We start from the raw sequence: 288358 nt of genomic DNA, 5'->3' as shown, positions 1-288358 counted from the left end.
CTTTAATAAAGCCGGTCTGGTCTTTATGAATTATAGTGGGAAGAGTTTGTTCTAATCTAGTAGCTAAAGCCTTTGCAATAATTTTAATATCTGTATTCATTAAGGATATTGGTCTATAGTTTGCTGGTTGGGTTAGGTCTTTCCCTTCTTTTGGCAGTAGTTTGATTACTGCAGTGTTCATATTGTCTCTAATTTGACCCTTTGCACTGATTTCTTGGACCATTCTATAGAAAAGTGGTGCCAGCATATTCCAAAAGTGTTTAAAATATGATGTCGAGAACCCGTCGGGCCCCGGTGCGCGACCTGTTGGCATGCCCTTTACGGCATTCCATAATTCAGCGAGGGTAAGTGGGGTATCTAGCAATTGTTGGCTTTCCAAAGTTATTTGGGGGATGTCAAGATTGTTAACGAATAGGTCAATGTCTTCATTATGATCAATTGTCACCGAGTATAAGTTTTTGTAGTAGCTATAGAAAGTTTCGTTAATTTTTTCTGGTGATGTGCTGCTATCTTTTATAGACATTGAGATATTAATTTCGAGTGATGACGTTAATTGCAGCGACCCTGTAGTGGCTGATGAAGTGTACCAACTCTTTAAAAAACAGAGGAGTGTCCCAGCAACTAGCGCAAACGTAGCAATAAACGAATGGTACCCCTTTGGGTCCATTTTACAGTAAATGGGGGGCTTGAGATACTAATTTCAAGTGATGCTGCCGTGACTTGCAGCCCCCCAATTAATGTAAAATGGACCCGAAGGGGTCCCATTTATACGTGCTATGTTTGCGGAAGTTGCCGGGACACCCCTCTGCTATTGAAAGAGTTGATACTTTTCACCAGCGGCGACAGAGTCACTGCAATTGACGTCATCACTCGAAATTTATATCTCAATACTGTGGTACCTGGGGATGGGAATCAAGAACCGGTTCCTATAGAGAACCGGTTCCGTGTATTTCAATTCCATGGAATCATTTAGCAGTTTATCTAACAATTGTCTTATAGATTCCAACCAGCACGATTTACATCACATTACTTATATCAATTATATCAACTATCAATTCCCATCCCTAGTAGTACCTCTAAATATTTCAGAACCGTGTCTAAAAAAGTCGAAATGGTGGTATGTCGAACAGGATTTTCCCATAAGAATACATTATAATTCAATCAATTCGTCCCACAGCCCAAAAACCTACACTAAATCCTTAATAAAATGCTGCTGGTACTATTACAAATGGCAATTACACATGGCAAAACAAATAAATTATTAATTAAAAAAAAATGGAATAATAAAATAATATTCATAATATTACCTGTAATAACGAACGAATTGAGTTCTAATGTGTCGGACGTGTTTTGCGTGCTGTACCTGAACGCACTGGGTCACTGACGTGACAGACATAGGCGGAGTTTGACTTTTGGTACGGGGGGGGCATAACATGTTGATGACCCTGAAACGCATTGTCAGCAATAAAACTAACTTACAAAAATATTTATAATAATAGGTTGAAAATAACCGTTTTTTTGTTTCCCATCATTTTTGAGGGGGATTCTAAATCAGGCTGCTTAGGACCAAAGTTCCAGCATCATCACCTTGTCAAGAGTCAAAAATCTGCATTGGACAAGGTGATGATGTTGGTACTTTTGTATGGTGCTGTTCCAGTGAGATTTACAAAGATGACTGCCTGAACAAAACATCAAAATTCCCTCAGTCCTTGATGATGTGGGGCTGCATGTCAGGCATGGGCACTGGGGAGATGGCTGTGGTTAAATCTTCAATAAATGCAAAAGTTTACATTGAAATTTTAGACAGCTTTCTTATCCCTTCAATTGAAAATATGTCATTTTCCAAGATGACAATGCATCATGCCACAGAGCTAAAACTGTTAAAGCATTTCTTGGAGAAAGACTCATCCAGTCAATGTCATGGCCTGCAAATAGCCCAACCTGTGGTGGACATTGAAAAAAAAAAAAGTTCCACAGCAAGGCTCCGACCTGCAAGGATGATCTGGCAACTGCAATCAAATAGAGTTGGCACAAAATTGATGAAGAATACTCATCAAATCCATGCCTCAGAAACTGCAAGCTGTCATCAAAGCCAGAGGTGGTGCTACTAAATACTAGTGATGTGTTTTGATCGTTATTTCTTTGTTTGTTTCTTATGATTCTGTATTTTTTTCCTCAGAATGGAGTGAGTCCATATATATTTCCCTACACTTGCGCTATAAAAGTAACATTTACTGACTACCACGTTTTTTATTCATTTCTTTTTAGGCTGTATTGGCACCATGGAAAATCTGCTTAGAAAATGGATTTCGTTCCACTGAAGTGGATCTACATGACCTCTGCTTTATAATATACATACGTTGCTAATTAGTACCAAAATAAAAGTACTACTCACGGTTTCCAGTCATTTTTTAGTAATTAGCGTTCTCGTGTCGGTCTTTTTTCCCCCCGTAGCACAGTGATATTGATACGGCGGAGTCGTATCGTCAATGTGTGAAGCCATTTTAGGTCACGTGCACCAATAGGAGACGAGGATTGTTGCTATCGGTTTCGAAAACAAACAACATGGCGGCGACCGTGTCAAGCTACGACACGAGCAAAGATGAACAAAAGATAAGAAAACCGCATTCGAAATTTAGTCAAAAGGCATCGAAACGATGCTATATGCATCTCTCATCTGTCCAAGGGTGAAAAAGGGCAGGTATTTGGCCGAAACGGTGGGCAACTTGCTAAGCCTTCGTGGCTACGTCAGACAATGGCTTTCTCTCCAGGTTCCGTCGAAGGATCTTGCTGATAATGTTAACATTGCCTCGACATGGATTTTTAATGACATTGACAACAGGTAAGCCACACACACGCCTTTTGTTGTGAATAAATATGGGAGTTGGGGGGCTTCTGGTCAGATCACATATGAAGTTAAGACTTGCAATATGAATTCTGGGCTGTAGCTGTCATTATTATGATGTTAGATTGTTAACTTTGAGCAAAAAGTTTAGATTGACAAACAACATAGTATTTAGTTTGTTTAACTGTAGTTCCAAAAACCTAGATAATTTGGATTGGAATATTATGTAAATATGATATGGATAAAACATTTCTCACATGTGTGTGTTTTTCAGAACTGAAACACCCTTCACTGACAGCTACAACTTATTCTGTGAGACCGTCGTCCATTAAAAGATTAGAGTTGACCAGGAAGTGCTGCGAATGGACAAGCCTGTGGAAATATGGCTTTATTGGGACCATGGAAAAAGTGCTTAGAAAATGGATTTCATTCCACTACGCTGGATCTATACGTTCAATGCATTTTTTCAAAGCCAATACCCTCCTAACTCAGTCACCAGCCAGAAATATATCTTGATGTGAATACACAAAAATACAGATCTAGTGTTGCTGTTTTTGCTTGTTTTAAGTGTTATATTACTTCTAGCAACACAAAATCTTTATCAAATGTCATAAACACATCTACCAAACATTTGAAACAAGTATTGGTGCCTTAGTATCAGTGTTGTTAATAACGGCGTTACAATATAACGGCGTTACTAACGGCGTTATTTTTTTCAGTAGTGGGTAATCTAATTAATTACTTTTCTCATCTGGGCAACGCCGTTACCGTTACTGAGGACGGAAAGGCATGCGTTACTATGCGTTACTATATTGGTCGAAAAGTCTGAGGGAGACGTACTCACCGAGACGACAGAGCAGAGCAGGAGCGGGGAGGAGGCAAGAAAGTTGTGACGCCAAGCAAACGCGATGCTAGGTAGCTCCAATAATACATGCTGTAGCCGATAGCCGGTGTACTCTGACAAACTACGCCCGCATGTTATGGTAGTTATGGTAGACATGGTAGATAGCCTTGTACTGTATATAGATATAACTAGATGCAAAATGACAGCCGCCATCTTAAAGCAGTAGGCTTTTTAGGACGGCTCTGTTGTAGAGAACCTTCCTCCCGAACCTAAGTAACTTTTTATCTAAAATACTTCTAAATCGGCAAAATCTTGACTTGACTCTATCTTTAAATGATGAAACAGTTTTAAAACTTTCATATGTCGAAAGTAGAGAGAAGGGAACTAATGCAATAATGGGAGCAATTTTAACAACTTTTAACAGTTGATTCAGGGTAAAGGGTAAATTAGAGTAAAGAATTGGGCTCGGGCCAATTGTACCAAAAACCTCCACAAAAAACTTCACATAGTGTGGCCAATGTTTTTTTTTTTTTTTTTTTTTGAGGAAAAAAAAAAAAAAAAAGTAATTATCACCAATTACTTTGCCAAGTAACTGATTACTCTTACATTCAGGTAATTGAGTTAGTAACGCAATTACTTTTTGGGAGAAGTAATTTGTAACTATAATTAATTACTTTTTTTCAGTAAGATTAACAACACTGCTTAGTATACACATTGGTGAATTCAGAAGGAGAAATGTAGCTAGGAAGGAAGGAAAAACTTCAACATTAATTATTTGCACCCAGCACAATGAAATATATATTGAATTAAGCTAAAGGTTTATGTGTCATATATTAAAAATATCACAACCTACTATGCAATGAAATATATAAAATAAAAAATGCACACCATGATCATAAATGGCTGAAAATCAACCGAATTGCTACCACACCCTCCTAAATCTGAATCATGGCAAAAATGGAAAAAGACAAAAAATTACAGGGTGATCAAAAAATAATGTGCCAAAATCATCAGGTGATATTTAAAAAATGAAAGACATCATAAAAGAAGTGATGGACACATGTGTTGAAGATAACTTCCAAGTTTTATTTCATGTTTCACAAGTGCTCAAATGTGAGCACACCCAGCAGCACGGACAAAATAAAGCCACGATGAGAATTCCTCTCAAACGTGTGCATGTCGCAGTCATTGTCTTGATTGCAACTGTTGTTCGATATTTCACATCATCAGTACTTGCTGGATGTGTTGGTATGTTAAAGACAAAGTTCATTATCCATCTTCATGGCACATAACGTATGTTATACACTAAGTGTATGTTCCACCACTTCCAGCAAATATTGATGACATGAAAGATCAAATAACAAACACAATCAACGCGGGAGGGAGGAATTCTCATGTCAACTTGATGTTGTCCATGCTGCTGGTGATGGCCATATTTGAATACTATGAAAACATGAAATTGAACTTAGTTACTTCCTACATTTGTCCAAGGTAGTTTTAAAAAAAAAAAATTTTTTTTTAATGTTTTTCGTTTTTGACATGGCATTATGATTTTGGCACAGCCTTTTTTAATCACACTGTATGTACACAAAAGGTTGGAATCATTCAAGTATGGTACTGTTGGTACACAACATTTATTTAAACATGGAAGTGTCTCATACTATAAAAATACACATTATTACACATACAAATATTGAAAAACGAATTTAAAAAAAAAAAATATATATAGAAATAAAAAATAGTAAAACTGTACATGACAACATTACTCCTCAAAATCGCTTTCATCAAAGTCATCATCCCATCCAAGTGTCTTCTGTTTCCTTGGAAACATTCTCGCATGCTTGGTACCGATATAAATCAGTACAAGAAAGTTTTGCAGACATACAGGAACATCTTCCCGTGTCACAATTGGTTGCCTTTCAACTACAGTTGACTACTTGCAAAACAGTATCAGGGGCAGGATTTTTAGTCTTCCATGTCACTGCCAACTGCCCATCCTCAGTGTCCCACCCATTCCCAATGGGTGAAGGGGCACACATTTTACCTGTCAGACAACGTTTCATAATTGCTGCTTGATAGTTTGCTGTCCTGCAATGTTGGTACAGAGCATCAGTTTTTGGGGGAATAGAATGTTCTGGCAAGACTGACGAGGCCATACAGAAAGATCTGCATTTGGCATCATTTTTGGCATATGACTGGCCAAACAGGTGGCACACGTATTTACACAAAGTGTTAAATGTTTGTAGGTCAAGTTTAAAACTGCTGCCCAGCTTTGCAAACCCAGTCAGGTATTCTTTTTTATGACGTCCAAAAGAAAATGGTTTTTTGCCTTTGCCATGAAAGGCACAAGCAGAGTCACAACCCGTGAATGTATGGATGCCAATGAGTGCTGAACACACACTAGTGCCAGGAGCTGCAGAGACCTTAGAGACGTCAATCCTCGTTCTGTTGCCTCCTCCTGTGAAAAAATACAATTTACACTGTAAATCTATCTGCAGACTTACAGCAATCACTGCCACGTCAGTATCAGGGCTTTTATTGACTACAGCTTGATGTTCTTGAGCCAAAAGGTTTATTTAACCTTTGTCACCCATAACAGGTATGCAATAAAAAGTTCTTCTGGATTCACTTTCTATATACTGTATATACATTTTATAGCAAAGTGGTATTGATATCTGGGCTAAAAATTGTATCGTTACAACACTAGTTTGAATAAGAATTTTGTGAGCATAAGTTAATAACAATTAACCTTGTAGTAAATGCGTGCGTGTGGCTTACCTGTAGTGAATGTCGTTAAAAATCCCAGTCGACGCATTTTCAGCAAGATCCTTCGACGGAGCCTGGGGAGAAAGCCATTGTCTGCCGCAACCACGCGGGCTCTGCACGTTTTTTCCAAATTCCTGCCCTTTTTCGCCCTTGGACAGTTGAGAGATGCATATAGCATCGTTTCAATGCCTTTTAACTAAATTTCGAATGTGGTTTTCTTATCTTTTGTTCGTCTTTGCTTGTGTCGTAGCTTGACACGGTCGCTGCAATGTTGTCTGTTTTTGAAACCCATAGCAACAATCCTCGTCTCCTATTGGTGCACGTGACCTAAAATGGCTTCACACATTGACAATACGACTCCGCCGTATCAATATCACTGCGCCACGGCGAAAAAAAAGGCCGACACGAAAACGCTAATTACTAAAAAATGACTGGAAACCGTGAGTAGAACTTTTATTTTGGTACTAATTAGCAACGTATGTATATTATAAAGCAGAGGTCATGTAGATCCACTTCAGTGGAACGAAATCCATTTTCTAAGCAGTTCTTCCATGGTGCCAATACAGCCTAAAAAGAAATGAATAAAAAACGTGGTAGTCAGTAAATGTTAAGCAACGTTAACAGTGAACTTTTTTTTTGGTACTAATTAGCAACGTATGTAAATTACAATGCAGAGGTCATGTAGATCCACTTTAGTGGAACAAACCAACACAATTTTCGCTCAGCCAATACAGCCTATTTAGTGCTTCTAAAGGCTAAAGAGTTGCACTTTTGAAGAAATTCAGTATTTTTTTTCAAGTTTTTTATCTGAGTTTGTTTTACATGATGAAACTTCTAAGTGGGTGCTCGTCCGAGACTGATGATTCCATACTTTTTGCTAGCGGTTGTATAAAACGATAGCAGCACAAATGAAAATTTTTACAGCTCAAACATAGCATAAACAAATGGCACCATTTCGGGTCAATTTTGAAATAAATGGGGGGGCTGAGTGACGTCATAACTCGAATATATGTAAATGTATATGTAAAAATATATAAAAACGATAGCAGCACAAACGGAAATTTCTTTCAGCACAAACCAGCACTAACGATTGACACCATTTTTAGCCATTTTTAATCAAAATTCTGGGCTGGTTGACCTCAGATTAACCTATAAAAGATTTTCTCAAATCTCAAAAAGCATAGCAGCACAAATGAAAAATTTTTCAGCACAAACGAATAACATCATTTTTACATAAATTTGCGCCTGATGTGGGGATAACTTCATGGATATGGTTTGTGCTCGAGGATCAGTGACACCCATTGTCCACCTACCAATGAAGTCTTTGGATGCTTCTTTCCGAAAAAAGAAGAGGCCTTCAGAATGCAGCTCCGTTTCAGAGGAATTTGAACATTTGCCGGAGAGCTTAACCTATCAAAACTGACTCGTTGCCAGTGTCATTAACAAGACCAGCACAAAACCACAACAAAAACAGGACAGGTTTTCAAATAAAGAAGGGGGAAAAATAGAATTAAGGAACATATGCTTCTTCTGAAACATCCCATGCCAAACAACTTCATTTGCTCCCAAAGGGTCCTTAAATGAGCACCAACGAGAGCTGAGACAAAGGACTGAACACATGCCTGGTCATCATGTACTGTAACACACACATTTTTTTTTTTTTGAGAAGCCAGATGGGAACAGCATATCTTCTGTTACCTCTATTTCAAAGTGCTTTTTTTGTTTTGTTTTGTTTCCTCCAGAACCAATGGAAATTGTTTATGCAAAATGTCTTCAGGTGGAGCTACCAGTACGCTTTGAAGAAGGGAAAAAAGCTTATCAGGTTAAATTCAAGGCCTTTGTTGAGAGATTTGGATCAGTAAACAGTGAAGACCGGGAGGATGGAAAAGCCTGGCGCCACATGTGCGAGATGTCGCACTGTACTGGGATATCTACATAACAGATCCGCTTTTCTTCGCCCGAGCTCGAGAGCAATTTATAGACCAGATCAGACGCATGCACATATTTACAATGGAGAAGAGAGTTCCACTTATTTGAAATCCAATTTTAAATTAATGCAAGGTTGTAGTTTTCTTTTCAGTTTAAACAATTATTTTGTCATGTCATATTATATTTACTTTGATGAAACACATCATTTAACTCATTGGCTGCCATTAACGACAATAGACATCCAATCCATATGAACTGGGAGGAATGGCAGCGATCCCTCCCAATCAAAATGGATTGGACATCTAGTTCCATCAATGGAACTAAAAGGCGATTATTCACAGGAAGTCTTCACAGTTCAAATTCGTTGGATGTCTTTCATTGAGTTAACCCTATACACTCTGATCATTTTTTTGTGAATTTAGGGGTTGATTTTTCGATTAATATAAACTAAAAAAAAGTTCAAACATGCCTTGTTGTACTTGCCTGGCACGGCCAGACTGTTCTCCCTGTATTTTTCAAACACTGAGAGAAAAGTCTGGGAACCAGCCCATTAACGGCCTCTCGAGCAGGTACAAAATCAATCGACAAATCAGATTCGTTTATATGCGTGACGTGTTCTTAACAAGCAACGTCACTCTTTCGCGTCGGAAGTCGTCTCCACAACAACACAGATGGTGAACAGGAGAGCCGAGAATATGTTCCAATCCACGGTAAAATCAGTTTTAAATTACCAAAAACACATCGACACGAGTCATTGACAACAGTCTGTCTCGCGCTAGCCATGTTGAATAAACTCCGCTCTCCTCATATGTTTACTTCCGCGCGCAAGTCCCTCGTCCTGCCCTCGTCAATTTACTAACGTCACGTCTGCCGGTCGCTGATTGGTCCACTCCGCTATCTGTTTGCTGTGGCTTGCTCCGCCCTGGAAATTGTATCCGTTGAATGGCGGCCAGACTCAATAGCTGGAACAGCGGTGAATCTGGTGTACCAGGCAATTGTTGTACATCTTTTATTTCCAAATCTTCAAAGCATTATGTCATGAGCTTTTTTCCCAAAAACATTTTTGAAAATGTCATAACCAGTTCGACTGTAGTTGAAGAATTTCAAATGACAAATATGGAAAATCACACACATTGCTTGATTACTGATAAACTATAAATTAGTGTTGCACCGATACCATTTTTTGGCCCCGATACCGATACCTGGCTGTGCAGTATCGGCCGATGCCGATACCATACCGATACCACTTCGTTTGAAATATGTATATACAGTATATATAGGTATATTTGCAGTATGTGTATTATTTATATATACTAGTATATATATACTAGTATATATAAATGAAGAGCTACATACTTGGATATGAAATCATTGCTATCGTGGCTTTGTCAGGCTGCTGCTTACCATTGTGAAACAGGAAAAAGACAAACACAAAGTGAATCCACTAGAACTTTTTATTGCATACCTTTTATGGGTGACAATAGTTAAATAAACCTCTCAAAGGCCAAAATAGTGCTAAATTAGTGAAATTAAAACATGTATAACACTAGCCTAACAGTAAGAAAGTAAAAATACAATAAATGAATAATTGATTAATAATTTATTTATTTATTATTATTATTATTATTTATTTTTTAAAACCCTGAGCTTTGGCTCTTAAAGGCCAAACAGTGCAACTTTCATGAAATTATAAGTAATAATAATTGACCACAGCATTCTGTCTCTCTATTAGCCTCCCTCTTTGTGCACCAGCAGCAACATAACTCTATCTATAGCCACGCACAAATGCACAAATGCAAACAGCTCATGAGTGAGACTCTCTCTCTCAGACACACGCACACACAATTTAGCCACTTAGCTTAGCTTGCTTTGCTTACTTCTACAGCTGCTTTGAAAAAGGTGTCAAATTACTGCGGCATATCTTTCAGTAAAAGACAAGAAAAGTAAAGTACCTTTGACTTCAGGACGCTCCAGTTGAGCAGCAATAGCTTGGCTGGTGTGTGATCTCTTGAATTCATTTGCATGAAGTACTACGCTTTCCAGTGGACTGTCAAGCTAAGCAGCGAAAGTTGGGAGACTTAGCTTTTCCAGACGTTGGTTGAAAAGCTTATGGCCCCTGCCTTCTCCAGCTTTTCTAAAACATGTTTCGTTACTTTATTTTTTAGTGCAGGATAGTCGTCTCCTTTATGTATTTGCGATTTGGGACCTTATACTCCGGTATTGCGTGAGGCATAAAAAGACGGAATCCCACGCTCTCAATGAAGGCAAGGGGCAGGTTACACAGAGCAGCCATTTTGGTGATGTTTTTCAAACATCTGTCTTGCTGCTTCACTCTTTGTCCCACTGCTCCTCCCTGCAAAGTAAACTGACCAGGGTGTTGTTGCTGCGGTCCATTCCCCTTTCTGTTGCTCGCAGTTGCTGCTGTTGGAGCCTCAAACTCTGTGTTCGTCACATGTTTCATCTTCAATTGTTTTATCAGATTCGAGTTATTGAAACTGGCTGATTCAACTCACCTCTCAAAATTTTCAGGCCGCAAATCTTGCATGCAGCCATTGTACTCGACAGAGATTCTGAAATGACCAGACCACCGAAGTTTTCCTCTCCTAGTTTCAGTTTGTTTTTCCTCCATATGAAAAAGCTGCCCCGGCATTGGTTAAGAGCGGCTACTGGCCCGCTCTCATTGGTCTGGAGCAGGTCAATAGCGATAGCTGCTTGGCATGCAAAGTGATCACATGACATCACACAACACAGTGTAGTGAGCGTCAGGAGAAAGAAGGCTGCGGTCAAGTGTTACAATACTGGACTGGTAAATGGTACTAGTGCCCTATTTGTTGGTACTCGCCGATACCGATACCACCAATTTAGTGCTGGATCGGCCCCCCCGCCGATACTTTATCGGTCCATCTTTACTATAAATCTTAGTATGGTTTTGACAACTGATAAATAGTTGATAGGAGGTTGAGCAAATGAGCACAGAGTAATTTATATTTCGAAAATGGCACTTTTTGACAAGAGTCATCAAACTTGAAAAATAACATGTTCTAGTAATTTCAATGAAAGGAAATTTCATCTTCTACATCTGGGAGGGGTCTGTTAATGCCTCTGGCTCTACCTCTCGTCCTGGCCCAGCGTAGATTTCTGGCTGTGGCACGCGGTCGATCTGAAAAGTGAAAAAACATTATACAGTATATTCTATTGTTTATGAATAGCAATTTTCACACTGTATTTTCAAATTCACACATGAGTATCATATGAAAGTGAAATATAATCTAATCTCATAATCTATCGATGATTTTTTCGGCTTCTGATTGGATTTTAGCATCTTACAAACAGAAAGAACATATTTTTTGTCATTGTTTACGTGGGCAATAATTAAAGATGCACCGATACCGATATCAGTATCGGCGGGGGGCCGAACCAGCACTAAAAGGGTGGTATCGGTATCGGCAAGTACCAACAAATAGGGCACCGATACCATTTACCAGTCCATTATTATAAACTTGACCGCAGACCTCTTTCTCCTGACACTAACTACACTATGTGTGATCACTTTGCATGCCAAACAGCTATCGCTACTGACCTGCTCCAGACCTATGAGAGTGGGCCAATAGCCGCTCTTAACCAATGCCGGGGCAGCTTTTTCATAGGGAGGAAAAACAAACAAACTAGGAGACGAAAATGTCGGTGGTCTGGAAACATTTCATCATATAATCTCCGTCGAGTACAATGGCTGCATGCAAGATTTGCGGCCTGAAAGTTTCGAGAGGTGGAGTTAAATTGGCCAGTTTCAATACCTCGAACATGACGAAACATGAACGAACACAAAGAGTTTGAGGCTACAACAGCAGCAACTGCTACCAAGAGAAAGGGGGCTAGACCGGAGCAACAATCCCTGGTAAGTTCACTTCGTCTACTTTAATTTTATTGTCTTTTACCTAAAGAAATGCTGCAGTAATTTGAGATGTGTTTCAAAAGTAGGGTTGCCACCTTTCAGAAATAGTAGTAAGGGATGCCCCTCTCGCGCCCAAACCAGTACAGGCGACGGAACATGGACATCCCCAAAACTCCGAAAATGCATAGACATGTATTCATTTATATATACTCCGTATTGCGCAACTTTTAATTCCCAATTTGGAACGATTCCTTATTTTAAAGGACGGGTGGGACGCCTATTCAAAAGTGATATAGATGTAAGTAAAGTAAGCTAAGCTAAATGTGTGTGTTGGTCAGAGAGAGAGTCTCACTCGTTTGCTGTTTGCATTTGTGCGTAGCTATAGATGGAGTTGAGTTATGTTGCTGCTGGTGCACAAAGAGGGAGGCTAATAGAGAGACAGGATGCTGTGGTCAATTGTTATTTTAATATCATGAAAGTTGCACTGTTTGGCCTTTGAGAGCCAAAACCCTGGGTTTAAAAAAGTTTATTCAGTTCATTCATTGTGAGATGCTAGTGATACAGCAGTGAGGGTCACTCTGTTCAAAGTAGGTCTGAAGGGCTCAAATCTTATCTAATTTAACTGGGTGTTTGATATGTTCATGAGAAATGGCAATATTTTTTCATTTTATTACCTTCTTGAAGGGGCTCAATGCCATTGTTTATCAACTCCTCTTCCTTCCTCTTCGAATCCATGTTCCCTCTTTCTGGGGACTCCTCATCAGACAGGGATAATTTACTGCTTGTACTCACCTCCTACGGACTGGGTGGTTTTCTGGTGTTCCACACCTTCTTCTAAACCTGTCTTGTCGTTGTTATGCCAAAACTCCAATATAATTGTGATCAAAATAGATTATTTCAGCAGAGAGAGGATATAAAACTGCAGATGCAAGATGGTGCCCACTGAAGCAAACCTCGACTGGCATTGGGAAGACACGTTTAGTTACGATGTGACAGTGCTGCCATTTGGTGTTGAATGAAAGAGTTATTATTCGCCTATGTAATGGTCAAAAGTGACGACCTTATGATGAGTACATCAGACGCCATGGCCCTTAGAAATTAAGGGGACGCCGGAGTACCATGGAGTGTATATATTAAAAAAAAAAACAACAACTTGAGAGTGTTATTGGGGTCCATAAGCAGTGTATATTTCTGTATTTATTCATTTTATTTTAATAATGTCCATGTATGCAGACGCCAGGGCTTAATGATACTTTTTAACCAAGAATCCTCATTTTCAATTTCATTGTTTAGGAAGTGCCCTGCTTCATGTCTACGGTCAATAGAGATTATTCATGGATTAATGGATAAATAAGCAATTATATCAATGTGGAAGTGACATTATGCATTAAAAAATATTTTTTCACTTTTCAAATTTCACAAAGAATTCTATCGTGCTTTGATACATTTGATCTGAGACAAACTGCACTCACTGATTATCAAACACTAGAAGTATGGCTCGACATTGCTTGCGTTTGTGTATTGTGAACGCAATACAACCGAATGGTTGAAAAAACATACTTTTCTTAGAGATGCAGCTGTAATGTAGTAATAGTAAAAGAACACCTTAAAGGGGTTTATGCGCCATCTGCTTTTCCATCACAGTGTATAGTGTTGTGGTGAGCGACGTGGAGATGAATGCAAGACAGTTTTTATGTTTCACACTCGCTGCTCTTGTGCCCTATACACTGCACGACCCCAAGAGACAGCGCCTTTTTTCAGAAAACACCAGACCATAACAACAGCAACCACTACTCTCAGTCATGATTGCCACAACTACCCATGAACCGTTGCGGGGTAACAATAAATAACGGTCGCTACAGTATGAATATCCAGCCGAGATGAGTCCCTTATTATTTTTTTAAATCCAGCATCTGGCTATGGAGCACTCAAAGCCACAATGTATCATCCAACCACCCCACCAAATTTGTACATGAAACTATAAGGTTTGAAAGCCAACTGCGATATTGCAATATTCTCTGCTAATTTTTGGCATTTTGATTTAATTTTCCACACTTAATGGAGGCCTACAGAGATCAAACTCATCTAGGAAAGAAAAAAAAAATTAAATGTGTAAAATTTCGTCAAAATCCGCCCAGCCATTTCTCAGTCCACAGGGAACTAGCACACACACGCGCACACACCCACTGACAATTCCATTTGTATCCAAGTATAGATAGTTTTGTCGGGCCCTGCTTTCACTTTTCCCCCTACCTTATAGTCTTCATATGTCCAGATCAGTATGAGTGAAAAATGTGCAATTGATCAAAACTGTTAATGAATTAAAAAGGAAGCGTGATCCAAAACATTACATAATGTTAAGTTACAGTATTAAATCACATCGGCTCATGCTTGTGTGAAATCATGTTCAGTAAGGACCAATTCCCAACTGCTGGGATTATAGACACGGACGTGTTGAAAGAACGGCACATGGCCACATATGTGACACGCCATTGTGATGACGGTGAATGAAAACTTGAGAGTTGGCTCCACTAACAATGGCCCCCGCCGCTGTTTGACATTTGGCAGGACGGCAAGCTTTTCAATATGGATTATTCATCAGCGGTTTGATCCTCCGCACAAATGTCAGCGCAACAATGCTTCTGACTTGGCAGCAGTTTCCGTCTCCCCGCAGCTCCACGGGGGTGTGAGCGTTTGACAATAACGACCTCTTCAGACTTTTGCTTCCCAATTTATTATCACCAAATATCTTTGCTTCCGTTTTATAGTGGAAAGGAATTAGAAGCGTAACTCACACACACCCACTACAGAAAATGTGAAGTCTCCGAGTCAATCAAGCTAAAGACATGTAGATAAACAAACCTGCCAATCACAAATAAAGAGAGTCATTTATTCATCACCATTGTTTCCAACTATTATGTGCACTGGTGCTGATTAGCTATGCATACACGTTGATAATACATCTTACCTTTCGGATGATCAGCTCGTGTGACAGTTTTAGAGTGCCTCGTTGTCAGCCGTGAGTGTGCATAAATTGCACGAAGAAACAAAGAAGAGGAAGTAAAATTGACAGCCAGTAGATATTTTGGGGTTTGAAAAGAAGAAAAATGTGGAAAAAGTCCACACAATCACGGGCAGAACATAAAACTCAACACAGGAAGAAGCGATTTGATTTAGAGGTGTAAATCGCCAATTTCATGGTGATATGATACGATAACAATTCTATGGAAAACGATACAATATGTTATATGTTATAAAGTCTGCCATTATTCCATTCCAGTTAAGGCAGGGGTCCCCACCTGCCGGACTGCGGACCGGTACCGGTCCGTGGCACATTTGCAGCTGGGCCACACAGAAATAATAATTTATTCACGACCGCATTCTGGCCGAATTAACCCTGTGCCCCTGCTTAACACACCAATATCCCTGTCTACTCTAGATATAATATTACAGGGTAGATTAGAAAGTCGTCTTAGAAATCCATTGATTGGACTGCTAGCAGTACATCTTGTTTTGTGTATGTAATATATCTATGTGCGCTTGTCCTCGAGAATAACGTATTACTAGGCAGCGGGTGCAGCACATTTGTTCCCGGAAATAATTAGCCCCACACGAGCGAAGATGACTGGAAAACAGACGTCTCTGGAGATATTTTTTACGGCGAAAAGGACACCTGACGAGCCAGAACAACCTCGAAGACCCACGAACTGCGAAGGAGTGGGTTCGTGACCCGTTTGTGAATAAACCGAGTCATTCGAGCATGTCTGTGCAACAGGAGGATCAGCTTGTAGAGATCGCAAATGACGGCGACCTTAAACGTACATTTGAGACAACAACTCTACCGAGGTTCTGATTTTTGTTGGGTTGCAAATTTTTTCAGAACAAAGAAAAAAAGACCCAAATAATACTGGTCCATGGTGCAAAAAAGGTTGGGGACCCCTGAGTTAAGGGACTTTAATTGTAATACACTATCAGTTATATATTTAATACAATCAGTTACAGTTAAATTGAAGAAATGATATACTCTACTAGTACAGTAGTACCTCAACTTACGAAATTCTGGAAGTCATTTATTAACTTGAAACTTCTGTAAGTAGAGATGCGTTTTCCATGTAAATGCTCTAACACTCGAAGTCCCGTTTTTTTTTTTTTTTTTTTTTCGCTATAAAGACCAGACAGGCGTCAATTGACCCCAATACCAAACAGGTTTTGTCAAACAATAGACCACTCAAACAAGCAATCAAGCAGACAAACCCCCTCCACACTCCTGTGGAGTCGCTGCCTAGAAGGGAAGGGGGGGCGTTACATCTCTGCAATTAGCATCTTAAATATTTGCAAATCCAGGGCTCCCTTGGCTTTGTCAAACAGGGAGGAACACAGAGATGGCCAGTCGCTGTGTTCTACAATATTATTGACATGGCAGCACGGAATGCGTATGTGTTGTATCAGGCATGCACTGGAAGGCAAGCGAGACGGGTGGACTTCTTGGTGGGTCTTGCAAAGGAAATGGCTCTCTCTCATTTGGGCGCAAAGAAAGTGCAAAAGGAAAAACTGCTTCGGCAACAACCTCCAACACCTAGCCACGGGAAAAGGGCTAAGTGTCCTATGTCAGCATATAAAAAATGTTTTTTTTTTTTTTTTTTTATTACACCGTCCCTTGTACTGTACAGTTTCTTTTGTTGTTTTTACATTTCTTTATTGAATAAAAAGCTTTTCATGCAAAAACATGACTTGTGTTGTGCATCATCAGCCATCCATCATCAGCAATATGACAATCATAGCTCCATACATACAAGAAACAATGCAACTAAATATTCAGAGAGATTGAGACAGCTGTTCTTTCTCAATGCTGTAATGTCAGACAGTCCTCCGTGAACAGGCAGCCCTGCCCTGCAAACACTCAAGATGCTAATTGGAGCAATACAACCCTGTGGTTTTGCGAGTGTGGATGGGAATGACCAATGAGGACCTCAATGCTCACAAAAGATATGCTGCTTAGAGTCAGATGAACCTTCTGTGGATATGAAAGTGATTTGTATCAACTGATCCACCCTTGGTAGTTCTCGTTCCAAGCCTCCAAAATTTAGTCATGAATCTTCTATAAGGCATAAAAAGGCATCAAAGAATACAACAAATACATGGGACGATTAGATCATTGCACAATAAACATAAAATCAGAGTTGTGCATAATGTAAAAAAACAAGAATGGAGTAAAGAATAAAAGTTATTACACTCACCTAAAGCTGTCGGATCACAAGGGGCGAATGAAAAGGACACTGGGATAAACTCATACACTTACAGTAGATGTCCCTCTCAGCCAATAGGATGTCAGGAATGCCAGGCAATAGCCGATAGCAGAGCAGCACTATGTTACGTTCAGTAAACTCTAGGAGCTGAGAGTACCAGTCATACTGTATTTTTGCCTTTCGTATCCTGAAATTTCTTTTGCAACAAGAGGCAATATTTCCCTGCCAAGGCGTGTCATAATCCTGTATGTAGAGACGTTCTTAAGTAGAAGTACCTCTGTATATATATTTTTTGGGACTTATTTTGAAAATTTTGTCGCTCAAACATTTCAGACATTTGAATGTAAAACATTCTAATGAACATAATAGCATATTTATAAGATGTCGATCAATTTGATTGGATCGTTGCTTTACCAATAGATGTATCAATCCAGATCGATACATCAAGTGGTTACCATTACACCCCTAATTTGGACCCAGAATCGCAAACTGTAAATGCGAGGCATGCATGTTAGCACTAGCATGATTCTAGCAGTACAATCAATGTAATTAACAGCAATAAAAAAATCTATTTTACCTCTGAGCAAAATGTTTTGACTGGCTCCACATTTTTTCACTTAATAGAGTTCAGCATATTTTGATGCAATCACCTTTCACCTTTAATAAGAGGCATTGGTTGTATACAGGCTAGCATAGCTGCCTTCCAAGCAATTGATCTGGGTTTGATTCCCAGCCAATGCATTAGGTTTGAGCCAGACAGATGAAGTTTAACTCAAGGATTCAGAAGCCCTGAGCAACTACGTGAAACTCAGCACCAAACAGAGTCACATTATGTGTGTGCTCTACAACAAAAATACACAGCAGCAGTCATTTTCCAATTGAGGGATGTGATAAGTACATCAAAGAAGGAAAAAGTCTCAGTATTACAAAGGCATCTTTGTAATTCTGGAAAATATTAGCATATTCTTGAGTAAATTGTAGCACCATTGTCAAACGTACCAGGCATCACTGAGCTCCTGGACAGTCTGAGGAGCAACCTGGTGGCCTGCAGATTTCAGGAGATAGGTAGTTACTCCAGGAGAGCTGGACAGGGCGGTAGAGGGTCGTTAAACCCTCAGCAATATCGGTATCCACTCCTTTGTTCAAGGAGGAACAGGATGAGCACTGCCAGAGCCCTACAAAATGACCTCCAGCGGTCGAGTGATGTGAATGTTTCTGACCAGACAACCAGAAATGGGCTCCATAAGAATGGTCTGAAGGCCTGAAGGACTGACATTCTGTAGTGAGCCCCGTGCTCACTGCTAATCACCTTAGAGCTTGACTGGCATTTGCATTGGCATAAATGGCCGCCACGTTCACCTGACCTAAATCCATTAGAACACCTCTAGGGTACTTTGTTTAGGTCCATCTGGCAGAGCCAGGTTGCTCCTCAGACTGTCCAGGAGCTCAGGGATGTCCTGGTCCAGATCTGGGAGGAGATCCCCCAGTATATCCTTCGTCATATCATTAGGAACATGCCTAGGTGTTGTAGGGAGGCCATAAAGGCACGCAGAGGCCACACACACTACTGAGCCTCACTTTGACTTGTTTAACGGACATTACATAAAAGTTGGATCAGCAAGTAGTGTGTTTTTCCACTTTTATTTTGAATATACTGTAACTCCAAATCAAGACCTCCATAGGTTGATATATTTTATTTTAATTGATCAATTTTGTGTGATTCTGTTGTCAGCACATTCAACTATGGAAAGAACAAAGTATTTAATAAAAATGTTTCATTCATGCATATCTACAATGTGTTACTTTAATGTTCTTTTGAGCATTTTTTTTTTTTTTTTTAGCAGTCTCAGCAGTGTATTAGATGTGCAAGCATACAGTAGTATGAAAAAGTATCTGAACCTTTTGGAATTGCTCACATTTGACTTGGCCACTCCAAAACATGTATTTTGTTCTTCTGAAACCATTCTGAAGTTGATTTACTTTAGTGTTTTGGATCATTGTCTTGTTGTTTTCCTGAAAAACATCCATATAAACTTTTGAATTCATTCTACCATTAATGATTGCAAGTTGTCCAGCCTCTGAGGTAGCAAAACAGCCCCAAATCATGATGTTCCCTCTACCATGCTCCATGGTGGGATGAGGCGTAGTTGATGTTGGTGAGCTGTTCCCTTTTTTCCTTCACACATGATGATGTGTTACTTCCAAAAAATTCAACTTTGGTTTCATCAGTCCACAAAATATTTTGTCAAAACTCCTGTGGAGTGTCCAAGTGCCTTTTTGCGAACATTAAATGAGCAACAACGGGTTTTTTTTTAGACAGCAGTAGAGTTGGGCATCGAGCATCGTACATCGATGGGACCCGGTTCTAACTCGCCGATGGTCCTGGAACCGTTCGAATTTAAAAAAATTTCAATTCCGTGTTTTGATGCCCTGACCGCTGAGCGGAAAAAAATTGCTGCCGAAAACCTTGAAGAAGAATCCACAAGACGCGCATGTTTATGCATAGCAACTTGATTAGAACCATGGACACGGTTCGCTGGCGCTCAAAAGTTTGGCTCAACTTTACAAGACAAAAAAAAAACATTCAGCTCAGTGCAACATTTGCTACACAACTATATCATATAAAGGTGGCTGCACAACCAGTATGATTAAACACCTCCGGCTTCATGGAATACAAGTGCCGAGTAGCATAGCTGAGTGCCGCGCCGCTCCTTCTAACCCAGGGGTGTCCAAACTTTTTGCAAAGGGGGCCAGATTTGGTGTGGCAAAAATGTGGGGGGCCAACCTTGGCTGACGTCCTTTACGTAGAACGGTATATTTAAGCAAATTTTAGCAAGCCGTTCTGTGTGTCACATTTGCTTTATTATAGGGCTGCAGCTATCGAATATTTTAGTAGTCGATTAATCCATGGACTAGTTAGTTCGAATAATCGAGTAATCGCATAAGGAACATGAAAAATTAAAACACCTGAGCTGAGCCTCAGACGACAATTTTTTGGAAAAATGAGGATCTGTGTACAACAAAAGAACAATTGGCTAACTTGGATAGAAAAAGTCTGCTAGCTTAAATGCTATAAAATGCTAAAGTTTTTTTTTTTTTTTTTTTTTTACAATGCTCTTAACAAGTGGTTCAGACACATATTCCTAGAAAAAACGGCTAAATATACCTACAAACTAAATTAAGAATGCATTAAAAAAACATTCGCTCAAAAAAAAACTTAGCTTATGTTGGTCTTAACAGGGAGCAGTTGGATTCAGCCATGTGAAAAGAGGCAGACCAGAGGGCATTGTATCCACCCTCATCAGTAAAACTAAATGCAAACACTTTTAAAATCAACCATTACAATGCCACTTTAATTAAACGAATACTCGAAGCAACAAAATTTAGTTCGAATATTTTTTTCTAATCGAATACTCGAGTTAATCGATTAATCGTTGCAGGACTACTTTTTTTTTTTTTAATAATTTCAACAATCTCGCAACTAGCGTTCTCTTTCGACTCTCGGGCTCTTGTGAAATACTGCTGCTGTGAAATAAAACTCGCTTCAAGTTGCTTCAATTTCTCGCTACGTATCTACCCTGTAATCTTGTCGTACATGTCAGCGTGTCTTGTTTGGTAATATCGCCTCATATTGAACTCTTTAAAACAGTGACTGTCTCTTTCCAAATGAGGCAGACACAGTCGTTGCGTATTTTAGTGACGAAATAGCCCAGTTTCCACCTATCCTTGAAGTGCCAGCCGTTGCAGTCAACTTTTTGTTGTTGTTGATTGTCGCCATTTTAGAAAATTGGGAGTAAAGAGTCACATGTGGTAATGTTGCTTAGAGTGCTGCTCCCTTTTAGTAGGTAAATGAGGAGCAGCATTTAGTGTGTAAACTACTTCATATGCTTGTAGCAGTACTGCTGACCAATTTATTAAGTCTGTTTGCGGGCCAGACATTATTGATTTTATGACAGAGGCTGGGGGCCGGATGAAAACCGACCACGGGCCGCATTTGGCCCCCGGGCCGGACTTTGGACATGTCTTTTCTAACCAGTCTGATGGTAAGTAAAACATTAAATTATGTCTGTCTCCTGCAGTTCCCGCGCTCCGACCCCAGAATAAGCAGTAGATGATGGATGGATGGATGGATGGATGGATGGATGGATGGACGGATGGACGGATGGACGGATGGACGGACGGACGGACGGACGGACGGAAAACAGTACGAGAATAAGTCGTATCATTACGTCGGGCTATGGTTGATATTAGCGTTAGCAAACAGTCGCCATCTTAAAGCAGTAGATGTCTCCGTTAACATCAACATTATTAAAAGATTTTCAAATTATAATCAATAGAAGAATTTATACTAATGCTTTGTCGTAGCCCCCAGCTAAGGTACATGTATGGCAAAACAATATGTGTAAATATTTTCTCCATGAGCTTTTGAAAAATAAACATTGTGAAAATGAACTCCTGTGGACAGAAACGTCTTCACATTCAAGTTCAAAGACTGATATTTATAAACAAGTTAAAAATATCCCTATGAGAAGTTCATATAATTCACAAATTTCATATTAATTGTATTAATAATAAATATGATAAATGAAAATTTTTTTTAATTCATATAATTTAAAAAATCATCCAGAAGTTAAGACATTAATATAAACTAATACATTTTAAAACTTTTACATTTTTTGACCCAGCCTCTTTTTTTTTTTTTTTTTTCCCTTTTTTTCTTTTTTTACCCTGCCTCTTAAAAGAATTGAAATTGAGAATCGTTCAGAACTGGAATCGAAACATGGTATCGGAATTGTTCAATTTCAAACGATGCCCAACCCTAGACAGCAGTGCCTTCCTCCGTGGAGTCCTCCCATGAACACCATTCTTGGCCATAGTTTTACATATACTGTAGTTGATGTGTGCACGGAGATATTGTCTTTAGCAGACACTCTAGGGTTCTTTTTTACCTCCCTGAGTATTCTGCGTCGAACTCTTGGTGTCATCTTTGGTGGACTTGGGAAAGAAGCAGCAGTGTCAAACTCTTTCCATTTGAGAACAACTTCTCTGACTGTCGATTGATGAACATCCAGAGTTTTAGAGATGGTTCTGTATCCTTTTCCAGCTTTATACAAATCAACAATCCTTGATCACAGTTCTTCAGACAGCTCTTTTGACCGAGCCATGATGCATATCAGACAATGCTTCTCATCAAGACACTTACCAGGTGTGTGTGTTTTATAGTGGGCAGGGCAGCTTTAAATCATTCGTCAGTGATTGGGCACACACCTGACTTGAATGTTCGGTAAAAATTGGTTTCAATTGTTCTTGCAATTGCCAGACATCCCAGGAATCTGACTGAACTACAGCAATTTTGTAGAGAAGAATGAGCCAAGATTAGTCCTGATCGATGTGTCAGACTTATCTGCAGCTACAGCAGTGCTTCTCAATTATTTTCTGTTACGCCCTCCCCCAAGCAAGACGTAAATGTTTCGCGCCCCCCCCAAACTCTCCGCTGCCACTGTATATAGTATTATTCGTCTATAAAATGACTATTATAAATACGCATCTGCCTAACATTGTGTCAAATTTTTCTAATAAAGAAAAAAAGTAACAGATCAACTTATAATAAAGTATAACTTTATTAACATTGTTTTGTTTGTAACAGAGAAGACTTGACGTGCATCAATTTGCCTGAATTAAAAAAAAAAGTCACATTCAAACTGCAAAAATACACTCAAGGTATTTTTGACCATTTGATACAGAAAAATAAAATGTAATAAAATCCGTAAATAATAACAAATTCAAATTGATTAGAAACATTTACTCATGAGGACAATATGCCAAAAAATTTGACCGAAAAAACAAAAATGAATAAAGGAAAAAAAGAGTGTCCTTGGACAGAAGGACCGTTTTTATTTTTGCTGCTCACACTCAGTATTACCTCCTTTGCAATGGTGTGGAGTCATTTTGCAATGAGCATGCTAACAATACTCACTGGTTTACTGATATAACACCGACAAAGCAGGACTATTGTTGGCAATATTCGGCACGTTTTCGCTGAAAAACAATCAAGCGGCTTATCAATGAGATTGGGGTCGAATGTCTTTAAGTGGCGTCTTAATTGATTTGGCTTCTGGCAGTCCGCTATAATTATTTTCAGACACAGTAAACAGTCTTTCCTCATCACCCACAGTATTAAAAGTCAAAGCTAAAAGGCAAACGGCACGAACAAAGCGCATTCTCGGCGGCCGAGGTAGAACCGTAGGTGAGGGCGGTCGTCGTGACGATCCCAAGCCGAAAATGGCACTTCTCGGGCGGCGACGTGAGAACCGGACAAGTCAGTGGGTCGCTGCGTGAGTGAGTCCGGTCGGAAAACGGCTTTCGAAAACGGCGGCGGCGCACTGCTCTTCATATCTGTTTTCTGTGTGCTGAGTGCTCTTCCTTAGTTCAAAAATACTGCACGCACTCTGAAAATGAGAGTGCCACTGCCACCCACTGAGTGGATGTGCAAGTACACTTTATTCCAGTCCGGCAAAAAAAAAAAAAAAAGAAAAAAGCATGTTCCCCGAGGACACATGCGCCCCCCCTGGCATCGCTCTGCGCCCCCCCAGGGGGGCACGCCCCACTATTTGAGAAGTACTGAGCTACAGGAAGCATCTGGTTGAAGCTATTGCTGCCAAAGGCAGGGGGCCACAAAATATTAATTGTGATGGTTCACTTACTTATTTTTCCCCATTTTGTCATTGTTTGCATGCTATCCTCATTAAAATATGAAAACCTATTGGGTAGTTTTAGTTAGAGCAGACACTGTATTTTCATCTGTGTGATTTTGACAAAGATCAGATCATATTTGATCGTGATTGTATGCAGAAATGTGAGAAATTCCAAAAGGTTCAGATACTTTTTTATACCACTGTACCTACTGGCTTGACTGATGTGGACATTTCCCGATTGTGTAAATGTATTCATTGACTGCCATTGACCATAATACACGTCAAATGCATTTGGAATGGGAGCGATCGTTGCTAGCCTCTCCCAGTTCAAACTGATTGAACGTCCATCACCGTCAATACCACTGAAAGAGTTAACAATAAAACATCCTATGCGACTGCTAAGCAACCATTAAAATCAACTGTCATCCGGACGTAGCTGCCCGCTATTAAACATTGTCATACTGAAGTTCGCTGGCCGATGTTAAATTTCCTGTTGTAACGTATGGAATGAGTAAACAGAGCACCGGGGGGCACATTCTTATTGGAGCCAGCTGTTTCTTGGCTCGGATGAAACTTGCTGCAATCAGATGGCCCCAATTCCCCGAGACAGACAAAAGACTGTGTGTTTATTAGACCAGACTTTCCATCAGCACTGGACCAGAACAGATTCTTCTTCTGCTTTCTTAATTCAAGTTGTAGACTAAAAAAAAACAGTTTGTTCAAAGTATTTGGTCATAAATTTAGTAGGGCCGCAAAGGACTTTATAAAAACTGTTAGGGAAAAGTTTTCCCAAGCGTGGTGGTAAAGATGATGCATGTAGAACTGGTGAGCAGGGGAAATCTCTCACCCAGACTTCTGAAATGTATTAGAACGTCTGCAGTATTCTAACAGCTGACTTCAATTACCCAGCAACAGTCTGGAGTCCGAAGAGCTACAGGATATCTTCCCACCTGTCAATGGTTAAGGACAAGGAGGATGGGATGGCGCTCATGGGTGGCGCGTGGGAGAAAATCAAGCGGTGTATCAAACAGTCTTGCTCATAATGGATATTTGTTTCATTTTTTTCCCTCTAGAGATTTTGGTATTTCGTTCGGATTGGATTGAAGTCCCCCTATGGGCAGACATGAAAAGAGACGTCAAGTCAAGGACCACCGTGATGATGCGCATGGGACCATAACCCTCTATCCCCACCCCCTTGCGAGTGACAGCAGGAAACACATGTTAAGTACATTTCATAACCTGCTTGTCAAATGGGGGGAGACATACCTCTTTTTTGATGTTGTGTATTTTGAGGTCAACTTTTTAGTCAAGAACGACTTTTCCATATATGAGGAGCAGCTGGCGGTCAAGGGGAATCAAACCTAAAGGCGTTTTGGTGTCAGGTGGAAAATTAAAGGGAGAGAATGGATTGAAAAAACCTCCAAAGAATTTCATGTTCCTGTATTGGAGAAAAATTTAATTAAAAGCCAGAATTTCCAGGAAGTGGGCCTCCTAATGGCAGACATTTGATCAATTCTGCAACAATTTTAATCAATAGATGCGTTGACATGGGTCCAAAAATCTTATTTATAATCCGATTGAAAGGCCAATACAATGAAAAATGTCTCACATAAACAGCTTAGTCAACCGGATTCGACCGATCGTATTGTGTTTTGGATAGGATTGTAAGAAAATACGCTCAACGCCCTATGTAAGCTGCTATGCGGAGCAGAGTGGATCGATAGAGAGGATTGTTCAGGATTGTTACTATAGCCCCTTTCACATAAACACAGCTAAAATCCCGGGAATTAAACGGGCAGCCCTTGTATGTGAAAGCAATTTCCTGGGTTGACTGACACGCGGACATTTCACGGGTCGCGTCTTAGTATAATGTCGAGAAAGTCCCGGAATGAGGCGTATGTGAATGCAAGCATTAAATTCCCAGGTCACATTATGATGACTGATGAAGTAAATATCATAGCGGGCCGATCCTCACTTCCTCTTTCTTCACAGTAAGACGAAAAGCATTAAACAAACATCGCAATTATCAACATAGCAAGCAAGACACAACTAAATTAAATTGGTAATGGATCAGAGAGCCGAGGAAGCGAGTCCATTGTCCATCTTTGGAAATGTGTAGTTTATTATGTTGCCGACATTAGGGTCCGCAACTGCCGAAACAGGGTTGTACCTCAAAGCAGAAAACAACAAAGGGTTCAATGGTTTATTAAATACAAACAAAAATAGTCACGGTCGCAGAAAAGGGGGAATAACACAATGGGTCTGTGAGAGTAGGCCGACGGGGATCAATGATACTATCCTAAGTGGTAGGCAGAGAGCCGATAAGACAAAAAAAAAACAAAAAAACCCCAACACTCAAATACCAACAAAAGGTAGGGGATTTCAAAACAAGGGCGGCAGAGGTGTCAGGAGGGAGCAGGAGTGGGCAGTGCCCACTCACAGACACGCTCTGCCCACCCAAAGAAAACTGGATGTAGTACTAACGGCAGTCTGGGCACCATGTATGGTATCCCATTCATATACAGTAGTACTGATGTGTTCTAAGTTTTAACCTTTGCATTGTTACCTCCTCTTTCATATTTAAAAAAAAAAAAAAAAAAAAAAAAATTAATCAAAGTTTTCATCAATGTTCACCTGGCTGTTGAGTTTGGTGAGTTTTGAAGCATTCTGAGGGGGTCAAAGTAGGGCTCAAAGTGTCGGCGGGACAAAGAATGACTGCTAGGGGGCGCTACATAGTGTATTTGGAATTTGTCTTTGCACGGTATCAAAGATTGCACCTGTCTTAACCTGCCTGCCGATTTTGGTGCATTTTGAAGCATTCTAAGTGTGTCAAATTGAGCTAAAAGGGGCTGCAGAACAAATAATAACTATAATAATAATAATAATAAAACCGAGGAACCACAATAGGTTACCTAAAAAAAACATTGTCACGCATGTCCATACTGGTCAGTTATGAATGTGTTCTAAGTAAAAAAAAAAATCAAATCAACTTTTATTTGTTTAGACCAAATCACAACAACAGTTATCTCAAGAAGAAAACTTTCGACCTACTACTTACCTACCTATTTTATTTTATTTTTTTCCCCCCAGGTAAGACTAATGCAGCAACCACACCTGGCATACTGGTAAGACCACTGTTAAGAACGCTCCCACAACAAAACATGATTTGACCAACATTGCGACAACCGATGCCGACCAGAAATGACGTAATGTCCAGGTTATAAAATCGAGCCAGCAGCCCTCCTCCGCACACAAAGAGTGTCAGTAGGCAACACGGGACAAGTTTGTGAAAGTGTGCAACCCGCGTCATTCATGGGATATCGCTACATGCGTGAAAGCAATGACAGGAATAAATCCCATGTCACCTTACATGGGAATTTACCGGGATATGTTTGTGAAAGGGGCTTGTGTGAGAGCATGCGAGGGAAGCAGAATATGGGGGGCCGTTAGGGACATAATTCAGGATTACCTTTCACACACACTTATCAAACGTTCTCACACACTCTATTGAAACATTTTCTGCGCACGTATAGATGTGAGATTCTCGCACGCATACATGTGATATTCACGCACACATACATACGAGACGCGTGCACGAATACATGTGAAATATTTTTTGCGCACGCATATATATGAAATCCTTGCACGCTTACATGTGAGACCCGCGCGCGCATATATATGAAATCCTTTCACGCTTACATGTGAGACCTGCGCGCGCATGTATATGAAATCCTTTCACGCTTACATGTGAGACCAGCGCGCGCGCATGTATATGAAATCCTTTCACGCTTACATGTGAGACCAGCGCGCGCGCATATATATGAAATCCTTTCACGCTTACATGTGAGACCAGCGCGCGCGCATATATATGAAATCCTTTCACGCTTACATGTGAGACCAGCGCGCGCGCATATATATGAAATCCTTTCACGCTTACATGTGAGACCAGCGCGCGCGCATATATATGAAATCCTTTCACGCTTACATGTGAGACCAGCGCGCGCGCATATATATGAAATCCTTTCACGCTTACATGTGAGACCAGCGCGCGCGCATATATATGAAATCCTTTCACGCTTACATGTGAGACACTCACGCGCATGAATGTGAAATCTTTGCGCTTATACATGTGAGACACTTACGCGCATACATGTGGAATACTTTTTGCGCACGCACACATGTGAAACAATATTTTGGGTGCCATGTTTGTACTACATGTCGAATCCATTTTGACTGGGAGTGGATGGAAAGGAAGATCGGATGTCTAACACTGTCATTACCAGCCGTGAAGTTAAAGCTGGCAGTATTTTTATGCTCCTAAATGTTTCCCATTCAGGAACAGCTCTGTCAACACGTTGCAAAAATGAAACCTGGGTGGCTCAGGGTGCGTCATTGAGATTCGGCGTCTGTTGTTGTACGGCTGGCGCTGCATTAACTTACCATCACTTCCAGCGAATGTCGACGGAACGCGGGTCCAGAGCATAGCTGCAATCAGCACGAAGTACCGCAAAATATTTGCATAAATATATAGAAATAATGTATATATATGAACATACATATATACACACATACACTATACAGGGTGATGAAAAAAAGAATGGGCCAAAACCATTGCGGTAAATTGGGGGGGCAATAACTACATTGACACAAGTATTGTATATTTTTGTTTTTATTTCATGCTTTACAAGTGCTCAATGTGACCACCAGCAGCATCACGGACAATCAAGCTGATATGACTAAATTTGTTAACTTACTTGATAAAGAGACTTTCTTATCAAATTAACAATTTAATTAATCATTTCAGTCTATGTCAATGATTTTGAAAGGAATAAATGTGTGATTTTGGCACATTGTTTTTGAATCACCCTGCACATACACACATACATCATATGTACAAACATAAATTATATATACAAACATTCCTTATATATAATTATATTATGTACATATAATATGTGGTCAATAAACCTTACTGCGACATTTTATTCTTATACTTTAACACTGTCTTGCATCTGTGAATAAACACAATTTGCACTTCAGTCTACAAGGCATATATATTTGGCAATTGGAAACAAGGTGGGATGGTTTTTTTTATTTCAAAACAGTTCCAATGGACTTCTTCAAATCTGAAATTTTACCTTTTTCATCAGTCATATGCAAACTGATATTGACAATCAAACCACACTCGGTATAGTAGCTTAAGATCCATTTTTATATACATATTCAGTAACTTAAGTACTGTGGAGGGGGGGGACAAGTTAGTCCCTCACATGCCGTTTTACTGAATTCTCATCCCACATGCAAAACAAACATTATTTCTTTTACACATTTTAAACAACGAACCAACCACAACAATATTGCACTCAAACCAGTGTGGATAAAATAATGATTTGTTGTAGTGTGGGACATTTCCAACACCGTATATCCTGGTCTGCTCGCGTTGTCGTAGCGGAACTGTTGCCCCGATGCGAGGCTAGCTGCAAAGGCTACCCCAAGATGCATCGGCGTGCCCGGGCATCAGTCTCGGGGTTCCCGCGCAGCGTGCGAAAACTCTACCACCGAGCCACCAATACTTGCAATGGAAGACGGGCAGCACGCTGAAATGATTAATCACAGGGTACACAAAGAGACAGACGACCATTGGCACCCACATTCATACCGTCACTGAGTGGCAATTTATCCTGTGCTTCTCTTTGTCGATATCAGCAGGTAACCTGGACTCGTCCGGATACTGGCCTCCATTTAAATGTGCCAAAAGCCGGAGGAACAGTTGACGCCCACTTCAATTGTGTCATAAGCTACAATGTAGCTTATTGGTCAAACTAACGTCTTTTCCTCCACGACCTTAGAAAATAAAAGCAGGCAAATTAGGTTAAAGAGGAAAAAAGGTGATTATACAAAAATAAACAGGTCCATGACCCATATTTATATTATATATGTATTTATACTTTTAAGAATATTGCCAAACTTGACTGATCCTTCATACAAGTAAATACACTGCCAATGGGAAAACCCATTGGCAGTGTATCAAATACTTGTTCTCCCCACTGTATATATCCCTTCTGTCGCACTAACGTATTATTTGGAAAAGGCCCAATAATGAATCGTAATATGCAGCCCTTTTACACTGTCTACTAAAATACCGTGTACACTCATAACTGAGAACCTCACACAACTACACAAGTCTTTTTTTTTTTTCTGAAAGTAATGCTAAAAATAATAGAATTTTCCAAAAATTACATTTCGGTATAAAAAATGATAGAGAAATACACACTATTATTTCTAGATTCATTTAACAGTTTTATCCAGGAAAAAAATGATTGGAAAGATTTGGTGTTATACATTGCTGCACACTTTTTAAAAGATAATACATTTCCTATGAATATTCAGAAACATTTTCAAAAAGGTAAGGCCACTTAGAACCCCAGAGGTATTGATATGTTGGTGAAAAAAACAAAAACTTGTAAAGACATAACATGATTTTTTTTTTTTTTTTTTTTTTAAGGGTTGGAAAGGATATTTTTAACGTTTAATTTTTTAAAACCAAAGACAGAGACTTGTCACAGATAGCTTTGTTACAATGTAATAAAAAAAAAAAAAAGCAAGTCTGGTAGTTTTCAGATAAATTGCTATCGTTATTAATGCATGTGATAGAATATTTTATCCAAGCAATAATTTGCTCATCCCACTAGTAATTTCTTTTGCTTATGTGAACAAGAATTTTGTTTTGATGTTACTAAGTATGGAATAGTAATATACACAGGTTCAACTCAAGGAGCAAGGGCAGCTAGTAAGAAAATACAACAACAACATTTATTCAAAGTACTACAGAACTCACAAAATCATATAATCCCCAAAATATACACAAACTATCTAAATAAAAAATATTGAATTTGAACAGTCCCTTCAAAGTCTTTTGCTGCTGTGCCTCAATGTCTGTTGTACTATTCAGTGTATGTGTGTACTATCGGGATAGTGTGACTGTATATTGTGTGAAGAATTTTGTAGTGAAGGTGACCTTATCTGCTTTGGGTGATGCTCCAACAGTTGGCTGAAGTTGAAAAAAATTGGTCCTCAATCCCTCATTGAATCAGGCCGAATCCTCCTTGACATCAATTCTGTCTGTCAGATGTAGATCCAGCAATTAAAAACAAACAATCTGCATATCAAGAACTTAATTTTCAACCAACCATAGAATGTACAGCATGGCAAGTATAACCTACAATACTGGTCAAAATTGGTCGTTTCCCACATTTAACTATTTGTTCATGAATTGTACAGTGACTGATACTAGCCCACCTATCGATAATACTTTCCAAAAATGCATCAACATACAACATTAACTTATTTGTATTTGAAAAAATAACATCTTACTATATTTCCAATTTCCTCCAATTGTTTTTTAGACAAAGAAAAGACACAATATCTTGTAACTCAACTCTAGAGGAAAACGTGTCTATGACATATCCTCTTGCATAGTAGCATAAAGCATAGCAACTCACCAGACACTTGTATCACACAGAACTCAGATGTAATTCGCTGATTAGAGCAGTCTGGAACTCGTCTGCAACAAAATCAACCTTTTATGGTTTCGCGTACATGAAATTGAAATATGTTTTTTCGAAACCATTACCAGTTTTTCTTTGGTTTGAAAGAGGTCGCGCTAGCGTTAGCGTTTTCTCCATTAGCGTTCATAGCATCTTCATTTCCCAAAATGCAACGCTCATATACCTGGTTTTAGTGCAATGCAAGATCATATAATGCCATCTAGTGGACGTTTTAACTAACAGCAGTCATCAAAAATACAGTTTTAAATAAAAACCATAAACTATACCTTTATCAGTGTTCCACTTCATTATAGAATGTAGGCTAGTACTGAATGTGTGTGAATATGTAGTTCGATTTCATCCCTGCTGACCCTTATATCGATTATAATTTGATGTTGATGAGGCCGCACAATACTTTGGACTTCCTTACAATCTCAGCCAAGTAACATCTTGAAACATATTTATTCAGACAGGCTTTCTTCCTCATAATTCCATTATTCTTTTTAATTTAACATTGTTGTGGGTTTTATCTGTATGTGTGTATTTTAACTTATTTTTTACCTTTTACCTTGTACGGCAATCTTGAGTGTCCTGAAAGACACCTAAAAATAAAATGTAATATTATTGTTGTTGTTTTTTAATGCCACGTTTAAAACACACAATATAATTTATTCAATAATGCTAAAAAAATCTTAAACTTTATTTAGATCTATCTTTATCAAGCTTAAAATATATGTGCTAATGAAAATATCTTGCTTTCTTGATTATTCAACCATTCAATTTATTATAATTCAATGGCATGCATCAATGTGGATACTTATAATTACCCCCATACTTATAATTACCGAGACTTATGTCTGATAGCTTTTTAAGTCATACGTATCTGTACAGATGTTTTCACATGCATTTATACGAACGTTTGACCAAGGAATGTGAGATATTTTTCAGTCTTATGTGTGAGAGGTTATTCACTTGTGTGTATAAGAGGCTCTCAGTAATGAGACTGCACAGAATCTCACTTGTGTGTAGAAGAGCATCTCACAAATGACAGTGCACGGCATTTCAGTAGATAGCATACGAGGCATTTTATAGTAGGAAGCTGTACTGGTCCTTTTCAAAATAAAAGTATTTACGGCGGAAGCGATATATTTTTACTTGTATAAAGCATCATTCAAGCTTGGCAACATTCTTAATAGAATAAATACATATATATCATCTAAATATGTGTCGTGGACCTTTTTTTGGTGTGTAAAATCACCCTTTTCCTATTTAACATAATGTGCCTGCTTTTATTTTGTAAAATCGTGAGGGGGTGACGTTAGTTTGACCAATAAGCTACATTGTAGCTTCTGACGCAATTGACGTGGGCGTCGACTGTTCCTCCGGTGTTTGGCCCATTGAAATGGAGGCCTCTGGACGCCATGGTGGACGAATCCAGGTTTCTTGTCGATTTCGACCAAGGAAGCGCGGGATGAATTGTCACTCAATGACGGTATGAATACGATGTGGGAGCCAATGCTCGTCTGTTTCTTTGTGTTCCCTTTGATTATTCATTTCAGCGTGCCGCCCGTCTTCCATTGCAAGTATTGGTGGCTCGGTGGTATAGTTCTCGCACGCCGCGCGGGCACTCCGAGACAGATGCCCGGGCACGCCGATGTATCGTGGGGCAGCCTTTGCAGCTAGCCTAACATCGTGGAACCAGTTCATCTACGACAACGCGAGCAGACCTGGATATACGGTGTTGGAAATGTCCCACACAACAACAAAGAATTTTTATTATATTTATTTATACCACATTGGTTTGAGCGCAGTATTGTTTTGGTTGGTTTGTTGTTTAAAATGTGTAAAAGAAATAATGTTTGTTTCGCATCTGAGATGAGAATTCAGTAAACGACATGTGAGCTACTAATTTGCCCCATTCCCAGTACTTAAGTTAATGAGTATGTATATAAAAAGGTATCTTTAACTTTAGCTACTACACCGAGTATGGTTTGATAGTCAATATCAGTTTGCATATGATTGATGAAAAAGGTAAAATTTCAAATTTGAAGAAGTCCATTGAAACTGTATTTTGAAATATTTAAAAAAAATAAAAGCGTTGCCCCCCCCCCCCCCCCCCCACCTCGTTTCCAATTGCCAAATAAATATGCCTTGGAGGCTGAAGTGCAAATTGTGTGTTTATTCACAGATGCAAGACAGTATTACAGTTTATGAATAAAATGTCGCAGTATAGTTTATTGACCGCATATTATGTGTACATAATTTTATATACTGAATGTATGTATATAATATGTTTACATATATATGATGTATGTGCAGGGTGATTAAAAATCAATGTGCCAAAATCATCACGCATTTATTCATTTCAAAATTATTGAAATAGACTGAAATTGTTAAATTTTTAATTAAATAAAGTACTTTTTTTTTTTTTACTTTAACAAGTAAGTAATCTTAACGAATTAAGTCATATCGGCTTGATTGTCTGTGATGCTGCTGGTGGTCACATTGAGCACTTGTAAAGCATGAAATAAAAACAAAAATATACAATACTTGTGTCAATGTAGTTATTGCCCCCCCAATTTACCGCAATGGTTTTGGCCCATTCTTTTGTCATTACCCTGTATAGTGTATGTGTGTATATATGTATGTGTATATATATACATTATTTCTATATATTTATGCAAATATTTTGCGGTACTTCGTGCTGATTGCAGCCATGCTCTGGACCCACGTTCCGTCGACATTCGCTGGAAGTGATGGTAAGTTAATGCAGCGCCAGCCGTACAACAAGAGACGCCGAATCTCAATGACGCACCCTGAGCCACCCAGGTTTCATTTTTGCAACGTGTTGACAGTTAGAGCTGTTTCTGAATGGGAAACATTTAGGAGCATAAAAATACTGCCAGCTTTAACTTCACGGCTGGTAATGACAGTGTTAGACATCCGATCTTCCTTTCCATCCACTCCCAGTCAAAATGGATTCGACATGTAGTACAAACATGGCACCCAAAATATTGTTTCACATGTGTGCGTGCGCAAAAAGTATTCCACATGTATGCGCGTAAGTGTCTCACATGTATAAGCGCAAAGATTTCACATTCATGCGCGCGCGCTGGTCTCACATGTAAGCGTGAAAGGATTTCATATATATGCGCGCGCGCTGGTCTCACATGTAAGCGTGAAAGGTTTTCATATATATGCGCGCGCGCAGGTCTCACATGTAAGCGTGCAAGGTTTTCATATATATGCGCGCGCGCTGGTCTCACATGTAAGCGTGCAAGGTTTTCATATATATGCGCGCGCGCTGGTCTCACATGTAAGCGTGAAAGGATTTCATATATATGCGCGCGCGCAGGTCACATGTAAGCGTGCAAGGTTTTCATATATATGCGTGCGCGCTGGTCTCACATGTAAGCGTGAAAGGTTTTCATATATATGCGCGCGCGCAGGTCTCACATGTAAGCGTGCAAGGTTTTCATATATATGCGCGCGCGCTGGTCTCACATGTAAGCGTGAAAGGTTTTCATATATATGCGCGCGCGCAGGTCTCACATGTAAGCGTGCAAGGTTTTCATATATATGCGCGCGCGCTGGTCTCACATGTAAGCGTGAAAGGATTTCATATATATGCGCGCGCGCAGGTCTCACATGTAAGCGTGCAAGGTTTTCATATATATGCGCGCGCGCTGGTCTCACATGTAAGCGTGAAAGGATTTCATATATATGCGCGCGCGCTGGTCTCACATGTAAGCGTGAAAGGTTTTCATATATATGCGCGCGTGCAGGTCTCACATGTAAGCGTGCAAGGAATTCATATATATGCGCGCGCGGGTCTCACATGTAAGCGTGCAAGGAATTCATATATATGCGCGCGCGGGTCTCACATGTAAGCGTGCAAGGAATTCATATATATGCGCACGCAAAAAATATTTCACATGTATTCGTGCACGCGTCTCGTATGTATGTGTGCGTGAATATCACATGTATGCGTGCGAGAATCTCACATCTATACGTGCGCAGAAAATGTTTCAATAGAGTGTGTGAGAACGTTTGATTAGTGTGTGTGAAAGGTAATCCTGAATTATGTCCCTAACGGCCCCCCATAGCAGAAAGTGCACCGCTTCTTCTCTTATTCATGTGATTTTTCATATGTCTGAGCAGGCACGCAAGCTCCCTGAGAACACTGAGGACTACTGTGAGTAACACTTGATGTATACTGTGCCACACGGCTCGCCACAGTGATTCAGTACCACGGACGGTGACACCCCTGGGAGCCGACCACCCCACCTGCAGGCAATTACCTCATGAGATAACACCTGATGAGGCTATTGTCATCAAGGTGCTATCCCCAATATAGAAATGGGGAGATTTGCAGAGAGACTAGGGAAGAAGAGAGACGAGCGAGGCATTCCATGGCATTGCCGTGATCACCCGATGACAGTTTTTGGTTTGTTTTGCTTTTTAATTGTTTCCGTTTTGGTTTTGTTAAATAAAAGTGGACCCCAACGGCCGAGCATGCCCTGCCTGTCCTCCTTCCGGATTGTATTTTACAATACGCAGTGGTCACACACCAGTATCACGCCTGTTCAAAAGCTTGTATCATAGCAAGCTACATGGCTTATTAAAAGAATGAAATTACAGCAGCAATTTTCATGAGTTTACTTTTAATATAATTGATTTACTTCAAGATTCCTCTTCTTCGTGTCTAAGCCGCATGACATGTTAAAAAAAAAAAAAAAACATTGAAAAAAATCTTACTCAGTTTCACTGCTTGTTCTTCTATTTGCATATGCTCCGACAGCCATTCTGTTTTAAAAGAGCCGCATTTCTTTTTTACTTTGTCATGATGAGTGTAGTATTGCAGCCCGTTCTTTTCGCCGTGATAAGTTGTTTGTATTTGTGTCTCTTAAAGGGATCCACAGATAGAAAGACTTGTAGTTCTTAAAATAGTCATTCCAAAAAAAAAAAAAATAATAATAATAATAAATAATAAAAGTTATATTGAAACCCTTCTTGATATTTTCGTTTTTATACAATTTGTAAAATTAGTTTAACTAGGAGGTCGCCATCGTTGTTCACATCGCAGGGCGGTGACGTCCAGTGGTTATGCTGCCGGGCTTCCAGAGTATGATTCTAGCGACATAAACATGTCATCTGTTCAACCCTTTCATTTTGAACCCGAGAGGAACATTAATGAGCACGACAGCACTGTCGATATTTCACAAAACGAGCAGCAAAAGCAAAATGAACAGGAAAGATGGGATGAGACTAGACGAGAGTTTGGTGAAAAAACGGTTTTCTGCCAGGATGCTACACTGGCATAATGTTCTACAAGAGGCTAATTTGACACCCAAAGTACCATCGTGCGCTTTCAGCTTGTTTTGTTTAAATAAGAAATTACTTACGTAGTAATATAAAAAAACGGTGGTTTAAATATGGTACGTGACTAATGTGGTCAACAGATCAACAAGGTGCTTTAAAGCTATCACAACACAATTCTTAAAAGTATGAGAGAGAAACACATGCAAAAAGTATTTTGGGGCAATGAAAAAGTAATAAAAGACTCAATAAGAACGCAAATAGTACTGTATTTTTCGGACTATAAGTCGCACATGAGTATAAGTCACACTAGCCATAAAATGCCCAAAGAAGAGGAAAAAAACATAAAAGCCGCACTGGAGTATAAGTCGCATTTTTGGGGGAAATTTACTTGATAAAATCCAAGACATAGAACAGATATGTCATTTTTAAAGGCAATTTAAAATAAAAATACAAAAGAGAACAACATGCTGAATAAGTGTACAGTATGATAATGTTACATGATGCATGAACAACGAAATGTGAACGTAGCCTGTATGTTACCGTAACACAGCTATTAAGATTTATTCAGATAACTATAGCATAAAGAACATGCTAACAAGTTTACCAAACCATCAGTGTCATTCCAAAACACCAAAATAACATGTGAAATGATATCATAATGTCTTAATAATTTCACACATAAGTCGCTCCAGAGTATAAGTCGCTCCCCCAGCCAAGCTATGAAAAAAACTGCGACTTATAGTCCAAAAATTAGGGTAAGTACTTGTCCCTATTAACTAATGAGTGCATATGTTGGATGTCTCGCCGCAAAGAGGAAATTGCAGTAACCCAGGAGTATTCGTCGAGTGACAGTGGCAATCTACGTTATCACCCCGAGCGTCCATTGCGCGCTTAAAACATGGCGCCCTCCGTAGGTCAAAACATGTACTAAATATTATAGAATTTTAAATCAATGGGAATATTTTATGTGTTTCTAATAACATATACCATATACCATTTATACATTTAGTAAAATAGAACAATTGTGGCTTAATAGAGCCTACAAGTGTTATGTACTTCCTTGATCTAAGTACATGTAAGGCCGAGACTTGTATGGAACAACACTTCTTTATTCAGTGTGCTCTTTAGCATATGTGTCACTGACACATCATAGAGATTCCTTTTATACTGTGATACCACACCCACAGGAAGTGCACACTATGGCAACAGCAGTGTGACATAAATATGTCACATCTCCTCCCACCTTACATAACATGTCCCAGAAATAAACACAAAAATACCTCCTGTTTTTCCCATCTTACTTATTACTTATAAATCCAATCTAGCAGGCGGTCGCCTGTCGCGTGCAGGATAACGACGTTCAACAGTCACTTCAGATTTTCCACTTGTGGAAACAGTTTCCGATACCGTTTCCAGGTTCCGTTTGTGCCTTGGTTGAATTAGACACAGTTACAGCAGGATTGTTTGGGTTTGACACATCCAGTAAGCTAGACATTTCTGGTATTTTTGGCACATCCGTTAAGCCAGACATTTCTGGTATAATTACACTGCTAGCATTATCACAATCAATAGAAAGTTCTGGAGCAGTGTCTGGTGTTCCCAACAATAGATCCACATGGCGACGCCAAACACCATCAGCTGTCTGAACTGTGTAGGAAACAGGCCCAGTTTAAGCAATGATGGTGGCAGGGACCCACTTTTCCATACTCTGATAACTCCGGGCCATAACAGAGTCACCAAGTGCAAAAACTCGGTTCTTGGAATGCAGGTCTCTGTACTTGACTTGTTTCCGTTGATCCATTGGAACAATCTCGCTCAGGGTTGGTGGTTTCAGCAGGTCCATGCCAGTTCGTTTCTCTTGAGAAAACAGGCTCGCCGGCGATACCTTGGTAGTTGCATGCACAGATGTTCGGTATTTGAGGAGAAATTCGTGTAGTCTCTGATGGAGTGTACTTTGCCCTTGGGATGCTTTGAGAGCATGTTTGAGGGTCTGCACAAACCTCTCTGCCAAGCCATTGGTTGCCGGGTGATAGGGAGCCGACTTGATGTGTTGAACCCCATTGGCTTGCAGGAATTCAACCATTTCTTTTGACACAAATTGGGGCCCGTTGTCTGACACGAGTTGTGCAGGGGCTCCGAAATGACTAAACATCTCTCCTAACTTCTCAATTGTCTTTTCCGATGTGGTTGATTTCATGATAGCTACCTCCGGCCACTTACTATGGGCATCGATAGCAGCCAGAAACATTCGATTCGACAGGCCCCACAAAGTCAATATGAATGATGTGCCAAGGGTCCTGAGGAAAATCCCAAGGATAAAGTGGGGCTACAGGTGGATTGTTGCGAATCTTCTGGCAAGATGAACAATTTTTTACTGTCTCTTCGATCTATTTATCTAATCATGGCCACCAAAAATAACTTCTCGCTATTTCTTTCATTTTAACAATACCACTGTGACCTGCATGCAGTTGCGCAAGCATTTTAGCCCGCAGTGACTGTGGCACAGTCACTCTCCTCCAGTGACGTGCGGTCAGGGGAGGCAGGTGAGGCAGAGCCACACCTGTCATCATGACAAAAAAATAATTATAGCATCAAATTTATATTAATATTTGTCTATTGCTCTTTATGTATGACTCATTTCAAACATTTTTTTATAGTCAAAATCGCTGAATTTGCCTATTTCCTGTTCAAATAAAGAAATGAAACAAGAGGTGCGGCAGCAGCAAGTAAAGCCTCACCTCTGAATGCGCAATCCATAACAAACTGGTTTGATACATGGAATTGGAGCGTGCTGGTTGCCGTACATCTGCATGTCGCTATTATAATGTTTCCGGATACGTTTATTTGACCTGATTTTCCACAGTCTGGCTAATGTCTTTAACCCTTAAAGTTTAATGTTTGTTAGCGATGTATTTAGTTTTGCTGATGGGATATAAAAACGCAGTGAAAAGGCACAGGTTGCGGCAGATAGTACTCTGCCGCACTGAAAGGGGGCGTACGTGAAACTGGACTTTCCGTCAAAAGTGGACGCGGTTAACACAACACCGGAGCTAAAAGGTTTGCTTCAAACTACGGGACAGAAGATAACTTGCGCTTTTCAAACGGACTGGTACACCCGAAAAGACTGGTTATGTGGCTGTCCTTTGAAAAATCGCCTTTGCTGCTTTCCCTGCCTTTTCTTCTCAACTTGTGCCAATGTCTGGACTAACACGAGATATTGTGACATTAAAAAACTACCACGAAGCCTCAGCAAACATGAGCGCTCGACCACTCACATTCAAAGCCTGATTGCTTTAAAAACTTTTGGAAGCTCAAGGATCGATTTGGCTTTGACGAACAGCGGAAGCTCAATGGTAGCATCCTCAATGCTAAGGTAAAGGAAAACCGAAAGAGTTTGAAAGACCTCATTAATGCAACCTGCATCCTAGCTAAACAGGAGTTAACATTTCGTGGTAACGATGAGCGTGTAAGCTCTTCTAAACGTGGCATATATGTAGAACGATTACATGGTTTGATGAAAAGATGAAAGATGAAAAGTTAGCTAGACATTTGGACACATCAACTGTGTTTTTTGGCTTGTCAAATAGAACACAGAACGATCTAATTGAAGCAATCCTCTCCATTGAGGCGGAGAGATTTTTTAAAGTAAAGGAAAATAAGGAGGACTTTTACAAAAAGGGCGTAGGTTTGCATAAGGACGGTAGGGACATAACACTACCAACTTTTCAGGATGCTAAAATTGTCCCCACCAACTTTTAAGCAACCTTACCTTTTTTGCATGATATAATGTTCAGTTATATAGAGAATTTAGATCTTTCAATAGTTCCATATGTTGTAAGGATAGAATTGACCCTAACATTATTAAGTGAATTATTTTCATTATGTTTATGTTTGCTAATAAAAACCAGACATTTATTCAGGAAGTTTTCAAAATGTTTATTTAGTATTTTTTTAAAACAAAAGGTTTGAATCGAACAGTGTATCATCTGAACCAATGCACGTAAAAGTTATTATCAGTAGATTTATTTATTTATTTTGCATTGATCATTTTGCCTATTAATTAATTAGGTTCATTTACATGAGAAATGTGGCCCTTTGCCCCCTTCATCCAATCTGTTTGGTCTTATTAATGTCCCGTCCCCAGCAAAAAGTGTACCTACATGCAGGTTATGCTGTTATATCGTCCCTACGAATGTTGAGACCAAACCTATGCCCTTCCAAAGTAACGCCGGTTTTTGTGGTGAAGGACAGGCGCAAGACCACAAACAGTTTTCATTTCAATCTTATTTAAAAAAAATAATTAAAAAAAAAAAAAAAAAAAAAAAAAAAAAAAGAGCTTAGACCAAAAAAAATACAATAGAATATTTAAAAACTAAATTTTGGCCTTAAATAAAATATTCTTTGTTTTTCTTTTCACACTTTTTGTTTAGCAATCTGTAATAAATTGATTAAAGTATTAGAATTAAAAGTTTTAAAAACAACTGAATATTTCACTAAAGGTCAGAATTGAATTCTGTGGTTTTGTACACCACTCTTTACTCTCATTTATGTTGCATGAATTATAGAATTGCGACAGCCAACACATTGAGGTTGTAGAGCAAATGCATGTTATTTTCTTACTTTTACGTATCGATAATATGTACCGTGTGTGCGTGTTTTGTGAAGAATGCTGATGAGATATGAAATAACCGGTAGCCAATTGAATAAGCTACCCTTTTTTGTTTATATATTTGGAAATCTGACACTAAAGGAGTCAGTGCCTCACCAACCATGAAACTCACCGCACGTCACTGCGTCTCCTCCCCCACAGAAAACAACCCGATTGAACAGAAATTTCCTACCTCCTATCCAAAAAAGGTTTGACAGCGGTGTTCTCACACTTGGTTTGTCCTTTAATTACCATGTCCATGAAGAATGACATTTTGGGGTCGTTCCGAGTTGCACGTTTCACTTGCGAAGCTGAAAATGGTGCATGTTCCACATTTCTGAAATAGAATATATCCACTGAGGTAGGTTCATGTTTTGTGACAGGAAGCGGCAACCTTGAAAGTCCATCAGCATTGCAATGCAAATCAGGTTTTATGATACTTGATATTGTATGAGTGAGCTGATAACAACAAAGCCCACCTCTGAGTGAGCAACCTGATGTACTCCAAGTACAATATGAAAATTTCATGCATTGTGAAAATATGACAGAAACGATGTCGGATATTCGTCTCGTAGTCGTCACGTCAGACGAAAACAGGCTTTCGTCTCGTTATGTTCGAGTCTCCCAAACCACATTTTTAGTTCGTCATCGTCACGAAAAAAATTGTTTGTCGACGAAAGATTTTTGTTATTGTCATTGTTGATGAAAACAAAACTGTTTTTGACCGTCCGTGACATGACTCTGTGCTGGATCATAGACTCCACCATCAGTTGACAAGACAGCTCACACAGACGTTGCGCCATGCCTTGCTGTAGTGGGCTGACCCAGGCAGAAAGTTGAGCTGGCTTTTACTGTAAACTCAAAACACACGCTAACGCCGGATTTAGGTGGAAATAGGACAAAGGTTTTACTGCATACATGCAGGCAGGATTGTCCCGAGAGTGATTTCTTCGAGGATTCAAGGTAATTATTATATTGAATAACACCATGCATGCACGTTGAAATGTTGTGAAAAAAAATCAATAAAACTTTGGCTTGAAATATTTAGGTAAAATGAATGATGACTGACCGTTTTTTGCTTTTAACCAAGAATCTATACTGTTTTACGTTCATACCTATAGAAATTCCGTGATTGAAGCATTTATTTACTAGAATTTTCAACTTAACAAGCTCTTTGTTTTGTGACGGCCGCCATGTTGGATTACACAATACCGTAACTTTGGCTTGAAATATTTAAGTTAAAAGAAAGCTAACTGCCAGTTTTTTGCTTACAACCAAGAAATGAGCGCAGTCTAGCTTGAGACACATCCTAAACTTTGGTGAAGAGGGAGAGGCGCAGCACATCTCAAATGAGTGACACAACGTTTTATGTTCATATCTATAGAAATTCCGTGATTTAATCATTTACTTACAAGAATTTTCAACTTACAAAATGTTTTGTTTCGTGATGGCCACCATGTTGGATTACACAATAGAGTAACTTTTATTTAAATATTTACATAAAATGAACGTTAACTGCCCATTTTTTGCTTTTAACCAGGAATCTAGACTGTTTTACATTCATATCTATAGAAATTACGCCATTTAAGTATTTATTTACAAGAATTTTCAACTTGAAAAGCTCTTTGTTTTGTGACGGCTGCCACATTGGATTTAGTATCTCTACACAATAGCGGAATTCAACCAATATAAGTTGTGATTGTATATAGAAAAATGCAAATTTTGCTTTTTTTGGGGTAAAATTAAAATCATTCTGCATGCTTTCCTCAAGTGTTAAGTTTCTGATTTGAAAATTGAGTGACCTGTTGAAAACTTGCATTAAATTAAAAAAAAAAAAATTAAGTTGCTATTTTGGACAAAAAATTATATGATATATTAAATATTGCTATTGAGCCTTAAAATATAGGTTATTATCTCTGCATTTGGTGATTTTTGTCCATCTAACGTAATACTTGAGAATTTTATAGCCATTTTAAGTCTTCGTTTACTTGTATAGAAAAAAAAGTTAATCAGGATTTTATTTGGGAACGACTTTGAATTTTTGGATGATGCTACTCATGGAGACTCGTATATGCCTGAATTTTAAGTTCTTGAAAATAGGCCCCCTACGGATTGGCCCCGAGCCCCGTCAACTTATAGTGAAGTCTATGGCTGGATGACACCTTTGTTGCCACAGCAACCAGAAAGGTATGTTACTAAAGTGGCCCAGTCTGAACGGGCCTAGATCTTATTTTGACACTTGCTAAAAATAATGTGAACAGTCAGCCCTACTCAGATATGAGGAAGTATCTGATTGGAATCAGATATGTCTGTAGTTTGAACGGAGCTTAAGAAATGTTTTCTTTCCCTTAAATTTAGTGTTCTTTTTCCACACATGCTTAGTGGGACACTATGTGTGTTATGTGTTTTTATATTTGTTTCTTTTTGTTTTGTTTGTTTTGAATCTATGTTCTGCACTTTGGTCTTGGTCTGAGAGGAACGAAATTTCATCCATGCAATATGTCATGCACATATAGCATATTCATCAATAAAGTTGACTTGACGGCGTTAATGTCAATCGCTGTCAATGGTAGCTGCCAAGTTAAATCAGTTAACTCCCTGACTTATATTGGTCCTCCTTCCTGGGTCATAGTAGGTGCAAGAGGAGGGGAAGAGGCGGTATCCAGTTGCAGGCAGATGAATCGGTGCTCTGTTGGGTTTCCCCTCGGACGCTGTCACTGCGGGTCAACGAGGACTTTCTCCAGTGCAGGAATTTCACAGCGCACAACTGGGGCCGCGCCGGCCTGCAACACATCTCTGTCACTGCGGTGAGAACAGACGTGTTCTGGAAACTAAGTTGCCATAAATAGGCAGTCCGTATGTTGACACCTCATGATGTGGTTTTTCAGACGGTGGTGCAAGATGAATAAGTGACAGAAGTGGACCTGACCTCAAACTAAGTGTTTACATAAACATTCATCCGTCCGATCGATCATGATTACAGTCTATTACATGTCCAGCCACGATAATAACGGCAGAGGTAGGGTTAGGGGACAGGCAAGCTAGGAAGTTGCTCGGGTCCCCGGTCAATAAAGGGGCCTCAGAGGGCAGCCAAAATGTACTCCACAGAAACTACAAGAATTGGCCATTTGAACTGACACCACAGTAACACTCCACCCCATCTGTTGTGGCAACCTGCACTTGATGTTGTCATTTGACTCTGTGTATTATGTCAAGTCTTAAGCAGTGCTTAATTTGTAAATCATAAGGTGCCGGAATGCAAAGTACACATGACATCGCAGGGATGATAAGACGGGCACAGGTCCCGGAACATACGCAGAAAATTGTGCTGAAAACAACACGCAACTGCCCACTTGCCATGCTGTGGGACTTACAAGCCTCAATTTCGGATAATATTCATGTTATAAATTTTATGACAACAATTTACAATTATTTAGGCTATAGTCTGCACAGCACTGGCAACTGTCCATATACTGTAACCACAGGTGGGACTTACAGTAACGTACAGTCTAACTTGTAAAACAAAAATAAATCAAACATTATAATAGATAATACAAACCCGTTTCTTTTGCGAGTTTCATCCCCCCTGTCTTCCCACCGCCTTACAAATTGTGCATGCCATCCCAAATTTCCCATAAGAATACTGGCCTGTTGCTCTGGCTGTTGGTGGTCCACCTGGCTGACTGCTGGCGCTGCAGCTAACCCCCACTCCGGGTGGGCCTGAACCTGACCAGCTGCTGCCACGGTAGCAGCCTCCTGCCCCGGCTTGGCTGGCTGTAGCTAGCTGCTGGGGCGCCAGCCTCCTGCTGCAGCCGGTCCTGCCTGTTAGCATGATCGCTCCAGCTGCCCTTGTCGCCGGTTGTTGCTTTTCTGACTCGTTTTGAGCCATCTTCCTTCTTCTTGAAAAAAGGCAGTAAATTCAACTGTCTTTTTGGCATGTTGAACTACCATTTGATCCTCGCTGCTTTTCTCCCCAGATGCCGCAAATTTCCAAAGGATTGTTTTTTTTAAAAAAAATTTTTTTTTAAATGTCAGGGGTGTGAGTTGTTGGTCCAGCTTTTCAGTGCATCAACAAATCTCAGACTCTTTCAAATGGCGTTAAATTTTTATAAACAACATGCAATTCTTGAATTTGTTCTGTAAATGAATTTATGCATATTGTTATTATTTCATTTTATTTTATTCTCTAATGTCCGTAACTATGCACGGTCCCTTTAAGAGACGCTGGGACTGGAGAGCTGTGTAGTAGGAAGCGAGGAGGAGACGGGCGAAAAGCAAAAGTTAGCGGTCGAATGTGGTGGCAGTCCGCTGTTATTTTGTTTATTGTTTTCTTATTGTTGCCACAGTAAAGTGGAGAAAGTCATCAACAACTCCTCTCCTCCTTTCCCTGCATTCGAGGCTATTACAATAATGTTTTTAGTATATTATTGTTATTTTCTATACACGAGAAGTGCTGGATCTGCTCAAATAAGTCCCGGAACACACGGAGGCCAAAATCAAGAGGTGCCGCATCTTGTTCCGGCAGGATCCGGCACAAATAAGCCCTGGTCCTAAGTGTATAAGTTTATTCTGTTTGACTTTGTTTATGTACTCTATTAAATGATTTTCAATTAAAGTTATATTAAAGGTATATGTTATATGCATTGTATGCCAATTTTATTTTCCTTTTAATGTGGCCTAATACATTGTTTACTTATTTATATGTATTTATGTGACTCTGAAGTGTCCCCAAATAAACAGGAAGTGACCCTGAAATGCCCCCAAATCAACATGAAGTCACTTGATATCAACAAGAAGTTACCTCGAAATGTTCCCAAATCTACATGAGGTGACCCAATACCAACAGGAAGTGACCTCGAAATATTCCCAGATCTACAGGAAGTCAGCTGATATCAACTGGAAGCAACCCCGAAATGTGCTCAAATAAACAGGAAGTGATCTAATATTAACAGGAAGTGACCCCCAAATGAGCCCAAATCTACAAGAAGTGACCTGATGTCAACAGAAAGTGACCTTGAAAAATTCCCAAATCTACAGGAAGTGAATTTATATCCACAGGAAATGACCCAATATCAAGAGGAAGTAACCCTGAGATATTCCAAAATGTACAGGCAGTGACCTGATATCAACAAGAAATTACCCCAAAATACCGCCAAATCAACATACTGTATACACCCACCATCATAGCAAAGCTACTAGTGGTGTCAACAATAATCGATGCGGCGATGCATCCCGATGCGGGGCATGGACGATTCGATTCAATGCGGGCAACAAGCCGAATCGATTCAGCGCATTTTAAAGTATATAAGTACGTTCAAAAATCTTCCCTGCGCAATTCCGGTGATGCAATTGATTTGGTTTCCCCATTTGTATTGTTATTGTCATGTTTCATTTTTTACACACTGCATAACTCTGGTCAAGTTTCCCACCAACCTCATAGAAGCCAAAATGTCTCCAGATGTCAGCTTTCAATGTCTTAGGTGCATCAAGAATCTTTCTTGCTCCCTCTTTCTCCGCTTCAGCCATCTTTATGTTATGTCCTATCTCTTAGAGGTTAGATCTTGTGCCCGAACCCGAATGGGTCGGGCCCAAAATGTTAAGCATTCACGTTTGGGTCGGGTCGGGCCGCCCCGCGCCGGACTAATAAATTGGAAAAAAAAAAAAAAAATGGGATAAAACCAAGAGCAGGCTCTCTGTATTTTGCATTTGCTTGTGCACTCACATGAAGCAGTGGCGCCGCCCGCTTTTTCTTCTTAGTTGGATGTTTTGTTTGCAACTGAACTGATCCCTGGATTGATATTGCGATAAAGATGCTGCTGCATTACAATATTTTCTTTGTCGCTTTCTTTAAAATTTACTTGAATATTTTTATCGATGGGTTATTGTGACTAAAATACAGTGACTGTTATTACTGATTTTGCACAGGAGTTCAGATGTTGCACTGTGTGAAAGGCTGCTACTGTGTGTAAAAAAAAAAGAGAAAGCCCTGGTCTCATTCAAAGCACCAATTAAATGCTGTGATCTGTTTTTTTTGGGGTTTTTTTTTGTTTTTTTAAAAATATATATCTAAAAGTATTTTCATTTGACTTCAACCAGGAGTGACACAAGAGCCAATAAAAAAGTTGTTTAATGTCTGACCGCTTGTGTTGCCTCATGATTCACGAAAAATATGCTTTGCTTTAGAATTTTGATGCATCCCAGGCTTTAAGGCATTGCGATGCATTGCCGAATCGAACCGAATCGAATCGTGACCCTCTGAATCGAATCGAATCGAATTGAATCGAATCGTGGCCCTCCGAATCGTAATCGAATCGAATCGTGAGGGCAGTACCCATGCACACCTCTAAAAGCTACCATCGCAATTTCTCCAGAAATTACATTTTCTTGTTTATGATGCATTTATGTGGACAAAAAAATAATTTTTGTGGCATACAAGGGTGGTGTGGGGGCCCATTGATTTCTTGCTTGATCCCCCAAGAAACCGTAGACACGCCACTGAATAACGGTTGAGGCAAGGGCGTAGGTTTGCATAGGGCCGGAAGGGACATAATACTACCAACTTTTCAGGATGCTCAAATTGTCCCCACCAACCCTTAAGCAACCTTCTATGAATAATATGAGTTCAGCTATACAGGTATTTTAGATTGTCTCCCCATATGTTGTAAGGATAAAATTGACCCTACCATTACTAGGTGAATTATTTTCATTATGGTCAAACTTATATTTTCCCCTTTTCATGTGCTGAATGTCTTTTACCCCCTCAAACGCATGTTTGATTGGCTGATGACTTGACCCACCCCAGACACACACACACACTCACATTCACACCGCCTCGACAGAAATACATGTCGACAACATGCCTCCTCCTCCTCCCCATTCGAAGAGAAGGGATATTAGAAGGTTTTTTTGGCCAGCAGCAGCCACTGTAAGTAATTTAAAAAGACGCCAAGGTTGTGGAGGTGGGAAAGACACCACTAAGGCAGGGTTCATACTGCAGGTGTTACTGCACGAATCCGTTTTTTGTGTGTTTTTCTGACTCGAGTGAGGCATTAACTTGATGGTCTGAATGGGACAAGTCGCATAGAAGTGGACCATTACAAATCCGATCTGGGCCACATTTTCGGAATTCATGCAGCAATTACGTCAGCAAAGAGCGAGCGCAGCAGGCAGGAAGGCAACAATAGCTGTGCATTAGCGGTAGCACCATAGCGCCTAGCTTGGACTCGGCTCCTATGCAGGAGGCAAGCTTGACCACAGTCATAAAAAAATAAAATGAAGTAAAGGATAAGCCTGATTATGCTCGGTTTTCTCTATGTGCGCCAAACAAGCAATATTAAGTATTCCTTATATGGCCGAGTCACGGCAAATTTACACACACACATACGGCTTATGTGGGTGTCATGCACGCGTGTGTATGCGTTCTATCAATCCACATAAACTTTGAATATGAGACTAAACGGGGATTATTAATGTCTTTTATTTGTGTCCTCTTTTTGGAAATCAAAATATGATCACCCTGGAATGACGGATGAAAGCCAGCACGTGTCGTGACTTGTGTTGTTTTGATGCTTCTGCGCATGCGGGTCGGTTTGCTCAACGCGTGTCGGACTGCGAATTAGTGCGCATGCGTAATACTTTAACGGGCTCAATGGACAAAAGCAGTCTGAACGGGCACGCCAAAAAAACACATGACAAAAAAACGGAATTGTGCATTAGGACCTGCAGCATGAATGTAGCCTAATTTTGCTACTGAAAGTCTGACCTGCATCAGAGTTAGCATAACATTAAACTGTGTGAACTTGCTAACCAGCAAAACTCGAGTAGGAAGCTGCTTGGAGAGAAGTGTCCTTCTGTTTGTCTTTTCTACTGTTAATGTTAATCAAACTGGGAGAAATGCAGGGAACTCTGCTGGAATCTATAGAACCAGAAAAACGTTAGCAAGACACTGCATAGAGAGAGACGGGTGCTGCATTGACTCATATCTTGCTCACACAACATAACATACACACAACATAATAAAAATTAACTATTTACATAAAAAAAATAACAATAAAAAGATTGGGGGGGGTCGGATGCCATGAGCTCCCCACACTAGCGCTGCGATCGACTGGTCGATCGTGATCGACGTAATGAGCACCTCTGATTTAGCATATCAATTATTTAGGTACATATTTGTGAGAAATAGTCCTGACCCCCGTTCACCCAATCTGTTTGGTCTTATTAATGTTCTGTCCCGAGCAAAAAGTGTACATGCAGGTTATGCTGTTATATCGTCCCGACCAATGTTGAAACCAGACCGATGACCTTGGGTTGAGGTAATTACATTCTAAGTGGAGTGCAATGAAAATATACTGAATTTCACCTTATGTGTCTTGTAGTTTACATGACTACTCACTAGAGAGCAAAAAAGTCTGCATATGCCAAATAAAAGAAAATCTAAGTTTCCCGATGCGAACCTAATAAAAGCCTGTTCTCTTCCATGAGCATTTAATAACAATGCGACTTTGACAATGTGTTTTTTTAAAACATTTTCTATGTAGTGTTAACATTTCAGATGGACATTTCGGGGAAGTTGTGGTTTTGTGGAGCAGGATGTAGAATGTGTAAAGGAGGTTTGTAGAGAAAATACAGCTGTGGTCAAACCAGTCCAAATTTGGAAGAATTGCTCTTAACCGCAATCACTGAACAAAGCAATGAGAATATATGATAAAAATAATATATAACATAGGTGTATGCTGTATGAACATAAAAGTTTGAACTTTGGAAGAGTGTTGAAAGAAGCTTGATTTGAATGTGTCAACATTTTCCCCCCTTCTCAGTAGACAGAAAAAATATATTTCATAGAAAAAGTCAGAAATATTAAAAATCATGAAGATAATGTTTTCGGTTAATTTAATTTTTTTCCACGTGAAGCACTTTGGCTGCATTTTTACTAATGAAACAGAGTTTAATTGATTGGTTGATATAACGAATTGATGGAGTGACACCAGAAAAGAAAATGAATGAAATACTTCACATTTTGGAACATAATTATTTGACAATTATTAGTAAAAAATAGAGAATATTCTCTTATTTATTCTTTAAATTTCTCAACTTAGTTCTTCATTTAAAAAAAGGAGGAGAGGGGGAATAACAGTACTTTAAAAGTTCATTTATTTAAAAAAAATATATTTTAAATAAAAATAGTAAAACTATTTTTTAACAATTATTTAAAATGTTAATTTATATATATATATATATATATATATATATATATATATATATATATATATATATATATATATATATATATATATATATATACATATATATATATATATATATATATATATATATATATAAATGAGAAAGGAAAATGTAAAATATTTTTGACTACTGGAAGCCATAGCTGGATAACTGTGTTTTTATTTTATTTTGTTTGTTAACATTTCATTCATTTATGATTTTATTTATTCATAAAAATATTTACTAAAATAATGATATATCTAATCATAACTGAGACATCACATTTTGAATCACATAGGCCAACACTTGTACCATACTAAATTGTGGCCCATACATAACTCAAAGTGTGATATTTGTGGATGCCAGGTCTTTAAGAGGTATTGTTTTCAAATGACCAAAAATAGTCACTTGCCCTAAAAAGGGTTAACTTTCAGTTTTTTGTTTTTACCTCCCTATTCAAGGGAGATTGGTTGAGATTTCAAGTTTTGCTAAAATTTCCTTTAAAATGTACAATATATAAAACTATCAAAAATATTTAACCTTGATCTAGATAATATTCACTGTCCAATGACAGCATAATCATATGCATCTCACTAAGTAATATGTTCTCAGTCATCTGTCACAATATGGGTACTCCATATGCAATATTTGCAGTTACATCATAGCATTTTTGCACTGTTTCATCAATATCTATGCACAAACATTTGCACTTGCATTTGCACTATCATTTCAAGTCAGCCAACTGCCTCCTAGTCTGAGATAACTATTATCAAAACTTGCTACTAGTCACTGATTCACATTACAGGTAGTCCCCGGGTTACGAACGTGTTTCGTTGCTATGCTGGCGAAGTAACCCGAATTTCCGCGTAGGTCGGAATTAACCCTCAAGTACCCATACATACCTCCTAAATCTCAAAATAACTGTTTGAAAGTACTGTACAGTGGTACATCGACATATGATTGCTTCGACACACGATCCTTTCGACATCTAAAGTAAAATTTGACTCGCCATTTGTTTCTCCATCCGACGATTTTTGACAGCGCCGCCGTTTCTTTGTTTTGCCGGGAGACGGACGCACTGCGGATTTTCTTGTGAGAGAACTCAACACTGGATCCAAAAAGGTTAGTGCAGGTGGAGAAAAACAGAAATGGTGACGCTTACCATTAAAATGAATGATCGCAAAATATAAGCATTGTGTGTGCATCCATTAACTGGGTCGACAATAAGGCTGTAAAATGTCGATCTCAGCCGGCGGTCCTCCTCCGTTCGCCGGTCTGTATAAATTAAGGTGACGATTCTTATTGTGGTAACACCGCCCAAAAAAATCACCAGCTTTGTCAGGTTTCTAATCATTTATTAAAATAGGGTCGCACCCTCTTGCTCAGCGTTATGTCAGCCCCACGGTGCATTCAGGTACAGCAAAAAAAGTCAGGTATTATTATTATTGTTATTACTATTATATTATTATTATTTGCATTCGTAATTTATTTGTTTTGCTCTTTGCCATTGCTATCTGCAATAGTAACAGGAGTATTTATTAAGGATTTAGTGTAGGTTTTTGGGCTGTGGAACGAATTAATGGAATTATAATGTATTCTTATGGGAAAATCCTACTCAACATACGGCCATTTCGATTTACAAACAAGTTCCTGGAACGAATTAACTTCGTATGTAGAGGTACCACTGTATTGTATTTTGTTTAATGATGGAGGATACACTGCCCTCTGGTGGCAGCATTGAGTCTCGCTACCGGATTTTTTTCAAGCAAATTAGGCTCATTTAATCTACTAATTTTACATACTGATCAGACTAGTTGGACGTTTGAACACCAGTTGTTTTGTGTCAAGTGTTTTGTTGTGTGTTAAAGCTTTACCAATAGTCAAAAATGAAGTAAAAAGCTTCATAAAGCACGATTGCCTTGTTTGCTGTCTGTCAAGCTGAAGAACTTCACGTTTAGTGAGGAAAAAACGACGTGTTCTATTAATGAAATAAAGTAAAAAATAAGATACTGCATAGATTTCATAAACTATTGACCTGACACTTGATCATTCTTTGCGTCACGCCTTACCATAGGGGTCCGAGCTTCATTTAGTAATAGTCAGCCGAAGATGGCACACACTCATGTCAGATTTAAGCTTAGATTTTTGAAGAACTACAACAGCTGTACCGCATACAAACAAGAAGGATTATCTCAGGAGTGATTTGTTCAAGGATTCAAGGTAAATGTTATATTTTTTGTACCATGCATGCATTTTGAAACGTGAAAAAAAATCAATGGGAGAATGGAAACCGCTACGGCATTGGCTTCATTCTTCAACATATCTACGTAAAATAGATGCGTAACTGCCCGTTTTTTTTCTCTTTTAACAAAGAATCTAGACAGATTTACATCCATATCTATAAAGAATTCAGTGATTTAAGCATTTATTCACAAGAATTTTAAACGGAAAAAGCCAATGTGGCAGCCCCCTTATCATAACAAAGAGCTAACAGACAAGCAGCACATTCAACATATATATATAAAATAAATGCTAATTGCCCGTTTTGTTGTTTATTTATTTATTTATTTATTTTTGCTTTTAACCAAGAATCGAGACTGTTTTACGTCCATATTTATAAAGAATTCAGGGATTTAAGCGTTTATTCACAATAACGTCCACATAAAAAGCTCTTTGCTGTGGACTTCTGGTAAGGCGATGCCACGGTGAACTTAAAGACGAGCCGCACATTCGCCATATTTATGTAAATTAAATACTAGCTGCACGGTTTCTTTTGCTTTTAACCAAGAATCGAGACTGTTTTACGTCCATATCTAAAAAGAATTCAGGGATTTAAGCATTTATTCAAAATAATTTCAACGTAAAAAGCTCTTTGCTTTGGACTTGTTGTAAGTCGGCGCCACAGTGAACTTAAAGACGAGTTGCACGTTCGCCATAATTACATAAAATAAATACAGTACAAGTACAAGTCGAGGAAGCTGACCGGCAAACGCAAGGCATAGTCCAATATTCTATATTCTATATTCAATATTCTATGTGCAATACTTACTCACCTACAATATTCAAAGCCTTAACTGTCAAACTGCTGCTATTTCACTCTGATTATTTGCACAGACTGAACATAGGGCTATCTCATACGCATTTTATATTTGTTTATTTAGATTTTATACTTGCAAGTCACTTTTGAGATTTTAACTTATCATGCACTGCAAAGGGAAACGCTCCACAATTTCACTGTACAACTGTATAATGACAGTAAAGGGCTATTCTATTCTATAAGAAGTTGTGATTGTATACAGAATTAATTCGAGATTTAATTTATATATAATAATTGATTCTGCATGCTTTCCTCAAGTATTATGTTTCTGATGTGAAAATTGAGTGATTTATTAGCTGTTGAAAACATGCAGTAATTAAAAAAATAAGTTGCTATTTTGGGCAAAAACTTGATATGTTAAATATTGCTATTGATCCTGAAAATATAGGTGATTATCTCAGCATTTGGTGATTTTTGTGCATCTAGTGTAAAATCTGAGAATTTTATAGCCATTTTAGGTTTTGTTATACAGTGGGGCACATAAGTATTTAGTCAACCACTAATTGTGCAAGTTCTCCCACTTGAAAATGTTAGAGAGGCCTGTAATTGTCAACATGGGTAAACCTCAACCATGACAGACAGAACGTGGAAAAAAAACAGAAAATCACAATGTTTGATTTTTAAAGAATTTATTTGCAAATCATGGTGGAAAAAAAGTATTTGGTCAATACCAAAAGTTCATCTCAATACTTTGATATGTACCCTTTGTTGGCAATAACTGAGGCCATCCGTTTTCTGTAACTCTTCACAAGTGTTTCACACACTGTTGCTGGTATTTTGGCCCATTCCTCCATGCAGATCTCCTCTAGAGCAGAGATGTTTTGGGGCTGTCGTTGGGCAACATGGACTTTCAACTCCCTCCACAGATTTTCTATGGGGTTGAGATCTGGAGACTGGCTAGGCCACTCCAGGACCTTGAATTGATTCTTACGAAGCCACTCTTTTGTTGCCCTGGCTGTGTGTTTGGGATCATTGTAATGCTGAAAGACCCAGCCACGTCTCATCTTCAATGCCCTTGCTGATGGAAGGAGACTTTCACTCAAAATCTCTCAATACATGGCCCCATTCATTCTTTCCTTTACACAGATCAGTCGTCCGGGTTCCATTGCAGAAAAACAGCCCCAAAGCATGATGTTTCCACCCCCATGCTTCACAGTGGGTATGGTGCAATTCAGTATTCTTTCTCCTCCAAACAGGAGAACCTGTGTTTCTACCAAAAAGGTCTATTTTGGTTTCATCTGACCATAACACGTTCTCCCAGTCCTCTTCTGGATCATCCAAATGCTCTTTAGCGAACCGCAGACGGGCCTGGACGTATACTTTCACGTCTGGCAGTGCAGGATTTGAGTCCCTGGCGGCGCATTGTGTTACTGATAGTAGCCTTTGTTACTGCCGTCCTAGCTCTCTGCAGGTCATTCACTAGGTCACCCTGTGTGGTTCTGGGATTTTTGCTCACCGTTCTTGTTATCATTTTGACGCCACGGGGTGAGGAGGGTGTTGAAAGTCCATGTTGCCCAGAGACAGCCTTAAAACATATGCCCCAAATAAATTCTTTAAAAATCAAACAATGTGATTTTCTGTTTTTTTTTCCACATTCTGTCTCTCATGGTTGAGGTTTACACATGTTGACAATTACAGGGCTTTCTAATATTTTCAAGTGGGAGAACTTGCACAATTAGTGGTTGGCTAAATACTTATTTGCCCCATTGTACTTATATAAAAAATAATTAATCGGGATTTTATTAGGGAACGACTTTGAATTTTTTGATGCTGCTGCTCATGGAGACTCATATATGGATAAGGCCTGTTTTGGTTTTAGGTCGGTAGCAGCTTTGGTTTTGAAAATATTTGAATTTGAAGTTTGTGATAATAGGCCCCCTACGGACCGGCCCCGTTTCCCGTGTCATGTCAACAGGTTATTAAGTCTATGGATACTGTGAGGTACAAAAAGGTACTGTTTACACAATAATAACAAAAAACTACTGGAGACAAAATAGCGGATCATGTAAATCACCCGGGGACTCCCTGTATTCTTGCCTGGCACGGCTAGACTGTTCTCCCTGTATTTTTCAAACACTGAGAGAAAAGTCTGGGAACCAGCCCATTAACGGCCTCTCGAGCAGGTACAAACTCAATCGACAAATCAGATTCGTTTATTTGCATGACCTGTTCTTAATGAGTAACGTCACTCTTGCGTGTCAGAAGTCGTCTCAACAACAACACAGATGGTGAACAGGAGAGCCGAGAATATGTTCCAATCCACGGTAAAATCAGTTTTAAATGACCAAAAACACATCGACACGAGTCATTGACAACAGTCTGTCTCGCGCTAGCCATGTTGAATAAACTCCGCTCTCCTCGTATGTTTACTTCCGCGCGCAAGTCCCTCGTCCTGCCCTCGTCCTTTTACTAATGTCAGGTCTGCCCGTCGCTGATTGGTCCACTCCGCTGTCTGTTTGCTGTGGCTTGCTCCGCCCTGGAAATTGTATCCGTTGAATGGTGGCCAGACTCAATAGCTGGAACAGCGGTGAGTCTGGTGTACCAGGCAACCTGTATTCCCAAATTGTTTTCACTGTAACCTATTAATTTTTAAATCAGCTTTATTGTACTTTTGTTCTATGTTGTGCATGTTATGGCAAAGCTTTACTCGATAAATTGATGACAAAGGCTTTCTATTCTATTCTATTCTATTCTATTCTATTCTATTCTATTCTATTCTATTCTATTCTATTCTATTCTATTCTATTCTATTCTATTCTATTCTATTCTATTCTATTCTATTCTATATTAAACTTCATTACCAAAACATCCATTCATTTGCAAAACATTGAAAACCTAAGAAGACTGCAACTGAGGACATTTGATCCAAAACTTTACTTGAACCTAATGAAAATGTGTGACCAGAGGTGGTGGTTGGATTCATTGTTCCAATCCTTTAAATCCTCCTTGAGCTCCTGGGAGGTCGCACATGCAAGAGGAGCTGCTCGGCAGCATTTTGAGGGGGCTGCACAAAGCCCACACGAGGGAGGAGGACACACCTTCAAGTCCAGGGCTGCTGCAGCTCCACAGTGCGACAGAGGGAGGCATTCCCCTTCCCCCCCAATCGCATTCTCCCCCTCACTCATACTAGAAACTTTCATTTTCAGGAAGTCTGCACGCTCACAACCTACACGAACGCGCGCAATGGGACGCAGAGCGAGGATTTGAGGGGACGCGCGCAGGTGGAAGACCATGACAGATACTTTCTTGTCCTGCAAACTTCAGTTATTTTTTTTAACAACCGCAGTCCGGGATGGAAAGACCTCCTCTGCCTCATCCGGACAGGAGTGAATCCCCCCAAGAAAGAATGAAGTAACCGCTATGGAGCCGGACAATGCCCCGCACTCCGAACTCAAAGGAGCCGGGGGGTGAGTGAGTCGCCTCTTCTTATAATGCCTGCATATATTCATTTCAAAGTCATTTCATTCATGCATTAAGATGTTCACATGATGTTTTAAGCATATGGAGCTGCAAAAACTCCTCACGGACACGTTGTATGTGAGAAAGTTCCATAGGAAGTTGCAGGGCAGTTTTTTCATCGTCCTCTTTTGGCGTCTCAACTGGGATTTTGTGCCAAAAAAGATGTATGAGAGGAGGAGACAAGTCTTGCTTATCTCTCCTCCCACGCTGCGCATCATCTTCTGTTTATTGGCTGCAGCCCAAAAAGGGAGGAGAGAGGAGGGGGGAGCAAAGTGTTTCACTGGAAGTGTACAGTACTGTACATACAGTGTGAGTGGTGTACACACCCCCTTTTCTTTTTGTTTTAGTTTAGCAATGAGAGAGAGGGAGTCCTGAGTGGGATTTAACCCTTTAAAGGGCAAGTGACTATTTTTGGTAATTAAAATGAATACATACTGTCATACTTAACAGCTACTGTATAAAGACATGGCGTACACATACGTGGACAGACATTTTGGGTCTACCAAATGTTAATTTGGCCAATTAGTATATCAATTATGATTATTAATAAAAATATGTACACATTAAAAAAAAATCCAAAACACACAAAAGTTTTTTTTTGGTTTTTTTTTAATTTTTGAAGTCACTTTCAGAAATAGAGGTCCAATCCATTTTGACTGGGAGAGGCTGACTGGCAGCAAACGATCGCTGTCAACCCTCCCAGTTGGATAGGACGTCTAGCAAGGGTGCAGGTTAGGTCTCTACATTGGTAGGGATGATATATAACAGCAAAACCTGCATGTACACTTTTTGCTGGGGCCGGGATATCAATAAGACAAAACAGGTTGGGTGAACGGGGGCTCAGGGCTACATTTCCTATGAATATTACCCTAATTAATTGATAGGCTAAATGATCAATGCATAATAAATCTCGATTGATTTATACTAACTTTCATGTGTATTGGTTCAGGTGATACAACTTTGATTCACTCTTCTGTTTTCAACAACTACTAAACATTTTGAATTGCAAGTCCCTTTATTTAAAAAAACTGGGAGGTTTCCAAGAATGGGTCTACTCCTGGGGGACGCTGGAGCACCGCTAGACTCAAACTAAAGTATTGTAATATAAAAGTGATTTGGAAAAAAATTAATGAAAAAAAAAAAAAAAAATTGAGATAGCCAAGGACTTATCCACAACTGAGGCATCCTAAACTACCACAAGACTCAAACCAAAGTACTCTCATGAAATTCGGATGTGTGATTGAATTTGTTTTTTTCATGTCAGTTCCTGTTTCTGTCAGGATCCCTCTGAAGTGGAGCCATTCTTGGATAGCTCCCCATTTATTTAATATAGGGACTTGCACTCTGAAGCCACAGTGTTGCATTACCTTAATGCACATAGTGCAAACAATGATCCAAATGACGGAAGGCTAGCTTGACTTAGTTGTTCCTTGTGGAGGCTGGCCTGACCACAATAGTTTTGCAGGTTATCAAGTTCACAGTTGAAAGTTACGCTAACTCTGATGCAGGTTACACTTTCTGTAGCAAAATTAGTAGTGTTTCCCCCCACCTCCCCAACATTGACATCTTTTTACATTACTAACAGTGGCTGCAGCTGCTGGCCGAAAAAAGCTTCAAATATCCCTCCTCATCAATGGGGGCGGAGGAGGCGGCATGTTGTTGACATGAATCTGTTGGGGTTGTGTGAGTGTGTGTCTGAGTGGCGGTAGGGGGGGGATGGACTGCCACATTCAGCAATTGGGAAAAGGGGTAAATGTAAGTCTAACTATAATGAAAATAATTCACTAAATAATGGTTGGGTCGCTTCCATCCTTACAAATAAGGAGGCTTAAAAGTTGGTTAGGACAATTAGAACACCCTGAATAGTTGGTAGTGTTATGTCCCTACAGTCCCTACACAAACCTACGCCCTTGACGTCTAGTACTGTCAATGGGAGCCAGTGTTGTTAATCTTACTTTATGTATGATGTAACACAAATTTCCGTGTAAATTGGAATTAACCCTTTAAATACCCCAAAACAACCCCCAAATTAAAAAGAAAATATCCAAAAACATGTATTATACGTCATTGTACTGTCCTTACCAAGACATGGGAGCTAAGTCCTAGCTAGACAGTAAACTAAGCTCCAAAATGATGATGTCAGACGTCTATGTGGTTTGCTGACTTTATTCAGCTACTCATGACATCAACACGTGCAGAATGAAACTAAACTAAAATGAAATTAAATCATTCTCATCTTCAATAACAGCAATTCAAATCTGCGTTTACAAGTAGCTGCTGATACAGCAATAACAAATATTAGCATGTATCAGTTAGCGTCCGCACATCAGAAAAAAACAATCACACAAACTCACCCCAACTATTCGACCACAATTGAAAATGCACAATAAACAGTACAAAAGGGGTTATATACAGCTGTCGCCTCTGGATGCTTCACAAGCAGAAAATGTGCACGCAGACTGTCATTCTGCCACTCGGCTGCTCAATGTGTGCGTGTGTGAGGTGCGCGGGCGCATCTGTACATGCGTTTGCTTCCTGTTGTACGCTTCTTGCACCAAAAATAAATCACACACGCAAAAAAAAAACACGATGAGGCGCAGGCGTCGTAAAGTTGAAATCACGTAAATCGGGTCCGTTGTAACCCGGGGACTACCTATACTTACAGTTACAAATTATAGTTATAAGTTAGTAACTCAGTTACCTCATTGGAAGAGTAACTAGTTACTCAGTAACTGACTTTACTTTTCATGTTCTACACGCTATTACATAATACATTAGGTAACATGTTCCACATCAAAGATGTTCATATTCACTGACTGATTTGAACAGATTTTTAAAATTCATTTTTACATTTTTTAAATTTCACCTCTATAAGAGTGTAAAAGTATACAAAATGTAACTTTCAAACGACACGAGAAAAAAAAGCCTTTTTGTTTTTCCTGTTCTACTGAACCTGCACCGAACAGTGACCATGACTTGAGTGCATCGTCACATCCCTAACATATATCGATATATTTTTCAATATGCAGGTGAGGCTCTGAATCTCCTGCCTCTCCCATCTTTGTTTTGATAATAATTAAAAAAAAAAAAAAAAAAACGTCACTAAAAGGTTCATGGATACATGATTAAGAAATGTTTAGGGCAAGTGACTACCGGTACTTTTGGTAATAAAAAAATATATGATTGAGGTCTACTGTAGCCTATTGTAGCATCTACAAAGACAACACCAACTTGGTGATGATAATGCACACTCAGCAGGAAAATAGTACATTATTTTCAATTAATTATACCCACCTGGACGTCATGAACTCTATGTAAAAAAAAAAAAAGGTGCCCGCCACGCTAAACGCTATGGCTAACGAGAACACGAATGCTATGCTAACACTCCGAGCCACCAAGCCAAACATCATTGCGTTTGGAACGTCGTCAACACCTTTCCTCCTACCCCTTCCCGTTCTGCTTCCATTCACATCCTCATTAACGGTAACAGCGTTACAAAGATGGGAACAGTAGTTAATTATATTGCTCACCAGTGTTGTCATGGATTACTTAAAAAAGTAATTTAATTACTGATTACTGATTATACCTCAAAAAAGTAATCTAGTTACTTTACTGTTTACTTTATTATCAAAGTAACTGAGTTAATTCAAAAGTAACTTTTCAGTTACTTTTTACCAATTTCTCTCCTTTTGCTGCCTCAACATAAAAATAACAGAAAAATGTAATCGCGTGTAATTCAGTTTTTCACATAAGGCTTAATCTTTGAGTTAGCGGGGGTCTAATTAGTCGATGGAGTTGATTTCAACCACCATTGACTCGCCCTAGCTTAGCCATTCCGGAGCCCTAAGACTAACAAATAACTGACAAACTGCATGGAATTTGTTTAAATCAACTGCAACGACTAATTAAACCCCCGCTAACTTAAAGATTAAGCCTAATGTATAAAATTCTGAACATGAAATAAAGACCTAATCGTTAAAATGTTGTCTATAAATGTTGTAAAGCAATAAAACAAACAACAAAAATTAATGAAATGAACAAAAATCGTACAATGTACAGTTTTCATAATGGGTCGAAATCATTTTTCGAACAGATCATGTGACTAGCACCTTAGTGACTATCCTTTGCTTTGCTTAGCCAAAACTACATCAGAGGAGGCAAGATGGATATTTAGAATTTCTTTAAACCTAAACTTTCAAACGCTACCAACAACAACTTGAACAGTTGATTGAACTCGAACAGTGTCAAGATGTGTATATATATACAGTATTGGCCAAAGGTTTGGAGACACCTCAAAGGTGGATACTTTGAAGAATGTAGAATACAAAACCTGTTTTCAGTTATTTCCCTTTTTTTGCCATTCCACATGTTCAATCATAGTTTTGACGTCTTCAGTGAGAATTTACAATAGTAGTAAAAATATATAAAACGCAAAAATTATTACGTGTTTCCAAACTTTTGACTTTTGTTTCAGAGTCTTCAACATGCTTTTCCCCCAGTCCCACAAATGTAAAACTCTGCCTATGATTACAAACTCTAACCATAAAAAGTACACAATTACATGTATTATGAAGGCTTGCTACAAACTGTAGAAGTGCTAACTGTCTCTATACCTGTCGGCTTTGTTTTGAGTTTTTTCGTGTTGTGCTGTAATTCCAAGTGCTTCCTTGTTGAACTGGATGTCGAGTTTTTAGTGGTCAACAGTCTTTCTGAGCCAGCGCAGAGTTTGCAACGCACAGAGATATTTTTGTCATCTTTACTGGACGGATATGTGAAATAATGAGCAAATGCAGCCGTTTGTTGTATCTCTCCGGCTCCTTTACTGTTAGCATCCTGATAGGTAGCCAGGCTATGTCGTTGACCGCCGTGGCAGATGGCGCGCACACAGCATGGCAATACACGTGACCCGTTTTTTTTTTCCGATGAGAAAACGTGAGATGTGATGTCACTCCCAAACTCAAGAGCAGTATTTTCTATTCAAATGCTCTTCGTACATGACAACAGTATTCTTTATTCTACATACAGTATGAGGCAACAACAAAATAGTAACGCACAGGCACTGAGGAAACTAACTTTAATCAGATTACTGGCTTGGAAAAATGAACGCATTAGATTGCTCGTTACTGAAAGAAAGTAATCAGATTACAGTAACGCGTTACTTAGTGACTGACAACACTGTTACTCACTACTGAAAAAAATAATGCCATTAGAAACGTCATTATACTCTAATGCCGTTATTAACAACACCGATGGCAGCCTATGAGTTAAACAAGTCCCCTATAAAGAGTTAATGGCAGTTGCACAAGTGGTTTGACCGCTGGTTTTCAGCAGCACTCTGGGAAAAACCGCAAATGTAATAAAGCCCCTGTATTACAAGCGCAGTTACCGAAGCGCACGCAACCACATTGTCAGCTATGGGAGAGTTAAAGTGGCATTTAAAAATATTCAAATTAAATAAATAAAATCAGTCTGTGTGAAGCCAACTCCGTTATCACGTAGAATGTGAAATAATTAAAAAAGAAAATATACTGTTAACTCTTATAGCAATGAAAGAGTATGAGGGTTTGAATTTAAATCAAATGTGGAGAGTTTCTGGAGTGTTTTTGCTGATTTTCTGACTTTCTGCCAATGTCTCAAATATGCATGTTTGGTTCCTTGAATACTGCAAAAGTTGAACATGAAATTTCAATTCAAACAATTTCAGTTGAAATTTTAATTTTGATGTCAAACAAACAAAAGTTAACATTTAAAACATAAAATTCTAAGTAAACTGGACTAATAATAATAAATAGTTTGAACTCAACATTTTAAGTCAGGGGTCTCAAACCTGTGGCCCGGGGGACAATTGCGGCCTGTGGGACAGTATTTTGTGGTCCCTTACTTCACACATAAGTTAAGTGCTTATGCTCTTGGCTTATATGTACTATTTTAAAATCAATAACAGCACAAGCTAGCAAAGCTTAGGCTCATGATAGTTTTCAGTGAAAAAGTGAATTAGAGACAGTCAGATTGACACCAGGTGTCAGGAAAATGTATCCTGCCACCCAGTCATTCCTGCCGTCAAGACAAAAGTTTTGTGACTAACGTAGTCAATTACAGTGTTGTTAATAACGACCTTAGATTGACTAATCTAATTAATTACTTTTCCGATCTTTGCAATACCATTACCATTACTGAGGATGTGAGGGGGCGCGTTACTACAATTTGGTTGGATGAACGCGAGTTGTCTGATTTTGTCACAGCTGCCGACAGAGAGAGAGAGAAGAGCGGGAGGAGGAAAGGGAGTGGTGACCCCTTTGCAAATGCGTTGATGATTGGCTAGGTGGCTAGCAATTTTAGCATAGCATTCGAGTTCTCGTTAGCATTTAGCGTGGCGAGCGTCATCGTAAACTCTCGGGCAACTTTTTTTTTTACATACAGTTCATGGTGTCCAGGTGGGTACAATTAATTGAAAGTAATTTACTGTTTTACATGATCTTCACCAAGTTGGCATTGTCCTTGTAGATGCTACAGTATAATACTTTTTTTTTTAATTACCAAAAATAGTCTGTTGCCAAAATATTTTCTTGAGTGACGTATACATGAACCTTGTGTGATGTTTAGAATGGGAATCTGAGTGTCCTATTGGTCTCAACAGTTATAATTTATCACATGGGAGTATCATATGCTCACGTTGTGAGTATTCTTTGTGTCTCGCTTATTAGGAGAAATCAGCGAGCAGGAAGGGGTAAAGGCAGGACAGAAAGGAAAATAGAAAAGGAGAGACAGAAGAGAAAAACAAACAACAATAAGAAATACATTAAATACCTACACTAACTATGAATACTGAACTGCTATCGTAAGCTAATTGTATTTCCGGTGGACACCATGTAGGGTTCCTGGTGACCGAGGAGAAAAAAGAGGGGGGGGGGGGGGGCAGTCAGAAAAAGATTAGGTGGGGGAGTGTACACAAATCAGCAGTATGAGGTGTGGAACCCAGTATTATGTGAATCACTTGTAAGGGTGGATATGTTGACATCCTATTCTATGCTGCCTGATTGCTAATCCTGGCACCGATATTTTCTCTACTTGAGGGTGTGTAATCGCACCCAGTGTGTGATGTTTTTCAATAAAAACAACGAGAGCAAAGACAGGAGAGGCAGGATACCCAGAGCCTCACCAATACACATATTGTTAAAAAAATAAATAAATAAATAAAAAAATAAAAAAAAAAAACACACACAAGTCACGGTATAGGAGTCATGGTTCCGTGCGAGTTCAGTACAACAAGAAAAACAAAAAGGCTTTTATTTCTCACAGCATTTGAAAATTAAAGTTTGTATACTGTTACACTCTTTTAAGGGTGAAATTAAAAAAAAAATCAGTTAATGTAAACATCTTTGATATGAAAGATGTTATAGAATCAGGGGTGCTGGAAGTCACTCACAGCAGGGGGTGCTGAGAATCTATTTAATTTTTTCCCATCCATAAACAGCTGTTCCTGTCCAAATTTGTCATGCTCGCGCGTTTTCTCCATACAAGGCGTGCACAATGGCAGTACAATTGCATGCTGGATAGTTTATCTTCTACTACTAGGCTACTACAAAGATACATTTTTTGATAGATTTATACAAATCGACAATCCTTGATCGAAGGTCTTCAGACAGCTCTTTTGACCGAGCCATGATGCACATCAGACAATGCTTCTCATCAAGACAATTCTTACCAAGTGTGTGTCTTATAGCGTGCAGGGCAGCTTTAAACCACTCATCGGCAATAGGGCATGCACTGGACTTAATTTTTTTTTTTTTTGTAAAAATTGGTTTCAATTGCTCTTTAAGTCTCTCTAGGCAGATGGTTCACTCACTTATTTTCCCCCCTTCTGTCATTGTTTGCATACTATCCTCATTAAAATATGAAAACCTATAAATGTTTGGGTGGTTTTAGTTAAAGCAGACAGTTTTTACATCTGTGTGATTTTGCAAAAGATCAGATCACATTTGATAGGGATTTTATGCAGAAATGTGAGAAATTCCAAAAGGTTCAGATACTTTTTCATACCACTGTACTTGTAAAATTAGTCAATATACAGTTTAATGCTTTGCTCAAACAACTGAGCTAAAGACTCTGATTGACCGCCCAGTTGACAGTTCATGTTTACCCCAAATATTTAGTTAGCATGACTAATTGGAGATTTTATTATTTTATGGTGTACATTGCCCCTTGGTTTACATACAGTACACATTTGAGCCATTCATTCATTTTTCATTCATTTTCCATGTGCTTATTATATATGGATGAATGGATGTTTTGTATAATATGTATTTTTCCCTATGTCCTAGGAGAGTCCTGATTCTTTGGACCATTCTCTGTTGTACCTGTTCTCTAACACTAGCCCAAAGTGAGTATTTCAAACACCAAAGCAAATATGCTTTTACTCTTTCTTTTTAATGGCTACTCAGGGGTTAAAAACAACATTATAGTTATGGGGAAAGAGTGGCAACACCATAAAAATTATAAAAGTTACATTGCATTTTTGCAGGCATCTTCATTTCTAGTGGAGGAAGCCTCAGGCAGTCTGCTTCCCTCTCCAATATGCAGGCAAGGCAGTAAAAGTAGATCATTAGATAAAAGAGCAAATTTAGTTGAATATTAACAATTAAAATCCATACTTTGCTTGAGCAAGATTTTTTCTTCTGTTTCTGTTAGATATGAATTTTTAACGGGATGGGGGGGTTCTTTGTTAGTGAAGCCGGCCCCCCTTCCTGTCTGCACACTGCTACTCTTCCTGTGTCTACATTTATTTCTGCTCTGCTCAAGTCAGAATTGTTTTTAAAGCAGCTTCCCCCAAGAACTTTCTGGAGAGAAAACCCGTGCATATTTAAGGTCTTTACATAAGCTCAGAGTTTCGACACCGCACGTACTGAGCGGATTAACGTACGGCATCCAAGATGAGCTGATTGGCCCTGGATGATTTTCCGACCTCTTGAAGCTAAACACAGCACCTTTGTTTGACAGCGCCACACCAGAGGCAGCAGCTCAATGGTGGAGAGTTTCCAACTTTTTTGATGTCAGACTTTTGAATAGAATAGAGATTCAGTTTTGAAATTCAAATCAGATTTCCAGTTTTCCCCCTGCAAAGGATTATACAGCATCATAAAATGCCTAAAAATGACCCATATCTCTCTCCCATGAGTGGGGCGCCAACTAGAAAATCACAGCAGAGTTTTTATGAGATTCTTATTGTGGCTATCATCTTTATTTATCTGTACACTAATGGATCTCTTAAAATAACACTGCTGTCCTCTCCTGGGACCCGTTCAGCGTGCATTTTCGGCAATGGTTTTAATGGTGACTGGTGTAGCTACAAATGGATTTATCATCCTGCAGCGGAAAACGCATGCATTGGTTTCAAGACTGTGTACTAGTTTTTTTTTTTTCTTATGCCTTTTGTGAATCTGAAACACATGATGTTTATAACGTCATTTAAGAAAGAACGTCACCGCACAAATGGTTGTACAAGAAATGACTATAGTTGAATTTCAGTTGAACAATGTGTGTTTTACTTTAGGGGTGGGAACCTTTTGGTATAGAGTATATAAATACGATATGTTATGCGATCTCTCAATATGGCGATACAACGATTATCGATATATTGGTCAGGAAATAATTCTAGGATATTCTACAAAATAACTATTAAACAGAAAAACAAGCTATCTTCATCCTTCTGCTTTAAGTTCATCCATGGACTTTATAATGTATTGACGGGACACTGGGTCGATTCATAGGGGGCCTATCTCCGTCAAAGCTGACCTAGTGGAAAAACCGACAAAGAGCTTTTTAGGTTGAAAATTCTTGTGAATAAATGCTTAAATCCCTGAATTCTTTATAGATATGGACGTTAAACAGTCTCGATTCTTGGTTAAAAGCATAAAAAAACGGCCAGTTAGCATTTATTTTACGTAAATATGTCAAACGTGCTGCTAGCCTTTAAGCCACTGTTGCACCACCTAATCACTACTAAGAGCTTTTTAAGTTGAAATTTTTTTGTGAATAAATGCTTAAATCCCTGAATTCTTTATAGATATGGACATAAAACAGTCTCAATTCTTGGTTAAAAGCAAAAAAATGGACAGTTAGCATTGATTTTACGTAAATATGTCGAAAGACTGCTAGTCTTTAAGTCAATGTGCCGCCGCCTTGTCACCACAAAGAGCTTTTTATATTGACATTCTTGTTCAAAAATGCTTAAATCCCTGAATTCATGATAAAATATGGACATAAAACAGTCTCGATTCCCGGTTAAAAGCAAAAAAACGGGCAGTTAACATTTATTTTACGTAAATATGTCGAATGTGCTGCTAGTGTTTAAGCCACTGTGGCGCCGCCTTATCACCACAAAGAGTTTTTTAGGTTGAAATTCTGTGAGTAAATGCTTAAATCCCTGAATTCTTTATAGATATGAATGCAAAACAATTCTCGATTCTTGTTTAAAAAAAAAAAAAAAAACGGGCCGTTAGCATTTGTTTTACGTAAATATTGCAAGTACAACGCCAATGCTGTAGTGGCTAATTTCCCCCATTGATTTTTTCACGTTTCAAAAAGCATGCATGGTACGAAAAATATTACCTTGAATCCTCGAACAAATCACTCCTGAGACAATCCTTCCTTTTTGTATGCTGTACAGCTTTTGTACTTTTTCAACCTAAATCCGGCGTAGGTACGCTGTATGTGTTTGAGAAGAACTAAGACCGACTGCGAATAACTGAAGCGGAGTGTGGGACAGCCCCCTACGAAAAGAGGTGCCGCAGTGTCTGGGGAATCTGTCTCGTCAATATAATTATGAAGTCTATGGTCTATCACTACTAGACGTCTGATCCATTTGAACTGAGAGGGTGACAGCGAATAAACCCCTCACATTTCAAATGGGCCCCTTCCACTTTTAAGGCTGTCAGTGGCAGCAGTTGCCAGGCAGCGAGGTAATTTTGGACCATTTCAGGTCAATACCTGTTGATTTTCAGTCACTTCTTGTTGAGTTTGGGGCATTTTGGGGTCACTTCCTGTTGATTTTGGGACATTTTATGGGCCAAAACAGGAAGTGACCCAGGAATCTCCCAAATGAATAGGCAGTGACTCAAACTCAACTGTGGATGCTCTAGTTTCAAATGAACGAACATTCATTTGCCCTTCCCAGCCTTAATGGATTGGGCATCGAGCGCCATCAGAAGAGCAGCCATAGAGCTAACTGAGACACTACTATGGTAGAAGATTTTGATAGCAACTTATTGGTTCCTTATTTCTTTTTTAACAATGACACCTTTTTAAAACAATATCTCGATTCTTGGTATGAGCGCATAAATAACCTTTTGGAAAGCAAAGTGTCATAATATATAACCATTTCGATTTTTTTGTCACACACAGACATGTACTGAACCCTCTGAAACATTGTAGGAATCAATGTAGGACACAAAGATGACTGTCTATCGCCTGCAGATGAGATCAGTGTTATTAGCATGTACAGCAGTGCAAAAAAATCCCTACTCTTCTAAATTTATACCTGCCAAAATGCGTCCGCCAAATTATGCAAGTGTCGACTCTGGTTTTCCTTCGCAATTTCTTGAAACATGTTAAGCTTGCCTTTAAGACTGATAGCCCCTAGTATAAATTATCTTCATGTGAAAGAGGGTTGGTCAAAATATTTAGGTATGCAAATACTAACTTTCACGTTTGTGACTACAGTTGTACTAATGCATCAGCTGTAGAGGTTTTTTTTTTTCTCAGGGTCAACAAAAAGTTTGCTATCGCCTAAGGCAGAAGTGGGCAAACCGGTCCACAAGGGCCATAGTGGGTCCTGGTCTTTGTTCCAACTGATCCAGCACAGACAGTTTAACCAATGAGATTTCTGCTGAAACAAGACACCTGACTGCCATCCAACTGATTGCGCTTGCAAGACACCGATTGGTGAAAAGGTTTCCTCTTGATGGGTTGGAACAGAAACCCGCACCCACTGCGGTCCTTTGTTGAATAGTTTGCCCAACCCTGGCCTAAGGGACAACCCAGTGTTTGTTACCTCTACCAAGTGGTTGAATTTTTATCACACTTTATAAAATACAAAAACAAAGAAAGGATCATTATATAAAACAATGCAGTCAACTTTGAAGTCAGCCATTCCTCAGTCAAAATTGGTTTAAAACTCTACCACTTGCATCCATCGCCGTCAATGGTAGCCAAAGAGTTAATGATGTCACGAGGTAGGCCAGGCAATTTGGTATACATACGTTTGTTTGGCTAAAATAGTACCGGCATTAATGAAATGGAACCTGGAAAAACTGTCTTTTATTTACATTTTTTTCCCCACTATTACACATCTCAAAATTGAAGAATCATTGTCTGTCCCTTTAAAACCTCCAACAGATGCTTATATACTACTGCATTTATACTACAGTAAATGCCTTTCTTATTTTAGGATTGAACTTACTCATAAACTGAAAAAGCGCTATATTACTGAAACTTACTGAGCAACTTAATTTTTTTGTAAGGCAAAGGGAAAGCTCTGAATACACTCTGTAAGCGGAACTATATTGGCAGGCAAAGAACAAGCATATTTTGCGTTGTTTTGAGATTTTTTTCTTGGTTAAATTTTAGTTTTTACAGTTGGATTTTTATAGTATCCGCAGACATCTGTTTATGTTGGTAGAATTGACTGTCTGCGCTGGAAAGATACAACTGAATAGCCCAATGTGATTTATGGGTTTGTCTGTGTTGACCTAAACTCAAAAATATTTCCTTGAGGTGCAGTATCTCAAACATGCATTCAGTGCAAGCAACTGCAAAGAAATGTTCTTACTTGTGATTTTTCAGTTTGATGTTTAGTAGTGAAAAGTCACTGACTTCTTATCTCTCTATCTTTTGAAGATGTAGATATTCTGCAGCAGCTGGGTCTCTCTGAGCAAAGGGCAGACGGGTCGACATCTTGGAGCTCTCGCTCTGTCCCGAATGGCATCATCCCCTTCAAGTCTGGCGTTATACTCACCCCGAGGGCACGCATCCAGGTGCCTCTGCGCACTGTCATCCCTGCTTCCTATACCACGACCAACCTCTCCCTGATTCTCAGTCTGTCTGTTCACCGCATCAACAGTGCCTTTCTGTTTTCCATTGTGTCCAAGAGAGGGAAAGTGCAACTCGGTGTGCAGTTTATACAGGGTAAGGTCCTTGTTTACGTGGGCCACAGAAACTCTGTCACATTCGACTATGATGTATACGACGGCCGGTGGCACAGTCTGGCCTTGGAGGTGAAAGGTCTCAGAGTGTCCTTGCATACATCTTGCGGAAACAGAAGCCTCCATGCAGATTTGCGTGCCAAAAAAGTGGAGGCGCTTGATCCGAAGGGCTTGTTCCTACTTGGGAAAACAAACCACAATGCAGTGCCTTTTGAAGGCGCTATCTGCCAGTTCGACATGTATCCGTCAGCAGAGGCAGCTCATAACTATTGTAATTTCATTAAGAGACATTGCAGAGAAGCCGACACATATCGGCCTGTCTTCGCACCACTGCTACCTCTAATTTCCATAGAACCAAACATGACTCAGACAAAAGCACCGGCATTTACCGCGCTATCACAGAAGACCTCAAAACCTACTTTATTCTCATCTGAGCAATCTACTGTTGTAACAACTGATCATTTGCTGATTGAGAATGAACCATCTGTGTATTGGACCCTTGAACCGACTGTTGCTGCTGTGTCCGTCAGTAAAGCAGAACATCCGGTGTTGGAAAGACCAACTGTCATCACATCTGTCTGGACCAGTACGACACCACCAACGAAGGAACTAAATTTTCAAACGGGTGACGACACAAAGCGGACAGATGCAGACCCTCTTCTTGGACAAGGATTTAAGGATGTAGCAACCTCTACAAGACCACTAGAAACTAAAGTTTGGACCCAAAGCGAGTCCACAACGTACTTGCTCCAGAATGAGCAACTGTCCACCAAAAAACCCGAGCCCAATGTAACCAGTGTACAGGACATCAAAACCAAGCCAGTTATACCCATCACTCCTGAAGCCTTAGATGACTTCCAAACATTTGACCTGGAACCAACCCTTGTCTCACTGTTGGCGGGACCACCTGGGCTGAAGGGAGAACCAGGACCTCCGGTGAGTTTATGGCCAAATGTCATTCCTTTCAAACCTGTGTGCAAGTGTTCCTGGTACATTTCTATCAACAGTGTTTATTTTAGAAATGATTATGATTAATCAGACATTTCACAACTCTTGGCTACTGTATGTGCATGGGATAATCCTTAATACGACTTTATTTCAAACTCATACACAAGGCCAAGCTGGTGGCTTTAATTCTGCTGACGTGGCTATCAAAAAACATCTCCAGGGTTTGAGCTTTTTGTAAACCTGGACCACTGTGTGCTGATATCTTCAAATTAGAACGTTTGTTATCCTTGACTTCAGTTTATTGTTCTTGAATTACTCTGTACTTGTCAAACCAGAGAGAAATATCCCTTTTAGCTCCGCTGTAAATAGGTAGTACTGTAAATAGCCTTGACCTGTTTATTCCCTTGGTCAGTGGCTCGCAATAAGGTGTTGGATTTCTCTGACTCATTCCTCGACAAAAGCACACTATCAGATAGCACAATAAAGCATTTAAACTGTAACATTTTGAACTTTGTCCTTTTAAAGGGCTACAGAAAGAAATGCATCCCCTTAAAACACACTAGTGTCACTGATATAACCTGGACGAGGTGTTTACTTCTTACAGAAATACCTGAAGTAATTTTTTGAATGAGGAAATAAATGTGCTCCATGTTCAGTGAAGTTAGGTAAACAGACCTAATAGGCATGATGTAGTGCTGTTATTTGATCTCTTTGATATTAATCTGCCTTTTTATCATTCCATGAACAAAAGCAAGCAGGGCTGATTTTCATGCTTGCAGCTATCCCAGCCTGATTAGTGCTACGCTAGCTTAGGGTGACTCAAACATCCTCTTTTGCCCGGACAAGTCCTTGTTTCACATCCTCGCTGTAGCATCCGGCCGGGTTTTATAAATTCATGAAAATGTCCGGTTTTTATGATTTTTCACAGGACCAATTTGAAGAGAATCCCTCCTGCCGCTGGGGGGAAGCACCTGCCTGCGTTGACGTGGCTCCTACTAGTAGGGAGGGAAATAGTAATTATTCTTCTTGTTTTTGTTGGCAGTTTACCCCTGTATCATGGGGCATTACTGCCATCTACTGGGTTGACGGTTTGGCAAGAGATCAGGCAGTTACAGACTAAAATAAGGAGTAGTTCTAAGAGACGTGGCTCCATACACCTTTCTGTACTTTATCTCCTGTTAATGTTGATCATGTGTCTTCTGTTGTATATTGGGTTATATGCAGTGTTGTCACAGATTACTTGAAAAAGTAATTTAATTACTGATTACTCATTATACCTCAAAAAGTAATCTAGTTACTTTACTGATTACTTCATTATCAAAGTAACCAAGTTACTTTAAAAGTAATCTATCAGTTACTTTTTACCCATTTTTCTCCCTTTGCCGCCTCAACATAAGAATGACAATAGAAAAATGTCATCACATGTAATTGACTTTCCGATGATTGAATTTAAAGGGGAACATTAGAATTTTGCGCTAGCTTAGCCACTCCGGAGCCCTGAAACTAACAAATATCTGACAAACTGCTTGGAATTTGTTGAAATCAACTCCACCGACCAATTAAACCCTTCTAACTCTTAAGATTAAGCCTAATGTCAGAACTTCTGAATTTCGGGTTATGTTAACAGCATATCAGTGCCAATGTAAAACAATGCAAACTGACGGAACAATAATCAACAACACACAAGCGGATTGTACAGTGCAATAAACACAAAGGTGGTGGCGGGCGTGGATGCGCGGGCACAACCCGGAAGTACTCCTCTCAACACACACGCAGTCAATTTGGCCACAAAACATGGCGGCAAGTAAGCACTTTACACTCAGTCGGACTTACAACACATCCCACAGATGCTAAACAAACACATCACCTCACGGCATGAATGTGCAACACGCATATGATGTAAACAAAGCTTGCCAACTTGGAGCGATGACTGCCCATCATTGCTACGGCAAAGCTACGAAACGGCCGCGCATGTAGGGGGTCCAGCCTTTTGCTGATACCCTCCAGAATGAAGGAAAAATACTCACCTTCATTCATGGATATCCACAGATCAACATTCCCTTGCATTGTCTCAATACTCGGCGCGAATGTCCACCCACCTCAGTCCCACAACACGTGACGCGAGACCAAAACAGGAAATAGTTAAGAGGTTGTCATGGAAACACTTACCGGGACCCTTTTATTTTAGCATTGTCTATTCAAAATGCTCTTCGTACATGACTACAATATTCTTCATTCTACATACGTTATGAGGTAATGAAAAAATAGTAACGCAGAGACACTAAGGAAACTAACTTTAATCAGATTACTGGTGGAGAAAAATGAACGTGTTAGATACTCGTTACTGAAAAAAGTAAGCAGATTACAGTAACGCATTACTAACTAACGCGTTACTGACAACACTGGTTATATGTGTACACAGAGATGCAGTATATTTTAATAGTCTTGTAATTGTTCTGCGTTCGTGTATTTGGTTTAATGTTAGTATCAGTCTAAGTAGCTGTGTTGGTTATGCCTCAGGGTTCGCTAATTGGGTAGCTATCAGTGAGCTAAGGCGCAGCAAGGCATTATGAGAAATGTAGTTTTGAACTGCTGCATTTGGAAACATGCAGGTTGAATAGTTTGTCAGTTTATTTCGGTTATTGTTTGCGTGCAGTCTAGAACATGAGAATGAGAATAACAATTAAGTAGGAATAACAATTTGTCAACGACAATTGTCGTGATAGTAATTTATAAAAATGTTTAGTTAGCACATAGCTTTTAGTGTGTGTGTATTGACTCGACTATATTTCAATGGGTCTGCGTTATATTGTTATTATTTTTTTATCATTATTTAATTCGTTTTTATATATGTATATACTAGTATACATATCTCTGTCTGTCTGTCTGTCTGTCTATCTATCTATCTACTGTATCTATAAATATATGGCGGAGAACACTCAGGTGACTTGAAGTTCTCCTCTGACACCCCCATTTTAGCCAAATTTTAAAATTGTCCTATATGCATGTGTGATACATCACTGGAAAGCTTAAAATCTCAATTTTCTGAGGGCCTGAGGGAAGAAAAATATTGAACAGGAGGGAATTGAAAAAAAAAAAAGCAAAAGCCTTATTGGAGGTGAGCGCACTGGAGAGGATAATTAAAGACACCATGATTTTAACGACATATTATTGCGTACTTACCTCTTTTCGAACCAAAAACTCCATGTAGCATGTATCACCGAGTGTCAAGACACAGCTGTGAATGGCCACAGCCGGATTTTTGGGGGATTTTATGGGTGAAACATGGTAATGTAACATGGGTCGCGATGCAGAAATCGCAGACATCAAGGAGTAGTCTAGATTTTCATTTTCATATATTTACCCTTTTAAACTTTTTTTTTCCTTCCAGTTTTTCTTTGTTTAGATCGAATTTTTATCATCTAAAATATTGGGGGAAATGCGACAGTAACGAAAAAAATACAATCAAGCGATATTTATGAGGTAGATATCCATGATTTTTTTCCAGACGCTAATTTTTTCATTGTTACGTAATTTGTTTAAAAGTTGAAAATATGCAAGTGAATAATTTTTTAAAGTCGTTTTTTTTTTTTTTTAAACTAAATATTAGACATCAATTAATGATTTTAAGTTAAAAATGACAGACATTTTGAATAATACATACAATTACTTACCTTTTTATGGGTAGGTTAAAACAAAAGTGGTTGCACAACGTCTCTAAACGGGGGTTTCCAGGGTAAAACGGACAAATTAAAAGTAGTTTGGGGGCTTAATGCACCATGAATCTGGTATGGCTGCATATAGACATATTGTTTAAAAATACAGCAGTTTATTTTAAAGAGGGGTGCAAGAGCAGAAACTGCTTTTTCAGCCTTGTGTGTGTTTTCCGCCATATGTATATATATATATATATATATATATATATATATATATTAGGGCTGTCAAAATTATCGCGTTAACGCGCGGTAATTATTTTTTTTTAATTAATCACGTTAAAATATTTGACGCAATTAACGCACATGTCCTGCTCAGACTGTATTGTGCATTTTGGTAAGTTTTACAGCAAGGTTTTTTATGCTGTCTAACAGCGAACTCTTGTGGTCGCTTTGCGACATGGTTTATTGCTTTCTTGCCAGTTCAATATGGCTGCACGACGTCTCGGGCTGACGCCTACGTTGTAATGTTGTGCTTATATGATCCTTGGACAAGATTTGTCCGTAAGTATGGTTGTTGTAAAGAATGTACATATTATGTTAGTAAGCGAAATGTTCTATTTTTTGTATGAGACACTTTTTGTTTATGTTTGGTGACCCTGTATAGCGTGCTAAGCTAACATTGTTGCTAATGCAATGCTTGTGTACTTTTTTTGGTTGTAGTTTTACGACGGTCTAAAGAGGACAATGGTTTGAGGCTATTTTATTAATAAATCAGATGAAAAAGGGAGAAGTCTGATTATTAAGGCGTCGTTCACTAGCTGTCTAGCTTTGGAAAAAGTAGACGCTTCGGAGTGAGGACAGCATAGACAGGTTTAAATGACAGTAGAGTGAAATGCCCACTACAGTCCTTATGTACTGTATGTTGAATGTACTGTATATATCCATCTTGTGTCTTATCTTTCCATTCCAACAATTTATTTTACAGAAAATATATAATTTACAGAAAAATATGGCATATTTTATAGATGATTTGAATTGCGATTAATTGCGATTAATTAATTGCGATTAATTAATTTTAAAGCTGTAATTAACTATATTTATATATATTTATAGTTATAGTTATTTATATAACTATAACTATACACATATACATATATATATATATATATATATATATATATATATATATATATATATATATACATATATATATATATATATATATATATATAACTGATTTTTTTTTATCCAGACGTACGAGGCACAGTTTAAATATAACCATCTTTGAGTGAACTTCGAGTAAAATTCAAGTATCTCGAGGCCGGGCCGAGTGTCCTCTTTTTTGCAAATCAAAATATGGTCACCCTACGCTAGCTTTAGCATAAACATAAAACTAAGCTTCCAGTGCTCAATGTTTATGCACTACATAATGGAGGGGAATGGTTAAGCCATACATTTTCAAATAAATTATACTGCTTAACATATTAAGTTGATTAAAAAGAAACATTCTTTTAAAATGACCTTCACTTTTGCATAGCTCTGCAGTTAGCAGTTAGCCGCGTCAGCATATTTTCATTTGATTTAAATGGGGTTCAATGCAGACTTGTTCGCTGTCTTTCTGCTGAACACAAAATGCTTACACACATTTTCCATTGTTTAAGAGCCCTTCTTTGCATTAGTGCATGTTTGACCCAACAAAAAAAAGGTTTGAAATAAATCTTTCCTGCTGTGGTGGTGACGGAAACCGCAACTCTGCAAGCCACTCAGACTACTTCTCTAAGAGCAAAAATTTCTGCCAATCACTTGGGTGGTGAAGGTCATCTTCCTGGTGTTTCGCATGGTTGCGTAACTTGCTGACATCTGCTTTTATGTAGTTTTCACAGGGTTCCATAGCAACACTACGATATTGAGCCACAAAGCTGATTAATGACATGGTATCTGTTTCACAGGTTTAACCAAATGAAAATAATTTGGATGTGTCATGTCAAGACAGAGTTTCAAATTTTCCACAAGTACCCCATAGCTATACTTTTCTAGGTTCCAGGTTCGGATCTTGGTTCCTGTTTGGTATTTGCATGTACTCCTTGTAATTCCTGTATATTTTTATTAGAACAAACTTGACCTTGTTACTGTAATACTGAGGCCATGGGGAACCTGACCAACACTGCTGACATCTCAAGCGAGCTCATGTTCCTCAGATCCCTCATTAGTTTTGACCTTTCCCAGCCTTGCTAATCCATGTATGAAATTGTTTAAAGCTTGCCAATAGCCTTCATTAAAGTGAGTCATCTTGTCTTTTCTCGATGTCACAAGTGACTTTACTAGCTAGAGGAATATTGGCTCTGTAAGGGTCAGTGGCACCCTTAATAAGATATTTTCTGGCCTGTCAGTATTTCATTCTCCCACAGTTTTACCGTCTGGTACTTTATAGCATTTAAATAACTGTTAATAGCTTATGTGACATTCATAAAGTATTCAACATGAATACACCTGTTGTTACATCATTTAACAGGTGCGTTTATAGGTTCATAAAGATGAAATATATCTAACCTGACGTCATTCTTTTCAGGGCTTTCAAGGTCTTCCAGGTTTGCCAGGAAAAGCAGGGAAGCGGGGCCCACGGGTGAGTAAAGTGTAATGATACCCCCACCCCACCCAGCACTGTTTGACTATTGGTGAACCGATAAAAATGGAATAAGAATTCATTTTGGGTCCCGTGAGACTGGGACCTCATTGAAGCCAGGCTGGTTCAGTCAAATCCCTTCAAACAGTGAAGAAAGAAGTCTTTGTCCACATCATATTAGAGGCATTTAAACGCCTCGTCTGGAGCTCAGCGGTTCTTTGCATTTGCGCACCAACCCTTTTCTGGGTTCACTTACTGTATACGTTGGTAAAGGAGACCCAAATGTAGGCCATGACACTTTGAGTATTAGGGACTGGTTTCATGAAACAGCAGAAATTTCCATGGGTAGATTACCTGGATTAGAAAGAGGTGAATGAATGTCAACTTTAACAATTTATACTGTAACAATGATCTATTCATCCCACTTTACAAATGACATTTATTTGCAAAACATAAAAACTGTCAATTTTTGAATTATTGTACTTTGTACCATAATTGGAGAAACCCCTTCAGATTTTAAACAATACACATACAAATGATTAAAACAGGCAACTACTGAGTAAATCTGCTCGCGCTGAGAAAAAAAATAAAAAATAAAAAATAAGAAATTAAAGAGAAAACAAGGCTTGAAAGATTCAAATTCTGAAAAAAGTCTGGAGGACCCCTAAAATGGCAAATTTCTCTTGTCCAACCTCGAAGTCCAAATTGAATCTCAAATAAAACCGTTAAAATTAAAATAAAAATTGATTTTGGGGGGGGGTAGTAGTTGTTTCATTGGTGTCTCTTGTAACCGTGGGAACTTCTGTTTTAACTAGAAAATACCAATTTCCGCAAGGGGTTGCGTTGCTGTGCTGGTCGGTAAACACCCTGTTGATTGTAGCACATTTCTGGGTCACGTCCTGTTGATTTTGGAGCAATTTGGGGTCACTTTCTGTTAATATCTTTTTTTTTTTCATTCATTTTCCATGCTGCTTATCCTCACGAGGGTCACGGAGTTGCAGGAAAATATCCCGGCTAACTACGGGCAGTCGGCAGGGTACACCCTGAATTGGTTGCCAGCCAATCGCAGGGCACCTCTTACCTCTTAAGCCTGAGTTACGCGTTGCTCTGTAATTCACTGCCAAGCCACTAGAAGGGTGTTGTAGAGGGATTCTTGTCAAATACATTGAGTCTTCTTCCGGTTAGACAACAATGGCAAAGGAGATGGAACGCTTGGATCTTCATCAACATTGAACAACAAATGTTGAGGCACAGGCAACGCAGAAGATGCTTGCGGAGGTGGTCTGTCCAACTGTTGATGCTGCACAGAGACTGACAGTCACATTACAAATTCTAGCATCGGGTGGAAGCCAGCAAGCTGCGTTGTGCAGCGTTTTGTCCGATTTCTTTGCCGTGTCGTACAACCAGCCAGTGGGAAGCCATAGCAGATTTCTGGAGGCGATATGAAACTTCCCAAATTGCGTTGGAAGCCTTGATGGTAAACACATTATCATAAAAGTCACTCTCAATCAATGATGATGTATCAAGTGTGTGAACTATCTGTTGTTAAAAATTAAACATTAAAACAACTATTTTGACACCAAACCTATGCTTAATTCTTCATATACATGAAGAGTAAAATGTAAATAAGTCACAGACTCACAGCAAACACATATATACTCAATAAAATGTTAAAGTGCACCAACCATAAATACGACGTAAAGTGATAAAAAGCTGGCAGGTTTTGGCCGACTGTGTCACCGCTTCGTGCGGCCATTCGCTTCCGAACACACATATACTTTTCTCGGAGGTTCTTCCATTTTTTTTTAATGCAGTCGCTGACCTCCAGCCCCGTATATTCAGCAATCTCCTTCCACGAAGTGCTTGCCATTTGCCAAATGGCATTTGGCAATCTTTATAATAACTTGGTGTGAAATTGTAGAGGTTGTTGTACTTGCGGACCTCTTCGATGATACTCTCGTCGACTTGGTCCATTTTTGCGTGTAGCACAACAATGTTTGAAAATGGCGGTGATTTCGCTCATAACCGGAAACAACAGTCTGAGCGGAGCACTCACAGTCCATTTGCGTCACATCACCACGCGTTGACGTGACACCCATTGGATTCTGATGAGGTGCACGTCAGGCTACACAAATCGGCGTAAATGGAGAGTACGTATTTATATCGCGCATTTATCTACATTGCTTTACATTAGCACACATTTACCCTTTCACGCACACATTGCAAGGGGCTGCCAACCCTTTAGGGGCAAAAGTTCAGTTTCTTGCCCAAGGGCACTTCTACAGTGGGCAGTTGTAGCCGGGAATCGAACCAGACCTTTCGGTCCCAGGACAACCTGAACTGCCCTGTGGCAGCCCTTAGGCTGCTTACTGCTTATCCTCAGTAGTGTAACGGGGGTGCTGGAGCCTATCCTAGCCTACTCTGTGCAGGAGGCGGGGTACACCATGAACTGCCAGCCAATCGCAGGGCACAAGGTGTTTAAAAATAACAGGTTTTTCCATGAATGAATGAATGATTTATAATCATCAGAGTAAAAGCACACTGAAGGTGTTAGTGGGTCTGCTATGCACTAATGGCCCATAAAACAGTAGTCTTTCCTGTAAAAATCATTGGCACACAGTAAACATGCTTAAAGTTTTGACTTGCAGGTGCCCTCTGTCTGAAGGCGCCAGGCGTGCATTTGGTCACCAGTAGGCATGCGTGCTTAATGTCTCTCCATTACAGGCTTCAGATTCCGTCATCAGAGGTAGCTGCTGCTGCACAATCAACAACTTGAACTTATTTGCCAATAATGACTTCCATACGTTTTTTAATCTGGAGCATTATAAAGGGGGAATTTACTAAAACGAAAAGGAGAAGGAAATCATTGGATGAGCTTCTGTTAAGTGTCTCCATATGTCCAGCGCCTGTATGGGGGAAGAAGGGTCTGGAACCAGGAGGTTCTTTGACTTTTCTCCCCCACAAGCTGACAAGTGAAGTCAGATAAAAAACAGATATATGAAAAGGATCACCCAGGTGGAATCTGATCCCTTTTCGTTCATCTTCAGTGCTGCGTCCAAGTAAGTCAAAGAATAGGCAGAAGATCCAATGGCTTCCTCTTCGCGCGTTTGAAGGTATTGCGAAAGATTTTGCCTTCTCAGCATTTCTCAAACAGTGAGCTGCCTTATGGTGCTTTATTTTTCCAAGCAGCCCCTCTTTGTAGTCCGCATAAATTTATGATCCCATCGACAGTAAAATATATTTTCACTTCTGTCCACCTGGTCTGACTTGCTTTCGTAAAAACATTTGGCGCGGATTTGCTGGAAGAATTACAACCGGGCGGGTTTTAAATCACATGCCTACGTTTTGTGGCACCGAGCCACTGGAGGAGGGGGCGATACGATGTGATGGATGAGTGGCCTTCGCATCACGGGACCCCATTCAACACTGGAAAAGTGCAGGGGAAAGGAAAATAACCCATGTTTCGTGCGGAGGCAGGAGAGACACATGAGGGCTCGCAGAGCACCTTAACACAAACAGAGGGACCCAAGGGCCGTGCCCCCAACCTGAGGCCGATGCTGGAAAAGAAAGAAAATGTGTGCACATCTGTTAACAGTCATATATTATGGAAATTTAAGGGCCATTCTGGGATACTGGCTAACCACTGATTTATTCTAAACAGTTGCCCCAAAGGAAATAATGGAGTAGATAATACAAATAGTCAAACTATCATCATTGTAAAATCTTTATGAACTGCATAGTCAATTTTTTACATAAGATTTGACAAGGTCATACAATTGCGAATAGTATTTTTTGATTTGACAATCTTCCCTGTCCCTCAACATAATTTCATGTAAAAATAACAAAACACATGATGCCTTCCATGACGTCATAAATGATGACAGATCATTTGTTCAACTTGATGTTATTGGTTCTTTATTCAAACAAGTAAGGTAATTGAGAACAGTTTCTCATTTACAATAAATATATAATATTGAATTTAAAAAAAAAAGTCAAATGAGCTTTCCAAAAATACATACATTTTTGGGTTTGGAATCTAGACACAGCAAAATATAGCATATGCAATGGCACTACAAACAAGGGGTGACTACTGCTAGCTAATTTAGCATATAGCTACTGCTAGCTAGTTTAGCATAGTATACAGCAGCATAGTACTTAATTATATAATATAACACATAGACTTCACTATCAGTTGACGAGACAGCTTTTACAGGGAAACAAACTCAAAATGTTAATAAAGGGAAAACTAACATAACACATCGTAGATATAAATGAATGAAATATTTTTATTAAATACTTTGTTCGTTCGATAGTTGAATGTGTGGACAACAAAATCACACAAAAATTATCAATGAAAATCAAATGTATCAACCCATGGAGGTCTGGATTTGGAGTTATACTCAAAATGAAAGTGGAAAAACACACTACAGGCTTCAACCTTCATGTAAACAAGTCAAAATGAGGCATAGTAGTGTGTGTGGTCTCCAAGTGCCTGGATGACCTCCCAACAATGCCTGGGCATACTGCTAATGAGACGATTAGATTAGATTTTTCATCAGGTGCAGGTTTCAAACTCAAATAACATAACAAAATCTTCTCGCATTTTTTTGTATTCGGTCCTTTTATATTTGGTCATTTTGGCGCCTGAATTTTTGGCTAAATTTCGATAACAACAACATTGGCATATACATTGTCTTCAGTAATAAACAAATATATTTTGAATATACAGGATACAGTATATACCGTACATATATATCCATCCATCCAGCCAGCCATTTTCTGCCGCTTAATCTGGGGTTGGGTCGCGGGGGGAACAGCTTTACCAGGGAAGACCAGACTTCCCTCTCCTCAGCCACTTCAACCAGCTCCTCCGGCAGAACCCAAAGGCCTTCCCAAGCCAGTCCCTCCATTTTGTTCTGCGTCATCCCCAGGGCCTCCCGCCAGTGGGACATGCCCGGAACACCTCTCCAGGGAGGCGTCCAGTAGGCATCCGAACCAGATGCCCGAGCCATCAGCTGGCTCCTGTCAACGTGGGGGAGTAGCAGCTCAACCCTGAGTCCCTCCCGGATGACAGAGCTTCTCAGCTGTCTCTAAGAGAGAGCCCGGCTGCAGAGGAAACTCATTTCTGCCGCTTATATCTGCAATGTTGTTCTTTTGGTCATGACCCAAAGCTCGTGACCATAGGTGAGGGTAGGAACATAGATCGACTGATAAATCAAGAATTCGCCTTTTGACTCAGCTTCTTCACAACAATGGACCGGTACAGAGTCCACATACAGTGCCTTGCAAAAGTATTCGGCCCCCTTGAATCTTGCAACCTTTCGCCACATTTCAGGCTTCAAACATAAAGATATGAAATTAAATTTTTTTGTCAAGAATCAACAACAAGTGGGACACAATCGTGAAGTGGAACAACATTTATTGGATAATTTAAACTTTTTTAACAAATAAAAAACTGAAAAGTGGGGCGTGCAATATTATTCGGCCCCTTTACTTTTAGTGCAGCAAACTCACTCCAGAAGTTCAGTGAGGATCTCTGAATGATCCAATGTTGTCCTAAATGACCGATGATGATAAATAGAATCCAAATGTGTGTAATCAAGTCTCCGTATAAATGCACCTGCTCTGTGATAGTCTCAGGGTTCTGTTTAAATTGCAGAGAGCATTATGAAAACCAAGGAACACACCAGCCAGGTCCGAGATACTGTTGTGGAGAAGTTTAAAGCCGGATTTGGATACAAAAAGATTTCCCAAGCTTTAAACATCCCAAGGAGCACTGTGCAAGCCATCATATTGAAATGGAAGGAGCATCAGACCACTGCAAATCTACCAAGACCCGGCCGTCCTTCCAAACTTTCTTCTCAAACAAGGAGAAAACTGATCAGAGATGCAGCCAAGAGGCCCATGATCACTCTGGATGAACTGCAGAGATCTACAGCTGAGGTGGGAGAGTCTGTCCATAGGACAACAATCAGTCGTACACTGCACAAATCTGGCCTTTATGGAAGAGTGGCAAGAAGAAAGCCATTTCTCAAAGATATCCATAAAAAGTCTCGTTTAAAGTTTGCCACAAGCCACCTGGGAGACACACCAAACATGTGGAAGAAGGTGCTCTGGTCAGATGAAACCAAAATTGAACTTTTTGGCCACAATGCAAAACGATATGTTTGGCGTAAAAGCAACACAGCTCATCACCCTGAACACACCATCTCCACTGTCAAACATGGTGGTGGCAGCATCATGGTTTGGGCCTGCTTTTCTTCAGCAGGGACAGGGAAGATAAAAATTGACGGGAAGATGGATGCAGCCAAATACAGGAACATTCTGGAAGAAAACCTGTTGGTATCTGCACAAGACCTGAGACTGGGACGGAGATTTATCTTCCAACAGGACAATGATCCAAAACATAAAGCCACATCTACAATGAACTGGTTCAAAAATAAACATATCCAGGTGTTAGAATGGCCAAGTCAAAGTCCAGACCTAAATCCAATCGAGAATCTGTGGAAAGAGCTGAAGACTGCTGTTCACAAACACTCTCCATCCAACCTCACTGAGCTCGAGCTGTTTGCAAGGAAGAATGGGCAAGAATGTCAGTCTCTCGATGTGCAGAACTGATAGAAACATACCCCAAGCGACTTGCAGCTGTAATTGGAGCAAAAGGTGGCGCTACAAAGTATTAACGTAAGGGGGCCGAATAATAATGCACGCCCCACTTTTCAGTTTTTTTATTTGTTAAAAAAGTTTAAATTATCCAATAAATGTTGTTCCACTTCACGATTGTGTCCCACTTGTTGTTGATTCTTGACAAAAAAATTAAATTTCATATCTTTATGTTTGAAGCCTGAAATGTGGCGAAAGGTTGCAAGACTCAAGGGGGCCGAATACTTTTGCAAGGCACTGTATATATTGTAGAAAGAAACTGAATTCATAATGACTCCGAGTCTATTTGCCAAAATGCACTGGTGCACTCAGCGAATGCAGTAATCAATCCTTTTCTAATCACATTTCTGATTTCAGGGTCCCATTGGCCCACATGGAAACCCCGGTCAGCCTGGATCACCTGGATTGAAGGTATATGTTGATTCGTCAACCTTTGTGTCTTACATCAACACTACAAGTCAGTATTACTTATCACGACAGGTATTTGTAGGTTCCACATGTCAACCAAAATATTACACGCAAACAAATATTGTTCGTATCCTCCCTACTGAAAATAACTCCACATAATACAACCCCTGGCAAAAAGTATGGAATTACTAGTCTTGGACGAGCACTCAGACATTTTATCATGTAGAACAAACTCAGATAAAAATCTTTAAAAAATTAATGAATTGGTTCAAATGAGCAACTCTTTAGCATTCAGAAACACTAAAAGAAATGAATAAAAAACATTGTGGTGGTCAGTAAATGTTAATTCTATAGAGCAAGTGCAGGGAAATATGTATGGAATCACTCCATTCTGAAGAAAAAAATATGGAATCATGAGAAACAAACAAAAAAATAACAATCAAGACACATCTCTAGTACTTAGTTGCACCACCTCTGGCTTATATGACACTTGCAGTCTCTGAGGTGCCAACTCTCTTTGAATGCAGTTGCCAGATCATCCTTGCAGGTCGGAGCCTTGCTGTGGACCATTTTTTTTCAATTTCCACCACAGGTTTTCAATAGGGTTGAGATCTGGGCTATTTGCAGGCCATGACATTGACTGGACAAGTCTTTCTCCAAGGAATGCTTTAACAGTTGTGGCATGATGCATTGTCATCTTGGAAAATTACAAACATATTTTCAATTGAAGGGATAAGAAAGCTGTCTAAAATTTCGATGTAAACTTGTGCATATATTGAAGATTTAACCACAGCCATCTTCCCAGTGCCTTTGCCTGACATGCAGCCCCATTTCATCATGGACTGAGGGAATTTTGATGTTTTCTTCAGGCAGTCATCTTTGTAAATCTCACTGGAACAGCACCAAACAAAATTCCAGCATCATCACCTTGTCCAATGCAGTTTCTTGACTCTTGACACCTTGTCCAATGCAGATTCTTTACTCTTGACAAGGTGAATAAAGTTGGCACCAAATTGATGAAGAATACTGTTTGTCACTCATCAAGTCCATGCCTCAGAGACTGCAAGCTGTCATAAAAGCCAGAGGTGGTGCAACTAAATACTAGAGATGTGTTTTGATTGTTATTTCTTTGTTTGTTTCTCATGATTCCATATTTTTTTCCCGCAGAATGGAGTGGACATATATTTCCCCTGTAACATTTACTGACCACCACAGGGTTTTTTATTCATTTCTTTTAGTGTTTCTGAATGCTGAAAAGTTGCACTTTTGAACTAATTATTCTTTCAAGCTTTTTATTGGAGTTTGTTCTACATGATGAAATGTCTGAGTGAGTGCTCGTCCGAGACTGGTGATTCCATACTTTTTGCTTGGGGTTGTTGAAACTTCTGTGCTGATGACAGAATTTCCTTCACATTGAGACAAAGACTTTCAGCATTTACAGTAATGATCTTTGCAGATGTGAACCAGAAAGATGCCTCACAATCGTATCAAGCTACTGTTTTGGTAAGAGTAAAATAGCACGTGTATTTTTTATGGTTCTTGTCAAGTCCACTTACGCTGGCTGAGGTAAAATCATCCACGCGGCAACTCTTCATGCATCTTAAAAAACCTTGTTTCTTTTCTAACCAGTTTCAAGTGCACCCAGACTCATTTACAATTTCTTGACATACACACTTGTTCCAGCTTTGATTTGTAAAGAGTGCAGCTTGCTAAGAATAATACTACATGTCAAGCTGATGTCACGGGGGACTCGTGTATGTTATACTTTTGTGGTGTTTCTGTGTCAGGTAGATTCAATAAAATGCGCTTGTTTTCCACAATAGTCATCAACGCTTGCCATCACGCCATAACTCAAAGTGCCATCAAACTGGACTGTCTCTCCGAGAGTTGATTTTGAGGTTTATTTTGCATGTTATCTGATCTGAATATAATGATGATAAATTGCGACAAGACAGTGTTCAGTCACTTACTACTGTGAACTTTCTTACCATTACACATGACATGGAGAAGAAAATTGAGATGAATAACGCCTGGCGGGTACAATTGCAGTGGGCCACATTTTGCGCTGAGATCTCTAAATGATCCTATGGAAATAAAAACCACAATATGATGTATGTATGTTGTTTCTCTTGGCTCGAGATCCGTTCCCCTCACTGTTAAGCAATCAGGTTGACTAAGACTAAGACTTTTCACAGCCAGCTCTTGGCTGACACAGACATAGAAAGGAAGCGATACAGTATTGATGTCAACTTGTTCCACCTTTGATTGAACTGCTTGGGTCAAAGATGTACTCCTTAAAGAGGAGTTAACGAAATGCGAGTTTTTTTTTTTGTTGTTGCACCGACTAAGCTAGTGATGTCACTTTTTCCCCATGAATTGCAGAAGAAATTTGCAGGCGATTACCGTAGACACCACACGCTGACCCAGAATGCACCGGGTAGTCCTACTGCCAGAAAAGGGAGAAGAATGTTCTGTAGTCATTCATTGCTGCCTTGGTGTAAACCGAGTTACCGGAGGGCATAAATGGCCCGCGCGTTAGTGTAAATACACCTACAAGAAGAATGATCTCATTACGTGCTGATAGTGTAAATGCAAACAAAGTGTCTCAGTGCCTTAAGAGTGAGTAAGTGCTTTAGAGATGTAGAGAATGTATAAAATAACACATTTTTCTATTCCAGGGAGATAAAGGTGATCCTGGTCTGTCACTTGGACAAGCCCCGAATGGACCAAAAGTACGTATTTTAATATGACAGTGACTTGACTATTTATAGAAATGAAAAAAGAAACAACATAAACCCTCAAAAACACCTTGTGTCCACATATGTGAGCGCCACATTTTGGGTTATTTATTATTAAAGGGAACCATGGATAGAAAGACTGATAACTAGATAAATGTTAGTATGAGTTCAAATAATTTGATATTAAAATCCCTCTTAATGTTTTTGTTTTTACAAAATTTGTAAAATTAGTTTAAAGCAACACTTGGTAACTTTTCAGTTTTGGTCGATTTTAGCGACGCCGGTGAACAAAAACAGTAGTTTTGCCTTAAGGAAGACTGCGTTTCCCATGAGGACCAGCGCACAGTGTGGTAAAATCGTGATGTCCCGGTCGCCTGAGGATGGCTTAAATGACATTTCTGTTTCGAGCGGCTGTGTGAAGGATGAAGAGTAATAAGGTATTCATAAACTTAATAATGTATTGACGAGACATGGGGCGCTGGGACGATTCATAGCAGGCCTATCTCCGTCAAAGCTGACCGAGTGGAAACACAAAGAGCTTTTTCCGTTGAAAATTCTTGTGAATAAATGCTTAAATCCCTGAATTCTCTATAGATATAGAAGAAAAACAGTCTCACTTCTTCTCCCGAAAAAACGGGCAGTTAGCATTTATTTTACATTATATGTTGAATATGAAAATGAAAATGAACAGGAAAGACGGGATGAGACGAGAGTAGGAAATCCCCTGTGTTCTGCCAAAATGTCCTACACCGGCGAAATGTCAACAAGAGGCGACTTTGACACCTAAAGTACTACTGTGCACTTTCAGCTGGTTTTGTTTAGATGCAAACAGACAGAACGTACTGAAAATGCCTTAAGAAAATACTTAAAAGTAGTTATATCAAATAAGGGTGGTTCAAAAATGCTACGCGACTCATGTAGTCAACAGATCAACAATCTGCTATTAAAGCTACCACAAGAAAACACAATGCTTAAAAGTATGAGGGGGAAACACATGCAAAAAGTATTTTGAGGTAATGAAATGGTAATAAAAAACTCAATAAGTAGAACTCTCCGCTTTTAACCGATGTCCTCATGTGTAGACATCTCGCTGCGTAGAAGGAATTACAGAACACTGTAGTGTTCATGTGGCAAGTTCGTCTAGTGACAGTGACAGCTGCGGACTCCGCACTGTCACTGCATGCAGGAAGCGTTCAGGACCACACTGTTTAGTAACATTAACCAACTTCACAAGGTTCATGTTATTTTTTTCTACATCGATACTATGTTTTTTGTTTATCGATTAAAACCAACAAATCTGTTACGGTCCGTGAATGCGGAAGCAAGGTAGGACAACAAATAGCAGACAACAATAACAGAGGGATTGCGTACCAGAGTTTATTGAACACACAAAAAAAAAACGGTGATCGCGAAAAGGGAGACATAAAAGGGTCCATGACAGGTGGTTGGGATAAGAAATTAATAAATAAATAAATAATCGAGGGAAAACCGCAGTGAAAGGCAGACAAACGAAAAAAACAAGGCAATGATGCAACTAGCAACGACGGTCAAATGGCAGCAAGTCAATATCTCGGCAACCTGCCTAGGATCGGTTTAAAGACACTGCTGATGAGCTGGAATTGGATGTAGGTACGATGTCAGGAATTCATCCCACAGCTCTGCAACAAAACAATCTGACGAGCAGCAGAATGTAAAAAAACCATGCCAGTCCTCGTACTATCTTCTCTAGTATAGAACACAGCTATTCTCCCAGTATGTGCTTTGTTGACATGTCTTCAGCAAACTGTTTGCGGGCTTTCTTTGTACCGTCTTCAGAAGAGGCTTCCTCCGTGGGTGACAGCCATGCACACCAATTTGTGGCGTATGGTCTGAGCACTAACAGGCTGACCCCACCACCTCTTCAATCTCTGCAGCAATGCTGACAGCACTCCTGTAACGAGTCACATGACATTTTGGAGGGTATAATGACAAGCAGTACTCAATTTGGACATTTAGAGATGTATGTTTTTTCAAAGGGCTGTACTCACTTTTTTGCCAGGAGTTTGGATATTAATGGCTATATTTTGAGTTATTTTGAGGAGAAAATAAATTAACTATTATATAAGCTGCACACAGACGACTTTTCATTGTGCCAGAGTGTAATTTTGTCGGTGTTGTCCCATGAAAAGATATACTTAAATATCTGCAGAAATGCGAGGGGTGTACTCACCTTTGTGATATATTGTATAAAAGAGAACAATTGTTGCTCATTAGAGCCTACAAGTATTTAACTGTGCGGTACCTTTTCTATGATTATTCTATAATATTATTTATTATATATTATTTTATTTTTTATGAATTAAAAAAGTATAAATTAATCTAACTTATAACCTTCAGACAACACGGGCATCAATAAGTCCACGCGTTCTATATGAATGCCTTCAACCTTCTAACTATAATTCAACAATTAACTAATCAGCCCCCAGGCTCCAAGGCTCGATAAATATTGGTCTATGCTAGTTAGCTACTAAGTTTCAAGAGAATCTGTTCACAACTGACAGAAGAGTTTGTGTCAATAAGAGCAACAACAACTACCTGAATGGTGATTTGACAGCCTGTGGATTGGATGTCTAGCAGTCAATGTCAGCCAAGGAGTTAAATTAGTTCCCATAAAGGTTTAACAATTCAGATTTAGCTCTAGACCCATTTTTAAAAAAAACCTGTCCTCTTTAGCTGTTTGACACAGAGAATGGAAGTCTAAGTGTCCGGTTGGTCCGAACAGTTTTAATGTTTCACATTGGAGTATGACATACTCCCATTGTAATCACTCAACATACCTCGTTTATTAAGACAAAGCAGCTTCAGGAAGGACTTATAGGAGAACAGAAGAAAAGGAGCAAGAGACAGAAGAAACACAAACAACAATACATTGAATGCCTACAATTACTATGAATATGTTGATGCTATCGTCAGCATGATGTATTTATGGTTGACACCATGTGGGGGGCCTGTTAACCAGGGAAAGAAGGGGACGGGGTGAGTCTATATGATAAGTGATTGGGAGGGGTGGAGTGTACACAAATCAGCCCTGTGATCTAGAACCCAGTAATCATGTGAATCCCTTGTGAGTGTGAGCCCGTTGGCAACCCACCCTATGCTGCCCCACCACCAATCCCGGCACAGAGGCCCTTCACCCGGGCGCGCCCAATTACATCCAGCCATGCACGAGCACTATCAAATATGCGATAGCCACGCAGACGAGCGGAGACGCCTCGCGGGCGCCACCCCAGGGCCTCGGCTCCCACCCAGCCAGCCCGCGTCACCCCCCAGGGATCTTGGGTGATCCACCGAGTCACCTGCGCCTCCATCAACCGGTCGTCAGGGATGAGAAGAGGGGGCGCACCACCAACCCTAACGCCCACCCGGCACACGAGCCAGAGCCGCAGCCCCCTAATGTAATGTAAAAGTTTTCCGATCCGCCGATGGCGACCAAACAGTAGGTGTTGGTGAGTTTGGCGAAGCAGCCGATCTCGTTGTTCTTCTCGAAGCACAACGAGAACCCCAATGACCCACCAAGCCCTGAGGAGGGCAGGGCCCTCCGCTGGAGCAGGCGACACCCAGCCGACACACCGGCGTCCAGCCAGCGACCCGCGTTGGCGCACAGGGCGGATGCCCAGGAAGAGAAGAGAGGGGAAGGCGAAAGCAGGAGAATGCAGAGGAGCCGCCGCGGAGCGACGTGAGATCGGAGCCCCGACCTCCCCCCACTCCCACGGCCGGCAGCCTAGGCAGTGGGGCGGCCACGCCCCGGGGAGGCCACGCCACAGAGAAAAAGTGTGGGACCCACCTACCACTCTATTACTGTGACTGCCAGGTCCCTGACTGGAAGCCACTACCAGCACCGTGATGGGATTGTGTGGGGAGGGTAGCTCTAGACCCATTACAATATTGTATCTTCATCTTATTAGGAAATTTATACAATTGTTAAGGCAAGGTAATATTGAATTAACTAGCAAGAATCCCTGACCTGAAACCCATTGAACACCTTTTTGATAAAAGGACTTACTTTTCACATAAACATATTTAACTAATCTTCTTTTCACTTCCTGTTGGTGCAATACTTTCCTCGACAGTTATATAACATGCCTAAAATGTGACCCACTTTCTCGTCACAGGGAGAGTCTGGGGTCAAAGGTCCTGCTGGAGCGCCTGGCCAATATGGGCGAAAGGTAGAACGCATCTGTGTTATCTCAACATCTGTTTGTTTGTGCACGCAGTTAAGTATAGCAATGGGGCATCTGTAACATGTTACAGGCCCATATGTGCGATATTGTGTGTCTCTTGAGCTGACATCTGAATATCAAGTCTTCTCCCTGCCCTGATCTGGAATGAATATTTCAGAGCCAAAAAGTAGATGTTAGCCTGTTGCTTGGAATGTAATGCAGGCCATCCAGGAGTACACCTGTATTCTGGATTTACAGTAGTTTATTCATCTGCAAGTACAATTCAAGCTCATTTTATTGGTGCTCCACTAGATTTGGTGTTATTAGCATATTAACACACTTTTGCTCATGCACGTGATACTTTACATGCTACGTGTCAACCTGTCTTAGTGATGATGAGCAGCAAACTATTCTCCTCAAGACCTTGCACTTTGCATTTTAGCCTTGGCCCTTTTCCCTAAACACTGCTTTTCTGCTTTCTGGAATCGCACAGCCCAAGCGATTTCCAGTGCTAACGTCTCCCACAGGTTATCCATTGATTCGTTTCCCAAATGGATAGCAAAGGAAGTTGTAAACACTTACACCTGCGTTGAGAGACTTGCATACTTGCAGTCCTCTTTGCTCAATATGCAACATACATTAGAAAATTGGGCTTTGATACAGGATACTATAAGCATTTAATCGACTCATGGAAGATTTACTCGTGTAGCATTATTTTTTTTGTACTACTGTGATAAACGCTGGGAAATTCAGGTCTGAAAAAATTCCATGTCTTCTTTGATTATACTGTATTCCAATAGAAAAATTGAAAATGGAGTACATTATACAGTACATTGTACAAAAACTGTTACTTACATATTTACTTTACTGTATGTTCCCACATTGTATACACTTTATATACAGTATGTAGTATGCTTTATCCATCAGTCCATCATCATTAGGCTTGTGGGAGAGCTGCAGCCTTTCCCAGCTGTTCGCATGATATTGGTCATATCTAAACTTATATATACAGTATATACTGTCCTGTATATGTAACTTTGTCTGTGTGTGTTCGTTCCCTACGGACTCCAAAACGGCTGGGCGGATTTTGACGAAATTTTACACAGATGTACTTTATGTTTCTGGGAGTGTTCTTAGTTTGATCTCTGTAGGCCTCTATTCAATGAGGAAAATTAATTGGAAAACTAAAAAAAAATTGGCTTAGAAAATCCCTGATTGTTTTTTTTTTCCGAGTGCAATGTCGCAGTTGGCTTCAAACTTTACGGTTTCACGTACAATTTTAAAATGTCGATACGTTGTGGCTTTGAGTACTCCACAACAAGATGCAGGATTTTAAAAATTTGAATAGTATTCTGGTATATTACTAAGGGATTCATTTCAGCTGGATATTCAGACTGTAGCGACTGTTATTTATTATGTGTTACGCCCGCAGTGGTTCATGGGTAGTTGTGGCAACCGTGACTGAGTATGAGTTGTTATGTTTTGGTGTTTTCAGCTCAATAAAGTTGATGTCTTGCGGTCGTGTGGTGTATGAGGCACAAGAGCGTCAATTGTAGATGAAACATAAAAAATGTCTCTCTCATTCCACATCGCTCGCCACAATGCTGTATAGACAAGTTTCCTGAGCGGAACATGGGCAGTACCATCTTGGACAATCTATGCCTCCAACTTCCGGTTTCGAAAAAAACCTCATGAGTTGTGGTTGAAGTCAGCAGTATGTCGACGAAATTCAAAATTGCGAATTCAAGCAAGAGGAACCCAAAAATGGATCAAGCACGATGTAGATTAGACGTAGATGAGATTGGATGATTGTTCTTATCACTTCGTTGATCATTCCTGGTCAAAATTAACAACCTATCAGCCTGTGTTGACGGGAGTTATAGATTGATACACCGGCCACTTGAGTGACCAAAATGAGAGGAAATTAAAAATTATATTACGTATGCCGAATGCAGAAGGGCTGACGCGGATTTTGTTGTTACAAGGAAATACAACAAGGTATGTACATATAAAAAAGATAGTATGTCATTCTTTTTTATTGCAGATATTGATCGCAATAAAAAATTTGGACAACATAATTCAATTTCTTGTTTTATTTAAAACGATTGGTGAATATGCAAAACAGGTAAATAAATCACAATTTATAAAATTATTGGAAAAATAGCAGACGGGAATGTGATATCAGAAAGCACCAAACTTTCACCCAACATTACGGCCTCCAGACGGGCTTTCTCCCAGTGTTCTCGGTGCCTCTCGGCTGCCCCCAGGTAGAATGACTTAGTCTCGATATATGTCGATCAATGTACAGTAAGTGTTGCTGTGAGGCACATCAACTTATATTCCCTTGCCTAACAGCGTTTTCCACCTGTAAACAAATGACCAAAAACTTGTAACACATGCATTTACATAACTGTGCCATCCAACATGTACTGATTAGCAACAGGCTAGCAGCAGTAGTTGTACCAAAAATCATCATCGTAATATCAATAGCAAAGGCAATAAGTCGTGTCTTTTCCCATATTTTAGGTTTTGTATTTTTGGAGCACATACTTTCAATAACACAGTGGCAGCATGACTACAGGAATTCCGAGGGACCCGCGATACATGTAGAGCCTGCAGTTTCGACCAGTGTTGGGCACGTTACTTTAAAAAAGTAATTAGTTATAGTTACTCACTACTTCTTCCAAAAAGTAACTGAGTTAGTAACAGAATTACTCTATAGAAAAAGTAACTAGTCACCAGGGAAAGTAACTATTGTTTGTTCTATTGCATGTTCTCCCCGTGTCCTGCGTGGGTTTCCTCCGGGAACTCCGGTTTCCTCCCACATTCCAAAAACATGCATGGTAGACTGATTGAACCCTCTAAATTGTCCGTAGGTATGAGTGTGTGCGTGAATGGTTGTATGTCTCATTGTGCCCTGCGATTGGCTGGCAACCATTTCAGGGTGTACCCTGCCTTCTGTCTGTAGTTAGCTGGGATAGGCTCCAGTACCTCCGCGACCCTCGTGAGGAAAAGCGGCATGAAAAATGAATGAATGAATGAATATTCGAGTCAGTTGAATAGAGAAGAACAGACAGATAGTTGTGTTATAGAACCTTGGAATATTTATTGCACCTCACCAGTAACAGATTTATCCTACACTTGAAGTGCAACAAAAATAAACAGATTTGAATTGCTTACCACAAATGTCGACAAAAGCTTTGCTCTGGGACATAAATTACACTTTACATGCACGTTCTTTCCTTTAATTTCGAACAACTTGAAATAGTGTTTATATCTCCACCTCGTAAAGGACAAATTTTCCTCTGAATGCTCTGCCATCATATCCCTCTGCATTTGTTTTGCGTGTGTGTGTTTGCTGCACGCGCTGTTCTGGTTTGTGTGTGAAAACACCGGCTCTGAAGTTTGTTTAAACTTTATTAACAACAAATACACATATAAAACATAGGGCGAGACGATTCACATATAAACAACTGGCTCTGAAGTACGTGCGCTATTAGGCTCGAGCGTTTACGTCACAGAATGGGGGATCACGTGAGATTTGACAACAACACAGCCATATTGGAAGCAGGTCTGGCTCACGGGACATTAAACTTTAACTTGCCAGTTCGATAAAGAGACAAACTCGTGACTAAGGCGAAGAACAGATATGTGATCAAACTTAAGGATGTGAACAATGCTGACCCTTACAAGCAAGCCGAAGACAAATGGAGTAAAGATGTCGACGGGCTTCCACAATTACGCGAAATGGACATTCTGCTGTATTTATTGTTTGGTGTATGTTACTAAACTCATCAGCGATTCCGAAATTACAAATCGCTACAAAGCTACGAACAGTTTTGCTGCGGATGGGTGCAGGACCTGCACATTATGACCGCATCAAACGGCAACTCCATCGTTCTTGCAAAGGTAGGTTATGTGTGTTTACTATTTTCATTGCCATGAACCTGAACGCACCCCAAGTCTTGGATGACAAATAAACAGAGCAGAGTAGACTCGCTACGCCTGGTAGTTTCTTCAATCTATTCAAAGTAAGTAACGCACCGCTTTTAACCGTCAGTAACGGTAACGGCGGAAAAAATAATTAGTTAGATTACACCGTTACTGAAAAAAATAAGGCCGTTATGTAACGTTATGTAACGGCGTTATTTATAACAGCGTTTTTCCCAACTATGGTTACCAGCACCCATGGTTTGTGGTACGGAGCATTGAGGCACTGTCTTGGTTCTACATCCCCCTTCATGAAGACAAAATTCCCGTGTTTGTGTATGAGGACAAATCCAACTTTGTGGCTGTGCAGGTACTGGAATGCCTTGGAGCTTTTCGGGTTCCTAATGGCCTTTCCATCCACTGCGATAGAGTCAGTAAAATCCGATAACATTTTACTTGTTTATGTTGTCTTCCCATGGCAAGATGGCAGAAGAATGCGGTATTTCCATATCGTGTTTTTTCAGGGTTTTTAGTGAGTGATGCCACTCCAGCGCCATTGAAGTCAATGGCAAAAAATTAAAAACGGAAGTTGCAGGCAGACATAAGGAAGTAAAGCGGAAATACCTCGGAAACTTGTCTATACAGTGACATAAAATCCATTGCGCATTAATCCCTTTGTTGTGTCTTTTTACTAATCCTACATTACAGCTGCATCTCGAAGGAAAATATGTTTTATCTGCGATTCGGTTGTAATGCGTTCACGTTACTCAAACCCCGCAAATTCAAATCGTCGCCTGCGTTACACGTTACTTTTGTTTGTTTTCTTTTTTTTCTCATTGTGAATTAATAGTTTCGTTGTCATGCCTCTTGCACAATATATAAGCTCCGTGCAACTAAACCTTAACTGAGCACTAGAGGCAGCAACACGAGTACAAGCAAGATTGGCAAGTGAACAAGATATTAACCAATAAAACAAAACAACACTTTTGTGCAGTGGGTGACGGTATGCACCTGATAGTTGCTTGAGGCAGGTTGAGGCAGCGTGACGAGCGTGAACCCGTCTTGCTGTTGGCGCGACCCATTATGGTTGTTTTCGAGCATGTTTGGATTAAAGTACAGTGATGAAGCTACCGTCGTGTTGGCCGCCCAAGACGCTCTATAGACCCTACCCACGTGACGTCACAACTCCGTTCTCCTGAATGGTACCGCCCAATTGTCCGTCAAAACATAGTGTTAACCTGTTACGGCTACGTACATTCCTCCTATTTATGGCGTGTTTTTCTGCTCCTTAACATTAATAATCAAAATGGTGAAGGCGTGTGTGGCTGTTGGTTGCACTAACAGAGAAGATGGAAGGAGAGACTTGAAGTTTTACCGTATTCCGAGGGATCCAAAGAGGAGAGCGAAATGGACGGCTGCAATTCGACGTGAAAACTGGGCACCAAAAAATCACCACGGACTATGTAATAGTCATTTTATATCCGGTAAGATGCATTTAAGATATACTTAGAGGGTTTTGGGCTGACAAATAACCACAATTAAGATGATTGCTAGGCTAATCGCCGACAACATACACGTATGTATGTAGTGAGAGTGCTATCGCTAAACCATATAAACATTAAAAGCCTTAACTCCATTGACAAACGACATGAAATACATTAGACTTGACAGTGGATGTTAGCAATAACAAAATATTTTGAATTGAAAATTTCGTAACTCACCTTTCCAAGCACAAGATAGATTCCTGCCGAATTTTCGTGGACGAGGACCTGTTTCACCCAACCAGCAACGAAGTATTTATAAGCCTCCAAACTCTTGAAGTTTTTCAAATTTTCGTGAGAATAGGCTGATTTTGTGTGGACAAGATAATTGTAAATATCAGCGAAGCAGATGTCAGGCAGACAGGGCGAAGACAGTGGGTCGAAAAACATCGATTTGGGCATCAAATATGGATCTGGGGACTGTATAGAACGAAGCTTTTCCACATAACGCCTTTTATGCAACACATCCAGTGAGTTTACGGCATCAGAAAGCACCGGGTCTTCCATGAAATGCATTTTAAATTCCTCGATCAATTGAAACCAATGCTAATACAGAGACAAAATGACGGACAAGTGGGCGGAACCATACAGCGAGCACGTGGTTTTGTGACGTCGGTGGGTAGGGTCTATAGGCGGGCAAAAGCACACAGAGGCTCGTTGTAAAATCCCCTTGGCCGGCGAAATGTAACTTTGTCTTTTTAGACCAATATGTGGCACTCTTATCATTTATTACTGCAATGCACAGATACAGTAAAATGAATGAAAATGTAGAATGATTGAATTTTAGTGATAGCGCCACTAAAACCTCCAGCATGGAGGCTTCAGACAATTTCAGCTCACTATTTTTGGTCACAAAGACGGAGGTTTGGGGTGAAATCCACATTCTCAGGAAAAACATACCTTTGGCATTTTAACCCAATACATTGCACTTAGGGTTAACGGGCGGTAATTAATTTTTAAAATTAATCACGTTAAAATATTTGACGCAATTAACGTACATGCCCCGCATAAACAGATTAAAATGACAGCACAGTGCCACTGGCCACTTGTTACTTGTGTTTTTTGGAGTTTTGTCGCCCTCTGCTGGCGCTTGGGTGCGACTGATTTTATGGGTTTAAGCATTGTTTAATTATTGACATCAACAATGGCGAACTACTAGTTTATTTTTTGATTGAAAATTTTACAATTTTAATAAAACGAAAACATTAAGAGGGGTTTTAATATAACATTTCTATAACTTGTACTAACTTGTACTTTATCTTTTAAGAACTACAAGTCTTTCTATCCATGGATTGCTTTAACAGAATGTTAATAATGTTAATGCCATCTTGTTGATTTATTGTTATAATAAACAAATGCGGTACTTATGTACAGTATGTTGAATGTATATATCCGTCTTGTGTATTATCTTTCCATTCCAACAATAATTTAGAGAAAGATATGGCATATTTTATAGATGGTTTGAATTGCGATTAATTACGATTAATTAATTTTTAAGCTGTAATTAACTCGATTAAAAATTTTAATCGTTTGACAGCCCTAATTGGACTCTGAGGTGGACTGATGGGCGCGAACTACCCTGAAATGCACCGATGTTCGAACTGTATAAGTGTTTTGGGAGACAGCCGTTTTGGATAGTTTAATCATTTTATCTGTCAAATGTATTTATTTTTTGTAATATTATTTCATAAATAATGTGAAACCACTGATAGCAATGCTATATTACATTAAAGTATATACAGTACTCCCCGAAAAATTTGAATATCAAATAAAAGTTTTATTTTGGCAATTTAACATAAAAGGTTAAACCAACATAATTGAATATGTCAATTTCCATGTAATGGCTCATCTCAAGCAGTTCCTCATAACTATTCTGATGAAAATTTTCAGGTTATTATAACTTAAAAAAAAAAATTGAATACGATGAAAAGCTTCAGTTTTGTACACACTTGCCACATGTGTAATTCAATACACCTGCAAAAGGTTCTTGAGCCTTAAAAATGTCAGTCTAATATATGAGGTAAAATTAAAGATAGTACCCCAAAAATAAAATGGTAACTCCACACAGAACCCTTGCTTGAGCCCTTGATCTCAGAACTGTCAGAGGACATGCTAACCACTCTTCTTCCATGCCTCCCTTTTTACAAGTTATTTGGGGAATATTCATGTTTAATTAATCTTTACAAGAGTAAAGTAAAACTATTTTCTAGTTTCCAATGAGGCTTAAATTTGATGCAAGGTAAGCACATTGATCAACTCCTGTTCTAATAGGTGTATTTAAAATATTAAAATATATAATTCATGCATTTAAAAAAATGCCAATAATCACAAGTTGACAGCATGCGATTGACAGCACGGTTATTATTACAATATTTCAATACGTAGGTCATGATATAAAGTGGTCCGGTCTGTGGCGTGAAACTGAAATGAGTCCCACTCCGGCCCTGATACCAACCATATAACCATATATACATCTAAATAAAGGGCACATTGAGCTGACTAAATTACCCCAGAATCTCATGGTGGTCAACACAACAACCATTTCCACTGCTTTGGGCCCTTAGAAGTCCCATCTGATCCTCACTAGCTCAAGGTGGAATATTTTGATCAATGCATCTAAAAGATGAAAATTCAAAACTTTTTGCAGATGTTTTTCAAATACTGTAGAAACAGTATTACAATCATATTGTGATGCTGAATGCCAAAATTGTTGACACTGATCTGGCGTCATTCGCTTTCCAAGGAGGAACCCACCCAAAATGTACTTTCTAGTGAAGAAAGAGTATCTCATTGCTTTACGCACAGAGCTTCATGACTGATTTGATTAGAATCAAGTTGCAAGAAGACTGAAAAATTCAAAATCTCCCCAGTTTAAATGTGTGCATGCTTTTCATGGGGATAAAGATTCCTTAAAAGCGCACAAACTCACATGGCATTAATCATAAAAGTATATCATGTATATCTTGAACTAAAGGTTATGCAATGAAATAATTCAGTCTGTGAACGTTCATCTGTCAACATCTTTGTATGGAAAAAAAAAAAAAAAATCCTCGAACCCAAAGAATATCTCTTCTTTCCTCATGAGTCATAGAACATGTAGTCATGGGAAAACGCTGATCTACTTCCTGATCATTTATGGTAATCTCTTGCTGGGCGTTGTCTGACAGTCTGGCTCGAAGCCGGACACATCTGGGTTAAACCTTTTCACGCGTGTGAATGCTGCAACTGCAAAAACTGTATTAGAATCAGTTTTGCATCTAGTGAATTAAAGAGATGCAATCACCTTGGCTCAGCTCAAGGCCACCAGACACATGATTGCACACAGCTGCAACTAAATCTTTCACAAATCATCTGGGTCATATTCCAGCCCCAAGAGCTCCCAAAAAAAAAAAAACAAAAAAAAAAACCAAAAAATAACCCGACTCAGCATTTGTTATTCAAATACCACAAAAATTCCATCATATGCCCCTCATAGGGTTCCTGCTCCATTTATATTAGTGTATTATTTTCCCCCCGAATTTTAATTTAGGATATGTTTCCGTTTCCTGCCCCCTCTTACTTTTTGAGGTGCAAGAGAAAATTAAAATCTTTTATGGATCCAAACACAGATGTGGAAGTGTGTAGTATTTATTATTACAAAACGAGAACTATACAAACAAAAATGACATAAACTGAGTCGGCGAGAGAACCAAGGAGAAGGCAACACGGCCAGAAAAGGAAAAAACAAATACAGTAGTACCTCGACATACTAAGATCACTTCGACACACGATCTTTTTGACATCCGACGTAAAATTTGACTCGCCGTTTGTTTCTACATCCAACGACATGCTCGAAATACAACGATTTTTGACAGCGCCGCAGTTTCTTTGTTTTGCCGGAAAATGGACGCACGACTGCTTTTCTTGTGAGAGAAATCAACACTGGATCCAAAAAGGTTAGTGCAGGTGGAGAAAAAAAAAAAGAATGATGTGAATGATAGCAAAATATAAGCATGGTGTGGGCATCCATGAACTGGGTCGACAATAGGGCCGTAGCATGTTGATCTCGGCCGGCGGTCCTCCTCCGTTCGCCAATCTTTATAAGTTAAGGTGACAATTCTTATTGTGGTAACATCTCTGGTAACACCAGAGAAATCGCCAGCTTCGTGAGGTTTCTAATCATTTATTCCATCAACTCGCCTAGTGTCCTCTGCTGTTGACACCAGAATCGAAGTAGAAAGTAAAATAGCGCAGCGCTCTCTTGCTCACCGTCAGCCCCGCGGTGCGTTCAGGTACAGCAAAAAAAGTCCGCCACATTACAACCCGATTCGTTAGATTATTACAGGTACTGTATTATTATTATCATTATTGCTATTATATTATTGTTATTCTGTTTTTTATCCATAATGTATTTGTTTTGCTCTTTGTAATTGTTATTTGCAATAGTAACAGCAGTATTTATTAAGGATTTAGTATAGGTTTTTGGGCTGTGGAACGAATTAATGGAATTATAATGTATTCTTATGGGAAAATCCTGCTCGACATACAACCATTTCGACTTACAAACAAGCCCCTGGAATGAATTAACTTCGTATGTAGAGGTACCACTGTAATAACAAAGTCCATCAAAAATACCAGCGCAACAACAATGTGCTAAAAAAGAATACAACCGTAGGTAGGCAAAAGCTCTCGAGATGACGCACACAGCGGTATGTTAAGCAAGTAATAGTCCGACATTTGCAGATAGTGACAGGCATCCTTAAATATTGAGCGTTCCTAATTCCGCACAGGTGTGTCGCATGGCCCCGCAGGTGCTGAATGAAAAAAAGGAAATGACAACACACACAAACATGACAGCTTCTGTTTTAAAAACTTTATTTCTCTCCTCCAATTTGTTCTGTCAGCCCCCAAATACAAATTAATGTCTTCACAATGAAAGAAACATTCTCATGGAATCTATTGGACAACAAAAAAAAAAAAAAATCAACTCATTCACAACGACTATAAAACCCACAAATTAATTCACAAAAATTTTTTGTCCAGACTTAGGCGGAAGTAGTATATTTTGATGATTTTGACTGTATTTTCCTCACCATATGGCACACCTAAAAGCCTTCAATTTTCTCAAAAGCCGACTGTTCACCTTATAATCTAATTCACCTGATACTGGGTGACCGGAAAAAACAGGTCACAAAACATTTCAACCATCCAGTAAAACCAAGAGCAGGGGTGCTGGAAGTCAATCACAGCAGGGGATGCTCAGGATTTTATTTTCTGGTTCAAATTTGTCATGCTTGCGCTTTTTCTCCATACAAGGCGTGCACAGTGGCAGTACACACGCATGCTGGATAGTTTAAGTACTACTACTGGGCTACTACAAAGACAGTTTTCTGTTTCACCTGCAGTGTGTCTTAGAGTTTTTGTACTGGAAATAAAAGTGCCCGTGTATTATAAAGCAAATCCCTGCAGCTAAATGGTGCAATGACACACAAACACATTTGAAAACTAAAAGGTCCAATAAGCCTCGGTGTAACACCCACTTTTCACAACACTCAAATAAATTGCACACGAATATCCAACAGCGCTCTGCACGGTGGCAGCTCAACAGCAACAATAAACAATACAATGCTACAATGCAAGCTATTTGATGTTTGCCACGGTATAAATCTGCAGCTAACGTTTCCTTGCTGGGCACTATTATAAACTATTATAATCATCTTCATTTTCGACCTCAAATTCAATTTTAGAATTTTTTTTGCTGTTTTTATAAAGAAAAAAATGGCTCCAATCCCTTCCAATAGCGCCTTATTCAACGTGACCTGGTGGCAAGCAAAGTGTCATGGGGTGACCATGTTATTCACAAAAAAAACAACAACAAAAAAACAAACAAACAAAAAAATTATTATTAAAAATATATTTTATTTATTGATTTATTAGGGAAAAATAACAAAAATCTACCAAAACAATTTTTTTTCTCCCCAACACCAGAGAGTCTTGCATCACCCTCAGCACCTCACTGCACGCGCCACTGACCATTTATAGTAAGTGAAGCCTTAAAACATACCATTTAAGACAGAATGATGGAATTTTCATCTTTTAAAAATGACGTTGTTTAAATGGCGTCCTCCTGTAGGAATGCATTCTCGAATTCTGCTGTCGAGATTCCTCATTTATTCATCATCCCACCTAAGATAATGTGAATTTCATCCTAAATTCACCATGGTTACTAAAATGGCAGATTGTTTACTTGCTCAAGGTCACTGTCTCACAGTGCTGCACTTGCTCATGTCTGCCAATATGCAAAAATTCCCACTTTTTCAACAGTGGTCAACAGCAGATTTCAAGAATGCATTAATGCGGGAAGACACCATTTAAATGATGTCATTTTGAAATTAAAATTCTATCATTTTTTGTTAAATGACATGTAAAAACAAAGTAAAAACTCTGCCAGACCTCTCTCACTCTCTTTTCAGTCACACGGTGCGTTCAGGAGCAGCATGCAAAACACAACCGCCACATTAGAGCCACCCAATTCGTTACATCATTATTATTATTATTTTGATTTGTATTTATTATTGATTTGTTTTTCTATGTGTAATTGCTATCTGAAATTGTACCTGTAGTATTTATTATGGATTTGGCTTAGGTTTTTGGGCTGTGGAACTAATTAATCGAATTATAATGTTTAGCACTGAATTACGGGAAAATCCCGCTCGACATACTACCATTTCGACATTCAAACCAGGCCCTGAAACACATTAAATTCATATGTAGAGGACCACTATTATTATGGAATCAAATAGTCATCGATTATTTCTTCATTGTTACCTACAACATGCCGAAAACAACTTAAATTGCGAAGATAATTGAAAAAAGTGGCATTCATCCGATTATTCATTTAATTAATCGTGCGTTGTGGGCATACTCCACCCAAGGGAGGTGTGATGACCAGGTGGCCGGATGCAGTTGGCAAACACAGCGAAAGGCAGCCTCAGTTCCTGATTGACGCGTTCCGTCTGCCCATTTGACTGCGGGTGGTAACCAGAAGACCGGCTGGATGTGGCCCCCAAGGCCTTGCAGAATGCCCCCCAAACCCGTGAGATGAATTGTGGCTCTCTATCTGACACAATGTCACTCGGAATGCCGTGAGTCCGAAATACATGAGTCACTAACAGGTCAGCAGTCTCTAGAGCTGAGAGCAATTTGGGGAGCGCGACAAAGTGCGCCATCTTGGAGAACCGGTCCACCACGGTCAAGATGACAGAATGGCCCCTGGATCGGGGGAGACCAGTGATGAAGTCCAATGCAACATGGGACCAGGGGCGAGATGGAACAGGCAGTGGATGCAGCAATCCCCCAGGTGGACGATGAACTGCCTTGCCTCGAGCGCAGATAGTACAAGCAGAGACATACTCCGTGACGTCCTTGTGCATGCCCGGCCACCAAAACCTCTGTGAAACTAGAAAGAACGTGCGGGACACGCCCGGGTGGCAGGCAAACTTTGAAGCGTGGCCCCACTTTAGCACTCCTGCGCGCTGTGTATCTGGGACAAACAACTTGCCAGCGGGGCAGCCTCCAGGCACCCTTACACCCCGCAAGGCCTCTTCCACAAGACGCTCGACCTCCTACCGCAGTGCACCCACAATCAGGTTCTCTGGCACCACCGGCTCCTCCGAAGGCCCCTCCTCCAATGATTCATAGAGCCTCGACAGGGCGTCGGGCTTCCCGCTCTTTGACCATGGACAGTAAGTGATCACAAAGTTAAAGCGGGTCAGGAACAACGCCCAACGAGCCTGGCGGGAGTTGAGGCGCCTGGCAGCTCGAAGGTACTCCAAGTTTTTGTGGTCCGTGAGTATCTGGAACGGCTCTTCAGTCCCATTCAACCAGTGCCTCCATTCTTGCAATGCCTGCACGATAGCGAGCAGCTCCCGGTTGCCAACATCATAATTCGCCTCCGCCGGGCTGAGGCAGCGGGAGTAATATGCGCAGGGGTGCAGTCTCTGGTCGACCATAGACCTCTGGGACAGGATGGCCCCCACTCCGGAACTCGATGCGTCAACCTCGACCACAAAAGGGAGAGCAGAATCAGCGTGGACTAGGACAGGCGAACTCGTAAATGCCCGTTTTAAGCCTACAAATGCAGCCTCTGCCGCAGAAGGCCATGCAAAGGGCCGTTTGTTAGAAGTCAGTCTAGTGAGTGGCTCGGCCCTCATACTGTAATTGCGAATAAAACGTCTGTAAAAGTTGGCGAACCCGAGAAACCTTTGTAAATGCTTACGTGACGTAGGAGTCGGCCACTCTGCCACCGCCTGGATCTTAGCAGGATCAGGCCTGAGCTTTCCTTTTTCCACAATAAAACCCAGAAACTGTATCGACCCACGGTGAAACTCGCACTTCTCGGCCTTGACAAATAATCTGTTCTCGAGAAGTCTTTGTAGAACCATGCGGACATGTTGGCGATGTTCCTGCTCGGTTCTTGAGAAAATTAAAATGTCATCCAAATATACAAAACAAAAAATGTTTAACATGTCACGCAATACATCATTTATGAGAGACTGGAATACGGCATGTGCGTTTGTGAGACCGAAAGGCATGACAAGGTATTCAAAATGCCCGAGCTGGGTTTTAAAAGCGGTTTTCCACTCATCACCCTCACGAATTCTGACCAAGTGGTAAGCACTGCGCAAATCTAATTTTGTGAATATGGTGGCTGCTTTTAATGGGGCGAAAGCCGAATCTAACAACGGCAGCGGGTATTTGTTTTTAATAGTAATCTCGTTGAGACCCCGGTAGTCGATGCACAGCCTAAGACCCCCATCTTTTTTGCCGACGAAGAAAAACCCTGCCCCCAAAGGGGAAGACGAAGGACGAATGAGGCCGGCAGCCAAGGAAGAGGAGATGTATTCCCTCATTTCCTCCTGCTCTAGTTTAGAGACTTGGTACAATCTTGAGCTAGGCAGCGGGGCATTAGGCAACAATTCAATTGCACAGTCATAAGGACGGTGTGGTGGTAGCGTCTTAGCACGCTGTTCACTAAAAACTTGTTGGAGGTCATGATATTCGACAGGAACGTTCTCCAAATTAACCGGCTCGGTGGCCGTCTGCGCTTGAGTGGGGAGTAAACATGCAGAACGCATGCAGTGCGCACAACAAAACGTACTCCATGTTACTATTTGTGTTTTGGTCCAGTCAATATTTGGGTTATGCACCTTTAACCAGGAGAGCCCCAGCACGACTGGGGCCGATTTACATGGCATAACCAGAAAACTACGGACCTCAAAATGATTCCCTGACAGCTTAGTTTTGAGTGGCGGCGTAATAAACGTCACGTCCGCCAGGGGTCGCCCATCGAGATCTAAAACCCTTTTGGGCCTAGCGAGCTTTATTAATGGACGTTTAAGTGCTTCCACAACACTCCGGTCCATAAAACAATCGTCCGCCCCTGAATCAATCAGAGCAGTAATCCCAATATTTACCCCACCATGCGACATTTCCCCCTGTAATTGCAGTCTCGTAATATCCTGTGGGGTTATTCGTTCCTTTAACTCCTCGCGAGGCGACTCACTTGATGGAACATTGTCATGCACGAACTCCGTACTCCCTCGGGGAAGGGGAACCACAGGGAGAGAAGATCCAGGTCGGCGCGAGGGAATCGCGTCACAGGCGGCGAGACGGTGCCCGGGCAAGCCACAGTACAGACACACAGCTGCTCTCATCCGTCTCCGTCGCTCCGCCGCAGAGAGACGCCCACCGCCAATTCGCATGGACTCCTCCCTCATCGAGCCCGGACTCCGTGATGGCGCCCGGACAACCGGTGACCCAACGAAGCCCCTCCGCACCGATGGCAGTCAGGCAGCTCCTCGGCGACGGCCACGGACATCCCCGGCGCTCCACGGCCCGTTCCCTCTCACGTTCTTTCAGCCGACCATCCAGAGAGACGGACAAGGAAATCAGCTCCTCCGGACTCGAGGGCACGTCCCGGGAAGCCAGCTCATCCTTGATCTCAGAAGACAGGCCGCGTCGAAAAATACCACACAGCGCTGCGTCACCAAAACCGCACTCCACCGCCAAAATGCGGAACTGAATGGAATAGCCAGCCGCGGTCAGATCGCCCTGAAAAAAATCCAGCAGGCGGCTGGCTGCCTCCTTGCCTCTAACCGGATGATCAAAAACTGTTACGAACTCCGTCTCAAATGTTTCAAATGAATCACGAATCGCGGGCCTTGTGTTGCTTACCGCCATGGCCCATGTAGCAGCTTTACCGGCGAATAGACTCATTACGTATGCTACCCGGGATCTGTCATTAGCAAACGTGTATGGCTGTTGATGAAAGATGAGGGAACACTGGTGTAGAAATTGTCGGCATGCGCCAGGTTCGCCTTCGTAACGACTGGGGTGTGGCAATACCGGCTCCCGAAATGAGGCCGGCGGGTTGGATTGTTCCGATGCCGTGACTACATTAATAGTACCACCAGTTTGTACAGGGGATGTCATGTTTTCAATCCTTGTGGTTAAAGAACTGATCACATCCACTAATTCGCGTAACGATTGCTCGTGTTGACTGATCATGCGGCCGTGACCAGCCAGAGCATAGCGAAACCCCTCCAAGTCTGTGGGATCCATGTGGTCGGACTATTCTGTTGTGATACGGCAAGCCGTTAAGCATGGATCCAAACACAGAGGTGGAAGTTTGTTGTATTTATTACAAAACGAGAACTAAGGGAGCACGCCAGAACACACGAGACAAAATACAAAACAAAAAATGGCACGAACCTTGTCGGCGAGTAAACTAAGGAGAAGGCACAAGGGCCGGAATAAGGCAAAAATAAATGACAGCAAAGTTCAACGAAAATACTAGCACAACAACGTGATAACAAAGAATACAACCGTAAATGGCAAGTAGAACTCGAGATGATGCACACAGCGGTAAGCAAGCAGGTTGGCATGTAATAGTCCGACACTTGCAGATGGTGACAGGCTTCCTTAAATATTGAGCCTTCCTAATGCAGCACAGGTGTGTCACGTTACCATGCCCATCTGGCTCAATCAGGTGCTGAATACAGGAAAATGAACTGAGAACACAAACAATCATGACACCGGGTAAGAATTGTCTTGATGAGAAGCATTGTCTGATGCGCATCACGACTCGGTCAAAAGAGCTGTCTGAAGACCTGCGCTCAAGGATTGTTGATTTGTATAAAGCTGGGAAAGGATACAAAACCATTTCTAAAATTCTGGATGTTCATCAATCGACAGTCAGAGAAGTTGTCTACAAATGGAGAGAGTTCGGCACTGTGGCACTGTTGCTTCTCTCTCACGGATCGGCCGTCCACCAAAGATGACGCCAAGAGTTGAGCGCAGAATACTCAGAGAGGTAAAAAAGAACCCTAGCATGTCTGCTAAAGACTTACAGAAATCAATGGGACAGTCCAGTATCTCTGTGCACACATCAACTATATGTGTGCCTATACCTCTTAATTCTGTTTATGTGTTATGTTATGTAAAGCGTTTTTGAGTGTCCAAAAAAGCGCTATACAAGTTTGATGTATTATTATTATTATTATTATTATTATTATATGTAAAACAAAGGCCAAGAATGGTGCTCATGGGAGGACTCCACGGAAGAAGCCACTGCTGTCTATTAAAAACATTGTTGCTCCTTTAATGTTCACAAAAAGGCTCTTGGACACTCCACAGAAGTTTTGGCAAAATATTTAATGGACTGATGAAACCAAAGTTGAATTATTTGGGAGTAACACACAATGTCATGTGTAGAAGAAAAAGGGAACAGCTCACCAACATCAACACCTCATCCCCACCGTGAAACATGGTGGAGGGAGCATCATGATTTGGGGCTGTTTTGCTACTTCAGGGTGTGGACAAATTGCAATCATTAATGGAAGAATGAATTCAAACGTTTATCAGGATATTTTGCAGGAAAACCTGAGGCCGTCTGTCAGACAGTTGTAGTTAAAAATAGGATGGCTGCTGCAACAAGACAAGGATCCAAAACACAGAGGTAAAACAACTTCAGAATGGTTTCAGAAGAACAAAATACAGGGTGACCCAAAAAAAGTTTACACTGCCATAATACAACTTAAATGCCATGTTTATTCATTTTAGAATTAGAATTTAATCACAAATTATACATTATTGTAAAGAACATGTACAGTACACTCTATTTTTCAATGTGTCCTCCCTTAAGTGTCACAATAGCCTCCAGGCGCCTGCGGAATGCTTGACAGGTCTTCTCTATGTAGGGTGCTGTCATCTTTTCCCAAGATCTAACAATGGACCTCTCCAAGGCTGCCACAGAAATTTGTGGCTTCTTACAGGCACTGTCCTCCACAGTTGCCCATATGCTATAATCCAGGGGATTGAGATCTGGACTCTGGAGTGGCCACATATCACCTTGTCAATCAACTTTTTGGTCCGCACAGATCGGCACTTCCAGACCCAGGTTTTCGTGAGGCTGTTCCAGTATCTTTCAGCTTCTTTTTAACTTTGTAGACTGCACATCTGGATATTATCAGATTTGCTGCAATCTCAGTAGGTGTCAGGCCGGCACGCAGCAATTCAGGTACAGCTAAAGTTTTCTTCATTTTCAGCAGAAGCACAGGAATTGTAGAGACGAGAGATTACCAGCTGCATTGAGTGACCTTAATGAATCACTTAAGCATGACAACCTATTTAGATATGTTTCAATGGCTTTTAAACAAGCAGTCAACTGAGTGTAAACTTTTTTTTGGGTCACCCTGTACACGTTCAGGATTTTCCAAGTAAAAGTCTAGACTTGAACCCCATTGGGATGCTGTGACATGACCTAAAAACAATGATTCATGCCAGAAATCCAAGGAATCTGACTGAAATACAGCAGTTTTGTAGAAAAAAAATGGGCCAAGATTAGTTCTGATCGATGTGCCAGACTGATCTGCAGCTACAGAAAGCGTCTGGTTAAAGTTATTGCTGCCAAAGGCGAGGGCACAAAATGTTAAATATGATGGTTCACTTACTTGTCCCGCCCCCCCCCTTTTGTCAATGTTTGTATACTATCCTCATTAAAATATGAAATTCTCTAAATGTTTGGGTGGTTTTAGTTAAAGAAGACAGTTTTTTTTCACCTGTGAGATTTTGACAAATATCAGATCACATTTGATATTTTTTTTACGTAGAAATGTGAGAAATTTCGAAAGGTTCAGTTAGTTTTTCATACCACTGTACAGTATATATACATACATACAGTATATTCAAAATAATACTTTTTTATACCACTGTACAGTATATATACATAATACATTATATTCAAAAGAAGTGTGTATGTTTGCATACTGGATTGCATCATTACATCATGCATTGCACTTGACACATAGTGTAACTTTGAATCGGAAATCCCCAAACCTCCTTACGCAACAAAGATGACACCAAATTCCATCACTTGGCAAGTGTGACGCTCTGTGAAATGTTGACCTACCGCAGTTTCCCCGACACCGATTTATCTATTTATTTTTTTTATTTTAGTGGACCGGTTGTCTCCGTGCCAGAGAAAGACCCTCAATTTCTTGAGGGAGTGTGAAGGTTGCCTAGGAGTCAGTCAGCACTGTAAAGTGACACGAGTATTTGCAGCTCTGAAGTTTTTTTTTTTTTTTTGTTTTGGGCCGATCTAGGATGACGGAACACTGGAAAAGACACTCAAAAAGTTTTTTTTTTTTTTTTTGCAGTGAAACAACTTTTATTTGCTGAGTACGCTTTCACTGTTAAAAATTGGGCGCTTCACCGAGAGGGAATACGTTCTTGTGAAATGGAAACACATTTTTCAGCACACTGTGTTACTTTGTTGTGGTCTTGTTGTGTGGTCTGTATCTTCTTTGAAAGGGTTCTTCTTCATCTTGTATTGAAGGTTGCAGACAAATCTTGATTGCGGCTTCAGTATTTGGCTTCCTGGGAGGACTAATTTTTCCTCCTGGTTTTCAGGCAGTTATTTGCTAATTTAAAGCACATTATAAAAAACATCATGCCTAGAAGGCCGACTGAGCTAGAGTCCAGTCATATCAGTGCATTTTTTATTGACAGTGTTCTGCTCCTTTTATCAGGAAATAGCAACATTGTGAAATTCCGAAGATCTTAAGTCACGTCCATACGGACGGAGTCCATTTCTCACCAAATTTGAAATTGTTTTTTTCTTGGTCAACAGGGACAAAAAGGTCATCCTGGTCCCGCTGGTCTGCCTGGTGAACCTGTGAGTATTCTGGGTACACATATAACAGTTTTAGCATTTTAATGTACAAAAAAATGCACGTTTGCGCTTACTGCTCTTAATTGAATTTCAGCTGAATAAATTAAATCGTAAATTAACTCATTGGCTGCCATTGACGGCGCTGGACGTCAGATTCATTTTGACTGGGAAGGCTGAGAGCCATCATTTGAAATTGATTTGGTGTCCCTCACTGTTAATGGCAGTGAATTAGTGAAATTAGAGTTGTCCAATAATGACTTATCAGGATATCGGTTATTGGTTAATATTGTCCAACTCCTAAAATCCGATACTGTTATCAATTCGATACCGATATATGCGGTCGTAGACTTAACATTTTATGGCTAATTGCATTGTGATGCCCCACTTGATGCTTTCATAATGATAATTTTAACAATTTCAAGGCTTTCCAAATAAAAATTCTGTGAAAAATAAGAGAACAACTTCAACTGATGTTATGGAAAAAGTGCCTGTATTGCACTACAATATTTATTGTTGAAATCAAAATAGTGCAAGCATCAGTTTTTTTTAAACATGTGCATGTGCAAGTTCCAATAAGGCACTGCTACATGCATATTGGCCCAAAACCAATAATATTATTTCAATTTAAGTAATTTAAGTAAGTTGAACTCATAATAAAAAAATAAATAAATAAAAAAAAAGATTGTTATTGTATATTTTTATTATACTGTAATTTATTATTATTTGAGGGGGTGTATAAAATGTTTTAACCCCTTCAGGCCTAAGCATCCTGCCGAAGGACATGACTGGTTGGACGCTTCACAAGCAACAAATGTGCGCGCAGGCTGTAACCTTTGTCACGACTGCTCTGTTTGTGGGAGTGTGGGGTGGGCGGGCGCGTCTGTACATGCGCTTGCTTCCTGGTCTACGCTTTCTGTGCCAAAATGAAAGCATGTATCACATAACAAAAGTCAACATTTAAAAAAAAAACACAAAAAACCGAGACGCAGGCATCGTAAAGTCAAAATCACGTAAGTCGGGTCCGTCGTAACCAGGGGACTACCTTTAACTCGTTTTTGGGCCATGTTAACTCCTCTTCCGTTCCAATAGCGCCTTATCCAACGTGACCTGGTAGCAAGCAAGCTGTAAGGTGATGACCATGAGATTAAATATATATGTTGAAAAAAACTTCTTCAACGTAAATATTTAATCCCCAAAGTAAAATACGCTATTGTTTCAATATGTTTTATTTATTGATTTATTTAAGTAAATAAATCAATAAATAAAAGACTGCAAACTAAAACACTTTTTTTCCTCCCCAAAAACAGGGGGTGCTGCAGCACCCTCAACACCACAATCCGCGGCACTGATTTAGAGTGTAAAGACCAAAGAGGGTTTCTGTTTTCTACAATTTTCAATTTTTGTTTTTATACACATTTTATTAACTTTAAATTGTCTTTATTCATAAAATAAATAAATAAATAAACATAAGAGTAGTGTATGAAAAGTTTTAGGCATTGCGTATAAGAAGCAATTAATGAATGCATTTTGACTGGGAGAAGGGAATGAACAGTCAAAATGGATTGGCACCGTCAATGGCAGCCAATTAGTGCCCTTCTGTATAAATGGTTAACGGAAATCTCTCTCATTACTGGAGTGGCCTTGGTTTTTTTTTTTGTTCTTGTTTATGTATTTTCAAAAAATACACAGCTTCTTGCACTATTTGTCTGTAAAGCAGACTACAGCAAAGGTTCCCTACATGTATTTTATTAATAGATACAAAACAGGATACGAGAGGGGATATTAACCTACATCAGCTATCAGTTGTTGAGGAATCTTGGCGAAAAGAGACACTTTTGGCAAGCGCACAAGTGGGTTAAATGCTTTGGACACCGGAGGCTATTTACAGCACTCCCACCTTTTGTGCATTATCCATGCTAATTAACTTCCTATTGTCTCAGATACGGCTTTATAGCGCGTTAAATAGGTGCATATTACAGTTTTGGAGGTTCTAAAGAAAAATGTTGTTATGCGTCCACAAAGAAGTCTCAGGTAAGTGGAATAAGCAGAGGCACTGTACCAGCACGTTTTGTTTGTGCAGTCATCATGTCAAATTATAGTACAGTAGCTTTTTACAGACTGTTTAAAGTGTTTAGTGCTACTTGCCCCAAGCAACACTTACTCGACTAAACAACACTTCTTTCATGCCGCTATTTGCTTGTTTATCCATAACCGGAGTATTTGTTTTATCATTATAAAGACTTTTTCCATCCCGTATAATGACTTCAATAAGTGTTTCTTTTACGAAACACATATGTGCGTTAAATGGGATGATATTTCCTTTCTAACTGTTTTACCTTCTTCCTTGTGTCTCTTTAGTGCTGATCCCTGTTTTATTTCTTTACTCCAAAGGGTGAAAAAGGAGCAGACGGAAGCCCCGGGGTCAAAGGTTATCCTGGCAGGCAGGTGCAGTAAATCTAGTCTTGCAGTGTTGGTTGAGCAGGGACGCACACATGCAGAGACACACAAACACATGGAAATTTGAGAAGTGTTGAAATGTGAAATGTGTTGACTTAGCAATGCTGTAATAACAACCGATGATGACTTTGTCTTTCTGTTATAAAGCAACCATAAAACACACACTAAATAAATAAAATAAGCTAAAGTATTTTTTACTCTTTATATTATGTAAACCTAAAACCTAAAATGGCACTTCTGGATCGCTTTGTGTTGATTTAGAGTCACTTCCTTCTGATTTTCCGGCATTTCCGGGTCACTTCCTGCTGATTTTCCGGCAATTCTGGATCACTTCCTATTGTTTTGTGGGTAATTCTGAGTCACCTCCCATTGCTTATGGTCATTCAAGGTAACTTCCTCCGGATTTGGAGCCACTTCCTATTGATTTTGGGCCAATTCTGGATCACCTCCTATTGATTTGGGGGTGATTCTGGGTAACTTCCTGTGGATTTTAGGGCCATTCTGGGTCACTTCCGATTGATTTGCTGGTAATTCTGAGTCACTTCCCATTGATTTTGGGCATTCACGGTAAGATTTTGTCGATTTTGGGTCTCTTCCTGTTGATTTTGTGGCATTACAAGTAACTTTCTGTGGATTTGGGGCCACTTCCTATTGATTTGGGGACAATTCTTGGCCACCCCCTACAGATTCGGGAAGATTCTGGGTAACTTTCTGGTGATTTTTGGACAATTGATAATTATTTTCACAGACTTTATAATTATTTTAAGGGACACAGGGCGCAGGGCCGATTAATAGGGGGCCTATATTGTTGGCGTGGCCATCAAAGCTGACCGAGTGGAATCACAGACAAAGAGGTTTTTCCATCGAAAATTCTTGTGAATAAATGCTTAAATTCCTGAATTCTTTAGAGATATGGACGTAAAACAGTCTCGGTTTTTTGGTTAAAAGCAAAAAAAAAAAAAAAAAAAAAACAACGGCCAGTTAGCATTTATTTCACGTAAATATTGCGAACTATGATGCTAGTCAGTAAACAAATGTATCGGCGGCCATATGTAAACAAAGAGCTTTTTCCGTTAAAAATTCTTGTGAATAAATCCTCAAATCCCTGAATTCTGTAGAGATATGGATGAAAAACTGTCTTGATTAGGATTTATTTTACGTAAATACTGCGAACTATGATGCTAGTCAGTAGGCAAATGTAGTGGCGGCCATATGAAAACAAAGAGCTTTTTCTGTTGAAAATTCGTGTGAATAAATGCTTAAAAGGTATGGACGTAAAACAGTCTCGATTCTTGGTTAAAAGCAGAAAAAGGATTTATTTTATGTAAATATTGCGTACTAGTTCTCCCACTGATTTTTTTCACAACGTTTTAAAATGCATGCATGGTACGAAAAAAATAATAATTACCTTGAATCCTCGAACAAATCACTCCTGAGACAATCCTTCCTGTTTGTATGCGGTACAGCTTTCGTACTTTTTCAACCTAAATCCGGAGTTAGATCGCTGCATGCGTGTGTTTAAGAATAACTCCTCTCGATGCTGGATGTGGGCAGGCCCCCCACTTGAAGGCGTGGCGCAGTGTCTGACGGATGTGACCCGTCAATATAATTATGAAGTCCATGATATTTTTAGGTCAAAAATAATAACCGTAAATTCAGAATTTTTATCAGGGCTAAGTTGAAAATCAATAGGAGTGGATAGAAACATTTTGCGGGTGTTGAATGTGCCATTGGAAATTATTGGGGCCATTGGAAGTTTTTGTTGAATTTTGGCAATACCGTATGTTTTTGCCAAAAATTGGCAGATGAATTTTGTAGAATTTTTTGTGTGAATTACTGTGAACCGGTCCAAATTTGTTGGACAAGTCAAACTTTGAAAACTTTTTTTTTTCTGTTTTTGCCTTGATTTTTTTTTTTTTTTTGGTAGGGGGGGTGTCAAATATCCGTGAACTCTTAGGTTGAGAGCCTGCTCGTGAGTTTTTAGAACATTTCAAAGTTGGAACTGTAATAAATATACACAAAAAAGTAAGTAAAATAATAATAAAAAGCTAATTATGTAAAACAATTGTAAATTGATAAATACAACAACAACAAAATGGAAACTCTTAAATAGCTTTATAAAAATGTTTTTTAAAAAAGAGAAAATATAGAAAATCGAGTATAATATTTAGAAATAAAAACAAGTTGGCGAAAATACGTTTTTTCAAATTAAAAAAATAAAAAAGCGAATGTGTTTTTTTTTTTATCAATTGTTACTAGTTTTAATAATATTACACTTTTATTTGTAATTTCATACAAACTGTACTGTAATTTTTCTTTTTTTATTATTTAAGAAAAAAATCTTAAATTTTTTAATTTGATCATTTTCTCTTTTTTAGCTGTATTTTTCACTTTAATTTTCTATATTTAGGACTTTTATATTCGACTTTGACTGCCATTGACGGTGATAAATGTCCAATCCATTCGTCTATTGCTGTCAATGGCAGTGAAACATAATAACTCAATGCCAGTCATCTCATTTGAATTGGATAGTATTTTTGCTTATGTTTTCCTCTAATGCTTTGTGTATATACATCAAATGTAAATTCAGGCATTAAGGGGTTCATAATCAATAGGTCAAAAAGTGAATTCTAAGTCAAAAGTGAAGGCTCTTGAAGGGTGTCTACCTTTTAAACTTGACTTAACCTTTAGCATAAGGCAGACGTCTGTTTCTGGCATCTGTGTGTTTAGTATATCTTCAGGTTCACGCACAGGTCTCGCCATTTGCCTGAGAAGAGCACTTATTATGTCAAGTCTGCTGCCAGCAAGGTGGTTGCTTACTGTCTCGTGATGGATGAGGTTTTAGCACCCCCTACCACGTGCAAACTGAGACTAAACTGCACTGCATAATGAAGTGGCCACATCTTGTAAACTGGCTTTATCGCCCCAGTGATGCATTCACTGGCATCGGGTCTGAGAATTTAATGTAACGTCTCCTGGACGCCAGCCAAAATACTTTCATAAAGCTACTTAATGCATCCCAATGGGAGGAATTGGATTTACTTTGCCACATCTGGGAGATATTTTTATGTGGAGAATACAGGTCATATTCACATGATGTGTGCCTTACTCTAAGTACTTTAGATCGTAACAAGATCAAAAAATTGTCACAACTTCTTTGGATTTGACACATTTATGACAATATTGTCAGAGTTGGAACCCATGCTGGCTGCATGACAAGCAGCGACATCGACAAATTCAATACAGTAAATTCTTAGACCAATTACAAGTACCAAAGTAGAATTTTACACATTTTAAAAAAACAACAATCTGGTCACACATATAGATTTTATTACTAAGTCTATCTTCCGACAAAGTGTTACCCCACTAACTTACTGTTCAAATTTATAACCTTATACCATTTATGTAAATTTGTGAAGTTGCTTTGTGTCATTTTAAGTAGGGTGTAGGTTTGTATAGGGACGGTAGGGACACTGCCAACTTTTCAGAATACTCAAATTGTCCCCACCAACTTTTAAGCAACCTTATTTGCATTATATCAGGAGTTCAGTTAGTATATTGGTCATTTGGATTGTCTTCTCATATGTTGTAAAAATAGAATTGACCCTGCCATTAATAAGTGAATTATTTCCATTATTTTTAGACTGACATTTCCCCTTTTATACTTGCTGAATGTGCCGGTCCATTTTCCCCCCTTAAATGCACTTTTAAATAGGGATGTTCCGATCCAGGTTTTTGCACTTCCGATCCGATACCGATATTGTTTTGCACTTCCGATCCGATACCGATACTGGCCGATACCGATACCGGCCTATCTGAGCATGTATTAAAGTTTAAAGTTATTTAGCCTCCTTACTTAGTTGTCAGACTCATGTTGAAAAGGGTTTTAGTACTCTTGATAACAACTAGCCAGCTGAATTAGGTGAGTTTGAATAACACACAATGGTTGGTAACAAGAAACTGACCTGTTTATTCAGTGACAAACACAAAACATTCTAAATAACAAACAGAAATGGCATAGTCAGTCAGTAAAACGTGCAAATAATATTGTAAACTGTCAGTGGAAAATCCCACAAACTTCCCAAGCTATTAGATGCTTTTAATGTTTCGTGCATTAGTTACAAAAATTGTATAAAAAGCCTCTCAGGTTTAAATAAACGACTATTTCAGTATCAAGTTAACATTTTAAAACAGTAAATAAAATACTCAAGTCCCCATTCTGTATCAGCAGCTTTAAACTACATTCAATTAATTTAATTTTGCGAATCAACTGTTAAAGTTGTTAAAATTGCTCCCGTTATTCCATAATTTCCCTTCTGTCTACTTTTGACATGTGAAAGTTTTAAAACTGTTTTGAAGATAGATTCAAGTCAAGATTTTGCCAATTTAGGAGTATTTTAGATAAAAAGTTAATTAGGTTCGCTTGGAAGGTTCACTACAACGGCCTACAAGGGAAGTCTCCTGCTTTAAGATGGCGGCTGTTTACTAACGCACGTAGTTTTCAATGCATGTGTTGCCAACGGCATCGAGTCTGTCATTTTGCATCTAGTTATATATACATATGATATCTACTAGACAAGCAGGATGTTTATGCTGCATTCCAGAGAAGTGGGAAGTCGGCTTTATCCCACTCGGATGGTACCAGTTCCGACCTCAAAGCGTTCCAAGCAAATGTAAACAACAATGATGGCTGATCGCGACGAGGTGTTTTTTTATTTTGGCCATCCAAAGACATTTTGACCTCCAGCGAACCTGCCTTCCTATAAGCGATCAAATAGTAGAGGAAAAACGGCGGCTGCGTTATAGCCCAAACTGTAAACTGCTTATTTTTTTAGTTACATCCTTTGCTGATCGTCAACATAAAATCATATCACAACAAAGATGATGTCGGACTTTTCCGGCCTCCGACTAGGAAAATATCATTGAAACGCCACTCGAACTGGGAGGTCCAAGTCGCAAAGTCGGAGAAAAAACTAACTACCCCGACTTCCAAGTTGTTTCAATCTGACGTCACTGGACAAAATGGCGCTCAACAAAACGTATTGAATGATAACACAATATTGAAGTAAATCAAGTTTATTTGAGAGGCCATGTATTTTTTTCTCATACAGTGAATTATCTTTGTTGTGCTATGTTTTTATATTGACGATCAGCAAAGGATGTAACTAAAAAAAAAGGCAGTTTACAGTGTGGGCTGTAACGCAGCCGTCGTTTTTCCTCTACTATTTGATCGCTTATAGGAAGGCAGGTTCGCTGGAGGTCAAAATGTCTTTGGATGGCCAAAATAAAAAACACCTTGTCGCGATCAGTCATCTTTGTTGTTTATGTAACGGGTACACAGTGTATCCGTTAGAGCACGTGGAAACCTCCCCGCCGATTCCTTCATGTAAGGACGCTAACGGCTGTGCCGTCGGCTCGAGCTTTATTGGCGCAGTGGTTAACGCCCTTGCCTGCCGACTAGATTCGTCGCGGCGCGCGGGTTCGCGTCCCAGCCTGGTCAGAGGTGGGAGCAGAACGCCCTTTGTAGCACGTGGAAACCTCCCCGCCAATTCCTTCATGTAAGGACACTAACGGCTGCGCCGTTGGCTCGAGCTTATTGGCGCAGTGGTTAATGTCCTTGCCTGCTGACTAGATTCGTCGCGGCGCGCGGGATCGCGCAGCGAAGGTTTCGGGGGGAGAGTGTAACGGGTACACAGTGTATCCGTAGTAGCCCGTGGAAACCTCCCCGCTGATTCCTTCATGTAAGGACGCTAACGGCTGCGCCGATGGCTCGAGTTTATTGGCGCAGTGGTTAACGTCCTTGCCTGCCGACTAGATTCGTTGCGGCGCGCGAGTTCGCGTCCCAGCCTGGTCATACGTGGGAGCAGAACACAGGGCGGCATTGACACTCGGGTTACATTTACATTTGCTTGGAACGCTTTGAGGTCGGAACTGGTACCATCCGAGTGGGATAAATCCGACTTCCCACTTCACTGGAATGCAGCATAAGTGTTGGATGGTGCGTCTTTACTCACGAGAGATAATGGCTCGTCATCCAGAATGAATTCTTCGGCAATGACTCTTTTTATTCCCTGGGCTTTGGGACTGTCGAGTGCCAGTTTGTCATGTATAGCAAAAGTTTCTGCCAGTGTTAGTTGCGTAGGACCTCTTCGGTTTTCTTAACATACTCCTTATATTGTTTGTGGTGGTATGTCGCTAAATGCTTGATTAGGTTGGTTGTATTAAAACTTCTTACAGCTTTACCACCACGCTTGACTTTATTGTGGCATATGTTGCATGCACTCTGCCTCTTCGTCTTTGTCGTCCTTTAAGGTGAAATGATCCCACACTGCTGACATTTTTGCCGATAGTCTCTTGGTAAATTGGGAGACGGTAATGTAGTGTGTTGAAGGAGTGCCGTAAAATGCGGACCGGATTTTAGGGAAACCGAAGCAAAAACTGGAAAGGATTATGTATATCGGTGCGCTGGAAAATCCGGATCGGATTTAAAAAAAAAAAAAAAAAAACTGGATCGGAAGTCTGGATCGGAATTTTTCTGTGTCGGCCGATCCGATACCGATGCGCATTTTTTTGCCCATATCGGCGTCCGATCCGATCCAAATATCGGATCGGGACATCTCTACTTTTAAATGGCTGATGATTCGACCCCCCCCCCCCACACACACACACACACATTAGATATTTGAGATATTAGGGATACTTGTTCATTGTGTATGTTCATATAATTTACGTTCAAATATTGCAATATGAATTTGCTAATTAAAACCAGAAATTTATTCTGGAAAAACAACGATTTGAATCAATCAGTGCATCATCTGAACCAATTTACATGAAACTTAGTTCAAGTCAATACATATTTATTTTGCATTGATCATTTAATGAGGTTCATATTCGTGAGAAATGTAGCCCTGACCCCCGTCCACCCAGTCTGTTTGGTCTTATTATTGTCCCAGCTATATTAATGCCACAAGCACCTGAGTATACTGTAAGTTGCATTTTTGGGAGTCAATTTTACTTCATCTGAAACCAAAACATTATACAAACATTATATGTAAAAGTAATACGGTAATAGTAAAACGGAGAACAACAGGCTAAATTGGCATCTGTTAACGTAACATATTGACAGCATTTCAGATAACTATATTCTAAAAAACATGACATAACAGGCTGTTGGGGGTCAGAGTGTAAAAAACATATGCACTATAGGTCACACTTGTGTATAAGCCAGCCAAACTATGAAAATGGTGTGACTTATAGTTCGGAAAATACATACTTTATGTATGTAAATTTTATTAAAATACACTACATACAGTGAAGAAAATAAGTATGTGAACACCCTGCTATTTTGCAATTTCTCCCACTTAGAAATCATGGAGGGTTCTGAAATTGCTATTGCTGTCCACAGTGAGAGAGATAGTCTAAAAAGAAAAATCCAAAAATCACAATGCCTGATTCTTTAACAATTTTTTAATGAGATACAGGTGCAAATAAGTATTTGAATACCTGTCTATCAGATAGAATTCTGACCCTGAAAGACCTGTTAGTCTGCTTATTAAAAGTCCACCTCCATTCCATATATTATCTTGAATCAGATGCTCCCGTTTGAGGTCGTTAGCACCTGTCCAGCCCCAGATCTGTAAGACTCAAACTTGTAACATGACCAAGACCAAACAGCTGTCCAAAGGCACCAGAGACCAAATTGTACACCTCCACAAGGCTGGGAAGGGCAATGGAGCAATTGCCAAGCAGCTTGTTGAAAAATGTCCACTGTTGGAGCAATCATTAGAAAAAGGATCTCAATCAGAGTGGAGCCCCATGTAAGATATCACCTCATGGGGTCTCAATGATCCTCACAAAGGTGAGGAATCAGCCCAGAACTACACGACAGGAGTTGGTCAATGATCTGAAAAGAGCTTGGACCACCGTTTCCAAGGTACTATTTGTAATACACTAAAACGTCATGGTTTGAAATCATGCATGGCACGGAAGATTCCCCTGCTTATACCAGCACATGTCAAGGCTGTCTTAAGTTTGCCTATGGCCATTTGGATGATACAGAAGAGTCATGAGAGCAAATTTTGTTGTCATAATGAAACCAAAATACAACTTTTTTTGGTCATAATTCCACTAACCATGTTTGGAGGGGAAAAAATGATGAGTACTATCCCAAGAACACCATCTCTACTGTGAAGAACGAAGGTGGTAGCATCATGCTTTGGCGGTGTTTTTCTGCACATAGGACTGGATGACTGCATTGTATTAATGAGAAGATGACTGGGGCAGTGTATTGTGAGATTTTAGTGAACAACCTCCTTCCTTTAGTCATCTTCAATGGGTCGTGGCTGGGTCTTCCAACATGACAATGACCCGAAGGACATATCCAGGAAAACCAAGGAGTGGCTCCATAAGAAGGTTCTTGCATGGCATCGTTAAAAGCATATCAAGGTTCTGAAGGGGCCTAGCCAGTCTCCAGACCTAAACCCAATGGAAAACTGTTGGAGGTAGCTCAAACTCAATGTTTTTCAGCGACAGCCCAGAAACCTGACTGATATAGAGAACATCTGTGTGGAGGATTGGGCCAAGATCCCTCCTGCAGTGTGTGCAAACCTGGTGAAAAACTACAGGAAATGTTTGGCCTCTGTAATTGCAAACAAAGGCTGCTGTACCTAATATTAACATTTGTTTTCTCAGGTGTTCAAATACTCATTTGCAGCTGCATCACACAAATAAATCATGAAAAAAATCCTACATTGTGATTTCTGGATTTTTTTTTTTTTTTTAGATTATCTCTCTTACAGTGTGCATGCACCTACGATGAAAATTTCAGACCCCTCCATGATTTCTAAGTGGGTGAACTTGCAACATGGTGTTCAAATATGTATTTTCTTCAGTGTATAATATCACACAATGGTCACCGATGATAGATATTTGATACAGCCTGTAGACAATATTGGATTGCATGACAGAAATCAAAGGATATCTGTAGGCTAAATTATGCTTGCTATTATTGGATAAACATTTTTGATGATTGTAACCACAAACACAAGTTCTCTAATATTTTTTTGACATTCAGGGTTTACCTGGGCCTATAGGTGAAATGGGGCCAAAGGGAGACAAGGTGAGTAAAATATCAGGATTAACACCTATGATTAACACATTTGTCATTTGACATTTTTATTTACAAAGCATGGTTACGCTAGTGTTGATTATAATATGGTGCTTGTTCAGTATTTGGTTTTGCAGCAACAGTTTACTCTGTTATGAATGTGTTAAGCAATACTTTTGATGTGAAATACTGTAGTAAGTTCATCACTTGATCGTTTCCCCACCAAGCAGATCGGCAAGAAGTGTCTTCAGAGATTCTTGATGCGAGGGTATGTGCCCTTGGACTACATCGTGGAAGCCAGCACCATGCAGTCCATGGGCATATACACTGGCCTCAAGGCCCTGCTCCTCTACATCTAGGATTCAAAGCTGATGTCTCCACAAACAAAGTTTTTTCTTACTTGAGATGATCTTATTTTCATCTGGCTTCCTTTCTTAATCACTTTAGGGCCACATCGGCATCCTCGGGCTCTTTGGCCTTCCTGGTCCTGATGGCGACAGAGTGAGTATCATCGGTGCCGCACTAAATGAGCCGAGTGATTACATTTTAAATCCGTCAACCAGTACAGGCAAGGCCCAGAGGTGCAAATTAACGGAGGGTGAGCTAAACCTTTTCAGACCTCTCTTCAATCGATTCACATGGATTAATGAGGATGGCAGATCACTCTTGGTTCAGCTTTAAGTACTGTATATGGGATTACAGTATATTTGCCACGCTTCTACACCATCAAGGCATTGACGGTCATGTTAATAATTACCTCAACTTACATCACTGTACTCTCATTGCAGAACTGGAGGGCATTTTACATCCCCACCCTTCAGATTTTAAACTATCAAAATAATAAAAGATGTCGTTTCTGAGTAAATTGCTTACTACTTGCGTACGTACTTTCCCTGAGAACAAATCTAAAAAATTTAAAAGAAAAGAATGTTTGTAAATTTGTATTAAAATAGTAAATAAGTCTGGAGTACCCCATAAATTGTCATTTTTTTCATCCCACCTCTACCATGACAAAATTGAATCTCGAATAAAAGTTAAAATGATATTTATAATTTTGGGGGTGAAACTTTATTTATCCAAAAGAATGGCTCATAGACTTCATAATGATATTGACAGGTCAGATTCGACCTTCACTGCGCCACGCCTTCAAGTAGGGCGCCATCCCACAATCTGCTTCAGTTATTCGCAGTTGGTCGCAGAGACACATGCAGTGATCCAACGCCGGATTTTGATTGAAAAAGTACGAAAGCTGTACCGCTTACAAACAGGAAGGATAGTCTCAAGAGTGATTTGTTTGAGGATTCAAGGTAATTTTTATATTTTTAGTTTTTTCAAAATAATTTTTAACGTAAAAAGCTCTCAGTTGTAAGGCCACATTGTCTAACAGACTGGCATCATTCTTCGACATATTTACGCAAAATAAATGCTAAGTGCCCGGGTTTTTGCTCTTTTAACAAAGAATTGAGACTCTTTCACATTCATATCTATAAAGAATTCGGGGATTTAAGCATTTACTCACTAGAATTTTCGACATAAAAAGGTCTTTGTTGTAAGGCTGCCGCCACATTGACTAACAAACTAGCGTCATACTTCGACATACAGTGCCTTGCAAAAGTATTCGGCCCCCTTGAATCTTGCAACCTTTCGCCACATTTCAGGCTTCAAACATAAAGATATGAAATTTAATTTTTTTGTCAAGAATCAACAACAAGTGGGACACAATCGTGAAGTGGAACAACATTTATTGGATAATTTAAACTTTTTTAACAAATAAAAAACTGAAAAGTGGGGCGTGCAATATTATTCGGCCCCTTTACTTTCAGTGCAGCAAACTCACTCCAGAAGTTCAGTGAGGATCTCTGAATGATCCAATGTTGTCCTAAATGACCGATGATGATAAATAGAATCCGCCTGTGTGTAATGAAGTCTCCGTATAAATGCACCTGCTCTGTGATAGTCTCAGGGTTCTGTTTAAAGTGCAGAGAGCATTATGAAAACCAAGGAACACACCAGGCAGGTCCGAGATACTGTTGTGGAGAAGTTTAAAGCCGGATCTGGATACAAAAAGATTTCCCAAGCTTTAAACATCTCAAGGAGCACTGTGCAAGCCATCATATTCAAATGGAAGGAGCATCAGATCACTGCAAATCTACCAAGACCCGGCCGTCCTTCCAAACTTTCTTCTCAAACAAGGAGAAAACTGACCAGAGATGCAGCCAAGAGGCCCATGATCACTCTGGATGAACTGCAGAGATCTACAGCTGAGGTGGGAGAGTCTGTCCATAGGACAACAATCAGTCGTACACTGCACAAATCTGGCCTTTATGGAAGAGTGGCAAGAAGAAAGCCATTTCTCAAAGATATCCATAAAAAGTCTCGTTTAAAGTTTGCCACAAGCCATCTGGGAGACACACCAAACATGTGGAAGAAGGTGCTCTGGTCAGATGAAACCAAAATTGAACTTTTTGGCCACAATGCAAAACGATATGTTTGGCGTAAAAGCAACACAGCTCATCACCCTGAACACACCATCCCCACTGTCTAACATGGTGGTGGCAGCATCATGGTTTGGGCCTGCTTTTCTTCAGCAGGGGCAGGGAAGATGGTTAAAATTGACGGGAAGATGGATGCAGCCAAATACAGGAACATTCTGGAAGAAAATCTGTTGGTATCTGCACAAGACCTGAGACTGGGACGGAGATTTATCTTCCAACAGGACAATGATCCAAAACATAAAGCCAAATCTACAATGGAATGGTTCAAAAATAAACGTATCCAGGTGTTAGAATTGCCAAGTCAAAGTCCAGACCTGAATCCAATCGAGAATCTGTGGAAAGAGCTGAAGACTGCTGTTCACAAACACTCTCCATCCAACCTCACTGAGCTCGAGCTGTTTTGCAAGGAAGAATGGGCAAGAATGTCAGTCTCTCGATGTGCAAAACTGATAGAAACATACCCCAAGCGACTTGCAGCTGTAATTGGAGCAAAAGGTGGCGCTTCAAAGTATTAACGCAAGGGGGCCGAATAATATTGCACGCCCCACTTTTCAGTTTTTTATTTGTTAAAAAAGTTTAAATCATCCAATAAATTTTGTTCCACTTCACGATTGTGTCCCAGTTGTTGTTGATTGTTGACAAAAAAATAAAATTTTATATCTTTATGTTTGAAGCCTGAAATGTGGCGAAAGGTTTCAAGGTTCAAGGGGGCCGAATACTTTTGCAAGGCACTGTATTTCCGTAAAATAACTGCTAACTGCATGTTTTTTTTTTTTTGACCAACAATTTAGACTGTTTTACGTCCATATCTATAAGGAATTCAGGGATTTAAGCATTTATTCACACGAATTTTCACCGGAAAATTTCTGCTTATATATGGCGGCCCACACATTGACTAACAGACTACCAGAGTACGTCAACATATTTACGTACAGCAAATGCTAACTGCACTTTTTTTTGTCAGCTGTTAACCAAGAATTGAGACTGTTTTGCATCCATATCTATAAAGAATTTAGAGATTTAAGCATTTATTCACTATAATTTTCACCGGAAAAGCTCTGTTTACATATGGCGGCCCCAACACTGACTACCAGACTAGCAATGTATGTCAACATATTTACGTAAAATAAATATCAGATTTTTAAATGGAAAGTTTTTGAACAAAACGGGATACTGTAATTATTATCATTTTGCATTTAGATCAAATTACAATCAACTGTGCTTAACTTCTGTAATTTTCGCACTACAAGGTGCACTTGACTATAAGCCGCCACCCACCAAATTTGGCCCAAAAACGGCATCTGCTCATAGATAAGCCACACTAAACTATAAGCCACAGCTGTCCTCACTGTATTATGGTATATTTACACCAACAGATATTAACCGGTAAGACTTTATTTGACAGTGGCATCTTATGACTGTCATAAGACCAAATGAACCACCATGAATTTTTGAACCAATTACCTTCAAACCTTCATTTGTCTGTCACTGCTCCCTTGGGGGAGACATTCAGCCTCTGCTGCCACCTGCTTTCAACACTGTTGTTGTCCAACATACCTCCTAGCATGCATTGCAGCACTACAGATGTAAATAACAATCTAAATTTATATTCTGTGCTAATTATTTCTTCAGTTACTGTTCTAGTCATTAATTGCTAGTTATAGTATTTGGTAACATTTAATTTTACAGTGGCACTAGCCACAGTGGCACTAGCCTAATACTGTCGTTAGACAATCATAATTATGACATGACACTGTCATGAGCATTAATGAATGCTTATAACAGATGTTATTTAGTGTTATCCGGCAAATTATCTCCCTTTTGAATGGATGTAAGAGATTAATACCCATTATAGTCTCATGTCAGAATTATGACGGTCTTATGACAGTCTTATGATGCTGCTGTCAAATAAAGTGTTACCTAATAACCCAAATGAATTAACAAAAAAGCCGCACTGGACTATAAACTGTAGGATTCAAAATGAAGGAAAAAAGTCCGAGTTATAGTCCGAAAATTATGGTAGTTGATATCGTTTTGATCCACATCGACTAATACTTGTGGATCCGCACCTGCCCATGAGGTTCCATAATTGACACCTTTCAAACTAAATTTCTCGAGCCTCCAGGTTTGTAGAACCAATGTCAAGGCAAAGGGCATTAATCGGAAAATAATAAAACAAACAATGAATTATATTCATGTGTATTTTTCGGCCTTTCAGTTTCAATTTTTTGGCCAGGTGTTTCCAATATTCGGTTTTGGCCAAGAATTTAGCTTTCGGTACTTCCCTAGTATGTAGACTATCCAGCATGTGTGTGTGCTGCCATTGTGCACGCCTTGTATGGAAAAAAATTACGAGCATGACAAATTTGGACCGAAACAACTGTTTTTGGACAGGAAAACTAAAAAAAGATCCTCAGCACCCCCTGCTGTGAGTTTCTTCCAACTCCCCTGCTTATTACACTTTACCAGAACTACCTAGTGTGGATCAGTTGATACAAATCACTTTTGTATACAGAGAAGGGTCATCTGACTCTAATCAGCATATCATTTGTGAGCATTGAGGTCCTCATCAATCATTCCCATTCACACTCGCATAGCATCTCGAGTGTTGGCAGGGCAGGGCTGCCTGTTTGCGGAGGACTGTTTGACATTACAGCATTGAGACAGAACAACTGTCTCAATCTCTCTGAATATTTAGTTGCACTGTTTCTTTTATTAGTATGTATGGAGCTATAATTGTCATATTGCTGATGATGGATGGCTGATGATGCACAACACAAGTCATTTTTTGAACAAAAAAAGCTTTTTATTTAATAAAGAAACGTAGGTAAAAAAGACAACAAAAGAAACTATATACAGTACAAGGGGACGGTTTAATAAAAGACAAAACGAAACATTTTTTATTACATGACACCTCACCCTTTTTGGGGGTTGTTGCCAAAGCAATTTTTCCTTCTGTGCCTTCTTTGTGCCCATATGAGAGTGAGCCAATTCCCTTGCAAGACCCACCAAGAAGTCTACCCAGCTTTCTTGCCTTCAGCGCATGCCTGATACAACCCATATGCATTGAGTGCTGCCATGTCAATGATATTGTATAACATGACGGCTGGCCCTCTCCGTGTTCCTCCGTGTTTGACAAAGCCAAGGGAGCCCTGGATTTGCAAATATTCAAGATGCTAATTGCAGCTATGCAGAGTGAAACCCCCCTTCACACCTAGGCAGTGACTCCACAGGCGTGTGTAGGCAGGTTGTCTGCTTGATTGCTTGTTTGAGTGTATTTTTTGAACTATAAGTCACACTTTTTTTTCATAGTTTGGCTGCAACATACTCAGGAGCGACTTAGGTGTGAAATTAATAACACATTGTTATATCATTTCACATATTATTTTGGTGTTTTGGAGTGACACTGATGGTTTGGTAAACTTGTTAGCATGTTCTTTATGCTATAGTTATCTGAAAAACTCATATCAAATCAAAATCAAATCAAATTTATTTATATAGCCCTTTACAAAACCCGAAAGGTCCCCAAAGTGCTTTACAACAAAGACAAACATGGCACATAGTAAATAAAAGGCAGGAAAGTATTATACAATGACATTAGGAAGAAAAGAAAAGAAAAAAAGAAACGAAACATCGCATCACGATTAGTCAGACAGCAAACAAAACAATAAAACAGATAAAATCCGAAAACATTAAAAACCCTAAGGAAATAAAACCAGGCTAAACTAATCTTGGGGAAAGGCGAGTCTAAAAAGGTGTGTCTTTAAACGAGATTTAAAAAGGCCCAAATTTGTAGTGGTGCGGATCTCCGGGGGAAGACTATTCCATAACCTGGGTGCAGCAACCGTAAAAGATCGGTCTCCCCACTGTTTGAGTTTGGACCTTGGGACTTGCAAATGAAGTTGGCCGGTAGAGCGAAGAGTCCTGCCAGAGTTACGGATGGTTAAAATTTCTGATAAGTAAGAAGGAGCCTGGCCATTAATAGAATTAAAAACAAACAGTAAAAGTTTAAAATCAATTCTAAAATGGACTGGAAGCCAGTGGAGCGATGATAGCACGGGGGTAATATGTTCACGTCTAGGTGTATCTGTTAAAAATCGAGCAGCAGCATTTTGAACAATATATTAAACATATATATCATAGCTATTTTACGTTAACATACTGGCCACGTTCACATTTCATTGTTCATGCATCATGTAACATTATCATACTGTACACTTATTCAGCATGTTGTTCTCTATTGTATTTTTATTTTAAATTGCCTTTCAATATGACACATCTGTTCTATGCGTTGGATTTTATCAAGTAAATTTCCCGCAAAAATGTGACTTATACTCCGGTGCGACTTATATATGTTTTTTTCCTCTTCATTGGGCATTTTATGGCTAGTGCAACTGTTACTCAGGTGCGTCTTAATAGTCCGAAAAATACGGTAGTCAGTTTGTTATTTGGGTCGTTTGACACCTTTCTGGTCTTTCTTTATAGCCAAAAAAACGCCCGGGACTTCCAGTGCCATCAAAGTCATCAAAATTTTAAAAAAAATGTTATTAAAAATCATCTTTGTAGATTTGTAATTACATATGATTTCCCATAACAATTTACCTTTACTGACTCTGCTCGCTGAAATGTAATTTTGCTTGTTTGTTTTTTGATTCCAGGGAATTCCAGGCGTACCTGGGAAGAAGGGCGAGATGGGTAGGCCGGTAAAGTTTTCTCTCATTTTAGTACAGCCACATTTTGAAACACATGAACATCTAACACAATGACATTAAGCATTTCATTTGTGATCAAACAATAGGATTTTTTTTGTTTTTTTAATTGTCCATGGTTTTGCTTTAAAGTGAAGGTCGAACACGCTTTTCCTGCAGCTTTGAGACACTTAAGGAAATACAGGACATTGTGCTTGTTTTTCAATAGCATAGTTTGCTAATACAAAGTGTCAGTTGTGGTTTTGGCCCCACGGCACAGTGAGCCACACACCAGGCAAACGCTATCGTCAATGGCGCCTGGAAGTTAACTTTCCATCCGCGAGAGCTTACATGGAAAATGGTGATAGCGCTCACGAGCGCTCTAGTCAATGTGATGGGTCCCAGCGGGCGAAACAGGTCATACTTCTCGACATGAACACCAAAGCCAAAAACAGGCCGAGTCATCAGTTATTTCACTGTCAGTGAGCTAAATTGCATTGCGTAATGTATTTTTTTCTTCTCTGAGTCAGCATAAGTGAACAGTCTGCACATAAGGCATGAATGTATACATAAATATACTATTCTAAAACGATTGTTGTTTAATGATGAAATAGCTGCTGTGAATTAATTGTAGAAATAAGAAACTGGCTGAAGTTTTTCATACGGATTCTCTCTCACAAAAAAAAAAAAAAAAAAAAAAAAAAAAAAAAACGTCTCGCCAATTTGTTAAAGACGTGCATGTGTTTCTGATCAAACCAAGACTTTTACTGGCATTTCTGGAAAGAGGCAACATTTTCCACATTTCCTGTGGGCTTCATGTTGCACCAATTACTGCTTATTGCTTTATCCACATCAGCCAAATGTTCCAGATCAGATGCACAATGAAAATTTAAAAAAAAAAAAAAAAAAAAAAAAAAAAAAAAAAAAAAAAAAAAACCTTCGGGTAAGCTCTTTTGCGTTTACTGTGTTTTGACCTTGCCATGCTGACGTGCCCACGACGTATGTGCGGCTTCGTGGCTGCGTCACGCCATTGCTCTGTCTTCATAATGCAATCAGCAGCACCAGCCACAATGAAAAATAAATAAATAAATAAAAATACCTTTAGTCAGCATTTCACAGCTTAATGGGTCAAACAGCTTAATTCAACCATGTGGGCAAGCCTAGGCTGATTTTGACACTCACGCCATTGGAATTTCCTGCCAGTCTCTCAGGAATGAGCTCATTGGGGAGCACATCTGATGCCATCTGCTGAGATTTAATTTGCAAACTTTTAAACACTTAACACATAATTGAATGAAACCATAACTGTAAGACTGTGAAAAGCCACTCAATTCACCTCTACTTACATAATTTTTTTGTCTTTCTTCCTAGGGATTTCCTGGCGACTTTGGAGAGAGAGGACCCCCTGGCCCTGATGGAAACCCTGTAAGTACATCATGATGATGCTGAAGAGCCTGGGCTGAGTTCGAAACCAGAATTGCAAACCAAAAAAAGAGCAATCAAATACAAATAATTATTGCCATGAGGCTAATGAAATTCATACAGGCTGTTTAAGCTTTATACCTGATGTTGTGACGTGCTGTCACTTCAGTTGTGTACAGGGCAGAGACTGATAGAGGCGCAGGTGCTCATAGATCAAAAGCGGTACATGAACAAGTATTTATTAGATCTTACAACAACATACCTTCCATTTTAACCAGCTTTACAGTATAATTGCCTGTGACTGTGACAGACTTTAATTGGGAGGGAGGGGAATAGTGAATAGAAATCAACACTGTCATCAACACTTTCTGACAGTCACTCAGTCAGTCTTTGCCTATTTTCTTGCTTCAACCTCTACATCGCGGTTTAGGGGCACGCAGACAGCTTTTATGAATTCATCTATTTTTATTTAAAGGTGTTTTCGGTGTTCAAGTAAAATATTCGGTGGCGTGCCTGCATAGTCGGCCAGCACACACATACGCACCAAAAAAAAAACAAAAAAACAACAACAACAAAAAAAAAGACCCGGTCAAAAGGGGCACTTGGGCATGTAGGCTGGCCCCTCCCAACTCAATGCCAACCGAACATGAGTATATAAAAATGCGTAGAGGAAAATTAAACCCCGAAAAGTGACCTGCGTGGTATTCCCAGTCAAAGAAGCGCGCGATCAGTTTTTTTCCATGACTTTTCTGCCTGTCAAAACTGTTGCCACTTCCAGGATCGCCACTGTTATGTACAAGTACTCCTGGTTGCGGCTTCCAGGAAATATACGCAGCGCCTCACCTTATGCTACTATTTGTTATTTTCCAAGTGGTGAGAGCGCAACTGAGCATCAATTGTTACATCCCAAGTAACGATGTCAGGCTTTATTTCAATCATAACTCGGTGACTGCTAGTAAAAGCCGATCGCGCTTTCCCTTCACTCTTGCTCCTGCTTGATGCGTTCAATTGCGATTATGAAAAAAACAGTGATCACAAAATAATGAAGGTTTAGAAGGTGTAGTAATTTGCAATTTGAGGTAAATCGCACGGGTGATGACGTAACATATGAGGCTGCTCCTTTCTACGCATGTGTAGTTTGCACAAATGCAGGCGTACCTTGCAGAAGCGGGGTGGGGTGGGGGGGGGGCTTAAACGCACCTTAAACGTAAGTGTGGACAGGTATAAAATTAGTCGGCATAATACCCTGGAGAACATTATCCATCCTAGTGTAGACGTAACCTCAATATACATACAGAAGGTAATGGGAAACAGGTGGGATCAATTGGTGATTAGCGAGGACATGAAGAAGCGTAAGTGCTCTGAAATGAGAACGTACAACAGTCAAAATAAAGCAGGAAATGACACCCCAACAAACCTTACCACAGTGTGACAGCAATAACTGCTCCTTTTGGGGAGACAGTCAACCTCTGCTGCCACCTGCTGTAAACACTTTTGTCATTCAACATTCCTCCTAGCATGTATTGCAGCACTACAGATGTAAATAACAATCACACTTTATGTTCTGTGCTATTTATTTCTTCGGTTACTGTTCCATTTGTTTCAGTAGTTGCTAGTTAGGGTATTTGGTGACAGTGGCACCATCAGACTGTCATAAAACCATCATAATTATGACATGGCACTGCCATGAGCATTAATAAATACTTATGACAGATGTCATTTCGTGTCATCCGGCAAATTACCTCACTTTGGAATGTATGTAAAAGATCTGAGCTGGACATAAATGGAGTTAGTGACATGATTTGCCAGAATTTTGATGCAACAACTCTCCTGATCATCCTAAATCAAAGGCGACATCATAAGTTCCAGTTCTCGTGATACACTACCGTTTTCTGACCTGCAAGATCCCACCCCCCAAAACTTCATTTCCTGTCTAGTGTAGGAAGTAAGTCACATTTGGCTGGCTTCATCTCCTGTTTTACTCTGGAGCACCATGGGAGGTGACAGGAAGGCCAAGCTGAGCGTCTCTCATCCATCTTTCCGCTACATAGCTGTATATCCGGAAGAGGAAGGGGACATGGCATGCAGCTGCGGGCTTGATACCCTGTACAACAGAAGTCTCTGTGTGTTAGGCGCCAAGTGCTCAGTCAGCGGGCTGAAATGAAATAAAAAACCTGCAAAGAAATGCACTGGATTAACTTGCGTGTCTATGGGTCTAATTTCTTCCCTCCCTTTTGTTTCTAAGGGTAACCTTGGAGCTCCTGGCCCGCATGGAGTCTCTGGTCTATTTGTAAGTATTGCATCTGACCCATCACCCAATTTCACACTTATCTGTCCTCATCTGTCTTTTGTGTGTGATCTTCATAAAGGGCGAGATGGGTCCAGCTGGTAGTATGGGTTTACCAGGACCACCAGGACTTAAGGTACAAACTGGAACCAATCTCCGTTGTTATGCAATATTTTAAAAAATGCGCTTCGGCCTGTTATTTCTTAGATAAATTTCTTTCTGCTTCCTAGGGAGTGCCGGGAAACTTCGGTGAACCTGGACTGAAAGGTGATAAGGTGATCTGCACATGTATTTCTAAGACTATTAGTCCTCCAACATCATTTGTTCAGCCTGGTCTATCAAATTGCAATATGTACACATTGAGTGCAATGTGTACAAAGTAACTACTGTATCAACCCTAATTGGACAATTTTTGGTAATTAAAAAAAAATATTAATAATAAACTTCACCACATAAAGACTTGGTATCCTCATACGTTGACATCACATTTTAAGTCATGTAGCCAAAAATATTAATATTTGATTCATGAGCGTAGTCATTCATTTAAATTGGCTGGTTATGCTCAACTTTCAGTGACATTGTCAGTGCTCGATGCTGCCAGTAAAATGGATGTCCAGCGCCGTCAATGGCACACAATAGGTTAAATGAGTACTCTATAAAGGCATAACCAGGAGATAATAGACACAACTGCAACCATCTTTCATGACACAGTCAATATATAAATGATAATAATATACTTATACACACACACACACTTCACGAACGAGTTCCATTCCCACGCTGGCGACGTAACCCTTATTTCCGCGTAAATCAAAATGAACCCTTTAAGTACACCAAAATAACGCGAAATCTCAAAAATAACTATGCAAAAACATGTACTATACATCATTGTTCTGTCCTCGCCAAGACGTTGGAGCTAAGTCCTAGCTAGATAGTGAACTAAGCTACGAAATGAGGATGTCAGACCTCTGTGTGATTTGCTGAATTTATTCAGCTGCTCATGACACACTTGCACACTTGCTGAATGAAACTTATATAAAAATGAAATTAAATCAGTTTAATCTTAAATAACAGCAATTCAATTTTATGTTTATAACCAGTTGCTGATACAGCAGTAACAATCCACATTAACGATTTGCATCTATCAGTTAGCGTCCGCACATCATCAAAAACAATCACATGAACTCGCCCCAAGTATTCAACCATAATTGAAAACTCACAATAAACAGTCCAAAAGTTGCTCTGTTGATGCTCTGTTGATGCTCTGTTGATGCTTCGCAATCAACAAATGTGCGTGCAGCCTTGCAGCTGTTTCCCCCTCTCTCTTTTTAGGCGCAAGTGACTCTTCCTCGTGTGTGCGCGTGCGCTCTTCTTCGTGTGCGCAAATACGTTCTTCGTGTGTACATACACTCTTCTTCACGTGCGCAAATATGTTCTTCGTGTGTACATGCGCTGTTCAGCCTGATGTATGCTTCTGTGTCGCGGTGACAGCAGACCTACGCAGATCCGATTTACCTGCTGTCAGGCTACACATCACGTCAGGCTGTCACGTCAACGCGCATGATGTGAATTTCAAAGGACTGTGATTGGTTAGTTGACTATGTCGTTTCCGGTTCAACAAAACAGCACCGCCATTTTCAAACATTCGCAAACGTCTTGTGTGTTACCTACACTTCAACTTTTGTATTCACAACATTTGTTGTTCAATATTGATTATCTGCATCTGCAAATACACACATTCCATCTCCGTTGCCATTGCTGTCTATAACCGGTGGAAAACTAAAGGAATTCGAGTCCCCCAAAAAGTACAAAGACAAAGCCATACCCCTCTAGTTGCTTGATGGTGAATTACAGAGCAACGCGCTCTCTTGACACAGAACTTCGAATGCTCAATGATGATGTAGGGTCTATGCCGTCGCTCCGCCGTCAGTCAACGCAACGCTGAAGCATAAATCAGGCCTTTGGTGCTTGCGGAAGTACTACATAATGTACGCTTCCTGCACTAAAATAAAAGCATGCATCACAAAACAAAAGTCAACATTATAAAAAATGACTGGAGACAAGTATATCAATAAATATACAGTATGTATATATATATATATATATACATATATATATATATATATATATATATATATATATATATATATATATATATATATATAAATTAGGGGTGTAAACGATTAAAATTTTTAATCGAGTTAATTACAGCTTAAAAATTAATTAATCGTAATTAATCGCAATTCAAACCATCTATAAAATATACCATATTTTTCTCTAAATTATTGTTGGAATGGAAAGATAAGACACAAGATGGATATATACATTCAACATTCGGTACATAAGTACTGTATTTCTGTATTATAACACTAAATCAACAAAACACAACAAGACACCTTTCACTGTGCTGTCATTTTAATCTGTTTGAGCGGGGCATTTGTGCGTTAATTGCGTCAAATATTTTAACAGGATTAATTTAAGAAATTAATTACCGCTCGTTAACGCAATAATTTCGCCAGCCGTAACATATATATATATATGTGTGTGTGTGTGTGTGTATATATATATATATATATATATATATATATATGTACTGTATATACTGTATATATACAGTGCCTTGCAAAAGTATTCGGCCCCCTTGAACCTTGCAACCTTTCGCCACATTTCAGGCTTCAAACATAAAGATATAAAATTTTAATTTTTTGTCAAGAATCAACAACAAGTGGGACACAATTGTGAAGTGGAACAAAATTTATTGGATAATTTAAACTTTTTTAACAAATAAAAAACTGAAAAGAGGGGCGTGCAATATTATTCGGCCCCCTTGCGTTAATACTTTGTAGCGCCACCTTTTGCTCCAATTACAGCTGCAAGTCGCTTGGGGTATGTTTCTATCAGTTTTGCACATCGAGAGACTGACATTCTTGCCCATTCTTCCTTGCAAAACAGCTCCAGCTCAGTGAGGTTGGATGGAGAGTGTTTGTGAACAGCAGTCTTCAGCTCTTTCCACAGATTCTCGATTGGATTCAGGTCTGGACTTTGACTTGGCCATTCTAACACCTGGATACGTTTATTTTTGAACCATTCCATTGTAGATTTGGCTTTATGTTTTGGATCATTGTCCTGTTGGAAGATAAATCTCCGTCCCAGTCTCAGGTCTTGTGCAGATACCAACAGGTTTTCTTCCAGAATGTTCCTGTATTTGGCTGCATCCATCTTCCTGTCAATTTTAACCATCTTCCCTGTCCCTGCTGAAGAAAAGCAGGCCCAAACCATGATGCTGCCACCACCATGTTTGACAGTGGGGATGGTGTGTTCAGGGTGATGAGCTGTGTTGCTTTTACGCCAAACATATCGTTTTGCATTGTGGCCAAAAAGTTCAATTTTGGTTTCATCTGACCAGAGCACCTTCTTCCACATGTTTGGTGTGTCTCCCAGGTGGCTTGTGGCAAACTTTAAATGAGACTTTTTATAGATATCTTTGAGAAATGGCTTTCTTCTTGCCACTCTTCCATAAAGGCCAGATTTGTGCAGTGTACGACTGATTGTTGTCCTATGGACAGACTCTCCCACCTCAGCTGTAGATCTCTGCAGTTCATCCAGAGTGATCATGGGCCTCTTGGCTGCATCTCTGATCAGTTTTCTCCTTGTTTGAGAAGAAAGTTTGGAAGGACGGCCGGGTCTTGGTAGATTTGCAGTGGTCTGATGCTCCTTCCATTTCAATATGATGGCTTGCACAGTGCTCCTTGAGATGTTTAAAGCTTGGGAAATCTTTTTGTATCCAAATCCGGCTTTAAACTTCTTCACAACAGTATCTCGGACCTGCCTGGTGTGTTCCTTGGTTTTCATAATGCTCTCTGCACTTTAAACAGAACCCTGAGACTATCACAGAGCAGGTGCATTTATACGGAGACTTGATTACACACAGGTGGATTCTATTTATCATCATCGGTCATTTAGGACAACATTGGATCATTCAGAGATCCTCACTGAACTTCTGGAGTGAGTTTGCTGCACTGAAAGTAAAGGGGCCGAATAATATTGCACGCCCCACTTTTCAGTTTTTTATTTGTTAAAAAAGTTTGAATTATCCAATAAACGTTGTTCCACTTCACGATTGTGTCCCACTTGTTGTTGATTCTTGACAAAAAAATTAAATTTCATATCTTTATGTTTGAAGCCTGAAATGTGGCGAAAGGTTGCAAGATTCAAGGGGGCCGAATACTTTTGCAAGGCACTGTATATATATGTAAATATACACACATATATATATATATATATATATATATATATATATATATATATATATATATATATATATATATATATGTATATTAAGGGTGTAACGGTACATGTATTTGTATTGAACCGTTTCGGTACGTGGTGCTCTGTTCGGAATGGAGGCGTACCGAATGAGTTTCTGACGTAATGTAACCCTTACTTTTCGAGGCTGTAAGTCGATCGGGTTACAGTTACTACTATAATGAGGACCAACATGGTAGGACAGTATAACCCAGAAACGTCAACGGTGTGACAACGTGGCCGCCGCGAGAACGCAGTGAAACGCGGGCGTTAAAGTCAATAAGCCAATGCACACCAGTCGCAGTGCGGCCACTTGTTAGACGTGTCACAGAAGCGGCTCAACACAACGCACGCGAAAAGAACGACAGAGTTTATTATTCGACGCAAGACGCGATCATCCTGCGTCAATACTACTACCGGTAGCTAGGATTAGGCAGACCGGAAGTCACTCGTGTAAAAATACGGTGGATCCGGTTTTCAAACTAATATGCAATCGTAACCCACTTTTTGAGTCCATCCGATCTCTTGAGTGGTAGATCGGGGTCAGTTGACTTGTCTTTGTTGATTTACTCCTGTTAACCAACACGGCCCCGTGTTCAATACAAAACCCTCCAACCACAACAAAACAAGTAGGAACTAATCACATAGGAACTAAAGTTATTCAACATAAAATATACAATATAAATGAAAACTACATCACATTTGTAAAATATAAACGCATAATGAAATAAATAATAGCCCATTTAAATAAATAAATTGAAATGAGCTAAAACACCTGTAATTAAATAAAAAGAATAATATACAGATCCTGCTTACACAATTAAATTTATTAATTTCTGTGTGGCGCTTTAACTTGTTAAAATCCACCAATAAAGCTTTTGAAAACCGTTCATCAGAAAAAAAAAAGATTAATTGAGGCATTTCATTTGTAAAATACATGTTAAAATCTTTGTCATTGGGATTGCTTTTCTCTTTAGCACAGGACTTCTTTTTTCTTCTTTCTTTCAGAAAGAAAGCTGGATTGTCTTTGAATACCCGCTACTTTTTGAGCAGAATTCTAGCTTTGTATAGGCTAATGTTCCTATTGTTGAAAGCACAAAGGTGTGTAATAATCAACTAGCACATTTATATTTTGCATTTTGTTTTCTTACTGTACCAAAAATGTACCGTTACACCCCTAATATATATATATATATATATATATATATATACATACTAGGGCTGTCAAACGATTAAAATTTTTTATCGAGTTAATTACAGCTTAAAAATTCATTAATCGTAATTAATCGCAATTAATCACAATTCAAACCATCTATAAAATATGCCATATTTTTCTGTAAATTATATATATATTCTGTAAAATAAATTGTTGGAATGAAAAGATAAGACACAAGATGGATATATACAGTGGGGAGAACAAGTATTTGATACACTGCCAATGGGAAAACCCATTGGCAGTACCCATACGGTACATAAGGACTGTAGTGGGCATTTCACTCTACTGTCATTTAAATCTGTCTATGCTGTCCTCACTCCGAAGCGTCTACTTTTTCCAAAGCTAGACAGCTAGTGAACGATGCCTTAATAATCAGACTTCTCCCTTTTTCATCTGATTTATTAATAAAATAGCCTCAAACCGTTGTCCTCTTTAGACCGTCGTAAAACTACAACAACAAAAAAGTACAAAAGCATTGCATTAGCAACAACGTTAGCTTAGCACGCTATACAGGTTCACTAAACATAAACAAAAAGCGTCTCATACAAAAAATAGAACATTTCGCTTACTAACATAATATGTACATTCTTTACAACAACCATACTTACGGACAAATCTTGCCCAAGGATCATATAAGCACAACATTACAATGTAGGCGTCAGCCCGAGACGTCGTGCAGCCATATTGAACTGGCAAGAAAAACAATAAACCATGTCGCAAAGCGACCACAAGAGTTCGCTGTTAGACAGCACAAAAAGCCTTCTGTAAAACTTACCAAAAGGCAGAATACTGTCTGAGCGGGACATGTGCGTTAATTGCGTTAAATATTTTAACGTGATTAATTTAAAAAATTAATTGCCGCGCGTTAACGCGATAATTTTGATAGCCCTAATACATACATAGTATGTATATATATATGTGTATGTGTATGTGTATATATATATATATATATATATATATATATATATATATATATATATATATATATATATATATATATATATATATATATATATATATATATATGTATATATACAGGCTTCAGTTACTGTACTTGACTTGTTATCAGAAAGCAAAATGGTTGATGGATATTGCTCCTGACATTTTTGATGACTAGCACAGTTTTAGTATGTCACTCCGATTGCTTTGCAACCACAAAATTATTATGTGGTGTCTCAAGTGGAGTTGAATCACTGTTTGCAACTAGTTTTACAGTGATCATACTTTATGATAGACAGGATATGTTTGGCAGTGATACAGTAAGTTATGTGGGTATGCAGTGGTGAGACGCTGTCCTTGATGCGGTAGTTGTGGCAAGTTGTCTTCTCGGGTCATTTTGGAGTTGATGAGCAGACTTTGGAAAGCACTGAGGTTCAAGCATCGTTCCGAGTGGATACTTTGGCAAGCTATGAAAAACTGCAAGCCGTTAAATCACGCGTAAAACAGGCTAAAAAACTTTAAATCTCAATCAATCTCAGCACTTAGCATGCGTTGGATTACAAATACAAAGCTTATGTTGTACTTTTCTTGTTTAATTATTGCTATTGTGTTTGTTGTGTATGTTTTGCTTCTTAGGGAGATGTTGGCTTGCCAGGAGACCCAGGCGAGGCAGGGTTCAGAGGGGACAAGGTAAATTAATGGACTGATCCACTGGTGTTATGGGTTGACCATTTTACACAATTGGACTTTTATAGGGCATCCAAGGGGCACCCGGTACACCAGGACCTTCTGGAAATGTAGGCCCAACGGTGAGTCCCATAGTTTAAACTTTTATCGGAGAAGTGACCATTTTGGGTAATTAAAAACAAAAGTTCTCCTTTTACAGGGCACTCATTTAAAAACTATTACATTAGAAATGATAATAATTCAACTTTAATGTATTATAGGGGGCCATAAACAAAGTGCATTTCTGTTTTTGTTTTGTATTTGATCCCGTGTATCTGTTTTTCTGTGTGTTTGTGTTCAAGATAACTCAAGAATGAATATACGGAGTATTATCGAAATTGCAGGATGTTTGTTTTATTTAATTTATCTATAATTATATCTGAGATCTGACACTCACATACTGTATGTGGACATCACATTTTGAGTCATGTGTGCCACACTTTATTTTGACTCTTACATGACCCAAAATGTGATGTTGAGAGGTGGGTAGGGTAGCCAAACGTTTTACTCAAGTAAGAGTGGCATTACTTTAAGATAATATTACTCAAGTAAGTAGTCATCCAAAAATTAACTCATGTACAAGTAATGACATTTTGTGAAAAGAAATCTCAAGTAACGAGTAACTGCTTGATTAAAAATTAAATTTTAATTAATTAAAAGTATTTTTTTAAATAAATGTATGGGGTTTTTTTCTCAGCACAATGTCATCTACATGAACTTTTATTATCATAATATACTATTACATAACCATATTAGGCCGCAAAACCCCCCACAAAAAATAATCAAATTCCGACTAGGAAAAATCTACAGAAATGAAACAACACTCATCCAAAGAGAATGAGAGCCCTCTAGTGGAGAAAACCTATTTCCTTCCATGAAATTACAACAATCATATTTCTGGTTTTCCGTGGCCTATAGGTGCTATATAAGGTTGAAATCTGCGCTTTTGAGTAATGTTGACGGCAACGCTCCATGAGAAATAGTTCATTTTTTACGACGCTTTAAAGATGCCACATGATTGAACATGCCGGCGTGATCATAGGACCTCCGACTGCTAGCTTGTGTTGTCATATAACTGTATGGTTACATCTGATTGGTATAATGGAGTCTTGTGATTACTGTTGTGAAGAAAATAAAGTTCAACTTATATTTGGGGATAACAGTATGCCCCCAAAAATTATACAAGAAGACAAAACAAAAGACCAACGATACATGTAGTCATAAATGTTTAAATATTCATTAAATCCTTTTTCTAATGCTGTTTGCTGAAATGTAATGCTGACCGTTTCCTGAGGTAATTTCACCACAGTTTCTATCTCACTCACCCCTGCAAAAAAGCTCGCCAGATCGAATTATTTAAAATATGCACATAATATATTTATAATTCTTATTCTTATAATATAAATATTATTAATATTACTATAAATATTTTGACAAGTGCAGAGGTGGGTACGCTAAACCTTTACTCAGGTAAGCGTAACGTTACTTCAAGATGATATTACTCACGTAAACATAAAAGCAGTCATTAAAAAAAATAACTACACATTGAAAAGAATACTCAGGTAGTGGGTAACTACTTGCAGTGTCCGATTTTTTTTTTTTAAACAATGGTATTTTTTTCTCAGCACAATGTCACCTGTATGAACTGTTATTAGTATACTGCACTTTAACCTATTACATGACCATATTAGGCCCCCCAAAAAATAATAATCCACTTCCGACTAGCAGATTCTACAGAAATGAAACATCATCCATCTAAAGAGTATGTGTGCCTTCAAGAGGAGAAAACATATTTCTACCATGAAATTAAAAGGTTTATGCATATCTCCAGCTTTCCGTGGCCTATCGATGCCAGCTAAAAACTGGAAGAGAGGTTTCGGGTAATGTTGACGGCTCTATGTGAAACAAATTTTTTATTTTTTTAACAGCACTTTAAGGACGTCACTTGATTGAACACACTGGCGTGAATATAGGATTTAAGACTGCAAGCTTGTCATGTGACTGTGTTGTTTCGTCTGGTTGGTATTACGGAGTCATGTTATTATTGTTGTGACGTCTCATTGGTGAAACTGTTAGAGCCACTGTGGGCATCACTAGCAAAAATAAGCTAAAATCTAGAATAAAGAGGAAAAATGTAATGACTCTAATGTAACTCAAAGTAGCCGAGTAAGAATAGATCAGTCAAAATGGATTGGACGTCTATCAGCTTGGTCAATGCCAGCTAATGAGTTCAATGAATGCCTTATGAAGTGTTAAGTGTTGAGAAATAACTCTTGCACTTGTTAAAGTATGTATTGTTTCTTGTCAGGGAATGCGCGGGCAGGCAGGTGGTGTGGACCCAAATGCAGAGAAACAAAAATGCAAGGCAGGAGGCAGATGGCGATGAACTCAAAAAACGTTTTAATGATATCTAACAAAAACACAAAGTACAACCAAAACCACTGGGGATCAAAGGGCAAGATTCAAACAAAACTTACTTAAATCAGAGGGACTGGTACACGAGGGCTTGGAACGGACTTGAAGTTTGCAAAGACGGACATAGACAATGACGCAACAAGGAGTGACAAGAAACTGGGTCAGTATATACGCAGACAAGGGGTAACGAGACGAGGAACAGCTGGGTAACACAGGTGGATGCAGATTGCAGGATACACTGGGAAAACACACACAGGTGAGAGCAATGGGTAATCACAGGGACAAGTCACACAAGGAGAAACCAAACACAAAACCTAACAGTACCCCACCCCTCAAGGGACGGATCCCAGACGTCCCGAGGAAACAAAAACTCAGAAGGTTGCTCAGAGGAAGGAGCAACACCAGCCCGTCACGGCCAGTCAGGCGGGCGTCCAGGACGCCAGACGTGGGCCGATCGCACGGGTCGATCGGGAGGGCGCCCGGGGTGCCAGACATGGGGTGACCGCACGGGCAGATCAGGCGGGCGTCCCAGACGAGGTAGTGCTCGGTCGTCCATACCGCCACGTTGTGGCAGGAAACGGGGAGCAGCATCATCGGGGCGTGGGTCAGGAACAGAGTCGGAGTCGTCGTGCGGACCAGGAACGGAGTCGGAGTCGTCGTGCGGACCAGGAACGGAGTCGGAGTCGTCGTGCGGACCAGGAACAGAGTCGGAGTCGTCGTGCGGACCAGGAACAGAGTCGGAGTCGTCGTGCGGACCAGGAACAGAGTCGGAGTCGTCGTGCGGACCAGGAACAGAGTCGGAGTCGTCGTGCGGACCAGGAACAGAGTCGGAGTCGTCGTCGTCTGCTGGCGTGACAGCAGCGGAGTCGTCGTCGTCTGCTGGCGTGGCAGCAGCGGAGTCGTCGTCGTCTGCTGGCGTGGCAGCAGCGGAGTCGTCGTCGTCTGCTGGCGTGGCAGCAGCGGAGTCGCCGTCGTCTGCTGGCGTGGCAGCAGCGGAGTCGCCGCCGTCTGCTGGCGTGGCAGCAGCGGAGTCGCCGTCGTCTGCTGGCGTGACAGCAGCGGAGTCGCCGTCGTCTGCTGGCGTGACAGCAGCGGAGTCGCCGTCGTCTGCTGGCGTGACAGCAGCGGAGTCGCCGTCGTCTGCTGGCGGGACAGCAGCGGAGTCGCCGTCGTCTGCTGGCGGGACAGCAGCGGAGTCGCCGTCGTCTGCTGGCGGGACAGCAGCGGAGTCGTCGTCGTCTGCTGGCGGGACAGCAGCGGAGTCGCAGGAGACTGCTGGCGGAACAGCAGCGGAGTCGCAGGAGACTGCTGGCGGAACAGCAGCGGAGTCGCAGGAGACTGCTGGTGCAGTCGGCCCGGGCACAGGACTGCGTGGAGTCGGCGCGGGCACTTGACTGCGTGGAGCCGGCGCGGGCACTTGACTGCGTGGAGCCGGCGCGGGAGGCACTTGACTGCGTGGAGCCGGCGCGGGAGGCACTTGACTGCGGGGAGCCGGCGCGGGAGGCACTTGACTGCGGGGAGCCGGCGCGGGAGGCACTTGACTGCGGGGAGCCGGCGCGGGAGGCACTTGACTGCGGGGAGCCGGCGCGGGAGGCACTTGACTGCGTGGAGCCGGCGCGGGAGGCACTTGACTGCGTGGAGCCGGCGCGGGAGGCACTTGACTGCGGGGAGCCGGCGCGGGAGGCACTTGACTGCGTGGAGCCGGCGCGGGAGGCACTTGACTGCGGGGAGCCGGCGCGGGAGGCACTTGACTGCGGGGAGCCGGCGCGGGAGGCACTTGACTGCGGGGAGCCGGCGCGGGAGGAACTTGACTGCGGGGAGCCGGCGCGGGAGGAACTTGACTGCGTGGAGCCGGCGCGGGAGGAACTTGACTGCGTGGAGCCGGCGTGGGAACTTGACTGTGTGGAGCCGGCGTGGGAACTTGACTGTGTGGAGCCGGTACAGTAGCCTCGGGAAGCCGAGCCGTCAAGACGAGCCCACGACGTCGGCGTGGACGAGCACGCCGGGGCTTTTTGAAACTGTTCATGGACAGACTGGGTGGCATGGAATGAGGGAGGCCTGAAAAAATCCGTGAGGGTGAAAAAAAAAAGGGCATGAACTCAAAATCTGGGTCGGGATCGCTGTCGGAAAGAAGGTTAATTAAGTCAGGGCCTTCTTCACATTCAGAGAAATCCGAATCCAAAAACAGGTGAGGAGCAAGGCTGGGGGGTCGGAAGTTTCCCGCTGGGTCCATACAGTGGTACCTCTACATACGATCGCTTCGACACACGAACTTTTCGACATCCGACGTAAAATTTGACTCGCCATTTGTTTCTACATCCGACGACATGCTCGAAATACGACGACAATGGCAGCACCGCAAACGAATGCACGGCGGATTTTCTTGTGTGACAAATCAACACATGTTTCAGAAAAGGTTGGTACAGGTGGTGAAACAAGGAAAAAGTTGAAGCTTACCTTCTAAATGAAGATGCAAATGACAGAAAAATATGAGCGTAGGGTGGGCATCCGTGAAATGGCTCAACAATACATCTCCACTTTCCTCCTCCGACCATCGTTCGCCAGTCTTTATAAGTTAAGCTGACAATTCTTATTGTGGTAACATCTCCAGAGAAATCGCCAGCTTCGCCACGTTTTCATCATTTCTTTCACAACTTATTCAACACAAAACGCCTGCTGTCTGCCGCAATTGACGATGTTCTCAAGAAAGCATTGAAAGCGAAAGTAAACTTTCACCCGCTCCCCTCCCTCTTTGTCACGTCAGCGCCGCGGTGCCTTCAGGTACAGAAAAAAACGTCCGCCTTATTAGAACCCGTTTCGTTACACTATTACAGGAATTATTATTATTATTATTATATTATCAATCCGATTTTTAGTTATTATTTTTTTGTTTTGCTATATGTAATTGCCATATGTAATAGTACCAGCAGTATTTTTTAAGGATTTAGTGCAGGTCTTTGGGCTGTGGAACGAATTAATGGAATTATAATGTATTCCTATGGGAAAATCCTGCTCGACATACGACCATTTCGACTTACAAACAAGCTCCTGGAACGGATTAACTTCGTATGTAGAGGTACCACTGTATTTGGTTGCGTCATTCTGTCAGGGAATGCGCGGGCAGGCAGGTGGTGTGGACCCAAATGCAGAGAAACAAAAATGCAAGGCAGGAGGCAGATGGCGATGAACTCAAAAAACGTTTTAATGATATCTAACAAAAACACAAAGTACAACCAAAACCACTGGGGATCAAAGGGCAAGATTCAAACAAAACTTACTTAAATCAGAGGGACTGGTACACGAGGGCTTGGAACGGACTTGAAGTTTGCAAAGACGGACATAGACAATGACACTGAGTGACAAGAAACTGGGTCATTATATACGCAGACAAGGGGTAACGAGACGAGGAACAGCTGGGTAACACAGGTGGATGCAGATTGCAGGGTACACTGGGAAAACACACACAGGTGAGAGCAATGGGTAATCACAGGGACAAGTCACACAAGGAGAAACCAAACACAAAACCTAACAGTTTCTGAGTCAGGACTAGTTGTTTTTGGGTTTGTTATCCATTTGAATTCCAATCGTCTTCATACTTTTTAGGGTCAACCTGGTGACAAAGGCCCAGATGGTACAGCTGGCCCGCCTGGCCTAGAGGTAAGACATGCAACATAACACATTTCATTGGATAAAATCACAAATAACAATATAATAGTCTAGATTATGCTTCGTGGAAATCATTATAGGGTTTCCCAGGTGACATCGGCCCACCGGGTCAAAACGGCCCAGAGGGACCAAAGGTTGGTAGAGTGTTCATGTAAATAAATTGTTTCTAAAATGTGGTGAAAGTTGGATTTCAGTATGGTGTCCTTCCCAGGGGAGGCAAGGCACACGAGGGTTTCCTGGTCCGCAAGGAACATCTGGACTCAATGTAGGAAATATTTAAGAAAAGATTATTCTGTCTTCCAATCAGTTATGATACTTTATTCTCAATAGGGCGATGAGGGGCTGGTCGGGCCAGCTGGACCGTTTGGAATTGAGGTGAGTGCCAATTCGACGAAAACCCGAACATTCTGTTGACTCAAAGGGACAGAAAAGATATTTATCCTCGTTATCCCAGAATCTGGTTTAATAAATTGAAAAAACACAGATTTTTTTTTTGTGTGTGTTATGTAATTTATCACTAGTACCGTGTTTTTCTGACATTAAGTTGCACCTAAGTATAAGTCGCACAAGTCGCACCTGCCATAAAATGCGCAATGGAGAGTTAATAAAACATATAAGGTGCGACTTATGAAAGATGAAATTTTACAAGAAGATTTAAAAGATTACAGATGAAAATACAGTGCTTTAACTAAAACAACCAAACATTTATATGTTTTCATATTTTAATGAGGATAGCATGCAAACAATGACAGGATGGGGGCAATAAGTAAGTAAACCCTCTGTCTAAGGAAACTCAAAGAGTAGTTGAAACCAATTTTTACCATACATTTTAAGTCAGGTGTGTGCCAAATCACTAATGAATGGTTTAAAGCTGCCCTGCCCACTATGAAACACACACCCGGTAAGAAATGTCTTGATGAGAAGCATTGTCTGATGTGCATCATGGCTCGGTCAAAAGAGCTGTCTGAAGACCTGCGATCAAGGATTGTTGATTTGTATAAAGCTGGGAAAGAATACAAAACCATTCTAAAAGTCTGAATGTTCATCAATTGACAGTCAGAGAAGCTGTCTACAAATGGAGAGAGTTTGGCACTGTTGCTTCTTTCCCAAGCAGTGGCCATCCACCAAACATGATGTCAAGAGTTCATCGCAGAATACTCAAAGAGGTAAAAAAGAACCCTAGAGTCTCTGCTAAAGGTTTACAGAAATCACTAGCACAATCCAATATCTCTGTGCACACATTAACAAGATGTAAAACTATGACCAAGAATGGTGTTCATGGGAGGACTCCACGGAGGAAGCCACTGCTGTCTAAAACAAACATTGGTACTCGTTTAATGTTCGCAAAAAGGCACTTGGACACGGCAAAGAAATTTTGACAAAATATTTTGTGGACTGATAAAACCAAGGTTGAATTGTTTGGGAGTAACACACAGCGTCATGTGTGGAGGGAATATGGAACAGCTCACCAACATCAACACCTCATCCCCACTGCGAAGCATGGTGGAGGGAGCATCATGATTTGGGGATGTTTTACAGCCTCAAAGCCTGAACAACTTTCAATCATTAATGTAAGAATGAATTCAAAAGTTTATCAGGATGTTTTCCTGGAAAAACTGAAGCCGTCTATCAGACAGTTGAAGCTAAAAAGAGGATGGATGCTGCAACAAGACAATGATTCCAGCCTGAAAAAATACGTCTCAAGTATGGCTCCGAGGGCTCTGAAACCTGAGGATCTGGATGAAGTCAAACGCTCCATACAGAAAATGGAGGCCTCTTTAGCCTCCCTGACCAACCTGGAGGCGTCTATGAATGTGATTCAAAGCCAGAATCGGGAAGTCATGAAAGAATTACAGCTGATGCGCACTGAAAACGAGGAGCTCAAACAAGTAGTTGAGGAAAAGGAGGCACACATCAAAAGGCTGGAAATTCTGGCTGATGATCTCGACCAAGGAAGATGCGCAAATGATCTCATCATCTCTGGATTACAACTGGCGCCCAGATCATATGCCGAGGCCGCTGGCCCACCTGTGGCTCAACAGGCAATTGACAAGCTACAAGAATTTGGAATAAAAGTGGACCCGGAGGACATCCGCCACTGCTTTCTGCTCCCAGCTGGGGGCAGAGGACTGGCGACGATGGTCGTGAAGTTGGCGGACCACAAGAGCAAGGTTGCCCTGCTTGAACAGCGCCACCGCCTGAAGGGAACGAAGATCTTTCTGAATGACAACCTGACTCGCCGAAATGCTCAAATAGCGAAAAAAGCACGTCAGCTCAAAAATGAGGGGAAAATTGCCAGCACCTGGGTCTCTGATTGCAAAATCCTTGTCAAGTCGCAAGACATGAAGATAAGAGTTGTGCGAAGCTTGGAAGAGCTGACCCCATTTGAAAATTAATGATGACACCTATCACCAACTTTCTGGATGACCAGGTTGATGAGTCCCATGATGACCCAATTGATAGTCTTGATCCTGACCTCAACTTTTACAATAACATGTCGAACAACTGTAAGTACTAGACTACAGAACAGTACAACAATTCTATGGATGCGGACGGTAAGCTAAAACTAATCCACTTCAACGCCAGGAGTCTATACAAAAATTTTGAAAACATTGAAGAATATCTACAGAGCTTCAATAACAAGTTTGATGTTATTGCCGTCTCTGAAACCTGGCTCAATGTCAACAAAGGATCTGACTTTAAATTGCTCGGATACAACATTGCCCGCGGCACGGTGGCTGAGTGGTTAGCACGTCTGCCTCACAGTTCTGAGAACAAGGGTTCAATCCCGGGCTTCAGCCTTCCTGTGTGGAGTTTGCATGTTCTCCCCGTGCCTGCGTGGGTTTCCTCCGGGAACTCCGGTTTCCTCCCACATCCCAAAAACATGCATTGCAAACAAACATTGTAGGCTGATTGAACACTCTAAATTGTCCGTAGGTATGAGTGTGTGCGTGAATGGTTGTGTGTCTCCATGTGCCCTGCGATTGGCTGGCAGCCAGTTCAGGGTGTCCCCTGCCTACTGCCCGTAGTTAGCTGGGATAGGCTCCAGCACCTCCGCGACCCTTGTGAGGAAAAGCGGCATGGAAAATGAATGAATGAATGAATGAACAACATTGCACAAATGAATCGGACATCTAAAGGAGGGGGGGTGTTGCCATATTTGTAAAAGATGTGTTTAAGTTTGATGTCCTACATGACATGTCAACTGCGATTGAAGATTTGATGGAATGTATCACAATTGAGTTAAGTATCCCAAACTGCAAAAGCATTACCATTTGCTGTGTCTATCGTGCACCTGAAACGTCCAGCTTTTTACTCAGCATATGGAAAAGATGTTTTTTGCTGTGGGGACACAAATCTGGATATCTTGAACCCTAAAAAAAATCCACATATAGACGACTTTGTTGCCTCCATGTATTCTCAAGGCCTACGGCCTCTGATTACGCAACCAACACGGATAACGACACACAGTGCGACACTCATTGATAATATATTCACAAACATTCTAAATCAAACTCATAGTGGCTTGCTAATCTGTGATATCACTGACCATCTGCCTATCTTTACAAACTGCACCCTACGCAACTACTTTGAAAGCCCAACAAAGGTAGTGTACAAAAGAATAAGAAATGATCAAAACATTGAAAACATGAAAAAAGAACTCTCAACTCAAAACTGGAATGATGTTTACAATGCAACTAATGTGAATGCTGCTTATCGGTGCTTTATGAATACAATTCAACACCTCTACGATAAACACTGCCCAAGAAAGTTGATTCCCACTAGGAGAAGAATGATAAACAAACCTTGGATGACCAAAACGCTTATCAACGCTTGCAGAAAGAAAACAACTCTGTATAAGGAGTTCATCTCCAAGAGGACAGGCTCTACTGAGGACAAATTTAAAAAATATAGAAATAAACTTAACTCCATTCTGCGAGCTTGTAAAAAAACAATACTATTGCAAATTACTGGAAGACAACAAAACCTACACGTGTAGACTGTGGAAAATACTAAACGGGATGATAAAAAGAAATAGGGAGTCAGGGAAATCTTACCCTGAGTTCTTTTATGGAGATAACAGTGAGATGAGGAACAAAGAAGAGATTGCAAACAAATTCAATGAATTCTTTGTAACTGTTGGGCCTAAACTAGCTGGGAACATTCCCTCTGTAGCTACTCATATGCGCCCTGACCCCATTCTAAAATCCATGTTTTTGGAACCAATACAGGCAGCCGAGGTAAAGAGTCTAATTATGCAGTGCGACAACAAAGATTCCACCGACCTACAGGAAATTGACATGAAACTCATTAAAAGCATTCATAATGAAATACTACTCCCCATAACTCATATTTTCAATACATCTTTTGAGACAGGAATCTTCCCTGATGAAATGAAAATTGCTAAAGTTATCCCAATCTTCAAAGGTGGGAACCAACATGAGTTCAACAACTATAGACCTATCTCTATCCTGCCTCAACTATCAAAAATTCTCGAAAAACTCTTCAACAACCGACTTGACAAATACATAACAAAAAACATCATTTATTATATGATAGCCAATATGGGTTTAGAAAAAACCACTCCACTGCGCAGGCCCTAGCAGTCTGTAGAACTGATCACAGATGCTGTTGACCGAAAAGAATACTCAGTGGGCATTTTCCTGGACCTAAAAAAAGCCTTTGATACTGTTAACCACAATATCCTAATGGACAAACTAAAGAGACTTGGAATGCGAGGCATCGTTCTAAACTGGATAAGTAGCTACCTGGAAAATCGTTCGCAATATGTAACATATGATGGGTGCAGATCGACTACACGTCAAATTACATGCGGCGTGCCCCAAGGCTCTGTCCTGGGACCGAAATTATTCATCCTATACATAAATGACTTACATCAAGCATCTAAACTACTTAAAATGGTACTTTTTGCGGACGACACCAACATCTTTTGTTCTGGAAAGGACCTACACAGTCTATCTATACAAATAAATGCAGAACTAGCAAAACTGCAAAAATGGTTCGATGCAAATTATCCCTGAATCTCGAGAAAACTAAATACATACTATTTGGCAGAAAAGGACTGAATGAGAAACATAAACATACAAATAAATAATGATGTGATACAAAGAGTACAACAGCACAAAGTCTTAGGTATTGTTCTCGATCACCGCCTAACTTGGAAGCCTCATGTGGAGCAATTGCGCAACAAACTCGCTAGGAACATCTCCATTCTATTTAGAGTTCAAAACATGCTAGATACCAGGGCTCTCCAAACCCTATACTGCGCGCTCGTTCTGCTGCACCTCAACTACTGCTTGGAGATCTGGGGACACACATATGCAACACATCTATGTCCACTCTTTATCCTTCAAAAAAAAGCTATTAGAATTATTCATAGAGCACCGTTCAGAGCACATACAGTGCCTTGCAAAAGTATTCGGCCCCCTTGAATCTTGCAACCTTTCGCCACATTTCAGGCTTCAAACATGAAGATATGAAATTTAATTTTTTTGTCAAGAATCAACAACAAGTGGGACACAATCATGAAGTGGAACAACATTTATTGGATAATTTAAACTTTTTTAACAAATAAAAAACTGAAAAGTGGGGCGTGCAATATTATTCGGCCCCTTTACTTTCAGTGCAGCAAACTCACTCCAGAAGTTCAGTGAGGATCTCTGAATGATCCAATGTTGTCCTAAATGACTGATGATGATAAATAGAATCCACCTGTGTGTAATCAAGTCTCCGTATAAATGCACCTGCTCTGTGATAGTCTCAGGGTTCTGTTTAAAGTGCAGAGAGCATTATGAAAACCAAGGAACACACCAGGCAGGTCCGAGATACTGTTGTGGAGAAGTTTAAAGCCGGATTTGGATACAAAAAGATTTCCCAAGCTTTAAACATCTCAAGGAGCACTGTGCAAGCCATCATATTGAAATGGAAGGAGCATCAGACCACTGTAAATCTACCAAGACCCGGCCGTCCTTCCAAACTTTCTTCTCAAACAAGGAGAAAACTGATCAGAGATGCAGCCAAGAGGCCCATGATCACTCTGGATGAACTGCAGAGATCTACAGCTGAGGTGGGAGAGTCTGTCCATAGGACAACAATCAGTTGTACACTGCACAAATCTGGCCTTTATGGAAGAGTGGCAAGAAGAAAGCCATTTCTCAAAGATATCCATAAAAAGTCTCGTTTAAAGTTTGCCACAAGCCACCTGGGAGACACACCAAACATGTGGAAGAAGGTGCTCTGGTCAGATGAAACCAAAATTGAACTTTTTGGCCACAATGCAAAACGATATGTTTGGCGTAAAAGCAACACAGCTCATCACCCTGAACACACCATCCCCACTGTCAAACATGGTGGTGGCAGCATCATGGTTTGGGCCTGCTTTTCTTCAGCAGGGACAGGGAAGATGGTTAAAATTGACGGGAAGATGGATGCAGCCAAATACAGGACCATTCTGGAAGAAAACCTGTTGGTATCTGCACAAGACCTGAGACTGGGACGGAGATTTATCTTCCAACAGGACAATGATCCAAAACATAAAGTCAAATCTACAATGGAATGGTTAAAAAATAAACGTATCCAGGTGTTAGAATGGCCAAGTCAAAGTCCAGACCTGAATCCAATGGAGAATCTGTGGAAAGAGCTGAAGACTGCTGTTCACAAACACTCTCCATCCAACCTCACTGAGCTCGAGCTGTTTTGCAAGGAAGAATGGGCAAGAATGTCAGTCTCTCGATGTGCAAAACTGATAGAAACATACCCCAAGCGACTTGCAGCTGTAATTGGAGCAAAAGGTGGCGCTACAAAGTATTAACGCAAGGGGGCCGAATAATATTGCACGCCCCACTTTTCAGTTTTTTATTTGTTAAAAAAGTTTAAATTATCCAATAAATTTTGTTCCACTTCACGATTGTGTCCCACTTGTTGTTGATTCTTGACAAAAAATTAAAATTTTATATCTTTATGTTTGAAGCCTGAAATGTGGCGAAAGGTTGCAAGGTTCAAGGGGGCCGAATACTTTTGCAAGGCACTGTACCAATGAACTTTTCATCAAGTCCAAGCTATTAAAATTTCATGACCTGGTTAGCTACAAAACTGCTCAAATGATGTACAAGGCCAACACAAACAGTCTCCCAACTAACCTACAAGAATTGTTCCAACTAAGAGAATCCTCCTACGACCTGAGAGGAAACAGACTGTTTTCCTATCAGACCATTAGGACTACAATTAAATCGTTCTCGATTGTAAACACTGGGGCTCGCCTATGGAATACATGTGATGCAGCGCTAACGAATATAAATTAATTAAGTTACTTCAAAAAAATGTACAAACAAAATATAATAAAACATTACATTGACCAAAATCCGTCATAACCACAGAGCGCACGCACATCACAGATATGATGTTCTCACAGCAAAGGATGATTAAATGTCAGGGTCAGAGAATAAGACATAACAATTGCTCTTAGGATATGCCCTCCAGCAAAATCGCATTACTGAGCTGCCATTGCAACGAGAGTGCCGTGTTTGACCTGCGAATTGACAATATGTGAAAATCCATGGCAATCAATGACTTTCGAACGAAATGTGAAGATTATGACTGGACTGATACACAATATGCTGTTTGTGCGTCCCGGGCTGATGGGGGACGGGTTTCGATAAGCATCTGCTTTTCCCGTCTTTCCTTGTCTGTCTTCGTCTTTCCTTCGGGTAAAAATTCCACACTCTGAAACTGTCAATGATTTTGATGATGATGACAATGACAATAAAATTCAATCATTCATTCAAAACACAGAAGTAAATCAACATCAGAATGGTTTCAGAAGAACAAAATACACGTTCTAGAGTGGCCAAGTCAAAGTCCAGACTTGAACCCCATTGAGATGCTGTGGCATGACCTAAAGTCAGCGATTCATGCCAGACATCCCAGGAATCTGACTGAACTACAGCAGTTTTGTAGAGAAAAATGGGTCAAGATTAGTCCAGATCAATGAGCCAGACTGATCTGCAGCTACAGGAAGCATCTGGTTGAATTTTTGCTGCCAAAGGGGGCGGGCACAAAATATTATATTATATTATATTATATTATATTATATTATATTATATTATATTATATTATATTATTTAATATAATATTCTATTCTATTCTATTCTATTCTATTCTATTCTATTCTATTATATTATATTATGTTTCACTTATTTATTCTTCCCCCTTCTGTCATTTTTTGTATACTATCCTCATTAAAATATGAAAACCTATAAATGTTTGGGTGGTTTTAGTTAAAGTAAATACTGTTATTTCATCAGTGTGATTTTGACAAAGATCAGATCACATTTGATGGTGATTTTATGCAGAAATGTGAGAAATCCCAAAAGGGTCAGATACTTTTTCATACCACTGTATTAAAAGTTATTCAGATAAGTATAGTATAAAGAACATACTAACAAATTTACCAAACCATCAGTTTAATTTTTAAACAACTCTAATACACTGGAGGTACAATGTACAGTATGTAATAAATAACATGTATAATGTAGGGCTGCAGCTATCGAATATTTTAGTAATCGAGTAATCGACTGAAAATTCTATCGATTAATCGAGTAATCGGATAAAACAAATATATTTTTAGGTGAAGAGCAATTATACATATACATGAGAAAACAAGACATTTCATGTAATCTTGAACCATTTTCAGTCAATCAATGTCTTTATTTTCGATGTATATTGTTGAAAACAGCCAGCAATTGCATCTCAGATGTAACTAGAATTAAAAAAAAGACTAATTCACTGCTTTCACTCAAAAAACTTTTAGATCTTATTAATATATATATATATATATCTTACCTAAAAATGCCATTACGCTTGATAACACACATCACTTAAAAGTTAGGATTTTTTCCCCACGTGTTTCAATTGAATTTCTCTTTGTGTCAAGCCATTTTTAAGTTCTAGTTAAGTTTTAAGTTAGTCTAAACTGTAAGTCCTGATAGGATTTTGAGTTTTTGCTGTGTTCAAAATAAATGTATGATACAGGCTGTATTGGAGCACATTAGGGACCAGTGCTACTTGGTGTTTTATCCAGCAATGACTACTGAGCTAAAATTGATAGTTAGCATGATTAAGTTTTTATTTTACACCCTCACCACTCCACAATGCTATGTTATGTTAAAGCCTGTATGTAAGACACGTTAGCCACGCATCGACAGTGGTCTTAATTAATTGAAACCTAGCCCTCCGCAGGGCTAACTTTCTGTGAGCTAGTAGCGACAGTAACGTTAATCTTATTTATTAGCGCTTAGCGCTCTTTATTAGCGCTTAGCGCTGTACTGCTTTAAGATGGCGGCTGTTTACAAACGCTGCCCAGACGCGGCCGAGTCTGTCATTTGGCATCTAGTTCAACATACATGTGATCTCTATGAGACGCACCAGACGCTGCCTGTTACCAATGTAGCATTGTGCGGGCTAGTATTTAGCAACGTCGGCGTCGTTTGTGGCGGCTGTCGGCTGCGGTAAGTTTTTTTTTTTTTTTCTTCCTCTCCGCACGTGACAGCGCGCTGTCCCGCATTAAAAGTAGTCCTAGCAAAACGTGATGCTTAGAGCTGTCAAAATAAACGATTACTCGAGGTGAATAAAATTCCTCGGATCAGTTTTTAAACTCAAGTTACTCGAGTTGCTCGAGTACTCGTTTCAGCTCTAGTATAATGTGTTAATAATTTCACACATAAGTCACCCCAGAGCTGCGACTGCAAACTGCGACTTATAGTCCGAAAAATACGGTACGGACCTTTTCCGGTAAGTTAATTTCATATTGATTTCTGATTTTTTGTTGTGTTTAGTGATTTGCAGTTGCTTCTGTATTGGGCATTGTGTTTTTTGATTTACCTTGTTTTTTGATGTGTCGTGTTTTTAATTTATTTTTGTGTAATGTAATTTCCATTTGTCTTTTAGTTGTTGTTGTTGTTTTTATGTGTTGTGTTTTTATTTATTTATTTTTTAAATAATGTGATTTGCATTTTGTTTTTTGATTGGCTGTTGTGTTTCGTACTTCAAGCCCACCGTTTTCCAATGCAACATTTTGAGGACTAAAAAATATATATATATGGATTCCACACAAAGTGAGATCTTTTGACACAAATACAGGCTTCAGTCTGCTCAAGTTTGTGATTCAGATTTTTTTTGTTACTAAATGGTAACTTGACCGACATGCGATGTCACTTTGAACCAGGCTGAGTGTTTCTCATTCTGCAGCACATTCTCAGTGACACTTTGATTTTGTGTTCAGGGCAGGCCTGGGAGGCAAGGATTCCCAGGATTTACAGGCCTGGACGGACTCAAGGTTACAAGAGCCTGTATTATCACTTGGGTTCTTTCATGATCAGAATGTCTAAATGAAATGGTAAATTTCCTTCAACACACTCAAAAATTAGACAAATTTCCTTCTCTGTAGGGAGAGACCGGGATTACCGGAGAGGTCGGGAATTTTGGAGAGAGGGTAAAAATGCTTTTATCTGCACAAATCGGCGATGAAACAAAACTGATAAATGCATTCTCTTATTCCATTAGGGTTTGCCTGGCTTCATAGGGACTACTGGGGAAATAGGCCTTGCTGGAGAAATGGTGTGCTTGTTTATTACCTCATCACACGTTTTGATTGCTAGTTTTATTCTGAAAACCCTATTTTCTGGACAATAAGTCACACCTGAGTTTAAGTCCCATCAGCCAAAGAATGCTGAAAAAAAAAACATATATTAGTCATATTTTTGGCAGGCAATTTTTTAATTTTGAAGAAACCAAGAACTAGTGGTGGATGAAGTACTCACTTTTTTTTACTCAAGTAAAAGTAGAGATACAATGGCAAAAAAATTGCTGAAGTAAAAGTACAATTTTCTAAGAAAAAAAATCCTCAAGTTAAAGTACAAAAGTACTTGCTTTAGAATTTACTTTACAAGTGAAAAGTAAACTTACGTTCTCCTGATGCAAAAATGTGATATATGAGATGTGAGCCAATATGCAAAGAAATAACCAGAAAATTCATTTGCTGCTCAGTTTTATTTAAAACTGTACAGAATGGAAAAAGCAAGCAATAAAATTGACTGCTTTAAAACTGTACAGAATGGAAAAAACAAGCAATAAAATTGACTGCAATGTAAACAGAAGCTTAACAAGCTCTAATTTAGCTTAATTGCGGATTGCAAGCAACTATCAGTTGCATACTAAACTATGAATCGGGAGTGGATTTTCACTCCTATTTCTTCCCGCTCCCAGAGAAAAACGCCCATTTCAAACCATGTATTTATGTATAGTAATGAATGACTTTTACTTCGTTATATTCCACTACTGCCAAGAAAAACTATTACATGTCAAAATAATAATGTTAAAATGGAGAACAACGGAATAACTAAGCATCAGCCAAACTATTTAAAAAAAAAAAAAAAAAAAAAAAAAAGTGTGACTTATAGACCAGAAAATACAATACTTTTCCATTTTTGGGGCACAGTGCATTCTAACTGTCGTTTGCTTCACCAGGGTGATCGTGGGAAAACAGGCATTCCCGGACCTCCAGGGGAATCGGGGCCGATGGTAAGGACTACTTTTGGTACACTCAGTGCTTTGTTCGAAGGGAGTGTGATTATATTCACTCAGCTAAACAGATTAAACCACACTCATACTTATTACCGACATGTTAGTGAATCACTGCAGTTCAGTTTGGTTCTTGCAGGGTCACACTGGAATACCTGGAGAGACAGGTCCGCCTGGGATGGAAGGAATCCCAGTAAGTCAACCTAAACCTTATAAGTGCAATCAAATGCCACATATACAGTGGATCAAAAAAATCAGTACACCCCTCGTATTTCTGCAGATATTTAAGTATATCTTTTCATGGGACAAAACTGACAAAATGACACTTTGACACAATGAAAAGTAATCTGTGTGCAGCTTATATAATAGATTTCATTTATTTTCCCCTCAAAATAACTCAAAATATAGCCATTAATATCTAAACCCCTGGCAACAAAAGTGGGTACCCTCCTTAGAAACTACATACATCCCTTAATGTCCAAATTGAGTACTACTTGTCATTTTCCCTCCAAAATGTCATGTGACTCATTACAGGAGTGGTGTCAGCATTGCTGCAGAGATTGAAGAGGTGGGGGGTCAGCCTGTTAGTGCTCAGACCATTCGTCACACTCTACATTAAATTGGTGTTCATGGCTGTCACACCAGGAGGAAGCCTCTTCTGAATATGGTACACAAGAACCCCGCAAACAGTTTGCTGAAGACATGTCAACAAAGCACATAGATTACTGGAACCATGTCCTATGAGACGGGCAGGCTTTCTTGTGTACTGTCTTCAGAAGAGGCTTCCTCCTGGGGTGACAGCCATGCAGGCTTATCGAACACACACATCTATATAAAATTTGAAAAGATTGATAGTGAAGAAAAAACAAATATAATATTGAAAAGAAGTATTTTAGAAAATATTGACAATAAACTAGTTCAGTTCAATTTTTTCAGGCATACTACTCAGTTTCGTCTTGTTAGGGTCCGCGAACGCGGAAACAAGGTTGGACCTCACAACAGACAACAAACGACTGAAGGAAGCGTACAAGGGTTTATTAAATACAAAACAAAAAAACACGCAATTGCGCCAAAAAGGGGAAATAACAAAACGGGTCCGTGACACGAGGTCGACGGGGATCAATATACAAACGCAAGGGTAAACCAAGGTGCTAGGCAGAGCCAATAAAACAACTAAAATACACTCACATACCTGCACAAGGTAGAGGCATACAAAACTAAAGTGACTGGCGACTAAAACCCACGGAGGGTGCGAAATTACCAAAATAGCAAGTTACTCGAAATGCAAGGATGTCAAATGGGGACCAGCAAGAATAAATATCTCGGCGTCCTTCCAGTGGATCGCCTGCGTCTTTATACTGTTGTTGATGAGCTGCAGGTGCGACGTCGGGAACGCCCCCACAGCCGGCTCTGCAACAACACAAAATCTGACCAGGAGCAGAACGTGACACGTCTAGAACAGGACACATACCTACATCACACACACCGTCACACAGCCTACTCTTCCGCCGTTTGCGCACTGCTGTCACTTCTTTTTTTTCTCGACTCATCCGAAGAAAACAACAACAAATCCGGCTCATCCTTTTCCTTGAGCTGATGAAATAATGCATTAGCTTGAGCTAATTTTAGTTTTCGATTCATCCCGCACGTTTCAAAGTCGCTTGCTCAATCCAACCAGCCGTCACACGCACCCTCACCTCTCTCTTTTTAGATGGGGACTCGCTCGGCAGTATATTAAAAGTTTTCAGATGACGTTCTTCCTTTGTGAACTCACAATGGCTCCTGGGATATGTAGTCTTTCGTGGTGCTTTCGGTTTTGAAAAAGTACAAGAAATGATGGAAATATGGACATAAACACATGGTCGATAAAGCATTTTTTGCTTATTTATGAGGACAATAAAACTGTAGAACTCAAATGACATCATCTCCTGTTTTACTTCAAACTCCACTGACTTAAAGTAAAAACGGGCTTATGCACCCTAACTTATGCACTTTCAAAACAACCAGTGGCACGTGGGTGACAAAATTACAGCGTGACGAGGCTTCAAAGCTGATATGAGTAAAAATGTCGCTGCCGAGACGTTCGGTGTTAAAGGGTAAATCTTCAAGTTAAAGGGGGTTTAATTAGTCGATGGAGCTGATTTCAACAAGTTCCGTGTAGTTTGTTAGTTATTTGTTAGTTTCAGGGCTCCGGAGTGGCTAAGCTAGCGCGAGTCAATAGTGCCTGCTTGGCATGGCATTAAAAAAATGATATTAACAGACTTAACATAATCAAATAAATTCAAAATGCAGATGATTGTTCGAAATACCCATGCCCTGAAACTAACAAATAACTGACAAACTGCAAAATCAGTGGAGTCGGCGCTGCTTACCTTTTTTGCGAGAACCGTTGCAGCTTAATATTGATTCATATATAAGGCACACCAGATTAGATGGCGCAGTGTCAGCTTTTGAGAATATTCAAGGCTTTTAGCTGCGCCCTATAGTGCGGAAAATACGGTACTTAAAATCTTTCTCGTTTAATAAGTAGTTGTTTTTTTGGGTGGATGGGGGGGGGGCAATGCATGCACACTGCTGATTAACAGTGTACATATTTTCAATTTTAGGGACCTCTCGGCTTGATGGGATCAGGTGGCACCAGGGGACCCAAAGGTGTGGAGGTCAGTATATAAAATCTGTCTCGAAAGAAATCCCAACAAATCTTTTACAAATTCAGAGATGCATGCATTTCTTTGAACATAGACTGCCTGTTGAAATATACGAATGAATCACTTGAAAAAATGATACGCTGGAGGGAAAATATGAAAAGGAGAAGAGGTTAAGCGCAAAGATCCTTGATTTTGCCATAATCCAGCTGATCTAATTGAGATGCCGCACAGACACGGGTGCACTGAATGAACAATTGAACACGAGTGTGTGTAATGAAGGCAATTCATTTTGTAATTTAGTTCAACAAGCCTCCCCCTGATATCACAAATGTAATATCTGATAACCATAATAGCTGAAAATTACATCCAATCTTTAGAAAAAAAGAATTCATTCTCCACCTAATGAAAATCTTCATTAACAGTTTAGCGACTTCATGGGTTTATCGGTTTTACAGCAAGCATCTAAAGGGATTTAAAATTTTAAAGAGGGTTCATTGAACTCATTTGTTGTCATTGACGGCGCTAGACGTCCAGTCCATTTTGACTGGGAGGGCTGCCCTCGAACGTTGGATCGCTGCCAGCCCTTCAGTCAAATTGGATTAGACAACTAGCGCCGACAATGGCAATGAAAGATGAGCATTCAAGCCAGTTTTCCCAGTTTCTACAACCCCTAGCAGAAAGTATGGATTCACCAGTCTCGGACGAGCACTCACTCAGACATTTTATCATGTAGAACAAACTCAGATAAAAAACTTGAAAAAATAATGAATTAGTTCAAAAGTACAACTCTTTAGCATTCGGTAACACTAAAAGAAATGAATAAAAAAACATTGCGGTGGTTAGTAAATGTTACTTTTATTGAGCAAGTGCAGGGAAATATATATGGATTCACTCCATTCTGAAGAAATAAATATGGAATCATAAGAAACAAACAAAGAAATAACAATCAAGACACATCTCTAGTATTTAGTAGCACCACCTCTGGCTTTTATGACAGCTTGCAGTCTCTGAGGCATTGACTTGAGTATTATTCATCAATTTGGTGCCAACTCTCTTTGGTTGCAGTTGCCAGATCATCCTTGCAGGTCGGAGCCTTGCTGTTTTTTTTTTCAATTTCCACCACAGGTGTTTAATATGGTTGAGATCTGGGCTATTTGCAGGCCATGACATTGACTGGATGAGTATTTCTCCAAGGAATGCTTTAACAGTTTTAGCTCTCTGGCATGATGCATTGTTGTTTTGGAAAATGACAAACATATTTTCAATCGAAATGATAAGGAAGCTGTCTAAAATTTCAATGTAAACTTGTGCATTTATTGATTTACCGAAAGGTTTAACGACAGCCATCTCTCCAGTGCCTTCGCCATCAAGGACTGAGGGAATTTTGAGGTTTCCTCCAGGCAGTCATCTTTGTAAATCTCACTGGAACAGCACCAAACAAAAGTTCCAACATCATCACCTTGTCAACAGTCAAGAATCTCTGCATTGGACAAGGTGTCAAGAGTCAAAAATCTGCATTGGACAGGGTGGTGATGCTGCAACTTTTGTTTGAACAAATAATTGCTGGAGTAATAGTTTTTAACAAATTAACAATTGCGGATTGTTGGGAAGCCATTTTGGCCTACTGAAATGTGATACTTGTTCCTGTTTCACCACATGACTTTAAAAAATGGGGGGGTGTCTTACCATGCCGGTGATAAAAACCTCTCCATAAAAAGCCATAATGCCTCCTGAGTGGTTTCTACATGTTAGATTAACTTTAATTCTCACATCAATCATTTATAAAAAGATGGCGAACTATAATTGATTCCTGGTATCCACATATGTGGACCTGACATTTTGGGTCAAGTAGGCCACACTTGTCAAAAGAGGGACCACTTCCATTTGGTCAAAATGGAGGACATATTTAAAAAAATAAATAAACATCAGTCTTGCGGTGTGTTTTCACTTGCATTTTTAGCCCTGATTTAAAGCAGCTAACGGTTTGAGCACACTTCAGAGCTTCAGGTAACTTGTTCCAGAGGTGAGAAGCATAATAACTGAATGTGGCCTCATCCTGCTTGGTTCTTGGAAAACAGAACACGACGGTTCCAGATGACCTTAGAGGTCTAGATGTTTCATAGGGGTCAAACAAATCAAGCATGTTTTTTGGTCCAAGGCCATTAAGTGTTTGTAGACCAGCAGCAGTATTTTATATATATTTTGACTCACAGGAAGCCAGTGTAAAAATGTTAATGGGTTCCTATATGTCCAAATAATACCTGAAACAAAATAAGTTGACATTGGGAGACAATGTCCATCTTGAATTAGGTATTTCCATTTTATAATGTTTCCGATATGTGCTGTAACTCAACTTGGTTGAACGTCAGAATTTCCAATGTACAACAATCCCTTTCATGTAAACATGGTGTTAGATAGTCTACTGCAGAGGTCAGGAACCTATGGCTCACGAGCCAGATATGGCTCTTCTGATGGCTGCATCTGGCTCGCAGACAAATCTTCAATTATTAAAAAAAAAAAAAAAGTTTCGTTATGTAATGGGAAGGGCGCTAGGACCTGGTGGGCGTAAGGGCCAAAGGGGAAGCGTTAAAAAGAGCAACCACTAAGGGGCGCTCACATTTTGTCCATTGGCAAGCCAGTGATCAGGCGACATTCAGGACAGGAGAATGTCTGAAAAGTCTAATGATGCGTGTGGCAGTTGGTTGAAATAATAGCTATGCATCTGTAGCGTGGTGCAGACAGAGATTAAATGTTCCAGTCTGTTGCTACACATTAAAAAAAAAAAAAAAAGAAAAAAAAACAACAGCGTCAGTCTCGCATTGCTGCACAAAGACGGCTCATTTCTTATTCGCTCTAAAATGCAAATTCTTATAAAATTATTCATTATAAAAAACACATTTTTGTGACAAACATTTAACTTACGCATTTTAGACACTACTTGCATTCACTCGTCGTCCGCCCGCCATTACGAACACATCTGCAGTCATACATAAACATACTTAACGATTAACATATTTCTGAACTACAATATATTAACACACAGTACACATCACAATCACCCTAAAATAAAGCAATCCGCTAATATACACAGTCAAATGATACTCTTTTTCTCACCCGAAACAAGAAAAAAAAAAATAAATAAATAATAATAATAGTAATAATAATTCTTATTCGCTTTAAAATGCGAACATTTATTGCCCATGCACGCAAAGAAGCGAACGCTGCTCCCTGCTGGTTTAAAACCATAAGTACAACAGTCCTTTCAGCCAGAAACTTGTGTGTATATTTTCCACAAACACAATGAAATAAGATGAAACATTTTAAACATAGGGTGAATCTATCCGTGGACACAACAAAATAATAAAATAATTATTTTAATATTATTTAATTATTATTATTTCATTTCATTATTCGTAGACTTCATTACCTTGAGGAAACATTCAGAACCAATCATAAATAAAATGTAAATAGATAATAGATTAATACATAATAGATAATAGTAATTTATGATTATATATACAGTATAATAATATATACTGTATTGGACCGAATATAAGACGGTGTTTTTTGCATTGAAATAAGACTGAAAAAGTGGGGGTCATCTTATATTCGCGGTCTAGATATTATACCCATTCACGACGCTAGATGGCGTCAGATATCATTGAAGCGATATTCTGTCATGACAGATCTCAGCTACTCTCAAGTTTAACCAGTTTGTATTATTTTATTGCAATGTTTTTCTTTGTTTCAAGACTACAGTTACAGTTAGACTTCACTTTGATGGTTAATGCAGTTATTGCAATTTTGTTGTTTTATCACAATAGATTGGCTTATTTACATTTCAAAAACCAGAAGCCATTCATTTACGAATGTGATTGCACTTTAGTTTACATATTTAAATGTTCAGATATTAAGTTTTGAATGCGGCAAAATAACATGCTTTTTCTCTCAAATATATTGTTATAATCATGTTTCATATGTACTGTAATTATTTTCTGTAGAAAAATTAATTTGGTGCTCAAAAAGTCTTTTTTCAAACTTGAGTCTTGAAAAAGAGGGGGTAGTCTTATAATCAGGGCCGTCTTATATTCGGGCCAATACGGTAATAGATTGATAAATTCTATATACAATCAAAACTTATTATAGAATAGAATAGCGCTTTTTAATCATTATACACTATATACTGTTAGCAAATGAGGCTAGCGGCAGCCTGGCGTAAACAGAGCTTTTCTGGCGAAAATTGTTGTGAATAAATGCTTAAATCCCTGAATTCTATATAGATATGGACGTAAAACAGTCTTGTTTATTGGTTAAATGCAAAAAACGCCCAGGTAGCATTTATTTCGCGTAAATATTGCCCACTACGAGGCTAATCAGTTAGGAAAATTAGCCGCCTCCATGTGTAAACAAAGAAGAAAATTCCTGCAAATAAATGCATCAATCACGGATGCATGATACGAAAATTATAATATTTACCTTGAATCTTCGAACAAATCACTTCTGAGACAATCCTTCCTGTTTTTATGCGGTACAGCTTATGTAGTTCTTCAAAAATCCAAGCTTGAATCCAACATGAGCATGTGCCATCTTCGGCTATTACTAAATGAAGCTCGGCCCCCCTCTGATGTCACGTCAATAGGTAATAAAGTCTATGCATTATTATTATTTATATAAGTTATTAAAACGAATTCAGAGACTTATTGTACTTTAAAAGTGTTGAAATTATATAAAATGCACATATTACTTGTATTTTTAGTTTTAAACATATTGTATGGGTCTCACACAATTACATTTAAAAAAAATATATGTGGTGTTCATGGCTCTCTCAGCCAAAAAGGTTCCCAACCCCTGGTCTACTGTGTATTTAGATTTTTAAAAAATCAGTCTTTCATCAAGTGTTTCCATTGTGGGATGAATTGTAATAAATAAAAATAAAGAGACAGTCTCCAAAGCTCAACTTAATGGGGATAACCAAAATGATGATAAATTGCTTCAAGTCAGCAACTTAATGTTTGAAACCGCATCAGTCAATGAATGGGAAAGACCTTGTTTTCCTCACAATGTGTCAATGAAAGCTTTATTTATATCTTTTTTTTTTTCCCTCGAGGGTCCGAGGGGTCCAGATGGTGTAGTTGGGGAAGACGGTGCTACAGGGCTAAAGGTGATCCATGTTACATTTGTGAGATGTTATTCAAATATTTTCTCATGTCATTTTAAGTGTTTGTTTATTATAGCTTGCATTTCAAACTATTTGGAGATCAGATATCGTTAATTGGACACATCAGAAAGCTTGGATAAACATTCTTGTCCAAATAGCAAAGTACATCTTGCAGCAGTAATAATAAATAGCTCTTTTCATCAGTTTTCTTTTTCTGTGAGAGATTATTTTTAACATCTGAAGAGATTCTTTTTGAGGAAAGCCTTTGTTAGGCAAATAAAACGCAAGTTGTTGGTTAGTGCTTGGCTGTCTGCTTTAGCTGTGGGGGATTTTTGGGAAACTCACTTGAATCTATTCTTTGCAGGGCCCTGATGGTCCGCCAGGAAAGTCAGGCTTCGTTGGTGATGAGGTACATAAAATTAAAACAGATAAAGTTGACAGTTGAATACCAAAAAAATACCAAATGTGAGTCATCTTTTGTTGTGATAGGAATATAACTCATCTTCACTGGCATTTTCAGACTAACTTATGATTAGTGAATATTGACAATCTTAAAACTTATAGAACACAACTAAAAAGTCCTACATTTGCCCCCCCAAAATATGTTTTTTTTCCATTTAGTCCGATCTTTCACGATTTTTTTTTTTTTTTTTTTAAGTTGTCCGGGAATTACTTGTTAACCGACATCCAGATATTGTCGAACTCCAAAAATCCGATATTGATATCAAATCGATACCGGTATATGTGGTCTTGCACTTAACGTGTTACTGTTAATTCCATTATGATGCCCCACTGGATGCTTTAATAATGATAAATGTAGCAACTTTAATGTTTTCCCTCAAAAATAAACATTCTATGAAAAAAATAAGAGAACAGCTTCAACTGAAGTTATAAAAAAAAAAAAAAAAAAAAACGTCCCATTAGCCAAAACCATCATAATTTAAAAAAGGAATCGCTCACAATTAAATCACATTTACATTAGTTACCCCAATGAGCCACTAGAGGGCGACCAAATCATTACAAATACAGGCAGGCAATCGTAGGACATGTCAATGCAATGACAATTCCCAAGTTTTAACAATCCAGAGATGGTAGAGTAGCCAAAAATTTTACTCAAGTAAGAGTAGCGTTGCTTCCAAATAATATTTCTCAAATAAAGGTAAAAGTACACATCCGAAAAATTTTCTCAAGTACAAGTAAAAGAAAAATATATAAATATTTTACTGTACTATGACCTATTGCATGACCATATTAGGCCAAAAAGATACACAAAAACACACAAAAATCATCTAATTCAGACCAGAACAACACTATGAAACATCACCCTTCCAAAGAGCATGAGTGCCCTCTAGTGGAGAAAAAAACATTGTTACCTCAGATTGGTGAAACTGAGACAGCCACTGTCAGCATATCCGTGAATAATAAAGTCAATATGTAGAGTAAAAAGGCAAAATGTAATGACTCCAGTGTAGCCCAAAGTAGTGGAGTAAAAGTAATGTTTCTTCAAAAATCAACTCAAGTAAAAAGTATTGCCTGGTAAAACTACTCTAAGAAGTACATTTTTCTCAAAAAGTTACTCAAGTAAATGTAACTGAGTAAATGTAACACGTTACTATCTACCTCAGCAACTATCTAACTTTGAACTATCCGATATCATTTAAAATGCTTTCATCGACGTGCATTATCGACCACCCGATAATTTCAGACAACTCTTAATTTTTTTAAAAATTGTATTTTTGTGGGCTTTTTTGTTGTTATAACTGTCAGTTTATATACAATGGCATCCACTTTTGTTTATTAGCCTTAAGGTAGCAGGCACGCGAAACAATTAAATGTATTCTGTATTGTAGTGCACAATATGAGTACTGTTCATTTTCTTGAGCTGTGTTTAGCTTTGCAGTTAACATCACCTGGAGTGTAATAAACCATTTGAAAACCAACAATATTGAACTGTTTTTGAGGGACTGCAAATCTGCAAAACTAGTCATTTCTCATCTGCATCCCCACGTAGGTGATAAAAAATGAAAAGCTGATCACAGAGACGATCTAAAAAATTTTTTGCTCTTTGATATTGATCTTAAAATCGCCCTGCCTACATGACCTCCCTGACTACAGCATTGGTAAAATTTTGTCTCGATGTCTGGCAGGGAAAGCTTGGCGAGCCTGGTGAAACTGGGCCAAATGGATTTCCGGTAAGACCATTTATTACCTAGTTGGTGGTAACTCATTGCTGCCATTTATTTTATTATTATTATTTTTTGCTAACGATTTTTCTTATGTTTATCATTTTAGGGCGTACAAGGACACTCTGGCCCTCCAGGGGACAAAGGTCTTGCTGGAAACACAGTGAGTCAAGAAGTTATGGAAGAAATACTACTCTTATTCCACAAGTTTGAGCTACTCTAGGGCCGTTAGATTTTTCCTTTTTATTGTACAAATTAGATTGGACTATATTTTTCCCAGAGATGCCTCTACCAATTTTGCCAGTGAGACATCGCAAAAATAATGACTCCATTGTACCAATCAGACGTAACAATAGAGTCACATGACAATGCTATGATTACACCAGCCTGTTCAATCAAGTGACATCTTTAAAGTGCTGTAAAAAATATAAAATAAAAAATCTGGTTCACATAGAGCCGTCAGCATTACTTGAAACCAAAGGCATCACTAAACCCAATACAATACTGGGGCAGAGTGGAACAATGGCAAAGGAGAATTTTTTTTTACCACTTATCTATCATAAAAATGGTAAATGGTGTTATACTTGTATAGCGCTTTTCCACCTTTCAAGGCGTTCAAAGCGCTTTACACTACATTGCCATCCACCTACTGGTGACGCAGAACCATAGCACTATAAACTATATGTAATCAAACCAAAATACATGTTTCGGTAAAAAAAAAGTGACATTTTTTGTTTTTCAGCAATTAGTACTCAAAATAAAAAAATGGGACATCCCTTGTTGATAGTCAATTCACCTCTGCTCATGCTCATCAACTTCCATCTCTCCTTCACCTCTTCCTGCACTCTGCTGCTCTACTTTGTCTGGAATGAAATGGGCATATAACAATGTAGCTACTTTGTCTGGAATGAAATGGGCATATAACAATGTAACTGTTATGCAATGAATCAGTATCAGTGTTTCTCAACAGGTAGGTTGTGACCTAAAAGTGTTTTATGTTGCCTAGGCGGGTTACCTAGCTTACCTCTCTCATTCCTCCTTGCTGATTTATCCTTGCTGGGAGCAAATAACTTTCTATTATCCATTTGCAAGAGTAATGATGTTTGAGTCAAATTAGTAATAAATAATAAATAAACAAAAAAATACATCTTGTTGCAGATTACATTAATTGCAGTAACAAATTCAATGCTTGTAAAACAGCTGGAAATTATGATGAGCACACATACTGTACAAATTGACGAGAGGTTTTATTCCAACGATAGGAAATTAATTCATACAGATTGATTCTATTCATTTTGGTCATATAAACAAATAGCAATAAATAGCATCAGTATTGGTATAGTTCAAATACCATATATTATATTAACACAAAGCTCTTGAGTGAGAGCCTCTCACTCAAATTGCATTCACTTGTCATTGTATTCATAGCCAGTTAGCTAAAAGATTGCAGCTAATCTGCTACATCAATTTGCAAACACAGTTGTTTACCGCAGTTAGCTGCCTGATATGAAAAGAGTGAAGTTGAACCATTTAAATTCACAATTCTTGGGAATAGGCGACCAAACAAACATCAACACAAAGGTAAAAACAAACAACAAGGATGGGCAGTTTATCTGGCACTAACCTGTAAAGCAGGTGGGAAGATGTCATTTGCTCCGTCGGTTGCATGCATGTGTTGTTGGATTAATCGAAAATGTGATTCTCTATCATATGGTAAAAGCGCCAAACAGTCACTCAACTTGTGATGGATTAGTGGAGCATTAAAATAGGCTACTTTCCTTTGTAGCAACCATTTTTTTATTCCACAGAACCATTTTTCAACTTGGGAACTCAGATCTCCCGCCACACTTGAGCACAGCACATCTCCCGAAGGTGCTTCGCGGAAGTGTCAACTCATATGCCTATTACAACCAAAGTTACGTGCATAAATTACCATATTAAGGAGCCATGTCCAGACTGTCTATATGGAGTGAATAAAGAAATACGACCATATTGAATAGGCACATTCTGTAGGTTATACCACGTAGATTTAATTTTTATTTTTATTTTTTATTTTTTACTGCGAAAATGTATATTAGGGCACTCCAGATCGTGCCCCAGTGAAATATATCTGGTGACACTCATGTTCGAAAGTTATTAGCTGGCACCGATAGGCCATGGAAAACTGGAAAACTGTCCGTCTTGAATAAGGCCAGATTTAGCCAGATATGGCTCTTCTGGTGGCTGCATCTGGCTCGCAGACAAATCTTCAGTTATTATAAAAAAATAAGAAAAAAAAAAAGTTTCGTTATGTAATGGGAAGGGCGCTAGGACCTCGGGGAAAACCTGGTGGGCGTAAGGGCCAAAGGGGAAGCGTTAAAAAGAGCAACCACTAAGGGGCGTTCACATTTTTTCCATTAGCAAGCCAGTGATCAGGCGACATTCAGGACAGGTGCGGCAGTGGAGAATGTCTGAAAAGTCTAATGATGCGTGTGGCAGTTGGTTGAAATAATAGCTATGCATCTGTAGCGTGGTGCAGACAGAGATTAAATGTCCCAGTCTTTTGCTACACATTTAAACAAAAAAAAAAGGGAAAAAAACAACAGCGTCAGTCTGCACAAAGACCGCTCATTTCTTATTCGCTCTAAAACATATTTCATGGTAGGAAATATGTTTTCTCCTCGAGAGGGCACTCATGCTCTTTTAACGGATGATGTTTCATATCAGTAGATTCTTCTCGTCAGAATTTTATTTTTTTTGGCCTAATATGGTCATGTAATAGGTTTTAAAGTACAGTATAATATTAACAACAGTTCATGTAGAAGATGTGCTGACAAAAAAAAAAAAATGTTTAAAAAAATCTGACACTGCAAGTACTTACCCATTCCCTAACTATTCTTTTCAACGTGTAGTTATTTATTTATTTATTTATTTTTGATAACTGCTTTCATGTTTACTTCAGTAATATTATTTTGAAGTAACGCTCTGCTTACTTTATTAAAGGTTTTGGCTAGTCTACCCTCCTCTACCCTAGGCAAAATATTTATAGTAATATTAATAATATTTATTTAATTATTTTATATTATAATAATATTTATAGTATTAATAACATATGTATACTTATGAAAATTCGATCTGGAGAGCTTTATAGCAAGGGTGAGTGTGATAGGGACTGAAATTACCTTCGGAAACAATCAGAAAACCGATTTTGAAAAATGATTTCATCAATATTTAAACACTTATGACTACATGTCTTTTGTTCTGTCTTCTTGTATATACGTATATATTTTTTGGATCCTGTTATCCCCAGATATCAGTTGAACTTTATTTTCTTGCCACCCTGGTACTTATGTGCGCCCCCATCATTTGCCTAACTTGCCCTATGGAGTGCACGGGCCTGCATAAAAAAACATTCAAACAAGTAGTGAGATGATGATTCATACCATATACCTGGAGAGACAGCTTTACAGTAGTTCCCATAGCAACAATTTCATCACCATCACTTACAAAAGCTCTGGTGCATGCTTTTGAAAACACTTCCCATTGCAGATTAATTTTGCTTCTCAAGCCCACACATCTTATTTATTTTCCTACGCTTCTTCCCTTCCTTTGCCGTCACTTTGGGTGCTTATCCAACATTCACACTGATGGCCTACGTTTTTCTCTGTAGGGAGCAGCCGGGCCTCCAGGAACAGTGGGGGCAACAGGAGAGATGGGACCCTTGGTGAGTCTGATCACGCAACTGCTTCTAGAAAAAACACATGACCGAAGGTCTGTTTTTATGTAAAGGGTCTACCAGGAAAAGCTGGTGATGGAGGACTGTCTGGTGAGCCTGGAGAGAAGGTACACATACAGTATATGTTATTTTATTAGTTACCCCAATGGCATAATGGCATACACATTATAAACAAAAAAAGAAGAAGATTACCTGCTTTTTTAATTTGAATGAAAACAAAACAAAACAAAAAAAAAAAAAAAATCAAGTTATTGCCCAAAAGGGAGGTTCAGAATTTTTGACACAAGGTTTAGTCTTCGAGTTAGCGGAGGTTTAATTAGTCAGTGGAGTCTGTTTCAACAAAGTCCGTGCAGTTTGTTAGTTATTTGTTAGTTGCAGGGCTCCGGAGTGGCTAAGCTAGCGTCAGTCAATGATGCTTGCTAGCTCGGAGAGGTGGGTAGTAACGCGTTACATGTATTCCGTTACATTTACTTGAGTAATTTTTTGAGGAAAATGTACTTTTACCAATTTTACCAAGGCATACTTTTCACTTTTACTTGAGTAGATTTGTGAAGAAAAAAACGCTATTCTTACTCCGCTACTATGGGCTACACAATAGTCGTTACATTTTTCCTCTTTATTCTACAGATTATTATTTTTTTTTTTTTTGCCAGCAATGCTAAGAGTAGCTCTACCAATTTCACCAATGAAATGTCGCAGCAATAATCACATGACTTCATTACACCAATCTGACGCAAGCTTGCTGTTCTATGATCACACCAGCCTTCTCAATGGCGTGGTGTCTTTGAACCGCCGTAAAAAATGAAGTATTTGACATTAAGCGCTGCCTTCAACATGACTCGAAAGTGCGGATCTAAACTTCTTTTTATTTGGCACCAATTGACAACGGAAAACCGGAGATATGATCCTTTTATTTCATGATAGTAACTATGAAGGAACTATTCAAACTCTGAACTATTTTCTCCACTCGAGGGCACTCATGCTCTTTGGACGAATAATGCTTGATTTCTGATTTTTTTCCCATCTCACCAGAATTCAGTAATTTTTTTTTTTTTTTCTGTGATGGGTTATTGTACAGTAGCATTACAACAACAGTTCCTATGATAAGTTTATGCTGAAAAAAAAATACGATTGTTTGAAATAAAACAAAAAGAAGCTGTTACTCACAATGTTACTCATTACTTGAGTATTCTTTTCACTGGATACTTTTTTACTTGTACTTGAGTCCATTTTTTGGATGACTACTTTTACTCTTACTTGAGTAATATTATTTTGAAGTAACACTATTCTTACCTGAGTAATATTTTTGGCTGCTCTGCCCACCTCTGCTAGCATGCCAATTAAAATAAAACAACATTAACAGATCTAACTCTTCAAACGAAGCCATGTCATAGTCAAAGAGTAAGCAGTACAGTGTGTCAGGGTGATTGATTTAGGGATGAGGAGTCCCTTTCGTTACCACCAAAAAAAAAAAAACAAATCAGTGGTGAAAAAACCGAAGTGACATCACTCCGCCCTGCTTGTCTAGACATCCTGTTCCCTGCAAAGTTGCTGGATTACAAATGTTGCTGTTCGTACTACATTTATTGACGTCCAATTGAAAAGGAAACTGGACTTCTGGTAGTCGATGTAAATGATAAATGGAGAGTACTTATATAGCTTATTTATCTACATGGTTACCATGCCTAAAGCGCTTTACATTAGTACACATTTACCCTTTCACGCACACAGTCACACACACTAATGGTGCTGCTACCATGCAAGGCACTGCCAACGCATTGGGGGCAAATTAGGGTTCAGTTCCTTGCCCAAGGGCACTTCGAGAGTGGGCAGTCGTATCCAGGAATCGAACCGCTGACCCTTCGGTCCAAGGGCAACTCCAGCTACCAACTGGCCAAGGCCACCCGAATGTCACATTTAAAACGTTAGAGTAAATATAATATATATATAATACACAGTATATTTATCCAACCTTATAATTTTTATATTAATTTCCATACTTTACTGAAGGATTTCATTCATTTGCAGGGCAACAATGGTCCACTGGGCAACATAGGAGAGCAGGGTCTGACTGGCCAGAGAGTGAGTATTGTGTAGTCCACTGGTGTCAAACTCAGGGGCCAGATCTGGCCCACCACATCTTCATGTTTCCTGTTAAAATGGAATTGAAATACAATTTCTGTTGTCCGAACTGAAAGAATCAGGACTACAGAAATCATTTAATATTTACATTTTTTTAGATAAAATATAAATCTTTTTTTTTTTTTTAAATTGCAAGAAAAAATATTTTCCTTTTTCTCCTTTTTGTGTTTTAAATTAAAAATTTTAAAAACTAAATAAATCAACAGAAATGTAGATTAAAAAAAACTTTTGAATATTTTCAATTATTTTTTGTTAAATTGAAATAGAAATGATTTAAAAAACAATGAAAATTGAAAATTTAATAAATATAAATAAAGATATTAAGACAATATTTACTGTTCATTCTGTTTTAAATTCCTCCTAAAAAATTAAATATGTAAATAAATCACAAAGAAAAAAAAATAAATAAGAGAATATTTGCAATTAAAACCCTGAAAAAAAAATAAAACACAATTTGGCGTGCGTGGAAAAAGTTGCCCATTAGATTATTCACAGCCAACGGCAAAAGACTTCCAATCCGTTTCATCTGGTCCATCAATGTCAATGGCAGCAAATCAGTTAAAAGATCAATTGAAAATGAATAGTAAATAAAGACATACATTTATAAGATATAATTTAACTTGTTATATTAACGAATATTCTGCTTTTAAGGGTGAGCAAGGCATCGACGGTGAGACTGGATCAAGTGGTCCCGATGGCATTAAGGTAAAGCATAAAGGGATATATGGAACATAACTTACATTGGTGGCACCTATATTGTATGAACGTGGACATGACCTTCAAGCCTGTGCAATGGAGTTTTAAAGTGGAGTACAGTGTACAGCGCGATCCTGGCCCCACTCTTTACACCCGAGGTTCATCTGCCAAGGCCTAGCAAGCTGGGACTTAACTGACCAAACGAAACATTCCTACAATGGTGTACCGCAAGCAACACGTAACATTTGCTCATTAATATTCATGACGCTAGCAACTGTCGCTAGGGGGGTTAAACGCGTTTGGCCGTCATGCTAGACGCATGTAAATAGTGTACGAATGAGATGTTTACAGAGCTAAACCTACCAATTCTGTCCAAAAATTATGTCCCTGGTGCCAAATTCACCAGTAAAGATGTGGAAGATAATCATTTTCAGTTTAAAAGATGGCTTGAGTGTCAAGGGCAGAAAAAGACAGGAAAAAGAGTGAACCTGATCCAGAGGTAGCTTTTCTATCGACACCGTTTTCTTGTGTGCATTGCCTTACGCCACTGAAAATGACATTCTCCTGTTTCAACAATCTATCCTTTACCACCATATACCCTGTCTTTCTTATATATTATATCCTCTGGTTGTCTTACATCTCTGACTGTTCTTTGGGTCAATTTACATTGCTACTTTTGTGTAGTGATCGTAAATGCTACTCAGTGACAGTCAACGAACACTTTTATTTTTTTCATTAAAAACAAATCTTAATTCTATAATTTATTTACAGTTGTCCCTTACTAAAGTTGTTTTTTACAACAGTAAAGGTAACAACAGTGGCAGCCAGATACCATTCTAATTTTTTTCAGGTCATTCATTGTCAGACAAGCAGCACGGCAAAACGCCACGCTAAAAAATAGTAAAAATATCAAAATAGCTTACCCCTTTTGTCCTAAATGTTTACTGCATATGAAGGTGAGTGGCTTCTGGTTTTTTAAACTGGTCTTTTGACGTCCGCACAAGTTGATCAATTCTTCACATTTTTTTCTCCGAGTTTTTGGCTTCGGGAAACGTATGCAGGAAACATCCTTCATATGTCATAATGTCTAGAGTCGTTTCTACAAGTTCCATAGCAGCAATGTTTGATCGGCATGTTCTTTTTTGCAAGATTACCGCTAGAACGCAAGCAGTAATAACATAGTTTGTATGCGAGGCCGTGGTTCGTAAATGTTTACCCATTTCCTGGTTAAGATGGCAACGTACGGTCCAAAAATAGCATTCGTGCGGTATGCTATTGTTGTCAGTCATCCTCAGTGTGGTTTTTTTTTTTTTTTTTATCCTCAGTGTTGACTAAAGAGTTTCAGTATGTCGTAATACAGTCCAAGAAACATGTTCCAGAGAACCAAATGAGCCAAAATCCAATTCATTGCCGCAGTTTATTATCGTTTTAGCAAGACAGATTCATGGGCCGTTTTCATGGCAAAAACGCAAACTTTTGATTTCGGCCTCCAAAGTGGAACGATTCAATTGCGGGGATTGCTCAGCAACCATATGCATGGAACGCTCTTGCACTGATGACGTCAGCACTCGCACATGTCACTTTTGGGCATGCACAGTCGTTGCTAGTAAACATTCAAAACAACAAACATGACCAATCGGTACCTTTATTTTACTGTTTTAATAATATTTAAAATTTTGATATATTTTATTTTCGCTTTTTTGTGCCTTTTAAAGAAAAAAAAACACACGGGCGCCATTGCTTTGAGTTTTTTATTGACAAGCAATGTCATACAATCATTTTAACTTGTAAAGAACGGCAAACTTACAAGAAATATGAGACAAAAATTAGATATACAGGAAAAACTGCAAAATAAAATGTGGAGGGGGGCGAAGGGTTCCATTGCCTCGAGTGGGTGGGTGTGTTGTCTTCCGGGCTGAGGAGGTTGTTGTCAAGGAAGTGCATCATTGGCAGTCGCCTTGTAAAACTGCACTCCGCTCTAGGGACCGGCATGAATACTAAATTGTTTTCAAGCGGAATTGTGACATCGTTCGAATGGAGACGGAACCATATAAATGAAACAAAATTTGTCGTATTCTTGGAGCGTCACCATGTAAACGGTCTCATAATATGTGAGGTATTTGAAATTACCTGCATGTGACTGGAACAATGAGAATCTTTAAAAAGTTGTTTTGAAGGCATTGCAACACAAAATAGATGGAACACTAAAGATAATAATCAGAGAATCAAGAGTTATTCATTTTGGCTCGCTTGTTGCTCAGTGCACACAACATTTTTTTGTCAACCAAAGTTAAATAGTATACATTAAATCCTGTCTGTAGCTTTTGGATAGAAAACAGCAGCTCACCAGGGATTTGCAGCATTAGCTATTCACAGTTGGGAGAAATAAAATCAGCTTGTATTAATTCATTCTGCCATGCTCTTGTGAAAGACAAACAGAAAGTCAGCAAGATTTGACTGTCTTTTTGCAGCTATGTGGACTGCAGCTCCATCAATTTCTTCAAAAAGTATGAACATCTAGGAAGAAGACGTTAGAACAGAAGAAAGGTTACTAATCTGTTTCCTTAGTTTCATTGTTGTAAGTGCAAATTTGACATTGTTACTGTGTGGCCAATGTAAAACATCTTTTTTAAGCAACTTTGATTCATCAATCGCCAACAATGGCAGCCAATGAGTTAGCTAGCGAAAGGCCACTTGTTTAAATACTTTAAATATCAAAATAATAATTGGGAAAACAAAAAAGAAAAAAAAGAAAAAAACTTTTAGAGTGCTGTTGGAGGCCACATCATAGGAAGTGACCCAGAATGCTCCCAAAATCAACAGGATGCTATCCAGATATGCCCCAAAGTCAACATGAAGCGATCTGTAATGAAACCGCAATTAATCTGAAGTGAGCCATAGGTGCACAAAATTACAGTTTTTCTCAATTGCTTTAGTACGTTTCTCAGATCAGAACTGAAATTCTCAAAACTACTTGTTCAATCCTCACAACATGTCACACAAGTAGCAAAACAACATGGATTACATGCAAAAGCCAGTTTTCTGTGCAAAATACTTAGTCAATCGCTCAAAATTAAATTTCTGTTTCAATAAACATGTCAGTGCTGTCAGAATGGCAAGTCCTTGTTTCATTAGACAAGACAGTCAAATTGCTTAGTCATTCTCTCAATTGAACAGTTACTCTGGTGGAAAGCTCTGATTCTGAAGATGGTGAACGTAAATTTGGATGAAAATTGCAAACTTTGTGTGTGGGAGATTGATTGCAAGAGACTGGACAAGATTCATTTTACACTTTTACTGTTTTTACAATGTCTTTACAGACCATGTCATTGCAATACAGAAAGCAAAAGACAGTACTGAGTATCACAAAGAAATATAACATAAAAGCAAAATTAGAAATGTGAACATAAGAACATAAGACAATCGGCACAACTAAACTTCAAATGCTGTCAGTATCATTCACCCATTCTTTCCACACATCTTGACGTTCCTCTCTGTTTGGCCACAAATCTTCATCCACGTCACAATTGATGTCCTCTCTTGCTATACAGTGTGGAGAGAATCTTCTTGAAGGCCTCACCCAGCCTCTGCAGGCATCTGCTGTGATGTCATTGCATGGTGCATTCATGGCATACAGGAGAGTCATCTGATTGTGAGGCTGGTGAGATCAGCACTTGCCATCTCCATGTGGAGAAAAAAAAATCTATGGAATTGAGGGATTGGTAGTATAGTGGCAAGAACTTCATTACCGTTCTGTTGTGGGTTGCAAACATTTCCCTGATTATGTTGGCGTGGTGGAAACTCACATTGTCCCAACCATTACAAATTTTGCCAGGTTAAAATAAGTTACATAAAAAAAGTAATGAAAATGCTCAGAAATAAGCACACACATGTTGACATGTTCTGACAACATGTTTATCCATTTTGCATGTGAAGGCTTATGAAATGAAGTAACGACTAGATGTTGCAGGTGGTGAGACTATTCGATAGAGACCCATGATAATCCATTTTTGACCATCATGGCAGATGCAACTGATAATGTAGGAAACAATGAATTGTACAAATGCATTTGCATGGATACACAAAAACATCTGCAACTTGCTGAAAGGAATGAGAAACTGCTTTTTTGATGTGCACTAGTGATGCAATGTTGTGAGGATTGAACAAGTAGTTTTGAGAATTGCAAATCTGATGTGGGAAACGTACCAAAGCAATAGCGTACCACACCAATACTATTTTTAGACCTTGACGTCGCCATCGTAACGCGGTAGTGGGACATCATTGACACGCCCTCACATACAATCCATGTTATTTCGGCGTTTTTTTCCCTCCGGAAATCTTTCCAAAAAGAACATGCCGATCAAACACTGCTGCTATGGAACATGTAGAAACGACTCTAGACATTACGTCATATAAAGGATGTTTTTCGTCATATGTTTCCTGAAACCAAAAACGCGGATGACAAAATGTGAAGAATGGAACTTGCGCGGACGTCCAAAAGACCAGTTTAAGGTGAAGTTTAAGGTGAAGCCATTCACATTTCATATGCAGTAATAATTTTGTTGGGGGCCATGGTCCTTCAGATGACGAATAGGTGAGACATTTTGATATTTTTTACTTATTTTTTAGCATGGCGTTTTGCCGTGCAGCTTCGGTCTGACAATGAATGACCTCGAAAAAAAATTAAAATGGTATCTGACTGCCACTGTTACCTTTTCTGTTGTAATAAAAAAAAAGCAACTTTAGTACCTTAAATAAATTATAGAATTAAGATTTGTTATTAATGAAAAAAATTTTTTTTCGTTGGCTGTCACTGAGTAGCATTTGCGGTCACTACACAAAAATAGCAATGTAAATTGACCCCAAGAACAGTCAGAGACGTAAGACAACCAGAGGATATAAAATATAAGAAAGACAGGGCATATGATGGTAATGGATAGATTGTTGAAACCGGAAAATGTCATTGTCAGTCGCGTAAGGCAATGCATACAAGAAAAAGGTGTCGATAAGAAAGATGATTCTGGATCAGGTCGGCTCGTCTTTTTCAGCCCTCGATATCTCTATCTCTTTAACTGAACATCTGTATGTTCTCCCGCATCTTTACCAGTGAATTTGGCACCACAGACATCATTTTCGTACAGAATTGATAGGTTTAGCTCAGTAAACATCTCATTCGTACACTATTTCCATTCATTTACTCTTAGGGACAAACGAGAGATTGGCCCGCCTAGCCACAATTGCTAACGTCATGAATATTAATGAGCAAAAGTGACGTGTTGCTTGTGATATGCCATTGAGAAAAATTCTGGTAGAAAGTCAACCAATATCAAGTTAGTTGTTAGTAGCCTGTGAATGCCCCAAAATGAACAGGATGTCATCTGTGCTGTCATTCGTTCATGAACACAGACATAGAAGCATACAGGTCTGAATAAATAACCTCTGCCTTCTGTAGGTTTTATCTACTGGTGGAGGTAATTAATAATTAAAAACATTAACAACATTAATGTTTAACATTAACAACACAAACAACATTAATACTAAAGTTACTTTTTTTTTTTTTTAATTGCTTAGGTTGTGTTTGTCAATTTTTGGCGAGCAAGGTGTCCATATTTTGTAATTCAATGATTTATATTGACATATTTAGTTGTGTTGAGTTCCGTAGTTCCGTTTGGTTTTTTTGTCATTAACAAATATTACTAACTTCCTCCATTATATACAGTACGTAAATTTGTGAATGATTTATCTTTCCAGGGTGAGAAAGGTGATACCGGAACAGAGGGTGCCAAGGGAGACACGGGTGAAATTGGTCAGAAAGGAGAGGAAGGACCCTGTGGGCCTCCTGGGCTATCGGGGGTGAGGGTGAGTGTCCATTGAATTATCCCAAAAAATCAAATATCTTGTTTTCATCCACTTAAACTTATTCTGCTCCAACAGGGCCAAGAGGGCAAATTAGGCGTAATCGGTGAAAAAGGAAAAGCAGGAGGCAAGGTTTGTCCACCCACTCACTTTCCCATTCAAGTTAATTTGCTGTCCCTGTAGGAGTTACAGTATTGAACGCTTGTAAATAAAAAGGTCACTTTCTGGTGATGCTGAGCGATTGTAAATAACCCTTAAAGTCATTGCAGTTTGCACGCCTGCTACATACCTGCTTATTGATTGCCTCTCACCAGGGGACCAAAGGACACCAAGGTCACATGGGTGAGAGTGGGAAAATGGGAGATCAGGGAACGCCGGGATTTGTTGGACTGAAGGGTGCAAGAGGAACCATAGGTCCAGTGGTAAAACATCCGTTAGCTTTTAAAGCCTCTTTTGGACTGATGGACTTAATTTGCTATTGGTAAAAGGGGATTTATTTCCTTAGGGAGTTCCTGGAAGAATGGGCCAGATTGGAGAAACGGGAATACCAGGCTATGAGGTGTGGAATAATAGCATTTTACAATTAGTTCAAAGGAAATCCCTTTGTGGTGCACTCATTTGACATTACATTAAAAAATATAGGAATATGTTTATTCGTGCACTGATTACGATTTTCTGGCCAATCACCAATTTTTGAAAAGCGTAACCTGCCAATCTCAGTTTGCACCGTTAATATTCAAATGAATCTTTTTTTTTTTTGTAAAACATTGAGCATTACTTGTGATTTTTGAAATTTTGAAAATTTAAAAATGTTTTTCTAGACTCCAAAATGAAATATTTCTTTAACAAAACATAAAATGCAGCAATATTTTTGCTTTACAAAATGAGAATCACAGGGTTTAAGGAAATTGCTAAGAGAAGACAACTACTTAATTGTATCAGATCTTTACAGTGCCTTGCAAAAGTATTCGGCCCCCTTGAATCTTGCAACCTTTCGCCACATTTCAGGCTTCAAACATAAAGATATGAAATTTAATTTTTTTGTCAAGAATCAACAACAAGTGGGACACAATCGTGAAGTGGAACAACATTTATTTGATAATTTAAACTTTTTTAACAAATAAAAAACTGAAAAGTGGGGCGTGCAATATTATTCGGCCCCTTTACTTTCAGTGCAGCAAACTCACTCCAGAAGTTCAGGGAGGATCTCTGAATGATCCAATGTTGTCCTAAATGACCGATGATGATAAATAGAATCCACCTATGTGTAATCAAGTCTCCGTATAAATGCACCTGCTCTATGATAGTCTCAGGGTTCTGTTTAAAGTGCAGAGAGCATTATGAAAACCAAGGAACACACCAGACAGGTCCGAGATACTGTTGTTGAGAAGTTTAAAGCCGGATTTGGATACAAAAAGATTTCCCAAGCTTTAAACATCTCAAGGAGCACTGTGCAAGCCATCATATTGAAATGGATGGAGCATCAGACCACTGCATATCTACCAAGACCCGGCCGTCCTTCCAAACTTTCTTCTCAAACAAGGGGAAAACTGATCAGAGATGCAGCCAAGAGGCCCATGATCACTCTGGATGAACTGCAGAGATCTACAGCTGAGGTGGGAGAGTCTGTCCATAGGACAACAATCAGTCGTACACTGCACAAATCTGGCCTTTATGGAAGAGTGGCAAGAACAAAGCCATTTCTCAAAGATATCCATAAAAAGTCTCGTTTAAAGTTTGCCACAAGCCACCTGGGAGACACACCAAACATGTGGAAGAAAGCGCTCTGGTCAGATGAAACCAAAATTGAACTTTTTGGCCACAATTCAAAACGATATGTTTGGCGTAAAAGCAACACAGCTCATCACCCTGAACACACCATCCCCACTGTCAAACATGGTGGTGGCAGCATCATGGTTTGGGCCTGCTTTTCTTCAGCAGGGACAGGGAAGATGGTTAAAATTGACGGGAAGATGGATACAGCCAAATACAGGAACATTCTGGAAGAAAACCTGTTGGTATCTGCACAAGACCTGAGACTGGGACGGAGATTTATCTTCCAACAGGACAATGATCCAAAACATAAAGCCAAATCTACAATGGAATGGTTCATAAATAAACGTATCCAGGTGTTAGAATGGCCAAGTCAAAGTCCAGGCCTGAATCCAATCGAGAATCTGTGGACAGAGCTGAAGACTGCTGTTCACAAACACTCTCCATCCAACCTCACTGAGCTCGAGCTATTTTGCAAGGAAGAATGGGCAAAAATGTCAGTCTCTCGATGTGCAAAACTGATAGAAACATACCCCAAGCGACTTGCAGCTGTAATTGGAGCAAAAGGTGGCGCTACAAAGTATTAACGCAAGGGGGCCGAATAATATTGCACGCCCCACTTTTCAGTTTTTTATTTGTTAAAAAAGTTTAAATTATCCAATAAATTTTGTTCCACTTCACGATTGTGTCCCACTTGTTGTTGATTCTTGACAAAAAAATTAAAATTTTATATCTGTATGTTTGAAGCCTGAAATGTGGCGAAAGGTTGCAAGGTTCAAGGGGGCCGAATACTTTTGCAAGGCACTGTATGTCTATTTTTCACATCTTAATTTGTTTTAATACTGAAATATTCTGAATGTGAGCCAAATGTGATCACTCACTAAACAACAGGTATCATCTGACTGAATTCACAAAGAAAAGACAGAATGAGACCAAAACTACCACAGAGTGACTACATGAAACATCAATTCAAATGTCACTTCTTCCCACATTAACATAGCAAAGAGTGGCAGACTTTACGATCGTAAACATTTTGTTAAGTGTCGTGAAAGTATGAAAATACCCAATAAGTGCTGTTATATGCGCAAATTAATTACAATGCGTGTCCACTAGCTAGTGTTGCTAACTGTCACAAGATGCGATCAGTGGCCAACCGATTGATCCCCTTTAAAGTGCCTGTGACAGAAAATAGCATTATTATGTGAATTAAAATCATATTTTGAGACGATCCAACTATATACATCAATTTGGCAAAGTGCCGATGACGAGAAATTAGTCTTTTAATCTGCCGTTTAGCCCCGCCTGTCATTATTGTCTCGCGTCCCCATCTGGATGATGACGTACCAATTGCTAAATATATGGCATGGTCATAACAATTAACAGTCTTGTGTTAAATGGAATATGAAATATTAAAAATGCATTTATTCAGTACGACAGGGCAAAATTAATGTATAATTAATGTATAATGGTCAAAACTGCCGACTTCTTGCACCTCCTGAACATTTTATGCCACCAGAGTTAGTCCGGCTTTTGTTATTTCCCTGCTCCAGCTTCAGAGACAGAGGACAGAACGTAAACAAAACAGGAGGCGTGAAAGCTAGCTGACATGTTTACTCGAACCGAGCGGCTTTTCCAAGTCTTTTTCTCACCTTTCGAAACGAAAACTCACACAAAACTACCCCAACTCATGTCACACACGGTGGCGGGGTTAATGGTCTTCACCGATCGGCCAGTCGCCGGTGGCAAGTTACGGCTCGTCCGGTGGGCAGGCAGAGAGGGGAGAGAGGAGAATGAACGCCAAAAATAGTGCACTGTCGGTGGACGAACTGGCCGACGTCAGAGCGCGGGACTGCTTGGGGCCAAGCCAAGGAAAGCGGTATGTGGGCGGGAACATGAAGAGGACCAAGGGGGGTGTGCGACACGCTGCCGGTCGTCAGCCGTGTGGCCTTCTTGGTAGACAGGGAGTACTGTCACCCACAAATGCAAGCCACCTCCTTATTAAAATGTGTGGCATGATCCCAGTATTTGACATAATAAAAACACGTAGTTTACTCACTTCCTAGTCGGTCAATGGTCGCACAGTTGTCAGACTTGTTTTCGCCATTCTCCGCGGTGAACTGGAACTTTTTGAAACCCAAAAAGGCTCACACGCTGCTCCCTGGTGCAGCAACAAAAGCGTGCGGCACATTAGGCTGGCGTGATGCGAAAAATAAACAAATTAATCTGCAAAATCAACTGAATCCACAGTCCTTCTGCATGCTATATAGTAACGGCTGTATCGTGAGGTTGTGACCCGGCTGACGTCAAATTCGCATTCTTCCTCAATCCAGGAAGTCACTCATTTTCATGGCGCGGGATTCAAAAAATGGAATAAATAAATCGATCGCTTCCACACACCTCCAAGCAGTCCATTTCATTCAGGAGCATTAAATACCGTGTGAAATATGAAATAAACTTTAAATATAATTATAATTATTGAGACCAGGCACCAGCTTTGTCTGTCTAATGAAGGGCTCCTGTTGTTGTAGGGTCACAAAGGACTTCAAGGCTCACAAGGACCACATGGACCAAAAGGTGAAAAGGTATATTGGGAATTTAGTCTTCAACCATTGTAGTTTCCAACTGATGTTGTTAAATTATTAATTCCACATGTTTGAGAGAAAGTTGTTTAGATGTGCAAACAACAGAGTAACTTGACTTCTTTTAATCAGGGTAAAGATTTCTGTTTAGTGGACATAATTCTGGACAAAAACAATATGTTAACCAGACAAAGGGGGTGGAATTGTTTGAGCCATCTGGATGTGCACAGTTGTATTGTTGTAGTAATAATTTCAATGTTTGTCTACCAATCAAAATCGTTGTCACATATGTGAACTGATGGACCCTGAAACCAAAACATTCAACTGATCCGATACAATCACATATTGCATGTCACACTCAATTTTCGTATTCGTCACTATACTTGCCGTTTCTAATTATGGTTTTGATTTTAGAATCTTCTTCTTGTTGAATGCTTTCTTTTGACACATGCGGAACACCTGACATGATAAAACCCTTCACACGTCTGTTATTGCTCAATTAGTGTCATAAAGACTAAGAAAGACATTGACTCATCGTGCATTTTACCACCTGTCCTATGAAATGGATGATGATGACTGCATTCTTTCAAATAAACTTTTTTTTTTTTTTTTTTTTTAATGTTCGCTTTAGGGCTAATTTATGTTTCATTTGTTTGTGTTGCTTTAGGGTGAGCAAGGGGAAGACAGCAAATTACCAGGCCCACCAGGTCGCCAAGGTGACAGAGTGAGTAGAATACTTTACGGTGCTTTTTTACTTCATTAAAATTGTTGTTGTTTTGTGGGGGGGAAGACTGGAATGGGTTTTCATTCATTTGTAATGAGAGTATTTTGAATTAGGTGTGACATAAACAGGTTAAACTTCTCAAGGTATTTATCTCAACGCATATGTTATGCTCCAGCACCCCTGTGACCCTCATGAGCATAAGCGGCTCTTTTTTCCCGTAATTGGCATATGTTATTTTCACTATAATCACCTGTTTGGGATAGATAAATGTGAAGGAGTGAAAATATGTTGTTTTACACTTAATAGCCTATACATAATTTTGCTGTATAATGTTGATGAATTACAGAGGGCTTGTGAGAAAAGATACGATTTTGAGATTGTGTGCAGCAATGAATATTTTAGTGTCAGACCCACTGTGATATGTTGGTGCTTTGTTTGGGGAGAAGGGGAGGCCACATCTGTTTTATGTTCTCTGAGGGGGAGCTCACTGTCCCACTTTTGATGTTGTTTTATCTCTGTGTCCTCCATGGCAGGGTCCTCAAGGTAACAGAGGTGATAGAGGAGAAGCAGGTGACCCTGGATATGTTGTAAGCAAATTCAACATGTCTCCCTGTAGTTATAGAATCCAATAATTTATTTATTCATGTATTTATCATGATAACTTTTGCAGGGTCCAATAGGGTTTGATGGAGAGAGAGGTAAAACCGGTGCACCAGGACTTCCGGTGAGTATCCCACTGGTTAAATTTAACCATTGATTGGGCAAGTGACTATTTTTGGCCATTAAAAAAAATAACATTACACATGACATTGCCCAACATGACCCAAAATCTGAAGTCCACATATGTGGATGTCATATCTCGATTAAAATTATATACAGTATGTACATTGAGCCCTCGTTTTTCGTGGTTGATGGGACTCCCCGCCCCCCTGCGAAAATAAAAAATCCGCAAATAGAGGCGGGGCTTATTTACATTTTTTTTTTTTTTTTGGGGTGTGTTCAATGTATTTATTTAGATTTAACAGCGCTGGAAAGAGAGATACATAAAGACATGTTTTTCCCTGTCTTTTCCCCAAAGTATAATAAAAATAATGATAATAATAATCTAAAAAAAAAAAAGATAGTATGTATGCTGTACGTATATTTTAAGTAATATTTTTTAAGCACTGCAAATGTAATAATTATGATATAAATGATATATATGGCGCAAAACACAGGCAAGGCTGAAAAAGCAGTTTCTGCACTTGCACTCCTCTTTAAAATAAACTGTATTTTAAGCCAAAAGAACTGTTGTGATTGATACAAGATTATGTCTGTATGCTGCTATAGCAGTTTAATGGCACATTCAGCCCCTGAACTATTTTTAATTTGTCCGTTTTACCCTGGAGAACCCCGTTTACAAACACCGCACAACCGCTTTTGTTTCAACCCAGGCATAAAAAGAAGGTAAGTAATTATATTTATTATTCGAAATGTCGATCATTTTTAGCTTAGAATCATTAATTGATGTCTAATATTTAGTTTAAAAAAATAACGACTTTTTAAAATTATTCACTCCTATATTTTAAACTTTTAAACAAATTACTTCACAATGAAAATAATAGTGTCTGTAAATATGTCATGGATATCAACCTCATAACTATCGCTTAATTATTTTTATTTTTTTTTTTATTACTGTCGCATTTGTCCTGATAGAAAAATAAGAAAAAATGAACAACGTTTAAAAAGGTAAATATTTGAAAAAGAAACTCTCGACCACTCCTTGATGTCTGTGATTTCTGCATTGCGACCCTTGTTATATTACCATGTTTCACCCATAAAATCCCCCAAAAGTCTGGCTGTGGCCATTCACAGCTGTGTCTTTACACTCGGTGAGGCATGCTACACGTTTTTGGATCGAAAAAAGGTAAGTATGCAATAATATCATGGTGTCTTTAATGATGCTCTCTCATGCTCTCACCATGAGTTAGGGTTTAGGGCAGTGGTTCTTAACCTTGCTAAAGGTACCAAACCCCACAAGTTTCACATGTGGATTCACTGAACCCTTCATAATTAGATAATAAAGCTTTTTTTTTTTTCAATTCAAAACCAATACATCTAACCTAGCAAGCAAATAATTTTTCAAATTACCGTTCAAAATTTGTCCCATTTTGACAGCATAATTTATAAACAGGTAAAAATTTGAAACCATGCTGCCCATTGGTCTGTTGTATTCCCTCATACCAAGTGCGAGTCAACCTTCCACTGAGCAAACCAGTTCCTTCTTCAATCAGATCGAGGACTCGCAGTTAAAAGAAATGGAATAAGTTGGAAGCTAACTAGTCCAAAACTTGATCTTAAAAGCCACTTTGCCTCGATTTAGTCAGTGTAAGAAAATAGGGCTCTGCCTTTCTTAACCTTCGCCGAACCCCTTAGACTTACTCACCGAACCCCTGGGGTTTGCTCGAACCCAGGTTAAGAACCACTGGTTTAGGGGTTAATTTAAAAAAATTTTTTTTTAAATGCCCTGCTGTTCAAAAATGTTCCTTCCCCAGAAAACTGAGTTTTTAAGCTTTCCAATGATGTATCACACATGCATATAGGACAATTTTGAAATTTTGCCAAATTGGGGCTCTCAGATAAAATACTGTATTTTTTTATTTGGAAAAAAATCAGTGATGGACTAATGGCGTGAAGTTTAAAGTGCAATATAATGAGGGCTCACTGTATATACTCTATAATTTCTTTTTTGTTTTTAATATAGTTTTTCAATGAACACATTTAGATACTCATAAAATGTTATTAACAACCCAATTTTATTTTTGACTTTATTATTTAATGTAAGCTCTTAAAATAATTAAGGATGAATATGAGAAAATTGTTTTTCCACTTTTTTCTTTATAAAAATTAAACTATGGTTTTTTTTTTTTGTTTTTTTTTAAATAAGAGAACAATTACGATGAACTCATTGGCAACCCTTAAAGGCGATAGACGTCCACTCCATTGTGACTGCGAGGGCTAGCAGCGATCATGAAAATTGAGCATTCACACTTGTGAACCAAATATTAATATAGTTGGCTATATGACCCAAAATGTGATGTCAACGTATGAGGATGCCAAATCTTTATGAGGTTAAGTTTATCACTTTAAGTCTCCCAGTCTACAGCCATCAATGGCAGTCAATGGGTTCAATGAGTGCCTTATAAAGGGTTAAACCTACAATTTGCTTTGACATTACTTTTTCAAACAGTAGTGTGTCATTTCAGGGAGATGCTGGGCCCAGAGGACAACAAGGACCGAAAGGCTCCAAAGGTGAACAAGTAAGGACTTATCTCAATGTAGAGTACCATAGGCGAGGTATGTGTTTCAGTTCTTAAAGTCTAATATGCACTTACATTTAAATTATGCAACATTAACTACAGGGTCAGAAAGGAAAATCTGGGACTAGAGGAACATCTGGGAGTAAAGGACCACCGGTAAGTTAAAAGGATGCTCATTTGTAAACATTGCTATCAGGAAAGTTCATTACAATCTGTCTGGGTTTCTGTCATAACAACATTTCCCATTGAGATCAATTAAATCTGGAGGTGTCTTAAATCTAGTCTGTCGTAAAGACCATTGCTCCATTAAACATCACACTGTATCAAACATACTGGTGTTGACATTAGTATTTATTTTGCCAAGGGTCCAGAGGGTCCCCACGGCTCCCGAGGCGAGACAGGAAGGATGGGTCTTGAGGGCCTCCGTGGAATAGATGGACTGCCTGGTGAAGATGGAATCAAAGGCACCAAAGTAATAACGCTATTTGATTAGAAAAATGTTGACTATGGCCCACCAATTGTATTTTTGCTATCAGGGGGGGCAGGGAGAAGATGGAGTATTGGGGCTAGTTGGAAAACCTGGGCCGCAGGGTAAAAGTGGTGAAACGGGTCTCCCTGGAGTTCAAGGTTCTTTTGGACCAAAGGTAAGACTGATTTTATCATCTAGGAATAATCTTATCACTGGTATCTGTGGTCTGTATAACTTATTTGATTGATTGCAAGGCACTTTTATTGTATGTGTTCACGTGTTTGTTTGTGTGCAAAAGGGCGAACGGGGTCTCCCAGGTCAAACTGGACCTTCAGGAATGAGAGGAACCCTCGGCGGTGTGGGATTGATGGGAAACCAAGGTGTGAAGGGCTCCAAAGGGCAACCAGTAAGCACAAATGCTCTCTTTGATATGTAATACAAGCTAATTAAAATAACATTCACGCAAATAATTATACAATACAATCTATAATATCTTAGGGGGACCTTGGCGAACAAGGATTTGGAGGGCTGGCAGGTCTGTTTGGACCAAAGGTAGGACTCCACTGCTATTTAGTTTTTTTAAGTTCTCAAAGGTAGAAGATTTGTTAAATATTTAATTGTATGCAAGACGCTCCCATACCATTTTCAAAAACTTTTTTGAATTCTGGACTTATCCCTTTATTGCCAATTGTATCACATTTGATACACTTAGAATTTCACGATTTTCAGATTCAAATTAAGAATTTTGAAATTTCCATCCATCCATCCATCCATCCATCCATCCATCCATCCATCCATCCATCCATCCATCCATCCATCCATCCATCCATCCATCCATCCATCCATCCATCCATCCATCCATCCATCCATCCATCCATCCATCCATCCATCCATCCATCCATCCATCCATCCAGCTTTAGCAGGGAAGCCCAGACTTCCCTCTCCCCAATCACTTCAACCAGCTCCTCCGGCGCGAAGGTGTTCCCAGGCCAGCCGAGAGACATGGTCTCTCCAATGTGTCCTGGGTCGTCCCCGGGGCCTCCCGCCGGTGGGACATGCCTGGAACACCTCTCTAGGGAGGCGCCCGGGAGGCATTCAAACCAGATGCCCGAGCCACCTCAACTGGCTCCTCTCAACGCGGGGGAGTAACGGCTAGACACCGAGTCCCTCCCGGATGACCGAGCTTCTCACCCTGTCTCTAATGGAGAGCCTGAACACCTTATGGAGGCAACTCATTTTGGCCGTTCGTATCAGGGATCTTGCTCTTTCGGTCACGACCCACAGATTGGGACCATAGGTGAGGGTAGGAACGTAGATCGACTGGTATATCGAGAGCTCCGCCTTTTGGCTCAGCTCCTTCTTCACCACTACGGACCGGTGCAGAGTCTGCATTAGTGGAGACACTGCACCAATCCGCCTGTCAAGCTCTCGATTTGGAGGTGCTGATCTCATCCCAACCGCTTCACACTCGGCTGCGAACAGCTCCAGTGAGAGTTGGAGGTCACAGCTTGATGAAGCCAACAGCAATGCTGAGGCAACCAAACCGGACACCCACAATGCTTCGGCTTTGCCTAGAAATTCTGTACATAAAAATTATGAACAGAATTGGTGACAAAGGGCAGCCTTGGCGGAGACCAACCCTCACTGGGAATGAATTCTTCTCACTGCCGGCAATGCGGACCAGACTCTTGACACTGGTCGTATAGGGACCGAACAGCCCTTACCAAGGGGCTCGATACCTCGTGCTCCTGGAGCACCCTTGACAAGACTCCCCAAGGCACACGGTCGAACACATTCTCCAATTCCACAAAACACATGTAGACTGGTTGAGCGAACTCCCATGCACCCTCGAGGTCTACGCCGAGGGTGTAGAGCTGATCCACTGGTCCACGCCCGGGACGAAAACCACACTGCTCCTCCTGAATCCAAAATTCGACTTCCCGACTGAACCTCGAGATTTATTTCTCAAAAAAAATAATGGTTGCAAGTCAACACATGCATTCTGTAGGGTCCATGAGAAAACAAATTATAGGATTTCGAATTTAGGATCAGGATTTAGCAAGGTTATCGATATTAGAGCACTTATTACACATATTCATTTTGATTTTTCTTTATTAGAAATTTGAAAAAAATGTTCCATTAAGACCTAATTTTTCAAATTTGGGGAGTTTTTCACAATTGCTTATGTTGTAGGCCTTTAAAGTGCGTACGACAGGTGAAAAAAAGTTTTAAATAGCATTATTATGTGAATTAGAATCATATTTTGAGACGATTCGACTATATACAACAATTTGGCAGAGCGCAGATGATGAGAAATCAATCTTTTAATCTACCGGTTAGCCACGCCTACCATTACAGGGCTCTAGCGTCCCGAAGAGGAGGATGACGTCGGCAGGAGAATGGTGTCATCTGTTTTACTATTCAGCCAATTGAGGGGAAATTATTCAAAATGAGGGAAATGCGACGAAGAGAGCCGCAAAATGTCATTGTTTCAGTCTCTCTACTCCAACATTTTTACAGGATGTTCTTTTTATCCAAGTATTTTTCCCCAATTTATGTCATGACCATAAATGGTATGATCATGACAAATACCAGTCTTGTGCTAAATGGAATATGAAATAATAAAAATGCATTTATTGGCAAAATTACTCCATAATGGTCAAAACTGTCGACTTCACCTTTACTCTCGCACCTCCCGAATGATATCCCGAAGCGCAGCCCATCCCTCCTCCCGCAGCCCAGCAAAGGAGCTATCGTCTCCCCCTCCGGGATCCAGGGAGGTCCCCCGGGCCACCCGCGCACCCATCAACCGGCCTTCAGGGATGGCAGGAGGGGACGCACCACCAACCCCACGTCTACCCCCACCGGCCACGGGCCCACCCGGGCCACGAGCCACAGCCGCAGCACAAAGTTGCAATTTCTGATTGGGTGGAAAATCTGACTGAACACCGGGCACACAAAGAGGGCAATATGCCGAGTATAGTTCTCTTCCGGCGGAGGAATGTGTGACAAGCCGCCGGTCGTCGGCCGAGTGGAGCATGTCAGCCACAAAATCCAAGCCACCTCCATATTAAAATGATCCCAGTATTTGACATAATACAAAACACAATGTTTACTCACTTCCTCGTAAGTCCAATGGTCCCACAGTAGTAGGGCTTGTTTTGGCCAATATCCACACACATCCATCACATTCGCAAACATCCTAAACCAGAAACTGGAGCTGGAAGTAACTCATTTTCATGGTGCAGGATTCAAAAATTGAATTTATAAAACGATCGCTTCCACACACATCCAAGCGGTCCATTTCATTCAGGAGCATAAAACACTGCATGAAATATGAAATGAACATGCTTTTTTGTGTATACGCACTTTAAGGGTAACCCAGTCCATTGCACACTTTTCCACTTTACTTTAGTCCATCTCAGATAAACTCTTTTATTAGTTTTTTATTAGTTTTTTTCCAGAATCCTTTGAGGATAACATAAACCAGAGATGGCGATATCCCCAAATTCCTTGTAATCGTATGTTGGGGAGTTTTTTGTTGTTGTTGTTGTTGTTTTTTTTTTTTTTTTTTGTTACTCCTAGTTGTTTACAAAACTCAGATCTCTTTCTCAACACTGCTCTTTGTATTCCCGAGTTGCATGATCTGCTCTCTGTCAACCCGTAGACTCTTTCACTGGCATGTCTTTGTTTATAAGGCCACCCATTGCCTGCTTCCATCTTACTTAGGGAATTATCTCTCTGAAAAAAGCACTGAGAGTAAGAACCTTCAGTCTCAGGACTTGTTTTTATTGACCGTACAGAGGGTCCGTACTGCACTATATAAAAGGGCTTTCAGCTATGCAGCCCTTCTGCATGGAATGAGCTGCAAAAAAACCCTAAAATTTCAGGATCTGGTGTCACTTGATGCTTTTAAGGCTCTTCAGAAAGACTTGGAAACAAGTACATTTGGCTGTAGATGCTATAACTGCTCATTTTGTTTTTTCTTAATATTATTGTGTGAACTGCTTTTTGTGCTTTGTTTTTAACTGGTTGTGCAACTCTGTGTTTGGGCTGTTGCCTGTCTAGGACAGGACTCTCTTTTAAAAGAGATTTTTAATCTCTATGAGACATTTCCTGGTTAAAAAAAATGGTTAAAACATATACTGTATAAAAGTATGTTTTTATTATTCTTTGTTTATTTATAACTCGTTTTCGATAATTAAGTGCAATAAATTCAAAATAAATTTTAAAAATCCATCCATCCTTTTTTTCCCGCTTAAGTAGACTTCTGCCTAAGCCGCAAACTCAAAGCATCGCCATACTTCTGACCTTTGCGATCTTTGGCCCTTTCTGGTGTCATTACGTCACCGACCCTGAAAATTTGAGTTAAATAAACCATGTTCTTTTCCGACCTCTATGAGATTTGACCTCTTCCATTTCATATTACAAACATCCTGCATATCTGATAATAATCCCCTTTATTAATTCTTGAGTTATCTTACATACTGGGAACCGAATATATAACTTCCACAAGTTTCATCAACTGGTGGAAGTAACACAAATATATTTTTCCAGGGACCCCAAGGAGACATGGGCTCAACAGGAATACAGGGACCTAAAGGACCGCGAGGACTGACAGTAAGTATTTGTTTATATGGTTTACTCTAACGCTTTCATTCTATATCAGCAGTCTTAATGTATTTTTCCCTGTGAACCAATTTAATGTGCTGTAACGCAATATATATATATATGTGTGTGTGTGTGTGTGTGTGTATATATATGTGTATATATATGTATATATATGTATATATATATGCCGAGTATATATACACTGCCAATGGGAAAACCCATTGGCAGTGTATCAAATACTTGTTCTCCCCACTGTATATATATATATATATGTATACATACTGTATATACAGTGTATTACAAAAGTGAGTACACCCCTCGCATTTCTGCAGATATTTAAGTATATCTTTTCATGGCACATCACTGACAAAATGAATGACACTTTGAGTCAATGAAAAGTAGTCTGTGTGCAGCTTATATAATACAGTTACTTTATTTTCCCCTCAAAATAACTCAAAATATAGCCATTGATATCTAAACCCCTGGCAACAAAAGTGAGTACACCTCTGAGTGAAAGTTGTTAATATTAACATACAACATGTCAACTGTCAATATTTTGTGTGGCCACCACTATTATCCAGAACTGCCTTTACCCTCCTGGGCATAGAGTTGAACAGAGCTTCACAAGTTGCCACTGGAATGCTCTTCCACTCCTCCGTGACGACGTTGCGGAGCTGCCGGATATTTGAGACTTTGCGCACCTCTACCTTCCACTTGAGGATCCCGCAAAAATGTTCTATTGGGTTCAAGTCTGGAGACATGCTTGGCCAGTCCATCACCTTTACCCTCAGCCTCTTCAGTAAAGCAGTGGTCATCTTGGAGATGTGTTTGGGGTCATTGGCATGCTGGAACACTGTCCTGCGACCCAGTTTCTGGAGGGAGGGGATCATGCTCTGCTGCTGTATTTCACAGTACATGTTGGAGTTCATGTTTCCCTCAATGGATTGTAACTCTCCGACACCTGCAGCACTCATGCATCTCCAGACCATGACATTCCCACCACCATGCTTGACTGTAGGCATGACACACTTATCTTTTGTACTCCCCACCTGGTCGCTGCCACACATGCTTTAGATCCTCAGAACCAAACAAATTACCGTACTGGCCCGAATATATGACAGTGTTTTTTGCATTGAAATAAGACTGAAAAAGTGGGGGTCGTCTTATATTTGTGGTCTAGAAATTATACCCATTCACGACGCTAGATGGCGCCAGATATCATTGAAGCGATGTTCTGTCATGACAGATCTCAGCTACTCTCAAGTTTAACCAGTTTGCATTATTATATTGCATTGTTTTTCCTTATTCAGATTTGTTTCAAGACTACAGTTACAGTTAGACTTCACTTTGATGGTTAATGCAGTTATTGCAATTTTGTTGTTTTATCACAATAGATTGGTTTAATTACATTTCAAAAACCAGAAGCCATTCATTTACGAATGTGATTGCACTTTAGTTTACATATTTAAATGTTCAGATATTAAGATTTGAATGAGGCAAAATAACATGCTTTTTCTCTCTAAATATATTGTTATAATCATGTTTCAGATGTGCTGTAATTATTTTCTGTATAAAAATTAGTTTGGTGTTCAAAAAGTCTTTTTTCAAACTTTAGTCTTGAAAAAGAGGGGTCGTCTTATAATCAGGGCCGTCTCATATTTGGGCCAATACGGTAATCTTCGTCTCATCAGACCATAGGACATGGTTCCAGTAAACCATGTGCTTTGCTGACATATCTTCAGCAAACTGTTGGCGGGCTTTCTTGTGTACCGTTTTCAGAAGAGGCTTTCTGCTGGGGTGACAGCCGTGCACACCAATTTCATATAGAGTGCGGCGTATGGTCTGACCACCAACAGGATGACCCACCACCTCTTCAATCTCTGCAGCAATGCTGACAGCACGCCTGCAATGATCTTTCAAAGAAAGCATTTGGATGTGGCGCTCACCACGTGCGCTCAGCTTCTTTGGACGACCAACCCGAGGCCTGTTCTGAGTGGACCCTGTTCTTTTAAAAAGCTGGAGGATCTTAGTCACTGTGCTGCAGCTCAGTTTCAGGGTGTTGGCAATCTTCTTGTAGCCTTGGCCATCTTCATGTAGTGCAACAATATGTCTTTTAAGATCCTCAGAGAGTTCTTTGCCATGTGGTGCCATGTTGGAGCTTTCATTGACCAGTATTAAACAGTGTGAGAGCTGCACTACAAATTTGAACACACCTGCTCCCTATGCACACCTGCACCTAGTAACACTAACGAGTCACATGACATTTTGGAGGGAAAATGACAAGCAGTACTCAATTTGGACATTTAGGGATGTAGTTTCTAAGGGGTGTACTCACTTTTTTTGCCAGGGGTTTAGATATTAATCGCTATATTTTGAGTTATTTTGAGGGGAAAATAAATTAACTCTATGATATAAGCTGCACACAGACTACTTTTTATTGTGTCAAAGTGTCATTTTGTCCGTGTTGTCCCATGAAAAGATATACTTAAATATCCGCAGAAATGCCAAGGGTGTATTCACTTTTGTGATACGCTGTATATCTGTGTCTGTGTGTATATATATATATATATATATATATATACTGTGTATATATATATATATATATGTGTATATATATATATATATATATATATATATATATATATATATATATATATGTAAAAACTGATCCGAGTAATTTTATTCACCTCGAAGAATCGTTTAATTTTGCCAGCTCTAAGCATCCTGTTTTGCCCGGAGTACTTTTAATGTGGGACAACGTGCTGACGTCACGTGCGTAGAGGAAGAAGCAATAAAAAGAAAAACTTACCGCAGCCTACAGCCGCTACAAACTACGCCGACGTTGCTAAAAACTATGCCCGCTTGATGCTAGTTTGGTAGCAGGTAGTGTCCGATGCGTCTCATAGATATCGCATGCATTTAGGACTAGATGCGAAATGACAGACTCGGCCGTGTCTGGGCAGCGTTAGTAAACAGCCGCCATCTTTAAGCAGTAGACTTCTCATCACTAATAAATACAACGTTACTGTCACATGCTCACGTAACGTTAGCCCTTCGGAGGGTTAGGTTTCCATTGATTATGACCACTGTCGATGCGTGGCTAACGTGTGTTACATACAGGCTTTATTTAATCTGTAAAAACACAGCGCTGTAGAGTGATGAGGGTGTAAAATTAAGCTGTCAGTTTTAGCTCAGTAGTCATTGCTGAATAAATGTGCTCCAATACAGCAGGTATCATACATTTATTTTGAACACTGCAAAAACTCAAAATCCTACCAGTACTTACAGTTTAGACTAACTTAAAACTTAACTTAAAAATAGCTTGACACAAATGGAAACTAAATTGAAACACGTGGGAAAAACATGTAGCATTGAAGTGATCTGTGTTATCAAGCGTAATTACATTTTTAGGTAAGAAATATATATATATATATATATATATATATACAGAAAGCCTGTTGGTATCTGCACAAGACCTGAGACTGGGACGGAGATTTATCTTCCAACAGGACAATGATCCAAAACATAAAGCCAAATCTACAATGGAATGGTTCAAAAATAAACGTATCCAGGTGTTAGAATGGCCAAGTCAAAGTCCAGACCTGAATCCAATCGAGAATCTGTGGAAAGAGCTGAAGACTGCTGTTCACAAACACTCTCCATCCAACCTCACTGAGCTCGAGCTGTTTTGCAAGGAAGAATGGGCAAGAATGTCAGTCTCTCGATGTGCAAAACTGATAGAAACATACCCCAAGCAACTTGCAGCTGTAATTGGAGCAAAAGGTGGCACTACAAAGTATTAATGCAAGGGGGCCGAATAATATTGCACGCCCCACTTTTCAGTTTTTTATTTGTTGAAAAAGTTTAAATTATCCAATAAATGTTGTTCCACTTCACGATTGTGTCCCACTTGTTGTTGATTTTTGACAAAAAATTAAAATTTTATATCTTATGAATGAATGAATGTTTGAAGCCTGAAATGTGGCGAAAGGTTGCAAGGTTCAAGAGGGCCGAATACTTTTGCAAGGCACTGTATATATGTGTGTATGTATGAATGAATAAAATTAATGAAGCTTGTGGGTCTATACAAGAGGGACAGACACATATAGACACATATACCTGATGTTTCAAATAAATCATATTGGTTGGGTACTGCTGCTCTAAATCACTAAAACTTGCCCTTGCTTTCCAGGGTATGGATGGAGCATTGGGCCCTGTTGGAATCATTGGCCCCAGCGGCCATCCTGTACGTACCTGTATAACACATCGTGTCTGACAGTTTCATGGTCCTCCGAGTGACCCCCCGCTTTCTCTCTTGTCAGGGACTGCAAGGTGACAAAGGAAGTCAGGGGGACATGGTGCGTGAGAAACTTTTGACAAATCCCTTTCTGTCTGGACTGTGAGTGCTGGATGGCATGCTTAGTGTAGCGGCTCCATATGGATGAGTCTCTCATGCCCTTTGGCACTTTCATATTGTGCACTACTGTTGCTATATTCAGAGTGACACTTGAATTTAACGGTGGTCGTCTTCCACACCAATCCATTTGGCCCTTTTTCAGGCACTCATTTATCACTGGCGCTCAACGTCCAATCCGTTTTGACTGAGAGAGGAATAAGCAAACCCAAAAAGCACAAATGCCCTCCAGTGGCTAACTCAAAACCTATATGGCAATAATAAGTCTGTAATTAATTAATCTAATTGATCAGGTCTTAGACAAGAAAATTACAAATCCGGAGCGTGGGATCGATATGTATCGGTATACACTGCCACTAAATTTTATTCTGATCCACCTATGAATAATGCCTTTTTAATGAGTGTCCTCACCAAGAAGCGAGAGAATGAAGCAAGTAAGATTTTGACCCCCGGCCTAAAAATATATCAATAATTATAGTAGAGACCTGGCGTTCGCATATGTGGACATCACATTTTGGGTCATGTCAGAGGCGTCACTAGACCTAATATAAGACTGAGGCACTGGCGAGCGAGCTAAATTTGTTTTTTAGCACTTATCTATCATAAAAAGTCAGAAATAGTGCTTTTATATATAATTAAAATATAAGTTTCTGTAAAAAAGTGACATTTTTTTGTTTTTCAGTATACAAAATCAAAATTGGGACATCCCTTCTTGATAGTCAATTAACCTTTGCTTATGCTCATCAACTTCCATCTTTCCTTCACCTCTTCCTACACTCTGCTGCTCTACTTTGTCTGGACAGAAATGGGGATGTATCTCTGTAACTGTTATGTAATTAGTGTTTCTCAACTGGTAGGTTGTGACCTAAAAGTGGTTTATGTTGCCTATGTGGGTTACCTAGCCTACCTCTCTCATTCCTTGTTCTTTTTATCCTTGCTGTGAGCAAATAACGTTACAAATAAAGAGCAAAAGACATCGTTACAGATTACAGGGACTGCGGTAACAAATAAAATGCTTGTAAAACAGCTGGAAATTATGATGAGAACACACACAAAAATAATTGTTAAAGTTAATATCCCAAAGCCAGGCAATTGATTCATACAGATTGATTCTATTCATTTTGGTCATATAAACATAGCAGTATTGATGCAGTTCAAATACCACATATCATATCAGCACAACATTAGACAAAGCTCTTGAGTGAGATCCTCTCACTCAAATCGCATTTAATTGTGAATGTATTCATAGGCAGTAGCTAAAAAACGGCAGCTAATCAGCAAAAATTCAATTTGCATACACGAACAACAAGGAGGGGCAGTTTATCTGGTACTAACATGTAAAGCAGGTGGGAAGATGTCATTTGTATCGTCGACTGTATGACTGGCACACGCACCTAAAATTTATACTGCATTCACATGTTGTTGGATTAATCGAAAAAATGATTCTCTACAACATGGCGTCTATAAAACGTCAGTCAAAGTCAGTCAACTTGTGATGTATCGTTGGAGCACTAAAATAGGCAGCCCTTCTTTATAGCAGCCATGTTTTTATCCCACATTACAACTTTACAACACATCAGAACGACGATTTTCCAACTTGGGAAGTCAGATATCTCCGGAAAGTGCTTCGCGGAAGTATCAAATCATATGCCAAAAGTCAGCCAAAGTTACGTGCATAAATTACCATATTAAGGAGCTGTGTGCAAATTGTGTATATGGCTTGAATAGAGTAATATGACCATACTAAACAGACACATTCTGTAGATTATGCTACGTAGACATAAAATATGAGGGGCCGTACAAGACATTTTTCATTCTGGCCCTCTCACACACATACATTCTCCTTTCACATACATATATATTCACTCTCACACACATACATTCTCCTCTCACATGCATACATTCTCCTTTCACATCCATACATTTTTACTTTCACATTCATACATTTTCACTCTCACATTCATACATTTTTACTTTCACATTCATACATTTTCACTCTCACATTCATACATTTTCACTCTCACATTCATACATTTTTACTTTCACATTCATACATTTTTACTTTCACATTTATACATTTTTACTTTCACATTTATACATTTTCACTCTCACATTCATACATTTTTACTTTTACATTTATACATTTTCACTCTCACATTCATACATTTTTACTTTCACATTTATACATTTTTACTTTCACGTTTATTTTTCAAAGTACTTTTATTTTGAAATAATACATCAGAATTTTATCAGAGTACTTTAGTTCAATACTTGAGGTAGTCTAGTATACCCCAGAAGTGGAACCGTCCCGGGATATCAGCCAGATTTTTTTAAATCAATTTTTGAAATCAGGCGAAATGACAGCTAAAATAGGCAATTTTCAAAGTACTTTTATTTTGAAATGATACATCAGAATTTTATCAGTGTACTTTAGTTCGAGTCTTGGGGTCGTCTAGTATACTTCAGAAGTGGAACCGTCCCAGGATATCAACCAGATTTTTTTTTAAATCAATTTTTGAAATCGGGCAAAATGACAGCAAAAATGGGCAATTTTCAAAGTACTTTTATTTTTGAAATGATACATCAGAATTTTATCAGAGTACTTTAGTTCGAGTCTTAGGGTCGTCTAGTATACCTCAGAAGTGGACCCGTCCCGGGATATCAGCCAGATATTTTTAAATTAAAGTTTGAAATAAGGGTAAATGACAGAAATAACTAGCAATTTTCTAAGTAGTATTACTCGGAATTCCTAAATTATTTTTTATATCATAATACTTTAGTTTGGGTCTCGGGGTGCTCGAGTGCCTCTCTCAAGTGGACCCGTTCTTGGATGGCTTCCCATTTTTTATTTATTCATATTTATTTTTTTCAATAAAGGGACTAGCGCTGTGAAGCCACCGGGGAACTTGCGCTGTGAAGCCACCGCGTTCCATTATGAAGCCAGCGTGTTGCAGTACCATAATGCACACAATGCAAACAATGATCCAAATGAGGGGCGGCTAGCTTGACTTCGTTTTTACGAGTGGAGGGTGGCTTGACCGCAGTAGTCTGGGAGCGGGTCATATTAACTCCCGCTTGGACAGTTGAAGAGGTTCGAGAGTTGCTCAGTCTAAAAATGTCTCTCATTTCACTTTCAACTGCGTCATAATTAGCACTGTTGGGTGCAGTTGATTGTGTCCTTTGCCGCCGCTTGAGACAGGAAGCCAAAGAAGTTCGTTTCTGGGGTCGACAAAATGTTTTGCAAAAGTCCAACTGCTTGCCGAAGTGATTGTGCGTCCCCTTCCTTGTTATTTTATGAACAGTAACCCGCGTCAGGTTCTCAGCCAATCAGAGCTTACCAGTCAGAGCTAGCCAATCAGAGCTGGCTTCCGTTTCAACTAGACTCCTTCCGTTTTCACTATACTTTCACTCATACATACATACATTCTCCTCTCACGTTCATACATACTTTCTTCACCTACATATATATTCACTCTTATACACATATATTTTATTTATACAAACATACATTTCACAGACTAAAAATGTGTGAATGTGAGAGTAAACATGTATGAATATAAGAGTGAAAATGTATAAACGTGAGAGAGAAAATGTATAAACGTGAAAGTAAAAATGTATAAATGTGAAAGTAAAAATGTATGAATGTAAGAGTGAAAATGTATAAATGGGAAAGTAAAAATGTATGAATGTGAGAGTGAAAATGTATAAATGGGAAAGTAAAAATGTATGAATGTGAGAGTGAAAATGTATAAATGTAAAAGTAAAAATGTATGAATGTGAGAGTGAAAATGTATAAATGTGAAAGTAAAAATGTATGAATGTGAGAGTGAAAATGTATGCATGTGAGAGTGAAAATGTATGAATGTGAGACTGAAAATGTATAAATGTGAAAGTAAAAATGTATGAATGTGAGAGTGAAAATGTATGAATGTGAGAGTGAAAATGTATGAATGTGAAAGTAAAAATGTATGAATGTGAAAGTAAAAATGTATGGATGTGAAAGGAGAATGTATGCATGTGAGAGGAGAATGTATGTGTGTGAGAGTGAATATATATGTATGTGAAAGGAGATTGTATGTGTGTGAGAGGGCCAGAATGAAAAATGTCTTGTACGGCCCCTCATACTGATTGGCTAGCTCTGACTGGTAAGCTCTGATTGGCTGAGAACCTGACGCGGGTTACTGTTCCTAAAATAACAACTAAGGGTCAGCATGGAAGAGGACGCACAATCACTTCGGCAAGCAGTTGGACTTTTGCAAAACATTTTGTCAACCCCAGAAACTGTAACTTCTTTGGCTTCCTGTCTCGAGCGGCGGCAAAGGACACAATCAACTGCACCCAACAGTGCTAATTATGACGCAGTTGAAAGTGAAATGAGAGACATTTTTAGACCGAGCAACTCACGAACTTCTTCATCTGTCCAAGCGGGAGCTAATATGACCCGTTCAAACTACTGCGGTCAAGCCACCCTCCACTCGTAAAAACGAAGTCAAGCTAGCCGCCCCTCATTTGGATCATTGTTTGCATTGTGTGCATTACGGTAATGCAACGCAGTGGCTTCATAATGGAACGCGGTGGCTTCACAGCGCTAGTCCCTTTATTGAAAAAAATAAATATGAATAAATAAAAAACGGAAAGCCATCCAAGAACGAGTGCACTTGAGAGAGGCACTCGAGCACCCCGAGACCCAAACTAAAGTATTATGATATAAAAAATAATTTAGGAATTCCGAGTAATACTACTTAGAAAATTGCTAGTTATTTCTGTCATTTACCCTTATTTCAAATATTAATTTAAAAATATCTGGCTGATATCCCGGGACGGGTCCACTTCTGAGGTATACTAGACGACCCCAGGACTCATACTAAAGTACTCTGATAAAATTCTGATGTATCATTTCAAAATAAAAGTACTTTGAAAATTGCCTATTTTAGCTGTCATTTCGCCTGATTTCAAAAGTTGATTAAAAAAAATCTGGCTGATATCCCGGGACGGTTTATACAAACATACATTTCACAGACTAAAAATGTGTGAATGTAGGAGTAAACATGTATGAATATAAGAGTGAAAATGTATGGACGTGAGAGAGAAAATATATAAACGTGAAAGTAGAAATGTATAAATGTGAAAGTAAAAATGTATGAATGTGAGAGTGAAAATGTATAAATGTGAAAGTAAAAATTTATAAACGTGAAAGTAAAAATGTATGAATATAAGAGTGAAAATGTATGAATGTGACAGAAAATGTATGAACGTGAAAGTAAAAATGTATAAATGTGAAAGTAAAAATGTATGAATGTGAACGTAAAAATGTATGAATGTGAAAGTAAAAATGTATAAATGTGAGAGTGAAAATGTATAAATGTCAAAGTGAAAATGTATAAATGTGAAAGTAAAAATGTATAAATGTGAAAGTAAAAATGTATGAATGTGAGAGCGAAAATGTATGAATGTGAGAGCAAAAATGTATGAATGTGAAAGTAAAAATGTATGAATGTGAGAGTGAAAATGTATGAATGTGAAAGTAAAAATGTATGAATGTGAAAGTAAAAATGTATGAATGTGAAAGGAGAATGTATGCATGTGAAAGGAGAATGTATGCATGTGAGAGGAGAATGTATGTGTGTGAGAGTGAATATATATGTATGTGAAAGGAGAATGTATGTGTGTGAGAGAGCCAGAATGAAAAATGTCTCGTACGGCCCCTCATAATAAAACTCCAAACTATTTTTTTTTTTTTTTTTTTTTTTACCGGTGAAATTTATACTGGGACATGTGCCCCAGGGAAATATGTCTGGCAATGCTCATGGGTCATGTAGACCATTAATACCAAAATGACATCTAAAATAATCGCCTCAGTCATTTCAATAGGAGTTTTTAGGTAACACAAAGAGTGAACAATTTGTTCAATATTTGGTATTTACAAACAGTTTCATTTTCTTAGGCAATTATTTTAGGATGCTGACAACGTGTTAATGTTGTTACGTGAAATTTCGTACAAGACCTAAAATGTGATCTCGAAGCATGTCTTTATAGAGTTATTTTTTTAAATGTGTATTTTTATTGAATTACCACAAATATTCACTTGTCATATTAAAGGTTTTAATAGCTGTATTTGTACATCACATTTTATACCTAAAAATGCAGCTTTGATGAGAAAGTAAGACAGCTGAAATGAAAAATGTTAAAGCAGATGTCGATTTTAAAAAAACATGAACAAATAATTATAAAAATAAAGATCTTTCAATTCTGTGCCCTCAAGTATTGATCTATTTCATCCTCAACAGGGCTTACCTGGACCAAGGGTAAGTAATATAGATCTTCTTTCAACGCTAGTAAAAAGAGAAAACACACACTCCTGACTTACATCATATGAAATCTTAAATATTAATATCTGAAAGTCGAATATTTCAGGGGTCACCTGGGCCACGTGGACCACCAGGACCTCCAGTAAGTTTTTCACCTTGCATGCTAACAAACTTATTATTGGATGTCATGTAATACAGTAAAATAAAAGCATTTTTGTCCTAGGGTCGCACCAGTTCTCCTCTTTCTTTTGTATGTATTTCTTTTTACAGTAAATTTGGTTATGGTCCAAACTTTGTGCAGTAGTCTGATTCTTTCTGCTTGATTTTTGCAGAAAAATGAGGCGCTTGGGTCTTCTTTTCAAGTTATCATTGATTCCTACATTCCACTAGGGCCAGAGGTGAGTTCTGATTGATAGCCAGCATTGAAAGCCCCAAAAATAATAACACAGCACAGTATTTCAGGAACGCAAATTCTGGTGTTCTTCAATAAATGAACCAAAATGAAAATGTTCTGTTCAAAGCGGAATTACCCGAATGTGGACTTTCCCATGCTGGACCAAGGTACAGAGATTTTTAGGACTTTAGAGCGTCTCAGCTCTCTGATCCATAATCTAAAGAACCCACTTGGGAAGCGGAATAATCCAGCCCGAATCTGCCGAGACCTCTTCAACTGTGAGCAAAGGATGCGTGATGGTAGGATCACACATATGTAGCCAGACAGATGGTTTGGATTGGTACTTAGTTTTGCTGATGAATCCAAAATCTGCTGTTGCTCCTATTCCAGGCACTTACTGGATTGATCCAAATCTGGGCTGCGATGCCGACACCATCGAGGTGACTTGCAACTTCACTGCTGGAGGACAGACTTGCTTAAAACCTGTCACCGTCTCCAAGGTTGGGCCTATCCCAAGTATAGGATGAGGCGGAACTATTCACTAGACAAAATAATGCTATTTATCTTCCAGGTGGAGATGGGAATCAGTCGCATCCAAATGAACTTCATCCACCTTTTAAGCACTGAGGCTGTGCAACATATCACGGTCCACTGCTTTAACACGCCTGTGTGGGCAGCAGGACCATCCTTGCAGCTCTACAGCCATGCTGTGAGTTTCAAAACTTGGACAGGGGAGAGAATTCAAGCAGGAGATCTTCTGGAACCACTTGTGCCCAGAGATGACTGCTGGGTAAGCACAGACACACCACTGATTTCCTTGGAGAATTGGACTTATGTACAGTGGGGCCTCTAGTTCCAAAATGAATTGGTTCTGGAAGTAGTTTCGTAACCTGAAAATTCTGTAAGTAGAGATGCGTTTTCCATGTACATGCCCAAATCCGTTCCAAGCCCCCTCAAATTCAGAAATAAATCTTTTATAGATGAGCTTCGAGGTGCTTCCGCTTGACTGCTTCCGTTTTACACTTTCTCTAACCAAAACAACAGTGGAGCTAGCGTGGAATTACTCATCAAAATCACTCAAAAAGACAATTTGGAAATGCCGCATCCATCTGCCATCATCTCGACATGGGAGGACAACATGAAGAAATGGCTTCGTCGCCAAAATAGTTCTGTATTTTATTGATTTAATGGCAGTGGAGGGAAACACATTCAGGGACCTGAAAAGCTCTGAAGCATCTAGTTGAATGTGTCCTAATACATGAAAATGGGAATTTTGTGTTCATCTTGCGAAAGACCTAGACAGTAAAGATCCTTGCTGAATTTAATCGTTTTGACATATCTCGTGACAACGAATGAGATTGATGCCATCAGTGGTGTTACCAGGATGCCAGGTGTGGGTGGGCATTAGTCTTACCTGTGGGGGCAAAAAAAAAAAAAAAAAAAGCTAGAATGCTCAAGTAGGTCGAAATCCAGCGTAGGGCTACTGCACCTTAAAACATGCTTTGTTTTGTTTTTTCTCCTTGAGATAACTGTTGTGATTTGGTCTAAACTAAGGCTGTCAAACGATTAAAATTTTTAATCGAGTTAATTACAGCTTAAACATTAATTAATCGTAATTAATCGCAATTCAAACCATCTACAGTGGGGAGAACAAGTATTGATACACTGCCGATTTTGCTGGTTTTCCCACTTGCAAAGCATGTAGAGGTCTGTAATTTGTATCATAAGTTCTCTTCAACTGTGAGGGACGGAATCTAATACAAAAAAAAAACAAAATCACGTTGTATGATTTTTAAATATAAAATTTGCATTTAATTGCATGAAATAGTATTTGATACATCACAAAAATCGAACTTAATATTTGGTACAGAAACCTTTGTTTGCTATTACAGATACTAGTGATGCACAATAATAAATTTTTCAACCGATATCGATAAACGATAACTTCCTGCCCCTTCCACCCGATAACCGATAATGTCACGCCGATATTTCTATTCAAATATGTATGTAAAATTTTAAAGTATACAAAGATCTAATGCTACTGTGCAAAAATGTAATTTAGTGCTATTTTTTTTCCACATCAAATGTGAACAAGTAGTAAATTCCAACCTCTAAACAATGGCAAAGACATTGTGTAATGGTAAGCTTTTGGCAACAATTACTTAGAGAGTAAACACCCAAGTTGCACAAAAATGCCTTTAAAAGTAAGCCATTCCTAATATATATCACATTACTACACTGCAAAAACACCTCCTTAAAACTAGCAGAATTGGACAAAACTGTTAATTGCGCACATTTGGATGCTAAATCAAAGTATATAATTATCGGACTGCATTATCGGTTGAATTTCGTTTTATCTGGATTATCTGTGTGACATCATAATTGCCATTATCGGCCAATAATTATCGGTGACCGATATTATCGTGCATCGCTAACAGATACCAAACGTTTCCTGTAGTCCTTGATAAGGTTTGCACACACTGCAGCAGGAATTTTGGCCCACTCCTCCATGCAGATCTTCTCCAGAGCCTTCAGGTTTCGGGGCTGCTGCCGGGCAACACGGACTTTCAGCTCCCTCCATAGATTTTCCATCGGGTTCAGATCTGGTGACTGGCTAGGCCACTCCAGGACCTTAAGATGCTTCTTACGGAGCCACTCTTTAGTTGCCTTGGCTGTGTGCTTTGGGTCATTGTCATGCTGGAAGACCCAGCCATGACCCATCTTCAGGGCTCTCACTGAAGGAAGGAGGTTGTCAGCCAACATCTGGCGATACATAGCCCAATTCATCCTCCCATCCATCCTCTATACGGTGCAGTCGTCCTGTACCCTTGGCAGAGACGCAGCCCCCCAAAAAATCCTCCTCCATGTTTCACGGTTGGGATGGTGTTCTTGGGGTTGTACTTATCCTTCTTTTTCCTCCAAACACGATGAGCCGACCAAAAAGTTCAATTTTGGTCTCATCCGACCACATGACCTTCTCCCATTGCTCCTCTGGATCATCCAGATGGTCAGTGGCAAACTTCAGACATGTCTGGACATGCACTGGCTTCAGCAGCGGGACCTTGCGTGCGCTGTAGGATTTTAATCCATGACGGCGTAATGTGTTTCCGATGGTTTTCTTTGAGACGGTGGTTCCAGCTCTCTTCAGGTCATTGACCAGGTCCTGCCGTGTAGTCCTGGGCTGATCCCTCACCTTCCTCATGATCAGTGATGCCCCATGAGGTGAGATCTTGCATGGAGCCCCAGAACGAGGCAGATTTACCATCAACTTGAACTTCTTCCATTTTCTAATAATCGCTCCAACAGTTGTTACCTTCTCACCAAGCTGCTTGCTTATTTTCCTGTAGCCCATCCCAGCCTTGTGCAGGTCTATTATTTTATCCCTGATGTCCTTACACAGCTCTTTGGTCTTGGCCATTGTGTAGAGGTTGGAGTTTGTTTGTTTGAGCATGTGAACAGGTGTCTTTTACACAGGTAACAAGTTCAAACAGGTGCAGTTACTTCCGGTAATGAGTGGAGAACAGGAGGTGTTCTTAAAAAAGAACTAAGAGCCGAAATACTTACTAGTTGGTAATGTATCAAATACTTATTTCATGCAGTTAAATACAAATTTATTATTTAAAAATTATACAATGTGATTTTCTGGATTTTTGTATTAGATTCCGTCCCTCACAGTTGAAGAGAACTTATGATACAAATTACAGACCTCTGCATGGCTTGCAAGTGGGAAAACCAGCAAAATCGGCAGTGTATCAAATACTTGTTCTCCCCATGCGTTAATTGCGTCAAATATTTTAACGTGATTAATTTAAAAAATTAATTAGCGCCAGTTAAGGCGATAATTTTGACAGCCCTAGTCGAAACAAATAAAAGTTTATATGATTTTATTTGACTTAGAACACATCCATAACTGAACAGTATGGACATGCAGGTGACAATGTTTTTTTTAGGTAACCTATTGTGGTTCCTTGGTTTTATTACTATTATTATTATAGTTATTCTTTGTTCCGCAGCCCCTTTGAGCTCAATTTGACTCCCTTAGAATGCTTCAAAAGTCACCAAAATCGGCAGGCAGATCAAAACAGGTGCAATCTTTGATACCGTGTAAAGACAAATTCCAAATACACTATGTAGTGCCAAGCGCCCCCTAGCAGTCATTCTTTGTCATGCTGACACTTTGAACCCTACTTTGGCCCCCAGAATGCTTCAAAACTCACCAAATTCAACAGCCAGCTGAACACTGGTGACTTTGATAAAACATTTCTTCGCACTGTCATGTACGAGACAGGGGAACCAGTTGCGTATCGCTGACACAGAATTTTATTGATTTTGACAGGCAAAGGAAACAATCAGGTCAAGCGGTAATAGCTAGTTGGCATGCAGACATATGCTGAATCGCTGACGACCTGACACTTGATGTTGTCTGCTAGAGGCTTATATCGTGTTCTCAGTTGTTCTTTATGACATAATAAAGGGTACACAGTAACATGTGACGAAGGTAACAATCATAATTCATGTTCTGCGCTAATTATTTCTTCAGTTACTGTCCCAGTTGTTTCATTAATTGCTAGTTATGGTATTTGGTAACACTTTATTTGACAGTGGTGCCATAAAACTGTCATTAGACAATCATAATTATGACATGACACTGTAATGAGCAGTAATGAATGCTTAAAACAGATGTCATTTAGTGTTATCTGTTAGTGTTATCTCACTTTTGAATGGATGTAAAAGATCCAAGCTGGACTTAAATTGAGTTGGCGACATAATTTGCTGGATAACACTTAATGACATCCGTCATAAGCATTCATTAAAGGTCATGACAGTGTCATGTCATAATTCTGATTGTCTAATGAAAGTCCTATGACACTGTCAAATAAAGTGTTACCAAGTACCATTACTAGCAATTAATGAAACAACTGGAACAGTAACTGAAGAAATAATTAGCACAAAATGGATGTAAAAGATCCAAGCTGGACATATATGGAGTTAGTGACATAATTTGCCAGATGACACTTAATGATATTTGTCATAAGCATTCAGTAATGCGCATGATAGGGTCACGTCATATTTATGACAGTCTTATGACGCAGCTGTCAAATAAAGTGTTTCCTATTAACCCAAATCAACAAATAAGACGCACTGGACTATAAGCTGCGGGGATTCAAAATAAAGGAAAAAAGTAGCGGCTTATAGTCCCAAAATTACGGTAAGCATATTTAACATGATAAACTGTATTAGTATAGTAAAATCACTGACACTGTAGAGGAGTAATAAATACTGTATTCATTTACAGTGGGGCAAATAAGTATTTAGTCAACCACCAATTGTGCAAGTTCTCCTACTTGAAAAGATTAGAGAGGCCTGTAATTGTCAACATGGGTAAACCTCAACCATGAGAGACAGAATATGGAATAAAAAACAGAAAATCACATTGTTTGACTTTGGAATAATTCCAGCTTAGAGTGGAAAATAAGTATTTGGTCACCAACAAACAAGCAAGATTTCTGGCTGTCAAAGAGGTCTTAACTTTTTGTAACTAGGTCTAACGAGGCTCCACTCGTTACCTGTATTAATGGCACCTGTTTTAACTCATTATCAGTATAAAAGACACCTGTCCACAACCTCAGTCAGTCACACTCCAAACTCCACTATGGCCAAGACCAAAGAGCTGTCAAAGGACACCAGAGACAAAATTGTAGACCTGCACCAGGCTGGGAAGACTGAATCTGCAATAAGTAAAATGCTTGGTGTAAAAAATTCAACTGTGGGAGCAATTATTAGAAAATGGAAGACATACAAGACCACTGATAATTTCCCTCGATCTGGGGCTCCATGCAAGGTCTCACCCCGTGGCGTCAAAATGATAACAAGAACGGTGAGCAAAAATCCCAGAACCACACGGGGGGACCTAGTGAATGACCTACAGAGAGCTGGGACCACAGTAACAAAGGCTACTATCAGGAACACAATGCGCCGCTAGGGACTCAAATCTCGCACTGCCAGACGTGTCCCCCTGCTGAAGCTAGTACACGTCCAGGCCTGTCTGCGGTTCGCTAGAGAGCATTTGGATGATCCAGAAAAGGACTGGGAGAATGTGTTATGGTCAGATGAAACCAAAATAGAACTTTTTGGTAGAAACACAGGTTCTCGTGTTTGGAAGAGAAAGAATAATGAAATGCATCCGAAGAACACCATACCCACTGTGAAGCATGGGGGGAAAACATCATGCTTTGAGGCTGTTTTTTTGCAAAGGGACCAGGACGACTGTGTAAAGGAAAGAATGAATGGGGCCATGTATTGAGAATTTTGAGTGAAAATCTCCTTCCATCAGCAAGGGCATTGAAGATGTGGCTGGGTCTTTCAGCATGACAATGATCCCAAACACACAGCCAGGGCAACAAAGGGGTGGCTTCGTAAGAAGCATTTCAAGGTCCTGGAGTGGCCTAGCCAGTCTCCAGATTTCAACCCCTTAGAAAATCTGTGGAGGGAGTTGAAAGTCCGTGTTGCCCAAAGACAGCCCCAAAACATCACTGCTCTAGAGGAGATCTGCATGGAGGAATGGGCCAAAATACCAGCAACAGTGTGTAAAAAAAGCTTGTGAAGAGTTACAGAAAACGTTTGGCCTCCGTTATTGCCAACAAAGGGTACATAAAAAAGTATTGAGATAAGCTTTTGGTATTGACAAAATACTTATTTTCAACTCTAAGATGGAAATAAATTATTCAAAAATCAAACAATGCGATTTTCTGTTGTTTTTTTTTCCACATTCTGTCTCTCATGGTTGAGGTTTACCCATGTTGATAATTACAGGCCTCTCTAATATTTTCAAGTGGGAGAACTTGCACAATTAGTGGTTGCTAAATACTTATTTGCCATACTGTATGCAGTGAGAAATCTTTTTTTGTGCGGTGCGTTGTTGGCGAAATCGACTACATAAAGTTGATTCAGATTTTTCCTCATTGAAAATTAGAGATAGCACATTGCGCTTCTTTAGACAGGCTCTTGCATCTACAGAGAACACTATGCTGGCGACAAGTAATCGTTTTCATCCAGCACTCAAAGGACTTTATTGCCAAGTAATGCTATGTCGGATTCCTGATGGCATTATAAAAAAAACAGTTCAAGGCTAGCTGTGGGTGTTAGACATTTTTGAAGAGGACAGCAAAGGACAACAAAGCTGTTATGCTTGGGGTATTACAGTTTATCAAGCACTAGGGGGGATTTTTAAGAGGACTGTCTACTGCTATCTTGGAAATCACGGTAAAGTGGACTTTTGTTTTTCTTATTTGTAATGTTAGTGATCAGTTTTTAAAAGTTAATTGTTTTAGGGTTCCAGACTACTTCAGTGAACACAATTACAGCTTGTGGTGTCGGGTATCCTTGATAAGCCATTGAATATGAATGAGGAGGACGGAATATGGCCTGTTCATGATAATTTGGTTAATAAAGTGTTTTTTTGATCAATCAAATCTTTCTCCATGTAAATATCCCGTATTGAGACATGGACAACTGTGGCTTATAGCCAGGTCGGGTGAGCACTTCCAGAAGGTCAAAATGGAGGACATACAGTATTTAAAAAAGAAAAAAAATGAAAAAATACATCAGACTTGCAGTGTATTTTCATCAACAATAGTTTTGCACGGTGTATAGATCATATGTTTGTAACTAAACAGTCAAAAATACCAATTGAAGGTCAAACCTTTTTTGACAATTTATTTAGTTTACAGTATCGTGTTTTCAAAGTACAGCAAGCCCAAGAACAAATCTTATTTTGAAATGGTGTTCTGCCAAAATATCCTACACGGCAGGATGTCTACCCGTGCGCTTGCGTACATCAGTTACAGTGGTATGAAAAAGTATCTGAACCTTTTGGAATTTCTCACATTTCTGCATAAAATCCCCATCAAATGTGATCTCATCTTTGTCAAAATCACATTGATTAAAATACAATGTCTGCTTTAACTAAAACCACCCAAACATTTATAGGTTGTCATATTTTAATGAGGATAGCATGCAAACAATGAGAGAAGGGTGAAAAATAACTAAGTGAACCCTCTGCCTAAGGAGACTTGAAGAGCAATTGAAACCAATTTTTACCAAACATTTTAGGTCAGGTGTGTGCCCAATCATATTTGAGTGGTTTAAAGCTGCACTGCCCACTATAAAACACACACCAGGTAAGAAATGTCTTGATGAGAAGTATTTTCTGATGTTCATCATGACTAGGTCAAAAGAGCTGTCTGAAGACCTGTGATCAAGGATTGTTGATTTGTATAAAGCTGGGAAAGGATTGGTACGTGTCGCTTCTGTAGGATATTTTGGCGGAACAACGGTACTAAAAATTTGTAACAAACAAAATTCTTAAAAACATGATTAGATTTTTTTGTGTAAAAACAATGTGAGCATTGAACTGCTCAAAAGAAGTGAACCCTTGAGGAACAACTTTACAAAGTTCAGCTGCAGTTATTTTGTTATCCGATCAGGCGATCAGGGTTCTCGAAAAAAAAAAAAAAATTAAATAGTGACGCATGTGCTGCTCGCCTCATTCTTTTATGTTCTTGTGTTCTCTCCGTTTGACGTTCTTAAGCAGTGGTGTCAAACCAATTCCACAAAGGGCCATAGTGGGTTCTGGTCTTTGTTCCAAGAGATTCAGCACAGACAGTTCAACCAATGAGGTTTCTGCTAAAACAAGCAGCACCTGACTGCAATCAATTGTTAGACACCATATTGGTTAAAGGCTGTCCTCCTGATGAGTTTGAACAAAATCCTGCACCCACTGCGGCCCTTTGAGGACCGGTTTGACACATGTCTTCTAAAGGATGCTTTGCCTCTGCTTCTCACTTCTACGTCACACTGGCAAAGCGTGCAGAAACCATGTAACGAGTCTCGACTTCTTTTGCGGAGGAAAACGTGCTCTTTCGTTCATTCAACGTTAAAAGATGTGCGCCGTTTTGGCACGTTTACTAGTACTGTTGCAAAATCTCGGCGAGGAAAAAATGCCGTCAGATGAAGCTTTGCTTACAATTTTATTGTACCGACGATATAGGACGTTTTTAACTAAAGCCAATCTTTGCCAATTACAGACCAGTTGTGACAGCCGTGGGGCTGAGTTGCGTCACATAAACTGAACCGTGGCCGGTTTTCTTTAAAAGCTGGTGTTCTGCCAACATGTCCTACAAGTATTACTCTGCGCTTTCAGCTTGTTTTGGTTAGATGCATACAAGAAGAAAGAACTAAAACATGCCCTAAGAAAATACTTAAACGTAGTAATATCAAATAAGGGTGGTTTAATTACTCTACGTGACTAATGTGGTCAACAGATCAACACTCTACTTTAACGCTACCACAACAAAACACAATGCTTAAAAGTATGCGTGTAAAACACATGCAAAAAGGGTTTTGAGGCAACGAAAAGGTGATAAAAGACTCGATTAAAAGTGCACAAGGCACTGTGTAGGATGTCTCGTCGCGTACAAGCAATTGCAGAACACTGAACAAATAGTGGGTTGTGCTGGACGCCGGAAAAATAACAGCAAAAGCTGAGTGTCCATCCTAAAACCGGACAGGTTGTCACCCGATAGTTAAGTGTGGTGTAGAAATGTATTTTCTTGTAAAATTTTGTGAAATTTGAGCGGTGCAGTTTATAGTCAGGTGCGCTCAATAGCGCATAATTTACGGAAAATGTGTCAAACTGTACAAGCCAATGTGGAGAAAAATATTTTTTACTAAACAGTCACAGTATCTATTTTTTTGCCACTATGTTCCCAGATCAAAGATGGCCGCTGGCGTCAGACCCAGTTTGTGTTCCAGAGTCAGGAGCCAAATTTGCTCCCCATAGTGGATATTTCCGACCTACCAACAACAGGACCCAATTCACGTTACCACCTTGAGGTTGGGCCGGTTTGCTTCTTATAAAGCTCAAGTAAAGGGAAGCCCTGGTCACCTCAATGGAGTGACTTTATTGAGAGTTTTAGACTGTGGATTACGCCAATGACTTTCCAGGAAATATGCTTGGACTGCAGGACCAGAGACATTTAAAGACTTTTGGCATTGTTCCTCCTTTGGAATAAAATGACGTTTCCTCTCTAGTGACCTGATACAAGCTTTGAAATGCCCAAATGGAAGAAGCCGATATGAACATTTCATTGTTTTGGCTCTTTCGAACTCTTCCGGTTGTACAGAAATAATGAAGGTACATTTTTGTCATCTTATTTATAACTGTGTATGTACTGTATATTATATTATAAAGTGCAATAGCTGTCAGTGTGTGCATCATGTCGCTCATTCAGGTCATTTGTGTCCAGTACAAAGTTAGTCAGACGTCTTCACGCAAACGTGGGAAGATACTACCTCTTACAGCACCTCTGAGTGGTACATTAGGTACACTTGCACAATCTAATAAAATGATAAAACTCTCAGGATGTTATACATCGCAAGAAAATGCAACCAAAATATTAATCTTAAGGTTTGAGATGGTGTCGATTAAAGTAGAACGTTATCTTTGTAAAGGTAAATATTTAATACCCAAGTTTACAGTGCATTTTGCTAATATTGACAGACCGAAATGTATATTTTGAATGCTTCTTTCATTGGTTGTCTTTGTAAATTATGAACTCTTCACATATACTGTACAGTAAATTTATTTTATTTTTATGGTTCAATTGTTTTGAATGATACAATTTAAAAATGACAATGAATTCCGTTTTTAACTGCAATAGATTGTGCAAGCGTACCCAACCTGGTGCTGCAACTTTTCTGTACTCAATGGGAATACTCCACAATATACTCCATGCTGGCCAAACTCTGTTCAATAAATTTTATTTCTTAAAGCTACATCATCATTTTTCATCATTGAGAAGTTAGCACCATGATGTCATTCTTCAGACTTTGGAATGAGCTACTAACAAATCTTAGCTGTTCTTTATTATCTATGAATTATACCGTCAAGATTTATCGTGGACACATAGCATGGCGGCCCCCGTCGATGGGGAGGTTTACGCCGGTGATGAAAGTAGCAGCGTCCGATGCCAGGAAAGCGATGCTGTGGGCCACTTCGTCCACTTCGCCAGGTCTGCCCAGTGCGTGAGTTTGCTTGCACTTTTCCAAGAACTGGAAGGAAATAAATATGGCCATGAACACCGATTCCATACAAGTATTCTCATGATTTCTTAATAGAGAGGAATAAGAGGTAACTCAATATCAAATGGTGTGAAATAGTGTGAATGATGGCTTGCAGATGTGCAATCACAGCCAGTCCACCCAGTTCAAATGAATCGGATGTCTATTTTTATCGATGGCAGTCAATGACATTAGAGAGTTAATTTACGTATAAAAAGGACAGCCTTGAGTGTGTGCGCACCATGGCCACGAGGAGGCAGCACTTCACAATGCCTGCTTTGTTACACTAGTGGAAAAAGAAGAAAACTTTCTTGATGCCAACCGATGGTTGATGTAACTTGTTTTTCGTTGTCTATGACAAGATATATGCTGGCACTTGTGTGTTAAAGGCCTTTTCACACTCGCGTCAGCCCTGTGTGAAGACAGTCCACGGCAAGCGCAAAACGGGTGGAGCCACGTAACCTGACGTAGACGCTGTCAGGAAGTGAAAAGCGGCAAGCATATTTACTATAGTCCCAAGTACCAATGCGTTCATTTGTCATTGTTCCACAAGAAAACTGAGTTGTGGGCATTATAATAGCAGAGTTTTACTAGTTTTGATAAGAAGGCGAAGTTGTTGTTTTTTGTTGTCCGTGAACTACATTTACATTAAAGCCTGAATGACGTATTCATTTGTATATTAGCATTAAGCAAGCAGCCGTATCAGGAAAACAAAACATAGTTTGCATTTTAATCCTCAGCATGTGAAATTTTCCTTGTTATATATGCTTAATGTTGCAGTGACCTCAACTGGAGTGTAAGAAACATCTTGAGTTCTCCATTTTACTTTTTTATATAAACTTGCTTTCATGTTGAAATGTTTGGCAGCACGACAGGTGTATCGGGAACAGTGTAAACCGTTACAAAAGTTCCAGATAGCGATCAATTGTTGTTGTTTTTTTAGGTGTGTTTTTCTTTTGGTAATGAATTAATCATAGTTATGTGTTAGCAATAAACTACTTTTCTGTATTCATTCAGTAATTCTCCTTTCCCCTCATCCTCATGAGGGTTGCAGGGATGCTTGAGCATATTCCTGCTAACTATTGGAGGAGGGGGGAAACACCCTGAACTGGATGCAAGTCAATTGGAGGGCACTTATAGACAAACAACTACTTTACGTGCAAAAATTGCAAACAAAACCCCCTAAAATTCTCAATTATTTCATTTTATAGTTGATGCACGTTAATGCTAGGGAAAAACAACTTTCTGGAAGTACAGTTTCAAAGCTTGTTTTGTATCAGCAGAGGCAAAGCAAATCCCAGGAGCAAAGAGTAAAACTTTGTTAAAATGTCACTTTTTATTTGCCTCTCGCTCCTTTCCTCTTTCCTATTGTTTTGCCCTTTATTTTCGACTACTCCCATCCATTCCCTTCCCATCTCTGTTTGAGAGTGTTTTGGGCAAGTTGCCAAGCCCAACTAAAATTAGGAAAACTACTCACTTAGCTGACACAGGAAGTGACTGATTAGTTTGTTTTTTTAAACAGACAGTGTCCCTTTCTTTACCTTAGCATACTGCTCCTCATCCAGTCCTGCTCTCTTGTGCACTTCAGTGACAATCACACCAGGACTGTGGAATTAAAACACAAAGTGAATCATAACATTTCCTCCGCAGCAATTTTAAACAACACGAGGTCATTAAACATACCACACAGAGTTGACTCGAACTTGCTTTGATGCCAGTTCTGTAAGAAAAGCATTTTCATAATTCTTTTCTTTTTTTGCGCACCTCTGTGCATTGAGCATTGTTAGATAAAACTGCTGACTCACCCAGAGCAACGCATCGGGTGAATTGGTCAATGGCAGACTTGGACATACAATAGGCCAGGACGCCAGGGAACTGCAATGACATTGGACTGCAATATTGGGCAAGATTCTTTATAACTCGAGTTATTTAAAAGATCACAATTCATCTTATAATCACTGCAAAGATGTTCTTGTTTTAACCCAAAAAATGAAAAACTGTTGTTTTCGTCAGCAGATAACGAAAATATTTTGTCAACGAACATTTTTTTTATGACGATGACTAGATCATAACGAGCTAAAAACATAACCATACTAATGCTAGTTTTGGTCTGACGAGACGACAACAAAACGAAAATGCGCAGTCAGGTTTTCATCACGCGTTCACAATGAGTGACATTTTATGTGTAGTTAGCTTGCATCGTAGCAGTATTTGGTTGTGTCACTCATGTGAAGTGCTGCTGCTCGCCAGTCTCTGGGCTTGCATACACGGTAAGATTTGTTTTTTTATTTTACCGGAGAGAACATACAATGTCGCTTTCGCCTTTAAACGTCTGTGCTGAGTGATCATCACGATAAATGTAACTTGTAGCATTAGCATAGCATTTGGGTTAGCATTAGGCTAATGCTAATGGAAAGTGTCCTCCTTAACTGTCGTTTAACTTTTTTTTACATACAGTTCGTGGCGTCTAGGTCTGTATAATTAATTGAAAATAACCCGTTTTCCTGCCGAGTGTGTATTATCACCAAATTGGTGTTGTCCCTGTAGACACTACAATATGTGCTTGTCTTTTTAATGTTCATTCGAAATAGTTGGAAACCTTTATTTACTGGAGTCATTTTTTAAATATTACAGATGAAAACATTTTGAGTAAACGTCGAATAAAACTAGGCTAAATTAGTCTTGAGTTTTCGTCAACAAAAACTAGAAGAAGACAAAGACTTTTTGAGATGACAAAAATACGACTAAGACTAATAGGTATTATCGTCCAAAAGACTCAGACTAAAAAGAAAATTAAAAGGGCTGCCCAAAACAACACTGAACACTTACAGTTTGTCATTGTGACAATGCAATGCAATTGTTATTACCGATCTCTGTCCGTTGACACTGGATACGTTCACAATGGAGCCTTTAGTCTTGATAAGGTGAGGCACACAGAGTTGGGTAAGGTGGTACACAGATCTAGAACACAAGTACCACTTAGCACTTACTCAAGCAAGCACAAATAAGCCTCCAAGACCACGCCCACCTAACGTTGATGTTCATGACCCTGTCGTACGTCGCCAGGTCTGACGTCTCGATGCCGCCCATGGCCAGGATGCCAGCGCTGTTCACCAAGACATCAAGTCGACCGAAGCGTGAAATGACTTCATCCACCGTCCTCTTCACGGTGTCTTCGTCTGTCAGGTCGCCAGGCACAAGCAAGGGCTACACAAAACATAAGTAATTATGCGTAATGTTGTTAATATCACAAATTTATAGTGCAATTCTGTACCTCAACTCCTGCACCGCATCCAGCGCATTCCTTGGCCACTTTTTTCAGACTCTCCAAATCTCTGCCATTGAGAGCTAGAACAGCTCCCAGTTTGGCGAACAAGATAGAGGTACCTGCACCGATACCGGAGCTGGCACCTGTGATTAGAGTCACTTTTCCCTTCAGGGAAGACACCTAAAAAAAAATAAGTTGTTAACTTGAAAATTAGATTTAAATTATTTTGAAGTGTATAAAAAGTATAGCTTTGCCAAGTGATTCTAAACTCATTTGGTTTTATCTGCATTTTTAAAGTAATAAATTAATAGGGAACGACTTAGCGTTGAGCAAAGTGATTTATAAGCCTGGCGGGCCACCAGGCTAAAACAGCGCTACAAAAAATGTATTAAAAAGTATACCGATTTTAACTGAATTTTAACCACGGCTAGTGATAACGTTGAAACTGCCATGGTGATATATTATTGTCGATATGTGGACAAAACCTTCCCAGCTCTCTGGCATTGCAGTAAATTCCAGTATTTTTTTTTTGCTTGTTACAACTAACCCTGGGCGATAAAACGATAACAATAATTATCGTCATTCAATTTTTGTCAAAAGAAATAGTAAAAACGTTCGATAAAAGTCGATAGATTTAAACTGTAATTACACCGCCTGAACACCGGAGAAGGGGGGCGCTTTGAGAGGGTATTCAGTACAGGAGAGAACATTGTGACCTGACACAGAGCAGCATTAAAGCCTGATACTGTGGTGCAGACTTATTTTTCTGGCCCGTAACCTTTAAAGCAATGTCTGTCTTGTTTGTTTATTGGTCGCATTTTTTAAACTGAACATTTTCTTTTGTCTATTTATTTTGCTGACATTGTCAGACTTCCTGCACAAAAGGCTTTAACATGTTGCTGAGTGTAAATTAAAATTAGTTTGTCTACTTATGGTTATTTAATTTTGGGGGGAGGGCATGTCTACCTCAGTTTTTGTGCAATGCTCCTCATATTTGTGAAATGCTTTGTAGTAGTTTGTCAAATTTGAAGGAAAAAAATTATCGTGATAATTATTGATATCGACTGATCAGAAAACTTATTGTGATAACAATTTGTGTAATATCGCCCATGCTTTGTTATAACTATTATTTCAAGAACGTCTTTTTGTAAGACTCTAAATGTAAGTATTGTCAACTCATTGGCTGCCATTGACAGTGATGGACGTCCAATTGATTTGAACCGGGAGGACTAAACATTTGCTGCTAGCCCTCGATTCTGATAGATTGGATGTCTACTAGCGACAAATTGATTTGAATTTACAGAAGAATGATGAACAGAGCTATATGATTGGATGTCTATCATCGTCAAGGGTATTAGGAGATGGCTTACGGTAGTACATATTTGTCATAATTTCAACATTCATGTCAACTTAACATTTTATTCATTCTTATTGTATTTTATTTCCAAAACATGGGCTGCAAGTGGGCTTACCTACTTCTAGACTTAATTACCCTCTAAAAAATGTTGTATCTTGAGTATATTGACTTTGAATGCGATTCTGTAGAGCACTGCGTCGGTAAAGTAGATGTTTTGTAATTTTATAACATTTTTGTCGTAAAATAATAATAATAAACAGGCATTCTTTTTTTATTTCTGAAACACTAATGACAGCAAAAGCTATGCTTTTCTATGCTTACACATTCCCACAGAAACAACCCATTTCAAAGTAAATGCCATGAACCAAAGAAAGCCAAAAAAGTGAAAAATAAATTACCTTGAAAGCGTCGCTTGAGGCCATTTGCTCTGTTACTCGGTCAGAGAGTCAACCTGAACAACTCGTACTGACGCGGCTCTCGTGTAAATACAGTCGGCGCTTCCGGGTTGGGCTGAAACTCGAGCTGTGATTGGCTTAAAAGAAGTGACGTTTCAATGTTCCTGAATGTACTCCTCTTCAGCTATTGTGCGTTACTGTATAGAAAAGACAATGACATTATTATCACCCTCCTGTTACATTCGTTTTTCAGGAAGAAACCGACGAACAAACACAACGAGCAAACAAAAGTAAACATTTTTTTCCATAACATGCCATTCATTCAGCAGGCGCCTACTTTTCGCACTTCATTTTTTTTTTTAGTTTATTCGTTTGTTAGGAACAAAAATTATGTACAGTATGCTACTCAAAACGGTTAAATTAGACCCGTAACATAACAGCAGCGTTGAACTTTTGTGTAGGTCAAGTGACTATTTTTGCTAATTAAAAAAAAAGTAACTTCAATATAATCCATCATTAAGCTAATTTAGATACTTTTTTATATGTATTATTTTTAAATATTTTATATTTTTGAAAATAAATACTTACTGTATAAAATGTGAAGAAAAACAAAGTTCTTAAAATGAATGTGAATGCTCATGTTTCAATGGCAGCAAATGAGTTAAACGAGTGCAAAGAACATCTAAAAACTGTTTAAATAATATTAACTTGCAGTACAGGTCCAACGATGACTTAAATATAATTCATATAATGCAATTACCCACATTCTTTATACCGTAATTTTCGGACTATAAGCCGCTACTTTTTCCCCTCATTTTGAATCCTGTGGCTTATAGTCCACTGCGGCTTATTTGTTGATTTATTTGGGTTAATTGGTGAGGCTTTATTTGACAGTGGCGTCATAAGACTGTCATAAGATCGTCATAAGTATGACATGACAATGTCATGGGCCATAGACTTCATAATACTTGACATGACATGGGAAACGGGGCCAATCCGTAGGGGGCCTATTTTCAAAAACTATAATTATGACATGACACTATCATGGGCATTACTGAATGCTTATGACACATGCCATTAAATGTCATCCGGCATATTATGTCATTATGTCCAGCTGAGATCTTATACATCCATTCAAAAGTGAGATAATTTGCCTGATGACACTAATTGACATCTGTTATAAGTATTTATTCATGCTCATGACAGTGTCATAATTGTGATTGTCTTATGACAGTCTTATGGTGCCATTGTCAAATAAAGTGTTACCAAACACCAAAACTATCAATTAATGAAACAGCAGAGTTTGACCGTCTCCCCCAAGAGAAAAGTGATGGCCAAATGAAGCTTCTTAAAGCAATGAAGCTCTGCAGCCAATTGGTTCAAAGTTTCATGGTAGTTCTTTGGGTCCTATGACAGTCTGATGATGCTGCTGCCGAATAAAGTGTTACCGATTAATATTTTTTGGGATTAAATATCCCATAATACAGTGAGGACAACTGCGTCCTATAGTTCAGTGCGGCTTATCTATGAACAAATGTCGGTTTTTGTGTCAAATTTAATGCGTGGTGGCTTATAGTCAGGTGCGCCTTATAGTCCAGGATTTACGGTAATAACATATTCAAAATGAGTAATTAGCACTTTTATTTTAAATGTCCTGTTGCCATACTAATGACATAATAATTGAATGCCATTGATGGCGAGAGACGTCCAATCCATTTGAACTGAGAGGTTGACAGTAAATGATAGCTGCCATCTCTCCCAGTTCAAATGGATTTGCTGCCGATGGGAGATAATGAGTTAACATTCTGTTTAAATAATTACTGTAAATGTGAGATTGTGATTAATTGCAATCTGTATAAAAATGAATTCAAAAGTAGTATTAAGCACACGTTTATGTTAAATGTGTCATAATAATGACTGAGAGTGCAGTGAAAATAATTAACTATGAAAATAAAATAACTGAGTTAACTGACCCAGCCTTATAATATATATATATATATATATATATATATATATATATAATATTATAAAATGTAAAAATACTTCGATACATTTATTGAATTTATAATAAATTTTTTTTTTTTTTTTAAATAAATGTCATATGGAGTAAAAAACTAATGGTTTTAGGATTGAAGCTTTGTTTGCATAGACATTATGATGCACTGTATATGGTACAAATGAGACTATTATACATTTTCTTTTTGTTTTTCATTTCAAGACAAATGAGCAATTGTTAAATATATAATTAAAGATGTAAATATGTTTGTTGTTTATCTCCTTGCATCCCAGTGGTCTACAAAACAAGAACTTAGTCGAAGAAATATGCTTTACAAAGATGATTTCCAATTTTTATTGACAATTTCAGAGAGTGATTTCAACTATTATGCCTGAACGTGATTGCTCATTTATACTGTGATGGCGGACTCATAGCATGGCGACCCCCATCAATGAAGAGGTTGACTGCAGTAATGAAACTCGCAGCGTCTGATGCCAGGAAGGCGATGCTGTGGGCCACCTCATCCACTTCGCCAAATCGGCCCAGTGCGTGCATCTGCTTAGAACTTTCAAGAAACTAAAGGTAAAAAGGCAGGTAATTATATAAAAAAAGCAACATATACTGTAAATGTTGACAATTTTAACCTTAGCATATTGCTCTTCATCCAGTCCTGCTCTCTTGTGTACTTCTGTGACAATCAAACCAGGACTGTGGATTTAAAACACAATAATTTAACAAAAAAAGTGTCCTATGCAGAAATGTAGACTAACACAATAAGGTCATTGAACATACCACACAGAGTTGACTCGAACGTGCTTAGACGCCAGTTCTGAAATAAAATGCTTATCCATTATTTGAATTTTTTCCCCTGTGCATTTACAGTATGCATTGAGCATTGTTAGATTAAACTGCTGACTCACCCAGAGCGATGCAGCGAGTGAATTGGTCAATGGCAGACTTGGACATACAATAGGCCAGCGCGGCAGAGGACTGCAACATAAACAGACTGGAACAATTCTGGGGGAGTCCGGGATCATTTGTGGCCAGCAGCTTTTTATCTTATTATAATACCTGTTGGATACTAAATGCAACGCAGCTAATGTGTAGTTTTCAGTTACAAAGAATGTACACAACTATGTATCAGAACCATCGATTTAACAATCAGCAGTCTGATTGAATAAGTTTTCTATGAAACAAAAAATTGTCTGATGATTTAGAGACAAACTTTGTATGTTGGGGAGGAGCTGCAGTATGTTTAGCCAGGGTTGCCAGGGAGTTTTTTCAGAATAGGCGCAGGATATTTGGTAGGAAAGTTGACACTTATTTTTATAATAATGGGTTACAACTCCAGATTTTAACAACAATAATTTCCTGCCACCCTCCCAATTCAAATGAATTGGACATCTACGAGTGATAAATTCATTTCAATTCACAGTAGAAGGATGATTGGGCATTTATCATCATCTTGGGAAGGGTGACAAGTCAACTTTCTAAGGCTAGATAGGTTTAGACCGGAGGTCTTAATCCACAAATCCGATTTATGGGGTGGTTTTCCGACTCGAGTGAGGCATTAACTTGACGGTCTGAATTGGACAAGACACATACAACCCCTTGCAAAAAGTATGGAATCACCAGTCTCGGATGAGCACTCACTCAGACATTTTATCATGTAGAACAAACTCAGACCTTGTCAAGAGTCAAGAATCTGCATTGGACAAGGTGATGATGCTGGAACTTTGGTTTGGTGCTGTTCCAGTGAGATTTACAAAGATGACTGCCTGAAGAAAACATCAAAATTCCCTCAGTCTTTGACGATATGGGGCTGCATGTCAGGCGAAGGCACTGGGGATATCGCTGTGGTTAAATCTTCAATAAATGCACAAGTTTACATTGAAATTTTAGACAGCTTTCTTATCTCTTCAATTCAAAATATGTTTGTCATTTTCCAAGATGACAATGCACCATGCCAGAGAGCTAAAACTGTTAAAGCATTCCTTGGTGAAAGACTCATCCAGTCAATGTCATGGCCTGCAAATAGCCCAGATCTTAACCCTATTGAAAACCTGTGGTGGAAATGGAAAAAAAGGCAAGGCTCCAACCTGCAAGGATGATCTGGCAACTGCAATCAAAGAGAGTTGCACCAAATTGATGAAGAATACTCATCAAGCCCATGCCTCAGAGACTGCAAGCTGTCATAAAAGCCAGAGGTGGTGCTACTAAATACTAGAGATTTGTTTTGATTGTTATTTGTTTATTTCTCATGATTCCATTTTTTTTTTTCCTCAGAATGGAGTGATTCCATATATATTTCCCTGCACTTGTTCTATAAAAGTAACATTTACTGACCACCACAATGCTTTTTATTCATTTCTTTTAGAGTTTCTGAATGCTAAAGAGTTGCACTTTTGAACTAATTCATTATATTTTCAAGCTTTTTATCTGAGTTTATTCTATATAATAAATTGTCTGAGTGAGTGCTCGTCTGAGACTGGTGATTCAATACTTTTCGCTATAGTGGTTGTAGAGGTGGACCATTTCAAATCCGATCTAGGTCACTTTTGTATGTGGTTAAAATCGGATCTGGGCAACATTCTGGAATGGTCTTAACCCTTAAGTCTCCCAAATCGGAATTCATGCAGCAATTAAGTCAGCAAAGAGCGAGAGAGGCAGGTAAGACGGCAGCGATGGAGCTGCTCATTAGCGTTAGCGCCAAGAAAAAAATAAAATGAAAAAAAAAGGATAAGCCTGAGAATGCTCAGTTTTCATTCTGTGCGCTAAATAAGCACAGTGCGTGCATGCTTTCTATCAATCCATATAAATTTTGAGTAAAAAAATTAAACGGGGATTAATTGTTTCTGATATTCGTGTCCTCTTTTTGGGAATCAAAATATGATCACCCTAGAATGACCTAGAGCCCGCATGTGTAGTCATTTGTTTTGACGTCTATGCGCATGTGGGTCAGTTTGCTCAGCGCATGTCAGACTGTAAATTAGTGAGCATGTGTACCATATTTTTCGGACTATAAGTCGCACTTGAGTATATGTCGCACGAGCCCAAAATGCGCAATGAAGAGGGAAAAAAAAAAACAGTCGCACCGGAGTATAAGTCGCATTTTTGGAGGAAATTTACTTGATAAAATCCAACACTTTGAACGGATACGTCATCTTGAAATGCAATTTAAAATAAAAATACAATAGAGAACAACATGCTGAATAAGTGAACAGTATGATGATGTTACATGATGTATGAACAACGGTAAAAAAAACTTGATAATGCAAGCCAATTCAACTTATTTAATCAAGTTCACAAAATTAACTTGATTAACTCATTTGCTCCCAAAAACGTATTAATACGCTCTATTTTTAATTGTTTCAGTGTGCCAAAGATGTATTTATACTTCTTTTACATTTTTTCCAAAAAAGACATCTCTGGGTCGTGATTCAATTTAGCTCCAAAGCACAAAGCTGAAAATCCATTTTAAAGCAATAAAACTGGCCACTGGAGGGCAGTAGCGCATTTGGTAAGACCCGCAACCCGATTTAACGGCAACGAACGGCCAAGCCGCAGGGCCGGGCACCAGTGGAAGACGACCGAATGGATGCCAGGTGGCGGACGACCGAGCAGAACGACCGGGACCACTAGTGCAGAGGACAATGCCTTTGAGTCCGTGCTGCTCGCAAGCAGAGCCCGCAGAGACTCAAAAAGATTCATCTTTATGAGAGAGACGGTGATGAGGGAAAAGTTTAACCGGCTGTCGCGGCCAGCAACAGCCAACAGCGTCATCTTTCAGTTATGTATAAATAGATTGTTACTTTGCAATCAAAAGCTCTATTTGTCTTGTTGTTTATCTTATTTTGTAAAAGGAAACATTCAGATGTTTGAGATGTAACTAAAGCAAAAAATAGCTGGGTATAAGTCAAAGTTATGTTTGAAATGTATGCTTTCGTTTTTTCATCAGAAAATGGAAAATTGCTCAAACTAAGCTATTTTCTAATGCTGATTTCTAAAGAATGGAAAAAGATATGAACTAACTTTTTTTCTGCTGAAAGAAGAGAGTCTAATCCTTCTTTTGGTGGGTTCCAATCTTTATATAGCAATAGAAAAAAAAATACTGTGGGCCTTGCAAAATCAGTCAAAATTCAGTTAAACGGCCAGGAGCGAAGGGCCTTGCTCTGGTGAAAATGGCTCGGAGTAAATGAGTTGAGTGAATTAAGAAAGCTGAAAACAATATGAGTGGAGAACTTAAGAATTTGAGTTATGTCTACTTAAAAGCTTAAGTTCGCATGGCTAAGAGAAAGTTTTATTTTTTACAGCACGTATGGAGAATATCCGTACCGAACATTGTCCATTGACACTGGATACATTGACGATGCAGCCTTTAGTCTTGACCAGATGGGGCACACAAAGTTTGGTCAGGTGGTACACAGCTTTAGAACACAAGTATCAATTTGAATTTAGTGTAGCCTAACTGGCACAAATACACCCTCATGATGACGACCACCTGACATTGATGTTCATGACCTTGTCGTAAGTCGCCAGATTTAACATCTCGATGCCCCCAATGGCCAGGATGCCGGCGTTGTTCACTAAGATGTCCAGGCGGCCGAAGCGCGCAATGACTTCCTCTACAATCCTGTTGACTGTGTCCTCATCTGTCAAGTCGCCGGGCACGAGCAAGGGCTACACAAAAAATAAGTTAGTATGCTTAATCCTTTAATGTATCCGTTACACTTATTTAACATATTGGTTGCCATTGACAGTGGTAGACGTCAATTCATTTTAACTGGGAGGGGCGAAAGAACGTTAGTTTATTTGTCCCTTCCAGTTAAAGTGGATTGTACTCGAAGCACCGTTAATGACACTGAAACAAGGGTGTAAGTTTGCATTGGGACAGTAGGGACATAACACTACCAACTTTTCAGGATGCTCAGATTGTCCCCACCAACTTTTAAGCAACCTTATTTGTATTTTATAATGACTTCAGTTATATAGGTAATTAAAATTTCGCCCCATATGTTGTAAGAATAGAATTTACCCTATCGTTATAAAGTGAATTACAGTACATTAATTATGTTCAGACTTACATTGACACCTTTTCACTTGCTGAATGTGCCAGTCCATTTTTTTCCCCTCAAATGCACGTTTGATTGGCTGATGACTTAACACCCCCCCCCACACCCACATATTCACCCCCCCAACAGAAATACAACGTGCCGCCTCCTCCGCCCCCTTCGAAGACGAGGGATATTAAAAAAAAAAATTTCGCCAGCAGCAGCAGCAGCAGCAGCAGCAGCCACTCTACGTAATGTAAAAATGTCAATGTTGTGTAAATAGGGAACACACCACTAATTTTGCCACATGAAAGTCCGACTTGCATCAGAGTTAACATAATATTAATTTGTGCAAATTTTTTGAACTCGAGGAGGAAGCTGCTTTGAGAGAAATATGATGTTTTCTACTGTTAACCATGTGTTGATTAAACTGTAAGAAATGTAGTGATCCAAGGTGAACCACCTTCTCTGCAGTTTTCATTTTTATTCTATTTATGTGGTATTTACGCAGCCCAAAGGAGCTTTCATTTTTATTTGAGTTGGCTGTGCTTGTGGACAAAGCTACTGTTTTACATGAAGGAAGGCTCCATTTTTATTTATTTGTGTTATTCTCTGACTAAGAGTTTTTTGTTATATTTATCTAGACAGACCATTTTGAGTGGTATTAATACAAATGTTTATTTTTTTCTGCATTCCTGGATACTTAAGAGTTTCTTGTACTTTCTTGTGTATGTTAATATACAGTAATTTGTGTTCAAAGAATGCAATTTAAATTTGCTATTAAAATCCAGACATTTATTGTGGAAGTTTTCAAAATGTTTCTTTAGTAGTATTTGAAAACAAAGATTTGAATCGAACGGTGTATCTCCTAAACCAATACATATGAACTGCAAAAACCCACCTCTTTAAAAGTGAAAGGAAAAAAACCAAACTTAAATTCCCTTGTTTTCTGTCTAAATCTACTACAAATAAGTGAAATTATCTGCCAATGCTTCAAGGAAATTTCAAGGAAAAAGCTTGACTTATTTTAAGCAAAAAGTTTGTGTATTTAATCTTAAAAAAAAAAAAAAAAAACACTTATTTGCCAGTAATTCCAGAATATACATTGTTCAGAACATTATTTGAAAACATTTTTTTCCTGATTTAGGTGAAAAATGACCAACTTTAGATGTATGGGCTTGATAAGAACAAATAGTAATATTTACTTAAGCAAGTGGAAGAGTCTGACGCATTAATCTGTTAGCCTTTAACACTCAAAACAAGATGAAGAAAATTATTGTACTAGATTTAGGAAAAATGACTAGATTAATTACGTTATAAATTTGCAGTGTGAAAGTATGTGCAAGTCAATATAGATTTATTTTGCAGTAATCATTTAGCCTATCAATTCATTAGGTTCATATTGGTGAGAAATGTAGCCCTGACCCCTGTTCACCCAATCTGGTTGGTCTTATTAATGTCCCATCCCCAACAAAAAGTGTACATGCAGTATGCTGTTATATTGTCCCTACCAATACTGAGACATAATCTACGCCCTTGCACTGAAACATGAACATTCAAACCTATCCTCCCAGTTTAAATGAATTAGATTTCTATTGTTGTCAGTGGCAGACGATGAGTTAATTTTGGGTCACTTCCTGTTGATTTTGGGTCACCTCCTGCGCATTTTAGAGCATTCCGGTTTCACCTTATGTACACTCAGGCTGGTTTTATTTTTATTTTAGTGCATTTCTTGGAAACTTCCTGTAGATTTGGGGGCTTTTTTGGGTAATTTCCTGTTGATAGTGAGTTGTTGTTTTTCCAATAGCGTACCACACGAATGCTATTTTTAGAGCGCAAGGCTACATGACGTCACGCTCGTAAACCGGATGGGGGTCAACATAGAAGCGTGCTCGCATGAAACCCATGCAAGTACTGCTTGTTTTGTGCCGGTAATCTTTCAAAAAAGAACATGCCGAGTAAACACTGCTGCTATGGAACTTGAACAAACGACTCTAAACAGTACAACCGTCCACATCTGAAGGATGTTTTCTTCATACGTTTCCCGAAGCCAATAACTCAGAGGGAAAAAATGTGAACAATGAATATACTTGTGCGGACATCCAAAAGACCAGTTTAAGGCCAGTTAGGTGAAGCGATTCACCTTCATCTTCAGTAAACATTTTGTTGGCGGCCATGGTCCTACAGATGACAATCGCTACCCTTTGCCTGCCACGAAGAGGTAACCCATTTTAATATTTGTACTTATTTTTTAGCGTGGCATTTTGCCGTGCTGCTTCTGCCTGACAATGAATGACCTGAAAAAAATTAAAATTCTATTTATATATCACAACAGTCATTTTTCAACAGGCCTATTTTTCAAAAATACTAATATTTAAATAAATTAGCCATGTTTGGCCTTGGTCTTTTTGTGGTAAGCCTGTTTATGCCTACAGGTAGGCTCTACATTTAAAAACTTAATTTTTTTCTGTTGAAAAGAAACAACCTTGGGCAGGGGGAAGTGTAAATGAAGTAAATAATTAACATGTGTTATTAACGAAAAAATTAAAAGTGTTCGTTGGCTGTCACTGAGAAGCATTTGCTATCGCTACACAAAAATGGCAATATAAATTACCCCCAAGAACGGTCGTAGAGAGACGTAAGACAACCAGAGGATAAAATATATAAGAAAGATGTATGGTGGTAAAAGATAGCTTGTTGAAACAGGAGGTTGTCATTGTCAGTGGCGTAAGGCAACGCACACAAGAAAAAGGTGTCGATAAAACAACTACCTCTGGATCAGGTCGGCTCTTTTTCCCCTATTTTTACAGCCCTCGACACTTAAGCCATCTCTTTAACTGAACATTTGTATGTTCTTCCACATCTTTACCAGTGAATTTGGCACCAGGGACATCATTTTCGGACAGAATTGGCAGGTTTAGCTCAGTAAACATTTCGTTCGTACACTATTTACATGCATCTAGCATGAGGGAAAAACGTGAGTTTGACCCCCCTAGCAACAGTTGCTAACGTCATGAATATTAATGAGCAAAGGTGATGTGTTACGTGTGGTACGCTATTAAATGTTTTTTTGCTGTTGAAAAAAATCCATGTTTTTGCCGCAACCATAAATGCTATGGGCTAAATTGAAAAACAAAAATCCTGTGTTTTGTGAATGTTATTAACATTTCGATCTTGGAATTGGGAGAATCAGTTGAAATGCGTGTGCTGTGTGGCGCGCTGATGAAGTGGACAAAAAAAAAAAAAAAAAACATATATAAGGGGAGCTTTTCTGTGTTTGTCCGTAAATTCCTTCCAGTCACCTGTTTATTTTTGGGCATTTCTGGATCACTTCCTATAGCTATCGAGGCAAATCCTATTGACTTTAGAGCATTTTGAGGACATTTTTGTCAGAAATAATGACTGCAATGGATTTTTTTCTGGGGCCTAGAAGCTGAAAATTAGGTTGGAAAAATCAAAATCAGCCCAAAAACATTTACTCTGGGTTGAGTGAAAATCCAATGGGATTTAATGGGATGTTTTGATCAATAACGACTGGCAATGCTGAATTTTTGGTGGGTTACAGAGTTAATGGAAGCCAATGGATACAAATATTGTGAATCCTATAAATTTGTCAATGGGAGGTTGTTTGTTGGTTTAGTTTAATAAGAATGGGAGCGAGTGGGAAGTCTTTTTCTGGGTCTAGTTACATTGATCATGGATTCAAATTACTCCAAAAGGTCCAAGGAAAACTTTTTTGGTAGAATGTTCCAAATTATTTTTCATAAGGAACAAGGAAAGCAGTTTAAAATTGGACATGTTTAAATCAGGGGGAAAAAAAAAAAAACAATTCATGGGTCCCTGTTAAAAGTCCTTGGGCTTTAATGGAAAAGTTTTGGTCAAAAATCACAACCACCATTAGAGATACGCTACCGTTTAAAAGTTTGGGGTCACCTAGACAATTTTGTGTTTGCCTTCAAAAGTCACACTTTTATTTTTCAAATGAGTTGCAAAATGAATAGAAAATATAGTCAAGACATTGACAAGGTTAGAAATAAGGATTTTTATACGAAATTATAATTTTCTCCTTCAAACTTTGCTTTCATCAAAGAATGCTCGCTTAGCAACAATTACAGCTTTGCAGACCTATGGCATCTTAGCTGTTAATTTGTTGAGGGAATCTGGATAAACTTCACTCCACCAATCCAGAAGAACCTCCCACAAATTGGATTGGATTGATGAGCACTTCTTGTGTACCAAACGGTCAAGCTACTCCCACAACAGCTCAATGGGTTTGAGATCTGTTGACTGTGCTGGCCACTCCATTACAGATAGAATACCAGCTGCCTTTATCTTTCTGAAATAGTTCTTGCATGATTTGAAGGTGTGCTTTGGGTCATTGTCACGTTGTAGGATTAAATTGACTCCAATCAAGCGTTGTCCACCAGGTATGGCATGGCATTGCAAAATCGAGTGATAGTCTTCCTTATTTAAAATCCCGTTGACCTTGTACAAATCTCCCACTTTACCAGCACCAAAGCAACCAGAGACATTCACATTACCTTCACCATGGTTGACAGATAACATCAGGCACTCTTCCTGCATTTTTTCAGTTGTTCTGCATTTCACATATGTTCTTCTCTTTGATTCAAAGTCCAAACACCTAAAACTATGATTCGTCTGTCAATAACACTTTTTTCCAATCTTCCTTTGTCCAATGTCTGTGTTCTTTTGCCCATATTAATTGTTTCGTTTTATCAGCCTGTCTCAGTTATGCCTTTTTTTTTTGCCATGTTGCCTTGAAAGCCAGCATTCCGAAGTCTCTTCACTGTCGACACTGACACTGGCGTTTTACGGGTACTATTTAACCCTTATGAGGTATTTTACATTTTTTGTCCTTTTGATCGTTTTGATGAGTTATCATCAAAGAAAAGGCATGGAAAAAAACTCTACAGAGCTGAAATTTCACACAGAATGTTGAAACAGGTCAAGGTTCAAAATGGCACCCAGCTGTAATTTCTAAACCATTGCATTTGAAAGGTTCTCACTTTACCTACACTAGAGGTATAGTTACATAAAATGTCCTATTGACTCCCATTATAATTCACGATTTTCAATATTTTATAATCCTGATGTTTTTAATGCATTTCTGGTGATGACCGCAAAAATGCATTCGCAGGCGGCTCAATTCCATGGAGAAAAACAAATGGGTGGATTTACACCCCTAAATCACCAGGTGGCGCCTGAGACAAATTAATGATTTCTCCGTGCACAGTAAGGCTTATAGACCCTACTCACATGACGTCCCAACCACGCCCCCGCGCCATATTGTCCGTCAACTCGTCGTGTTGACACATTACCGCTACGTAAATTCCTCCTATTATGGCGTGTTTTTCTGCTCGTTAACATTAATAATCAAAATGGTGAAGGCGTGTGTGGCGGTCGGTTGCAATAACAGAGAAGATAGATGGAGAGACTTGAAGTTCTACCGTATTCCGAGAGACCCGGAGAGGAGAGTGAGATGGACTGCTGCAATTCGACGAGAAAACTGGGCTCCAAACGATTACCACAGATTATGTAGTAGTCATTTTATATCTGGTAAGATGCATTTAATATATATTTAGAGGGTTTTGGGCTGACAACCACAATTAAGATCATTGCTAGGCTAATCGCCGACAACATACACTCAGACGTTGTGAATGAACTACCTGAAAATACATAATTATAAGGGGATAATAAGACAGTTTTCATACAATTAATTTACAATTTCACTATTGAGGTCAAAAGCCAAAAAATAAATTCAACTAGGGACAATCTGGAGTAGTGCTATCGCACTTCATATTTATTATATATTATATATGTATGTAGTGAGAGTGCTATCGCTAAACCATATAAACATTAAAAGCATGAAATACATTAGACTTGACAGTGGATGTTAGCAACAACAAAAGATTTTGAATTGAAAATTTCGTAACTTACCTTCCCGAGCACAAGATAGATTCCTGCCGAATTTTCGTGGACGAGGACCTGTTTCACCCAACCAGCAACGAAGTATTTATAAGCCTCCAAGCTCTTAAAGTTTTTCAAACTTTCGTGAGAATAGGCTGATTTTGTGTGGACAAGATAGTTGTAAATATCAGGGTAGCAGATGTCAGACAGAGACGGCGAAGACAGCGGGTCGGAAAACATCGATTTAGGCATCAAATATGGATCTGGCGAATGGATAAACTGAAGCTTTTCCACATAACGCCTTTTATGCAACGCATCCAATGAGTTTACAGTGTCAGATAACACCGGGGCTTCCATGAATTGCTCTATATATTGCACGACTAATTGAAACCATTGAGAATAGGGCTTAAAAATGACGGACAATATGGCGGCCGGAAACAGCGACACGTCATTTTGTGACGTAGGTGAGTAGGGTCTATATTCAATGCATAAAGCAGTACTCGCGAGCAATTTTATCACGTAAAACTGCTGGGATTACCAGAAGAGGTGTGTGTGCATGTGTGTCCATGCGCACAGGCGTGCACACATGGAACGATTTTGATAAACGATCGATTCTGATAAAAGACAAAATACCAGTAGTTTCCTTGTGTTCGTGTGTGGCTCTGATTTGTGTGTGTGTGTGTGTGTGTGTATGTATATATACATATATATATATGTATATAAAACTGGGTGCGCCTGCACGTGCAACAGGTTGCACATGCAGACACGTTGCACATGCACACGTGCGCTTTGCAGGTGCATGCGCTTACGTCCTTCTGTGTTCAACCGGTCTCTTGACCGCATTTGTGGCTTCGCTACTGCAAGGTATGCTCATGGTGGGCGTGATTATGGGATCCAACTGGGACGGGATCAACCCTGACAACGTGGCTACGCCGATGGCCGCCAGTTTTGGAGACCTCATCACGTTGACCTTGCTGGCTTGAGTCAGTGGTTCTACTCCTTCATAAAACTATTGTATGCTTTTATCTATTGCTTTGAACGCACTCAAATAGCGAAACAAAGCAATGCACATGCGTGCACGTTGCATGCATTATATTGTGCATTGCTCGCTGTGACGAATTGTGCACATCAACCGCGCGCTGCGCTTTGATAAATTGCACCGGCCGCTGCATCATCACGCCAGGAAAGCCGATCGCGCAGCTGTGGGCAAGGTGGAAGGACTTCTTTGCAAGGTGGAAGGACTTCTTTGCAAGATGTGCAACGCGTCCGCATTGCATTGCTTTGACGCACGCAAATAGCAAAACAAAGCAATGCAGACGCGTGCACGTTGCATGCATTATATTGTGCATTGCTCGCTTTGAAGATTTGTGCACAACAACCGCGCGCACTGTGCTTTGACAATAAAACTGCACTGGCCGAACGGTCATCACGTCACGCAAATGTCGCTGATCGCGCAGCTGTAGGCAAGGTGGAACTTGACTTCTTTGCAAGATGTACAATCTTGGCAGGTACATATGTGTGGATGAGCAGTTCGTCTCGTTTCGGGGCCACTGCTCATTCAAACAGTACATGTCCTCCAAGCCGGCCAAGGCTTAAAACGACGTGGCCACCTCATCATGTAAACTGGAAGTGTATACGGGCAACCCTCCAGGAGCACGCCTGCTGACGTGGCTATGCAGGTCGTCTTGGGGCTGTGTGACTAAAAATTCTGTTAATTCTAAAGTTTTCATCGTTGGCTTGTTAGCTAAGGTCCCGCTGAACATTTTGAGTGATTGGAAGTAAAAAAAAAAAAAAAAATGTTTTAATCAGAAATGACAAAGTTATAACACCACAAAGGCGTGGACATTAAATGGTCAAAATACCTCGAGTGTAACTTTTTATATAAAATTGCCATTATCAAAAAATAGGGACCTTCAAAAAAATAATATTGTTATGACTTAGTGACTTATTCAACGGTCTAATTATGCCATATGAAATATTCCAATTATATATATATATATATATATATATATATATATATATATATATATATATATATATATATATATATATATATATATATATATATACTGGACTGTCTCAGGAAATTAGAATACACAATATTCTAATTTTTTGAGACAGTCCTGTGTATATATACAGGACTGTCTCAGGAAATTAGAATACACAATATTCTAATTTCCTGACTGTCAGGAAATTAGAATATTGTGTATTCTCATACAAAAAATATAACATTTCGCTTACTAACATAATATGTACATTCTTTACAACAACCATACTTACGGACAAATCTTGTCCAAGGATCATATAAGCACAACATTACAATGTAGGCGTCAGCCCGAGACGTCGTGCAGCCATACTGAACTGGAAAGAAAACAATAAACCATGTCGCAAAGCAACCACAAGAGTTCGCTGTTAGGCAGCACAAAAAGCCTTGCTGTAAAACTTACCAAAAGGCAGAATACTGTCTGAGCGGGACATGTGCGTTAATTGCGTCAAATATTTTAACGTGATTAATTTAAAAAATTAATTAACGTGCGTTAACGCGATAATTTTGACAGCCCTAATATATATATATATATATATATATATATATATATACAGCATCGTTATCTTTGCTATTATCATAGCACAGCTGTTACTGTCCCTACAAGGCATATTTTTTTTTTTTTTTTTAAAAAGCATACATGTACGCGTAGCTAAGGTCCGCCTGAACATTTTGAGTCATTGGAAGTAAAAAAAAAAAAAAAAAAAATCAGAAATGACAAAGTTATAACACCACAAAGGCGTGGACATTAAATAGTCAAAATACCTCGAGTGTAACTTTTTATATAAAATTGCCATTATCAAAAAATAGGGACCTTCCAAAAAATAATGTTGTTATGACTTAATGACTTATTCAATGGTCTAATTGCGCCATATGAAATATTCCGATTTTTTTTATATATATACAGGATCGTTAGCTTTGCTATTATCATAGCACAGCTGTTACTGCCCATATATCCCCCCCCCCAAAAAAAAAAACAACCAAAAAAAAAATAAAAAATAAAAAAAAAGCATATATGTACACGTAGCTAAGGTCCCCCTGAACATTTTGAGTCATTGGAAGTAAAAAAAAAAAAAAAAAAAATCAGAAATGACAAAGTTATAACACCGCAAAGGCTTGGACATTAAATGGTCAAAATACCTCGAGTGTAACGTTTTATATAAAATTGCCATTATCAAAAAATAGGAACCTTCAAAAAAATAATGTTGTGATGACTCATTGACTTATTCAAAGCTCTAATTAGTCCATATGAAATATTCCACTTTGAATTTTTTTTATGATATATACAGCATAGTTAATTTAGCTATTACCGTAGAACAACTGTTACTGTCCCTGGAGGGCATCAAAAAAAAAAAAAAAAAAAACATATGTACGCGTAGCTAAGGTCCCCCTGAACATTTTGAGTCATTGGAAGTAACAAAAAAAATCGGAAATGACAAAGTTATAACACCGCAAAGGCATGGACATGAAATGGTCAAAATTTGCCTGGTACACCAGACTCACCGCTGTTCCAGCTATTGAGTCTGGCCACCATTCAGCGGGTACAATTTCCAGGGTGGAGCAAGCCACAGCAAACAGACAGCGGAGTGGACCAATCAGCGACGGGCAGACGTGACGCTAGTAAAACGACGAGGGCAGGACAAGGGACTTGAGCGCGGAAGTAAACATACGAGGAGAGCGGAGTTTATTCAACATGGCTAGCGTGAGACAGACTGTTGTCAATGACTCGTGTCGATGTGTTTTTGGTAATTTAAAACTGATTTTACCGTGGATTGGAACATATTCTCGGCTCTCCTGTTCACTGTCTGTGTTGTTGTGGAGACGATTTTCGACGCGCAAGAGTGACGTTGCTCGTTAAGAACACGTCACGCATATAAACGAATCTGATTTGTTGATTGATTTTGTACCTGCTCGAGAGGCCATTAATTGGATGGGTCCCAGACTTTTCTCTCAGTGTTTGAAAAATACAGGGAGAACAGTCTGGCTGTGCCAGGCAAGGTCAAAATACCTCGAGTGTAGATAACATTATTTCTAACCCCAAGGGTAATGAAGCTGCAAGATGAGGACCTGCGAGGCGTCTTTTTCTCAAACTAGAGACTCTTATGTACTTTTCTTCTTGCTTGGTTGTGCAGCGGGGCTTCCCGCTTCCCTTTCTACTCTGGTTAGATCTTGTTTGTGCTGCTCTCTGAAGGGAGCGGTACACAGCATTATAGGAAATCTTCAATTTCTTGGCAATTTCTCTTATTGAATAGCCTTATTTTCTCAGAACATACTATCAAGTTTCACGTGAAAGTTGTCTTTTTCTGGCCATTTTGAGAGTTTTTTCAAACCCACAAAGGTGATGCTCCAGATACCCAACTAGCTCAAAGGAAGATCAGTTTTATAGCTTCTCTAACCACCTAAACTGTTTTGAGCTGTACCAACATAATTGCATAATTATCCTTCTAAGGCAACTAGCAAGCACACAGTACCATTAGAACACTGTAGTGGTTTGCTGTAAATGGGCCTCTTTACAAAACTACGTAGATATTGCATTAAAACCAGACGTTTCCAAAAAGAATAGTAATTTACCACATTAATAATGTATAGAGTTTTTCTGATTAGTTTAATGTTATTATCATTAAAAAAAAACTGCTTTTCTTTCAAAAAGGAGGAAATTTCCAAGTGACTACAAACTTTTGAACGAATGGTATATTTTTGGGGCCCATACTTATAATTGAGACCTGCCGTCAACAAATGTGAACATCACATTTTCAGTCATGTACGCCACACTTGTATACTAAATGTTAATACTGTGGCCTACATATAGGCTATATGAATTAATTGACCCCGAGTTGTCAACATGCAGACATCAGCTTTAAGTTTTTTTTTCCCGAATACTAAAATTAGTCACTTTTAGAAGATTAAAGCGATTCATGTCAGACATTTTCAGTACATCTGCGGTTAATTTGTGCCGGATCATGCTGGAACATGTTGATTTTGGTACCTCTTGATTTTGGGCTCCACATGTTCCGGGACTTATTTAGTCCGATCCGGCACCTTTTAAGCGCATATATTAATGATAATATTATGCCGGGTGACGTGGAGGAGAATGTGAGGCGATGAACTCATCATTGTCACTTGCAGCGCTAGCGCCCTCTCAATAATTAACGCCATGAATCACTGCACATTTTCTAATGGAGCACACGTTACATAACACTGGAAACCACCTCTCTATAAAGTCATGGTTGCCCAAACTATTCATCAAGCATTTGGGCTGAACAGAAAACAGTCGCTTTAAATTGTAACGCTTGCTAAGTGAAAGCTTGGCAGCAAAAATAACACAGGAACCTTGACGCTTTTTACCCGCTCATTTTATTTTTCTTTCCGGCACCCTAATGCAAAACAAACAACAAGTCACTGGCAGGGGGCTATGCAGTCCACCAATCATCTTCCGCTTGCTCCGGGGTCGGGTCGCGGGGATAAAATAATAAGATGCATAGATTCATTTACAGAACATATCACGAGAATTGCATGTTGTTTCCAATCTGCACTTTTGGTTAGCGGTGCTTTCAACTCCGAACCATAGTAAAAGTCAACGGCGCGCTTCCTTTCTCTCCCCAATACGCTCCCCCACTTCTTCTACGTCAAATTGGCAATGCCGGTCACACTGAAACGGGACAGCGCCCCCCTTGGAGATGCTGGTAACAATGTTGTTTATAAAAATGTTATGTCATTTGAAAGAGTCAGAGATTTGTTGACACGCTCAAAAGCTGCACCAACAAATCAGCCCCTGACATAAATTAGAAAAAAACTTTAGGATCAAACGGTATTTCAACATGCCTAAAAGACAGACAAACGAGTCAGAAAAGCAACAATGACAACAAGGAATGTTTTGGACAACTAAATATGGTAAGCTAAATAGGCCGCCGCGCCAATCTTTTTTTTAAATTGTTTTTTAATGTTTTACAAGTTAGACCTGTTGAGAAACTAATTGCTGACTGTAAGTCCCACCTGTGGTTATGTGGACAATTGCCCGTGCTGTGCAGAGTATAGCCTAAATAATTCTAAATTGTTGTCATAACATTCATACCATAGATAATTATGCTTTTAATTATTTTATGATTGTTTTGCTGGTACTATGATTTCATCTCTCTTGTGAAGCGCCTTTGTGTGGCTTGAAAAGCGCTCTAGAAGTAGAATGTATTATTATTATCTGAAATTGAGGCTTAAGTCCCACAGCATGGCAAGTGGGCATTTGCATGTTGTTTCAGCACCATTTCTGCTTATATTCCGGGACCTGTGTCCGTCTCGCCATCACTGCGCTGTCATATGTACTTTGCGTTCTGGCACCTTATGATTTACAAATTAAGCACTGCAGTACATTATAAAGCAATACCTCAGCTCCTCCATCACTCTTTGTGCATTCCTTGGCCACGTTCTTTAGATTCTCGACATCTCTGCCATTGAGAGCTAAAACAGCTCCCAGTTTAGCAAACAGGACCGATGTACCTGCGCCGATACCTGAACTGGCACCTGTGATTAGGGTCACTTTTCCCTTCAGGGAATACATCTGAAACAGAAATATTGTACAACTTGACATCATTTTCTAACTTATACAACTTCTCTATTCTCTCGCAAATATTTATTTAGGAAAAAAAACATCCAGCGACAAAGCCAGCAGGATTCTACTCCCCCATCAAAAGCTCTCCCAGATGCAAATTTTTCTGTACTTTTCAGTTATGACAGGATGGGGAAAAAAACAAGGTGGAGATGAGGATCAGGAGAAATTTTGATGTACTGCATCTTTAGAAAGAAGTTGAAACTTACCTTCAAAGTGTCATCCGATGGCGACATTTTTTTTTAATTGAGTGCCAGTCCGCCTGGGGAAAACTTTTTTATGCTTGAGAAACACGGGTGGAGCTGTCTGACACTTTAATGACCATACTTTGAATTTGTAACTAGTGCATGTTACAGAACAAAAAGGCTTCTCAATTAAGTAGAATATGAACACGTATTTCATCAATTCATGCAATTTTGATTTCTTGCAGAATATTTTCTGGTACGTTTTAAGGTTCAGCAAAGTTCAACTGAGGTTTCATCGTAGACGAACCTGCCCTGCAGCTTTTTGTCATACTGTTTGTGACGTGTCTAACTCATTGGCTGCCATTGACGGTGATAGACCTCCAGTCGTTTGGCTCTATCTGTCTGCTATTAATTTAGTTTATCACAAGTAGACATCCAATCCATTTGAACCAGGAGGCTGGCAGCGAATGAACAAATGTTCATTCATTCCCAGTTCATTTGATTGGACATATAATGCTGTCAATGGCAACCAATGAGCAGTGATGGAATGTAATGAAGTAAAAGGACTTTGTTAATGTACTTAAGTACATTTATGTGTATCTGTACTTTACTTGAGTACAAATATGAAGTGGTACATTTTATTTTTACTTCACTACATTTTACAGCAGGTATCTGTACTTTTTACTTCACAACTTATCAAATTATCACCTGCGTCACACGTTACTTTTGTTTTTTTAAATCATTGTGAATTGATAGTTTTGTTTTCATGCCTCTGGCGCGAGTACATTCAAGATTGGCAGGTGAACAAGAAATTAACCAATAAAAAACACCGCTCTTGTACAGTAGGTGGCGGAATGCACATGATAGTGGCTTGAAATCCTCCAATAAACTAAGTTATGGAGTTTTTGAGCTTCTGCTTACAGTGCAGTCAATTTTATTGCTTGTTTTTTCCATTCGACACAGTTTTTAAATAAAACCGAGAAGTCAATGAATTTTCCTGTTCTTTCTTTGAATGTTAACTCAGATCTCCGTATGTATGTATCTATATATGGCGGAAAACACAGACAACGCTGAAAAAGCAGCTTCTGCTCTTGCACCCCTCTTAAAAAAAAAAACTGCTGTATTTTAAGCCAAAAGAACTGTTGTGTTTGATAGAACAATATGTCTATATGCTGCCATAGCAGATTCATGACGCATTAAGTCCCCAAACTATTTTTAATTTGTCCATTTTACCCTGGAAACCCCCATTTTAAGACTCTTAGCAGAAAAGGAAAGTTTAAAACAAGATGAAGCAGACCTTGAAGAGTGCTTCCAGTATTGTCTCCCAGTCTTTATAAATGCAGTTAAATCTTTGTGTAACTTCCTTTTTGCAATTTGTGATCTGTAAGCAAATAATGAAATGCAAACTGTCCCCCATTGAACCTAAATGACCCATTGACCTTGCAAGTTGTCGGTTGCACATTATCCTGCTTACCGACGACATTACTAAAAGTGTTGAAAAGGGATGTACGTAGAGGCCACCTTTTGAAATGGATTCCTTTAATATTATCTTACAAAATGACAAAAAGGTAGCCATTTGACAATATTCATTTACTAGAAAACATGTTCAACTGTAAAGTTCATGAATTAGAAATGGATCAGGAAACCTTTTCCATATTAATAAACAGAGAGCCATTTTTGAGCAAAATGTGAATGAAGCCTCCTAACCAGCAAAAGGGTTGGCGTGAATGGTAACATCCTTAATCCGAGTTTCAGTCAACGGTCGGAATGTCTTTTCATGTACAGGGAGTTTCTCCAGCTCATCCAATGCTTCCAAGCCATCAATAATCCTACACAAAAGAGTATTTTGTGTAAAGATATGTTTGAAAAATAAAAGTAGCATGTTTACAAAATTCTAAGCAAAAGTAGTGCTATTTTGTACTATTCGTACTTTCCAAACACAGTATACTTCATGTCCAGATGAGGCTGTTTGGCGTAGGTGAAGAAAAACTGGGAGCCATTGGTGTTTGGACCATTGTTTGCCATGGAGACCACTCCTCTAACATTGTGCTGAAACAAACAGGCAAAAAAAGCACAACAGAGGGAATTACGGACAGTTGGAAATAGCAGTGTAAGTACAGGGCACAGTTTAACCCTGCAAGTGACTATTTTGGCCTACACGACCCAAAATGCAATACAGTGCTACCTCGACATATGATCGTATCGACATACGATCCTTTAACATCCGACGTAAAATTTGACGTAAAATTTGAATCGTCATTGACGTGCTCGAAATATGACAATTTATGACAGCGTTGCAATTTCATTGTTTTGCTGTATGAAGGACGCACGTCGGATTTTGTTGTAAGAGAAATCATCATGGGTCCCAAGAAGGTTAGTGGAGGTGGTGAAAAAAGGAAAATGGTGAGGCTTACTATTGAAAGTAAGATGGAAATGATGGAAAAATATGAGCGTGGTGTGCGCATCAGTGAACTTGCTCAACAATACATCCGGGATATGTCTATAATCTTGATGGTCCTCCTACAGTCTTTCGCCAGTCTTTATAAGTTTATGTGACAATTGACAATGATTATTGTAACACCAGCAAATAAATCGCCAGCTTCGTCAGGTTTTTAATAATTTATTTCAGAACTTATGCAACACAACAAAGCTACTGTCAGCCGTAGCAGACGCCAACGACATGAAAACAAAGTTAAAACTCAACTGCACCTCCCTCCCTCTGTCGTCAGTCACAGGGTGCGTTCAGGAACAGCATGCAAAACACAATTCCCACATTAGAACTCGATTTGTAACATTATTATTCCGATTTGTATTTATAATCTGTTTTGCTATGTGTAATTGCCATTTGTAATTTTTCCAGGATTTAGCCTAGGTTTTTTGGCTCTGTGTTTTCTAATGGGAACGTCCCGCTTAACATTCGACCATTTCGACTTACAAATCAGTCCCTGGAACGAATTAAAATCCTATGTAGAGGTACCATTGTATATGTATTTTTTCAAATCAAGAATGAACAATTAATGACAAACAAACAGTTAATGCTTGATTAACATCAACTGGCACAACAAAATTGCCATTACTTTGAAGTGAAATGTAAAGAAATAAGAAGCACCAATTCAAAATAAAGGGCATTATGCGGCTCCCACGTTAACTCCAAGCCTTTTTAAAAGTGGGATATCCTCCTCATAAGACCTCATTGAACGTGCATGTTTAGCTTTGTAAAATGCGAGCAAAAACACGTTTGTCAGTGCATGTCGCTGTTCATTAACTTTATTCCGCCACTTGTCCATAGGGCGAGTGGGGTCCTGTTTGACATCGATAGTTTGCTTAATTGCCACATGCTCTCTGTTTTTTTCGTGCTTTTCAAAGTTTGGATGGCTGAAATTCTTTGACCCTACATAAAATGCGCTGCTCTTATCGGCGATATTGGGATTCTCACGGCACATTTTGTACCGCATTTCCGTGCGAGCATCATTTGCTTCTGGCCATGGTACCTCCTGTAGCCACTTTTCAGCAAAAGTCCTTTTTTTCGGTAGCTCCGGTGACGTCTCAGTCGTCTGTCTGTCTTTTGACGGGGGTGGGGGAACACGGAAGTAATTTAGTGATGGCCAAATGAAGCCTCATGAAGCAATGAAGCTTTGCAGCCAATTGGTTTGCACATGTAGCAAAGCTTCATGGTGCTTCATTTACCCTATGGCGCCATCAAGTGGTCTAGAAGCCCAAGAGGTCAACATTGTTAAGAATTCAATGGCTATTTGCTTAAGACAAAGATATGAATGTGCTTGTGTTAGTAATTTAGTATGTGAACAAAATACAACAAGTGCTAAGGGTAATTTGTTATTCATTTTTATTTAGAAATAATAGCTTTCCCACAGTGGCTGGCTTTAAACAGTTTCTTTTTTTTTGGAAAATATTTCACCAGCTTTAGAAAATATTCTTTCACAAGGCACAGATGAAGCTGGGGTGCAGAGAAATGTGAGTGCCAGTTTATATAAATTTGGGTAGGTATTCTTTTGTGCCTCCCAGTACACTAATGGATTGTTCATTCTGTTGACGTTTGGTTCAGATCAGTGACGTGCGGTGAGGTTCATGGTTGGTGAGGCACTGACTCCTTTAGTGTCAGATTTCCAAATATATAAACCAAAAAGGGTAGCTTACTCAATTGGCTACTGGTTATTTCATATCTCATCAGCATTCTTCACAAAACACGCACACACGGTACATATTATCGATACGTCAAAGTAAGAAAATAACATGCATTTGCGATAATTCATGCAACATAAATGAGAGTAAAGAGTGGTGTACAAAACCACAGAATTCAATTCTGACCTTTAGTGAAATATTCAGTTGTTTTTAAAACTTGTAATTCTGATACTTTAATCAATTTATTACAGATTGCTAAACAAAAAGTGTGAAAAGAAAAACAAAGAATATTTTATTTAAGGCCAAAATTTAGTTTTTAAATATTCTATTGTATTTTTCTTAGTCTAAGCTCTTTAAAAAAAAATTTTTTTTTATAAGATTGAAATGAAAACTGTTTGTGGTCTTGCGCCTGTCCTTCACCACAAAAGCCGCCGTTACTTTGGAAGAGCATAGGTTTGGTCTCAACATTCGTAGGGACGATATAACAGCATAACCTGCATGTAGGCACACTTTTTGCTGGGGACGGGACATTAATAAGACCAAACAGATTGGATGAAGGGGGCAAAGGGCCACATTTCTCATGTATATGAACCTAGTTAATTAATAGGCAAAATGATCAATGCAAAATAAATCCTTATCTACTGATAATAACTTTTATGTGCATTGGTTCAGATGATACACTGTTCGATTCAAACCTTTGTTTTCAAAAAATACTAAAGAAACATTTTGAAAACTTCCTGAATAAATGTCTGGTTTTTATTAGCATAAACATAATGAAAATAATTCACTTAATAATGGTAGGGTCAATTCTATCCTTACAACATATGGAACTATTGAAAGATCTAAATTCTCTATATAACTGAACATTATATCATGCAAAAAAGGTAAGGTTGCTTAAACGTTGGTTAAACGTTAATTTTAGCATCCTGAAAAGTTGGTAGTGTTATGTCCCTACCGTCCCTATGCAAACCTACGCCCTTTTTTGTAAAAGTCCTCCTTATTTTCCTTTACCTTAAAAAAATCTCTCCGCCTCAATGGAGAGGATTGCTTCAATTAGATCGCTGTGTTCTATTTGACAAGCCAGAACACACAGTGGATATGTCCAAATGTGTAGCTAACCTTTCATCTTTCTTAGCAAAACCATGTAATCGTTCTACATATATGCCACGTTTAGAAGAGCTTACACGCTCATCGTTACCACGAAATGTTAACTCCTGTTTAGCTAGGATGCAGGTTGCATTAATGAGGTATTTCAAACTCTTTACCTTACCATTCTGGATGCTACCGTTGAGCTTCCGCTGTTCGTCAAAGCCAAATCGATCCTTGAGCTTCCAAAAGTTTTTAAAGCAATCAGGCTTTGAATGTGAGTGGTCGAGCTCTCGTGTTTGCTGAGGCTTCGTGGTAGTTTTTTAATGTCACAATATCTCGTGTTAGTCCAGACATTGGCACAAGTTGAGAAAAAAAGGCAGGGAAAGCAGCAAAGCCGATTTTTTCGAAGGACAGCCACATAGCCAGTCTTTTCGGGTGTACCAGTCCGTTTGAAAAGCGCGAGTTATCTTCTGTCCCGTAGTTTGAAGCAAACCTTTTAGCTCCGGTGTTGTTAATCGCGTCCACTTTTGACGGAAAGTCCAGTTTCACGTACGCCCCCTTTCAGTGCGGCAGAGTACTATCTGCCGCAAGCTGTGCCTTTTCACAGCGGTTTTATTTCCCATCAGCAAAACTAAGTATGTCGCTAACAAAAATTAAACTTTAAGGGTTAAAGACATTAGCCAGACTGTGGAAAATCAGGTCAAATAAACGTATCTGGAAACATTATAATGGCGACATGCAGATGTACGGCAACCAGCACGCTCCAATTCCATGTATCAACCCAGTTTGTTATGGATTGCGCAATCAGAGGTGAGGCTTTACTCGTTGCTGCCGCACCTCTCGTTTCATTTCGTTATTTGAACAGGAAATGGGCAAATTCAGCGATTTTGACTATAAAAAATGTTTGAAATGAGTCATACATAAAGAGCAATGGACAAATATTAATATAAATTTGATGCTATAATTATTTTTTTGTCATGATGATGCGGTGAGGCTCTTCCTCACCTGCCTCCCCTGACCGCACGTCACTGGTTCAGATAGGTACACACACACACTCACATTTATATTAAAGTAGTTTTTCTCCCTTACCTTATTGAAAGCAATCAAATCAAAATGTTCCCATACAGGGGAGGATCGCTCTTTTCTCGCAGGTTCCATCGCAAGCAAAGGACAAGGCTCGAAAAAAGATTGCACTGGTTGCACTGTTGCGCACAAATGTAACAAGTACAGGAGCCCGAAATCCACAAAATGTGAGATAACAGGCGATCGCCATTGCCATACCTGTTAAGTTGTAGAAATTGCAAATAGGGAGATTTGTGGTTGCCAACCCCGATGACGCGCGCGCGACAATCGCTAAGACAAAATGCAACCATTTTTTTTTCAAGTTCATTTTGGTCACAACACTTGTGTAAAAATTAACTACACTGTCAAAGAACCTCTTTTTGGTGGCATTAGAGATAGTCTTCAACTTGCTCCATGTATTGTCTGGCATCATGTGATACTGCTATGTTGCCTGTGTCATGCCAGTTCTCCTTGTTCCTGTAATCAACATCTAGGATTTCCTCAGCTTTCCTGATTACATCCATTTGCACAAATTTGGACATCAGCTTCCTCAGCAGCCTCTTCATCTCATCAACCATCACTCCAATTAGGGTTTCGTCAGACTAAATCAGCAAGATTAAAAACATTAATTACATCATTTAGAAAATTAATCATATTTGTTTTTAAAAGTATCTTTGTCATGGCAGTTTTTTAATTGAATTGTAACCTAGAATTGAAACTTTATATTTTTTGTTTCAGCACAGTAATAATGATATAATGTAATAAAGTGTATAGTATACACTTTAGCTTTAGCATAATAGCGAATCTAAATGATTAAACTTCAAGTAAGTAACGATATGCTTTCTCACTTAAATTCATATATTGTGGGGGTAGGTAGCAGCGACTTCTTCCTCATTGTTCTCCCATCATTAGCTCTAATGCTATTAGCATTAGGCTAGTTAGCTATCGCTGGCAGGTAAGACTTACGGCAATTACGTTGACGAACGTCGTTTTTCCCGAATACTGGAGGCCGACCAGGGTCAGCTCCATCTCTTCCTTCCAAAATAAAGACTTGAACCAGTCTAAAAGCCGGTTTATTAGTGCCAGCATCTTGGGAAGTCGGTGGTGCTTCGCCTCTTCCCTCCCTGTCAGATGATTGGTTGGGCTTTTCCAGCTCTGAAGGGGAGTGAGGGCAGGGAAGTCGGAGACGGCCAGGCTATTCGTTGTTGGTCACTTTCCGAATCGGGCCGAATGGTATCGTTACAAAACGGTGACAAACAATAACGTAAAAAAAAAAAAAAAAAAAAAAAATTGACATTTTTGGAAAATCGGGAGATTTGGCTTTCTAATCGTGAGGCGTGAGCATTGGGGTCAAAATCGGGAGTCTCCCGACCAAATCGTGAAACTTAACAGGTCTGCATTGCGTTTTGCAACCAATTTATACCGCAGTCTGTCCTGTTTTTGCAATGTGCGCCAAACGTTGGATCACTTCCGAAGCACTCATGAGATTCAGCCGGCCGCCGGCGAGGCTTCCCACGTCATCATTTCCGGGTTTTGCCGAAATGAAGCGCGCCTAGCTACAAGCTTCGTGGAAACCCCCCTCCCATTACTCGACACAAGCTTCGGAACCTCGGCTCATTTCGTCCCATCACTAAAGTAATTACTCAGTGTGGCCTGCCTCTTCAAAATTTTGAGAAGTTATTTTCTCGTGTCCGCCGCAAACACAGTGGTCAGCCATCGGTACGCAAAAGCGTATGGAAGCCGTTGAGGGCCAGCGCATTTGGCTACGTCCAGTACGCATGCGCGCATGCGGACCACTTATGTGCACCCCTGGATATAATATATAAGAAAGACAGGGCATATGGTGGTAAAGAATAGATTGTTGAAACAGGAGAATATCATTGTCAGTGGCTTAGGGCAATGCAGACAAGAAAGGTGTTGATAAAAAAGCTACCTCTGGATCAAGTCGGCTGTTTTTCCCATCTTCTTCAGCCCTCGACACTCAAGCCATCTCTTACATTTACTCCGCTACATTTACTTGATTATTTTTTTGAGGAAAATGTACTTCTATCAGTACTTTTACTAAGCCATACTTTTACTTGAGTAGATTTCTGAAGAAGAAATGCTGCTCTTACTCCGAAACTTCGGGCTACACTAGTCGTTACATTTTTCCTCTTTATTCTACATATCAGATTTTCCTTATTTTATTTCCAGAGACGCCAACAGTGGCTCAAGCAGTTTCATCAATGAGATGTCGCATTAACAATCACATGACTCCATTACACCAATCAGACTCAAGCTCAATGATTACGCCAGGCCTGTTCAATCAAGTGGCTTCTTTAAAGCATTTTTAAAAAACTAAGTATTTGACACGCCGTCAACATAACTCGAAAGTGTAGATTTTAATCTCTCACAGTTTTTATTTGTATTATTATTTTATTTTTATTTGTATATATTTACTCCTCTAGCGGGCACTCATGCTCTTTGGATGAATAATGCTTCATTTCTGTAGATTTTTTTTCTCTTGCCGGAATTCAATGTTTTGTTGTTGCTGTTGTTGTTGTATTTCTTTGGCTTAATGTGGTTATCTTATAAGTTATCATAGAGTATAATAATACCAGTTCATACAGATAACATTGTGCTGTAAAAAAAAAAAAAAAAAAAAAAAGAAAAAGAAAAGAAAAAAAAATCAAACATCTTTAGCGGTTGCTCACAATGTTACTCATTACTTCAGTATTCCTTTCCCCCAATACTTTCTTACTTGTACGTGAATACATTTTTTGGATGACTACTTTTATTTGAGTAATATTTTGACTACTGAGCCCACCACTGATAAAAAAAAATAATAATAAAAAAAAAAATAAAAAAAAAATAAATAAAAAATAAAAAACACTAATAAGAATACCTAACAATTTCATGAAAACTTAAGTGCAGAGAAAAACGGTGTGCTTTAGTTTAGAATAAAAACAAGAAAAAAATGGCCAGTGTAATTATCTTAAAATATTATTCATATGTACATTTTAATAAAATTATTAAAATACAATAAAACAAAATTAATACGAATATAAATCAACCTTTAACGTCCCCAATACCACAAGTTTATTTTTCTATTGTATTTAACTTATTGGCTGCCATTGACAACTATAGACGTCCAATTAATTCAAACAGGGAGTATTAGTTGTAAATGCTCGTCTTTTAGTATAGAGATAGACCGATTATCGGCCGGGCAAATTATCGGCACCGATATTTGAATATTTGACCAATTGTATTTTCTGTGGAAAAATTTCAGAGCTATTTATTTAACCTTTTTTTCCCCCAACTTTATAAGAGATGTTTCCGAGTCAAGGAAATTCAGGTACTTCTGGAGCTAATATTTTCTATTTGTGCGATTCAATAAACATGCTTTAGGCATTTCAATGAAGTTCAGTGTTTGCATAATTCAATTTTTTTACACCAATTTTTACACTTTAACTGCAAATGAATATCGGCTCCATAAATCAGTTGTCAGCAGCTCTAACTACTAATAATCAGTATCGGTCCCGAAAAACCCATATCGGTCAATCGCTTATATTTTAGTGCCATTGACGGTGCAAGACGTCCAATTTATTTTTACTCATTCAGTCTAAATGGATTGATCGTTTAATACCGTCGATGGCAACCAATGAGTTAAACCCACTCACTTTTAAATGTTCGCTGAATTCATCTTCAAATTTGCGTCCCCATATGCTCGTTCCTCCTTTGCCAGTGCCTGCAGGATTTGGCATTTCGAGAGGAAAAATAAATCACACAAACGCGGGTGACATTCGAAAAGTATGCCATCTTTTACCTGTCGGGTCTCCAGTTTGCACCATGAAGCCTTTAATATTTCGGTGGAAGATGCATCCTTTGTAGAACCCACTGGCACACAAGGCAAGGAAATTCTAAAATTATGTATTATTTAGTCAGGATGATTTCCATTGTGTCTTAATAAGAAATAAAATTACAGCCATTTATGAAATGCATGAAATGAGAACCATCTGAAACGGAAAAAATACAAGCTTTATTACTGACCTCGCACGTTTTCGGTGCGCGTTCACAAAATATTTCAATTTTGATGTCTCCTATATCTGTGTGAAGTGTAACAGCCTGCACACAAACACCAACACACGTTAACGTGAAATTATTCCCTTTGGTGAGTTAGTGAAAGAAAAAAAAACTATTATGTAAATAACACGAACACACAAAACAAAAGAAGAAGTATACGACGTGTTGCTCTAAAATATATTAATGCGATAACACTACGTAAAGATTTAAAACAAGTTACCATTTTAAACGTTGAGACCAGGAACAGGTGTGTCGATGAAATACGTTCGTGTGAAAACATGTACTAGTAGGCAGAATTAGTTCCTGCCACTAACGGCGCTGGACGTCCAACTAAAATAGCTAAGTAACTATTACTACTACTAAAAATAAACACTATTTTTTAACTCAACATTCATTTAGTCATAATTTATACGACTAAATAATAATTTATAAGTGGCTATAGCCAGAGTGTATTTGTTTTTGTGTGTGTTTTTTTTAATCAATTTTAATTTTGCTTTTACTTAATTTTTATTTATTCATTAATGATTTATAAAAAGAAATGACTAACCATTAATTACAAAAATACATAAAGGGTTAGGACTCACGCAGCTTTTAAATTAAATAAATGTACAAATCAGCAGAAAAGTGAAATAGGAACAGTATTTCCTTTTCTTACACTGGGTTTCGTAATGTCCAAGTCTGTGTATCTTCATATTTCATAATTGATCATTAATCGGCATTTTCACTGAAAGGCATTATGCACATCTCATTTTGATAGCAATATAAAAATATTGCAGTTGACTGTGGTCCAACAACGATACAATAAATAGCATTTTAGCTAATTAAATGCCTTGCAACAGTTACTATCGTGGTCTTATATACCAATGGCAGAAAAAGTGTTAATTGAATATTCAGTTATTAGACAGTTCACAATTGTATTTGTAAAAGATTTGTATTTGATTGATTTTTCATTTCAAACATCCATGGCTCATGAACAAAACAATTGGGAAATATTTGAACATTAGATGGCAAAGTAATGACATACACTACAATGTAATCATGAAAAAGGAGCAAAACCACTGTCACAATGGTTCCCATTCATCAGTTAATTCACCTTCCAGTTCAGCTCCGATCGAGTAACGGTCAATTTATTGAAAAACAAATGATTACAAAACAATACACACAAACGCTGTTTCAGTCGTGACTATTTGGCGCCGAGTAGTCTTCCACATGAGCTTTAATGGGTGGTCAAGTGTACTAAGTATCACTCACATTGAAAAATAAAAAACAGCAACAGTACATTAAAACTGAAGGAGTGAACTTTAAGGCAAGTGGCCACACAGAGCAGTTGTAATAAAAACCATTATATTTTTTTGTGTCTCTGGTCGATGTATGGTATATCATCACGCCACAAGATAGACTATGACAAAAAGTCATGACACCCCCCCCCCCCCCCCCCATTTATTCAAAGTAATTGTGCGTAACAGGTGGTTAAATAATAATCTCGAGGGTCAGGTTCCACGCTTGAAATCTAGACCAAGCAACTAGCTATGACTGCGCACTCTCCCTTACATGCACCCACACATATTTTGCCATATATTAATTGCTTTGGATCACACCTCTTATTCACATCTTTCTAAATATTTGTACAGTATATGCTTGCATGCCTGAATTAATGGGAACCCCCCACCCCAAAACATAACAGACAAGTAAATCCAAGTGACGTGGAGCTGGCACACGTTAGTTTTGATTCAAACTTAAATCAATGATTGTCAACTTGACAGTGTAGTTGTACTTTGTAAATACATATGGAACATACAACAGGATATAATGAGCTTAATGTTATTTTTTTAATCTGCTTAATCATGTCCTTGGAAAGAATCGTCTCAATGTCCATCACTAACGCTAAGTCTGCTGGATAATACAAAACAAAGACCATGCAGGGTCACCTTGGCATCTCAGTGTGGCTCCCTGACAGAAGACTGTCCTTTTTAGTGCTTGGGCCGGAGCACTCAGTTTAGTTGGAATACAGTATCATTTTAAATATGAATTTCATATTCTCCACCATCATTGAGATGCATAAAATGTAAACAAACATCACAATGGCACTGCTTCTCAAATTTCCCTTTGGGATCGATAGTGTTCCCTATTATTGCCTTATTAGTGGGTAAGAGTGTCCATCCAAAAGTCAGTTGGAAATTTTAAGCATTGAAAGAACAAAAATTGTGCCAAACTGGTGAATTTTTTTCCTAACTTACTGGCTGTACATGACACACTTCCCGTCTGTGTTGCACTTAGATCTGCTCTTTATCCGTTCTCCACAATTGTTCTTTGACCTCTGTGGGAAGAGTGTTGAAGAGGTCTTCTTCTACAATGAGACCAGTTCTCTTCAGCTGCCTGCACTCGGCCAGCTCCACAGGCAGACACTCCAAACGGTTGCCTCGCAGCTCCAGTTGCGTCAGTCCGGTCAGCTCACCGAAACGTGACGGTAGGGACTGCAGGCAGTTGTTGCCCAGGTTCAAAGTACGCAGTTTCTTGCACTGGAAAAGCTCATTGGGTAGGCTTTCGATCTTCATGTCGATGTGGTTTACAGCGCAGGGTGGAGAAAAGAGGGAAACATTTCCATCAGTTGTTATGATCAAAGTAAGCTATTCATTCTTTTGCATCAGATGAATGACAACACATCACGTAGACAAAGCACTAAACTAAGGAGATTTGTGTTTGGTTTAACGAAGCATGATATCATTTACCGATAATTAGCGTCCGATAATGGCAATTATGACACCACACTTATAATCCAGATTTTAAAAAATTCAACCGATAATGCAATCCGATTATTATAAACGTAATTTAGTCTCCAAATGTGCGCGCAATTCACGCAGTTTTGTCCAATTCTGCGCCGGAGCCTCAAGCCCTCCAACAGGCTTTTTTTTTTTTTTTTTTTTTTTTGCAATTACAGTATTTTTCTGAGTATAAGTCGCAGTTTTTTTTCATAGTTTGGCTGGGGGTGCGATTTATACTCTGGAGCGACTTATGTGTGAAATTATTAACACATGAAATTATTAACACATTATATCATTTCACATGTTATTGTGGTGTTTAGGAGTGACACTGATGCTTTGGTAAACTTGTTAGCATGTTCTTTATACTATAGTTATCTCAATAACTCTTAATACCAGTAGCTATGTTATGTTAACATACCGGCAACGTTCGCATTTCGTTGTTCATGCATCATGTAACATTATCATACTGTACACTTATTCAGCATGTTGTTCTCCATTGTATTTTTATTTCAAATTGCCTTTCAAGATGACATATCAGTTCTATGTGTTGGATTTTATCAAGTAAATTTCCCCCACTCCGGCGTGACTTATATGTTTTTTTTAAACGTTAATTCGAATAATTGATTAATTATATTAGGAACATTTAATGCGTTGCAGGATACATTTTAGGAGATGTAAAACAAAAGGGTTGCTAAGATTGCACTTTCAAATGAGCATTAAATGCGAACACAAAAAAAAATCCCGAGTGTATCTTAAAACTATGCAGAATTGCACTTTAATTTAAAAACTAGGCCTGCAAGCAGGACTGAACGGGCCCTCGCAATCTAGCGCAACTCGGACGTCACGCAACTCGGACTGTGTGCAGGTCAGGGTGGTGGCAGATCCTCCTCTCTAATCATCTAATTAGAACCTAACATGCTCGAAAGTCGCCTATTTACATTCCCACACCCAAGAGATAAAACCCCCTATTGGAGAGAGTACTACAAAAAAGGAGCTACTACTGAGCTGTGCAGCCAAGCCCTTATTCAAAACTAAAATTAATCTTCTAACTGGGCCATTTCAACCAAGTGTGCCAAATATTGTGGCTCTATAAGCTGCCTGAGTCTCTGAAAAAAAATATTTCCTTTAAATGGCGAACAAAGGGTCGTCACGGCAACAGACAGAGACACGTGGACATGGGCCGTAAAAAAGTATTTTAATAGGTCTTGAAACTACAATGACCAACCTGAAAAGAACTGGACATGTTTTGGAAAAACGAGTGACTTTCTATCGCCACTAGTTGGCGCTGTAGGGTTGATGCAAATGACCCCTACAAGGCCCTTCAGGGTATGACTCTCAACAAGCACAGGAAGTTTGGCGCAGATATGTTGTATATCTGCCGAGTTATGAATGTTCAAAGTTTTTGGAGAGAAAAATTGTTGACAGTCATTTTCACTTTCCTGTTTGGACCCCTCCGCTTCAACGAAACTTCAATATTTTTCATCAGGCACCTGAACACAGGTCTTAAGGCTTCCCTTATGCAGGTTTGAGGTAGATTGATTTTTTCCCTTTAGAGGAGGAGTGTGTCCCGTAAAAAAGGGCATTTCCTGTTCCCACTAGGAGGCGCCAGGCACAAATGGTAAATTTTCAATCCAGTCGTTCTCAGGCTTGTATACCTCACACACATGCCAGATTTAAAATAGATTGAACGTTGTATGAGGGAGTTATCAGTCATTTTCCGAATTCGGTGTTTTGGCGAAAAAATGGCCGACTTTGGCACCCCGCCCAGGTCAGGCCCGTGAATGAAAACACACCATTTTGATAACTTAAGATTTCATATGCCTCATGAACAGTCTCGCCAATTTTGAGAATGATCAAACTAATTCCCTAGGTGCCAAGGTGTAAAATGTGCACACTGTAAATCGATAAAAAATTCACATTCAATCCAAAATACCCGATTTCCTGTTGGGTTTGGAATACGCATGCAAGAGACTTTTTGGAGCAGTTTTGTACAAGGTATTGACTCTCCGAATTTCATCCCTCTACGTTGAAAAAACCTAAATGGAGAGGCCTTTTTGAAAATTTCAAGGGGGCGCCACTGAGCCATTTTGTTACATGTTTTCGTAACGTTGCAAGATTATTGAACGTTTTGCAAAGCCGCATGTATGTCCAAATTTTTGAGAGTTTTCGTGCATGTTCAAGCCTCCAAATGTAAACTCCTACTGTGAACCGATAAAAATATCACATTTGATCCAAAATACCCGATTTCCTGTTGGATTTGGAATATGGGTGCAAGAGACTTTTTGGAGCAGTTTTGCACAAGGTATCGACTCCCCAAATTTCATCACTCTCTGTTAAAAAAACCTAATAGGAAACGCCTTTTTGAAAAATTCAAGGGGGCGCCACTGAGGCATTTTGCTACATTTTTTCGTAACATTGCAAGATTATCGAACGTTATCTAAAGCCGCATGTATGTGCAAATTTTTACGAGTTTTTGTGCATATTCAAGCCTCCAAATGTAAACTCCTACTGTGAACCCATGAAAATTTCACATTCGAAATCAAAATACCCGATTTCCTGTTGGATTTGGAATATGGGTGCAAGAGACTTTTTGGAGCAGTTTTGCATAAGGTATCTACTCCCCAAATTTCCTTGCTCTATGTTGAAAAAACCCAATAGGAAAGGCCTTTTTTAAAACTTCTTTCTGTCGCCACTAGTTGGCACTGTAGAGTTGATGCAAATGACCCCTACAAGAACCTTCAGGGTATGACTCTCAACAAACACGGGAAGTTTGGCGCAGATATGTTGTATATCTGCCGAGTTATGACTGTTCAAAGTTTTTTGCGTGACAAATTGTTGACGTTCATTTTCACTTTCCTGTTTGGACCCCTCCGCCTCAACGAAACCTCAATATTTTTCATCAGGCATCTGAACACAGGTCTTAAGGCTCCCCTGATGCAGGTTTGAGGTCAACAGATTTTTTTCCCTTGGAGGAGGAACCTGTCTCGTAAAAAAAGGCATTTCCTGTTCTCACTAGGGGGCGCTAGACCTAATGGGTAATATTTCAATGCACTCGTGTTAAGGGTGGGATACCGCATATACATGGCAGATATGAAAAAGATTGAAAGTTGTGTCAAGGAATTATTAGCCATTTACTGAATTCGGTGTTTTGCCGAAAAAATGGCCGACTTTGGCACCACGCCCAGGTCAGACCCGTGAATGAAAACACACCATTTTAGAAACTTAAGATCTCATATGTCTCCTGAACAGTCTCACCAATTTTGAAGATGATCCAACTAACTCCCTCGGCGAAAAGGTCTCAAATGTGCACCCTGTAAATCGATAAAAATTTCATATTTGATCCAAAATAACCGATTTCCTGTTGGGTTTGGAATATGCGTGTAAATGCTTTTTTGGAGCGGTTTTGGACAAGGTATAGACCCCCCAAATTTCATTGCTCTACGCTGACAGACCCTAATGTTATAGGCCAATTTTAAAATTTCAAGGGGGCGCCACTGAGCCATTTTGTTATATTTTTTTGCAACGTTGCAAAATTATCGAAATTTACAATTTTCCGGACGTATGTGCAAATTTTGGTGACTTTTCGTGCATGTTCAGGCCTCCAAATTGGCCGTTTTCATTTGCCCTGAAAAATAAAAATTAAAAAAAAAAAAAAAAAATCCTTTGCAAAACAATAGGGCCTTCGCACGCTTAGTGCTCGGGCCCTAATAAATTAAAATACCTGAGCTTAGCCTCAAACAGCATTAAAAAATAAAGTGATGATCTAAGTACAACCATAAACTTCATAAAATATGACATGACACATTCCCCATTCACTGCGTCACGCCATCCCGAAGGGGGCCGTCCCACACTCCGCTTCATTTATTAGCAGTTGGTCACATGCAGCAATCAAACACCAGATTTAGGTTGAAAAAGTACGAAAGCTGTACTGCATCCAAACAGGAAGGACCGTATCAGGAGTGATTTGTTCGAGGAGTAAAGGTAATTTTTATTTTTTTCGTACCATGCAAGCTTTTCGAAACGTTGTGAAAAAAATCAATGGGAGAAATTAGCCGCTACAGCATTGGCATTATACTTCGCAATATTTACGTAAAATAACTGCTAACTGCCCGGTATTTTGCTTTTAACCAAGAATCGACAGCGTTTTTCGGCCATATCTATAAAGAATTCAGAGATTTAAGCATTTATTCACAAGAATTTTCAACACAAAAAGCTCTTGTTGTACTGTACTAAGGGGGCCACCACAATGACTTATGGACTAGCAGCACATTCGACATATTTACGTAAAATAAATGCTAACTTGCCATTTTTGTTTTTGCTTTTAACCAAGAATGGACACTGTTTTATGTCCACATCTATAAAGAATTCAGGGATTTAAGCATTTATTCACAAGAATTTTCAATGGAAAAAGCTCTTTGTGTTTCCACTTGGTCAGCTTTGACAGAGATAGGACCCCCATAAATTGGCCCCGTGCCCCGTCAATACATTATGAAGTCTATGGTACAACAAAAGAACACATGGCTAACTTGCATAGCAATAGTCCACTAGCTTAGATGGTATAAAATGCTAACTTTTTTTATTTTTATTTTTTACAATACTCTTAACAAATCGTTCAAACACATATTCCTACCCCAAAAAAAACAAAACAAAACAAAAAAAACCCAGTTAAATTTACCTGTAAACTAAATTACGAATGTTTAAAAAAAAAAAAAAAAACTAGCAGTTTATGTTGGCAAGAACCAGGATTCAGCCATATTAAATGAGTTATGTAATATTCACTGTTGCCACTGGAAGGCAGTATATCCACCACAATCAATAAAAATAAATGCAAAGTCCAAAAAAGTATTGTTAAAACAAATCTACTAACCACAAATTCCCATTTCGTCCTATTTTTATGCAACCAATGCAGTCTTGGTTTCTAGCATGCTGAGCATTTCAGTTCTCAGACCAGGAATTGCTCAGTAAAGTTGTATTGTTAATGCACGTAAAGGTCAGATGGCTGGAACTGTTAGGTAAAATGTGACATTTATAAAGGACTGATCGATTGGCCAAGGCCCGATTTTGTGGGGGCTTGGTCGATCACTAAAATTAACTCATATCATCTATTGATCTCGTTTAGATTCAGCCATATTTCCCCTCTACCATTTGCCCGTCGACATTCGTGGTCATTAACTCATTAATTGCCAACGACGAAACGGCTCATCAACTTCGTCGATCCAAACGTAAAATGCGAATGACAAGTTTTCTTATCAACTTGTTTTATTCTTTTTCCCTCTTGATTGTCCATTTTTGGCTGTTGTAATTTATAATCTCAAAAATATATATTTTTCATTACAATAATATAAATAATCAGAGAATACAATGCGCTATAATGCTGCATCCAGACATAACTGTTCTTTTGTAAATGCTAATAAAAGGAGGTTTTAAAATTGCATTTTTTTCAGTTTAGAAAAAATAACTGAAGCTCTATCTGTATTTTATCTCCCATATTGAAAACTTGGACAACCTTAAGCATTTTTTTCCTATATTCTAATAGAATCCAAGTTTAACACCCTAGTGTATCTAAACCTAGCCTACAGCATTGCACAGGCCTGCGCGCCAATAAAAGGCTACTGAAAGCGGAACTGTTCACATTACTTTGGGAATAAGGGATTATTTGTAAATAAAAACACTAAATTGAAATGTGGGTAGATTCAACGACAGGTCATATACTCACTCTATTGGCAGTCACAGCAAGGTACTGAAGGTTCTGCAGGGAGCCAATGTCGGTTGGAAGTATGGTTAAGTTGTTATGGCTCAGGTCCAGAAAGCGAAGCTTGCGGCAATAAAACAATTGGCCGGGAATCTTTTCAATTTTGTTTCTGTTCAGGTACAGTTTCTCCAAGTTGATGAGCGTGCCGATCTGAATGGGAATGTAGGCAATCTGATTATACCAGAGTTTAAGGCAGACCAGCCTGTGCAAGTGCTGGAAACTGATGATCTCCTCAATGGTCTTCAGGTTGTTGTCCTTCAAATCAATCTCCTGCAAGTTGTGCAAACTGAAGATGGAGTGTGGGATGCGCTCAAGATCGCAACGAATCAGCTCCAATTCGGTCAGATTGACCATTTTCTTCAGGCTGTTGAGCACCATTAGCTTGGTGCCTTCGTTATTGACGGACAGCTTTTGGAGGTGCATGCCCACGTCTGTCACCACCTGGGGAAGTTTGTTGAGATTGCTCTTAAGACGAAGAACCGTGAGTCGTTTCAACTCCCTCAGCCCGTCAATGACAATGTAGCGGTTGTTCTCAGCGCTGAGATTCCCGGTGAGATGAAGTTCACTCAGATTCTTCAGACTGTAAATCCATAAAGGAATCTCTTTGATATCTGTGAATTTGATGTGGAGCGACTTCAAATTCTCCCGCAAAAAAGCCAACGCCGGCGCTTCGATTTTGGCTGGCGTATGGTAAAGCCACATCTCTCGCAGATTGATGAGCTGAGCGATTATCGGTGGAATGGTTACGTCTGGTATGAGCTCAAGTTTCAGAACCTCCAGCTCCATCAGGTCAAATACCGTGTCAGGAATGCCGCTTAACATGAACAAATGTAGCTCCAGCTTCTCTTGTGAGTTCTTCGTTATCCTCTGCCTGAGCTTGTCCAGTGTCCATTCATTGTTGAGGTTGAGCTGCCTCAGTTTGTTTTCGCTTACTTCCGACAGGAACACGGCGAAGCGCTTGGAGTACAGCGGATCATACTGATCTATCATGTGCAACATGAATGCAAAGTCATTCTTGACATCGGGTATGTCACTGTAACTGCTCTCTTCTCGTATCGATTCGAAGGAATACTTCTTGAGAGAGCGTCGCAGCATCCAGCACAGTGTATACATGCAGATGAAGCCATACACCACCACTAAGCTAATGTAAAAACAGGCCAAGATTTTGAAAAGTGTAGCCAACGGATGAGCACAGCGGTACACGCTGTAACCGGTCAGACTCTCAATATCGACGCTGCAGTCAACGCTAAACTTAATATCGTTCACATAATACCCTGTGTAGCAGATTATCAAGATAAATTTGATGACTTTGATAATTGTCTGCCGGATGTACAGTCTGTATACAATGTCTCCCTCTTCCACGTGTATTCGGAACTTCTTGACTTTTTCAAAGAGTGCTTTAGCCTGCTCACCTTCCTTCTTATCTAAAACTCCGGTCTCCGTTCGATCGACAATGCCCTGCTCGAGGCGCGTCTTTGTCCTCTGGAGCATTGGAACACTGGCTTCCACATCTTCGCTAATAACCGATTCCTTGTGCTCCAAAGAACCATTCATTTTCATTGGTTTCGGATCACTTTCTTCAACCACCGTCTCTGAAAGAGCCCTAGTGGTCCAAGGCGAGTCGAAGCACTTCAGTAAAATGGAAACAAAGTGCTCTAGTTTGGAACTAGTGCGGGGAAACTTGAACCAAAAGTTGCTACAGGCTAGGAAAATAAGGGTATGGAGTAACACCAGGTAGGGGAAATACTTGGCAAACCAGTGCAATCTAGTCTCGTAGCACACAGCATCTACATAGTTATACTGGTGGCGGTCCAAATCATACTGGATTCCTTTGGGTTCCAAAGAAAAAGGTGATGTGAATGTCAAATTTAAGTTCTTCTTGCAGGTCTGATCGACCACCCACTTGCAGGGCAGACAGATCATCTTGTCTTGGGTGACCTGCAGAGTCCCCCCGAACACCGAGATCATAAGCATAACGATGGAGATGTAGTCTGTGAACACGTCCCACCATGGTTTCAGGATGCGGTAGGCTGGCTGTGTGTCCACAAAGTACCGCAGTTCAGTGATAGGGATCATGGTTTATCTGTGAGGAAAAAACAAAGTAGTGGATCATTCTAATCTGATAGGATCAATTCTCAGAATGATCTGATCAGTGGTTGTTGAATAGTGTGTTGGGATAAGTGCACCCAATGTTGGAATTGTTATTTTATTAGAAAGGAAAAAAAAAAACATAGCCTTATTTAGTGAGATTTCGATTTTACTGTATTACAATGAGTTAAATCATTCACTACAATTGATGGCAATAAACATCCAGTAAAGGCTTGGCTATTTTAAGATGGTGATCAAAGATCGAAATCGACCATATGCTTATGCAAACTGACTAGTTTGGCAGATGTTCAACAGTCCCTCAAAAAGAGTCCAATGTTGATGGATTTCGAGTGGTTTATTAAATTCCAGGTAAGGTAAACTGTCAAGCTAAACACATATTGCAAAGAAAATTACACATATTGTGCACCAAGATACATTGTTTTTTGAGCACCTGCTAACGTAACCACCTTGATACCAAAGATTTAAAAGATACTATTAATAAAGTTAAAAAATATATGCAATCAAATACATATAATTCTATGTCTAGTGAATTCTAGTGCAAATTCACAACAATAAACAATGGTAGATGCCATTGTAATAAAACTACTACTAAAGTACTCGCTTTGAAATCTACAGCTTATTGTTCAATGTGGTTTATTTCTGGGTTTTTTCATGCTAATGACCTTCATTCCTTTGATGTAAATATGCCATAATACTATGTAGACACCTGCACTTTATAGTCCAGTGTGACTTATTTATAAACAAATGCATGTTTCTTGTCAAATGTGGTGGGTGCGACTTATAGTCAGGTGGGCTTTAAAGTACAAAAATAGCAGTACATACATCATATACTGTACTGTAAATGTAGGTTAAGTCAATTGCTTTTTAATTATTCATCACATGCTACAAACATCACAAGATATCATTAAAAATGGACTTTGGACAGCAGCAGAATGAGCTCCAATGTTCTGTCAAACCTCGCTACTTATTCACACTAAATGCTACTGGACCTGCAACATATTCTTGCTAAATTGATAATATGGTTTATAGTCTTTAAAAACACTGAATGGCCAATTTTAGGATTAACAATAGTGAAAAAATATTTATTATTGCAAAAACAGTGAAGCAATCATCACAAAAAAAAAAAAATCATGTTGACATACAGTATATGCTCATTCCCACTTTAACATCTGAAAATATCACGAGAATCAGAATTTTACAGACGTTTTAGACTTATATTCGTCATTAAAAAAAAAAAAATGTAGTTTCAGGTTACCCTTTACACATGTACATTGTATCATTTGACTCATGTGCAACCGTGCTATTGGTCATTAAAGCAAATAGTGTTTAGAAAATGTTTAATTTTTAAGTGCTTTTGAGTGGAAAAAAACTAATGTTACTAAAAGGTTTGGTGTAGCTAAAAAGCGTTTATGAGAGTGACCGTTTGAATCTGAGTTGAAAAATCTGCCTTTAATTGTTTCATAATTTTGAAGCGAATTGTAAATGAACCAACATCACCGAATCTATTCTACTCTGCTTAATCTGTCATGTACATTAATATTTGGTACTAACTTTTGACTGATGCAATATAACTGACCACAGATGATACACACAATTTTATTGTTATGAAAATAATTTGAAATATCTTCAACTTACAAATCCATGAAGTGCAATAAATCCACCTTTTCGCAGTGAAAGACATTCCACGTCAGCTCTTTTACCGTTGTTGTCCATCAGTGTTTCCAATCAAGCTCTTGTTTGGCGTGTGCACGGCACGCCCAGCATGTAAGCTCGAGAAGGGACTCTTCTAAAGATGATGTTCCGTTTTGGCTTATTTAACCCAAACAACGCGACGGCCAGAGGAGCCACCTCTCTCGCTTGTACTCTATTCTTAGCCATTTCCTTTAATAATACCCAGAGTATTGTCTGTGGGGGCCTTGAGAAGCACCTCCCTCGACCTTCAGAAGGAGAGATCCTGTTTACCTTATAGAAAGTGCTGTCTCCGACCAGTTGCCTCTCTGGGATACTATACTGTCACCTTTTCCCTCACCTCTCCAACACACCTACACTCAGACAATAAGAGGCAGCGCTGGCAGTCGTCGCAGGCGTCTACTTTGTTCGGAAACGATAAAGTTGGGGACGCCAAGTCTGCTCCAGGTGCCAAAAGCAGGTTTATACTGGATGAACTTTTGTTTCCTTCAACCCACATCACATAGCTCGTTACAATCATGTGACTTACCTTTTTCACTGTGTTATCTGGGCTCCAATTTCTGTTGCTGCTGGTGATGGACGTGATGTTTTCTGTGAGTCCATGAGCGTTCATGGACCATCGCCTCTTTCATTGCCATGGAGTTGAGTGTGAAATCTGCATATTAAATGGGGAAAAACCCCATACACATTGATCAGAACTACAAGGCTCGTTTGACATGTGCTAAAAAATGTAACGAAAGTAAAACTTATGTAATAATTAGGTTGAGAATGTGATTGACCTTCTTAATGAGAAGTTGGGACAGCTGCGCATCAAACATTAAAAAACATTAAAGTGGATCGGATTTGTAAAAATTGTTTCCTTGTTCATTGAGTTTCGAAACGAATCGGTAAGCAAATATATTGATTAGGTTGTTTTTTTTTTTTGACCGATTACAGTATATGTTCGTAATACGCGATCTACTTAGCGCGAACATCTTTACGCACCGAGCCATGGGTGCTGCTAACCAGCAAGCTAACTGGCTACATGTTTACCAGCCGGCTCTTTGTGTCATCTGCGCTTCTAATTGTGGAAAGGCGACGACGGACCTACGATAACAAGGGTGAAAATATCTCATAGTGTCCACTTACTGCTTTTGAAGGCGTGTGTTTGAATCCAGCGCCACTATAATGTGCGTATTTTTGCTTTTCGTGTCCAAGGTGCTAAAGCTAATAGCAATAGCCGCTGTTTTCCGAGCACAATCGAGGCGCTTCAGCAAGTCCGCCGCCGCCAACCTGTAGGCGGCAATGTACTACGTGTTTTTGAACGGAGAAGAAGACGCAACTTCCTGAGGAGATGTGGCGTTGTTTAGGTTACAAAACAGTTTAAAATAGCTCATTTTTAAATTCTTAAATGGCTTCATTGAACTTTTTGCGAACAGTGGGCTCATGCTGGACACTGCCGCATACAAGCCGGCTCGTGACGAATCGATCGGCCGCTTTTAAAACTGTTTCGTGTCCGGCACACTGTATGGTTGGTTGTTTGATAAAGGACACATGCAGGACCAGGACTACCCACAGAGCCAATAGGATGGAAAAAGAGTTTACTCGCTATCTCAGTAATGTCACATCAATCAAAAGTTACAGCACGTACAATATCCAAATGAGCTGCTGGAAGTGTAGTGAAGCTTTTGTCAAAAGCCCTACATTCTTCTGTTCGTCCTGTAAAGTGGTCCAGCCTCCTGATGAGGGGGCATCCTTCTTCAACATCATGGACTGGTGAGCATCTGACCGCTTTCATTTCATTCGACATCTGTACTGTACATAGTATTAAATACACTGTCAGTAATAATCAATTTGCATTTGTTCCTTTTCTTCAGTGTCAATTTCAAATAAAGCATGAGTGAAAAATGGGGATCAAAAAATATATAGTAGTATGAAAAAGTATCCGAACCTTTTGGAATTTCTCACTTTTCTGCATAAAATTATCATCAAATGTGATCTGATCTTTGTCATAACCACACAGATGTAAAAACAGTGTCTGCTTTCAATAAAATCACCCAAACATTTATAGGTTTTCATATTTTAATGGGGATAGCATGCAAACAATGAAAGAAGGGGGAAAATAAGTAAGTGAACAGTCTGCCTGAGGAGACATAAAGAGCAATTGAAACCAATTTTTACCAAACAATTAAAGTCAGGTGTCTGCACAATCACTGATGGATGGTTTAAAGCTGCCCTGTCCGCTATAAAACACACACCTGGTAAGAATTATCTTGATGAGAAGCATGGTCTGATGTACGTCATGGCTCGGTCAAAAGAGCTGTCTGAAGACCTGCGATCAAGGATTGTTGGTTTGTGTAAAGCTGGGAAAGGATACGAAACCTTCTCTAAAAGTGTGGATGTTCATCAATCGACAGTCAGAGAAGTTGTCTACAAATGGAGACAGTTTGGCACTGTTGCTTCTCTCCCAAGAAGTGGCCGACCACCAAAGATGATGCAAAGAGTTCAGCGCAGAATACTCAGAGAGGTAAAAAATAACCATATAGTGTCTGCTAAAGACTTACAGAAATAACTGGCACAGTCCAATATCTCTGTGCACACATCAACTATATGTAAAACTATGGGCAATAATGGTGTTCATGGATGGACTCCACAGACAAAAAGCCACTGCTGTCTAAAAAATATATTTATGCTTGTTTAATGTTCTCAAAAGGCACATGGACACTCCACAGAGGTTTTGGCAAAAAAAAAAAAAATTGTGGACTGATGAAATAAAAGTTGAGTTGTTTGGGTGTAACACACAATGTCATTTGTGGAGGAAAAATGGAACAGCTCACCAACATCAACACCTCATCCCCACCCTGAAGCATGGTGGAGGGAGCGTAGTGATTTGGGGCTGTTTTGCTGCCTCAGGGCCTGAACAACTTGCAATAATTAATGGAAGAATGAATTCAACAGTTTATCAGCTGTTTTGCAGGAAAACCTGAGGACGTCTGTCAGACAATTGAAGCGAATAAGAGGATGGATGCTGCAACAAGACAATGATCCAAAACACAGAAGTAAATCAACTTCAGAATGGTTTCAGAAGAACAAAATACATGAGTGGCCAAGTAAAAGTCCAGACTTGAACCCCATTGAGATGCTGTGGCATGACTGAAAGACAGCGATTCATGCCAGACATCCCAGGAATATGATTGAACTACAGCAGTTTTGTAGAGAAGAATGGGCCAAGATAAGTCCTGATCGATGTGCCAGACTGATCTGCAGCTATAAGAAGCGTCTGTTTGAAGTTATTGCTGCCAAAAAAGGGGGAGGGACACAAAATATTAAATTTGATGGTTCACTTAATTATTTTTCCCTCTTCTGTCAATGTTTGTGTGGTTATAGTCAGGGGTGCACATAAGTGGTCCGCATGCGCGCATGCGTACTTGACGTAGACAAACGCGCTGGCCCTCAACGGCTTCCACACGCTTTTGCGTACCGATGGCTGACCACTGTATTTGCGGCAGACACGAGAGAATCACTTCTCAAAATGTCAAAGAGGCAGGCCCCACTGAGTAATTATTTCCGTGTTCCCCCGTCAAAAGACAGACGACAGAGACGTCACCGGAGCTACCGAAAAAAAGGACTTTTGCTGAAAAGTCGCTGAAGGAGGTACCATGGCTAGAAGCAAATGATGCTCGCACAGAAATGTGCAACATTTGCCGTGAGAATCCCAATGTCGCTAATAAGAGCAGCGCATTTTATGTAGGGTGAAAAAATTTTAGCCATCCAAACTTTGAAGAGCACGAAAAAAACAGAGCATGTGGCAATTAAAACTCATTTGCTCCCGGAAACGTATAAATACGTTCTATTTTTTAAATGCTTCACTGTCCCAAAAACGTATTTATACGTCTTTTGCGTTTAAAAAAAAAAAAAATTTTTAATAAGAAGCATATATACCTTCCACTGTATCTGAGAAACAAAGAACAACACTCCAAACCCCTTTTAAAGCAATAAAACTGGCCACTGGAGGGCAGTAGCGCATTTTGCAAGACCAGGCAACCCGATTCAACAGCAGTGAACGGCCGGGCAGCATGGTCGGAGCGCTGGCGGCACGATGCCAGGCGGCGCTCCGACCGAACAAAACAACGAGAGGACGCCTGGAAGGCCAGGCGTTGGACGACTGTACAAAACGAGTGAGACCCTCAGTAAAGTGGCTCGCCAAGCAGACCCCGCAGAAACGCAAAAATAATCCATCTTTGTGAGACAGACAACGATGAAGGAAAAGTTTACACGGCTGACGTGGCGATAACGGCGTCATCTCGGCGACAAACCGTCATCTCTCAGTAGTCATGTGTGAATAAATTGCTACTTTGCTATCAAAAGCTCTATTTGGCTGGTTGTTCATGTTACTTTGTAAAAGGAAAACATTCAGATGTTTGGGATGTCAATGAAGCAAAAAATAGCCGTGTTAAAGTCAAACTTATGTCTGAAACGTACCGTTTACAAAAAGCTCACTTTCTCCGTTTTTTCATCAGAAATTGGAAAATTGCTCAAACTAAGCTATTTTCTAATGCTGATTTCTAAAGAATGGAAAAAGATATGAACTTACTTTTTTTTTTTCTGCTGAAAGATCTCTAATCTTTCTTTTGGTGGGTTCCATGTTTATATAGCAATGGAACAGAATTTTCTGTGGGCCTTGCAAAATCAGTCAAAATCCGGAAAAAACGGCCGGGAGCGAAGGGCCTTGCTCTGGTGAAAATCGCTGGGAGTGAATGAGTTAAGCAAACTATCGATGTCAGACAGGACCCACTCGCCCTATGGACAAGTGGCGGAATAAAGTTATTGAAGAACAGCGCCATGCACTGGCAAACGTGTTTTTGCTCGCATTCCACAAAGCTAAACATGCACGTTCAATGAGCTCTTATGAGGAGGACATCCCACTTTTACAAAGGCTTGGAGTTAATGTGGGAGCCGCATATGAATGCCCTTTATTTTGAATTAGTGCTTTTATAATTATTTCTTTACAGTTCACTTCAAAGTATGGGCAAGTTTGTTGTTCCAATTGATGTTAATCAAGCGTTAATTGTTTATATAGTAATTAAAGGTAATTGGCTCTAAGTAAAGCTTGTCATAATTTCATCGCATAAGGCGGGTCGGCTCTCAAGCTCAATGAGGACCAAGTCACATCTCCAGGTCCTCCTCTGAGAACCTGGACAAAAAAAATATGTGCACCCCTGGTCAGGGGCGGACTGGGACTAAAAAGCAGCCCTGGACTTTGACCCAGCCCAGCCCAAAAGAATCACTGTACGAAGGGAAACACAGACCCTCTAGGGGGGTCCGGGGGCATGCCCCCCGGGAGAAATGTTTTCTATGTTTTATTGTAAAATGCATCAATTTCGCGCACTTTGAGTGAAAAATGAAGAAAATGTGTCCTGACTGTGACTGTCTGACTTGGGGCGCTCAAAATACTGCAAAGCTGAACTGGAGTTGGATTCATCTTCTGCCCTAGCTCTATGATCAACCTGAATAAACAAATTAAAGAATTTATTTTTTTAAAAGCAAGTTTTATGTATCCAATTGATTATAATAACACCTATCCCCTGTGTCTATAAAATGACTTCATTGTTTATGTCATAATTAATCTTGCCGCACAAATAATAAATTTCAATGAAAATACAATAAACATTTCAAGACAAATCCTGTATACATAACCTTCATTGGAAAGTATTAACCAGAAAACAAAACGATATATAAATGATTAAAAATATATATCATATCAATTTAACTACCTAAACTCTAAAGTTAAACCATTCGTTTTATGAATATTTGTTATATTTCTTCTGAATTAATATTGCTGCTGCGTGTGCATACGTTGTTTTACAGCTAAAATACTAGCCCTTTAGTTGCCATTTATTCCTTTTAAATTATAGCTACCTGGTGGATAACAATTGCCAATATCCCTAACAAGTAACCCTCTTCATTCCATCTCAGCCCGGCGGCAACTAGAAAGTCCGCCAAAGCTCTTATCGCTCTATCCTGCCACTTCGTGGGCCACAGCAAGTCTTTCAGAGTCACAGCGCCTTGCGGCAATGGGCCACTTCTTCGTTCTCCTCCTATCAGATTGGCTGTTAACAGCCAAGCGCATTGCTGCCACCTATCGGATTAGGTGCGAACTGTAGATAATCATAGAGGATAGAGGGATAAAGACAGTGTATGGCGGCCGCCGGCCGTCCAGAGCACCGGCCGTTCTGTGATCCTCCAGAAGCTACAGATTACCAGTCCGCCCCTGCCCCTGGTTATAGTTAAAGCAGACACTGTTGTTCTCTGTGGTTTTGATAAAGATCAGATCGCATTTGATGGTGATTTTCTGCAGAAATGTGAGAAATTCCAAAAGGTTCAGATACTTTTTCATACCATTGTATATTTTAAATTCTGATTCATAGTTAAATAAAAATTGACATTGAATTCTGATTAAATTAATTATCAGAGAAGCTGTACGCCAACTGGTTTTACTGAAATTATTTGTGGTGTAGTTTTCAATCCGGGGACCAGGGATCATCTGGGTTTGTAAACTTTGCCTTGGTGGTAGGGCTGCACGATACTGACAAAAAAATGATGCTAAAGCGATTTTTATGACAAACATTGGGATTCGATTTGTGCTTTTTACATAGATACTTTTTAATGCATAAAAACCAGAATTCTGAATGTAAGACGTTAGTACTTTTAAAACAGTCTTGCATAAATTATGTTGACGAATATGACAATACTATGTGGACGTGTCACGGCTCCAATGCAACAAGGTGGCCAGTATGGCACAATGCCGCTCTGTCCTGCTGAAGCTTCAAAGCATCACAGGCCTTCAGGTGGATTACAAGGATGGACTTTTAGTGGTTTTATTTAAAGGCTTGAACACAGTGCAAGAGACTGCATTAATAATATGAAAGTGTGGTTGTATAGACAAGTTTCCTGGGCGAAATATGGGCGGCGCCATCTTGGAAAATGTCTGCTCCGAACTTCCGGTTTAGAAAGAACAACATGAATTGCGCTTGAAGTGTGTTGAAAAAGTCAGATCAAGCCAGAGGAACCCACAGAATCTGTAAAAATTGATTCAGCATGACATAGATGAGACGTTGATGAGATTGTATGATTGTTCTTATCACTTCGTTGATCATTCGTGGACAAAATTTTAACAACCTGTCAGCCTGGGTTGACGTGAGCCTGGTATAGATTGATACGATAAGTGACCAAAATGAGGTGAAATTACAAATTATATTATTTGCCAAATGCAGAAGGGCTGACATGGATTTTGTTGTTACCCAGAAAATACTATAAAGTATGTACATATTAACAAAACTAGTATGTCATTCTTTTTTATTGCAGATATTGATGGCAATATAACATTTAGACAACGTGATTTTATTTCTTGTTTTATTTAAAACGATTGGTGCATGTACAAAACAGATCAATGAATCACAATTATAAAATTATTTGTAAAAATAGCATACGAGAATGTGATATTAGACAGCAGAGCTCCGGAGCGACTTGAGAGCCTCGCCAAACTTTGACCCGACATTACGCAGACCCTTGGCTGCCTACAGACGGGTTTTCTCCCACTGTCCTCTGTAATTCCAGCTCCAATAGCATATCCTAAAGTTGCTGCAGTTAAAAAGCTCTCGTTGGATCTCGGGATCGAGCTGACGGTCGTCCGCAAGGTGAGCCACTGTCTTTCCCAGCCTCTTGGCTGCTCCCGGGTAGTTGTAGTAGATACTATTAATGATCATCATAATTACAATTATCATCGTAATAACAATATCAAAGGCAACTAGTTGTTTCATGCCCAAGATTTTACCTTTAGTGTTTTTTTGAGCACCGGACACATGAAAATGCAGGGATAGGAAGAACATACCTTTCATAACACAGCGGCAACATGACTAAAAAACACCCGGTCTGTCTGGTGACGAGCTTGGTTTCACATCTGCCTTCATGAACATGTTGTCCTCTCCTTTCGTGATGATGGCAGATGGGTGCGGTATTTCCAAATTGTCCTTTTTTAAGGGATTTTGATGAGTAATGTCGCTGCAGCTTCACTGTTGTTTTGAATGGAGAAATTCTAAAACGTAAATTGCGACATACAAGTAAAGCAGAAGTACCTCAGAAACTTGTCTATTGTGATAGATGATATTGTGTACAAATAAGAATACAAATCGTATAACTTACATTTCCCAAACAGTCCATTTTATCAAACCAAAATTCTCGTTCAAGGAATGTCCCTGAACGCACCACTTGTGGTCGCAATGTGGCTGTTCACACGAGCGCAGGTGACCTTTGCAGTGCGAGCCCGCACAAATTTCACAGACAAATGAATACAAAATAATGCTAAAACAACATTGAAAGTGACTGACAGTGAGATGTCCACAACAAAGCACGCCGCATCTCCTACCGTTGACGAGTGACAAGTCCTGCAAAGGTGTTTTTTTTTTTTTTTTAATACAGGTCTTTTTCTATTCATACTGATGACATGTTAATTTTTTTTACCACTGACTAATCTGGAGACTAAAATGCGGACATGACAAACTGGCGAGTGTTCCGCTACCATGCTGTTTTGTCTATAGCATAGGGTACAAATGCGCTGTGTGCTATTTGCCTATGGCAGCCAGTGCAGTGCAGTGCAGAGAAAAACTTGTTTCCCAGTACCATTTCTGATTGGCCACCAAAGCCAGAAACATGAAGCTTGACACTGATGGTGAATAGATTTGTCACTCAAAGGCAAGAGTGTTTAAAATTTAAAAAGAAAAAAAAACACTTAAGTTTCATTAGGTTTGATCACATTAGTCAAAATGTCAATGCGATATACAGTGTATCACAAAAGTCAGTGCAGATATTTAAGTATATCTTTTCATGGGACAACACTGACAAAATAACACTTTGACACAATGAAAAGTAGTCTGTGTGTAGCTTATATATTAAAGTTTATTTATTTCCCACTCAAAATATAGCCACTAATATCTAAACCCCTGGCAACAAAAGTGAGTGCACCCCTTAGTGAAAGTTGTCAATATTAACATACAACATGTCAACTGTCAATATTTTGTGTGGCCACCACTATTATCCAGAACTGCCTTTACTCTCCTGGGCATGGAGTTGACCAGAGCTTCATAGGTTTCCACTGGAATGCTCTTCCACTCCTCCATGACGACGTTGCGTAGCTGCTGGATATTTGACACTTTGCGCTCCTCCACCTTCCGCTTGAGGATCCCCCAAAGAGGTCTGGAGACATGCTTGGCCAGTCCATCACCTTTAACACCATTTACCCTCAGCCTATTCAGTAAAGCAGTGGTTATCTTAGAGGTTTGTTTGGGGTTATTGTCATGCTGGAACACTGCCCTGCGACCCAGTTTCTGGATAGAGGGGATCATGCTCTGCTGCAGTATTTCACACAACATATTGGACTTCATGTTTCCCTCAATGGAATGTAACGCTTAAACACCTGCAGCACTCATGCTGCCCCAGACCATGACATTCCCACCACCATGCTTGACTGTAGGCATGACACACTTACAATACGTCTTAAGATCCTCAGAGAGTTCTTTGCCATGTGGTGCCATGTTGGAACTTTCAGTGACCACTACTGGTGAACGATAATTATTGGTCCGATAATTATCGGTCCGATAATAGGAATTATGACGTCATCCCGATAAATCCAATAACATTATTAATAGGACCGATAATATGTACTGTGCTGGCTTTACAGTTTACACACTAGTATGGAAAATTAGTTGACCATTTGCGGGCATTGCTCCCACCTGCTGGTCGGAACAATTCGCTGCATCTATTTTTTGTTAAAGCAGTTTGGTTCATTTACTTACACATTGCAGTCCCTAACGGTAGCATTGACAATTGTGAATGTTTTCTGTTACATTTCCGCCTCGGAAATATATTATAAGTATTTTATCTTTACTATAACATATGGATGTGCAATATATGTTTACTTCTGTTGTGTAGGGTAATATGTACAGAACTTAATAAGTTGTTGTGTTATAGAAGCCAGCCAATGCTTTAGTAGCTCAAACTAGTGTTCTATGCTATACATATAATAGTTGTGTATATAAGTGTATTGTCCAGTTTGTTGTATATTGAGTATTGAATATGTGTATTTCTATTTTTCTGTTGTACTTTCGCAATATTAAGCACGTGTCTTCCCATAAAAGCAAGAAAAGACCAAGCCTTGCGGTTCATGGAAGTGCATTCTTAGCTGGCTGTTGGGCAGTGCAGAAGTGAAACGCACTGTTTGGTTCATGTCATTATGAAAAATCTGGTGAGATCAAAGGCAAATCTATGATGAATCCACCACTAGTTTTTTTTAAACCTCCAGATGTTCAAAAACGCAGGTTATACATTTAAAAAATTATATATTTATTATCGGTAATCAATATCGGTTTCAAAAAATCGGTTTTGTGCACCCCTAGTGACCAGTATGAGAGAGTGTGAGAGCTGCATTACAAATTTGAGCACACCTGCTCCCTATGCACACCTCGACCTAGTAACACTAACGAGTCACATGACATTTTGGAGGGAAAATGACAAGCAGTACTCAATTTGGACATTTAGGGATGTAGTTTCTAAGGGGTGTCCTCGATTTTGTTGCCAGGGGTTTAGATATTAATGGCTATATTTTGAGTTATCTTGAGGGGAACATAAAATTAAACTCTATTATATAAGCTGCACACAGAATACTTTTCATTTTGTCAAAGTTTCATTTTGTCAGTGTCAGATAACAACAATAAAAGCAGCTCGCCCGAAATCTCTGCAGAACATTTTAAGGCACAAAACGAAGCGCAAGAAGCATGAGAGAATTTCCGGCCAATCTCTCCCACCTCCACCTGGCAGAATTGCATCTCCACTGCCCAAAAAACGTCAGTGTTGTTCGACGAGCGTGGCGCGCCGAGGAAACTTTTCATGAAAATCCTACAGACAGAGCCTGTCAAGTTTGGTGTGCTGATACCTATGGAGACGCAGCCATCTTCAGTGGACACCAGTATTACCACCAAGCGTCCCAGCTTAGAGGTTTCCGAGTGGGATCTCCCCAAAGTAACGTACGACGTGGCCAGCATGGCAAAAGGTCTGACAAGAGCGCGTTGCAGCGTCAACGGAGGGGTTGCGTGGCTCAGTGGTAGAGTAGTTATCCCGTGTAAAAACTTGCTGCTTTTATGAAGCAAAAAACAAAAACAAAAAACCAATTGCACTTCCTGCGATGGGACTATTGCACGTGCACACAATGTGATGCGATGTTGAAACGATACATTGTGCAGGCCTAATGTGCCTAAAATGAAAAAAAAAAATCATAATGATTCCTCTCTTTATTGTCCCTGAAGTTCCCTATTATCCATGTGCAGTCATTGCTATTGACTATATTAGCTGTAAAATGATAGTAATATTCATAACCCATAATTTATTACAATGCAGTTGAACAACACTGATTAAAAAAAAAAAAAATCTAACAAATATTAAATGATAATGTGCATTGCCTTTTCTCCTACAGTGAATGCATATTTGCATTGGATATTCAGAAACTCCAGAAAAGATACTTGCAGCTCCAGCGCTCCCTGCATCCAGACAACTTTAGCCAGAAATCTGCGGTAGGCAATGGTTTGTAAGTGGAAAACACTCAAGCAGCATGCCTTGTAATTAGTATGCCGCTGCTCCAGTGTGTTTCTTATTTGCCTATAGATCAATTTACGAATATTAAAAAAAAAAAACAAAAAAAAAAACATTAAATACAAAGTCAAATAATAAAATAAAAAAAGTTGTTCGGCCAGATTTAGTTTTAATGTAGCTCGTTCTAAAACATCAAAAAAACATGAGTATTTTTCCAATGTATTGAGCAATTTGCATATTTAAATATCTCTTACCTTTTTGTTTAAACACAAAATGGTAAATAGACACACTGCCATTATAGAAGAGGGATAGATGTATGGGTGATAAACAAATGACCAAATATGCCCGTGTGGATTATTAAAATGAAATTGCTTGACTGGAGCAGAATAGGCATTTTTTTGGTTTTGGTTTGTTTGTTGTTGTTTTTATTTTGTAGAAAACCACAATGCACCCTCAAGTCACAATCTGCAAAGCAAGAACTTTCAATGGTTTCCTAACGCAGTGCTTGTGTTTGGACTATTTTATTCAAACGCCCCTCCGGCCATTTTTTTTAATTAGACATCTTCCAGCCTCGGGGGTCTGCATCACATATAGAAAACCCATCACTTATCCAAGGCAGCCACTTACTGCATTGGTTGTTATTAAAAACACAGCTCAACACGACTGGCCCAATGGTGAGAATATTGATTTTCACAAAGAGCTGCATCTACCTTTAAAATACACTCTATATCTGTCAACAACATATTTTCGATTCCATTTTGACTTGAGAACTACCCACGCACATCTTTGTCAGTGCATTTTAAGAGAGGACTTAAATTGTTAGGCATTATGAAATCCAGGTGACATACAAATACTACCACTAAAGATGAATTAGAATTAAAATGCTGTAAGGCAATGCTTCTCAATTACTTTCTCTTACGCCCTCCAAGGAAGATGTAAACGTTTCGCACCCCCCCCCCCCCAACTCTTTGCCGGCACTGTAAATATCATTTGTCTATACAATTATTGTTATTATAAGTACACCTCTGCGTAACGTTGTGCCTTTTTAACATTAAAGGGGAAAAAAGTAATATAGTTCAACTTACAATAATCATTCATTAAACTTCGTTAACATTGTTTTGTTTGTAACAGATAAGACAAAGCGCATCACTTTGCCTGAATTAAAAAAATATATATATAAAAAGAAGTCAGATCCAAACTGTAAAAATACACTCAAGGTACAGCTGTATGAAAAAGTATCTGAACCTTTTGTAATTTCTCACATTTCTGCATAAAATCACCATCAAATGTGATCTGATCTTTGTCAAAATCACACAGATGTAAAAACAGTCTCTGCTTTAACTAAAACCACCCAAACATTTGTAGGTTTTCATATTTTAATGAGGATAGCATGCAAACAGTGACAGAAGAGGGAAAAATAGTTAAGTGAACCATCAAATTTATTATTTTGTGCGCCATCCCCGACATTGCTCAGCGCTCCCCCTATTTGAGAAGTACTGCTGTAAGGCATGTGCAATATGGAACATGGCCAAAATCTACCCTTACCCTTCTTTCACAGCACGTGTTCTTATCAGACGATAAATTAAGAAATAAATTGACAGGATTTTTTTTTTCAGGAAGAACAAGAATATTCTGAACATCAGTCAGCGCTTGTCAACAAAGCCTACAACACTCTGTTGAAGCCTTTGAGTCGTGGCCTTTACATGGTGAGTTCAAACTCCCGAATGTTTGTCTGGAAAATGTGAGATTTCACTTTATCATGTGTAATAGCAGACCCTCGTCCTCTCGTGTTGCAGCTGGAGATGAAGGGGATCCACTTGAACGAAGGCACGGATCCCGGGGCGGATGCTAAGTTTTTAATGGAGTTGATGGAGATCAATGAATCCATCGCGCAGGCACAGACTCAAGAGGAAGTGGATGAGATCAGCAAAGACACAAAATGTAAACACATTATGTCTATTCACAAATAATGCATTTTATCATCTCTATCTAGCATCCCTATCATTAAAAAAAATCTGAAAGAAAGAAAATAGCAAAAGTCAAACATGGTGACGATAGTGTGATGGTCTGGGGCTGCTTTGTTACTTCATGCCCTGGAGTACAAGCTGTAATTGTTGAAAGCATGAAAATCCACAAGGATAATGTTCAATTATTAGTTCCAGAAGAGAACATATTCGCCCACTCTAAGCAATGGCATTTTTCTATTGCTACAAAAGACACAAAAATTCAAACATTAAACATATTTAAATTAAAAATATTATAAAAACAGTAAATTAAAGCGGACATTTTGCCATGTTTGCTGTTTATAATGTTTAGTAGCAGCACTGCACACGCCCAGAGTGATGTGTGCGAGTGATGACGTCATCGGCGCAAGAGCTTTCCATTTACCGTAATTTCTCGAATATAAGGCGCACCCGTGTATAATGCGCACCCCAAATTTACTTAAAATCAAGGGGAAATTATTGTACCCGTGTATACCGCGCACCCTAATTTTAGCAGCAATAAATAGAAGAATACAAGAAAACAGAGCTCGTGTACAGATACAGAAATGTCATTTTTGTCATGACTGGTGAAACACAGCACAATCATATCACATTGGTAGTTCAAAACATTACCGTAAACTGACAATATGTACGGTAATAATATGATCTGATAACTTCTTGAACTTACCAGAATCCAGGAGAAACAAAACAGATGTGAGTTTTCTTTTAAAGGCTGCTGTATAACTTGCTTGTTTCATCATGATGAATAAATGTTTCCTCCATGGATTGATATGGTAAAATGAAAGTGAGAACGTAAGTCGGAAATCCGAGAGAGCTCATCGCTGTCGACACGACAGTAACAATAGGAACTATTGTTATTTGGGTTTGCGTTTCCCGAGGGACAGATATACAGTAGTTGACGGACACAGGATGTCTGTGTTGTGTTACGTTTGTTATGGTCCAAGTTGCGGAGCTGTAATAAATGTTGATTCAAATGAGTTCAAAAAACTAAATTCTGTGCTTTATGAAGAGTGAAAAAAGCGAATTTAACACAGACGAAATCATTCGGCCGATCAGAGTGAAGTATTACTGAAACAAAATGGTGACGTCACGTACCGTAATGGTCGGCAACGAATCGCCGTATATGTTTCTTCAACACAACGTGGCCGTGTCAATAACAAAAAAAATTGGTTTATATATATATATATATATATATATATATATTAGGACTGTCAAAATTATGGCGTTAACGCGCGGTAATTAATTTTTTAAATTAATCACGTTAAAATATTTGACGCAATTAACGCACATGTCCCGCTCAGACAGTATTCTGCCTTTTGGTAAGTTTTACAGCAAGGCTTATTGTGCTGTCCAACAGCGAACTCTTGTGGTGGCTTTGCGACATGGTTTGTTGTTTTCTTGACACTGACAGTTCAATATGGCTGCACGACGTCTCGGCCTGACGCCCACGTTGTAATGTTGTGCTTATATGATCCTTGGACAAGATTTGTCCGTAAGTATGGTTGTTGTAAAGAATGTGCATGTTATGTTAGTAAGCGAAATTATATTTTTTGTATGAGACGCTTTTTGTTTATGTTTAGTGAACCTGTATAGCGTGCTAAGCTAACGTTGTTGCTAATGCAATGCTTGTGTACTTTTTTTATGTAGTTTTACGACGGTTCAAAGAGGACAATGGTTTGAGGCCATTTTATTAATAAATCAGATGAAAAAGGAAGAAGTCTGATTATTAAGGCGTTGTTCACTAGCTGTCTAGCTTTGGAAAAAGTAGACGCTTCGGAGTGAGGACAGCATAGACAGATTTAAAGAGCATACGACACCAGAAAAAAAGTCTTAAATGGCATTATTATGTGAATTAGAATCATATTTTGAGAAGATTCGACTATATACAACAATTTAGCAAAGCGCAGATGACGAAAAATTAGTCTTTTAATCTGCCGGTTAGCCACGCCTACAATTATAGGGCTTTAGCGTCCCCAACAGGTGGATGACGTCAGCGGTAGACTAGGCTCATCGGTTTTACTATTCAGCCCATTGAGGGGGAATTGTTCAGAACGAGGAAAACGAGACGAAGAGAGCTGCAAAATGTCATTGTTTCAGTCTCTCTACTCCCAATATTTTTACAGGATATTCTTTTTAACCAAGTATTTTCCCCAATAGCTATATAAATGGCTTGAGAAGGACCAGTCAGCCCGTCGAGGGGGAACTATTCACAATGAGGAAAACGCGACGAAGAGAGTGGCAAAATGTCATTGTTTCTGTCTCTTTACTTCAATATTTTTACAGGATATTCTTTTTATCCAAGTATTTTTCCCCAATAGCTATATAAATGGCTTGAGAAGGACCAGTCAGCCCGTCGAGGGGGAACTATTCACAATGAGGAAAACGCGACGAAGAGAGCGGCAAAATGTCATTGTTTCTGTCTCTTTACTTCAATATTTTTACAGGATATTCTTTTTACCCAAGTACTTTCCCCAATTGCTAAATAAATGGCATGGTCATGACAAATAACTTGTGCTAAATGGAATATAAAATAATAAAAATCCATTTATTCAAGACGACATTGCAAAATTACTCCATAATGGTCAAAACAGTCGACTTTACCTATACTGTCACACCTGCCGAACGATATTTTATGACACCTAAATCGGACATATGTCATTTCCCTTCCCCGGCTTCGGAGAATGTAAACAGACCAGAAGGAGTGACAGCTAGCCGACATGCTAACCCGAACCGAGGGATGTTTCAAAGTCTTCGAAGTGGAAAATCACACATAACTAGCCTGGATTATTTGACATGACGACCCGGTTGTCGAGTTTCTTTGCGGATCGGCAAACCGCCCGGCGGAGAGCAATTTACAGTTCGTTCCCTGGAGGAGGGTGGCTGGAATTGTTGTGTAGCTAACGTGCTAACAGCTAACTGCTAATGAGCGTGAGGATAGCTTTTTACATGCCTATCAATGATCAAACGTAAGTAGTCCTTTATTTAAAGGAATTTTATAGTGTTTACTTTGTAATCACTGTATTCGTATTTGACATAATACAAAACAAGATGTTTACTCACTTCCTTGTAAGTCCAATGGTCCCACAGTAAATATCCACGGTGAATGGGAACCTTTTGAAACTCCAAAAAGGCGCATACGCCTCTCCCGCATACAGAATGATTTTTCTGCAGCCGTTTGGCTGGCGTGATGCAAAAAATAAAAGTATTAATCCGCAAAATCAGCTGAATCCTTCGTCCTCATACACAACAGTACACTGTAGCGTGAAGAGGACGTCTTCTACCGTACACGTCACAGCGCCCTCCTCCTCAATGCGAGACCGAAGCCGGAAGTCACTCATTTTCCTGGCACGGGATTCAAAAAACTAAATAAATATAGCGATCGCTTCCACACACATCCAAGCGGTCCATATCATTCAGGAGCATAAAATACCGCGTGTATTATGAAATAAACATGCTTTTTCGTGTCACAAGCACTTTAAATGACAGTAGAGTGAAATGCCCACTACAGTCCTTATGTACTGTATGTTGAATGTATATATCCATCTTGTGTCTTATCTTTCCATTCCAACAATTTATTTTACAGAATATATGTATAATTTACAGAAAAAATATGGCATATTTTATAGATGGTTTTAATTGCGATTAATTGCGATTAATTACGATTCATTAATTTTTAAGCTGTAATTAACTCGATTAAACATTTTAATCGTTTGACAGCCCTAATATATATTTCTGTCTCCATCCATGTACCCGTGTATAATGTGCACCATGATTTTACAAGTTGATTATGGGGGGGGGGAAGTGCTCGTTAGATTCGGGAAATTACGGTATATGGTTGCAGAGCAATCGCTTAAGTCCCAGGTCATCAATGTAATTCTTTCTAAAAACTGCCTCTCAAAATATACGTAAAAAAAAAAAAAAAAAAGTACAGTGATACCTCTACATACGAAGTTAATTCGTTCTAGGACCTTGTTTGTAAGTTGAAATGGTTGTATGTCGAGCAGGATTTTCCCATAAGAATACATAATAATCCCATTAGTTCGTTCCACAGCCCAAAAACCTACATTAAATCCTTAATAAATACTGCTGGTACAATTACAAATGGCACATAGCAAAACAAATAAATTATAAATAAAAATCTGAATAATAATATAATACTAATAATAATTCCTGTAATAACGAATCGGGTTCTAATGTGGCGGACTTTTTTTTTCTGTACCTGAACGCACCGCGTGGCTGACATGACAGAGGCTAGGTTCATACTACAGGTCTTAATGCACAAATCCGATTTTTTTGTCATACAGTGGGGCAAATAAGAATTTAGTCAACCACTAATTGTGCAAGTTCTCCCACTTGAAAATATTAAAGAATTTATTTGCAAAATCATGCAAATCATGGTGGAAAATAAGTATTTGGTCAGTACCAAATGTTCATCTCAATACTTTGTTATGTACCCTTTGTTGGCAATAACGGAGGCCAAACATTTTCTGTAACTCTTCACAAGCTTTTCACACACTGTTGCTGGTATTTTGGCCCATTCCTTCATGCAGATCTCCTCTAGAGCAGTGATGTTTTGGGGCTGTCGTTGGGCAACACCGACTTTCAACTCCCTCCTCACCCCGTGGCGTCAAAATGACAACAAGAACGGGGAGCAAAACTCCCAGCACCACAGGGGGGGACCTAGTGAATGACCTACAGAGAGCTGGCACCACTGTATCAAAGGCTACTATCAGTAACACAATGCGCCGCCAGGGACTCAAATCCTGCACTGCCAGACGTGTCCCCCTGCTGAAGACAGTACACGTCCAGGTCCATCTGCTGTTCGCTAGAGAGCATTTGGATGATCCAGAAGAGGACTGGGAGAATGTCTTATGGTCAGATGAAACCAAAATCAAACTTTTTGGTAGAAACACAGGTTCTTGTGTTTGGAGGTAAAAGAATACTGAATTGCACCATACCCACTGTGAAGCATGGGGGTGGAAACATCATGCTTTGGGGCTGTTTTCTGCAAAGGGACCAGGACGACTGATCTGTGTAAAGAAAAGAATGAATGTATCGAGAGATTTTGAGTGAAAATCTCCTTCCATCGGCAATAGCATTTAAGATGAGACGTGGCTGGGTGGGCTGGGTTTCAGCATGACAATAATCCCAAACACACAGCCAGGGCAACAAAGAGTGGCTTCGTAAGAAGCATTTCAACGTCCTGGAGTGGCCTCGCCAGTCTCCAGATTTCAACCCCATAGAAAATCTGTGGAGGGATTTGAAAGTCCGTGTTGCCCAATGACAGCCCCTAAACATCACTGCTCTAGAGGAGATCTGCATGGAGGAATGGGCCGAAATACCAGCAACAGTTGTGAAAAGCTTGTGAAGAGTTACAGAAAATGTTTGGCCTCAGTTATTGCCAACAAAAGGTACATAACAAAGGACTGAGATGAACTTTTGGTATGGACTAAATACTTATTTTCCACCATGATTTGCAAATAAATTCTTTAAAAATCAAGCAATGTGATTTTCTAGGTTTTTTTCCACATTCTGTCTCTCATAGTTGAGGTTTAGCTATGTTGACAGTTACAAGCCTCTCCAATATTTTCAAGTGGGACAACTTGCACAGTTAGTGGTTGACTAAATACTTATTTGCCCCACTGCATCTGGTTTTTTGGCGTGCCGGTTCAGACTGCCTTAGTCCATTGAGACCATTCAAGTATTACGCAAGCGCACTAATTCGCAGTCTGACACACGCTGAGCAAAACGACCCGCATGCGCAGAAGCATCAAAACAAATGGCCACACATGCTGGCTGTCATCCGTCATTCCAGGGACATCATATTTTGCTTTTCAAAAATAGGACACAAATAACAGACATAAATAATCCCCGTTTAGGCTTTTTTCAAAATTTATATGTATCGATAGCGGTCACGCACTGTCCGTGCATGTCACACACACATACTGTACGGGCAGTTTGCCCTGACTCTCGACCGTGTAAGCAATGTTGAAATATTGCTCATATAGAGCAGAGGGAAAACCGATCATTTTCAGGCTTATCCTCAACCCATTTTTATTTTTTTATGACTGTTGTCAACTCCCTCCCCAAAAGCCGTGTTCAATGCAAGCTAGGCGCTAATAACGCACAGTAGCACCGCTACCGTAGAGTCTCTCTCGCTCTTTGATAACGTAATTCTGCATGAATTCCGATTTGGAAGACTTTACAGTACGGACCGCCACGACATTCTGGAAAAATGTGGCCCAGATCGGATTTGAACCACATCAGAAAGTGACCCAAATCGGATTTGAAATGGTCCAGTTCTATGCGACTTGTCACGTCCAGACCGTCAAGTTAATGCCTCACTCGAGTCGGAAAAAACACGAAAAAATCGGATTCATGCATTAAGACCTGTAGTATGAGCGTAGCCAGAAATAGGAAGCGGAGCTGTTGAGTTTACTTTCGCTTTCCATGTTTTCTTGAGTACACAGTCAATTGCGGCGGACAGAAGGCATTTTTGTTGGATACGTTCTGAAATAAATGATAAAATCCTGACAAAGCGGGCGATTTCTTTGGCGATGTTACCACAATAATAATTGTCATCTTAACTTAAAAAGACTGGCGAACGGTGGTCAGAGGAGGACCGGGGAGATGTATTGTTTAGCCAGTTCATGGATTCGCACCCCACGCGCATATTTTTCTATAATTTGCATCTTCATATCAATGGTAAGCGTCACCTTTTTCCTTGTTTGACCACCTGGATATTGGCAATTAGCTGATTTTATTTATTTTTTCCGATATCAGTGTCGGAATTTGAAAATCCCGTATTGGTCAACCTCTAAATTTGAGGCACAAGTTTGCAAAAATTCGTAACAAATTGCCCTTCCTTTGGAAGTCTTTTAGAGTTTTTATTTTTCTTCAAAACTCACTTTGTTGTACATCTTGCATTCAGATTCAATTTGATCTTCCCATGAATATGAGCAGTCGCTGAATTGAATTTGTCACATTCCCCTTGCTTGCAGGGAAACTAAAAGACTTGACGGAGAAGATAGACGGCGCCCTGTGTGCAGGTGAGACATCAAGAAGTCTCTTTGAACTTTCTTCCACATTCCTCCCACATATGCGCGCGAGTTTTGTAATCTATGCTGATGCTATACGTCGCCGACTGAGTCATCAGTTGAACTTCTCTTTGTGCTCTGTTGTCTTATTTTCTTTTTCCTGGTAGGAGAGCTCCAAGCTGCTAAGGAACTGCTTGCCCAAATGAAGTACTTTTCAAATATTGAAGAGAAAGTCAAGGAAAAACTTTCTGGATTCATGTAATTTTGCTTCACTCTGACACACTCACAAAAGTTTTGCACGAGGTATCTCTGATGACTTGGCATTTCTGTACATGCAGCGTTCATAAAGCAGAACTGCTTTGTAAATTTGCATGACTTTATTTATGTAATCACTGGTTTTGCTTTATCGCACGCTATTATTATAATAAATCACTTTTTATCCAATTATCAGTTCATTTCTCTTTAGGCTCTTACAGTCACCCTTTGTGGAAATTTTATAGCAAGGTTATTGTCGTTAGGTGACTATTTTTGGTCATTAAAACAAAAAAACATCATGAATTAATTTAATGTAATGTTAACATTGTTAATGCATATTGAATTGTATTTTTTTAATTAACAAGCACATTGTAACCAAATTTATGAGAAATGTAATTTCTGGAGAAATTGCATGGTGATGCTTTTCTCTGCTGGTCCGTAAACTGTCACTTGTCACTTCCTGTTGATTTTGGCGCATTTTCAGTTCACTTAATGGACATTTGTTTGGATTGTTAAGGCAGATGTATTACATACATTCGTGCATTCGCTGCTAGCCCTCCCACATCAAATTGAATGGACGTCTATCGCCATCAATGGCGGCCAATGAGTTATAGATGTTGGCTTTTCTTGTTTGATTATATTTGATCCAGGTGAATCAAATTATCAAAAGTGAAAAAAATAAAACTAGTACAAAAATGAATGCAAACTAAAGTAAAACTAATCATTTCAAGAAAAGTAAAAACTAGCAAATCCACTGTTAAAACTAAAGGTAAAACTTTACTTGACAGTGGCGTCATAAGACTGTCATAAGACCGTCATAATCATGACATGACACTGTCATGAGCATTAATGAATGCTGATGAAAGATGTCATTAAGTGTCCACCGACAAATTATGTCACTTTTGAATGGATGTAACAGATGCAGACTGGACATAAATGGAGTTAGTGACAAAATTTGACGGATGACACTTCATGACATCTGTACTAAGCATTCATTAATGCCCATGACAGTCTTATGAAAGTTTTATGATATCTCTGTACAACAGTATTACCAAGCTAAATTAGAAAAAATCAAAACTTTGATAACCTTGGTCTATATAGTTTTACTTTTCACAGTCCATTCATACCTATTATTTTATTTCATAGAGACACTTGTAATCACATTTTAAAAAATCTTTATCAGCACCAGAAAAACATGTTAAATCCCCCGTTTCCTTTAGGTGGAGACATTTCACTTGTTCAACCACAGCTCTAGGCATAGTACATGTTGTTCAGACTTGATATGAGACCAGTAGGAAGTCCTTTATTGCAGCAGACAACTGTTTAAATAATTCATGGTGGCCTCGTTTGTGGCATTAACACTATGATAATCAGAAAAAGCAGCTGAATGTCGATTACCTGATGAGCCAGAGCTCTGTGATCTGTGTCATTTCCACCTGATAAAATGTGAATCATCATGAAAATGGATACTTTTGCAGTACGATGTTCATAACCTGTAATTACATCCTAAATTGGTGCATAAATTACATTAAAGTTGCAGATATAAGAAGGAATTCAAGTGCTGTTTGCGACAAATTTTACATGTATTTGTAGTCTGAGTCATGTTTGCATGCAGTCCAGCGCACATCCTGACTGGATGAATGTTGTTTTGCAACAACAACACACGTGGAAAAACAATGAATTTAATAATGATGCTCATCTACTAGGAGTCATTATTATTCATGTGGTAATTCAGAAATCATCCCAAGTGTCTTTAAATTAATGAGAAAATATGATTGACCAACACTGAGGCCTCTGTCATCTTTTTAAATTGAGTTTGAAAGACACATAAGTGGAGAGCTCCCTTCATAGACAGCAGGGAAATTGACTCCAGCTTGGTAAAATGACTTATGGGAATACATGTAATGTTATTAGAATGCAGCGTCACAGTAAGCATAGCTATTTCTTCTTTTGTTGTGTTATGTTCATTTAAAGGTCCGGGTGACCTTTTTTGTTTATTAATAAATACAGTGGGGCAAATAAGTATTTAGTCAACCACCAATTGTGCAAGTTCTCCTACTTGAAAAGATTGGAGAGGCCTGTAATTATCAACATGGGTAAACCTCAACCATGAGAGACGTTGTGACGACAATGTGGAAAGAACACACAGCCAGGGCAACAAAGGAGTGGCTTCGTAAGAAGCATTTCAAGGTCCTGGAGTGGCCTAGCCAGTCTCCCGATCTCAACCCTATAGAACATCTGTGGAGGGAGTTGAAAGCCCGTGTTGCCCAAAGACAGCCCCAAAACATCACTGCTCTATAGGAGATCTGCAGGGAAGAATGGGCCAAAATACCAGCAATAGTGTGTGAAAAGCTTGTGATGAGTTACAGAAAACGTTTGGCTTCCGTTATTGCTGACAAAGGGTACATAACAAAGTATTGAGATAAACTTTTGGTATTGACCAAATACTTATTTTCCACCATGATTTGCAAATAAATTCTTTAAAAATCAAACAATGTGATTTTCTGTTTTTTTTTTCTCCAGATTTTGTCTCTCATGGTTGAGGTTTACCCATGTCGACATTTACAGGTCTCTCTAATATTTTCAAGTGGGAGAACTTGCACAATTAGTGGCTGACTAAATACTTATTTGCCCCACTGTACGGGTGCTCTGCAAGGGCGGAGGTTTGCATTGGGACGGTAGGGACATAAAACTACCAACTTTTCAGGATGCTCAAATTGTCCCCACCATTTTAACAGAAGCGCTGGAAGTCACTCACAGCAGGGGGTGCTGAGGATCTTGTTTGGGAGTGTTTCCCGTCTTAAAAAAAAAAAGAGCAGTTTCGGTCCAAATTTGTCATATTCGCACATTTTCTCTATACAAGGCACGCACAATGGCAGTATACACACAGGATGGATAGTTTACGTACTACTA

The 288358-nt window shown here is 39.3% G+C and overlaps 7 protein-coding genes and 1 long non-coding RNA gene across 11 annotated transcripts; 2 read left to right on the top strand and 6 right to left on the bottom strand.

Moving 5' to 3' along the window:
- Window positions 1-28830: 28830 nt before the first annotated feature.
- On the bottom strand, window positions 28831-33107 carry LOC130912812 (uncharacterized). 2 transcript variants are annotated; one of them, XR_009062647.1, is made up of 5 exons: window positions 31851-33106; window positions 31720-31781; window positions 31236-31339; window positions 29877-30061; window positions 28831-29814 (listed from the first exon to the last, which is right to left on the bottom strand). It is a non-coding gene; the product is annotated as an uncharacterized LOC130912812 (long non-coding RNA). The 2 variants fall into 2 exon arrangements; XR_009062646.1 differs by having other exon boundaries at window positions 28831-30061; window positions 31851-33107.
- A 24143-nt stretch (window positions 33108-57250) lies between these two features.
- On the top strand, window positions 57251-216726 carry LOC130913048 (collagen alpha-1(XXVII) chain B-like). 3 transcript variants are annotated; one of them, XM_057831323.1, is made up of 61 exons: window positions 57251-57463; window positions 65840-65895; window positions 70410-71650; window positions 77888-77941; window positions 84962-85015; window positions 87691-87744; window positions 91902-91955; window positions 111591-111635; window positions 114024-114077; window positions 123163-123207; window positions 123643-123696; window positions 130349-130393; window positions 131750-131803; window positions 134046-134090; window positions 134170-134223; window positions 134318-134362; window positions 141184-141237; window positions 141303-141356; window positions 147292-147345; window positions 147435-147488; window positions 147566-147619; window positions 147685-147729; window positions 157655-157708; window positions 157820-157864; window positions 157936-157989; window positions 158899-158952; window positions 159092-159145; window positions 161559-161612; window positions 166708-166761; window positions 167123-167167; window positions 168906-168950; window positions 169051-169104; window positions 172591-172644; window positions 172710-172763; window positions 174685-174738; window positions 175450-175503; window positions 181246-181353; window positions 181429-181482; window positions 181665-181772; window positions 181856-181909; window positions 185652-185705; window positions 186370-186426; window positions 186960-187013; window positions 187097-187150; window positions 189672-189725; window positions 189828-189881; window positions 190090-190197; window positions 190262-190369; window positions 190493-190600; window positions 190693-190746; window positions 194752-194814; window positions 198998-199051; window positions 199128-199163; window positions 205507-205524; window positions 205634-205669; window positions 205751-205777; window positions 205860-205925; window positions 206049-206220; window positions 206312-206421; window positions 206493-206711; window positions 215693-216726. In XM_057831323.1, exons 1-61 carry the CDS (start codon window positions 57417-57419, stop codon window positions 215837-215839), a joined length of 5022 nt encoding a protein of 1673 aa, XP_057687306.1. In that variant the 5' UTR covers window positions 57251-57416; the 3' UTR covers window positions 215840-216726. The 3 variants fall into 3 exon arrangements, with proteins under 3 accessions (XP_057687306.1, XP_057687307.1, XP_057687305.1); XM_057831324.1 differs by having other exon boundaries at window positions 65837-65895; window positions 147445-147488; window positions 157660-157708; XM_057831322.1 differs by having other exon boundaries at window positions 65837-65895.
- On the bottom strand, window positions 216618-233869 carry zgc:101858 (uncharacterized protein LOC449555 homolog). The gene is made up of 9 exons (XM_057831328.1): window positions 233651-233869; window positions 222066-222259; window positions 220317-220490; window positions 220071-220249; window positions 219910-220003; window positions 218848-218917; window positions 218726-218762; window positions 218584-218647; window positions 216618-217033 (listed from the first exon to the last, which is right to left on the bottom strand). Exons 2-9 carry the CDS (start codon window positions 222087-222089, stop codon window positions 216875-216877), a joined length of 801 nt encoding a protein of 266 aa, XP_057687311.1. The 5' UTR covers window positions 222090-222259; window positions 233651-233869; the 3' UTR covers window positions 216618-216874.
- LOC130913052 (L-xylulose reductase-like) lies at window positions 224453-226465 on the bottom strand. The gene is made up of 4 exons (XM_057831329.1): window positions 224979-226465; window positions 224851-224887; window positions 224703-224766; window positions 224453-224634 (listed from the first exon to the last, which is right to left on the bottom strand). The coding sequence occupies exons 1-4, from the start codon at window positions 225055-225057 to the stop codon at window positions 224464-224466; spliced, it is 351 nt and encodes a 116-aa protein (XP_057687312.1). The 5' UTR covers window positions 225058-226465; the 3' UTR covers window positions 224453-224463.
- On the bottom strand, window positions 226644-247388 carry LOC130913053 (3-oxoacyl-[acyl-carrier-protein] reductase FabG-like). The gene is made up of 3 exons (XM_057831330.1): window positions 247272-247388; window positions 241460-241633; window positions 226644-228738 (listed from the first exon to the last, which is right to left on the bottom strand). Exons 2-3 carry the CDS (start codon window positions 241631-241633, stop codon window positions 228544-228546), a joined length of 369 nt encoding a protein of 122 aa, XP_057687313.1. The 5' UTR covers window positions 247272-247388; the 3' UTR covers window positions 226644-228543.
- Window positions 243422-265144, bottom strand: ppil3 (peptidylprolyl isomerase (cyclophilin)-like 3). Its single transcript, XM_057831331.1, has 6 exons — window positions 265061-265144; window positions 252187-252261; window positions 251963-252056; window positions 251817-251884; window positions 243797-243915; window positions 243422-243695 (listed from the first exon to the last, which is right to left on the bottom strand). Exons 1-6 carry the CDS (start codon window positions 265142-265144, stop codon window positions 243569-243571), a joined length of 567 nt encoding a protein of 188 aa, XP_057687314.1. The 3' UTR covers window positions 243422-243568.
- Window positions 253657-265590, bottom strand: LOC130913049 (volume-regulated anion channel subunit LRRC8A). Its single transcript, XM_057831326.1, has 4 exons — window positions 265311-265590; window positions 265061-265186; window positions 260698-262816; window positions 253657-254768 (listed from the first exon to the last, which is right to left on the bottom strand). Exons 3-4 carry the CDS (start codon window positions 262807-262809, stop codon window positions 254493-254495), a joined length of 2388 nt encoding a protein of 795 aa, XP_057687309.1. The 5' UTR covers window positions 262810-262816; window positions 265061-265186; window positions 265311-265590; the 3' UTR covers window positions 253657-254492.
- Window positions 265515-287115, top strand: hscb (HscB mitochondrial iron-sulfur cluster cochaperone). Its single transcript, XM_057831327.1, has 6 exons — window positions 265515-266286; window positions 276035-276131; window positions 277767-277856; window positions 277947-278091; window positions 285155-285202; window positions 285358-287115. The coding sequence occupies exons 1-6, from the start codon at window positions 265922-265924 to the stop codon at window positions 285450-285452; spliced, it is 840 nt and encodes a 279-aa protein (XP_057687310.1). The 5' UTR covers window positions 265515-265921; the 3' UTR covers window positions 285453-287115.
- Window positions 287116-288358: the final 1243 nt, after the last annotated feature.

This window comes from Corythoichthys intestinalis, chromosome 3, assembly GCF_030265065.1.
Source record: "Corythoichthys intestinalis isolate RoL2023-P3 chromosome 3, ASM3026506v1, whole genome shotgun sequence".
Taxonomy (NCBI): Eukaryota; Metazoa; Chordata; class Actinopteri; order Syngnathiformes; family Syngnathidae; genus Corythoichthys; species Corythoichthys intestinalis.
This window is presented reverse-complemented; position numbering and strand designations above follow the sequence as displayed.

Bases quoted from the DNA above. Each gene is read 5' to 3' on its own strand.
- LOC130913048 (XM_057831322.1), top strand. From the start codon at position 57,417: ATGGAGCCGGACAATGCCCCGCACTCCGAACTCAAAGGAGCCGGGGG. The intron at 141,357-147,291 runs GTGAGTCCCATA...CATACTTTTTAG, and splicing joins CTGGAAATGTAGGCCCAACG to GGTCAACCTGGTGACAAAGG. The intron at 206,221-206,311 runs GTAGGATCACAC...CTCCTATTCCAG, and splicing joins TGAGCAAAGGATGCGTGATG to GCACTTACTGGATTGATCCA.
- zgc:101858 (XM_057831328.1), bottom strand. From the start codon at position 222,089: ATGGCCTCAAGCGACGCTTTCAAG. The intron at 220,004-220,070 runs GTGGGCGTGGTC...CTTGTGTTCTAG, and splicing joins GTCATGAACATCAACGTTAG to ATCTGTGTACCACCTTACCC. The intron at 218,763-218,847 runs GTGAGTCAGCAG...CTTTTCTTACAG, and splicing joins CACCCGATGCGTTGCTCTGG to AACTGGCATCAAAGCAAGTT.
- LOC130913052 (XM_057831329.1), bottom strand. From the start codon at position 225,057: ATGTTGCAGTCCTCTGCCGCGCTGGCCTATTGTATGTCCAAGTCTGCC. The intron at 224,767-224,850 runs GTATGTTCAATG...TTAAATCCACAG, and splicing joins GTTCGAGTCAACTCTGTGTG to TCCTGGTTTGATTGTCACAG. The intron at 224,635-224,702 runs GTTAAAATTGTC...TTTTACCTTTAG, and splicing joins ATGAAGAGCAATATGCTAAG to TTTCTTGAAAGTTCTAAGCA.
- LOC130913053 (XM_057831330.1), bottom strand. From the start codon at position 241,633: ATGTATTCCCTGAAGGGAAAAGTGACCCTAATCACAGGTGCCAGTTCA. The intron at 228,739-241,459 runs GTATTGCTTTAT...TTTTTTGTGTAG, and splicing joins AGAGTGATGGAGGAGCTGAG to CCCTTGCTCGTGCCCGGCGA.
- LOC130913049 (XM_057831326.1), bottom strand. From the start codon at position 262,809: ATGATCCCTATCACTGAACTGCGGTACTTTGTGGACACACAGCCAGCC. The intron at 254,769-260,697 runs GTGAGTATATGA...ATCGACATGAAG, and splicing joins TTGCTGTGACTGCCAATAGA to ATCGAAAGCCTACCCAATGA.
- ppil3 (XM_057831331.1), bottom strand. From the start codon at position 265,144: ATGAACGCTCATGGACTCACAGAAAACATCACGTCCATCACCAGCAGC. The intron at 252,057-252,186 runs GTCAGTAATAAA...ACATAATTTTAG, and splicing joins GCGCACCGAAAACGTGCGAG to AATTTCCTTGCCTTGTGTGC. The intron at 243,916-251,816 runs GTGAGTGGGTTT...TGTTTGTTTCAG, and splicing joins AATTCAGCGAACATTTAAAA to CACAATGTTAGAGGAGTGGT.
- hscb (XM_057831327.1), top strand. From the start codon at position 265,922: ATGGCTTCATTGAACTTTTTGCGAACAGTGGGCTCATGCTGGACACTG. The intron at 266,287-276,034 runs GTGAGCATCTGA...TTTCTCCTACAG, and splicing joins TTCTTCAACATCATGGACTG to TGAATGCATATTTGCATTGG. The intron at 285,203-285,357 runs GTGAGACATCAA...TTTTCCTGGTAG, and splicing joins AGACGGCGCCCTGTGTGCAG to GAGAGCTCCAAGCTGCTAAG.